This window comes from Watersipora subatra, chromosome 2, assembly GCF_963576615.1.
Source record: "Watersipora subatra chromosome 2, tzWatSuba1.1, whole genome shotgun sequence".
In the NCBI taxonomy this organism is placed as follows: domain Eukaryota; kingdom Metazoa; phylum Bryozoa; class Gymnolaemata; order Cheilostomatida; family Watersiporidae; genus Watersipora; species Watersipora subatra.
In genome coordinates, this window is record NC_088709.1 from 68,558,595 (window position 1) to 68,846,952 (window position 288,358).

The window sequence follows — 288,358 nt, forward strand, 5'->3', positions numbered from 1 at the left end:
AGAACTGCAATCAAAAAAAAGTAGACATAAAAATGGAACGAGTATTAAAACTCAAAGTACAGATACACAAAACAAATAACAAGTACACAAAAACTCAGTATTCATGAATTATTAACGAACAAAAATAATAAACAAATTACTAACCTTATTGGACTGGTAGCCTACTTCCACTAATACAACTGTTAATCAGACACTGAGGATTTGAACTGACCATTTGGTCCCGTCCTGGATGCAACACCAGGCAAGCTGACGGCTAATCCTCAAAGCCCACAAGCGTTAGTCCAGCCCTAAGCTGTTGGCTATCCAAGCCGCAAAAGTGTATGCACACACTGAAACACGCAATGTGCGCATGCGTAAGGTTAACTCTATTGCAAAACACAATAGAGTTAACTCTTCATAGAGAGTGCCAGTTTTCAGCCGCAAATGAATTAGTCCGCGAATATGCATGAAATGGCAATTTTCGCGAAATATAGATCCACAAATAAATTCATCCTGTAGGGTAATTACAATGGTCCCCATACCCCTACATACAAATTTTTCACCATACGATACCAACTCTGGAACGAATCAATATCGTATCCTGAAGGGGCAACGTAATGGCAAAACTTGGCAATAATTTCCTTGTTTATACTTGTCAGCGAGCCAGTAAATTATGAACCAATTACAACAGATGGCAAGACCAGTCAGTGGTAAAAAATACCCAAACAAATGAATGTTGAAACAATTTTTAAAGTTAGTTGATAGAGTGCAAGCTGTTGACTTGACTGGAGCTAAATGGACATACCAATCGACTTCAAGTAATTGTAGTTAGAAATTAAGTTCAAATTTCTGTTTCGCTCATATTCCCCCATCGTGGCGAGCTTTTCAACACTGAAATACTCTAATAGCCGAGAATCATAGACAGGGTTGGGCTGAGCATTGGCCATACTACGCTTCCTGAAAAAAATAACAACATTAAGATTAAAACTGAATACCTAAAAGCCGTAGAAGAATTATGATTGTGTAGTTGTGAAAATGAATGTAGTACATAGACGCCCCTACAACGTAAATAATCCATTCCAGGAAAGTTTCCGCTATAGGAACTTTATGTAAATACAAACAGTAAAATACATGAAAGTTGCCTAATCTGTTCCAAGATCTTTCCAATCTCACCTTTTTTGTCATAAAAAACTAGACTTCACTTTTTAATTTGTGAGCTGTATTGTAACTGCAGTATTATAGGTTTGCTTCGACAAATTTCTCATTTTTCTGATCAATTTCACTGGTTTTATGGACTCTGATTGCAGTAATTTTACAATAAGTTAATGGGAAACATACATATCCAACGCTCATTCACGACAATTTGTTTATTTTTTTAATTAGCAAAGTCTATTCTGCAAAGTAAAACTAAAAACACATTTTATTCTCTACAATAAAACATAACAAAAATATATTTTTACTATAAAAAGAGCGATATTACCTGTTTGTCATCTATCCGTATCCAGGGGTCAAAGTTATGATAAAATATAACATACGACGATAGTCTAACACCTGATATTCAGGTTGGTAGACCGACGCTGTAACCCTTGCACCATTCGATTGCCTTCAAGTACTTATTTTACACTACAGTATTTGTATAGAATAGTGTGGCTACACTATTCATAGAATAGTGTAGCTACACTATTCTGTGTTTTGTTGACACATCTGACGATCTATCACGATGAACCAGAGTGACACGAAAATTAAATATATTACAGATACATGTATAAAGCTTTATGTACGTCGCCTTGTATGTCTCCACAGGGAAAGCAAGATGAGTTACCATTCAGACCGAATTTAAAAACTTGTCTGACTTGAAACTTTACATTATATGGAAGTTTTTACATTGTATGAAGCAAAAACTTCACATACCGTAAGACCTCTAATGGGAACACTACTTTCATTTAAACCCCACTTTTATTTGACCACCACTTTACTGGACCATAAGAGAAAGGTTCAAAAAATAAAGTGCCACCTTGAATCAAACACCACCTCCATTTGACTGCCATTTTGACTTTCAATAGCAATTGATCAGTAGAAGTGTCCACAAAATCGTATTAATAATGACTCGGTTACATCACCTGTTAATTATTTTGTTGTCCAACTCAAAGGGTTTTTAATTTTTTTTACATCAAAACTAAAAGCAACACCATAGCAATAATTAACAACTTGTATCTGGCTAGTAATAGCCTAGTTCCTTGTTTAATGTGGTCTTTATACGTGGACGAATGTGAAAAATGGTTTACATTTACAATGGTATATGAACGACTAGTTTTAGGCTACAAGGTGTGCTTAATGCGCATGCGGCTAAAGATTTATCTTTATTTATGCAAAATGTAAAACGGCAAGCTGCCGCAAAATATACAGTTTGAAAGTTGGTTGTGTTGTGAATGTAGAATGGTTTTGACAGCGATATGTAACAGAAAGCAAGCGTTGGCATTCACGCGTCTGGAAGTTTTATGCAAACTGGAGAGAAATAAAGAAATATTCTTGTCATAAAGGGGCATTGTAGTAACACCCTACCTTGTAGATAAAATGTAAAGAAATCTGGCTGATGTTCTAGATAATTTGAAAAACCTTTGATAATTGGACAAAAACGTAGGCTGATAAACTGTGTACCACATTTTCGTACCTGTAAATCAGTCTACGCCTCAAACAGTCTACGTTAATTACACAAACATTCTTGGAAATTAAACAATGCCATAGACTGGTGAAATGAGCACATTTTTTCGTGAAATGAGCACTGCTAAATAGTTCTACTATCTGTCACATGGCTTTAATGGCGTTTCGTAGGTCGGTCAGAACTATTAATAAACCAAGCTTTTCGAGCGTTTTGTGGCGATTTTTGGCCAAATTAATCTGTCTGTTTATGTATAATCCGATCAGATGAGTTAGTTTTGGGGTTTTGCGGTAACTGTTCAAAGATTTGGTAACATATTTAAAAAGGATTGTATGTGTTGTGTAACGTTATTATATTTAAACGATTGTACACAAAAATGGTTAAATTTGTTGATGAGATTTTAGTACAAAGGTTTGCGATGGACGTTAATGAATAATTTTCAGGAGTTGTGTGCACATGTGCATTTATTATAAATCTCCCAATCAATCGCTTCGCTCTTGTTTGGTCGTGGGATAAAAATATGCCTTCAACTTTAGAATGGAAGAAAAAATTGAAAGCTCCAATAAATTGCAATGCAGAGCGCAGACTAAAATAATAATATGATATAATATATATCATGATAATATGATCACAGGTTAATTGCAAGCAATAGATATCAACTATTAGAGATATTTTTTCGGCTCTCAATGCACATTTCTTTAGAGAGCTATGACAATCCAACTACATGTAATATGGCTTGTGCCCAATAAATGAAATATCAGTTTGCAAACTTAAAGCTTTGGCCTAAAAAAATTTATTGTTTTAATTTCTAAGCATAAGCAATCCTTACTCACTGGCCAGACTTGAAAAGGCTTTCATTCATTATTAGAGAGGATGATGGGATTAGTATATGTCACATGGATTTTATATTTCATCAGTGAAGAGATCACCATACCACTTGATTAATGCATTTGAAAATGAAATTCAATAATTCATTGTTGTGCTAGAGTTAGATTTAGTACAAAATGAACTACTTCCACAGCGGATAATTACATAGAATTACATTTCTACCACAGAGAAACCACTAAGAGCTTAAAATATTATGTTTTTTTCACAAACAAAATAATGTATAACCGGTTTTTCGGCTGGTTTAAACCAGTTTCAACCATGTTTAAACTATTGGTTTAAACATGGTTGAAACCAAGCGTTTGGTTTAAACCGAGCGATTTAAACCCGTTTGGTTGGCTTGGTTTAAACCGAGCAAACCCTGTTCTAATCAGTCCTCATCATCTGATAACAGGAGTGTTTTGTTCAGTTCCTTCACAAGTTAAAAAGTTAGTAAATAAATGAGGCATTGAGCGTATTCTTATTGCCCATCATATTAAACTATTGTTTTTCGTCAATAATTAAGCCCGTGTTCAGTTTTTACAAATCCAAATTAAGCAGAATATTTACAAACCGATTTTCGAGCCCAACAAATATGTATAAGTAATGTTTCGTTGATATAGAACTTACGAGTACAATATTTCTATTCCGATTGAATGGTTGAAATGATCAGCACCTAGGATAACGAGTGGTTTGCAATAGCAGAGTTCAAGTGAATATAGAGTGGATTAAATAACTGTCAACTGCGAGAGTCCAGCGATCGGTGAGAAGACAGTACACGTCTGCAGACTGAAGTTCGCGCGTTTTTATACTATCGGCTAGTCAATAGTGTACTGTAATAGCGTGAGTTCCTATATGCGTCCAAGCAAGTTTGCTGAGTGTGAGAGCGAGCCGATATAGAACCTGAGTTCTGTTGTAACTTATAATGCCGTCATTTTAGACGGTACAATCATGTTTTTTCTTTGTTTTAACTTTGTTTCCGTATAACAAAAGGACTCGACCATAGAGTTATCTCCCCCTAGAGTGATAACTACACGAGCGTTTCCGGTGCCAACAAGGAGCGTTTAGGCCACGCCTCTTTTTTGTGCTAGTCAGTCGTAGTGATTGACTAAATCAATAACATCAGCCATGAGAAGGGTTAAACAAGGATCATGAATTCCAGCTGAGATAGTAATTAATGCTCATATTAAAGAAATGATGATTATAGTTTATCACTTTAATATATGCTTATTATTTAAAGCAATTCAATACCTACCAGGGATTGCTAAACATATTATGGAAATGTTTACTTTTTCATTTCCATAAACATAAATATTTCCATAATTTTAGGGAAATGGATATGGAAATTTTATTTTACAAGAATGGAAATAGTATGAAAATGGAAATAATATGGAAATGAATTATGGTAATCCTATGGAAATGGAAAGAATATGGAAATTAATTATGGAAATGGAATTAATATGGAAATGAATTATGAACTTTTATGGAAATGGAAATAATATGGAAATGAATTATGGAAATGGAAATAATATGGAAATGGAAATAATATGGAAATTAATTATGGAAATGGAATTGATATGGAAATGAATTATGGAAATGGAAATAATATGGAAATGGAAATAATATGGAAATGAATTATGGAAATGGAATTAATATGGAAATGAATTATGGAAATGGAAATAATATGGAAATGGAAATAATATGGAAATGAATTATGGAAATTGAATTAATATGGAAATGAATTATGGAAATGGAAATTGTGACATGCACATAATCCCTGATACCTACATGACTTGCCAAGGCACTGAATAGATAGTGAGTGAAAGTGAAGGTAATGCAAGCAGTTACTCATAGATAACATACATAGTTATACTGGGGTTGTATTACATTGGTGTGATGGGAAGCTAATCAACTGCCATCAACTATGAGCTGTACTACCCGGTGTTGCCCGAGTAATAAAAAAGTATTTGGACAGAAAACTTATTTTTATATAACATTTACTATTCTAACTTTTAAACTTCATATCATGAGAAAATATTTTTAAGCAGTTTAAATGAATTAAGATGAAAAAGAAAACAACTCTAAAGGTTTGCAAGCTTTTTCAAACAACTACAACTTTTAAATTTCATATCCTGAAAGAAGTGTTTTGTTGAAATAAATTAGGAAAAAAATAAAACTGTAAATGTGTTTAAATGTAAAATAATTAGCAAGTAATGGCTAAATATAATCTGTTTAGCTATGATTACAATGGAAAATTATTTAATAAATAAGGTAATAAAAAGTCTATTTTATTTTTATATAATTATAGTTAGTAGAATTAAGTATAATTTATTTTTATTTAACATATAACGACATTTACCACTTTAACTTTCAAACTACATAATATGAAAAGTGTTTTGTGTAATTGAAATAAATGAAGAGAAGAGAGAAAATAAAAACAACTGTAAATGTTTTCAAGCTTTTTCAAACAACTACAACTTTTAAATTTCATATCATGAAAGAAGTGTTTTGTTGAAATAAATTAGGAAAAAAATAAAACTGTAAATGTGTTTAAATGTAAAATAATTAGCAAGTAATGCTAAATATAATCTGTTTAGCTATGATTACAATAAAAAATTATTGTAATCATAGCTAATTTTTATTATTTTATTTAATAAATAAAGTAATTCTCAACTACTTTTTTACTACTTTATTTAATAAATAAAGTAATAAAAAGTCTATTTTATTTTTAAATAATTATAATTTAGTATAATTAAGTATAATTTATTTTTATCTAACATATAACAACATTTGCCACTCTAACTTTCAAACTTTTTGCTTGCTTACATCAAGCAAAGATGTCCACTAACTAGTGGACATCTTTGCTTCAAGCTAGTCTATGTATTTGATTGATATGTATTGAAATCTAATATTACATGCAAGGGCTGTTTGTGAACTGAGGTGACAATGAATCACTCTATCACCATACAATGTCAACACTTTCAGTTGATGGCAGTCGATTAGCTTCCCATCACACCAATGTAATACAACCCCAGTATGACTATCTATCTTATCTATGAATAACCAATGATATACAGCCCCTCATGTGTGGGGGCTGTATATCATTGGAGTAACTGATTGCATTAACTCACCTACTTAACACTGTCTATTCAGTGTCTTTGCAAGTCATGTAAGTATTGAATTGCTTTAAATAATAAGCATATATTAGAGTAATAAACTATAATCATCATCTCTTTAATATGAGCAATAATTACTGTGCAAATTAATGATCATTCTCACGGCTGATGTTATTGTTCTGTCAATCACTACGAGTGACTAGCACAAAAAAGGGGCGTGGCCTAAACGCTCCTTGATGGCACCGGAAACGCTCGTGTTGTTGAATGCACAGTTATCACTCTAGGGGGAGATAACTCTATGGACTCGACTAACTGTCGACCCGACGTCAGGGATAATTAAACAGTGACAGACGAGACGACTATTTATCACTGTAAGTGACGTTGACGAGATGACGATGATTACGCAAGTAGGATTACTAACTGTGTTATTATTTGTCCGTAAATGAACAGACGAAACTTAATTAGTTTCGGCTCAAAGCATCTTGCTCAGCAATCATAGACTGACAGGTAATTTATGTAAATTGCTATAAAAAGCCGCGATACACTGACAGCAAAACCGTTTTCAAATCTCTGACTGTCAGTGGAAGACAATCTCGGTCTATTTTCGGACATTTCGGAACAAAAAGTATAGCCCTAAAAATCTTAAAATGCCTGTCACTGTTCACGGAGTAATCAGCGAGGCTCCCAAACATTATTCATACGTTTGTGAAAGTCGTTGGTTGAGCCACGCTTTTGCCTAGCAGAAGTTTCAGTTTTCCACGGTTAAATTTATAAACAATAGACTTCGGCATAAATGACGTTGGGACCGCTTATTGTTAAACCGAAAACAGTCATGTTTTGAGCTTGTTACTGGTGGCAACCCAGGGCTGATACTCCTCCCTAAAAGGCCCATTAGGTTCGGCCCAAAATCACGTTTTAGGGGGTTTTCAGACCATGAGGCACTGTCAGTGAATTTGCTACTTTTGGGGTGGTTTCCACAGCCAAACCAGTAAAAGGGCCCATGCTCATTAAGGTTTTATTCAGCCAAAGTAATACCAAAAATTTGCACCGAAATTCCAGTCTTCATTTTAATACAAATCGCATTAGAATTTGCATGCTTGCTGACGGGAAACAAATAGAAAAGAGACAGTCGACACTGAATCATCTTAGCAACTCTTTAGCCATATACTCAGAACGAATGATATGCTATTTCTTTCATTGATATTTACTATGTTTTCCTTTGTAAATTAAAATGATGATCTGATGGTTAATGTTTGGAATCAGTTTTATTAACCCTTTTTGCAGGCTTAATGACATTTTGTTGTTTTGCGATACTGACGCTAGTCGGCAGAGCAACTATTATGTCGCCACACGAACGGTTTTTATAAATTGATTTATGGTTAGCTAATTGCCTGTTATTGTTTAATTTTTTACTTATAGTAAACTACAATATATCAGTCTCTGTTAGCAACAAAAAATAAGCCGTTTGCAGAAAAAAAAACGATCGTTTTTGCAATACTGAACAAACAAAAAATTCGAAATAAAAACGTATCTAAATAAAATTGGGAATTTTGTTTGTAGGTTTTTTCTGCTTTATTAATGCATTAATCATATTGGATGTTTAGCAGGGCTTAGAACCTGGGCGCCCTTTAGAAAACTCCCAGTGTTTAGGGGGTGTATTTCAAATTGACCAACCAGGTGATTGGGGGTACAATATCCAAATTCAAAATGACCAACCAGGTGATTGGGGGTACAATATCCAAGTCTGGGCCTATCCAGGTGGGTGTTTCTTTCAGAGTATCAGCCCTGGGGGTGGCAAGTGATTTAATTACTATTTATTTTATATCATCTCAAACAAGTCTCATTTACATTATACTCTGTCAATTCCTGCTGAGAACCACTTTTTCGACAACCAACAGTACCCTTTATTTCTTCCATTATTACTTTGGTCGTGGGCTGTATGACAGTGGAATTTCTAGTTTAATTACTCTTCATTCCTTTGGTGTTGTGAAATAAAAAATGACAGAATGGATAGTATAACTGAAATAATGAAAAGCGGTGTTGATTTTTGTATCAAGTAATACTAAAATGCAATATCGTAAATTAAATGTTTGATCATGTTTACTGATTAATCCACATATTATTACTAGAAATTTCACTGTCATACAGCCCACGACCAAAGTGATATTGGAAAAAAGAAATGGTACTGATGGTTGAGAATGTTGAGGAAATCAATCATACCCCCTTCATAGCTATTACTCTTCACATTTCTACATCGATAATTTATCATATTTTAGCCAAGTAGTACACGTTGTGTGTGAGTTGTCTGCTCCTGTTTTATGTATGCCGAGATTTCATAATTAGTGACACCATAGACATCCAATACGTAATTAGCAATTGACTATTAATATTATATGTGTTGTGTCCATGCCGTTCTTCTTCCTGTTTTCTTTACGCGCTTCTTACATATAACAGCAAATATATATATCTAACTTTCATCCATGGCATCCATCAACACTTCAACAGAGAAATGCAATATTAGCAGTCAAATAGGATAACTGCAATGGTTGCTGTAATGTACTGGGTGTTATTATATACAACAAATATCAATAATGAAAGGAAAAGATTATATGTTTATATCTCTCCTGCAAAAAAAGAAATGCAATATTGGCCAATATTAGAAGTAAAATGCACTGATATTATTAGAATAACCAATATTATTTATATAGTAATAATAAAAAACCAATGCACAATTTTGTTTACATTTTGTTACATCTGTTGTTTGTGTAATGATGATTAGCTTTATTAATTGATAAATAGCAGAACAATATAAGAACCAGAATAACTCAGCATGTTCTCTAAGCCAGCTCTCAAAACCTGAAACCCCCAGCGAAGCTGCAAACCGGCTCTAGAATATTAGCGAGCCCACTATTATTATAACATCTCCTCTTCTCTGAACGCAGTAACAATAAGATAATATTGTCCCCTAGCAGCCCGCCTAGAGGAGTGTACAGTATTATGTGTAAAAAGGGCACTCAACAAGTATTTGGGTATAATAGTAAATACAAAGTTAAAAACAAGGCTTAATACTAATGTGAAGAAAGCTATCTATAGCCTAATTATCAACTACCTTTACAGATCTAAGCTACTAAAATACAGTACACACGTCCTTCTAAACGGTCATAGTAATGACTACTCAGTTCTGAACCTTAGTGGCTTTCTAACAGTTCTGCCACTTCTGGTGTGGGTAACAGGGGTCGTTGGTATAGCAGACAGTGAACTTTGAGTTTGATTTGATAATGTGCCGGAAGTTTCAGCCGGTCTGACCAGTGCTCGCTTTGGAGTACCTGGTAAAGACTAAACGGGTGGTTTTTCTGACTGTTTGCTACCGGTCTGATTGACAACTGTCTCGGGTCCTGTATTCGGAAACTGCTGCGGAGTTGGTTGTGATACAGCCCTACTTACGGGTGCAGTATGTGGTTGAGTTTTGTCTTCTCTCAACTGCTGCCTGTTTCGTCGGATAACTGCCCCTGTAGCCAAATTTCGGATTAAGTATGAGCGGGTCTGACTTGCATGACTGACCACTATAGCTTGCTCCCACTTACCGTTCAGTAACTGGAATCTAACAGGCTTTCCTAGCGCTAAAACTGACCTTTCTTTACCTGTGCACTTGGCGTCATGATTGCTTTTCATGTTTTCTTGTCTAGATACCATTTTGGACTTAACTAACTCTCTATTGTATGCTCTAGGGAAAAGAGTGTGACATTGCGCTGGCAAACCATCATAGAGGGTGCGACCTTGTAAAAGCTGCGCAGGGGAAAGGGAGTTTCCTTCTAAGCGAGTGTTGCGAAGCATGTGCAACGAATGCTAAAAACACTTGCCATCTTCTGAGGCTTTGATCATTAACTGTTTTACTGTTTGTATTGCCCGTTTGGCCTGCCCATTAGAATGTATGGCGCCTTACAGTGCCTCGCGTTGCGCGTTCACAACTCGAGTTGTACAACTCGAGTTGCCGTGTTGTCCAACTCGAGATGCCGAATTGTACAACTCGGCCTGGGTTTATGACCTGGAGTTGTGTTACCTATACGCAAAACTAACACGGGTTCGTAAAGAAAGCAAAGTGAGTAATTGGGGTGTCTCATTTACAGAAATTTAATAATAATTTAAATATGTATACATATTTAAATTATATATATTGGCGAGATTTGCGCATATTCATTTCCATAAATATAAAGAGACAAAAACAATTGTAGAATGTAAAAAGCAAACTAAGAACAATCTATATGAGAACCGAGCAGCGAAATTTTTTTCCCAAACATGTTTACAAACGGCAGTAAAATTTTGGCTCATGATTGGCTTTAGTAATTGAGTTTTAGTAATCAAAACTTACATCATTACATGGAAAGTCAATAGTTATAATTAGAGAAATACACAAAATTTCAAAATTTTATTCAAAATGGCTTAAATTAATGAGTTTTAAGTGAGCGCCTCTTACGTTTAAACAGCACTTTTTGAATGATAACATCAGTTTTGCTACGTTATTTAGAATTTTGTGTTTCTTTCTAATTATAACTATTGATTTCTATTGTATTGATGTAAGTTTTGGTTACTAAAACTCAATTACTAAAGCCAATCATGAGCCAGAATTTTACTGCCGTATGTAAACCTGTTTGGGAAAAAGAAATTCGCAGCCAGCCGGGCAACTTCTTTTTCAAATGAAAAAGAGTCATCTCTCTAGAATCTGACAAGAAACTGAATGAACACCGAAAATGAACATAGAAATTATTTCAACGGCGTTTAATGATGCACAAAAAAATTCCATATAGCTAGAGAAAATAAAATGATGAGATGTTCTCAAGCCGAGTTGTTGAACTCGAGTTGCTGTTGAAAGAACTCGGCTTGGATTTTGATGAACTCGAGTTGTGCAACTCGAGTTGTACAACTCGAGTTATATTTACAAACTCGAGTTGTACAACTCGAGTTCTGCAACTCGAGTTGTACAACTCGAGTTGCAAACTCGGCACAGTATAATTCTAATAACTCGCTATTAGTTCTAGTTTTACAGTACACACATTGTTTAATTTCTATTAGCTAACGGGTGCCTCTTGATGTACCATCGTTAATATAACCATATCTACGGTTATGCTACCGTAATACCAACATATTGCACCTTACTTTTGAAAAGTCGTGTTGCGCGTTCACAACTCGAGTTGTGCAACTCGAGTTAATCAACTCGAGTTGCAAACCCGCAACGCGAGGCACTGTAAGGCGCCATAAGAATGCGAAAAACTGGGTGAGGAAGTGACATGCTCGATTTTGAGCTGTTCAGCAAATTCCTTGAATTCCCTAGATGCATATTGAGGGCCATTGTCGGAGCTTATTTTAGAAACTTGACCAAAATCTGCGAACTGCCTCCTGAATTCCTGTATGTCTTGGATTGTCAAATTCCCTAGTGGTGAAACATTTACCCATTTTGAATAGTAATCTACATTTAGCAGGTAGTGTTGATCTTTGATTTGAAATAGATCGCTACCGATGATTTGCCACGGATAGCTAGGAATTTCACTAGGTATCAGTGGACTGTGTTGTTGGGCTTTGTCATGACGTTTGCATACACCACACGAACTAACTCTATCCTCAATGCGCTGTCACATGCCAGGCCAAAACACAGCTGTACGAGCACGCTGTTGTGTTTTAGTGATTCCTTGGTAACAATCATGCAAACGCTCTATAACTTCCGATTGTTTTGTATGAGGAATTACTAACCTCTCGCCGTAGAGCAACAAACCATTATGTTCACTGATTGTGTCTCTGAACTGCCAGTAAGGTTTAGCCAAGGGATGGCATGATTTCTTTTGCTCTGGCCACCCTTTCTTGGTGTACTGAGAAACGATTTGCAAGCTATGATCAATGCTGGTGGCTTCATAATACTCATCAATAGCCTTACTACCACGTATAACAATGACACAAACTTGTGGCATGGGATCATCTAGGCTCAAGTTTTTATCAGGTGCTGTGGCCTTGCAAAATCTAGACAAATAGTCTGACAGATACATTTGTTTCCCAGGTACATGTTTGACAGTGTATTGGTAATGTTGCACACGCATTTTCATTCGCTGAAGCCTGGGCATAAGCTCATTCAGTGGCCTTTTGTTGATCCTAACTAAAGGTTGGTGATCCGATTCTACTGTGACTTCTCGGCCATATACGTACTGATGAAGGTGTGTTAAACCAAACTGACTTGCCATCATCTCCTTTTCAACTTGCGCGTATAAACATTAGGTAGGAGTGAGCGAATGGGCCGCATACTCTACTGGTTGGCCTTCCTGTAGCAACACTGCACCTAGACTATGTGAACTAGCATCTATATTGACTGTTACTTCTTTGTTTGGGTCAAAAAAGAGCGAAAACCGGTGCATTGACTACTAGCTTTTTGGGCTCACTAAAAGAATTTTCCTGCGCCCCCTCCCAGCAAAAATCGACTGTTTCTTTGAGTAACTCCCTTAACGGCTTAGTAACTTCCGATAGACGTGGACAAAATTTGGCTAGGTATGTTGCAAGACCTGACAGGGATCGAACTTCAGCTTAATTCTTCGGTCTTAACGCATCTACTATGGCTTGCACTTTGTCAGGAGACGGTTCAATACCCCTCTTAGAAATTATGTTACCCAAAAGTTTTACGGTATTTTGACTAAAATGATATTTGCTCGAGTTCAACTTTAAGCCAGCTTTCCTAAATTGTGTCAGAACTTCACGGAGCTTACTGTCATGCTCCGCTTGACTAGGGGCATGTATGAGAATATCGTCTATGTAAATTTCTACACCTGAGAGATCTCCCACGATATCATATATGGTTTTGTGAAAAAACTCTGGAGCCGACGTAATGCCAAACGGTAATCTCTTGTAACGAAATCTACCAAATGGGGTCAGAAAAGTCGTTAGTTTAGAAGACTCGTCATCAATTGCTATTTGATGAAAACTGGATTGTGCATCAAGTGTAGTAAATTCTCTGGAACCAGCTAACCGGGCATAAATGTCACTTATTTTGGGCAAAGTATAGCGCTCTCTGATGGTTGCTTCGTTTAGTCTCTGCGGATCTAAACATATTCTTAGTGTGCCATTAGGTTTGAGTACTGGGACTATGGGGTTTAACCACTCACCTGGCTCCTGACATTCAGCTATGATGTCTAATGAGACTAAACGTTCTAGTTCGGTTTTGAGTTTTTCTCTAAGAGCATGTGGTACTGACCTTGGCGGGCAAATCGCAGGTATTGTATTGGGCTTGAGTCTTATCTTATGTGTGGTACTTAGTTTGCCAAAACTAGTAAAAACATCTTTAAACTCACTTAGTATGAGCTTGTGATTTCCACTGGATTGATGGATGTCCCGTCACTACCGATGGTTGAGACAGTGTCAATGAGACCCAGCTTTGTAATTGAGAGTAGCCCTAGAAGTGTCCGAGCTTTTAGTTTTTCTCCAAGTACATGGAAAGAAAGCATGTGGTCAACATTTGCATGCTTCAATGTGATGTCGGCTACACCTACAATGGGGATTGTATGGCCAGAGTATGCTGTGAGTTTAGTGTGGCTAGGTCGAATAGTTGGCTGTGGAGAAACCCGCTGAAGTTCAGAACCCAATATGACATTAGTTTGAGCCCCAGTGTCTACTTTGGCCCTGAGGTTAAAACCATTGACTTGAAAATCCATTAACCATTCAGTTACTACAGCATCAATAACAAAAGCTTCAGCTAAAAACCCTGCATTAATGTCAATGACGACGTCATCTGCGTCAGAATTGACCCTTCTGCTCAGAAGTGTTGTCTACTGTCTCTGCCACCTCAGCCACAGCACGTGAGGATTGTTGTTGGCAGACTTTAGCAAAATGATTGTGCTTCATACATATATTGCAAGTCTTTCCATACGCAGGACAAGAACGTGGTGGATGAGATCCTCCGCAGTACTTGCAAACTCTTCCTTGGGTAGAGCTACCTGTTCCTCTAGCTCCGCCTTGATTTGACGTACAGTTTCTAGGCTTCTCTGATGAAGTACCACCTCTAGCCTTATCTGTAAAAGTATTTTTCATCTGAGATTTGACAACTTCAACCTTAGCCTCTGCTTTCATTTGGTTTTCTATGGTTTCTTTAGATCTCATCTTTGCAGTGACTGCTGCTAGGGTGACCGCTTCATCTAGCTGTAATTCTGCACTTAATGTAGTATCTAACATTCCAGAAAGCAGCCTATCTTTGATCATGTCTTCTTTTGTAAGGTTCACCGTGAAATTACATTTGCCGGCTAAATTATGAATGCAACGGATGTATTTTTCTGCTGACTCATTGACTGTTTGCTTATGGTTATAAAACTGTGTTCTATAATGCAGTACATTTGAACGAGGTTGAAAGTACAGAGTGAATGCTGCTATCACCTTATCTAAAGTTTTATCACCTGCGATCACCAGCTGATCATAAATGTCTTCGCTCTCCGAGCCTAGAATGTTAAGGAAAGTATCGATTTGTACTGACTGATCTTGTGCAGCAAGTCCACTGATGTTCTTAAAACGATTAAATCTTCGCAGCCATTCTGTCCACTGTGTGCTGGCATTGACAAAATCCAGAGGCTTAGGTGTATCTACCTTGATGCGTAATGGTGGTGGTGGATCCCCCATATCAATAGGATTTGTTACATAAATGAATTGAAATTCTAATATCTCTATTTAGGCAAGTACTAATTGTGTAAGTAAGTGTATGAACTTAGCTCTTCCGCCTTTGCGCCTAGGTTACAGAGGCCAGGTATACCTAGGCATTCAGGAGTGAGGTCCTGGCACCTGACACCGTGTTACATCTGTTGTTTGTGTAATGATGATTAGTTTTATTAATTGATAAGTAGCAGAATAATATAAGAACCAGAATAACTCAGCATGTTCTCTAAGCCAGCTCTCAAAACCGGAAACCCCCAGCGAAGCTGCAAACCGGCTCTAGAATATTAGCGAACCCACTATTATTATAACACATTTCAAAACGGCATAGCTAACAATAACACGAAGTTGTGATATTTATATAGATTTTTAAAAAATCTGGACTACGTAGTCATTGTCCTGTAGTCATCCAAACTTATAATTAATTATTGCAATAATCTCATTAGAACCGTTAGAAAAAATATCATCGCCATGCCTTTACTTACACTGCGTTAAATTTTTAGAAAGTCTGTACTACGTAGTCATTGTTCTGTAGTCATCCAAACTTATAATTAATTATTGTAATAATCTCATAAGAAACGTTAAAAAATATCATCGTCATTTGCTTTACTTATACTGCATTGGACATCAGTTAGAATGGGAAAGTATTCAAATGTGGTCAGGTATAATTGCAGTGGCTCAAAACCTGGTCAGTTTTTGGGTCGTTTTGTAAAGGTGGAGCTTAATCCGGAAATACAAAAGCTTTAAAGTTAGTCGAACCACTGCAAACGTTTAGTTGTTGAGAAATCGAGTAGTTATCTTTTTGTTTAAGAAAATATCACGTAAGCATCTTTTCCAAGCAAATTTTTAATTACAAATATGAGTTCTTTTAGCAAAATAACATAGAGTATTTACATAGCTGTTTATCGTAGTTTTTTCTTGTTAAGAATAAATGGTAACACGCTCACAAAACGGAAAAAATCTTCTCAAAAATACACCATTAATTATTCTGTATTTGTTTATATTTAAAAAATAGTTTTATATATTTTTAATATGAATACACTTCTGTAAAGCGGTAATACCTAAAATATTGAAAAATTACGATTATGTTCTGAACAAATAAAATGCACATTAAAACGGTTGTCCACTTTGTTACCATTCTGAGAGCCTAAAATGATTCTATTTTATTTTACTGTAAATATTAGTATTAGCATCTCATTAGGCATTAACTGTAAAAATGAAGGCAACAGAAGACATCAGTTTTTTATCTTTACTGTATTTGCTGCAAGCACACACTTTTTTAACAACTAGCTTTATATTACTACCAAGTCTCAACTGTAGCACATTTTGAAACAACAACAGTATGTAGCTACCTAAGAAACAACCATTTAATTGTGTATTTCAAATTTTATTTGAACTTGTTACTACAATGGTGCGCTGTCAGTAGCACTGCCAGGCCTAGGCTGTATCTCATCTTTTTGGTTCACAAAAAGTGTAGGAGAGGAGGCAAGGTAAAGCAAGTTTTTGTAGTCTTCTGCAATGCAGGGCAGTTATATTTTCGGACTAGACAGCCTGCCTGTGATCAGTAGTCCTCAGTAGTCAGAGTCGCTTACTGCTTGCAATTTGTCTTAAAAAATTAATTGAAATGCACTGCATATTCATATTGCTTCAACCCTAAAAGAAGACCTCAGTGGGTCATCATGTATTCATAACTGACTTTTTGTATTTATCATATCATCTTCTATATAGGCCTACCTACAGGCCTCCCGTGCCTGTAGTCAGAAATCATGTCGGTAGGTTATCGAAGCCTCGATAGCTGAATGACATGATCGCTGATGACAGTCAACTTCTACGAGGAGCCTGAGGGCCTAACAAATATATTTTTCAATTGCAGTGCATTTAAGCATTATGCTGCTCCTTCTTGCCTCATTGTTAGACGAGGCTGAGCAAGCCATCAAAGCCCATGAAATCGAATATGGTAACAAGTTTTACACAAACCATGAGGACGGCATATTCAACAAGCATGAAAGACTCTTTGAAGGTAATCTCATATCCATAAAGCACTTTTTCTCCACTGCCTAATTTGTGATTTTGTGTTGAAAATGAACATTTTTTACCTCGGATATTTTAGTGTAACCTTGATTCTGAAGTGTAACCTTGATTGTAAAATGTAGGCCTATGCTTGGTTATTGTGCAAGTGAAGTACATGTCAATAGTAGCTTATATGTTTTTATGCTGCAGTTTTATGAAGCCCTTTTTGGTTTGTTTTTGTACCATGTGATCTATGATGTCACAGGCCCTACTTGAAGCAGAGTTGACACAATTTTCATCAGTTCACTAGCAACTCACACTGGATACACACCATCTACCTCTCAGCAATAAAGGATTACTCTCTATAGACACTCAACTCTTAAGCTTAATTTGACGAAGTGGATATTCGTGTATATACAGACATGCAATGGATTACAATCAAGCTTATAGTGCAGCCTGGATTAGAAGATATACACGGGCTTCAGTGTGCAAGCATTGGCATGCAATTGAAATGACATTAAAAATCATTGTATATATTAATAACTAAATCAAGCAAGCAATAAATGTATCAAGCATCATATACATGCAGCAGTTAGTTCCCAATTGAGTGTTAGCAATCAAGTAAGGCTAAAAACCTGCAACGTCTTCAGCCAATGAATCTAAAAAATCTGTACCATGTTTCTTAATTTTAAAATTTTATCTGCTCTAATTTAGCAAGGTGAAGATATTTGGAGAGGTAAGAATGTCATTCATGACAGTCAAGGCTATTTATATATGCATGGCGAAGAAAAAGAGTATGGCGAAGAAAAAGAGTATGGCTGCATACCAGAAAGACAGCCCTGGCCCTGAAAGACAGCAAACCCAGAAGGAAAAGTACAAAGAACAGCGGAGGGTAAGTTTCCGGTACACCAAGAATATTTTACTCAGCCTATTATAAGGGATATTTTTGGACAGTAAAACTCGGTCATTGTATGTCCAATATATTTAGACAGGGCTATCCTTCCATGTCTTTGTAAATGCACAGATAGTTTAGTATGGATTTTACATAGAAATGAAAATAATATTTATTACTTTTATGGATTTTAATTTGTCTTATTTCTGAAATAGCTATCTTGTAACAAAAGCACGCGCGCACATTTATATTCTTGTAAGCCGAAATCAGAGAATGCAGTAAGTCTAAGTCTACACTACTGTTAGGATTACGACATGTCTAAGCTGTATTCGATACTTTGCTTTCGGTCTCAAAGTACATCAAAGTTCAAAAACATTTTCTCTTATTTTAATTCATCTACACTTTCATAGATATTTGGTAGAATTGCAAAGAAACAAGGACTTGATTGGAATGCCCAGATACCATATCCTTAACCCAATAGCCAGTGAAGTTTACGCCAATCTCTCTCATTTTTCTTGAGAATTTCTCATCCCGAGGCCTCACACATGCGCCAGATGGTATTATATCGCAGTTCACACCTTTGGTTAAACTTGGACGTAATATTTTATTTTACATTCAATATTTCACACCTAAAATTTGCAAAAACAATCATTAAAAGCAAGATAAAATAAACGCTTATTTTGGAGCACTGGCAACAAGGCCTTTGTTTGGACTCTTTTGTCATATTGAATTTAGTTAGATTGTGCCCACAAATATAAATATGCTATGCATGTGCATAAATTCATATATGTTGTCACATGGTGTCAATATACATAATTTACGTATTGTTTACATTTTTAGTCACAGAATCCAACAAAGAGACCGCATCCTCAAGACAATACATCTGATAGTAACGCGGAGGTACTCACTCACATAACCAGCAATAAAATTTTAGGCAAATCGTGCAATATTAATTATGGTTAAATGTGGAATTTCATTGGAAGGCGGATCTTCAAGCCATTTATAGCCCTAGATTAGTAGCTAGAAAAGCGTGAAGTTATAGTAGGATAATGCAGAAGAACCCCTTGTGTAGGCAGGATTAGGTTTTAGAAACACATTATTTGCTGCCAACTGCGATATTTGTTAAGTTGCCTGTTCACACCTAGCCAAACGTTCAATGCCTCGAGCATTCTGATTTATAGCTCAAGATAAGGAGGAAATGCAGTGCTTGCTCAGGACGGATAGGAGTAAGAGCAAAGGCTATGCGAGCTTCCATAGATGTGGGGAGCATCTACGAAACGCCACAGACGACAGCATTATAGATGTAACTCAGACACCTGATGTTACTTTCATACCTAACAGTCCGGTGAGTGGTAATATTCAGTAACTCAGTTTTAAAATTAGAACCCTGTTGCATGATGCTTTTGTGTCACTTTAGTGTAAGTGCTCAGTGTCTGAATTGGAGCGAGTTGTGCAGCAATGCTCCTAAATCTTTGATTCCAGATTCGTAAAGCATATCAAATCGCTGGCATGCGTTTTGCTCCAAATCAAATCACTTAGAAGGGTGACTGCTCAGTTTTCAAATAAAATGAAATTAAAACCATCATCCACTATGTAATTGATGGTTTTAATTTGATTTAATTTACAAACTGGGTAATCCATTTTTATGGTGCTTTGATGCCAATCTCATGATTGGTGATTTGATGTAATTTGCAAATCTCTAATCAGGATTTGGGAGCATCTCTGGAGTTGTTATCAACTCTTTGAGAAATTGATAACAAGGTGCCACAACACCATCCGACTCATAGACTGAGTACTTGGACTAATTTCGCTGTTGTCTTTTACAAGTCAACTCTATGGGCTAAGTCGGTTGAGCAATGTAGGATCGGAGAATATATATGAAGCTATGAATGATATATGATATAGGAAATAATTGTGAAATAAAACTACTGTAAAAACAGTAATAAAGTCAGGAACTAGCAAAAGCAGACTTGCCCGGTTCTTTGAGATCGCCAAATTAACTGCCAGCTAATCACAATGTCCGATGTAACTTTCCAATCTACTTCATTAAATTAACAAATAATATTCCTGTCAAAGTCAAAAATCGTCGCAAATAATGCCACTTGAATACTGCATTCACAGTACTTTGCAAGTTCAAGGAGATGTAAATACACATGCTATGATTGTTTTTATTTTAGATCAAGGATCTCCAAGAGGAGTTTGCAGGGAGTAAGAAATGACAGAGCAAAAATGCTTCCTGAGGCTTTTTAATACATGCAATATCTAGATAGGCATAGAACAAGTTTGTTCCCTATAGCTGTGAGTGAACTGGCAATGAAGCGAGGTCACGCCAGAGGGTATCTGGCGTGCCCTCCACCTCATTGGCAATTCATCTGCAGCCATAAAGAACAAACTTGTTCTAGATAGGAATACTTTTATATGCAAAAACTCGAACTGTTTCAGCTTGTACTATGCTCAATTTTGAGTGAATTTATTGATCAAATTATAACATACCTACATACATAAAACATTCAGGATTTTCAACACTGATTTTTTTTTAAAATAACCCAGACTTATATTCACTTATTTTCACATATCTACATGTAGTATATGTAGCCCTTTTCTACTGTGTTATTCTGTTCTCATTTGTGCATGTTAAAGGCCTTTTATGGCTTTGGTGCTGATGTGGTAGTAATTAAGTTATGTGCAACATTTTCTTTTTATATCAAATAAATTAAAATTATTAAACTTTACAATTTATCATGATAGATTCGTTCGATAACTACAACAACCTACTTCCCATCATTGTTCCAGTGGTCCATCACCAGACATTTTGTCATTGCGCATCAACTTTTCAAACAATGTATGTTGTACAACGTCAGCAATGCCAATAGACATACAACATGCTAAAGGTTTTGTGTGCGCTGCCCTCTGATTTTCCAGAATTGGCTACATTGTGCTTGTGGAGGTAACAGGAAAGCTGCTAACAATGATGCACAACAATCGCCACATGCATTATTTATATTGGAGCAAGAAAATACATCACCATGCCAACAGTAAGAAAATATTTTTGGCCCAACAAATCAAAAAAAATTTTTTGGTCACACAATGCTGTACATAAATAATAAATATATAAGCAAATTGACAAATGAATACCTACAGAGTGCGGTCATGTTCAAAATCTAAATAAAGTTAGTTGTTGGAGAAGTCGGTGTTTGTAGTAAAGATAAGATAGACTAATGTCTTCTGTTGCCTTTTCACAATTTTTGTCTTACGATACGCTAACATAAATAGTTACACTAAAATGAAATAAAATCTTCTTTAGCTCTCAGAATGGTAGCAAAGTAGACAATCGTTTCAATGTGCATTTTATTTGGTTAGAACATAATCACAAATATTCAATAACTTATATAATACTGCGTTACATACATGTAAGTGCAATCATATTACAACGTATGTAAGATATTTTTCATACACACTGTATAAACGAATACAGAATAATTTATGATGTATTTTTGAGAAGATTTTTTTCTGTTTTGTGAGCATGTTACTATTTTGTCTTAACACGACAAAACTATGATAAACAACTATGTGAATATGTTATGCTAATTTGATGAAAGATCTCATATTTTTGATTAAAGATTTGTCTAAAACGATATTTATGCTTTATTTTGTTACAAAAAATAAAAAGATTACAGACTCAATTTCTAACCGACTAAACATTGGCATTTGCTTAAAACCTCGTCGCTTAGTGCCAACAAAACATTTGTATTTCTGGATTAAACTCCACCTCTACAAAACGACTCAGAAACTGACCAGGTTTTGAGCCACTGCAATTATACCTGACCTTCAAATGTGTCGGCAAATGAAAATGAAAAAATTGAAATCCGCAAAAATGAAACGATTTCTGTACTCGTATGTTAATTGCCAAAACCTTCGACAATGCTATAGACTGGTGAAAAGTGCACGTTATTTTTTCATGAAATGCGCAAGACTTCATCGTTCTATTATCTGTTCCTCGGCGTTTCAATTTTCGGTCTGAAGTTTTATTAAACCAAGCTTTTCAAGTGTTTTGTGGCGATTTTCGTTGAAATTAATCTGTCTATTTGTGTATAATCCGATCAGATGGGTAAGTTTTAAGATAATACCAACGGCTTACAAAGACTTGGTAACATATTTAAATAGGTTTAAATGTGTTTTGTATCGTTATTATACTTTAACGACTTTACATAACGATGCTTAAATTTGTTGAGGAAATTTCTTGACGAGGGTTCGTCTCATTGTTGATGAATAATTTTCGTAAGTTGTGTGCACATACATTTATCATAAAAACTCCCACACTTCGCTCTGCTCGTTTGGTCGTGGGATTATATATTATGTTATCATATTGTTGATTATCAGTAGTAACAGTAATGTCAGACTTTTTGCCCTACAGCCCAAGAGATCGGGTCGTTTGTTGTTAGGATGACAAATGACAGTTAAATTGACAACGCCCTGTGATTGGATGCCGAAGTCTATTGTTTATAAATTTCATCGTTTTCCAACGCATACCAGTGCCGTCGCAATGGACATTTGTATCAAAATAATGAAAGTGAATAAAGAGGTGATTTTGGCCACCAACTTAAAAATAAAATTAATACAGTTGTTGTATATTCATACTGTAAGACATTCAGAAATAAAGAATCACAGGCTAAATAGACTACTAGAAGTTATAGCTACTGGAAGCTACGGCTTAGACGTCTAGGAGACACGTGACCCCCCATCGCTATATAGTGACTGGAGACCAAGCTGACGGCCTCTTGTGAACTTGATTTCACGGTGAGTGCTTAATTGCTCCTCCAGCAATATAACATGGCGTCGTAGGCAGGATTGTTCGGGGAGGATTGTGATCGGTGATACGTTATTATATTGTGGTGTAGTGGTGAATAACTAGTGATATCGGCGATCGATAGTGGTGATACAGTGGTTAGTGATTTTCCGCGGTGTATTTTTTGTGATAAGTGGGAGACACTATACAAGGTGAGTGGTGATTACATTGTTATAGAAGTTCCGAAGGGTGTTCGGAGGTAAGTTTAAACTATTTTTGAATATGGCTAGAAATTTGAATTTTAATGACTCCGAAACTAGTAATTAATAGCGACGATGTTGGTGAATCATGGAAAAATTGGTTAAATGAGTTTGATCTAAGCGTTGAAATGATCACACTGAGATTAGGTGAAGAAAAAGTTACAATAGAGGGCGAGGAAGAAACTGTTGATGTATTTAGAGGTAAAATGAAATTAGTATCTTTGTTGAATGTCGTGGGTAAGGCAGGTAGAGCAGCTTTGACATCTATAGGTTTTGATCAAAAAAGTGCAACTTCTACATACGAGGAAGCCATGGAACTTTTGAAAACTGTTTATGAATCTGAAGAAACTGTTTATGTTAAAACAATGAAATTTGTGACCGCTAGTCAGGCTATAGGAGAAAATGAAAATGACTATTTATTACGATTTGAAGATTTAAGTAGAAAAATGACTTTCGGAACTGAACATGATGCTTTGAGACAAGAATTTGCTTTAGCTATTGCAGTTAATGGGTTGAGAGAATCTTCTCTTGATCCCAGCTGATGCAGCAAAATGATTTGAATTGGATTAAGTTTTCAGGTATCTTGAGAGCTAAAGAAATAGCTAAAGATTCAGAAAGAGCTACGTATGGAAACTGTTAAAGCAGGCAATTTTAATGTGAAATTGGAAGTAGATGCAGTAGAAAACAAATCAGAGGACAAAGATAGTCAATGTAAATTTGACTCTGATTCGGTTAATGAGAAAGAAATGAATAGAGTATCTTCTAGAGATAAATATAAATCTAGAGGGTATGGTAAGGATAGGAAATCAAGTAAATACGATAAAGACTATAGTAAAGTTAGAAGCTCTAGAGACTATAGTAGCTCATCTAGGAATTCTGTTAGAGAGAGAGACCACTTGAATGGCGTAGGAGAAGTAGAGACAGGTATTCCCCGAGGAGATATGATGGTAGATCTAGCAAAAATTCTAGATGGTATTCATCTCCAGGGGCAGATACATGCTATGGTTGTTGAGTGAGAGAACATGAAATCAGATTTTATTCAGAGGTAAGATGCTTTTTTGTGCTACCAAAGGTCACACAATTAAGGACTGCAAGGTACGTAGGAGTCAAAGGATAATCACGAGCAGAGCCATTGAGTGTAAGAGCTATGTCGCTATGATCATATGGTCGCCATCTTAGTTCCATTTACCGTTTCGTACTTGAAGTGATATACGATATTTATTATAATTATCACTTTGATTGTACTGTTCTATTACGATTTCAGTTGTTATTGTAGAAACTAAGGCCTGTTATTCCACCCAGCCTTATCTAAACCTAATTTTTTATGATTGAAAGGCTAAGTCATTACCATAGTTTAAACGCGGGACCAGGTGGCAATTTTAAGCATAATTTGAGAGAGAACAACACCTATTCATACATTGATCATGCTGATTTGTTAATATTTTATATATCAGTGTAATTGGTGTGTGTATGTATGTGTTGAACTCAAAGTGCAACAAAGAGGTTACTAGAAGTTGGCAGTTTAGTAGTAGTAGCAGCAGTCAACTTTTCTTCGATCAACTTGCTTGTGGCATTAGATTAGGTCAAGGAGTTTCACTCTTTGATTAATAGATAAAAATGGTTAACTGCTGGGTAGTAAGACGCACAAACAGATGTGAGCAAAGCTACACAATGCATTGCTTCCCAAGAGATGCCACATTGCGAGTTAAGTAGATACAAATGGTGAGACGAGAGGGTACCATCACTTCTTCATCACGACTTTGTCATGTAAGTATTATTTTTACAAAATTCATCGATGGTGAACATAGCTTCCGCATGAATTAACTGTTTATTGAAGTTGACTATAAATACCAGCATGGACATAATATAGGCCTAACTAATATACAGATATTATTTTTCAGGCACACTTTGAAGATCAGATGTATGAGCCTAACCACAAAGATGGCTTGAAGAAACGTCGGCATCTTGCTTATCCCACTCTGGGAGGGGGGGGGGGGTTGGGGGCATCAATTGCTTTTTCTTCTGACCGCGATTATTCAAACAGTAAGCCTTGCCCAACAGCTGAAGAAAAACCTGATGTTTCAGTTCTGGAGGCACCATCTTCTCCTGGTTTGCAAATTTGTTTTGTTCATGTTTGCTTTGACATACAATTACATTTGTTTTGAGTAATTTGTGTTTATAACATTTTGTATTAGTAGACTTGCGATGATCATGCAAGCAAGTATAGTCAGTGGAAATATGTGTAAGGAGTGCTGGGAATTAATTTAATAAGGTACAAAAGAGATGCTTTGATCTTTGCAAGAAATTTAAGCAGTCCGAGTCAGCTGTAAGTTGTTTAATGAGGATCAGCTTGAAGCCCTTCGATGAAGGTCTACAAGAGGACTTGAATGGAGCCCGGAAACCCTTATAAAAGGTCTGCAACTAAGATTTGCATGTGGTTCCACAGGCTAAAACATATTGCTTGAGCAGAATCAACCACTTCCTTCTATTAGAACACTCCAAAGACATATGCAGAGAGTTTCATTTTCATCTGGTGTACTCAAGAGGGTGTTTGAGTATATGAAAGTTAAGGTAATGTTCTGTAATTACAGACTAAGATGTGGTGCTTCGCTCTCTAAAAAGCTCATGTTGATTAAATCAAAAATGGCTATTTAAAATTATAACATTGTCTTTGGCTCAAATGTGAAATATTTTTGGTGCGACTAAAAGGCTTTTGTTTTCACAGGTTAAGAAAATGTCTCCCCTTGATAGATACTGCTGCCTCACACTAGATGAGCTGCAGATTACTCCAGCTAAAAAGTAAACCCGTATTAACAATAATTATTTGTGTATGTTTCTAGCAACTTCATTAAATTGACTGTATATATTATATATTTGATATATTTGGCCTTATTTGGTGCATTTGAATATATATAATTATGTTGTTTAAAAATCTTGCCCAACCACATGACATACGTAATTTGTCTATTTAATTTTACTGCATTTGAATATGTGTATGTACGTATGTATTCTATTTGCAAGTATATGTGCATGTGTAAAAACCAACTCAGTTTTTATGGATTTGTGCTCTTTTTTGCTTGATCAGAGCAATGATATACAGCCCTGTGTATACAGGCTGTGTATATCATTGATCAGAGGCAATAAGGCTGTCAAAGATATTACATCATGTTAACTGAAGTATCATATGTTAGCAAGTATTGCCTGTCATGCAAGCTTATTGGCCAATATTCACTTACGTGACTTTTATTGACTAGCAAATACTATAGCCTAGAACAATGAAATCACTGCGCAAAGTGGAACTAAAATAGCGCCCTTAAATTGTTGGTGGCATAACTCTTACACTCAATGGCTCTGATCACGAGGCAAGTCAAACGCTACGTGTTTCGAGAATAGATGATTGATCGAATATTAATTCAAAGTGGCGACTCCGTTACTTCACATTCAACAGTAAATTCTGTTCGGTATTCGTTCAAGTCAGAGCCATCGAGTGTTACACTCGATGGCTCTGGTTCAAGTGGGTCTAGATCGGCTAGCTCTCACGCGCAACGAAATTGCTTAGACGCATCTAGGAACCCACGCTATTACTAAAAAGTAGTGACCGTCATAAAAGAACGCTGAACTTTTACAGTCGTTGTATTTCTCCTCTTCTCGCCAATCGCTGGACTATCGCAGTTGATAGTTATTTAATCCACAATATATACACTCGATTACTGCTATTATCAACCACTCGTTATTCTAGTGCTGATTCTTGCACCCATTCAATCGGAATAGAAGTATTGTATTAGTAAGTTTTAGCCTAACGAAACATTTTTATACATATTTATTGGGCTCAAAAATCTGTTTGTTAATATTCTGCCTAATTTGTATGCATAGAAACTGTAATGAGCTTAATTATTTACGAAAAACAATAGTTTACTATGAGGTGCAATAAACAATACACTCAATACAACATTTATCCATTAAGTTTTTAAACTTGTGAAGAAACTGAATGAAACACTCATATTATTAGATGATGGGGACTGACTAGGTTATGGCGCCTTACAGTGCCTCGCCTTGCGTGTTCACAACTCGAGTTGTACAACTCGAGTTGCCGTGTTGTACAACTCGGCCTGGGTTTTTGATGAACTCGAGTTGTGTTACGCAAAACTAACACGGGTTCGTAAAGAAAGCAAAGTGAGTAATTGGGGTGTCTCATTTACAGAAATTTAATAATAATAATTTTAATATGTATACATATTTAAATTATATATATCGGCTAGATTTGCGCATATTCATTTCTATAAATATAAAGCGACAACAACAATTGTAGAATGTAAAAAGCAAACTAAAAACAATCTATATGAGAGCCGAGCAGCGAAATTTTTTTCCCAAACAGGTTTACATACGGCAGTAAAATTTTGGCTCATGATTGGCTTTAGTAATTGAGTTTTGGTAATCAAAACCTACATCATTACATTGAAAGTCAATAGTTATAATTAGAGAGGAACACAAAATTCCAAAATTTTATTCAAAACGGTTTAAATTAATGAGTTTTACGTGAGCGCCTCTTACGTTTTAACAGCACTTTTTGAATGATAACATCAGTTTTGCTACGTTATTTAAAATTTTGTGTTCTTTTCTAATTAAAACCATTGATTTCTAATGTAATGATGTAAGTTTTGGTTACTAAAACTCAATTACTAAAGCCAATCATGAGCCAAAATTTTACTGACGTATGTAAACCTGTTTGGGAAAAAGAAATTCGCAGCCAGCCGGGCAACTTCTTTTGCAAATAAAAAAAGAGTCATCTCTCTAGAATCTGACCAGAAACTGAATGAACACCGAAAATGAACATAGAAATTATTTAAACGGCGTTTAATGATGCACCAAAATAAATTCAATATATAGAAAATATAGCTAGGGAAAATGAAATGATGAGATGTTCTCAAGCCGAGTTGTTGAACTCGAGTTTCTGTTGAAAGAACTCGGCTTGAGTTTTGATGAACTCGAGTTGTGCAACTCGAGTTGTACAACTCGAGTTATATTTACAAACTCGAGTTGGGCAACTCGAGTGGTACAACTCGAGTTGCAAACTTGGCACAGTATAATTTTAATAATTCGCTATTAGTTCTAGTTTTACAGTACATACATAGTTTAATTTCTATTAGCTAACGGGTGCCTATTGATGTACCATTGTTAATATAACCAGATCTACGGTTATGCTACCGTAATACCAATATATTGCACCTTACTTTTGAAAAGTTGCGTTGCGCGTTCACAACTCGAGTTGTGAACGCGCAAGGCGAGGCACTGTAAGGCGTCATACTAGGTCCATACCAGTCTCACTTTATCTACTTCGGTCAGTCGAATCAAGTGATTGTGCACTGGGAAACCTTGAGTGCTGTATTTTATATGAGTCAGTGCTCTTTTCATATCACGGACTTGGTAACAACATTTTGGCTAGAAATAGTCTGGTTGCCACACACCATTTTTGTGTCATCAGGTGGCAGTGAACAGGTTTTATGGTAACTTACCACTTTTAGCACCGGTTTGGCATATTTATTAGTAATCTAATGCCCTACTGCTTTTTAGCTGATAGGCTGAGAGTAATTAACCAAACAATGATGAGTAAAATTACAAAAATTAAATTTTTCTCACATCGTGAGCAATTTGTTAAATAATTCCATCATATCTGTAGACCAAAATATAGAAATTTTTTGATCCTGGAATTACCTGCTTCTATCACTGGCAGTTAATTTTTTAGACTGTTACCTGTTACGTTAAGCTGAGGCTGTCATTCATGCTAGTAGTAACATTTCAATATTTTAATCTCAACTTGATCTGATTTTTACATATAGTCATCATGAATTACAGAACATTTTACCATAGAGTATCACATCTTAATCCAAGTTCTGACCAAGCCGAATCAACCAGCCGTTCAGGTTGATTTTATTTTGACTGAAGCGACCATATCGGCTGTTACAAAATTACTCTACAATTTTTCTGATTAGTTCATATTTGTTAGTTTACCTATTAATATTGAAGAAAACAAAACAGAGATATTTTTTCAGTTGGAGTCGTCGTGATAATTTCCGTTTTACTCGTTTTGCAAATAGAAAATATTTTCAAAAGTAAGATCGTAACTGCTACTCTGAATATGAACGATGGTCATTTTAGAAGTCATTTTAGATCATTTAGATTATGATAGCAGTGATTTTGAGGCCGACCAGACTGATGATCATCACTCAGCAAGCTTTTCTGAGTCAGATGATCAAGAAGATCAAGAGAATCATGAAGCAGTTTAAAATTTTTGTTTAGGAGTTAGGACTAAAAAACAACATTTTTTCTTTTTGACGTTTGAGTTATTTAGTGTTATTATGATTTTTCTATGTACCTCCTGAGTTAGAAAGCAGAGAATTACTTGTGTTGACGACATTATAGCCAATTCAGATTTTCATGATTACACAGATAATTAAAGTAGCAACGCTGATGGGGGTGAAAGTAATGGTTTTGTAAGAGTAAAGAACATTGTAAAAGATTGTTTTGGAGCACCTGTGTGCAGCATGCAAAATGGGCTGTCATTTAGGCTGCTATGGAATATTTACTCATAAGCTGTAATTACCTTAATTATTTTTAACCCTTTCGCAGGTGAGTTTTTGAGCCTATTTCAGCTCGTCCTGGGTGAATTAATTTTTCAAAAATATGAAAATTTTGAAACTTTATTGAAAGGATATTTTTGCTACACTATGGTTGTATGATAGGTTTGTATCATATAACAAGGCATTGTACAAACAGTTTTACACCCTTCGTGCCTATTTGAGCTATTTAAACTACCCTTACACATGTAAATTTTTAAGAATTTTGAAAAATTTAATTGTTGTTGCGATAATGTTATATTGTTGAATAATACATATTCTGTATTTATATTACAAATAAAGCATTTTACAAGTAGAACCACACTTGGTAATTCATATTAGCCACTGTTTAGACTTAGTCCATACCACATATCCATAGTCCATACAGTCTATTTGTGGTCTATAGTCCATATTGTCTAATTGTGATAAGTGACAACAGAAGCATCGTCATCACTAGACTCATCACTTATATCAAAATCCATTAGATTGACATCAGAAAAATTTGAGTCATTGTCCGAGTCATCAACTATAGAAGTTGATCAACTATCAAGCCAAACGAACTATCCAAAGTCTCATCAAAAAACTTAATTACATATTACTAATATTTCGTTTCATTCGCCCCTACCTAGACAAATCAACCATGATCAATTTGTACTACAGTTTTTTCTATTCTCTTTTAATTTATGGAATCGAGTTTTGGGGCCACGGCAACAAAACTGATTTAAACAAACTTTTAATCATGCAAAAAAAGGCAATCAGAATAATACTCAATTTTAAACCAAATCAAACAGTTTCCAAAAATTTTAAAATTTTAAAAATAATGCCAATTGAAATTTTATTCCAGTATCGCCTGCTAATGTTTTTAACAAATTCTTTCCCCATGGAAGAGTTGCAAGATTTTATGATAGATCATTGTCAAGATACCCGTTTAAAAAGTAAAAATCAATTAAAGTTGAAAAAGTGTTTGTCTTCTAAGGGACAGAGATCGATATTTTTTAGTGCAATGAAATTATATAATAAATTTTTGAGTGATTGTGCGGGCTCTGCTCCGGGTCAGCTGAAGGCGAAGTTGGTAGAGCGCCTGTGGGCGTCCTGGGACTGTCCTTCCTGACTCTGGTGCTCCGGAGTGTGCGCTTATCGCTGATTCTGTTTCTTTTCCTACTGCTTGCTGGGGCTGCCTTGACTCTAGCCTCTGGCTATCTGGCATGTCCTATTGCTACTCTGTATTTTTTTACTCATATTGTCATGTTATTATTACGCAATAAAAATCAAATCAAAATCAAATCAAATCAACTATCAAGCCAAAACGAACTGGGCCTTTCGAGTTGATCTAGCAGGTCATTGGGAAGATGAAGCCATGATTATAAAATGTTTTTTGTGTTCTCAAAAGATCAAGGCTTGGATCTCACTAAGTAAAAAAGGCACAAAGAAAGGGCATCGACAAAGATCGTAAAGCACAAAAATCATTTCGGGGGAAAAAGGCTTAGTATCTTACTGAGTAAAAAAACATATCGATATTGATAACGATCGCCCATATTGAGTTGAAATGAAAAGATACATGTCTCAAATATAGTTATTCAAGTCCTCACATGTGCTCTTTCACTTTAAAAGTATTTAATTTGATAGAAAAACGAACACAGACCAATAGTTAATTTTTTTGTTCACATAAAAGCATAAAATTCGATTCGGGGAAAAAGGCTTAGTATCTTACTGAGTAAAAAAAACCATTGAAGGACGTTTGCTAACGATCGCCCCAAAACAAGTTGAAATGAGAAGATACATGTCTAAAATGTAGTTATTCAAGTCGTCACATGTGTTCTTTTACTATATAAAGTATTTAATTGAATAGAAAAATGAACACAGACCAGTAGTAAGTCTTAATACATAGTGCGTGCGATATCGACATTAATCTCGCACCACCCACTAGGATCGATATCGCAAAATGACAATAATGTCGCACCACCTGTAAAAGGGCTAATTATATCAATATTTTATTATTTAATAATAATTATAAAATTAATTTTGCAGTAATTGTTTGTTTGCGTTCATCTAGTGCAGTCTGTACACTTGAATTTTATTATCGTAATTTTCATACTATTAGCTGCTACTTTTTTCTGATGATTTGAGCCATGCGGTTTATATAAGGGAGCGGCTATTCTGTGGTTTTTTCTTTCACCGCTAGTGGGCAAAAACCGGAATCTTCAGTTAATCCACCTTCAGCTGTGAAAAAACAAACGAGACAATGCCTAACAGTACTGTTCCATTAGGCACTGTTCCGTTTTAAACAGCAATGTTGCTGCCGCTTTAAAAAGCACCGTCCTAAGTTTTTGGCCTATACAAAACTGTGGCCTATGTAGTTTTATCATCGTTTTTGGAAAATAAAGCAGATGCGGCTTATATAGGGGTGTGGTGTATAGTCCGAAAAGTATGGTAATTTGTTTTGAATAAAACAGCTATAATATGAAAAATAATGAAAAAAAATATTTGAAAAAGTTGTGCAGATATTCTTCACACTTAGACTCGCTGGATTATGTAAAAGACACCTTCAAGAGAATGAAACTACCTTTGCCTACAACTCCTAAAACATAGGAAAAGTTTCAAGAAATTGGCTCCCCATGATGTATGATCAAAGTTAGTGTATGTAATGAACGTTTGCTACCTAGATTATGGTGTACAGTGGAACCTCGCTTCTCGAACAGTTTTAGACCAAAAAATTTGAGAATTGTTCGTCTTGAATGTTGACCATAAATTCGGCTCTCAACCAAACAGGAGCATGCGCATTTGAATTAAATGTTCAGAACAGCTCCGGAAACAGTATGTTTATACGTTTAGCGACTCTGTTATGAGCCTCTTTCGGAAATTCTTAAACAGAGAGAGAAGTTTTGTGTCATAAATTCTTTACAAAAAGGAGCCATCTGGTAGAATGTCGCCTCTACCGAAGAGATTTTTTAGGGACACAACTCCTCCAGTCGAGTTACCCTAAATTGTTTTGGAGAAGGATTCTTTTTCAAAGAGGTGAATTAAACGTGCCATTGCTGTTTCTATTTTCTTTTTCACACGATTTTTGATGTAACTGATCTGTTGAATTTTTATGCTGTTTCATTATCAATTTCTGTGCTTTTTGTTATTGTATCATAACCTTTAATGCTTTCGATGTTTCAAGAGCAAAGCATACGAAATGTTTACTTTTAATTTTGTATTTTTATTATTATAAATAGAAAATATTTTGTTAAAATTAAACACGATCTATATCTACCCATTGTTATTTATTGTATGCATTATACAGTACAGTTCATGGTATAAAATGTTAAAAAATACTTTACCGAAGGCGTTAAGTCGACTTGGAATGTATTAAAACTTACATGAGTTCTAGTGGGAAAATTTGTTTCGGATCTCGAATAACTTGGTTTTCGAACAACCTTCTGGAATGGATTGTGGGTGAGAACCGAGGTTCCACTGTAGTTGGAATCTTCACATTGTTAGCTTTCAGAAAATGTATGCATTGTCGAGGTTTAATTGAAAACTTTTCAATTTTTTTGGGGATTAGCCTCTTGCCTCAATTAACTCTGAAATAGACAGTCGTTCCAGAATTTTTTATGGTCAGTACTCAGGTTAATAAGCAAATAAGCCTTACTAATAGAAATGCGTAATGCGAATACTAATTGTGAATGAGTTCTGCGTTTTTAGTAAGCTAAATTGATTTATGTTAAATATTAAGTTTGTTATGTAGCATCGCAAACGTGTAGCGAACCGAATGTGGTATGTGAGCTGTGAGCTGCTACGTTTGACTTGAAGTTTTAGTCCATACTGTACTGCACAAAATAATGTTGCGTTTTGTTGCAGATCATAAACACTAGGTAGGTATTTGTTACTTTGTGAGTGTAGAAGTGAATTTGAACAATTAAAATACGCTTTTCCATCGTAATATCCTGTTTTTAGGTCGGGCCAGCTGTATTTTACCATTACATAAAAACATCTAGGCTCTAGACAAGTCATTTGATGACTCATTGAAATAATTGTGGGTTATTCTATTGTGCAACTGACCAATAAATTAACACTATTGTAATCTTACATATAGAATGTTTATGCTAAAGATAGTAGCCGATTTTCTCAGTTATCTTGAATAAAGCTAAATCATTGTCAAGGCGGATAAATGACTGCCTTTACTTTCCTCTTCTATTATAGTTTCTCATAATGTACTTCTTTCAATGATTTGTTGACTTCTAAAACTGAAGTACATTAACGTTATGTAAGCGAAGTTTGTTGTTCGAGGTTTGATGTCGCTTCAGGTACCTACCTTGGCGGATGTAATACTTAAATGTTTGCATGCACTGCGAGCGAAAGATCTCTAATCCGGAAATATATTGTTATTGGTTAAAGCATTTAAAAACTAGGCCTAGCATTCTTTTTGCAACCATTAAGGCGCTGCATTTTACATATTTCATCAAATGTTTGGTCCAGGCTAGTTGTTTTTCTAGTTGTGGCCAATTAATAAGCAGTTATGCGTTTACATTATTGGCCCGGTTTGTCTGAAATTTTATAATTCTATTTGGAGGACCGCTTGAAGGAGTGTTTCATTTGAACATTGGTTAATATGACCTTAATAATGTTGTTGACATGTCATTTTTGTCAACATACAATATGAGTGAAGTTCCAAGAAATTCCTTTCTTCCAGTTTACATATATCATTTACCTAGCGAATAGTGTAGTATAGCAGACCCAACTTTCTACACATTCTGTGTGCCTACCTACGCACTCTATTTTTCCTGCATTTTCTTCCATTATACACTTTTGTGCTAGCCAAGGTTTGTGGTAGCCAACACCTATTTCAACCGATTTGCTAGTGTACATTTTTGTCATGAAAACAAAAACAAGGGTTTACGATCTTTAAATGTGAAACACTGAATTACTTTAATTATTTAAACATTTAGCTTTTCTTATACAGGTTTATCTCTATGCAATTTCAGCGAAAGATAGTTGCCATCAGTGGCATCATCGATGTTCACAGCAGTTAATGTTAGAATTTTTATAAAAGATGGTATATTTTAATTATTATGGGTGCCTTTTTGAGCTGCTATTGAAGGTGAAGGTAGAAATTTTGTGACTTTCTGAAGTCATCAGTGATTTTAAGCTTCATTAATCAGCCATTCAACAATGGATTTGAATTCTTTTTATTCTCAATAAAACATTTTAGTAAAAAAATTCATTAAATGTTTTGTTAACATCTTCGCTAACATAACTAAGCTGTTTAAAGAAGCCGTAATTATTTTTAAATGCTTAAAGATTGTTGAAACATTTTGGTGAGTTAGATTTGTAACGCAAAGAATTCCTGTATAGTTACAAATTTACTGCATTCTTTAAAAACATCATTTGTAAATACTAAATATATTAATGAAATCTCCAAAATTAATATATGGTTACTATGTGTAGCCTTTTCTTCTTTACGCTAGCCTTTGAGTAACAGAGACATTACCTCATACAATGTAATTTTTTTGAAGGTAAATGTAAATAAGTTCTCATAGTTGTCATCTCAGAATTTTTCTCAAGTACATTGTTGCAATGATTTGTCGTCAACGCTGGAAAAAACCACGGTCTTTATGAAAAAGCCAGTTTTTTTTGTTTTAACCAGCTTTTGTGGTTTAAACCGGTTTTTATGGTTTTTATAATTTTAACCAGGTTTTTGCAATTTTAGTCTAGTTAACACCACTTACTATAGCTGCATTTTTGAGTATTGAACACACATATGTGTAATCATCTGGTAAAGATGGTACTGTGGGAGTACATCGTGGAAATTTCAGAATGAGTCTTCAATCAAACAAGATTGATGAAATACAGAGCAGAAATCTTATGACATAAGGTCATTATTTTACATACAGCTCTATGTATAAGTAGAAACTTTAATCCCAGTGATTAGTCATGTGGTAGTGTAGAGCAGAGCATAATGCAGATGCATTGCTAGTGTTTGGAGCAGTGGCAGATGACTCAACTTCTATCACCTGAATACTAGCATCACTGTCTAAAATGGTGTTTTCAGCTTGACATTTTGCTACAGGAACTTTAAGCCTATCTGAGTGACCTTGCGTTACGGCAGCACACCTATAACATTTTGCATTAAAACCTTTGCCTTTCGCAGTTCGAGTGAAAAATTGCCAAATTGGATCCTGTTTGCGAGGAGTGTTGGAAATTTGAAACACAACTTTATCTTTTTAAAACACAAAAAACAAGATAAACTGAATTCTAACAATCCAACTACTTTGGCTTGTGCCCAATAAATGAATTTTTAGTTTGCAAACTCAAAGCTTTTGCCCAAAAGGATTTTATTGTTTTGATTTCTAATTATCGGTAATTCTTTCTCACTGGCCAGACTTGAGAAAGTACTCATTCATTATTAGAGACGATGGTTGGATTAGTATATTTTACACGTTGTTTTGTATTTCACTAGTAGTAGAAGTGACTCACTTGTGAAATGTCATGCCTTTTCCTTTGAAAATTCATTCTTGCGGTTTTTGCAGTTCATTCAATAGCAATAGCACTGTGCACTTACACCCTTCTCTCTCTTACATAAATTATTAGTAGTAACCTCAATAGTATGTTCCTTTGATTTAGCGGTGTATTCATGATCTTCCATAGCTGTTAAATCTGAAATGAGATTTCTTTCTCACATTGAATACAATGAAATTAACACAAACGCTACCTGAAAATTGCGTCGGCTGGATTTCCGTACTCGCAAATGACCTATGCCCTACCAGGGGTTTTAATTTCAATGGTTTACGTGACCTTCTCGGTACACGTTGACGGTAAATATTAATTGCGTGTAAATTACTACGCGCTAACCGGAGATGACGTGATTTTTATGTAAAAACGATGAATAGATTATGTAGTAGAGGCGTGTACTAACCGGAGATTCCCGTTAATGCGCCATAGATACCTAGTCGCAGCTAATAGTCCGAATAATACGGTACTCTATAAAGCGTACAGACAGATAGATAGGCAACAATTGCCATTCATCCTCTTCAGGATGAATTTATTGGCGGACATATATTTTGCAAAAATTGTCTTTTCATGCATATTCGCGGATGAATTTATTCGTGGCTGAAAACTGCCACTCTCTAGGAAAAGTTAACTCTATTATGTCTAGTAATAGAGTTAACCTTCCGCATGCGCGGCTGCGCACATTGCGCGTTTCGTTTTCTATTTAGCTTACAACTACGGGTAGATCGTGCTAAGCTATAAATTTTTTGCTGCGTTCAGAGGTTTTCACGATTATTCATAAATTTGGAGGCCTTTGATGAACCAACAACTTGTGGTAAGTAATGAGTTTTTCACATGTACTAATTGAGTTGAATTTTGCTTTGGTTCTTTGGTAAAACGCAATATTTATTTTTTCCATCCCTACCGCTTCATTATTTGTTTTAGTGTGAGAGAGCGATTTTTCATCATACACGGAAGAACAATGATTGCAAGGGTGGTAGATGTCATTCTTAGAAGATCACCAATCATTCAGGAAGGTCTTGAAATTGAGATAGAAGTGGCCGCAGCTGCTAACGAGGAGAATATACAGTATATGTTTTAAAAAAGTAACAAAAACGCCTTTACGAGCACAAATCTTTGGCCAACCGGCAGAACTTTACAATAGTAAGCCACGAGGAGAGTTCTGATGATAGCTTCCTTACCAACCATGTAGTAGCAAAAGAATCGCCTTTAACATCTACCCAAGACAGTGACTGAGCTGCTATTACCAAAATAACTAGTCAGAGAGCACCATTACACGCTAGTATTCACATATCAAACGTACCAGTTTAATTTTATTGATAGATAACCGCCATAATGACTAAACTGTTTCTATTTACTCCATACATCGTTTGTAAAATTTTATTTGTATTTGAAGTATTTTATTTGTACACTCAAGTTTGCAATAAATTATAATATATCTATACATGAAATAAAATATATAATTTAATCATGTTTGCTGCAGTGATATCTAGGAGTTGTTGTTGATGAAGTTTAGGTTGAATGGTTGCTTCTCTGCCAATATTCCTGCCTTGATGAATATTACTACTTGTCTCTAGTTTTCGTAATCGGAGTTGGTTGTTTCATTCTCAATCTGCAGTAAACACAAAAAATAAATATTAACAAGTGTCTAGGAAGTACAAAAACAATAACTGAAGTATTTAATGAAAGCGATCAGTTTTTAAACAAAAGAATTAATTATAGTCAAGTGGGGTAAGTGCACCATTGGGGCAAGTGCACCAGCTGTTGATATTTTATCAGCCAATCACTGCATAGCTGTCTCTGAGTTGCAGGACTATTACCCATGATCCTCCACAGGAAGCTATAGTCCCTGCATTCTAGATTTCAAATTTTTTGTTAAGTGAGCAACAAAAACGTAAATGCACTATTTAAGTAGTTGACTTTAAATTTAGAGCTGTTCACTGATAATTTTATAACTTTCATTTTAGTGGATATTTGTTTTGGCTAACTATTGAGTGTAACTAGTGTATATCCATAGAATACCTTTTAGAATACAAGTGCAACTGGTGTCTGTCTATAGAAGACTTTTTTTCTTGTTTTAATCCAAACAAATAATTTTGTATTATTTTAACTGAGGTGGTGGACTTGCCCCTGGTAATTTTAGAGACAGGGGCAAGTGCACCTATGTAGTACACATTAGCATTAACCTATGTGCTCCTTAACATAAACAAGGGCAGGGCAAGTGCACCACCCAGCAAACATGTAGTTCTCCATCAAAAGAGACGGTTCAATCTCATTTTAAGTTCTCCAATCTCTATAGTCTTTTTTGTTATACTTTTGAGTTAGTCTATGTCAAATTTGTGGTTCACTTGAGTAAAACTGGTCACTTGAATTGCAATGGTATAGAATTGCTAAATTTTAAAATTTTAATGTTCAATACGATCAATATTTCAGTGGTGCGGTACGAGCTCAAAAAAACTTTTTTTTTCATCTTTATTGAATTTTATATAATTTCAATATCAGCAGTTTGATGCATTTGCCTCTGTTTATCAACCAATGCATAACAATGACAAAGAAGGCTTAGTGGTGCACTTACCCCTGTATATGGGGTAAATGCACCACCTAGACAAACATTTTTTTTGTCAAGATATTTAATTAACAGTCTTTTAGTGCTGATATTCTTGCTCAGAACATTCTGGAGTTTCACAATGACAAATAGTAGACTCAAATATTTAGTTAAAGCAAAGCAGTAAGACTGCGAAATTGAATTACCCTTTTTCGATGGTGTACTTTCCCCACTTGACCCTAATGCAGTTAATTATGGAAAAACGTATCTGCACTGCGAATCAAATACATACCATAATGTCCAGATCAGGATCATGATCGTCCTCAACTTCGGTATTAGAGATTGATGGAGTTGGTTCCGATGTAAAAAGACTAGGGGAGCTTTTTGCGATGATGAAGCCATGCCGAACAACTTGTAAAAACCTTGAATAATTTTGTAAAGTTTGCTGCAATAGCAATAAAACTCGGAAGCCCGGCGACGATTTTAAAGAAGTTTTGGAAGTCGGCTATGTTTAGTACTTCTGCCTAGTGGCTATTTTCGCTATGACCCCGTTCTGCATATCTTGCGACAACCTTGAATAATTTTGTAAATAAATGTGATTTTAAAAATTTTTTGGAACTCAACTACGTTTAAAATTTATATTAAAAACTAGCCTAGCGACTAGTTTCCAATTTGATGCAGTAGTTATTCTCCCTGGTGATTAAAATAGAACTAACTATTCACGGAATTTAATAATTCGCGGAATTGACTGTTCGCGAAATCGCGAATTTTTATGACCAACGAATATTTTCATCCTGTAGGCTATATAGTAGATTAGTAAAGAGATCATCATATCACTTGATAAAACCAATTGAAAATGAAATTCACTAATTCATTATTGTGCTAGGATTTTAGGTAGTTTCAACTTGAGCTTTGCCATCAATTTACTACCGTCCTGAATAAAATTCCACATCTTATAATTACATATAATTGCATTTCTATCGCACATGGACCACTAGGAGCTTGAACTATTATGTTTTTTACAAAAAATAATGAAAAAACCTTGAAACCGGGTGTTTTCGGCTGGTTTAAACCGGCTTTACACTGCTCGGTTTAAACCAATGGATTAAACCGAGCCAACCCTGTTTGTCGTGTAGCGATGCTATATGCATTTTCAATTATTTCTGGTACTGCTGCTTGTGAAAATGCTAATCATGATGAATTTATGAAAATATCAGGATAGAGATGGCATCAATCGAATTGTGAATAAAACTAATTGTGAAAGATGTTAATGCTAAAGCAGATACAGTAGTTGACGCTCCTATAACATAAACGTCATCTATCGTAAATTTCACTTATATTAAACTAGAAATTCCACTGTCATACAGCCCACGACCAAAGTGATATTGGAAAAAAGAAAGGGTACTGATGGATGAGAAATGCAATATTAGCAGTCAAATGACACTGCAGTGCAATAGGATAACTGCAATGGTAGCTGTAATGTACTGGGTGTGGGTGTTATTATATACAACAAACAGCAATAATGAAAGAAAAGATTATGTTTATATCTTTCCTCCTGCAATAGGAGAAATGCAATATTGGACAATATTAGAAGTAGAATGCACTGATATTATTAGAATAACCAAGATTATTAATATAGTAATAATATAAAACCAATGCGCAATTTTGTTTACATTTCAAAATGTCATAGCTAACAATATCAAAAAGTGATATTTATTATATAGATTTTTAGAAAATCTATTTAAAAAAGTGTTTGGTCATGACAAACAGCGATAATGAAAGGAAAAGATTATATGTTTATATCTCTCCCCCTGCAATAGGAGAAATGCAATATTAGAAGTAAAATGCACTGATATTATTAGAATAACCAATATTAATAATATAGTAATACAGTAATAATACAAAACAAATGAACAATTTTGTTCACATTTAAAAACGTCATAGCTAACAATATCAAGAAGTATCAAAAAGAATATCGGAACTTAGTAATAGTAATACAGTAATAATAGAAAACCAATGCGCAATTTTGTTTACATTTCAAAACGTCATAGCTAACAATATCAAGAAGTATCAAGAAGAATATCCAAACTTATAATTAAATATCGTAATCTCATAAAAATCGTTAGAAAAAAATATCATCGTCATATCCTTTACTTACACTGCGTTGGACATCAGTTAGAATACCAAAGTACTCAAATGTGTCTGAAATGTCAGTTAATTTGAAATCGGCAAAAATGAAAGGATTTCAGTACTCCTACGTTAATCACCGAAACCTTCGACAATGCTATAGACTGGTGAAAAGTGCACATTATTTTTTCGTGAAATGCGCACGATTTAATCGTTCTATTCTTTGTCGCTCGGCGTTTCAATTTCCGGTCTTAACTTTTATAAAAGTGAGGCTTGACAAGTTTTAATAACGATTTTCGTCCAAATAAATCTGTCTATTTGTGTATAATCCGATCAGATGGGTAAGTTTTAAGATAATAACGACGGTTTACAAAGACTTGGTAACATATTTAAATAGGTTTGTATGTGTTTTGTATTGTTATTATACTTTAATTACTCTACAAAACGATGGTTAAATTTGCTGATGAAATTTTGATTCAAGGGTTCGTCTCATTGTTGATGAATAGTTTTCGGGAGTTGTGTGCACATGTGCATTTATCATAAATCTCCCAACCAATCGCTTCGCTCTGTTTGGTCGTGGGATAATTTATGTAAAGTTTTGGCTTTGTGTTATGTAAGAAAGTGTATATAACGTAAAAGATCGAGTCAATGTAAATTCTCAAGTTTGATTTGAATAACCAGATTCCAGCAGCTTTAAAAATATTGTTTTCTCTCTTGTCACACTTTGTAAAGAAAATGATGTATGAAGTATATTGTAAGCACTAGAGCCTTCCCAGCTGCTCATGAGCTCATGGCACGCTAGACTAGTCTAGTGTGCCATGAGATATTGTCAGGTATGCTGATGAATCAACAGAATATGTAGCTTCATTATTATTTAGAAGGACTTGAAGGCGGAACTTTGATAATGCGGGTGTTAGAGTGTTGGTCCACCAATCTGAGTGTCAGTGAATTGTAGTCTTGTTGAAATCAGTTCTTTATCCTAAACTCTAACCTTGGCTTTACCAAAATGGGCGGACACACTGGCACCCTGTTAAGATAGTAACTACTGTATATATACTTTTGCTTTACTTTATTTTTGAAATATACAGTATTTTTTATTTTTTCTTTCCACTATAGACGTTCCGGTTTAGAAAAAAAAAAAAGTGAATTCATATGGTCATTGGAAGGTGTCAGCTCCCCTTGATTTAACGTAAAATTACTGTAATCATGATCCCCTTAAACAATTGTTGCTGCTAGCAAACGGAGACCCACAAGAGGTTCGAACTGCAATCTGAATGTATAAAATTTTTTATTATTCTGTTGATTTTATCCGCTATTTCAATTTTAAGTAAGAAATTTTATTCAATTTAATGTATGGTGACTTGGTTTCATTTTTTGTAAACCTTGTTTCTGTTTGTGTCAATTTCAAAGACACTTGAGCGAACAATTTTAAGTTTTATATTTGTCATTTTCACATCTTACTTTTATTGTCTATTGCCGCTAGATATTCTACAGATGACTTTTACTGCAGGTTGTACAGCATGCTTGTTTACCAAGTTAAATTTAATTTAATGGTCAAGATTATTATATACATCATATGTATCGCTATCGCAACACTTTTCAAGTTAGCAGAGCGAATCAATTTATAGCCAGAAACGAGTATGAAAATGAAATGGATTGAACTATGAGAGTGAAAGAATTCAATTTTTTTAACTGATTTTTAAATTTCGCGCCATTTATATTCATTTAGACAGTTCTGTCATCAGCATGAAAACAGCAAGTTGAAAGTGGCAAGGCTGATTTTAGCTTAATTAAAAATTTTGAGAATGAATAAATTGACTCATGATCAAAATAAGAATTTTCAATAATTTCAACCATCTGTATTATAAAGAATAACTCAAATGTACCTGTTCAGTTATATGTATTTTGTTTCATTAGGTGTTTTTAGCCTTTACAGAATTCATAACACTGATAAACTTATTTTAAGTATCTCCACATTTGCTCCTAATTGTACAAAGTCTACAACTCTTGAACAAACAAATTCAGTTTGTATTTACAGGCATTTAGGTGTTTTCATTCTTCATGGTAAAGTTTTATGTTCAAATTGTCATGCCTCTTTCTTTGTAATTAGACAGAAAGCGAGTACAACGATTCCAGCCACCAGCCAATAACATCCAGATGGAATTGACTGCAGCTGTCGCAAACCTTGACAAGGTATTAGAGACAGATATAATGGTATGTATGGATGAAGTTATAGCGCTATGACAACTTACCTTCGCTTATGAAGTAGTCATATTTCAGCCAAAACAACAATAGTTTACAAGTAGCCACCCCGTTAGAGCAGATGCATGATTGGATGCAGGATTTCATTTGTGCTTTTTGACTCATGGTTAAATCCATAATTTGTGTAAAATACAATAAAATTGAACCTTGAGATACAAGTATAATGCTCGACATCATATATTGAGAGAGCATTATACTTGAGTAACTTCCAATTCCAGTTAGCAAAATCAACTTCTGTGTTAAGGTACATCATGCACGCGTGTGCACTCACACACACGCGTGTGTATGAGTGCTTGTATGCGCGCTTGTGTATGGGCCTCTTTTATTAATTTTTTGTTCAGATTTTCACATCCATTGGCGTTGGAAATTTTTTACGCTAGCCAAAGCTAAGCTTAGATTTTTGTGACTATACTGAGCTGACGCTTAGTATAGACAAAGAAGCTTTCTGGAGTGATTCTCAAATAATGCTGGAATACATATTCAATGGTGTCAGAAAATTTCATATGTCTGTTGCTAACAGGGTAAGTGAAATTAAGAAGACAACTGAACCCACACAAAGGAATTATGTTCCGACAAAGTTCAATCCAGCAGACATAGCTTCTTGTGGAGTAAGTGCTAAAGAAATCATTGATAATGACATGTGGTGGAATGGGCCTCCCTTTTTCAGAGACCCCGATGCACTATATTTTATTAAGAACAATCGGGTGAACACATCAATTAATGAATCTGGCCCAAAGGTGCGAAAAAGGCATTAGTTACCATGGCTACTTTTAACACACAGAGCATAGCGAGAAAATTCACTCGATTCAGTAGTTGGAAGAAACTACTGCATAGCATTGCTGAAGAGCTTTGTCAACCAGAAACAGTGGGCGTGCAAAGAATTGAAGACCAATGGTCTGAAAGAAGCTGAAGTACTTGTCTTAAAGATGGCACAAGCAGAGAGTTATCCTATGAAGGAGAAGGAGAAGTCTTTCATCAAGCTCAACCGTAAGATTGATGACGAAGGTATAGTTTGTGTTGGTAGGAGAGCCAGTGCTTCAACATTGAGTTATCAGCAGAAATACCCTATCATCATTCCTAAGCACTCTCACCTAGCATATCATTTGACAGTGCATTATGATAAACAAATATCACATTTAGGAAAGAGGAGCACACTCGCAGCAATTAGAGATGCTGGAATATGGATGGTAAATGGAACTGGCGTGGTAAAGCGCCTGCTTAACCAGTGTGTAGGCTGTGCTAGACTAAGAAAGGCACCAGACACACAACATATGGAAGAACTCACTATAGAAAGAATGGAGACTACTCCTCCATATACAAACATTGGAATTGACACCTTTGGACCTTATTACGTGAAGGACAAGCACACAGAGCCTAAAAAGATTGCGACTTATGATAACCTGTCTACTCTTGAGCAGGTCATATAGAGTTTTTAGACAACATGGGCGCAGACACTTTAACACAAGCCCTGAGATGCTTTATGACCTTAGGGCCCGTTCAAACAATATATTGATATTAATATACAGATGATTTGTATAGCAGCAAGCAGTGGAATATTGCCCAAGCAGCAACAGAGGAGTTCTGGAAAACATGGAAAACTGAATATCTCAGCAGTTTCTATAGCAATTTGTCAGAAATGGGCAAGGACGAGACAAAATTTCAAAGGAGACATTGTCAAAGACAACCAGGCAGCTAGAAATGATTTGAAGCTAGATAGAGTGTCCGAAACTATTACAAGCTCAGTCGGCTTGGTGCGCAACCTAAAAACAAAAATAGAGAACCGATTTCTTGATAAAAAAGGATTACCCATGCGCCCACCAACTTTTCTGCAGAAGTCAGTACAAAGTGTAGTATTTTTGCTGAGTACTTAGATTAGCAACTATATATTATGTAGGATCATTCGTTATCAATAATTTTGTGTGAATTAATCAACAATTAATAAACCAGACATAAACGACAAACAAAACATCTACGTGTTACAACAAATGTAAGAAATTTAGATGGGAGTGTAGGAAAAGTTGATTAGTTGAGCATTCTTGGAGTTGATGCTTAGTCAAATTGGCCTAATACGTGATGACCAATGATAGTTGCCGGCGTTGAGTCATAAGCTAAGGTTTTGCTTAACTCATAGCATGTCGTTTCCCAACATCTGTAGAAGGCAGCCAGATTTGAATTATTACTCTTAATTATTAAGTTGTCAATTGCTAAGGGATTATTTATTAGAGATTACAGGTTAGTTGCATATATGCAACTAACCTAAAACAGCATATATGCTGTTTTATTTTATTATACCATGTTATATTGTTTCTTGTCACATTTCATTTGATGTTTGGTACTTTTACTTGCTATCATACTGTAACTGTCCATATTTTATTGCATTCATAATTATTGTGCTTAGCAAGTTAGTATGAAAATGATATTGAAATATTATTTCGGGTTCCATGGTAAAATAAAGATCGTGAACCGCACACTTAAACCAGTGAAATCTTCTCTCTTAGAATCCTGAGTGAATTCAATATTTAGAGTTTCCAACAAACTCTACAGTACCTCTCCTTGCAACCTCCTGACATCATCTCACCTGCAAGTCTCTCATTCGCTCCATTTGCATCTTTCCTACGCTGACACCTTCCCTGACAACTCACATCACCTGCGCCTTCGCACTCGTTTAAGAATACAAACAACAATACTCTCAATGAATAGCTTTTATCTATACTTGTTGGATAACTAATTTTAAGAAGTTTTCAATTTTGACAACTGGGTTATGTTGTATGACGTAAACCGACCTGTAGAGTATTTGTAAGAAATGTTGCTTATCCTTCCGAACTGCTAATATTCTACTTTTACTGCGTAATCGCCTGGCTTCATCAACTTCTCACAACTGCCTTCATCATGGGCATCAATGTAGGCCCCAAAATCCCAATCATACGACAAAGATTGTGTAACAAATACATCAAAAATTTTCTATTTTCACTAATTTCAACCTGAGAAATAATAGCATTTAATCTACTAGCCAATTATAGAATAATAAAGATAATGAGAGAGAGGGTCTGCTGGTAGTCTGTCCATCATAACATTTTCATGGCTTGGCGTTCCAAATTTCTGTTCAGCCTCCGAATCGAACAAATTTGAAATTCTTTGTTCAAACCCTGACTTGTCCAAAAACAGAAATTCTATGTATAATTTTGTGTTTCTCAGGTTTATTTCCATTAATATCCTCACTTTTACTGACATCACTGGCACCCGAAGAAATTTGGAACATTGTATGTTGGAATCGATTTCAAGCGCATCGGTAAATACTTGCTGGTGCTTTACGTACAATGTATGTTGGAAGATTTGTATCTCAAAGCCATCATAATTAGAAGTCTGATTGTATGCCCTCTGGTTACAGAAGATGCAAAGTCATAAGTGAATTCTTGACTATTTTAGATTAAAGATGACTTAGATTCTCTTGCAACCTTGAACATTGCCATAAAGCCCGAAGCGGATGAAATCTTTGACCCTCACGACTTTGATTGGCATTCTGATGTTGTATCAGATGAGAGTGATGAGGACTTCAAGCCACCTGAACGTGGCAAGAAAAGAAAAACATCAAAACGTAATGCCAAGCTAAGAAGTTGCGAGTCTCACAGAATTTCTATGATAGATTATTTCCATAATTCGAAGTTTGCTTGTCTAAAATGAATTTTTTTGGCTGGTCAAATCAATTCATTTGTACGAACCTGATAACAATTATGGGAAAGTCTTCAGTGAAAAGGTTTTAGTTTTGCAGGCCTCTCATGTACTGATATGTTGCTTTTAAGCTGCTAGCTGTTGGTACATTGCTAATATTTCAATTATATTATATACAGTCAAACATGGTTAACTCGAACTTCACGGGACCGAGTGAAAGTGTTCGAATTATCAGAGCGTTAAAGTTATCAGGGCACTGTCACAAGTCCATGTATTTACTTATTTATTAGTAGATACATGTACATATACAAACTATAATATAAATCAAAAGCACAAATGGCTTGTTTCGAATTAAATGCTTCTATTGTAAAGTTTAAAACGTTTTTATTAAAAAGTATAGAGATTTTTCTATCACTTGAGATTGGTTTGTTGTATAGGTGATGTTATTGACAGGGCGGTTTTTAGATCGACATTGGCAAAACTTGATCGTTGTTGAAATGCTCAAAAGAAAAGACATCTTTTTCTTTTGAGCCATTTACCCACGATCAATTTTGCTGATTTTTCTTGAAGTTTATGCAAAGATTACCTCACTTTACCTGGGATTCGTTAAGAGCAACACTCCGAGGCAGTTCAATTAGAAGTTTTACGAGGTTTTACGGCACATTGTATATCACTCTATCACTCACGCTTTTTGAATAGATACTTATTGAATGTACATGTATGTACATTTAAACTTCCTTATAAATTTTAGCATAGCACTTACATGCACTACTTTGCATCTTTACTTGGAAATAGCTTTACCAAGCTTGTTCCTACAGTAGGCCCTCCTGCAACGTAAATAATCCATTCCAAAAAACACATACGTTGTGGGGATTTTAATTATAAAAACAGTAATATACATGTAAACTGTCTAATCCGTTCCAAGATCTTTCCATACAAAAAAGACTAGATTTAGCTTTTTAATTTGTTGGCTATACCATAACTTCAGTATTATTAGTTTGCATCGACAACTTTTCTAATTCTTTGATTAAACTCACTGGTTTTATAGACCATCATTGCAGCAGTTTTACAATAATTTTGTGGGGACGCACATCTTCGACGTTCATTCACAAAGATTTGGATTTTTTTCTAAACTGCAAAGTCTGTTGCGCAAAGTAAAGCTAATAACAATATTTTTCCCCTTCCACATCAAAGCAAAATGACAAAATATTATTACTATAAAAAGCAGTACTAGACGCGTTTGACTTCCATCTGTATCCAGGGGTCAAGGTTAGAATAACAGATAACCTTCGAGAATACTCCAACCCACATTATTCATAATGGTAAACAGACACTGTAATACGTGCACCAATTGACCCCCTTCTAGTATTTTTGAACTTTTGCGCAACCACCAATTCTCTATTGAGTCGACACATCTGACGAACTGTCATGACCAACTAGAATGACATGGAAGTTGTATATGCAATAGATATAACGCTTATATACACGTCGTCTTTTCTCTCGCAAGTCCGGCGAGATAGATTAGCATTCAAAACATATTTGAGAACTCACCCAACTTGAAACTTTAAATTATGATCATATGGAATTTTTTACATAGTACAAAGCAAAAACTTCACATAAATTATTTACGTTATAGGAGGTATAGGTTATGAAAATTGTCCTTGAAAATTGATATATCACTCTAGAAGTACCAAGTGTCAATGTGGCACCAATTTTTATTCGATAGTAACCTGTTAGGATACAAACTGAATATATTTTTAGTGATATTATTAAAAATTTTGAATTAAAACTGACAAGTTCTATGAAAAATCTAATAGAACGTTTGATAATAATAATGCTCAGATGATGATAGGATGTTGGGGTAATCTGTGCTCATAAAATTTTCATAAATTGCCAACATGACTATGAAATAAATATATAGTTTCCTTAACATGTAAGCCAATTAGCTCTTTCTCAGAACTTTTCTTAAACCTCCTTTAAATGTATTAACAATGATAGAATTAAACAAGTAAGTCTTAAAATTTCATTTTAGCGAAAAGTTTAACTGATCACAATAGGCGCGACAGCACAGATTAATTGTCTTGCTACACATACAGACGAACTCCTTTATCAATGTATACTAGAGGTGCTTCCTGCGGCTGCAAACAAACACAGCTAAATGTTGCAGTGTGATGACAAACAGATTGACCCATGATAATAGCCCTCAGTTGAATGAAAACGGTGACGTCTTGTTCGGATTTTTCAGTACTATTATTAATATATTTTCAGGATATGAGCAATGTAACTTTGTAATGTAGATTATGTTTTTCTGTTCAAATCCAAGAGTGAAGTATCAATAATATTTTTTCTGTATAGTTGAAAAAAATTGTCTTGTTTGGTGTTGTCTGAATGAGTTTAACAAGAATTCTGGGAGTCTTTCTAATCCTATAATTATTGTCAATATTTCGAGTAGGGTTAATGTCATTAAGTTTTGCCACCTTCAAAAGTTTTGCAAAACCTTCCATCAAGTTCTCGCCACTCTTAAATGGAATTCTGTCCTGCTCTATTGCTTTAGCTCTGTTGAGATGTTCATTAGCTTCAACACGTATCAGCAAATTATTATGTGTAGTTGATTGTTGCATTAATGTTTTAGCTGATTCGAGTTTACTAACTTTAGATTTAACATCGTTAATCTCTTCTTGAAAATTTTTCAACTAAAATTTATAATCAGATTGTTCTCAATCAAGTCTGAACGTCTGTTTATCTTGGCGACATCTGATATCAGCTGAGTTAGTTTTAGATAAATAGAAGCAAGAGTAATATGGTCTCTAGAGTCTGAAGCAGATTCTCTACGTTTTGGTCCCATAATGATCAGAAATGTAATAGAAGACTTACCAATTTCAGGGGTGTTTCACGCTTAACACCAATTACGCCCTCCCATTGCAGTCCTGTGCTTGAATTCTTTCTTTTGTGTTCTGTAGTTGGTAAATACCGTATTCTATAAACACCTTGGTAGTATATCAGAGGCCAAGTTTATGAAAAAGTTTCTACTAAGCCTGCCGCACCATTCGATGTCAGACCTCACTAGGTTTTAGTACATGATAGGTTCAAAATAGTGTTGAGTATATCAAATACCAAGTTTATGAAAAACAAGCATTATTCATTATTGTGCTTCTTCAACATTGAAGAAAACTTAAGAAGTTGCTCCTTATGAGTTCAGCTGTGCTTCTTTTGGGCAAATAGATTCTTATGTTTCCTATCCTTTACGTCATTTTGAAAAATAAGCATGTCATCATTTAAACTTGTTTTTTGTTTCAGTGAGCACAGAGGCAGGATTTCACATTTGTCATATATGCCAAGCTAAATTCGTCAACAAATGTTCTCTCACCTGGCATTTGAAATGGCATTCAAGACAATATGGTAATGCTTTATCAGTCTATGAATTCTATATATTGCTACTATGACTATATTAGGCACCTTGAGGCTCCGTACAATATTGTACATGTAGCCTTCGTGACTGGCTGAATTTCAGTTGCTTTGCAGCAGGTTAGCTTTGTACTAATGCCTCCTCATTGGTGATAATAATGCATTCCTCTGGGGATGTTTGGTAAATCCGCTTTAGGAGTGTGAAGCTGGCTGGAATAATTGGCAATGCTCCAATTGAGTCTTTGCTTTAATAAGTTCAAACGAGATTAGGAAACTATGAAAAAGACGCTAGCCCATCGCTACAGTGTTTGAATTATGTAGTTTGTACAGCAACATGGGAACTTTTAAAACAATGTCTATGTAATTCATACTTTCTAACAATCTCAAATGGCATTACAGAGTAGCTATTATACACTTTTGGTCTGCTGATGCATGAGTCAAGGATTTTGATTGTCACTACAATGTATGGTGTCCAAAGCCTTTATAAGACTTAATAAACATGAGGTCAATAATTCATTTTGTATTTCAAAAGCCTTAATGTTTGGCAGTTTCTAACGTATATTGGGTAGCTCACTTTTGGATACAATCAAAGCTACTCTTTCTGCTGCTTTCTGCTCTTTCTGCATAACAAGCCGGCTTTTTTAGTATTGGAACATTAAATGTAATGAAACTTTCAGCATAAAAGTTTTTGGTAGACGCTTAAGCTGTGCAAAAAATTAACTCCGTTACAAAATTCCATGTAAATTGATCAATGCAGCAGCATTGAAGTCATTTCATGTTTAATTTACGAATATCTCCTTTTTAAACTCTGGCTATTTAATAAAACACTAAGTGCAGATGATTTTGCTTGAAAAGTTACATTAATATTGTACAATCAAGTAGTGCTTTAGGAGAGAATGAGGTTGCAATATATTCTTTTCGGAAAATAAAATTTTATGCCCTAGTTTAACTCACTGGTAGTCATGCATGTGACTCAGCTGACCTTGTTTTTATGGTTTTCGATTGGTTGAGCTCATAATGTATATCTTGACACTGTATAACAGGCTTTTGTCGCAATAACGAGTTTTGTAGGCAATTTTTTTTTAATTTTGCTAGAAAATAGTATGAAGATTTTATTATGCAACTTATATTACTTTCCATTAAACTTGGTAACTAAATCAGGTCTCATTGCTGTTATACTTATCACTCTGCTTCTCCAAATTTTGTCAAAAGGTTATTCATTCGATTTGAATATTGGTCAGATTTGCTTCATAAAGACATTCTTTCAATATTGTCCTACTATTGCAGATTCTCTGGATTGTATGAAGTATGCAAGAGATATGACAGCAACTCTAACATGTAAAGAATGTGACTTCACCTCTACCATCAATCATCAATCGACTAATACCTGTACGTCTCACGCATCCAGTACTGAAAAACCCTATGCATGTACTCAGTGTAACTATAGGTGTGTGCGGCGTGGTCATCTACAGATGCATATGAAAACTCATATTGGGGTGAAACCCTATGCATGTACTCAGTGTGACTATAGGTGTGTGCAGAGTGGTAATCTACAGGAACATATGAAAACTCATACAGGGGAGAAACCCTATTCTTGTACCCAGTGTGACTATAGGTGTGTGCGGCGTGGTCATCTACAGTTGCATATGAAAACTCATACAGGGGAGAAACCCTATGCATGTACTCTGTGTGACTATAAGTGTGTGCAGCGTGGTAATCTACAGATGCATATGAAAACAGCTCATACAGGAGAGAAACCCTATGCATGTACTCAGTGTGACTATAGGTGTGTGCAGCGTGGTCATCTACAGATGCATATGAAAACTCATACAGGGGAGAAACCCTATGCATGTACTCAGTGTGACTATAGGTGTGTGCAGAGGGGTAATCTACAGGAACATATGAAAACTCATAGAGGAGAGAAACCCTTTGCTTGTACCCAGTGTGACTATAAGTGTGTGCGGCGTGGTCATCTACAGACACATATGAAAACTCATACAGGGGAGAAACCCTATGCATGTACTCTGTGTGACTATAAGTGTGTGCAGCGTGGTAATCTACAGATGCATATGAAAACAGCTCATACAGGAGAGAAACCCTATGCATGTACTCAGTGTGACTATAGGTGTGTGCAGCGTGGTCATCTACAGATGCATATGAAAACTCATACAGGGGAGAAACCCTATGCATGTACTCAGTGTGACTATAGGTGTGTGCAGAGGGGTAATCTACAGGAACATATGAAAACTCATAGAGGAGAGAAACCCTTTGCTTGTACCCAGTGTGACTATAAGTGTGTGCGGCGTGGTCATCTACAGACACATATGAAAACTCATACAGGGGAGAAACCCTATGCATGTACTCAGTGTGACTATAGGTCTGTGCAGAGGGGTAATCTACAGGAACATATGAAAACTCATAGAGGAGAGAAACCCTTTGCTTGTACCCAGTGTGACTATAAGTGTGTGCGGCGTGGTCATCTACAGACACATATGAAAACTCATACAGGGGAGAAACCCTATGCATGCACTAAGTGTGACTATAGGTGTGTGCAGCGTGGTAGTCTACAGAGACATATGACAACTCATACTTGACAAAAACTTTATGCATACACTCAGTGTGACTATAGGGCTGCACATAGTGGTAATCTGCAGACACATGAAAACACATACAGGAGGAAAACTTGATACACTCCAGCTAAATAACCTGTGAAATAGCAGTACTATTGAAGCGCTTGTATAAAAGTAGCCTTTCTTCTGTTCATACCTTGCCTGACGGCTTGAAGCTTATATTTATTCTGGCGGCTTGATATCTCAGCTCATTGCACTTATAATGATTCACTGTGGAATATCTCTTCATATTTCTTTTACCAATTATTGAATTTATTAAGACTTTTCTTCTTACATTTTTCAGGATAATAACAATATATATATTGGATATCTGATATGTTCTACTTGATGCATTTTTGGGTGCCTAAAGCTGTTGAGCTCCCAAACTGTCGCATTTATGTCTTTTATTGGCTTCAATTTTTTTATGTTTAGAGATGTATTTTCCTTCTCAAGTTTTATTTGAATGTTAAGTATATATTTCTTTTCTTTTCATAGCTGGTTTTGAAATTTATTTTATTAACTAAAATACAAAAATCAGCTGGTTGGATATTGTTGTCCCGTTTTTAATTGACAGCTTTTGTGTTGCAAACTGCTAGACTTCTACTTTTCACATTTTTAATCTCAAGTCTTCGAAGTCATCAAATGGCTGAAATTGGAGTAGTTTATCCACACAGAATAATATTCATATGTAGGTAGTCTGTGTTTAAATTTTGTTGAAGATACAGTCAAACATGGATAACTCGAACTTCACGGAACCGAGCAAAAGTGTTCGAATTATCAGAGCGTTCAAGTTATCAGAGCACTGTCACAAGTCCATGTATTTACTTATTTATTAGTAGATATACATGTACATATGCAAACTATAATATAAATCAAAAGCACAAATGGCTTGTTTCAAATTAAATGCTTCTAATGTAAAGTTTAAAACGTTTTTATCAAAAAGTATAGAGATTTTTCTATCACTTGAGATTGGTTTGTTGTTTGAGGTGATGTTATTGCCAGGACGTTTTTTTAGATTGACATTGGCAAAACTTGATCGTTGTTGAAATGCTCAAAAGAAAAGACATCTTTTTCTTTTGAGCGTTTTACCCAAGATCAATTTTGCCGATTTTTCTTGAAGTTTATGCCAAGATTACCTTACTTTACCTGGGACTCGTTAAGAGCAACACTCCGAGGGGGCTCCGAGGCAGTTCAATTAAAAGTTTTACGAGGTTTTACGAGGTTTTACGGTACATTGTATATCACTCACGCTTTTTGAATGGATACTTATTGAATGTACACACGTATTCTGTGTTTAGGTCAAACGATGAATAGTTTTTGTAGCTAAGACAACGTATACGTTTAATTACAAAAATTTTTAAGACGTTTTAAACATTCAACATTCCGACGTTGATTCAACACGGAATCAACGCCGGAAAACTATTCGTCACGGGCTAGCCGGGTCACGCATTCAAGGATTTTCGCCACGCATATACAAAACAACATGCTGTTTTTGTTTTGTATGTGCGTGGCGAAAATCCTTGCGCGTGTGACCCGGCAAGCCCGTTTTATTCATCGTATAGCAGGATAAATCAAATTTGACCAAACCTTTAGAAAAGTCGTTGACAAAAATATTTTGCCGATGGTGGTAATAACAACGTTTATGAATTACGAAAAGATGAGGTTTACCTCTATGGCTTTGAATAAAGTCATTTTCTAAAGCGATAACAACCGTTTCGGTAGCCGTTGGGCAAAAAACAGTTCGAATTAACAGTGTTGAGTTCGAGTTATCTATAGCAATTTATCATTACGTGGGAACGGACCAAAGAAACCGTTTGAATTAACCATGTGTTCGAGCTATCCGTGGACGAGTTATCCATGTTTGACTGTATATCCAATGCCATGACATGCTAATGTTATGTCAAATACCAATGTCATGTTCTGCACTAGCATTATACGTCCATAGGTACATTTGTTGTATTAAGACTTCTGGTGGCTGGCTAATTCGAGACTGTTTTATTTTTACATTACAAGCAATATATATGTGTATACAAGTCATCAATGATTCACCATAGTGATGATTTCAGGTGCAAAGGCAACAGCACAAAGAAACAAACATATTGCCACATTATTGCAATTGTTGACAGTATGATTCAGGTCACATATTTATGACCCTGATATGCTACAGTCCAAAATTGTAGCTAAACAAAGTTGTTTTTTTTTATAAAATATAAGTGTTTGTTTTCAATTGTGAGCATAGTTAGTTGTCAGCATGAGTTATTTGTGAGCTCATAAGTGTTGGCTCATGTATGTTCATATCATATAGCTCATTAGTAAGGACTATGAAAGTTCTTATGCTAAAAACTAAAGATAATTTATAGAAAAGAGAAGTTGATGTATGATGTTACAAATTAAGAGGAACGACTATTACAGGTTAAGTATCTGTACACAATTAGTAGAAAGTTGGTGCTCTGCTGAGTTGGTGGTCCAAAACGATGTAACAAACAGAATAGTGGGAAAAATGGATGTTGTTCAAAGGCTGAAGCACATTGAACAGTTTGCTGATGCTACAGTATTCTTGTGTGAAGGGATATTTCAGCTGCTGCATTATCACGATTGACTAATTGATCATCATGGAATGTTTTAAAAAGAACTGATATTAAAAAAAGCTAAGAATGAGAGCTTTAAATAGAACTTGTTTTCCAAATAAAGTTATTTAAAAAGAATGCTTGAACAAATTAATATTACATATGTGATACGATTTGCTTTCTATTATGCCAAGGTGAAAAGATTATGCTTGTATCTCAAGTATTCGGTTGAAAAGCTACTGCCTTGTAGTAATGTTTAGCATTGCTTCTCATTCCACATTCAGAGCCTGTGATAGAGTAAAAACAAAAGTGTAGCCTCTGGAGGATTCTGGTTGGAATGCGTCATCCTAGTGAAGCCTGAAAAATTGTTTCGAAAGGCGAGACAAGGGTAAAGGTAAGAGGAGTTGAAGACAGGAAAGTTAATCACCAGAAATTTGTGAGACAGCACTAAGGATGCAATGATACCCTGATTGGTTTGGGAGTCATCTTGTTTGGGTGAATGAGATAGGCCTACATGTCTACCTATAAATAGAAAAGTTACATTCGTGCCGCAACTACACTTGAATTTGTTTCAAAGCTGTATCAAAATATAATTCAAGCTTTGCGAACTTAAAACATTCTGAGTATCTGTTATGGCAGCAGCAATGAATTCTGAAAACTGGTAGACAAAGGGTGCACACAATTAGTCATCTACGGACCATCAGAGTTTTGCTAAGATCACTAGTGTTCCTTTCTTGTGATGAATATCTTATGAAACTGGAACGAAGTTCATTTAGGTTTTTGGGACAACCACAAGATTAAGGGTGAAAAAGGGAGAAGTTTCATTGCTAAGATCACTAGAGTAGTATAGTAAGCCATTTTTCGATAAGCTTACTAAGGAATTTGTACAGGCATTTTCAATAAGTTTACTAAGGAGTTTGTACATGCATTTTTGATAAGTTTACCAGGATGTTGTGCAGGCATTTTCGGTTAAGTTCGCGTTGTATTTGTACAGGAATCCTCTTTAAGTTTAGCCGTAAACCGGTAAACAATCTTTATATCTCAATCTATATCAATAAGATGTGTCAGGTAGATGTATTAACATTGGTTACTATAGGCTAAACCAGTTTCGTATAGACACTATTTTATCATCTATTAATAGGAAGTTCTCATGGTTGTCATACCTATTCGATACACCAATGCTTTTTTCATGGTTTACAAAATAAATATAACTAGAAATTCCACTGGCATACAGCCCACGACCAAAGTGATATTGGAAAAAAGAAAGGGTACTGATGGTTGAGAAATGCAATATTAGCAGTCAAATAGGATAACTGCAATGGTAGCTGTAATGTACTGGGTGTTATTATATACAACAAATAGCAATAATGAAAGGAAAAGATTATATGCTTATATCTCTCCTCCTGCAAAAAAAGAAATGCAATATTGGCCAATATTAGAAGTAAATTGCACTGATATTATTAGAATAACCAATATTATTTATATAGTAATAATAAAAAACCAATGCTCAATTTTGTTTACAAATCAAAACGCCATAGCTAACAATATCACGAATTTGTGATATTTATATAGATTTTTAGAAAATCTGTACTACATAGTCATTGTCCTGTAGTCATTGTCCTGTAGTCATCCAAACTTATAATTAATTATTGCAATATTCTCATTAGAACCGTTAGAAAAAATATCATCGTCATGCCTTTACTTACACTGCGTCAGATTTTTAGAAAGTCTGTACTACCAATGATATACAGTCCCCATTGGGGCTGTGTATCATTGGTACTACGTAGTCATTGTTCTGTAGTCATCCAAACGTATAATTAATTATTGTAATAATCTTATAAGAAACGTTAAAAAATATCATCGTCATTTGCTTTACTTATACTGCATTGGACATCAGTTAGAATGGGAAAGTATTCAAATGTGTCGGCAAATGAAAATGAAAAAATTGAAATCGGCAAAAATGAAACAATTTCTGTACTCCTATGTTAATTGCCAAAAACCTTCAGCACAGGTCTATAGCATTGTCGAATTGCCAAAACCTTCGGCAATTCGACAATGCTATAGACTGGTGAAAAGTGTACGTTATTTTTCCGTGAAATGCGCAAGACTTCATCGTTCTATTATCTGTCCCTCGACGTTTCAATTTTCGGTCTTAACTTTTATTAAACCAAGCTTTTCAAGTGTTTTGTGGCGATTTTCGTTGAAATTAATCTGTTTGTGTATTATTTGTGTATCATCCGATCAGATGGGTAAGTTTTAAGATAATACCGACGGTTTACAAAGACTTGGTAACATATTTAGTAGTATGTAATATGGGGGTTCTGGACCAGATTTTTCGCCCTGACAATTTTTGTCCTAGAATTTAAAGTTTTTAAAATCCTTGGGATTTTAAAAAAATGGAGAATGTGAGAAATTTGTACGGAGAAAAGGTACGGCTGCCAAAGAGCACGCGACTGCAGGACCTAAGTGCTGGTCACGCTTGCCATTTGTACCTTTATTATACAAAATTCTTTAAACCATGAAAACTCAAAATCAGATACACAAACTCATGCTGATTTTAAAAAATGGATATTATAAATAAAATGGAGAGAGTTAGAAACAGGCACGGCTGTCACCTAGATGACACGCGACTGCAGGACCTTTCGATGCTGGTCACGCTTGCTTTTTGCACCTATTTATTATACAAAATTCTTTAAACCTCTGATTGTCTATTTATTAGACGCTTGACTGAACATTAGGTCATTTGATGTAGGCTTAAATCAATAATCATATATAGAATTTTACAAAGTTTTCAAAATCTTTGGGATTTTGAAAAAAAGTGTAAAACTGGTGTTGTGGAGAGCTGGCATTGGGTGCCCCATCCGAAGACGAGGCTATGCGCTAGGCGAACTGTAGTGGTAATCCAGCTCTCCACGCTGCCCTCCCCTGGAGGGGTTCTACACAACGACTCTCGAAAGGGGGAGGAGCTTCACTACCTTCTTACAAGAACCACCACCCATGACGATCCTCTCACTGCTCCTTGCTCCTATGGCTCCCCAACCGCAATATCATCATGCAGTCCCAGTGCCACAACCTACACCGTGCTTCTGAGGAAGGGGACGGTTCGGGGGCACTACAGCTAGCATCACAACCTACACCGCGCTTCCGAGGAAGGGGACGGTTCGGGGATACTAAAGCGGAAGGCTGGCCAGACCTCCCACCACTGCAGTAGATCACCTACTAGTGATAGGTTGTACATTGTATACATGAATACCAAGTCAACAATAATTGGACAGGTGTGGATATTGTATAACACCTATAAGACATATCATGAACGGATTGTATTTCATCAATTGACTGTAGTATTATTAGCAATGGTTATTCAATCAGTTTTTACATCCATACAAACAAGCGTTTGTTTTTTTTTGCGCTACATTTGAATTATTTATACAAGGTACATCACAACGTAGTGGGTATGTTACTAACTTTAATATTGAATAAACAAATGCCTACTCTAAGCAAAAAACCCATTAATCTTTTTAATCCGACAGCGCAGGTGAGTGCTCACTGTAGTTGTAAAAATGTGTTTATTAGTTGTTAGATGTGCAAAGTGAATATCCTTCCCGTGCATAGCACTTGCAAGTATATAGCGCTTGAATGATTTTGTGATATGACAGGCGTATGCAGTGCTCAGTTTAATGTAGGGTTAAAGAAAACTGTATAATAAATAACAATGCCAGTTACAATCAGAGGAAAAACTTACGGATACTCCAAGGTGCATAACATTAGTGAAATACCAATGGAAATACCTCATATGTGCGTAAGCAAAGAATCAAAGCCAACGAGGTATGGGTCCTTTATAGTCACTGTACTTAATATGGATACTGATGAGCAATACAAAGTGTATATGCCAAAGTATGCGGCTGATGGTGCTATGCCAGACAGGGAGTTTGTCTACTGCGGGCTTGTAAAGAAAACTGATGGCAGTGGAGAATCATACCACTGTGTAGAATGGGAAGAGTAAATTTGAATTTAAAACATTTTACTAAGAAAAATAGTGCGACTGACAATCAATTTTAAAAACTGTCAACCAATTTTAAAAACCGTCAACCAATTTTAAAAGCCGTCAACCAATTTTAAAAACCGTCAACCAATTTTAAAAACCGTCAACCAATTTTAAAAACCGTCAACATAAAATAAATGGATAAGCTAAAGAAACTATATTATTCGCCGTCTGGCTATCAGCGTGGTAAGACAGCTGCTAGAAAGCTGCATGAAAAAACCCCCAAATTGAAACGAAGTCAGATTCAAAACTGGCTTGACCGTCAACCCATCTACCAGATTTACAAGGCAAAGCCAAAGCGAATAAAATTTCCCCACTACAGCCAAGACAAACCAAACCATACTCACCAAATTGATCTTCTGAGCCTTCCCACTGACAAGGGGTACAAGTACGCGCTGACAGTGGTGGACATCGCTTCTAGATACAAAGAGGCGGAGCCACTCAAAAAGAAAACGGCGGCTGATACGGTTGAGGCTATTAAATGTATATATAATAGGTCACCACTGAAATATCCAAAAGAAATAATGTCTGACAAGGGGCGTGAGTTTATGGGAACTTTCACAGAGCTGATGAACGAGAAAGGCATAAAAATATCTAGAAGCCTTAATAAGAAAAAGGTAGCGTTTGTAGAGCGTTTTAATAGAACGTTGTCAGAAAGATTGTTCGCTCACCAGTATGCTGAGGAAATTAAAACTGACAAGACCAACCGAGAGTGGGTAAAGAGGTTGCCGGGTGTAGTGGCTGCGATAAATGATGAAGAAACTAGTATGATAAATATGAAACCGATGGATGCTATAAAACTTGACAGTGTAACACAACCCGAGTATGACGAGGTCACTGAAGACTTGCCGATAGACTCATTGATGCGGTATTTGTACAAACCCGGAGAAGAGCACAATGACACGCGGTACAGAGCCACTGATGCCATTTGGTCAGTAGATGTATACACCATAGATGAGATTCGTTCAGCTGAGAATCAACCATCCGTGTACACGCTCCAAGGCATTGATGGCCGAACGTTTACTGCAGAGCAGCTGCAAGTTGTACCACCCGATACGGAGGGATTAGATATACAATAAATGACGGAAAAAATATATCCCAAACTGCCGACAGCGCCTCCGGATGGAGGTTTTGAGCGGTACAACAGAGTGCGCGACATTCGCAATGAGCTGCAGGTTCTGAGAGACAATCGGAATGGTTATTACAAGAAATACAGCAAGGCGGTAAGTGGTCTACAGAATGCTCAAATAACTCTATCGTCACTGGCCGCCGTGGAATCGACAGCTGGTATCGCTACATCCCTTACTATAGTAGGGCTGCCCATTGGTGTGGTACTAACGGGTCTAGGTGTTGCGTCAGGTCTGATGGCTGCGGTACTGACACCCATAGCGAAGCACTGCGCCAAGAAAAAGGTCAAGCACGCCAAGAAGCACGCCATTCTGTGCACTGGCATATCTGTGCTAAACAAAAAGATCTCACGCGTGCTGGATGATAACTTTATTAATGACGCAGAGTTTGAGGACATTGTGAATGAATACAATGCCGTACGTCGGGAGCTCGAGTCTTTTGACGTTGACAAAATAAGAGCGGAGGCTAAAGAAGAGCTAACTCAGCAGCTGCTTCAGTGTATGCCTGGCACAAAAGAAGCTGCACAGTAAACCTCGCAAAATTTTATACTCTCGAGTATAAAATTTTTATTTAAATACGTTTGCGGGCAGTCCGGCGTCCTGTAGTTTCTTCAGAACAAAGCTAGCCGTTGCAATTTCTGCGGACAACATGCCAAGACTCTTGACCTTCATTTCGACAGGTCTGTCCTTGAAACCCAGTTCCTTAACCGCTTTTCTAGTGACTACTAACCCTGTAGCTAACAAAGCGCCTTGGTACAGCGCGTTACCAATATCCTTGAGAGTGTTGTTCATCTGCGCCATTTATTATACTAGAATATTCTCGCTTTTACAGCGGGCGTTGGTGTAGGCTTTGGTGTGGGAGTTGGTGTAGTCGTTAGTGCTAGTGGCTTTGTGTACCATTGCCAACCTATCAACAGTAGAGCTATACCGAGACCGACGGTTATCCACGCGTGTTCAGTTTCATCGTTAATGTCACTCAGAGGTTCTAGAAGAGTCTGCTGGGTTATCGCGGTGAGCTCATCGTTAATGTCACTCAGAGGAGTCTGCATCGGCGTCATCCTCTTGGGGTTCTTCTTGACCGTTGTCATTTATTTCTAGAGAATTTCCTACCCACTTGTAGTCGATGTGGTTGGCAGTAGTGAGCAGTACTGAGAAAGGGGCCAAATACATTCCGTAGTCGTAGTAGAATGGCGGGAAATATTCTTTGAGGAATGCCTCGACAAAGACGTCTTTGTTTAGTTCAGCTTCCAGTTCCACCTCATCTACAGACACAACTCTAGACACAGATTTTGTCCAGAGTTTGGCGAACACCTTGGATACGTTACCGGCAACGTTGTCAATGATGCTCTGCTCGTGTTTGAGATATAACTTTTTAACTTCATTCTCTGACATTTTGGCAAGGTCTTCTTCCGTCTTGACGCGTGCCTTTACCAGCCTTTTTCGATAGTTGGCATCATGTACTGATGTCTCTTCAGCCTGCTCCGGTAGTGAAATTGTTGGTTCCATTTTATTTTACAACCGTTTCCATGTCAGGTAGCACTTGATGATTACAAAGCTTCCCAGAGAAAAGAAGAGTGAACCCGTTGCGTAGAATATTTGTTCAATCATTTGCTAAGGATCAAATACTGTCCAATGTCAGTGTTGACAAACAGCATAAAAGTCTTTACTAATCCAGCCTTTATTTCAGCGCGGCGCTCTGACGGGATAATGTCATTCTCGATAATAAGAGTCTCAAAAGACTTTCTACAAGTGTTTTTGGTTACCAAGATCCAATGAATATTTTCTCTAAAATCTTTGGGAGCCGAAATGTAGCGCTGCGTTATGAACCAAGTGATTAGGTTGTAATGGCGCCCGCTAAAAGCGATCTTGCTGAGTGATGTGCAGTGTTTTTTGATGTCCTTTTCCGCGCTGCAGTCGTCAATGATGATGAGCGACTTTTTACCCGACAGTTGGCCGCCTTTTTTGTGTCGCTTGATCAGGCTTTCTAGGTTGTCAAACAAGTTACCGTTGCACAAAACTGTGCACCTATTCAGCCAAGGACGATTGTAAGTCTTGTTGTCATGGAATGAAGGACAGATGATAAAAATGTGATCAAAAGCATGAAGGTAATACCTTTCAATTACATTTAGCGCGTGAGTAGTCTTACCCGAGTTTGTTCGTCCGCAAATGATTGCGTTGTGTGGATGCTTTGGAAGTAAATTGTCCATTTATTGTTCGATATTACTCAGTTGGTTATTTACAAAAGATACGCGTTTGTCAGTCACTAGAAATACAAACGCTTTGCCATCGTCTTGCGTTACATCTTTTGATAGCTTAAGCTTGACATAGTCTTTGATCTGTCGACCCGTCCCACTCGATCTTTCATCATTCAAAGTCCTCATATCTATAATTAAACAAAACTTGTCCGTGTAACATTTTTCTTGGTTGATGAACGCTTCTCCATCACCAAAGTACTTGACCGCGTTCTCATATGAGTAGGGAGCTAAGTAATTTGATGTAAATTGCTGGTTTGTTGCGCCGTCTATATCTAGTCCGACATCTTTTAGCATCGGATTCCAAAATGTAGTGTCAACAGAGTTATCCTTCTTGAAAAACACCAAGATCGCTCGAAGACTTTCATAGCTCGCGTTTATGTTTATTTCAAACTCGGACTCTTCTTTTTGTATATCCTTGATCGTGTGAGATTTGTAATCGTTGATAATGTGACCATGATTAAAATATTTTTGTTTAATACCTTCAGCCAAACTGGGTTTTAAAATGTAGTCATATTCTAAGCAGAGGTTGGTCAGCGTATACTTACCCGCGGCGAATTTGATATGAAACTCTACATTGTTTTGGATCGCCTGCGGAGTAAAGGCGGCGTAAGTCAAAAATGATCCTAGGTGAAAAGAATATCTCTCACCGTGAATCTTTGCGAGAATGTCTTCAGCCGCGCCGTTTATTGAATGTCGTTTCTTTTTAGTCGCTGTAGACTGAATACCTCTATGCGTAAGATTGTAAGTATACTTTCGCTTCGAATGCCAAAACTCTCTATATATCGCTAGATGAGCGTAGTTGGATATGTCGGATATAGTTTGACCATTTATGGTCATCTTAAACTTTTCTACGATCGCCGATGTAAGGTGATCGGGAATGTCCGCTTCAGTTCCATCGCTGGCTAGTTTGAAATTGTAGGTTAGATTAAGCGATTTGGGGTAAAGAACTGCATTGGGCGTTAGCTGGGGCATTTTAATTACTAGCTCATCGCTAGGACTCGCTGTAGATGGATTGTGCACGACTCGCGCGCGCATCTTGTGCTCTTTTAGACCCTGCCTGTCTCTCGCGGACAGGTTATGGTTTAATTCTCCTGTATACATTTATTATAATAAATAAATATGGATTTGGAAGGTAAAGACTTTAACCCCGATATCGATGAAATCCCGGGAGAACCATCATTTATCGAGCCCGCATCATCATTTACCGAGCCGCGCATTCATGAACAAAATGATGCGATATCCAAGGCGAATAATTGGCTCGCTCAAGCTGACTTGCCCAGCATTGATGAAATAATTTTAAAAAAGGGGAAAGGTAGGGTTGTAGATAAACGATTGTTTTCGGCTATTGTTGAAGTCGTAAAACCCCGAGATGTTGATGGAATAAAAGCGGCTATAAATATTTATGACGAATACTCGCGGCGCGGAGGTACTTATGATGACTTTGTTAGTAAAAGGTTTCTTACGCGAGAAGAAATTGATAGCTATCTCACCTCTTCTATAGATAGTGTACCTAATCCTCCCGTTAACACGCCTGGTGTAGACACGCACACGCAAAATACAATTGGTGTAAAACTATCCAAGCTGGATATATACTCTGGTATAGATCATTCCAAGTTTGTTCTGATGGATGACGGTGGCCTCGCGGTAAAAACGAGCAAAGGCTCGCAAATGTTGACTTATGTGCGTAACCCTGAGCTTTTTGTCAAGAATCCAAAGATCCCAACCGTGGAATATCAAGGACTTTTTGGCTTGAACAAAGATGAATACACGAAAAGAGTAGAAAAAGCCAATGCTAGAACCATCGCTCCGGTGGATGAAGAAGTGGATGCGGATCAAGGCAATTTGACTGACTTCAAGTCATGGCTATCTAAACAGGGAGATACGGTGAAAGACCGAGCAAAAAATTTCATAGATCGGCTCAAAAGTAACAGAAAAACATCAGAGTTTAATTATCGCGAAGAGCTTGAAATGAGTGATATAGAGGGAAGGTTACCGGAACGAGAGTTAGTAGCTATTGATCAGAGATTTCAAACTATAGAAGGACAAATATCAGTGGCTGTATCAAAAGCTGCGAACCTGACAGAGCAGATACAACAACTCGATGCTAAAGAGGACAAATCTCCTAATGAACTCGCAAAGTTGCAACAACTAAAAGAAGAGTTGGATGCGCAAAACGGTTTAATCAGTGATCTAAAAGGAGACCTTTCGGATAATACAGCAAAGATGCGAAAGCAGCGCAACCTAATTTTAGGCATTGGTGGTGGGTTAGCCGCTTGAGGAATTTTAACGGCCATATTCGAAGCGGTAGCGAATGCATTGGGATCTGATGCGGTAAAAGATCTTATTCCTAAATCTACCGATCCGAAGGATATTATCGAAAGCGGCATTGGCAAAATTATCAAGAAAAATCTGGAAGACTTGGCCGCGTACTTTCATGGCAGATATCTAAAAACTTCCGGCGCAGTACAAGCATTTTGGCACATGATGGAAAATGCTGTAGATTATCTCGAAAGCAACTTGTGGATAATCATCGCCGCGGCATTAACTTTGTTAGCGTATGAAATAAATAAGCACAGATAAATCTTTTATGACGCCATAAAAGATTGTTGAAGTTTGCGAAGATTGCAAATATTGCGAAGATTGTTACGAGGAATTGCAAAGTTTGCGAAGATTGCAAAGATTGCAAAGATTACAAAAATTGTTACCTTATTGGATTAGCGCAAAACCTCCTACACCCGCAGCCGTGGCAGCGCCTACAAAAACTCGCTCATATTTTTTTTGTTCAGAGCTGGGGGTGTAATCTAAAGAAGGCGCTTTTAAATCAGGGTGAGGTAGTGTAGGCTTTTCACCGTAGAGCTTTTCATAAGTATCAAAGGCCGAATTTACCGAGTATATTTCATCGGTAGCCTCCTGCTTTCGAGCATTTTGCTCGTTTAGCCAATCTTGGTTTTTGGCTCGTTTGATGTTGTAATCCGCTTGTTCAGCGTTTAGCTTTTCTAACGCCGCATTATGTCTCTTGGCTTCTTCCTGAGCTCCATTTTTATCAATCTTTGAAAAAAGATAATTTCCACCGGCGAACGCTAAAGAGTTTACGACGGCTCCCACTACCATAATCGCGATACTAGCCATTTATTATATCTCATAAAATACTATAAGATCTTTTATATTAGGACTGAATATGAGACAGGACACAATTTCCTCTACCCGAAGATTGATCGCGTGAAGTTTATTAGTTAACAACCCGGAATACGTTCCTACAACCTCGGATTCGTCATTTAAAAATTGTATATTCAATTCCACTCCGGGTGTGTACGGCCGGTAGAGAATAATATCCTTAATAGTTCCACCTCGAGGAATAACTGGCATAAACAAGGATTTACCATCATAAAGCCTCGCCCGATCTAGCTTGACTTGATGCACATTTACAGATTTTGATTTACTGCCATACATTTATTCTACGATAACTCGAGCTCCGCAATAAATTTTCCGGGATAAGCGTTACCTCGTTCATCCGAGATTGACACGTTTAAGCTGTTGAGCTCGCCAATGAGCATGGATTCGTAATTATTAGTAGGATGGTGTTGTATTATTTCTCCCACATCAGTTCTGCCTATGGGAATAATCGAAAGGAGATTTGATCGTTTACTGTTCCATAAATTTTTAGACGTGTCTATTCCATCGATGTATAAATACAAACACAATGGGGTCAGATAAAATATTCATTCTCTATCAGTTTGGCTAGTCCACCCGTAATCGTCGCGTCAGTACTAACCTTTAAAGTGTTTTGATGAACTTTAAATGAGCCTGGTAATTTGGAAAGGAGCTGCTCGTACGTGTAATACCCCGGCTGAATAGTAGTCGTTCTACCGTTGTACGTGTAACTGGTCACCTCGATCAAATTGTAAAAAGATAAATATAACGTAATTGTCTTAAGGCTAATACCGGTTGCCTTCACAGATCGATCGAGCTCAATGCGACCGGTTTTGTTTATTGTCAAAGAGGTCATTTATTAATAAATGACTGGACAACTATCTAGCGGTTATCCCATAGATTTTTACAACTTAACTGTCGTCGTAGTGATAGACGAACATAACAAAATATCGTATAGCTTTGTCAAAAAGTTTGTTGATATCTCACCAGCACCGGTAGTGGTTAAAAGCTTTGATGATGTCAATCGATGGTATGATGACCCCATGTTATATTATTTTCAGCAATATAAGTTTGTCTTATACTGCGCGACTGCTTTGTGCGGTGTCAGTAAAGATCAGTTGACACGAGGTCTACCTCTTACAAAAGCTATTTTAAACTTTCACGTTATGTACCAAACTAAAAAGATGTTGGCGCAAATGGAGATTAGAAATCCCGGAAATCGAGATTTTGATCCGTACAACAATCCTTACAACAAAACCGAGTACTGCAAACTGCTCAATGAGTTTAGAGTAAACGCTAAAGATATTCCTGAGATTGATCAACCAGCCGGAGGTCTCGGATTTATCATACAAGACGGTGGTAGTAAAGTAGGTTCTCTACAAAAACAGATGGCTGATCTAGGCAGGCATCACAAACCGTATCCAAAATATCCATCAAGCAGTAAAGATAAGACGGATATGGATGTGCATCGGAGTGGTGCCAATGGTCGGGGTACTTATTACCAATTTCCGGAGTGGAATTCGAGTGTTGGTACTAAAATGGTTTCTGTAACTCAAGACCCATTTGACTACAAAAGGGTAGTGCCCGACCATAGTAAGTCATTCACATCCCCCGGAATAGTTAGACTTAATGATAGTATTAGAGCTTACGTTTACTGTTTACTGGGAGCTCAGGTGCAAGCTAGACAAGCGGGTTCCTCCCTCGAGTCTCAACAAGAATTTTTAGTTCTGGTCAATGACTTGATCATGAAAAAGCAATCTCTCCAAGATTCTATATCAAACTTTGAGGACGCCCTCACTAAAACTCGCGGGCAAACAAATTATGTTATAGCCAAAGATCTGTACATGATACCGTCAGACTTGAACTTGAACGCTTTAGGACAAAGCGTAAAAGGATTTAACGATAAAATTAAAATAGCCCCAGCGTTTGATAGCGTAGGAATAAAACCTCCACCACCGAAACCAAAACCCACACCGCTAAAGCCTTCACCAAAACCCAAACCCGCGCAACAGCCAAAACCTGCGCAACCTGCACCACAACCTGTGCCACTACAACAGCCACCGAAACCCAAACCTGCACCACTAAAGCAGCCTCCAGCGCCGACACTAAAATCAACTCCTTCTGTAAAGCCATCTATATTTCCTACAGAATTATTTTCACCAAAACCTGCCCCTTCTGTAAAGCCATCAACAGAATTGTCACCGGCCGAGGGCAACGTTCACGAAGGAAATAAATTGTTAATTGGCAGCACTATAGTCATCGCGGGTATAGCTTATTCCATGATGTAATTTTATACGACCGTATAAAATTATGACAATGCGGCTTGTAGAGCCACCTTTTTCATCGTTTTGTACCCGGGTATATCTTTTGCCTTGGCCAGCTTTTTGAGTTCGGGTAAGTTAACGCACAGTTCTGGTGGCATTCTATTCTCATACCTAGGTATGGGTCTACCTCGAACTGTATATCTTTCCGTTGACTCTTTATATTCGTCATACACAGGGGGTCGGACAAGATCAAACAACTCCATCGCATTGATCCATCTTTGACTCAAACTTTCATTTGGTTTCCTATTCAAGAAGCGCGGCATTGTTAATGTCATGTATTCTATAATGTCCGTGAGCCAAGCTATTTATTGAATCTAGGTAATAGCGTTTGTCGTCAAAGGCCGACAGAGTCTTTTTTCTAAAAGTCCAGTTCTGGATCTCATGCAGTCGTGATCGGAGAGTTGTCATTTCCACTTCCGCAGCAGGATTTCCGGTATTCAGACACCGCTTGTACGTATCAAAGCTTAGATTTTTAGTTACACATTTTTTCACACCTTTGCACTTACTCACACCTTTGTTTCGTTTCTTAATTTCATTTATCAGACACTTACAGTTGTTAGAGTCTTTGCAGGAACATTTTATTCCTTTACTAGGTTTACTCTTTTTATTGGGTATGAGGTTTGCCTCAACAGATTTATCGAGATCCCAAGGTTGATACTTTATGCAGTATGACTTAGCCCTAAGAGCCACAAGCTCTGCAATTGGTTGTCCACCACCTTCATCCTTGGGCAGACCTATCACTTTCTTGTTTTTCTCGCTGTAGCACGGGTGAACTTTAGGGTAGTTGCTCGTATCATACTTTTCGAGCGGCATTTCTTTATAAAAATCTTCTGTCTCGATTAATAACACTAAGCTGTCCGTGTCAGTGTACATCATTATAGCATCGGGGTATCGCCGTCGTATGTCATCGTAAAAGAATTTGTACATGAGCAGTTTGGACAGATCTAAAATGGCCTGACCGACGTAAATAGGTTTGTTTAGGGCCACTGTAGATTTGCTCATGAGAATGGCCGCCAAGTTGTCATTAAACTCTTTCTTACACTTGAATCGCGGCTTATTTATGAGCTTTTGTTTGCGATTCATTTTAGTAGTCTACTCTACATCTATCCGTTTGCGAACATTCTCCATCGATTTTCCGAATACCGTATTGTTCATGATCTTGAAAAAATCTTTCTCAAAATCAGTCTTAGCTTGCTTTCGAAGATCGGTGTTTAGTCGAATGTACAGCTCCATCCATTCACTTTCTTTAAACTTGAGAACTTGGTGTACTTTAGTCAAATGCAGACCTTTTTTCAAATAATACTTTAAGATACTGTGATGTACGACGTACTTGCGCTTATCTCGAAGGTTTGGCACCAGCTTAGGAACTTTTGCATAGCACGGCTCTCCAAGCTTGTCAAGCTCTCCCACATCGCGCATATACTCTGACCACTGATCAGGTTTCATTGATTCGGGTGCCAGGGGATAATCATTGTGTTCGTCGTGGAGCTTGTTTGGATATTCTAGATCTACCTCCACCATGTAGCCCTCATCATCATTAATGTCTGGCAGCCCTTTCAATTTCACCCATTCGAAACCACCAGTCGGTAGCTTTTGCGACATGGCCCACCCGTACAGGTTATTCTCATCCAAGTACATCAGGTAGGTAGCTGGTTTCATTTTATCATACCCCTTCACATAAGGATTGTTGGCCTTGGCATATCGCAAGCCTCCGCATGTAGACACACCACCTCTTATACCACTCTCTACAAAATTGTACATGTCTACATCACTGATGAGCTCCAGTTCTTGTTTTGTTATTTTAAGCAATGCATCCCATGACAATGAGGGTGCTGAGATGTAGTGACACGGATTGAGACCATATACATCCATGGCTGTCGATCTATGGCTCTCAAAAACATCAGTCAAAAGCAAGACATCCGTCTCAAGATAGAGATCGTGATAATCACCCAAAGTCTCACTCCCCAGCTCCTTCCACACTTTTTGAGCATGCCGATAGTCCTCATCACTTATACCGCCATAACTGTCAAGCGATGAACTAAAGTACTTTTTATCCGGGAGTCGTCGTTCTTTAAACCGCTCGTGAGAATCCATGTACTCGTACGGATATACACCCTTCCTGGAAAGTAGCCCGGCATGCTCTGGATACTCTCGTTTCAGGTGTGGTAGATCATCTAGGCCTTCCACCAATGTAGCCAATGAGCTATTGAGGTGCTGGAGGCTGTCCATAAACTTAAAGCGACCTATTCTCATTGACATGTACTTTTCATCCGTGTTCGCTATAACTTCGATGCCCTTGTACCCCTCGTAAGCCTTGACAATTAAATGAGAGTCATACCCCTTGAGGTTGTGAAATATCACGTTAATCTTTTTTGTCTGTCTGTGCTTGAGATTGCAGCTATTGTGCGCGGGGCCTCTGTACGACCCAGAGACATGATCATGATCTCTAACTAGATAATCTTCTTCCGTAGCCTCGCGCCCACACATGTAGCACTCTGTCACAGTTTTAAATTCTCGCTCTTGCTCCAGAGTGATTATTATTTTCGCGATTGGAATGCTATCTACCAACTCTTCTATTCTATCCAGCTCTGCAAAGTATCTCTCCATGCAATCCTCACCCCTGTAAGTCTCAAACCTCAATGACTTTCCTAAGCTGTTCACCAGGTTTACGCCGTAGCCACACGCTGTATGGACTTTTGTATTTTTGTCTATAATAGACTCAAAGTTCGCGTAGACGGTGTAAGGCGCCTTTTCCATATTTTTAATGTTCTTAAACTTCATGACCGAGCCAGGTTCAGGCATCTTGATGACGCAAGTACCATCGTGAGCGGCTAGGCACCCTTTGATGTGGTCCTTAAATGTTCTCTCACACGTTGAGTGGTGGAGGCATCGTAGGCAGGTATACTTAGACTCTTTGTGCTCTGTCTGGGCATACATTAGCGCTGACATACTCTTGATCCACATGTAGTGATTTTTATAAAGAATTAAATTCACCTCTGGGAGACCTTTTGCACTATCTGTATACAACCGGTCATTCGTGTGAACAATCTCCATTCCACCATCTTTCCACTCAAACACATTAATCACAAGTTTGTTCTTGTTAGCAAACTTTTGAATCTGGTCTATGGTGACCGGGTACTTTAACATTTTGGTATTCAAGCTGTTTTGATATGGCGTGTAATTTGATAACCTGTCTACGTGATCTGATGATGGGTATAGGCATGAGAGTATCGCCCACAAGAAGCACTTGTTATCATCCAAAGCCTCTGGATCTATTTCTTTTATTTTTTACCTAACGCTGATTTCTCGGTTTTGGTAGTAAAAGGAATGTTCATAGATTTTGCAATCCGTTTTATCACTGCCATTGTTTTGGCACCTCCATTGTTGACGTTTATGATGGCATTTTTGTTCGCTAAAGCTTTAGGGGTTGATTTGTACGTTCCACCTCTTAGAGGTTTCCACCGATAAATTTCCAAATAAAATCTAGATACTCGCTCCAAAATCCACCCCGAACCGTTGTTCGTAAATTCATCAATTTTTCTGATTATATTCGCTAGCTGTCTGTTTAATTCTTCATCCAGATTGGTTGATGCTAGGATTGGTACGGTGCCTTCTCTAGGGGTACCCCAGAATCGAGTGATTATAGTACCACGCTCCAGATGGGAAAATGCAACTTCAGCACTTACACGAAGTTTTTTAGTTCGGTTAAACGCATCATTAATCCAACCTATAATGACGGGTTTGGCGTGATTCCATACAAAGTCTATGTTGGCTGATTGATAACTGGATACATCTATAGTAGATTTGTTGGTGACCTCATCTATAAAAGTGGTTCTTATCTCCACCCGTGGCGCTCTGTCAACACCTCTCAATGCGCCCACCAAGTCCGCTTTTTTCACACCCGGCCCAACTGTTATATCTCTGGCTCGAGCTAAAGATTTTAGATCTTTCATACTCAAGTCATCCACTGTAAGACGTTTCTTGCCATCGACAATATCCTTCAACTCGGCTTTTCTCAGCTTCGCTGTATTCCCAAACCCCATACGCTTCGCCTCCTCCCTCATCTGACTGGAGGTAGAGTCTCTGTACAGGTTTCTCACATTGCGGAGGGCATCATCCGGGTGTGGCTTTTTGTAAGTACCGTCTACCACTATTGGTATACCCTTACTAGTTTTACCAATCACTTTGGATCGATCGCCAGCACGATACGCGAGCTCCGCTTTGCTCATTTTGCTGTATCCCTTTACACCGCTTCGCTTGGCATTCTGTAGAAGCCAGCTCGTATTCCCCTCTCCATAGAGGTTTCTAATGTCAGACACTGCCTCAGGTGGTGCCCGCTTTCTAACTCTTTCCATTTTATTTATTATAGAAAAGCTTTAAACGTTAGTCAAATGAATTGATGTAGGTTTAAAGAATTTTGTATAATAAATAGGTGCAAAAAGCAAGCGTGATCAGCATCGAAAGGTCCTGCAGTCGCGTGTCATCTAGGTGACAGCCGTGCCTGTTTCTAACTCTCTCCATTTTATTTCTAATATCCATTTTTTAAAATCAGCATGAGTTTGTGTATCTGATTTTGAGTTTTCATGGTTTAAAGAATTTTGTATAATAAAGGTACAAATGGCAAGCGTGACCAGCACTTAGGTCCTGCAGTCGCGTGCTCTTTGGCAGCCGTACCTTCTCTCCGTACAAATTTCTCACATTCTCCATTTTTTTAAAATCCCAAGGATTTTAAAAACTTTAAATTCTAGGACAAAAATTGTCAGGGCGAAAAATCTGGTCCAGAACCCCCATATTACATACTACTATATTTGAATAGGTTTAAATGTGTTTTGTATCGTTATTATACTTTAACGACTTTACATAACGATGCCTAAATTTGTTGATGAAATTTCTTGACGAGGGTTCGTCTCATTATTGATGAATAATTTTCGAAAGTTGTGTGCACATGCATTTATCATAAAAACTCCCACACTTCGCTCCGCTCGTTTGGTCGTGGTAATATGAACAGTCATATTCATTTCAGTTATGATCTTTACGATGGCGTCTAACATAAGACTACCCCGTGGTAATGAGCCAACAACCCCTAAAGCTATAGCAATAGTGACTCCATCAGTCAGATCGAGCCGCCCAGCAACTATAGGCATAGGTCAAGGAAACGAATTCCTTTTACCACGAGTGTAAGTGTTTTATTCTAATAATTATTGATTAACCACTTGAGATATCGTGATGTATTAGAACCACAGATGCATATCAGCTCATAAATGCTTGTTCTATAGAAATCCTCAGCTCATCCGTGCTGGTATTGTTCAAGGACGAGGAATACAACTCATCCCCAGAATTGTGTAAGTGTTTTATTCATGAGATAACGCATTGTAAATATAACTATTCGTTAAAATACATATTAAAGCATAAATTTTTGTTCTATAGAAGAGGTAGACCTGAAGATTAAAGCCAAGAAGGCAGAGGCGGAGGCAGACCAATCCTGTAAGTGTTTTTATTCTAATCATTAATAATTAATCACTTGAGATATCTTTTTGTATATTGAACTATTTGTTCAGATATTTATAATTCTTGTTCTATAGGAATCTTCTGCGTGATATGAGAAGACCTGGTATACGTCCTGGCGGAGACCGATAAGACCCGATATATAAGTCTTTTATTTTAATCATTTTTAATTTATCTCATGAGATAACGCTTCGTATGTCGAACTATTCGTTCTATAGAAATATCCCTGAAGATCAATTGATCACTCCGAATCATCCGTTATACTACTATCTATTAGAAGACCAAAGGTTACAGGTATGTTACATATATTTCATATGACAAAAAAAAAAGAAAAAAAAAATGATTAAGTTAAATGTACAGATGACTGTTTACACAATATACAACATTCACTGCAAAACTGAACTTATTTGTGACAACACAAAAGGGAAATCAATAATCTTCAAAGATTTAGTGTTGGCATTCAAAGTATCTTGATATTTATTCTTAATATAGTTGAATACTACAGCATCCTTTGTATGCAAATCTCCTTCATTGTTTAACATCTATGTGATATGTTCTAATGTAAATCCTCTAGCCACATGCGTAATAAAAATGTTACATATTCTCTGCCGACTGTACTGATAGGTGATTGTAACTTGATTCCATTAAATTGCCATTCTGTACAGTTCTCCAATGCGTCTCCAATTTCAGGCATATTATACGGTGGATAACCAAAGCTATCGAAGTAAAATCCTTTTTTTTTCCTCAGTTTTCACCACGGCTACCCAGTGTTCTCCTTTATGGTAATGAGGCTTAGTGTTTATTACCATTGCGCAGGGAAACTTCAAGGCCTATATAGGTATCATATCACTAGGGAATCGTGATTGTCTGAATTAAGTATTGCGTAGAGTTGTTTGCTATACATAATCCTTAGCTGTAGAAGTTTAGTAACACTGTTCTGTTTTTATTGATTTTTATAGTTGCATCAAACTCTGCATATACGATTACGTTGACTGGAACATTCAATCCTGTGTCAAACTTTGCTTTGAGTCGAATGTTTCCTTTCTTTAATACGAGGAAGCAACCATCATCATCGAGGCTAGGGGTCAAATCAAATGCCAACAAAGAATACCCATGGGCGTAATCAGTTCTATCGATTCCAATACCAACATCTTTAAATGCCTTTCCTGTACTTTCTATTACTGTAAATAATTTCTAAGTGTTTGATCATGTTCAAAATCACTAATCAATGGTTTTTGAGGTAACGTTTTTCCACCATCTAATAAACTGCAGTATTTTAAATTCTTATGTTGGAAGTTGAATGGATTGCATTCATATTTTCCCTCAAAACTTTGAGCATCTACAAATCCTATGACTATCCTCTTAGGCAAAATACCATTGAAAAGATTATCTTCATTACATGATAAAGATCCAGCTGGTATATTGAAAGGTTTCATGGTAACCTTCTAATTGGATACAAAGCAGGCTTTAGATGTTTCTCTAAGTTGCCAATGTGTCTCATTTGAATTCCATCATTTACTTTAACTTTTCTTACGTAGAAAAAAGCATTAGTTATTTTAAGTTTATATAATGAACCGCTAGGAACCATAAGAGTTAGATTATTTGGGTTTTTTAACAGTGTAATTTGTAAGTCTACTCCATACAGCAAATGTCTATTTTGAAAAAATACATGTATGTCAGAGTGAATTTTACCAATAATCTGAATTACTTTACTTTTTGCTGTTAATAATTTTCTCTTTTCTAGACCTAAATTATTTCCGTTAAGAGAGTCTATTTGCCCTGCTGTATCCTTCACAAACGTTGACATAGTAAGTTGTGACATCTTTGACTCATCACTGTGAGAGAGTAAGGTTTCAATCATAGATCGGTAATGATAGAGGTTTGAAGAATCGGGATATCAAAACATCGTTTATCATCAGATCAATTTGTCAGAAAACTGTCTGTCCCATCAAATTGACAGGACCTACGTTTGCATCTTCTGGTAAATCAGTTCCATCAGCGTTTGTTATTTTTATTTCTAGGTATAAATAACTAGAAGACAAATCGATACAATAATTTGAATCTCCAGAAACAAAAAACTTGATAGGAGAATCGTCTTGTAAACTTGAAGTAGGTATTTGTTCAACATGAATTCCTTCATCTATAGATGCTTGGATGGGATGATTAGCAAACAAATCTAGCTCTGCTTTAGAAGCCAAGCAACTGTTCTCAAATGAAAAAGACATATTGATCGTGTGAAAGAGATATGTTAGGTGTAGAAGTTATATTAATATACTGAAGGAAAGATAGAAAACTCAATTATATATACTAGGATATTTATATTTGATTGATTTGAATAACTTTGATTGGTTTTAGGAGAAAATGCCTCTTTTGTTAGTTAATTGGTTAGTTAGTTGGTCGTTTTCGCTTACTGGTTTCTTTTTTTGTACTACTGATTCTCTTCCTTTTTTTGTTTTTTGGAATTGGCGATAGTAAATAATTTGAGGATTTATCCAATAACTTGCTACCTGCAAATTGAGCATTTGTCTTAAAAGATTGTTTTAAATTTTTACCCTCTAGTCCATTCTTTGCTACATTTATTCCAGTTTCTCAAGCAGTTTTAGCTAGACTTTTAGCTCCTTGTTTTATTACCGGGAGTACGGTTTGTAACATGCCAGCGAATATATTTCCTAATCCATAGCCTTTTTGAAAATTTGAACCTATGTATATCGGTACACCACTACTTCCACCTGACTTATTGTACATCTCCTTATATTGTTTTGCTACAGATGCAATGTCAAGTGGAGTTATCGACATCTTCGTTATTTGTTTAATAAATCGTTTCGCCTAAAGTCTAGTGTACACACTGTACGCCCGTAGAGAAATCGAACAACTTCTCCAAAGTCTGTGCATATATAGATTGAAATGGTCTTAACATTGTTTTGAGAAACAGGGAGATAATGTACATTTTTAAATTCTGTGCATTGATTAACCCAATGTTGATTTTTTACAGGTCTGAGAAGCGGAGCTTCAACATCTCCTACTTTTGTATATTTAGCTATATTACAATAAACCATGAGATTAAAAATACTCTCAACCCAAATAAGATATGATCCTAATAAAATGACTTGCTTTGAGATGTCTCCTTCGTTTGGATTTCCATCTGAGATTATTTCAGAGGAAAATGAACTACAGTAGGTAAATTGACTTCATGTGAAATGTTTCCACTATCAGGACATAGACCTGATAAAGATCTAACATAATCATTGATTTCTTCTGTTGCATATCCTAGTATATACTCCAGATTTTTACTGAATTCAAAAGATATATCCTTGTTAAGGGTTAGTCGTATTTCACGAACTCTTTTGATATCATTAAATTGGAATGAAAGCAACTGAGAAGTCTCATGATCACAATGTTTTATGATTTTGTCATTCAAATGTAGTATGAGTTCTTGAGGAGAATCATAATATCCATCATCAACTAAAATCTTTGTAACAATTCTATTTCTGACTATCGAGAAATTTGCATTTGTTACGTTGTACCATGATTTGGTAAATTGAATCTCCGTTAAACCAAATTTCCATCTACCATTTGACAAATTGATTGATTGAGGTAGCTGAACTGAAAACTTTGCTAATGTATTGTTTGGATAATTATTCATTGATGCGTTAGAAGGTACTGCGAGTCTCATTGTTGTTTGAATGAAATGTGAAAGAGATTGCGTTAATTTTTATAATGTGGTATTATATATCTTTTATCAATGTAAGAGTTGAAACTATAAGGACAACCCAACCATTTTACAAGAAATTGTGCTTTACCATTTATTTTTCTCTGACCTCTCATCGATTCAATACGACATGCATTATCCTGTTTGTTTACTGTTTGTAACTCAGGTTCATACCAAGTTCCTTCGAGCAGATTTCTTGAGCTATCTTTTAATGAATAAACAGAAAGATCTGTTTTACGACAATGAGCGATTTGGAATATTTCTTCACTCCATTTAGGTAAATATCCTTTAGAAAATACAGTACTATATTTAGAAATTCTGACTGTATCATCTATTAAATATTTAAAATGCGACTCTGGTGGTGTAGGCTTGTCTGGGTTGGAAATATTATGTCATATTTCTTCACTGTTTCTACCAGATAACTTATTAAGTGATAATCCAAGTGTAGAATGAAAAGATTCATTGTATGATGAAACAACATCATCCAAGACATCTATATATCTGTACGAATTAGTGTGTGTGAGATATCTAAATAACTTTGATTTGATAGTTCTTTGCAATCATTCAACAAGAAAAGCTTTTATTTCTTGATTATTAGTGGTATAGTGATGTATGTTGAATTTCTTAGTAATTTGTTTGAAATGATTATTGAAAAATTTACCACCATTATCCGTTTGTAATTGCTCTGGTTGTGAAGTATGCAGAATCATTTTCTCAAAGGCTCGAGCAACCTCTGAACCAGATTTTGATTTTAGAGGTGTAGCAGCTGCTACTCTACTGAATACATTAATTTTCAATAATATATACTTATAACCATCATTATATTTTTGTAACTTTGATAAATCAGCCAAATTCAATTGCCATAAACTATCAATTCTAGACACTACAAACGTTCTCCTTGGAACAATTTTTCTCACTGGTTATGTAAAGTATGTTCTCACTGGTTATGTAAAGTATGTTCTCACTGGTTATGTAAAGTATAGGTGTCAGATTCATTTAACCATTTTCCCATCTTAGTGAGAGATACTTTTGATTTTAATACTTTAGTAAGCTTTACTTTTCTTGTATACCCTGCAGGGTTTTTAACATTATAGTAGTTTTTCTCTAAAATCCTTCTTTGATTGCCCTTTTTTCCATTCATATTCAAGAGTCGTGTTCTTCCCAATCATCAACATATTTCATTCTTCTTCGACGTGTTGATTTGGTCTGATGTCTTCGTGGGCTAGGAGTTGATTTTATAGATCTTGTTTTCTTTTGGTTGCTCTGTTTGAGGTGTAAAGGTTTTTGGTGGAGCTGCGAACAATTTCCAACCGTTCAGTTCGTTATATTTATCGCGAGGGTTCACAGCTTTATTAAGCAATTCTGAAATATTACTTCCTGGAATTTTCTGCCGATGTATCGAAACTGTTTCCGTACTAGAATATTGTACATCATTTTTCAATGACGTTAAAAGTTTTTTTGCCTTAGCCTTATGTCGAAGATCTATTCCCGCAAAGACGTTATAGACCGATTTCTTAGCTGGTGTGTCGTTAGATTTTAGATCTTTCTTAGTATCACCATCGTCAACTTTTAATTCTTTCGATGTTTCATCTTCTGGCCCCTAGATTTGATATCTTGCTGAAGGTTAGTATATTTCTGGGGTGCGATACTTCTCCTTTGAATGTTTCTCGTTACTGGTGTACTTTGAAATTCTGTAAGTGCTTTGTTATACTCTGTTACCTTCTCAGATTCAGATAGCTTAAGATTGTTCACTATCGCTAACATCATTTCATCTAGTTGTTTCAACTCTCTCTTCTCTATAGGTTCCAGTCTCGATTTAGGATGATGTAATGATAGTAGCTGATCAATATTGTTAGAGTCGATTAACAGAAGTTTCCTAGCTTCAGAGCTCATTTTCTTTTTTTTCTTAATAGCACTAGCAACAACTGGAATTATTGAACCAATGACTCATTAGTAGGCTTGTTAGAAATCCTCCTTTCTGTATAAGTTCACGCTTTGATTTTTGAGTCGTAGATTTTTAGCAAAAGCTCTGATGTTCGTTTTGTATTTTGCTAGTCTCTTCTTGTCTTTAGGAAATAGTTTTACTTTGCCTTGTAATAGGTTATGACAAATATCTGAAATACAGCCAATAAATTCAGGTTTAGGTGATTTTACTACCGAACGAGTTGTATGTTTATCGCAATTTGTTAGGAGTTGAAGCGTTGGAATATGCTTCCTAACTCTTTTAGTCATGATCTGTACTGGTTAATGTATATTGATCAAATGGTAGGGTCATGGATTTTGGGACGTAAATATAGGTCTTGTTTTTAGGAACTATAGACGTTCTTAACCCAAACAATCTTGGGTATCTTGTTTTAAATCAATAAAGAGATAACCGTATGGCACAGAAGTAACATCTTTAAACGCATCGATCATAAATTTAGACTCTCCTCTTCCATACATTTGCCTAGCCAAAAATGTCACTTGATTTACATCTCGTGGGTTTCGAAATAATATTAAATAGTTCGAGTTGAGATTCATCGTTTAAAGATGTTGATTTTTATGAAATATATTTTGTGTTAAAAATACAACACTCATATTTCTTTGGTGGACAAATTTCATAAATATTTCAGACATGTTTTGGTTGTCCTGTTCCATCATATCATCATATATGATCAATTTTCTAACTGAGGTATCGAGTTCATTTATATCAATCATTCCTTCATGAAATATGACATCTCTAAATGTGTTGTAGAGGGGTTGATATTCTTCATAACACAGATAAATCTTTTCTGGTGTAGGACTTATCATTTCCTTTCTGGAAGCTAACAAATCTGCAACCCATACCGATTTGCCAGCTTGACTTGGCCCCGCAACTATGGCAGAAAAAGGATGAATCATTGGAAGTGTCATGATACCAAATAAACTAAAAATGGTATGTATTTAATATATATAATGTAGAGATTCCGATTGTGAACGAAGCTAGTAAAGCAATCAAGTTCATCTTAGCTTGAGAATGAGTGGATGATGTTTTTAAACGCATCTGTATGCTGTCAATGAAATGATTTATGTTACTGATCTTTCCTGTTGATGCGTACAATTCGCATAATCTTACGATAAAGTAAAGGATTGTAATAAGGTTTCCTTCGGATGATTTTGACTCCAATATACGGTTAGATACTATTTCTGCGAGTTCATCATGATCTTTTCTTAAAGATAATTTCGCAAGTTGTTTAATTTTATTTTTTTGTTCGTTGCTTAATAATTGTATCAAAATGTTAAGTCTGTTCATTGATTTATTCACCCTAGTGTCATGATAATAAACATTAGGTTTTTTCACTTCAGATCAAATGAAGAAATATAAATGACCAGTTATCGATTTGGTTATATCCTTAGCGAGTGCCATGGTTCATACAAGTAGAAAGCTAGAAGAGAATTAACTGAAACATATATATGCAATGTATTATATCTACATCATATGTACAAAAGATACACAATCATGTACAACTTATACACAATTAGCCTATAAACATGTAGGGAAAGTCAGTACTCCATCATCAGCTACCTTTCTCTTTCCGTATAGATAATTTAGGCCTTTTCTCTTTAGAATGTATGTAAAGATTTTATGTCCTTTAACTCTAGAACCACGATTAGTTCTCGTTGATATTTCTTGATTGGCAAGTACATCTTTATAATCTTTAACTGTCAGTGCAGTGTGTCGCTTTGAGATTCCTTTGGAGCTGTGTTTGGATTGATCGCCTATGCAGTAATAACACAGAGCTACATTGCACAGAGCTATCACTCCATCACCTTTCCATTCTGTGTGAAATTTACCAACTATGCAAGAGTCAAACTTTGCAACGGCCTTGCAACAATCTCGAACGATCCATTGCTTTGCACTGAAAATACAATCGAAAAATGATTGTTTATGTTTTTGACAGTACTCAACTGCAAACCAATGTTCATTCTCATGCATAAACTGTCTCCTCTTCTCCTGTGGAACAGCAGCAAATAGATTTGGCTCTGATAGCGAGAGATACATAGAGTCAGTGTCACATTGAATCAGAGAGATTTTGTGAAATGGTATGAAAACGCACAAGAAATCAAAATAGAACCTGAGTAATAACAACTTTGCATACTCTAACACAAAGAATCCTATTTGAATAGGAATGTCTAGCTTGATTAGATGCTTAGCTCGCTGAATCTCTGTCACATCATTCATCTCTTCTAGTCCTTTTCATCCTTTTTCATTTACTATAGTTGAAGTATACATCCGTCAAATGATGAAATGATATATCAGTATGATTTTCCTTATTCACTAGTGTCCTTCCATAAGCAGAGTTTCCTACAATGGAATAGTATATATCTCTTAGATATAAAATATTCATTCCTTAACATCGATAGGAAGCTAGGACTTAATTGATCATCAATTCTAATAATCCTACCCATAAGTTTGCATGAGTCTGAGATGATTTTCTTTGTAGGGTGGACGTCTCCCAAACGCCTGGCTGCCATTACTTCTTTTTCAAAGTCTGTGAAACATTTCTTAGATGTGTATTGCACTATTTGATGAACTGTTGTAATTTCTAAACCGTGATTCAGGTACCATTTAAGCAGAGAAGTAGCAAAGAGCATACATTTGCCATAATAACTGTTGAGTAAGGTTTTGCTAGGAGATTTTAGTAGGCCATTTTTGACTGCGAAATTTTTCATGTGATCACTCAAATCATTTTTTGACATGGTAGCAAGTTTGCATACTGGGGGATATTCAGAGAAAATAGTTTTTAGGTGTTCGGGTGTGGTAATATCACATTCAACCATTCTAAATAATTGACCGCCTTTCACTTCAGCAATGATCTGTTCTTCTGTAAGCTTTGGTCTGTAATCTACTATGAAAGGTCGATTCTCGCAAAGTCTTTTTAATTCAGGATCATTCTTTTTAATTTGTAGAAAATCACATTCCCATATATGGTGTACGGTGTATCCAAGTGACTTCAAGTAATTCAAGTTTTGGTAAGTCTTCAACTGATTTACTAGATCTTTTATTTTGTTTCCATGCTTGCCATTTGGGGAATATTCACACATGTGTGAATGAAAGTAACAGCCTGATAGTTGTAGAAAATGTTCTTTATTACCTTTCATCGCGTATCCATCGACTGGTAGCTGTCTGCCGTCACATCTTTTTTCCAAACCGTTGAACATGTGCTGACATTCTACTTTTAAAAATCTCTCCATATGTGATATCCATTCTGTAGCTAGCTGACCGTGTTTGTATTTTTTTTCTCGAGTTTAAAATCAGTACATTTTCTTCTTCTAACATATGCACCAGTTGGCATTTCTCTCATCAGGTTGCTCAAATACATTCCACTTATATCAAATCCTAAACATACATTTGTACATTCTGCTGCAGCACCATAGTACTCGGGTTTGATTGTCGTTAAATTATTTTCCTGATATCTGTTGAACACCATAGATAATCCTCATCTGATATTGTTCCTAACTAAGTGATATAAATCTTTGTCTCTTTGACCATATAAGAAAAGTGCCGCATCAGAATTTTTAAGTTGTAACAATCTTTGTATAGCAAGCCCTGGCATAGAGATAGCCATTTTGAAGTCTAGGTTTTTGCTACGGAAGAATTCAGTTTGCTTGTCTAGAGCTTGGATAAAGCCTCGGCAGTCTTCATTGTTGTAATATACTAAGAGATCTTTAAGTGTTTTCATGTTATGCTTATGCCAGATATCTTTACAGCACTGATAGTCTTCTTCGTTAATTCCTTCATATTTTAATTAACTGTAAAAATCCTCCCTCTTTGGAAATGTAGTTTGCTTCAGAACATCTAAAGACGTAAACGTTTCGTAAATCCAGAAAAACTTCTTAGCTTCAACATCCATAGCTTTTAAATAAGCTGAATAGCTAAATCCTGGTGCTAGGTAATTAGTAACGTCTAAGAAGCAAAGCTGATCCGTTTTCAAGCACATGCATGCATTCCCTTTCTTCTCCGTAAATGAATTTTTCCTATCGTGTTTGACTAGGTACTGGACAAGCTTTTGTTTAATTAGAGGTATGTCATAGGCGCCTGAGTTGAATCTAAAAACCAGAAGTTCGGCCAGATATTTGTCTAAATCCTCTTCTAGTTTATAAAATTTGAATGACAGTGTGTCTACACCAATATCTTCTTGCGAGTGAGTCTACACCATTATTGTCTAGTGTGGCTTTTTCCTTCTCTATCATTTCTGTTCGTTTTTCTTCAATCGCTTCAAAAATATCCTCGTACTGGCATTTCAGTTTCGCATAGCACAGTTCTGATAAGTTTTCGAGATATTTCATCATCCTAGACACAACATCATAAGCAATTCCATTTTCATTCACAAAACAAACGAGTTCTGTAAAGCCTGGAATATTGCTAACTATGCTGACTGATGCTAGTTTGTGTTCAGCTTCCCATGTCATAGTTTTTGTATCTTTAGGCAAGCTAGACTTATCGAAATAAGCCTCTGTGTCAAACACTGCATAGAAAGGGTAATAACGCCTATTGTGTTCTACTTCGATGCCATATTCGTCTAATTGCTAAAAAATAGTCTTTGGCGATGAGCAGGTACCATTCGGGTAAATGAATTTCGTAGCATTAGTACAACTAGCCGTATGCCTATTGAGTAAAGTAGCTGAGCGTAAAAGTTTGGAGCAATGCAAACACTTGTAAGATTTAGTGTATAAACTTACAGTGTAGGTTCTTGATCCAGCAAAAATGTGTTACCTCTAAGTGTAAATTTACTTTCTCCTTTTGACTGAACGCAGACTTTCTCACCAGATGAACGATTGATTCATTAGTTGATTTTTCCAAACCATACACAATGATAGATATGTTAAAAATTGTCTCAACATTTGGTAGGTCTTCGATAGATATTCCAGTGAACTCACTTCTATTTATTTTTGTCGACTCGATGTAAGCGTCAAAGTACTTGCTAGCTAGTTTCTCAGATTTCTTGCCTATCGCTTTCATGATAGCCAACGCTCTAAAGAAACAAAGGTTGTTAGTATAGGGATGTCCGTTACTATCCTTGTCCAGTGATATTACGGCACGGTTGTTTTGAATATGTTCAGGTAGAATTATGCCACAACCAATTGGGTGCGATGGAATGGGATACAGGTAAAAAGAAATGTTAGATAACGTATGCAGTGACCACGATGTATCAGGTCTTTGTCTGGTAACACGTTCGATGAAATCATAATCTTTCATTTTCTGAAGGAAATTGTTAAAATCATCAATATTTTCTATCAACAAAGGTTTATCAATGAGTCTATCTTCATTCGGTGATGCGTGAAAGTATCGACTCGTAGCTTCAGTATTGTTCATTAAAATACATCCAACTGCTGCATTTATCTTGAATTTGTGTTCTTGGTCTTTATATATTGCCTGTACTGCTGAACTTTCTATTGAGCTTATCATATCGTTTTCCTTTATCAACACGTTATATATCTTGGTGTGCTTTCGAATTAATAAACAAGTTTTCATCGCTTTCCAATTTTTGCGTATTAGCTCAACAGTTTTTCGACTATGTATATCGAAGTTGGGGGTTTGGCTATGGTCATTAGGATATGTAGTAACTTTTGATGTTGATGGAATCGGACTCTGATCATTCTAAAACATGAAAATTTGCCTTTATTATCATCATTGATGATAATAGAGAAGTGATAGCATTTCTTAAAAATTATTTTTGGTTTCATAGCTTTTAAAAAAAAAACGAACCTGTTGGCATTTGTGTTTGGAAATGAGTATGGTGGAAATAATCTCCAAGCATTTCTCACATCTGACTGTGTGTTTGATCATTCTATGTCTTGACAAAGATTGTTTGTGCGCATATGATTTGACACACTCCTGGCATGTATACCAATCTGCAATTTAAAAAGAATTCATTAACGCTTGATTGAGTATTTGCGTAATGTAAGTTTCAATTAATTGTTCAACTGTACATGCTTACTAAATTGTTTGCTTAGTTTATACCATCATTCAATACGTGTATTTACACATGTTAACGGATCTGTATCCAGCTATAGGTATGCTTGATAACAAGTCATACTAGCTGTGGGTAAAGAAGACACCTTTATTGTGGTATACATGTAACATTTAATATCGAACATAGCAATCAGAGATTATATATCAAATTCTTTAATAAAGAAATGTATATACAAAGCTCTTCAGGCTCACTTCAGCATTATTCAATGCTATTGTAAAAGTATTTTAATAAATAAATTTTATTACAACCACTACCAAACTTGTATTATCAGTATGAAATGTTATAATGTAACTTTTTACGAAATGTTATACTGATATACAAAGCTCTTCAGGCTCACTTCAACATTATTCAATGCTATTGTAAAAGTATTCTAATAAATAAATTTTATTACAACCACTACCAAACTTGTATTATCAGTATGAAATGTTATAATGTAACTTTTTACGAAATGTTATACTGATATACAAAGCTCTTCAGGCTCACTTCAACATTATTCAATGCTATTGTAAAAGTATTCTAATAAATAAATTTTATTACAACCACTACCAAACTTGTATTATCAGTATGAAATTTTATACTGATACACATATTATGCGGCTCCCACAAATCTTGCAACTTTGAAATTTGGCTCTTTGAGAAAAAATCTTGCCCACCCCTGGTATAGTTTATATATGTAGCTAGCTACATTGTTCGAAAACTGACTAAAGAGCTGTCATGTGACCTTTGCTGTCAGCTGCCGGTTACCACTAAGTCAAGTATCCAGTACCAGCGTCACTATATTTTACTCGAGCTAAAAACCAATGAAGGATTGGTGCTGTGACCATCAGATGGTGTCATCAGGATCCTGCTAGCTGCAGATTGATACTTGCATATGAATGCAAAGCCAGATCCGCTCCACTGTGCGGTGTATGTTATCAGTAGTGTAGGATCTAGAGATGTGCTATGCCTTGGGAAACATCTTAAGAACACAACAGATGGCATATCCAACCAGTGTGCTTCATTGATGAGAAATCTCATTCAATAATTGCATGACCTCTGACAGCATCATTATGCTAAAAATCGTGCATTCAAACTGCAAGGTGCATCCTTGCGACATAAGAATACTAAAGCAGTACTTTTTAAAGGACAGTAACAATATAATCACTGTAGTATTCATCTGTAGCTATTGTTGTGATGCCATTTCTAGCCTGATTTAGTTCTAAAAAACTCTGATGCGCCTTGGCTCAGCATCCAGCGTCACTGGATATATCACTAGACCAGTGATATACAAATCTCCTTTTACACAGCTTCTGTAACGTGTATGTATACGTAGGTTTAATCTTCTTATTACACTACGTCAAGCGTTTCATTGTTTACTTTATTTTATTACCCACTATTTCACCTGTCTTTAGTTTCCGCTTAGTAGTTGCAGTAGTTTTCTCTATATTTTACAGATGCTGTATCATACATTCATGAGCTATTATCACTTAAATCATGCTTACAGTTTCTGTTTTTGCGGCATATGTGTTGTTTTTGTCGAAATACTTCATGAGCAATGTTTCTCCATTATGGTTTTTGCATATGTAGAATAATTTTTAATATAATGGAACAGTTGTTATTTGCCTGAATATATCATTTGCTGGGTTTATGCATATGTAATACAACAGTTTGTATGATGAATATGGTTCACTAAAACCTTTTTCACACCCACTTATCATTTACAGTATAATATTTTACTCCATATGTTATAAATAGGTTTTCTTTTATCAGGCACTCTAGGACACTCTAGCGTTGTGTAGGAGAAGTTTTCATTAACAAACAAGTGAAAAATAACCATTCAACATGTACGTATCTGTCTTTTTTCGTTGTTTGTTTACATAAGTAACTACTACATGATTAACTCTCCAACATGGCGCATGCATTACATAACGCTATCGGTGTAAAAGTCAGGTGATTGTCATTCCAGAAGTATTAAGTTCAGTGGGACTACGGTACACTTATCTGCCTCCTAAAGCTGCTCTGGTGTTCTTAGCCCAAGTTCCTAAAACACAGTCAAGCACGGTAGTGATGCCGGCATCAACCAGAGCTGTATAGCTTCATGTGAAAATATACAGCTCTGGCAAGATCAACAATAATAATACTATAGTAATGAAGCGGCTACAAGACTCCGAGAACAATTTTTAAGAACAGTGACTGAAAGACAGATGAAATCGATAGGTTTTTGGCAATAGCTGTTAGAATTATTCTACAGAATCTAGAGCACATATTACAGCCATTTAAGCATTTGCTATACGGAACCAAAGTTAAAACAGAGAACAAACATATCACTGTACTGTCCAAAATGATGACATCAACAGGCCAACAATTACTTGGTGTTGTATTCTCACCTTGTATAGGTATGATGTTATTCCAGTGTCAACTTCGGTATGTATTTCAAGTAGAACGGGGCTGGCCAGCCTGAAAAAATATTAACATTAATTTATAACGCACGTCTTCATGAAATCCTGTTATTTATTTGTGATCCCAATTCTAGCGATAATAATGATCATAGTGTATTTATAGTCTCAATGCAAAAACACAACATCCTTCTTTTCCCTTGAAGAATAATATTACATTGTGTAATGTATCCTTATAAGGAAGTAGGGAAAAGATGTTAATACAAACATATATGCAATTTGATGTATTGGCTGTCAGATTTATTGTTTGATGTAATGTCTAAGACAAAGCTTGTCGATTTGACTTTTTACTGACTACCTGCTAGTGCGGTCGTGTGCATTAGCCACTTCCATGAGAGCCAGCTTTATTCGAATAATTTGGGATAACTACAAGATTGAGGGTGAACTAGAGAAAAGTTCCATTCCCTGATGATGTAGCATACAGCAAGAGGGCATCATCAAACAAGTAAACCTCAACTGTAAGTAATTCACATTTAATTTTAAATCAATGTTAATAAAAAATATAGTTATTTTATAATTTAAATTAAAAAGTATAATAATTAGAAATTAGACCATGTCGCTAATATTCATAGCAGTTTTCCAGGACGCAACAAGTTCATCCAATGCTCTCATGAACTAATATCCGTGAGTGATGAAAAATATGTCATTTACACCCAATGTTGGCATGAAAGCTCTATGTTGAATCTAATAATATATTCAGAAATATCCAAGCATATAGGCAGATGTGTAATGTAATATTTTATATATCACTTACAATGCCTTTGGTTTGTGATATAAGAAGATGTAGTCATTTATTGCATATTAATACTAAACAGAAATTGTAAAAATAGTAAATATTTTGCAGCTGGTTGATATTTGAATAAATAAAAACTTTGCAGATTTATAATAATTATATTGAGAAATAACCACAATTAATTTGATGTTGACAGAAAAATGAAAAAAAAGGTGAAATGGTTAACTCTAAGAGGTGCAGGGCACAAAGTCCTCTGTGATGTGCTAGGGCGAGCGAGACGGCTAAACACATTGCGTCTGATGAACCATGGTCAACACACTGGTGCTTTAGAAAACTTCCGCAGCCTCATATTAAGTTATGCACCAAAGCGATTAGACTTTGATCTCCCAGGATATTTTACGAGATTCAAACTAGCAGTGATAGATCACAGCACGAATGTGGGAAAAGAAGTTCTGACTAGTAAGCTGTATCTACAATAAAATTAAATATGGATTATACTACTCTTTAGCAGGGATACAACTTTTACAGCTTGTGCAACATCAGAGATAGATTTATGCAGAAAATGTAATAACGCAATTGATAAATAGCTTTAAATTTTAGTTATTATAAAATTATTTATTAAAAATAGTGATGGGGAACTGAAGATGACAGTCTATTTTTCTAAAGTAGCTATAAGCTTTCGCACAAAAATGTATATGCTGGAAAGACATTTGAATTTCGAAAAGAGCTTTTAAAGATTATATGTAAGAAATCTATTGGATCAGCTTCAAAAGTACCCAAAGTAAGTCATAACAAAACTGCAATGTAATAAAAACACGTTTTGCGCCAAAATGTTGATTCAATTAGTCACTGTCACACAGTCTGGAAAATAATGCATGCACATACAGTCAACATGTAATCTTAAATTACCTTAGCTGTGTACTGTGTGACACTCTGAAATTAGCATGATGGTGTAACACACAAAAGAATTTCAGCTAGTTTGTTATACTTTTAATTGCTCTACATGTAGATAATAGTTATATTGTCGCGCTATATTGTTATGTGTGGTTGTGGAGAAATTTTGTTTTGCATAACTAATCCGAATTCACACACAACATCAGTGTTGAATTTGCTTGTCAAATTATTCTACTTTGACTATGTTTAGTTTGTGTACTTTTTCTTAGCTTGTGGGAACTAATTTAATTATTACTGGTTCAGGTACTAATGAAGGTGTTATGCTATTGTAAGCAATACTAATATCTACCAGTCAAAGTTGCTTCTTTATTCCTATAAGTCAAACAATGAAATACACAACTAACAAAATTCTAAAACAATAATATTAATGAAAAACAATTAGAAGAGCCAATAAAAATTACATCCTTACTCGAACGGTCGTCTATGCTTGTTGATCAGTTCTGTACAGCTGCGAGTTTAGACAGTCAAATGAGAATTGTGAGAGGCCATAGGTAGAGAGTGTCGGTAGTTGAGATAGTGGCGTAAAAGAAGCTCAGCTGATGAAGGAGAAGGAAGCTCCATCAGTTGAAAGAGAGAGGCTCCTCCGCAGGCAGATGGGAAAGCGTCCAAGGAGGCCCTCGGGAAAATAGAGAGAGAGAGCTCAAGCTAGAGCCCGAGATAAAGATGGCGATAGAGATATTGAGTAATTGGAGCTGTTATCTTTTGTAGATGTCTGGCATGTTGGATGGTTAGCCTGTGGGTTGAGTGTTAAGGATCAATGCTTTCTGTCAGGCGTGTGAAGATATCTTGTTTGCGTAAGTCTTCAGCTGGTGCACGCGATGTTGACATGTAGGGTAGAGCTCGTGACTTACTCCTGGTGTCAAGGTCAAGTTTGACAGGAGTGGCAGATCTGTATGTGACTCATTTGACTCGTCTCTAATGTTTCTTTGGTGGCTTTTTGATGTTGGTGGTTGGTAGGTTTAATTGCTTCAACTTCCCTTTGGCATATTCTCCATCTGGTGTTGAGGCAAATTCTATGATTTATTTCTTACCAAATTTGAAGTTTCTAATTTGCTTTTGACATTTTATAATTATTGAATCTTTCAATGTCTTTGGGCGTCTTGTTGCGTGTACGTATTATATGCTTATCCTCTGGTCTGGCTACATTCCCTGTTGGTATTTTGTTTTTGCAGTATCTCCATACAACAATATTAAATATGTCTACATAAATATATGAATTGCAGAACAGAGCAGCTCCACTTTCAAAACATCTTGCAAAACCAGAAAGTAGAACAGCGAAATAAATGCCCAGGTCAAGAACTACATAAAAGTTGAACTCAAGATTTAATTATATGTGAGGTAGGCCTAGCATTTTGATACATTTTAATACACAAATAGCAAAATTCTAAAATAAAGCAAAGCAACAATAAGTAATAAAAGCTAAGTAATAAAGTATCTTACGCCAACAGCTAGTTGAATCTGCCCTTAAGCTCTGTCTTGTACGCCTACAAGAGATCACAGTCAAAAGAGGATGAACTACTATAAATGTTCTTTTTTATAGGCATATGATTAGGCTGAGGGTAGACATATAAGTGTTAGGGGTTGTGTCTCTATATTACTGTGGTTGGACGTTGAGGGATAACTGACTTCAAGTTCGTCAACGGAAGAGCGCTGTCCTAGTGAGGTGAGTGTTGTAGTTGCACAATGTTGCTTCTGTTGTGTACGTCGGGGAAATTCCCCAGATTAATGTGATGACATATTCAGTTATTTTGTCAGTGTTCGGTGTCAGCTGGCAGAAGATTGGATTTCAGCTTTTCTTGGTGGTTGATTCTTCTAAGTTTAGAGTTCTAAATTAGCTTGTTGCTGCATTTGAATTATTAGACTTTGGATGCCTTCAGGAGTCTTGTTGTTGGTGTGGCTTGCTATCTGTACACCCCGTTGTGTGTATTGTGTCTACAACTTTTGGGCTTAATCCATTCTTTAGTGGTGTCTTTGTATTTCCAAGCAACAGCATAATGTATGTAAATCCAGTAATCTGTTCCATTCCGTGTCGGTATTGAGTTTTAGTGAAATGTCATTATAACATTATGATCAAAAACAAAAGTATCCACCCAAATATCTTACCAATCTGATGAGCAGCACACACCAAAACTAAACCAATCGACAGAGCCACCAATCATGTCAAGATATTCCAAGTTTCAAGTCATGTCTTGCACAACTCACCTTATGGTTTCTCACAATTTGTCCCAAAGCCCATATTAATTTTACACTGTCCGATTGCTGTTTTAGAAATGGTCGCCGCTAGCCTAACCAAACGTCCTGATTCAACATCTCAGTAACTATCGGGGCACTGCTGAAAGAGGGAATCAAAAAGTTCGGGAACACTCAGCAATGCCCCGGTAGCTACTGAGATGTTGAATTAAGACGTTAGGCTAGCGGCGACCATTTCTAAAACAGCAATGGGACAGTCTCAAATTAATAGGGACTTTGGAACAAGTTTTGATAAATCATAAGGTGAGTTGTACAAGACCTTACTTGCAAGTTGTAATATTTTGACATGATGGGTGGCTCTGTCGACTGGTTTAGTTTTTGTGTATGCTGCTTATCGGATTGGTGAGATATTTGGGTAGATATTTTTGTTTTTGCTCATAAATACGTGGACCTTTGTGGTTTTTTGCGTGTGTTGAAGTAAAATCAGGGCAACCCCCAAACCAGGCCTAGCAGGAGCCAAGGCTTGAATATGGTAGCTTAGGCCCCGTCACTTTACTATATTACCAGCACTACCAGCGTAAAAGCTGTCAATACCGACTTGCTATCACACAGCCGAGAGTAGACTGTGGATATTACAACGCCACCCCTAACAAGAGTCGGTCAATCTAACTCTATATATTACAGCCGATAGCAGACTGTTTATATATCAGCGCAATTCCAGCAAGAGCCGATAATACAGATTCTATATAGTACAGCCGATAGCAGACTGTATATATACCAGCACAACTCCAACAACAGCGGATAATACAGACTCTATATACAACAGCCGATAACAGACTTTATATATATACCAGTGCAACTCCAACAACAGCCGATAATACCGACTCTATATACCACTGCCGATAATACAGACTCTATATACAACAGCCGATAACAGACTATGTATATACCAGCGCACATCCAGAAAATAGCCAATAATACAGACTCTATACACCATAGCCGATAGCTGACTATGTATATATACCAGTACAACTCCGACAAGAGCCGATAATACAGACTCTTTATAGTACAGCCGATAACAGACTGTATATATACCAGCGCAACTCCAACAAGAGCCGATAATACAGACTCAATATAGTACAGCCGATAGCAGACTGTATATATATACCAGCGCAACTCCAACAACAGCCGATAATACAGACTCTATATACCACTGCCGATAATACAGACTCTATATACAACAGCCGATAACAGACTATGTATATACCAGCGCACATCCAGAAAATAGCCGATAATACAGACTCTATACACTATAGCCGACAGCTGACTATGTATATATATATACCAGCGCAGCTCCAACAAGAACTGATAATACAGACTCAATATAGTACAGCCGATAGCAGACTGTATATATATACCAGCGCAACTCCAACAACAGCCGATAATACAGACTCTATATACTATAGCCGATAACAGACTATGTATATACCAGCGAACATCCAGAAAAGAGCCGATAATACAGACTCTAAATACTATAGCCGATAGCAGACTATGTATATACCAGCGCCACTATTAAGCTAAGCTGTCTAAGATACAGAAGAAGATGTGTTGTACTTGAATAATTTTATTATAATGTTGTAGTATGCCACACCAAGCTAGCCAAATCTACACTGCTCTTCAAATGCACAAGCAACTGTTTATATAAGCTAGCAGATCCAAACACAGCATATCATTGGTGGATACATACAGTTGAAATTTCTAGGTCAAAAAGGCAGCAAATTTTTACAAGAACAAATGCTATTTACAGGTAAATATAAGACATAAAAATTTGGCAACATTTTTGTAATGCCTTAGTTAATATAGAAAAAGAGTTAGTAATACAACAAACGATCAACAAATTTTCTTTCTCTACTTTTAGGCAATTTTCTGCTTGTGAGTCAATGAAAGCGGTTGCCTTATAATTCATCTAGCGGGCGTAGTCAAGCCTGTTCTCATCCTAGCGAGCGCCTTGGGTGCTTGGTAACCGTTGGCTAACGTCACAATCTAAATTATTCGATTATATATATAAGCCCAGGTTTATCACTGTTAGGCACCATCCAACATGACACTCAATTGCAAGCACTGCAACTTCTCTACAAACAAGCCACACGCACTCCTCTGGCCCTTTTCAGGGCCACCACTATCTGATAACGAGTTGTTCTTTCGCTTTGGCGGCGGAAAGTCTTTTTCGTAATTTTCATACAAATTTCAAGATTTTTTATAGTAAAATCCAATTTTATGATCATACTTACCATACAGTTACTATATGCTTAATTGTCCGAATTTAGCTTTTGGGGGACAAAAAAAGGTTTCCTTGACCCATCTTTATCCGCTTCCGACTACGCGAGCTCAGTTTTGCGAGTCAACTTGCACGCAGAGAGAAGGCAACTCCCGTGGGGAGGAAGGGTGGGTCTATAGTAACTGTATGGTAAGTATGATCATAAAATTGGATTTTACTATAAAAAAAATATTGAATTTTATTTCACATACTTCCATACAGTTACTATATGCTTAATAGAATCCCACAGACACAGGTGACTGGGCAGAAGTTCTCTTGTACGAAATTCACTAAGCGGATTAAAATGTAAGTGTCAATGAAGGGGATAAAAAAGGATATCACCCTGAACCCTTTTCTTCATAAGGTGTGATAGGAGGGGAAAATTCCTCACCCAAGGAACTTATCTGCTCGTGGAGTGTCTGATAATATGCACCAAAGGACCCAATCATCATGGTAGGGCTTTTGGGTATAAAGTGATAAGGGTGTAGATTAGAGCTTGAACACTTTATTAACGACCACCAGTAACTTAAATTGGGACAGGTCCCACGGTATATCTCTTTTATAATGTCCCAGAACGGACCACTTGTTTGACCGAAGGCCAGTGGCTAAAATGTCATCAACATTATTATCATCTGAAATGAACATAGAGGCCGCTATAGCCCTAAGCTCATGGGCATTGGTTTCTGGTAGAGAAGACATATCTAAAACTTTATAAGAGTCTCTAATAGCACAACAAATCCATCTTGAAACAGAATATTGAGTGATGGGTTTATGAGGTCTGATGTAAGACAGAAACATATTACCATTATTGTCACATAAATCATTAGTAACTGTCAGATATTCTAGTAATGTCAGATAAGGACACAGGTTTGGATTTCCTGGGTTAGCTTTAACAAGGATTTTCAGTTCCGGATCGCTTGCCTTCTGTGTCTTGGCCATAAAGCGGCGATTAACTCTGAGTTGGATGGTATCTTCAGAGATATTGATGGACTCTCTAGTGAGGGCATGGATCTCTGATCTGCTCCCAGTGCTCAGGGCTAAAAGAAACACACATTTCAGGGATAGCGACCTGAAAAATAATATAACAAGTTATAACTTGGTGTCAGCACCAAGTTAATACAATAACTGTAACAAGCTGATAGAAAGCAACAAGCAAGCAGGATTAGTGAGTAAGGCAACAAGAATTACCTCAAATCTGTGCTTGACTTAAAGAGGTGGTGGAGGATGACCGTGAGATCCCACTCTGGTAGTTGTCTTCTAATGGTCTTATGAGAGCAAGCGACAAAGCCTTTCAGCATCTCCCTGATTATGTCCTCGGTCCCTGTCGAGAAAGATCTACCTAAAGTGTTGACCAGTGCCGCCTTGTAGCCTTTAATTGTACTCACTGACAGCTTTCTCTCCTCTAGCAGATAGATAAGGAAGTCAGTTACGCCATAGACAGTGGGCTCGAGCGGACTTCTCTCCTCTCTAATACACCGATCAGAGTACACTTTCCATTACCAATCATAGACGGCTGATGAAGACTCCCTGACGCATCTTGTGACATAAAAGGCTGCTTTTCGAGAAATGCCTTCCTTGCATCTTGTCTGCTGAACAGCATCCAGGCGTGAAGTTGCAGTCTGTCTGTCCCCTGATGGTATACTCCGTTCTGTTTCAGGAGCTTCACCATTGTAGAAAGTTCTAGCGGTCTGGATGCCAGTAGGCTTAACAGTCCTGTGAACCAACTCCGTCTGAGCCAGTTTGGAGGTATAATTATGATCTGACAATCTTGGGAATGGAGAATTTTCCTCAGTACCAGGGGAAGCAAGTTTATGGGAGGATACACGTAACCCCACAGTTTGTCCCATGGTTGACTCAGTCCATCCACTCCTGCTGCCTGAAGGTCCTTCATAGGGCTGAAGTATATCGGTAGCTTGTTGTTCAACTTGGTTGCAAACAGATCCACCATTGGAGTGCCCCATTGTTTGAAAATCATCTTGACGACCTGAGGGCGTAGCGACTACTCTGTTGGTGAAGTCACCCGACTCAACATGTCTGCGATAACATTCCATTTGCCGGGCAGATGGCATGCTTTCAGTGTGATCTTCCTCTCGTCGCACCAGTGCAGGATTTCCCAGATTAAGGTACATAGCTGTGGCAATCTGGTACCTCCTTGTTTCTTTACATAGGCTACGACTGTTGTGTTGTCAATTTGGCACAAAACCAATTTTCCCAGCAAACTCTACTGAAAAGTTTGGAGGCACTTGTAGAGTGCCAGGAGTTCGAGAACGTTTATGTGGAATTTTCTTTCCTCAACTCCCCACCTTCCTTGAGCTGTTTCCTCGCCGACTATACCTCCCCATCCTGAGGCGGAGGCGTCTGATTGAAGCACGCAATCTGCTTGATGTGGATTCATTTGAGTGCCTAGCTGAAGGTTTTCTGTGGTCCACCTGGCTAGGTGCTCTTTCATGTAGTTGGTTATAGGCACAGAATCTTGTAGGTTGCCTTTGGACATTTTTCAGTGACTCAGTAGGTGGAACTGTAGTGGCCTCATTCAAAGCTTTGCTCTCCACGATGTCGTAGCACAGAAGTTCATCAGACCAAGCATCGCTAAGAAACTTTGAGCAGTTATCTCCCCTTTATTTGCTACCGCCCGACACATGGTAGTCAGTCTTAGGATATTCTCCTGAGATGGGTGACCTAATCCTTCCCTGGTGTCTAGATTGAAGCTTAGGAATGTGCATACTTGTGTGGGATTTAGTATGCTCTTCTTGTAATTGATATGGAATCCCAGGTCCTGTAGCAGGTTTGTTAGCGGTCGAAACCTGGGATGGTAAGACCTCTTTTGACTTGCTGTAGATCAGCCAGTCGTCTAGGTATGTTATCAGCGTCACACCCCATTGTCGTAGGTGAGCCGCTACTGTTGAGATGACCTTCATGAAAGTGTGAGGGCTTATGGATAACCCGAACGGTAGAACCTTGAACTGCATTGGTAGTTCGTTCATCATAAACCGTAGAAACTTCCTGCTGTCTGTGTGAATGGGTATATGGAAAAAGGCATCGGTGAGATCCAGCTTTACCATCCACATCGATTTGTCCAGAGCAGCTAGTACTGTTTGTATGTTGTTCATCTCGAATTTGGGTGCAAAGAGCCACTTGTTCAGTCTGGATAAGTCTATAATTATCATCAACTGCCCGTTTGTCTTTGGTACTGAGAATATTCGGCTGTAGAAACCCTTGTGGTTCCCTCTGACAGGTTCTATGGCACCTTTGGACTCTAAAACCATTAGCTCCGATACCAAGTCCTCTGAGAGTGTTTGTGGTACTGGATAAATTAAAGGGGCTTTTGTGTTTAATTGTAACCCGTGTTTGACCAGATCTATTAGCCAAGTAGAGACACTGGGCAGATTGTTCCATACCTGCCAGTAACTGGTGAGACAGCCGCCTACTCTTTTTTGACGGTCTCCTTGGGTATCTTGAATGATTTGCTTTTCTGTGGGGCCTTTCCTTTACTTTGAAAACTATACTTTTTACCAGTGTCACCTTCTTTCTCTGTTTTTGGTTGAGCTGGTTGTAGTGACCATTTCTGCTGCTTGACTATTGATATCAACGCTTTGTTGGATTCTGTCGATGCATCTTGCGAGGTCAAATCAGCCAACTTTCCTTCAAATAGTGGTGAAATAAGCGGCATGGCAAGCTTTAGCAAAGAAGACTTGGTGGCAGAGGAAAGAGCAGAAGTAGAGACCAACTGATCTCGCCTGACATGCACCAAATTAGCAAGTAAGCGTGCAAGCAAATCAGCAGTATGAGATTGTGCAAAACATAAGCTCTCAATCGATCTGATGACTGCATCTGTAACACCCTGTTACAAAAGCGCAACAGAGCATCCAAGGACCCAATCTGAATGGCTAGCAACAAACATCAACTGCCTTGTAAGGGTCTCCATCTCCTCGATATATTTGCATAGAATGAGGGCTTTGTTAGATGCCTTACCCAGAAGAGCAGCGTCCTCGTCAGTGCGGCTGTAAGACGATTTGAGAGTGTCCCCCTGTACTTGGTAGTTTGATACATAGAACCATCTTATTCTGGGATATTTTGATGTGAAGGCTTGTTTCTGGTGTTTGACCTCTTCTATGACTGAAGTCATGACCTGAGACAAGGGCAGACTATAGTCTGTATCGTCATTATCTTGTGGTCTGTCTTGAGATAGCATCTGTTCGGCGATAGTCTTGGCTCTATGAGAACAAAAAATGTAATTATGTACGCATAAATATCTATTCATCTAGATATACATCATATACATCTATAAGACAATGTAACCACTATATCTATCATGATATCAACATGGAAAATAACCAATTTCAACAAGATATACATAAAAGCTACCATACCTCTTTACTTTGTGATCTGGAGGGGGTAATATAGAATCCGGGAGTACTTCAAAGATCTTCCTTTCCAGCTACCTCAATGACATGTCTTTGCCATCTTCCCCTGTCCTATTCTCATCATCAACAGTCACTGGTTGAGGCTGGTCTACTGCTTCTTGATTGTCTCTCAAAAAAAAGAGGACCTGACATATTCGTTAACAACCAAGTAACGACTCCCTTCTCAAGTTTCAAGACACTGCGGTACGGAAACTTGATCCAGGAGAGCCCTGACAACCCATTATAAACAGAGACCTTTCAGTTAAGTATTTCTGTTATAACAGATATCCCACCGATAGCCCGTAGGGAGGCTTACGCATTTGCCCCGAGCTAAAGAGGGTGAGACAAGGATATTCCGACCTGGGTATCCCCTTCCGAAAGGACAGGGCGAAGGTAAGGTCGGGTGCAAATCAACCGGGTCAAGTCAAGGTAAGAGAATGTCAATTTCGGAGTTTAAAAGAACTTGTCCATTGACTACCCCTTGACAGGAAGGCAAGGGATATGCTGTCCCTCTCGAGGAGGGACAAACATGACACGTACCTGCCATTTTCAGAGCTGGAAACTGAAGAGAATTCTGTGAAACAGTGCGTGCTCCAACTTCAGTTGACGAACAAAAACTGAGCTTGCGTAGTTGGAAGCGGATAAGGATGGGTCAAGGAAAGCTTTTGTTGTCCGCCAAAAGCTAAATTCGAACAATTAAGCATATAGTAACTGTATGGAAGTATGTGAAATAAAATTACTACAGTGTAGACTACGGCCCGGCTTCGGAAATATCTCGCTAAAGGACACCTGTGGTCAGACCTGCCAACCCAAGAGTGGGGCAATGCGTGAGATTTGGTTTTGGGGCAATTGATGTATCAATGATAGTATATATGAAATTGTGGAAATTGGGGCAAAAATCTCACGCATTTTCATTTTTTCTTTGGGGTAAAGTCTCACGCCTAATGCGTGAGAGTTGACAGGTATGCCTGTGGTGTAGACTACTGTCCAGCCTCTGCTTCGGCAATATCCCGCTGAAGGACACCTGTGGCGCAAATCAAATGATTGAAATCTGACTATTTATCAAACCTTACATTATGATTGTTGTATTCTGTTAAGATCACTTATTCACTGCACAAGACATGAACATAAGCTAAGTAACGTTGCTGTCAGATTTAATGAAAATTTTTATAAAAAAATATATTTTGCTCAACTCACAACTGAACCTACATTAAGTTCTTTTATCCATAATAGAAAGCTCCACTTCATCTGCGTCATTCTGATCATAATCTTTCTGATTACAGTTTTGAAGCCTATATAATTCCCATTTGGATCAGACCACATTGTGCGTATGTAGGAAACAACGCAAAAAGGAATACATTTTCGGTTTTTTCTCTCACAATACCCGTAGACCAGTATGGTGCTGTAGGTTTAGCTGTGAGTTTTTTAGCCATTGTATTGTGAATGTAATAGAACAACGATAGAAATAATGTATCGCTATCGTATTTAAATAGTTTAGCGATATTAGCGATGATGATCATAGACATGTGTTCTAAATGTGCACTTGTATTCGGTTTGCCACAACTGCGAAGGACGTGCGTCTCCCTCCCATAAGGTATTAACGAATCAAGCCAAACTCTACGTGTTTCGTGATTAGATGATTGATCAAAATCCAGTGATCCCAGTGGCGAGTCCGTTTCACACTTATTTTTGCAACGGTGTTATCTAAACGATTTTTTACAAAATACGCAGCTTAACGAAGGTTTTATACTCAGTTATATGTGGATGAGCAGGCATTTTTCGTTATAGTAATAATTTATTCTATTTATTTGCTGTAATAATTACTTTATATTTTGTTAAACGTAGTAAATTGCACAAAACAAATAAGGTAAAAGTTGACCTTCATCAGTAAATTCTGTTCGGTATCCCTTCAAGCGGGTATAGATCGGCTCGCTCTCACGCGCAGCTAAGTTGCTTAGACGCATATAGGAACTCACGCTGTTACTGTTGGTTAGTCACTAGGATAAAACTTTTACAGTCGTTGTATTTCACCTTTTCTGGTCCATCGCTGGACGATCGCAGTTGATAGTTCTTTAATCCACAATATATACACTTGAATACTGCTATTACCAACCACTAGTTATCCTAGTGCTGATTCTTGCAACCATTCAATCGGAATAGAAATATTGTATTCGTAAGTTTTAGCTTAACGAAACATCATTTATACATATTAGTTGAGTTCAAACATCAGTTTGTTAATATTCTGCCTAATTTGTATGATTAGAACCTCTACCCGCTAATTTGTATGATTAGAACCTCTACCCGGGCTTAGTTATTTACGAAAAACAATAGTTTACTGCTATGTGCAATACACAATACACTCAATACAACGTTTATTTATTAACTTTTTAAACTTGTGAAGAAACGGAACTAAAGACTCATGTTATCAGATGATGGGGACTGACTAGGCCCGAACCAGTACCACTTTGTTTACTTCGGCCAGTCAAAGCAAGTGGTTGTGCACTGGGAAGCACATGAGTGCTGTATTTTATAGGAGTCAGTGCTTTTTTTCATATCACAGACTTGGTAAAACATTTTTGCTAGTGCTAGTCTGATTGCCACACACCATTATTTTGTCAAAAGTTGGCAGAGAATTGGGTCTATGGTAACTTACCACTTTCAGCGCCTGTTTGGCATAGTAATTACTAATCCAGCGCCCCACTGATTTTTAGCTGATAAGATCCGAGTAATTAACCAAACAATGGTTAGTAAAAATACAAAAATTAATTTTTTTAACCATTAGTAATTTGTCAAATGATCCAATCATATATGTTGACCAAAATATAGGAAATTTTTGATCCAGGAGTTACATGCTTCCATCAATGGCAGTTAGTTTTTTAGACTGTTTTCTGTATCGTTCAGCTGAGGCTGTCATTCATGCTAGTAGTAACAGTTAATATTTTTTATCTCTACTTGAAGTGATTTTTACGTATAGTTATCATGGATTACAGAACCTTTTACCAATAGAGTATCTCATCTTAACCCAAGTTCCGACCAAGCCGAATCAATCGGCCATTCGGGCTGATTTTATTTTGACTTGGGCGATAATGTCGGCTGTTACAAAATTGTTCTATAATTTTTCTGATTATTTGTGATAATTTCTGTTTTACTCAATTTGCAAAATATAGAAATTATTTTCAAGAAACGATCGTAACTGCTACTCTAAATATGGACGAAACACGCTTTAGAAGACGTTTTAGGCCAATTAGATTCTGATAGCAGTGATTTTGAGGCCGACCAAACTGATGATGGTTACTCAGAAAGCTCTTCTGAATCAGATGATCAAGAAGATCAAGAAAATCATGAAGCAGTTTTAAATTTTTGTTTGGGATTTTTTAGCCACAAAACGAACATTTTTTCTTTTGGATGGTCAAATTATTTAGTGTTATTATGGCTTGTGTATGTACGTCCTGAGTTAGAAAACAAAGAATTACTTGTGTTGACGGCATTATAGTCGATTCAGATTTTCGTGATTACACAGATAATTGAAGTAGCAACACCGACGCTGATGGTGGTGAAAGTAGTGGTTTTGTACGAGTAAGGAACATTGTAGAGGATCGTTCTGGAGCACCTAGTGTGCAGCGTGCAAAGTGGGCTGTCATTAAGACTGCTATGAAATATTTACTCATAAGCTGTAGTTACTTTATTTATTTTTAACTCTTTCAGTCCTAATTATTTTCCAGTTGACTGCCTGCCAGGCTTAATTAATTTTTTACACATATTATTTAATAAAGTGTGTTGGATTAGATTGGGCATAAATAATGTTGCGTTTAAGATGCTTTAAAATGTTTTTTTTTCAGTTTATTGGTAGCATTTTAGCTGCAAGTTGATACCAATACATACGCACCAAGTTAACTTTTAGTAGATGTTATTGATGAGATTCAAATCAAAATATTATTTGGAAATCGTAAAGTCTATGTTTGTTTGGTACTACCAGTGAGTTTCTTGGTTTGTAAAACCCCAATAACATTTATGAGAATGACGGAAAATGCATTAGGAGGAAGTTTCAAAAGTTTTTTTCAAATTCTAATCAGTAGATTCAAAGTTATCAGCCTATATGTGATATCACGGCATAAAAGAGCTTCCGATCCATAGTTCGATTGATCGGTTTATTATGTCTATATATCATAATTACATTCTATATAGACTACATTTACATTCTAATTACTGCAAACAACCATTATTACAGTTATGATAATAAGACAGACAAGATGCAAACAATTTGAGTGCGAACATGAAATTATCTACAAGTGCATGAAAGCGAGTAAAAATAATTTGTATCAAAGTAAGTATAAAAAGAAAGTTTATTATCAAAAAACGTATGAAATAAATGTCAAATTATAACTATATGTTGCTGGTAATCACTGACAGGTGTGGACACTCTGGGCAGACCGTCATTGCCACTAGTAAAAGAATCATCACTTACCTTTCCAACTTCACCAACAAGTAACAGCTAAACGATAATAACATTATTACAGTCATACTTCGACTTACGAGCTTAATGCGTTCTCAAACTGACCTCGTATGTCAATTTACTCGCATGTTGGTGCAATTTTTTATATATAAAACAGTTAAATATATATTGATTTGTTTCCATACTCTAAAGAAAATGCAAATAAAACACTCAAAACAAGATATTGTAACAAAAAGAACATGTTGGTTGTTGTCTTAATTTACCACATGCTTTTAAAAAGCAACAAATAAAGAATAATGCAAGGAAATGTGATTAATTAAAATGTAAAATTAAATTCACACAATAGCAGCTAACGCTAGCATTTGCCAGACAGGGAGAGATAAGTTATCCTTCGTTAAAACAGTTGACTTTAATAAGTTTGGATTTTATCAAAGTCTTAAAAGACAATCTTAGAAGCAAACCTAAAATCAAACTTTCAATTTTAACATAACGTAATTAAAATTTCTTCGGCGTTCATAGTTTTAAGTTGCTGATTAGCTAATTTTTCCTTTGATTTGCTTTCACAACCACCTGACCGTTTTAAAAGAAACTTGTCTAAAGACGTTTGCCTTTGTCTCCCTTTCAACATGTTGCGATTAGGACGAACACAGGTGTCGTCAGAAAGGGTTAATGCACGTCCACTATCCAACTTGTCCGAATGTCTTTTTTTATAGTTTTGTTAGACATATTCGGCCTTTTCACATAGCATCGTTTCAGTTGCGCTGTCACCGGCCAATTGTTTGTCTTTTATCCAAAGCCTGAGCAGTCTCTCCATCAGCAGTAGTGAAGATCGTTGAGCCTTATAGAAACTATTGTTAGTCCTTTTGCAAACTAATTGCCCTGAATATAATCCCTTTGCTTGACAATTGTGAATGTGTTTCTGTCATATTGCTGAGCTAGCTCAATCACGCATACACATTTCGCATATTTTTCAATATTTTTCCGTTTAATATCAATTCTTATCATCCACTTTTTCATTGCATTATCTTTCATTTTACTGGCAATCTTTTGGTCTACGCACAGTACTTTTAAATCACATGATTCTGCACTGAAAATCGCGAACAAAAAACACGGTACAAAAGTATAACCTGTGCACTTGAAAAAGACATAGTGATGCTGTTTTCATAAAACACCTCCGGCATGCTTGGCAACTGACTCACGTGCTCGTATCTCAAACATGGCTCGAATGTTAGTGCTAAAACTTGCTTAAAAGCTGGCTCGTATCTCAAGTTTCTTGTACATTGCGGCACTCATGAGTTGATGTATTATTGTATATAAAATCAGCATAATTTTCTTGCTTCTAAATTTATTGCACAACAATATCCAAAAGTAAATGCTTTTACTATGTCATGTGTATCTACTAGAATGATGAACAGTTTTATTAGCTAAAGTTTTTTTTCCGAAAAAATGTAATAGTTCTCCTGTAGTACATTTCAAACTTACCTTATGCCGCTAATAATTTATTTGTTCTGTTATTTTGAATCGTTTTCACTGCTGAATTGTTTACCTGAATTTATAGCTACGCTAGATGGACTCATAATTCTAGCAACGACTTTCGGTAAATGTATTCAAAATGGCGACCTCCAGAGTTAAATTGTAACACAGGATTTGCCTGGTAAAATGTTTTTATCCAACCACAATTTTGGTATTAAAATAAGCATCAGACTGTTATCTTTCGGATTAAAGCACTAAAAAAATGATATACATAAAAGGAGTATAAATAAAGTTATTCATTTTGTGTCCCAAAATAGTTGAGATCAGGCCCAAGTGAACACAACTTCTCCCGAAATAGTCGGGATCAGAACTAAAAGGAATAGTTTTTTAGTATTTTGTTAATTATTTATAATAATATTAATTTACAGTAATTTCCTGTTGTGTCATCTAGCGCAGTCTGTACACATGAATATTATTACCATACTTTTCGAACTATCAGCTGCTAGTTTTTTGTGATGACTTGAGCCATGCGGCTTATATAAAGGTGGCGGCTATTCTGTGGTTTTTTCTTTTACCGCTAGTGCGCATTAACCGGAATCTCCAGTTAGTGCGCTATTGGCGGTGTAATAAAAAATGAAACAATGCCTAACAGTACTGTTCCGTTAGGCACTAAGTTAAAAAGAGTCGGTTAGTACGAAACAGTGCCGTTAGTCACTGTTCCGTTTAAACAGCAAAGTTGCTGCCGTGTTACAAAGCATTGTCTTGGGTTCTGCGGCCTAATATACAAAGGTTTGGCCTACATATTGTTTTATTATCGTTTTTGGAAACTAGTGTATGTAAAGTAGATGCAGCTTATATAGGCATGTGGTTTATAGTCCGAAAAGTACAGTAATTTGTTTTGAATAAAATGGCTATAAAATGCAAAATAATGAAAAAAATCCTTAGAAATTTTGTGCAGATGTTCTTTAAACTTAGTCTTGCTGGATTATTTAAAAAAACACCTTCAAGAAAAGGAAACTGCCTTTGCCTACAACTCCTAAAACATAGGAAAGGTTTTAGGAAATTGGCTTCCCATGATGTATGGTCAAAATTATTTGTTACATTGTGAGCGTAGTAGTGAATTTGAACAGTTAAAATAAGCTTTTCCGTCATAATATCCTGTTTTAGGTCAGGCCGGCTGTATTTTACCATTACATAAAAACATCTAGGCTCTAGACGAGGCATTTTAATGACTCAATGAAATAGTTGTGGGTTATTCTATAGGGCAGCTGACCAATAAATTAACACTATTGAAATCTTACTTATTTAATGTTTATGCTAAAGTTGTTAGCCATTTTCTCAGTTATCTTGAGTAAAGCTAAATCGTTGTCGAGGCGGATAATTAACTGCCTTCACTTTCCTCTTCTATAATAGTTTCTCATAATATACTTCTCTCAATGATTTGTTGACTTCTAAAACTGAAATACATTAATGATGTGTAAACAGAGTTTGTTATTCAAGGTCTGATGTCGCTGCAAGTACCTACCTTGATGGATGGAATACTCAAATTTTTGCACACACTGCTAGCGAAAAATCTGTAATCTGGAAATATATTGTGATTGGTTAGAGCATTTAAAACTAGGACTGTTTCTGATTCTGTTTGTAAACATTAAGGCACTGTTTTTTACATATTTCATCAAATGTTTGTTCCAGGCTAGTTGTTTTTCTAGTTGTGTCCAATTAATAAGCAATTATGCATTTACATTATTGGCCCGATGCTTCGTCAGGAATTTTTTATTTCCATTTGAAGGACTGCTTAACAATGTGTTGGTAACGGAGTGTTTCAGTTGAACATGGGCTAACATGACCTTAAAGTAACAATGTTGTTGACATTCATGTTATATTTTTTGTCGAGAACGGGGGAGTTTTAAAAAGTTCTGTTATCAGCATGAAAACAGCAAGTTCAAAGTGGCAAGGCTAAATTTAGCTTACCCTATGACACTTTTATTTCGCTAGTATTTAGTTTCGTGAGTAGCACACAGAGTAAAATTTTTCTGCAAATTAATTTCGCGGCTCTGATAAGTGCGAAGATATAGTGATGTGAAAATAAATGCAGTGGAAAACACAGATTACATTCCTGAAGTCTAGTTCGCCAATAAGAAAAAATTTTCAATTTGGGACTAGTTCGTATTTGTAAACCGCAGGTTGAAACATGTTGGTGAGATCGATAATTCAATTTGATCATTTCCATTCGTTTCTTGGACTGTCAATGACGTTTAGGGCCTTCCTGCTGTGAATTTCACATGTCTTGTTCACATGTCACAATTTCACATATCACACTCAAAACCCAAGAAGAAGAAAATAGATAACAACTAACTTCACAACCCAAACCGTATAATGTGGTTGGACCCGGTGAAGGTCGATATTGTTATTGGTTGGTAATAAAATTCATCACTACAATAATTATTATTCAATTTTAAGACTTCACCTACCAGACTTTCATCTTCATCAGTTACAAATTTGGTGACTAAACTGATATCATCATCTTAATTTGCTTTGCCATGCTGCTGGCTGGCCCGTATTCCCTGGGGCGGCTGGCCGGCTGAGCCGCCCCAACTTTTTAGGATTTTTCAGCGACTAAGGACAGTCAAACTCGAATAACGCGCCCTCGAATAAAATGTAAAATTTTATCTCGAACACTTGGTTAACTCGAATGAATTAGTTTGGTCCGTTCCCAAGCGATAAATTGCTTTAGATAACTTGACCTCAACGTCATTAACTCGGACAGTTATATGCCCAACGGCTTTGTGAACGGTTTTTATCGCTGTAGAGTGTAGAATATCACTTTATTCCAAGCCATGGAGATAAACATCCACTTTTAGTAGTTCTTAGGCGATATTATTATTATCATCAGCAAAATATTTTTTTAACGATTTTTAAAAAGGTTTGCAAAAGGTGAAGTTTTACCAAACATCTGCTTAGCCATGGCCTATCGAAAGCGTTGAGACCCTCGGATGAACTTATAATAAAATCGGCTAAATTAATCTTTGTTGAAACGCTCAAAAGAAAATGTTTTTTCTCCAGCACTTCAACTGCGGTCAAGGTTAGCATATTTTAATCTGAAAACGTCCTGGTAGTCACATTACCTAAAAGTAACAAATCTCAAATACCGGTAATAGAAAAATATTTAAAAAATTCGATAAAATTTTTTAAAACTTTACATTAGAGGCCCGGTTGAGGCCCTACGTGAAAGAAACCTGTTGGGAGGGCTCACACCGCCCCTCCAAATACCCGGAAATTCATAACTAGTCGCCTAACATTGGCCGCCCCAACTTGCAACGATGGAATACAGGCCTGCTGCTCAGTCGGTGTATTAGCTATATAATGAGTTTACCAGAAATTTCCCAATGAGCCAAACACACATGACAATTACCTGTATTTCTGTTATGACGATTTTATTGTGGTTATCAATGAATAAAGCCATTTAACTTCGCGTTTTCGCTCGTTCGTTATGATAGTTTAGTTTCGCTCATAAAACTTTCGCGAGAGGATGACTCCGGGAAAATGCGAAAGTTAGATGACACGAATACATAAGTGTCCTAGGATAGTTAAAGATGTTGAAATTGAATAAATTGATTCATGTTCAAAACAATAGTTTTTTATGGTTTCAACCTGCTGTATTTTTTAAATCCTTAAAATGTGACTGTTTAGTTAAATGTGTATTTTATTTCATTAGGTGTTTTTTTTAGCCTTCACAGAATTCTTAACAATTTGATCAATTTATCTTAATTATCACTACATTTGCCTCTAATTGTGCCAAGTCTTCAACCCTTGAACAAACAAATTCAATTTGTATTTACAGGCATTTAGGTGTTTTCATTCTTCAAGGTGAAGTTTTATGTTCAAATCGTCATGCATCTTACTGTGTAATTAGACAGAAAGCAAGTACAACGATTCCAACCACCAGCCAATAACCTCCAGATGGAATTGACAGCAGCTGGTGAAAACCCTGACAAGGTGTTAGAGACAGATATATTGGTATGTATGGACAAAGTTTACCACTATGACAACTTACTTTCGCTTATAAAGTAGTCATATTTCAGCCAAAACAACGCCAGTTTACAAGTGGTCACACACTGTTAGAGCAGCTGCATGATTGGCTGCAGGATTTTAATTGTGCTTTCCGACTCACGGTTAAATTCATAATTCGTGTAAAATACAGTAAAATTGAACCTTGAGATACAAGTATAATGCTCGACTTCATGTATTAAGAGAGCATTATACTTGAGTAACTTCCAATTCCAATTAGCAAAATCAACTTCTATGTTAAGGTACATCATGCGCATGTGCACTCACACACGTGTGTGCACACACACGCCCATACCCAAGCGCACATACACAAGTGTGTGTATGGGCGCATGTGTATGGGTGTGTATGGGTGTGTATGGCCATGTATGGGCCTTTTTTATTCATTTTTGTCTAGATTTCCATATCCAGTTTGGTTGGATCCTTTTTCACACTAGCCAAAAATTTTATCTGATTCAACTCACACATGCCCGAGGAATAATGTGCTAAAGAAGGAACTTAAGCTTAGTATAACGAAGAAACTTTCTGGAGTAATTCTCCAATAGTGCTGGAATACATATCCAATGATGTCAGAAAATTATGTCTGTTGCCAACAGGGTAAGTGAAATTAGGAAGACAACTGAACCCAAATAATGGAATTATGTTCCGGCGGAATTCAATCGAGCAATCCAGCAGACATAGCTTCTCATAGTTTAATATTTAATACGTGTACATTGTACAACGTACAGACACTTTACAACATATGTGTAATACAATAGGGTATTATGCTGTAATACAGTGTACACATACTATGTATTATCGTGTAATACATAGTATGTGTACACTGTATGGCTTACGTGTAATAAAATACGTGTATTACACTGTAATACTATTGTTAGTATTATGATTAGTATTACAACATAATACTACTGTATAAAAGTAGTATTACGCTGTAATACTACTTTTATACATATACCAATAGTATTGCAACGTAAGCAATCCGTTCCAGGAACATTTACTTGATAGGGATTTACGTTATAGTATTCGTCAAAAGGGTTCAAGTTTATTATTGAAGATGACTTTCAATGATCCTTAAAGTAGTGACAATCAGATCGAGAGACACTCTAACCACATACACCGAATAATTGAGCAGCAACCTCTCTTATTATCTGTGCTTTATCGACACTTCTGACGATTTCTCACGGCAAAGTAGAATGTTAGGGTTAACATATATAATAGACAACCATATACGTCGTTTTCTCACAAAAAGCCGCAAAATAGAAAGCAATATTTTAAAGGCCAGCCACAAGACGTGCGTTGTTCAAATCGAATCTGTGAACTTCTGCTAACTTTACCTTATGAAATTTTTTATGTGGACCGAAGCAAATAATATACATAAGTTCTTTGTGTCATGTGGATTTCACGTTATAGGAGGCGAACATTATAGGAACATCTGCTGTATGTCCAAAAGATACTTTCGCATTTAATAGTGGTCTGGGCTGGTTTATAATGATGAAGTTTAATACTTCAGTAGAACTATAACTTAGCTTTGAGGGTGTATTCAGTGAGCTAAGTTCATTTAAGTTAAAGTCAAAGTTAATGTTATACGTCTGTCTCAAAGGTAACAACTTCATACAGTTTGTACTGTATAGTGCTGAGCACGGGTAATAAAACACGTTGAACTCGCCGGTTGGTCTTCTTTCGAGTATCGAGTAATAGAATAATCGAGTAATTCGGTCTTGCGGGTTCGGGTCTTGACTGACGAGTTTGGGTTTTCATACACGGATTCGTCAAGTAGTGGGAACAAAAACTCGGTCTATGGCACCCTGCACTTTCGACTGTTTAACAATCCGTTCGCCTGTTAAAGCTGCGAGTACCAATGTCAGTCGATAAAAACAGGAAAAACTAATAAATAAATGGAATAGAAATATAAATGCTTTGGAAATTTTAAGATGTCTAATGTTTAGAAAGTTTAAACGTAAAATCCGTAACAACAAACCCGATTCTCGAAAAAGCCAACAATTAAGGGCCCTTATGGGCCTGATAAGGGTCAAGCCCTTACAAGGCCCATGCAATGCCTTGTAAGGGCTTGTCATACCCTTACAAGCCGACTCTTACAAAGGGCTTGTAAGGGTATGACCCTTTGTAAGGGTGGCACCCTTACAAAGGGTCATAGTACAAAGGGTGCGTGTAAAGCTCTGCTGTCTGTTAAATTTCCTAATTTAATAGCGCACTGCAATATCTAGTCACCCTGTATGATTCACTGCTCCTGCCCAGAATGAATGCCAGTTGATCTTGGGTGGTCTATGGTCGTGTGTGGTCTGTCTGACTTGCCACAGTGCCATAGTTTGATTAAGTGTGCTTAAAGTCATTATTTTGTCAGCCTTTGAGCCAACAACATGTAGTTTTTCACTCTCATTTTTTGATGCTGATACTTTCTTTTATCTGTATTAAGTTTCATCATTACACCAATATCTATCGCATACACTTGTAATCAAGAATTAAACAGGAGAATCACATACTATTTAGCAATTTCCTGGATGTGTAGTATTAAGGTAAATATTATATCTTTCATTTTATGATTTTATTTTATATGTTATCAAATGGCTTTACAGATGACTACCTGTGTAATTAGCATACATTGTTTTATCATTGCTTTTTGGAAAATAAAGCAGATGCAGCTTATATAGCGGTGCGGTTTATAGTCCGAAAAGTGCAGTACTTTGAAATCGGCAAAAAGAAACAAATACTTTTCAGTACTTCTACGTTAATTACAAAAACCTTTGGCAATTAGGCACTGCTATAGACTGGTGAAATGTGCACGTTTTTTTGTAAAATGCGCACGACTTAATGGTTCTATTTTCTGTCGCTTGGTGTTTCGTTTGCCGATCTTATTTTTGATAAAAATAAGGCTTGTCAAGTTTTTATAACGATTTTAGACCGAATTAATCTCTTTATTTATCTATAATCCGATCAGATGGGTAAGGTTTAGGAAGTTTTATACAAATAATAACAACTTGGTAACATACATGTATTTAAATGGGTTTATACCGTACAGGATGAATTTATTCGCGGAGTTATATTTCGCGAAAATTGTCTTTTAATGCATATTCGCGGATGAATTTATTCGCGGCTAAAAACTGCCACTCTCTAGGAAAAGTTAACTCTATTACGTCTAGCAATGGAGTTAACCTTACGCATGCGCGGCTACGCGCATTGCGCGTTTTGTTTTCTATTTAGCTTACAACTACGGGTAGATCAGGCTAAGCTATAAATTCTTTGTTGCGTTCAGAGGTTTTAACGAATATTCATAGATTTGGAGGCCTTTGATGAACCAACAATTTGTGGTAAGTAATGAGTTTTTTCTCAAAACCATTTACTTAATTATTTGAATTTTACTTTGGTTCTTCGGTAGAACGCAATATTTATTTTTTCCATCCTTACCGCTTCATTATTTGTTTTAGTGTGAGAGAGATATTTTTCATCATACACGCGAGCACATTGACTGCAAGGGTGGTATATGTCATTCTTAAAAGATCACCAATTATTCAGGGAGGTCCGGAAATTGAGGTAGAAAAGACTGCAGCTACTTACGAAGAGAATATATCTGTTTAAAAAAGGAACAAAAACGCCTTTACGAGCACGAATCTTTGGCTAACCGGCAGAACTTTGCAATAGTAAGCCACGAGGAGAGTTCTGATGATAACTTCCTTACCAGCTATGTAGTAGCGAGAGAATCGCCTTTAACATCTACTCAAGACAGTGACAGCGATATAGAGCTGCTATTACCACAATAACTAATCAGAGAGCACCATTACACACTAGTATTCACTTATCAAGAGTGTCAGTTTAATTTGATTGCTTTAGACAACCGCCATATAGACTAAACTGTTAATATTTACTCCATTCATCGTTTGTAAAATTGTATTTGTTTGTAAAACATTGTATTTGTACACTCTAGTTTGTAATAAATTATAATATATCTATACATGGAATCAAATATATAATTTAATCATGTTTGCTGCAGCGATATCAAGGACTTGTTGTCGATGAAGGGGTTGACTGGTTGCTTTTCTGCCTGGTTGCTTTGCTTCTAGGTTGACTGGTTGCTTCTCTGCCAATATTTCTGCCACGGTGAATATCACTACTTGTCTCTAGTTTCCGTAATCGGAGTAGGTTGTTTCATTCTCAATCTGCAGCAAACACAAAAAAGAAAAAAAAATTAATAAGTGTTAAGAAAGTACAAAAACAATACCTGAAGTATTTAATGAAAGCGATCGGTTTTTAAACAAACGAATTAACTAATGCAGTTGATTATAGAAAAAACGTATCTGCACTGCAAAACAAATACATACCATAATGTCCAGATCATAATCGTCTTCAACTTCGGTAATAGAGATTGATGGAGTTGATTTCAATGTAAAAAGACTCGGAGAGATTTTTTGCGATGACGAAGCCATGCCGAATAACTTGTGAAAACCTTGAATAATTTTGTAAAGTTTGATGCAATGGCAATAAAACTCGAAGCCCAGCGATGATTTTAAAGAAGTTTTGGAACTCGGCTACGTTTAGTACTTCTGCCTAGTGGCTATTTCTGCGATGACGCCATTCTGCATATCGTGTGACAACCTTGAATACTTTTGTAAAGAAATGTGATGCATTTGCAATGGTGTTAGCTCAAAGCCCAGGCAATGATTTTAAGAATGTTTTGAAACTCAACTACGTTTAGTATTTATATTAAAAACCAACCTAGCGGCTAGTTTTTAATTTGATGCAGTAGTTATTCTCCCTTGTGATTAAAAATAGAACTAATTATTCACGGAATTTTATAATTCGCGGAGTTGTCTGTTCGCGAAATCGCGAATTTTTATGACCAACGAATATTTTCATCCTGTACGGTATGTGTTTTGTATCGTTATTATACTTAAACGACTCCATTGAAAAATAGTTAAATTTGTTGATGGGATTTTGGTACAAGGGTTTGCGATGGCCGTTGATGAATAATTTTTGTGAGTTGTATGCACATATGCATTTATCATAAATCTCCCAAACAATCGCTTCGCTCGTGTTTGGTCATGAGATAATGTTAATATTTCAAGTCAATTCTAAGACTAGAATATGAAGACTTTTGTAAGATTTTGGTATCATGTTGCACCACACACTGTATACTAAGGCAACAGTTGATTTAAAAATAGTGCAAATAATTAGGCTCAGCTAAGGAATGAATTGCAGCAGTATTAGTAGGAATTTGCACCCCAGACTAAGCTGTTATACTTTTTGTTAAATGTGAAATGTTAAGATAGTCTGTATGTTGCATTGTATTGAAGCATATCCTTTAAAAGATTATGGCATAATATAAGTCCACTTGTAGCACTATGTGTAGGAAGGGCCATGTCTCCTTTCCCGCTGCTTATGTACTTCTTTTGCTAAGTCCCATAACTTTATTTATTTCTCACAACTGCTATGACCTTTCATGTAGCCAGGTGTCTCACAACCTCAATCATACAACATGTTCTGTTCTCTCTTTGTCAAAGGAAAAATCGTTGTTCATTAGGCGGTACTGCATGCAGATCTATCAAAGAGCTTAATGACTACATGAGTAGGGATTCGCCTTAACTACCCATGTTACCTGACTATCTTAAGGAGTCTTTACTTACGTTGGAAGTTTTGTGTTCTTAAGCCATCATAAGTAGATCTCTGACAGTATGCCCTCTGTTTAAAAAAGGAGAATAAAGCATAAGTGACTTCTCAACTATTTTAGGTTGATGACATTGATTCCCTTGCAACCTTGAACGTGGACATAAAGCTTGAAGCGGATGAAATTTTTGATTCTAACAACTTTGATTGTCATTCTGATGTATCAGATGAGAGTGATGAGGATTTCAAGCCACACAAAAATAGCAAGAAAAGAAAAACATCATCGAAACGTAAAGCCAAGCCAAAAAGTTGTGAGTCTCACAGAATCTCTATGATAGATTGTCTACATAATTTGAAATTTGCCTTTCTAAAATGACTTTTTTTTGGGCTGGTTAAATTAATTCATTTATACGAACTTAGTAACCATTATGGGAAAGTCTTCTAAAATATTTTAATTATTCAGGCCTCTCATGTACCTGATATGTTGCTTTCAAGCTACTAGCTGTTAATACATGAAATCAAAAATCAGGTGATCTCTGTCATTGCTGATATTTCTGTAGTAATTATTTATCCGTAAAAAGGTTATTTAACAGTTATACAAGTAACTAGCTCAAATGCAAAAAATACTAAAATGTTAGGACTGTTTACTGAAACAATATCATTATTGAAACCAGATCTAAACCATCTAGCCTAAATATTTTAACCAGTTATCGACAATTTAAATTGTGAATCACTATTCTTGGAATGTTATCATATAGTATATTAGCCGAGGTTGGGACATATGTAAGGCTCTCATTTTTTCAGGTGACAAGGTTTCCCGAATTCTATTTATACCCCTGAACAACATTAAGATGATTGTAACGAAAAATAAAATATCGCCAAGAAAGTGTGGCACAGAACTGGATATCGAAGCGGATGATATTTGTACTGATATTATTTAAATTGTTAAATTAAAACTGACAACGAAAAAGGATTCAAGAAAAATCTACCTACTTTTTGGACTATAAACCGCACCCTTATAGACCGCACACCTAGTCTGCTTTATTTTCCGAAAAAAGATAATAAAACAATACATATGCCTCACCTGCGTATAGGCCGCAGAACTCAGGACGGTGCTTTTTAATGCGGCAGCAACTTTGCTGTTTAAAACAGGACAGTGTCTAACGGCGCTTTTTCGTATTAACCTTTGCTTTTTAACCTAGTGCCTAACGGAACAGTACCGTTAGGCATTGTTTTGTATTTTCTTTCACCGCTAGAAGTGCACTAACCAGAGATTCTTGTTAATGCACCTTAGCGGTAAAAAAAGTCACAGAATAGCCGGATCCTTATATAAGCCACAGGGCTCAAATCATCAGAAAAAAGTAGCAGCCAATAGCCCGAAAAGTATGGTAATAGAACTCTTGATAATAATAATACTCAGATAATGATAGGATTTTTCATTCATATGCTAAGAATGGTGATTTACTGTGAGACTTCTATAGTAAGTACTTTTTTGCTGTTTCCTCAAATAGTCATCTGAATGTAGAAACGCTTTACTTGGAATTGCGCAGCACACAAGCTTGTTCCACATTTGTTTTTAACCCATTTTAACATTTTTATATTTTAGACTGTGAAGATTGTCAACTAGAAACTATTGGTGATTCCATTTTACACCCTCTTCTGCCCATTTATGATACTCAGGTAATAGCTATGTATCAACGGTATAAACCCTCTACAAGGATAAGCGACGGCTATCATATGAGCGGGGTTGAATGATCGAGCTCTGTTAAGATTGTGCTAGCTTGGGTTTCGGGGCTAACACAGTTCTCCCGGGCGGTGGCGTTGCCGTGTTAGGTTTTTGGGTATAGGTTGTTATTGCAGATACAGTAATACTTCAACTTACGAGTGCTCCAACGTACGAGAAACTTGAGATACGAGCCAGCTTTCAAGCCAGTTTTAGCACTAACATACGAGCCATGTTTGAGATACGAGCACTTGAGTCAGTTGCCAAGTATGCCGGAGGTGTTTTATGAGAACAGCATCACTCTGTATTTTTCAACTCTCAGGTTATACTGTTGTACCGTGTTTTTTTTGGCTATCATATGAGCGGGGTTGAATGATCGAGCTCTGTTAAGATTGTGCTAGCCTGGGTTTGGGGCTAACACAGTTCTCCCGGGCGGTGGCGTTGCTGTGTTAGGTTTTTGGGTATAGGTTGTTATTGCAGATACAGTAATACTTCAACTTACGAGTGCTCCAACGTACGAGAAACTTGAGATACGAGCCAGCTTTCAAGCAAGTTTTAGCACTAACATACGAGCCATGTTTGAGATACGAGCACTTGAGTCAGTTGCCAAGTATGCCGGAGGTGTTTTATGAGAACAGCATCACTCTTTATTTTTCAACTGCTCAGGTTATACTGTTATACCGTGTTTTTTGTGCACGATTTTCTGTGCAGAATTATGTGAATTAAAAGTACTGCGCGTAGACCGAAGGTTTGCCAGTAAAATGAAAGATAATACAAAGAATAAGCAAATGATAACAGTTGATATTAAACGGAAAAATATTGAAAAATATGTGAAATGTGTATGCGTGATTCAGCTAGCTCGGCAATATGACAGAAATACAGTGCCGTCAGAAATTATGAGACCACCTCACATTTTAAGAGACAAGGTGGTAGCAATGATTTATTGACTTAGTTTTACAAAAAACTATCATAAACCATATACCATTAGATGCAGAATTTTCTACTGATTAATATGAAGCAAATTTCCATCACATAACAGTCCATACTTATTTTTTATCTCAACCGAAAGGCATATGCAACTGATATGAATAAAAAAACGAAAAGATATTTTCGTTTTTTTATTCATTTTATTATTTTATTCATTTTTTATTTTTTTTGGTGCCAAACTATTTGACTTTGTGAGATTACAGAATGCACAACAAATAGTGATGACATCACGTTTTACCACTAACAAGCTATTTGGTCGGACACTGAAGAGATAACTTGATGACACTAATTCTATCACCAATGCTGTAAAAGAAACAATGAAAGACTCCTGATTTACTTTACTAGAACAAGGAGAAATTTCTGCATCTAATGATGTACAATATGTGGCAAATGAATGAATTAATATTGTGCCAGCAGAGGTGCAAAGTTGAACAAAGGCGAGAATTATTGGGTGGTCTCATAATTTCTTACAGCACTGTACATTCATAATTATCAAACAGAAGGATTATATTCAGGGCATTTAGTTCGCAAAAGGACTAACCATAGTTTCTAAACGGTGCAGCCATCTTCACGACCGCTGATGGCATTGAACAAACAATTGTCCGGTGACAGCATAACTGAAACGATGCTATGTGAAAAGGCAGGCGCTATCTATCCAAACTGTTTAATAGACATTCGGACAAGTTGGCTAGTGGTCGTGCGTTAACCATTTGTGACGACACCTGTGTTCGTCCTAATCGCTACATGTTGCAAGGACGACAAAGGCAAACATCCTTAGATAGGTTTATCTTAAAACGGCCGGCTAGTCGTGAAAGCGAAAAAAAAGGAAAAATTTCTCGCTAACCAGCGACAAATTTCAAACTATGAACGCCGAAGAAATTTCAATTACGTTTAGTTGAAAATGAAAGTTTGCTTTTAGGTTTGCCTTTAAGTTTGTCTTTTAACACTTTGGTAAAATCCAAATTTATCAAGGACAACTATTGTAACGAAGGATAACTTATATCTCCCTCCCTGGCAAATGCGAGTGTTAACTGCTATTGTATGTATTTAATTTTACATTTTAATTAATCACATATCCTTGCATTATTTTTTATTTGTTGCTTTTTGAAAGCATGTAGTACGTAAGGACAATAACCAACATGTTCTTTCTGTTACAATATCTTATTTTGAGTGTTTTATTTGCTTTTTTAGAGTATGGAAACCAATCAATATATATTTAATTGTTCTATATATAAATGAATTGCACCAACATGCGAGTAAATTGACATACGGGCTCAGTCTCGGAACGCATTAAGCTCGTAAGTTCAAGTATGACTGTATGCGTTTTTGGGTATAGGTTGTTATTGCAGATATGCGTCTATCACGGATAACAAACTATGATTCAGCAAACCTTGAGTTTTTACAGTGTAGGGTAATACCGAACCCAAAAAATGGATCCATAGAAAATAAAACATTTCAAATTACCTATTTTGACCAATTTTGAGAGTGGTAGGGGTCGTTATATATGCTTAAAGTTGAATATAATTTACCCGAAATCACCCGAACAACGTCCCTTTTTTTCCTAGTTTTTGATTAATATTTGTCACCCTTAATATAAAATGACTTAGTCTTTCATCGTTGTCACATTGACTGACCTGGCCAATAAGATGGGACAGCTGGCAAAGCTGTGCAGTGTAGTTTTCATACTCAAAATCTAAATATAAAACCTAATTTGGGCCATTTCACAATGGTCACTATTAATATCATGAATGCTTGTGAATGGCAACTGACTGATCATAACGGTGACAATATTGGGCAACTATATTTATTTGACGACAAAATGAAACCAAAAGATTAGTAAATAATTACAATTGTTCATATTCGTCACCTATCCTGGGGATTTTTATATCATTTTATTTATGTACATTGTATCAGTGTAGCCGAAGGTGCGGATTATGTGGAAATCTTTAGTTTTTTATGCTTGATGTATATATCAAGCGGTATATAGTTGACAGAGGACTACTTCATCATCAACTGGGCGGTTTCCATAAAACCTCTAATTGAACGCCATGTCACTCTATTTTTCAACCTTTCCTCGATAGTGGCGATCACTTGGAGGCGGCGTTCAAATAGAGGCTGGCGGTCTATTTCTCAACTGGCTCGTCAGATTTTCGGAAAATAAATTTAGCCCTAATATGGGCGAAGCGAATGTTTCTATATTTTGCTCTATTTTTGGTAATATTAATCTTTTGGATGCAATAAATATGCTAATTCACCTCTAACCGGTCAAACATCTCTTAATGAATGTGCATCGAGAAACCGAGAAATATCTCTATCAGCTGATATCTATCGCTTGCAATTGACTGGCAATGATATTATAGCCAATGTCCTTCTTTGCATTTTGTTGGCATTTTCAATTTTTATTTCAATCTAAATTTGAAGACGTATCTTTGTTTTATCTGTATTGAACATTGTTGAATAGTAGCTCAATGCACTCACCGATATGTTTGCTACACTTTGGAGCCAAAACTAGCTTTTTATGTGTAGTAGAAGTGGAGATATGATCATCGATCTATTGTAAGCCGTGTTAAGATGGCCGCAAGGATGCTATTAAATAACAAGCTTTAAATCTGCATATTTATAAGGTATACAACAACAATCTATTAAATGATACAAATATATATTCATGAACAAATGACATAAACGTACCGTATTTATATTACCAGCAGAGACAAAAATTAACATCTTTTAAACAAAAGTATTTCTATCGTTTGCTCGGATAGCTGGTTTCTGATTGTTGCTTTGGATGGAACGAACATCCTCTAGTTGTCTAATACCTTCCAAAATGTCTTCTAGTTTCAACTCTTTTTCTGAACAGCTGAAATAGTCAGTGTTAGTGTCCAAACAATTTTTAGCAGAGCAAAACTTTCACGCGCTACGTTTAGCACAAATGCAACGTGTAAAGGTTTTGCTCACAATAAACGTATCCTTTGGTCCAAAACTTGCGAACCGGTTTCCATACGCATGTCTTTCAAAGAATTAGGACCATGTTAAACAAAAAAACTACTAATAACCTGAGACAGTTAGTTGTTATTTCTATGGCATTGCTTTCAAAGTTCTCCCATCGTAAATTAAAACCGTTTTTTTATACTTTTTATACCGTTCGAAGTATCAGCACAGCGTTAAACAAGTAACCACTATTAGCCTGAGACAGTAATTATTTTTATAGCGTTGCTCTAAAAGTTTATCTACCATTGTAAATTTAATCCGTTTTTTTATATATGCAGGCTACATCGAAGTAAAAAGACCGCGTTAGACAGAGAGCTACCATAGCCTTGTTGCTTTCAAAGTTCTAATAAAAATGAAAATCTTCGGAATTGGACAACAAGAGAGTTAATTGTTATTTATATATGCGATTCATTATTAATACGATTTTGTGGACATTTTCTACTGATCAGCTGATATTATGGGCCCGTAAAGATCAAATAATGTCAGTGGCGGTCAAATGGAGGTGGCGGTCTATTTTTCAACCGATCTCTCAGGGTATCGGTCAATTGGAGGTGGCAATCAATTAGAGGTGGCGTTTGATTAGAGGTTTTATGGTATGTTGTCTCATTTGAAAATTATTAGAATTTTAGACTTTTTAGATCTTTTGCTTAGTATGAGTCTTGTCATATATTCTATTCCTTATTTAAATGTTTATTTAAATAAGGATTAATGAAATTATATATATATAAAATATTTAAATGGGTTTCATTTGTTGCAGTGTTAACTCTTTCCCTACCGGAAGCCGATGTATCCGTGGAAATTTTGGTCCAAGTGTGCGGTGTACAAATCTAAAAATTATGGTTAACATCCGAGATGAATGAGATCAATAACATTTAAAAGTTGAATGATGACTAATTTAAACTTGGAACCTTATCTACACTAGGCGAATTTGTCAAAACTAAGAATTCTAGACACATTCCTTCAATCATTTCTACTAAAGCACAAGCTTAATTTGTTGAAGCTAAACATCACTTGTATACCGATAAAATATTTTTAGCAGGTAAAGCTTGCTAGGATTAATTAAGATTGATTTGTGTGACCTAACACAGCACTTGCTCATTATTATTGTTTAAGGTAAGAGTTGGTGAACCGGACAGAGCTAAAAAGACACTCCCTCAAGGACTCTCATTGTCCGACTCCAAAATTAAAGGTGCTGGTAAAGGAGTGTGGACTGATATAAAAATACCCAAGTTCTCTCGGTTTGGTCCCTATGAAGGAGTGCAGCAAATGTGTACGGGTATTCAGAAGGAGGAAGTGTCTGGCTATGGTTGGCGGGTTAGTATCCCTGAGCACGCTTATATTTTTAAAACATGACATAGGACGCCGTGATGCTTTTAGCTACTAGCTCCAAGTGAGTAAATTACCTGACAGTTGGGATGGTATTGAACTTGTATAATCTATGCAACCAGTTATCTGCAATCAGTTTCTAGTTTGGGTTTGTGGATAAAGTGTATGTTTTGAAGCTTGTTTAACAATCCTAGGGCTGCTGCTAAACAGTCAACAGATATAACAACATAGTGGCTGGTGGCGATATTCATTAGAATACTGTATGTGGATGCATTTCCTTAAACTTTCCGTCTCACAAGAATAGAAACAAACAATAGAAACCTACAGCTGAGAGTTGGAATTATATATATGAACAATGGCTTCCCTTACCTAGCTCCAATTCTCAACCGCCAACTAATTGAACTATTTAATTTCTATAGAAACTAAATTATCCATTGAATTATCAAATTTACTTTGAAAGTGCTGTAAAACCTCTAATTAGATGCTATGGCGCTCTATTTTTCCACCCTTCGTCCTTAGTGGCACTCAAATAGAAGTCGCATTTAAATAGAGGTGGTGTTTGATTAGAGATTCTACAATAATTGCAGTTAATGTTACATAAATTAAGCAACTAATTTTCACTCCAAATGCCTTATGCATTAAATTGTCAAATAAGTTTACGCGAGTGGTTGCATTGCTAATTAAATTGACAAGCAATAGTTACAGCTAAGTTAGGCATTAAAATGTAATTTGATTTTGTAAAATAATTGAGAGACTTCTTGCACTGCCTGATGTGGCATAAATTTGCTTTATTTTGTCATCATATAAATATTATATATATATATATATATCATATATATAATATCATATATATCATAATATACATATCATATATATATATGTATGTATAAAATATTCGTATTTAAAAAAATCTTTGTATAGAAATATACTAGCTGAACGCCTGACGTTGTCCGCGTAGTACAGACTTTCCACAGAACATTATTCTGACATAGAACAATGGTTATCATACTAACTTTCAATCTTTATATCATGAGAAAAGTTTTGTGTGTAATTCAGATAAGTTGGGAGAAAACATAAAACAACTGTAAAGGTTTTCATACATTTTTAAACAACTGTTAAGGTTAGACAGCTTTTTTAAACAACAGTAACTTTTAAGTTTAATATCACAAAAACCGTGATTTGTTGAAATATATTAAGAGAAAACATAAAACAACTGTAAAGGTGTGTAAATGTGAATTAATTAGCAAGTAATGGCTAACCAAAGTCTGTTTTGCTACAATTACAATGCAAATTTATTTAGCATACAATCAGATGGTTTTAATTTGTTTCAGTGTTGGCATGGTAAGGCGAAAATATCGTATAGCATGGCATGGAAACCCATAGTAATTACCTAATGTAAACAACCCCTAGTAAAATCATCAAAACTTTATGTACGTTTGGTATATTTTAAAACTTAGTAACAAAACTATATATTAACCCAATGAGCTATAGTTACTTACGGTAAATTTAGTGTATTTAATGGTTTTGCTTTGTAAGAAAATGTAACATTACAACGTACTACATGCAGGACTTACCTTAGATTTATCAGACACTATTTTTCAGTACTTCCTGTTTAGCATAGCAACAGTTTTGAAGGGGTTTCTCTAAGGGTTAAAGACTTATACTGGCTAAGCTGGCTTCAGATTCAGAAAGACCACTCTTTGATTAGTCCAGATGCACGTGTTACAAAAATTGTTACGAATATTATAAATTCAGTTGGTGCAACTTCAAAGTCGGATAACTCAGATTCGTGATTTGCGACTCAACTATGGTTTCTGTGACCGCGACACATTTTACTAAACTTCAACTTTTTCTTAGGCTAAAGTCTTATCACTCATTTGTTTTCGCCATAACTTACAACGAATAACGCTGAATTGAGATAGCAAGCATCGTATATCTCTTTTAGGCGTGGCAGGAGAGATTTTCGTGAATAACGTATCAACATTTTTGTTGCAATCAGTACAGCAGCTGCCAAAGTATAATTTCGAGAGAAAATTCTGTTGATATAGTCTGATGAAAAAGAAATTCGTGCTAGTATGGCGAGGACGAAAAAACAGTGTGTTTCATAGAGTAAGGCGAAAATGTCATGTAACAGTAGCATGGTAACCTGTGGGCGCGCTGTATTAATTAATAGTTTAGCGCATGCAATCGCAAAAGGGGTATACAGTATATATAAAGAATGGTAAGAGCGACTTAGCCTTGTGGTTAGGCGCGTGTCTACAAACTTGTGGTTGCAATCTTCGTGAGATCAAATCCAGTGCGGAGCATGTTTTTCATTCTTAGATTTCAATCGCTACTGTTGGACCGATGAATGACCACAGACCAACATCATATATATATATATATCTATGATGTATATAGTTAAATGAATATGTGTATCTGACAAATTAATTTGGTATTGTAATGCATAATATAATTTGAATATGAATTGGTTTGCTAATTTTATTATAAAATATGTAATTCCTCTAGAAACACAATCCAGAATCTGGTTACAGGTATAAAACTGATCAGAATTTGAGCTATTTGCCATTTTAGGTGAGACTTGTGCTTTGACTTGAGCTTAAAAAGGTTACCTTGTCGTAACTCATTCGCACCCGACTAATTTCTAGGCGATTAGCCCCAGATACCGCTAATTTTTCTGGAAGTTGCCGTAATTCAAATTACTACTACAGGAGACAGACCTGAGATAATTTACTCATTCAAATTTCACAAGAACCAGCCAAGTCTCTTCTTTCAAATTATATTATATTACTATAAACAACTCATATCTCTTGTATGTAAATTCGTGCCTCAAAGAAGGTAGTTTCAGGAAATCTCCAATTTTGAAAAAATTGTCATTTGCTAAAACAAAGTTAGATTTGCGCCACAAGTTGGAAAATATACAAAATTGAGTGAAATTACTTATTTATTACACACAATACATAGTTATGAGTATTATTGATACATATGCAGTTAGTCAAGAACATGAAAATCATGAAACTCTAACTTTTCCTCATGAGTATCATCCTTCAAACAAAAGCATAGCAAATCTATATGCCATTATAACTCAACTAAAACGTCATAAAAATGTTTCAAATAATAAAAATATGTTCACCAACCGTGTTCTTTACTTTTCAGAATTTGTAGACAGCTCTAAGAATCAATATGATCCTGTCGAAACTGAAGGATAACGTTAGTCTGACTGTGGCTGGCAGCCTGAAGATTGCATTTTTATTTGAGCATAACGATTCAATTTGTCCAAATTAAAAGTTGATAAAAACTTTGAAACATTAAAAATAATGTTTTAATTTAATTTATGCAGTATTTCAATGTCTTACCACTTCTGAATCTGCATATTTACTTTTGGAGTTGAAAAAAAATTATCGCGAACGATAGAATTTCGAGTCGGCAGGGTGATTTCCGGTTTTGGTAGATATTGATATGGGTGTACTAATTTGGGTATAGATTTTGCCAGGGACGTCATAGAGGCATTATTTAAAGTTCCTCTGATTGGCCAGAAATTTTTCTTTCTAACTATTCAGAAACTATTTTTGATAATTCGAAAATAACGATGCAAAGAGTCGGTAGATTTCAGACGCGAGTTAACTCGCGTTGGATGCTTAGCAACGTTATAAATAGGCGAGTTAACTCGCGCCTGGGTGTCAATGAGTTAAGTTATAAAATTATTGCCATCACCTTGTAGGAAAGGTTGCCTTCTTTCTAATGGCATATTGATTCAACCATCAATTTTTAGAGCTACCGAAAGGGAAAGTTTATTTTGTCAATGTCGTTGTCCCTCCATTAGAGATGTTATAAAATGGCCCATTTGTTTTTGTTTCCGGCTTTGGTCACTGTACTCTTACATGGCCCTAATTTAACCAGGTTTTTTTCTGAATTTTGCTAGCAATTGAAACCTAGTGAAGGCCATTGTTTGCCAGCGTGATGGCAGGAAGTTGCTAGGTATCAGCCGATAGCAGAGCAGCTCAGATGCGCCACTTTTAAACTGAGCCCAACAAATAATTCTACAAAAGAATGTCTTGTAACATGAATTTTTGAAAATTTCGTATGCGTTGACTTTTGTACGTAGAGTTTCTACTGTACTGCATTTTCATGATAGTGGAAAAACTTGGTAAGTTCCCTAATTTTAAAACATGTTGAAATTAAAAAAAACAAATTAATTTACCAATTTGTTAAAAATTGATTGGTAGTAGCCTACATTGTGACCTTGACTTACAATCAACCCAAGAGGTGAATGTGAAGTGGTCAGTAAAGATTAAACATAAATGTACAAAATATTGAAATGAATAAGCTGAGTTATCTCCACCTCACTTAGTCTAAGTTATATTCAGTTATGTCGTTCATTTCTGTCACCATCTCAACCTACATATTTTAGTGTGATCATAAGCCATGTATTTTATAACTGCAAAGTCATTTTCAGTTGGTGTAAAAGCTGCCTGTCATTTAAGTATTGTTCATGCTAATGTGTGTTCATGTTATGTCGTTAATTTCTGTCACCATCGCAACCTATATATTTTGCTCATGTACACGATGTTATCATAAGCCATGCCCTGTATAACTGCAAAGTCATTTTCAGTTGGTGTAAAAGCTGCCTGTCACTTAGGTATTGTTCATGCTAATTATTCCTTATTTAAAGATGAACTTACAACATATATATAGTAGATTTTATCAGAAAGTATCAATATTTTTCTATCGTTTGCCATTGTTTTTGATGTTTGAGATTGTCGGACTGCCGAGGTGTTAAAAGATAGGAATGGACAAAATCGGATTCGATAAAAAAATTCAGCTCAAGCGAAAGACGATTCTGACGCCTATAGTTGTAAAAAGACTGACTGAAAGGAGAGGCGCATTGCTACAATTTAAAAGCAACAGCTGATTCACAACAATAACAATTAGTGACCTCATTTCACACATATTTTACTTCTAAGATTTTTACCCTCAGATAACCTCAAACATAAAAAAATGATTGCAAATGATTAGAAGTATTGATATTTCCTGTTAAACTCTACTAAAATTTGATATAAGGTTGTGATGACCATAGCACACAGACATTGGCTACATTTCAAAAACTTACACTTTTATTTAGTAATCTTCAGTAGCAGTAGTCTTCATGTACGCATAGCTATATTTAGCCATTTATTATATAATTTTCCTTATATATTAAGTAATGTCTTATCACAACTTATGTAATAGCCATCAGAGTTTGACAATGCTGACTTATGTAAAACTTGCTGTTGTCTTAGGCTAACCTTATAAAAAGCTGGAACTTTTTTCGAGATGGCTGAGTACCCTTTGGTTGCGACTGTACCATTTATATGAAAACATATGCTAAAGTACTCTATTCCCATGTGTAGTTATTTCTGAAGGGGAATTAGCTAGTGTGCCATGAAAGGCAGCATCTTTTACGAGATCATCTTGAATCACTGATCATAATCACTTTTGCAGTTGCTGCTTATACCATTTATAGTCTGTTGTACGATGACACCAGGAACATTGCCTAGCCGTGTGCAACTCCTGCATTAATCGGGTGCTCATCAAATACTCCTAAAAATTACCCAGCTTCTATCTTTGATAATTGTAATGTTTGCTCGGTGTTAAGGTAACTGGTCAAGTGCCTCATTACATTGATGGAGAAGATATTAAAAGAGCCAACTGGTTACGCTATGTCAACTCTGCTAGATTCCGACAGGAACAGAATCTTGAAGCATTTCAGCATAAAGGAAAAATTTACTACAAAGCGTTATTTGATATTTCTGAAGGTGAGGAAATTATAAGTTGAGTTATACCTGCGATGTAGGTACCATTTTTTCCCATATATGCATACATATCACTTAATATTATAGGTAATGAGTTACTCGTACGGTATGGAGATGACTTAGCCACAGATCTGGGAGTTAACAAAGATGAATATGCTGCCATCTCAACTCCTCCAGTCGGTAGGTTGTGTACAAACACTTCACAAATTCATTGTGCATATATATATATTGTATATACATTGTATATTGTGTATATAGTGTATATTGTATATACATTGTATATATATATTTGTTTTCCATTGCAATGTTTGAATTTTATAGTTACCTATCTTACAGCAGTGTAAATTAATTTGGAGGTGTTTGGAGGTTGGACTTTGTGTTCTAGTGCTTTTTGACTCTAAACCAGGAAACCTCCAGTACCGCCATAGTCAGTGTCGATTATCCACATCATAAAATTACTATTAATGTTAGCTGTAGCTTTGAACCTTTGGTAAAATGTCCACTTCTGAATGATTGTTCTTTTTCTCTAAAAGCGAGCCGAGAAGAGCTTGGCAATACCTTTATATTTGCCTCATAAAATTTTTATGAATTGACAACATGACTATGAAATAAATATACAGTTCCCTAACATAGTCAAATAGCTCTTTCTCAGAATTGTTCTTAAACTTCCTTTAAATATATTGAAAATGATAAAATTAAACGAGTAACTCTCAAAATTTAATTATAGTGAAAATTTGAGCTGATCACATTAGGTAAAACAGCACATATTAGACATCTCACTACACATACAGACGAAATCTATTGTCACTGTACAATATAGGTGCTTGCTGTGTCTACCTGCACAAACACAGCTAAAAAAGGGTTTAAAAGTATTCAATTATCAAAAAAGTTATCTGAGGTTTGTCATATACAGTTCAAATTTATACCAATATTTTTCACATATGTTGCAAGAGAGAATAGCTTCGTCTGCATGTCACGTAGTCTTCCATAGGGCTCAAGTTTGGCATCAAATTCGTTTAAAGGTTGACTTGCAACAAAATTCATATTACAGTTATTTGGTAATAAAATATTCACCATGTCTTATTCTGTTGTGTTGTAGGTGTAAAATATGTAGCAAGGCGATTATAAGCGCTTGAAAGCTAAAAAACTAAACAGTTAATCGCAGCCACCACTAAAACGCCTTAGTTTGGAATCCCTTTACAAAACGGCTCAAATGGGACGTAGTTGAACAAGATGGCTTCTGTTTACACTTTCTTGCAACTTCATTCATCGAAATATTTGCACAAATATACTTCCCGCCTTCAATAAAACCATGTCTACTGTCCTTATGCGTCTCTTTCATCAACACTGTAATGCTGTCACTTTGAGCACTGACATCGCAAAACCTACCTTAAAAATTCTTGTAATTTTTTAACAGCAACTCTATGGAGTACATATCATCCTCTGATAAACATGAAGAGACTGTTGGTCCCGTGTGTTAGTCGAAAAATGTTGCAGAAATTGTCCGCACCATTTGGAAGGAAGTACGGGTCACATGATCAGATTACGACTAGATGATTAGACCTGGCTGAGACGAAACTGTAAATTAGCAAGCATCTTTATTTGGTACAGACTTTCCAGTAGAACCCCAAGTGTTTGTCATAAACTAGTGCTACGATACGTTTTATATTGAGCCTTTTATTGGCCTTTAAATTCACATGATAACATCACGGGTCAAAACGATAACAAAAATGTTTGAGAGCGTCATCAAAATGAAGAGATTCTAAACTACGGCGTTTTTGTGATGGCTGCAATTAACTGTTCAAATTTCAAACTCAAATTTTAATTGATTTTGAAAGAAAGTCTTTTTTTGTCTATCAGTTGATATGTTGTTTGTTGTGTTATGCGATCTCATTGTCAAAATATTTGAAGAATCTACCAAAATTGATCGCGGTAAAAACGCTCAGGAAAAAGATAACAAACTCCGCTCCTAAATATGTGACGAAAGCTAGCTTTTTCAGGAACAGAAGTTAAGGTTGTTTAGTCCGATTTAGAATAATAGTGATGGGTATCTTAAAACCTGTTATTAACTAAATCCAGCCTGTAAAATTATCTCAGTTTTTATGAAAGGTATATAAACTATTTGAAATTGCTCGTAGCTTGTTATATGATGTTAAAATGGGCTGAACGCCGAGAAAAATGCACTCAAAAAAACACGATTTTATCACAAGCTAGCGTTTTTATTACGCTTTTCGAGCTCATTTTTTAATATGCAATGTTAAGTAGCTTAGTTACCTTTCAGAAAAGACAGATTATTTTTAAGACTGAATTTAGATAATAATGGATTTTAAAACACCCATCTTTATTATTCTAAATCAGTCTAAACATTCCTAAATTTTGTTCTTAAAAAGCTAGGTTACGTCACGTATTCATGGGTGTAGCTTGTTGCGCCGATCGTGTTGTTTTCGAGACCGATATTAGAACGCTGTAAAAAAGCCTTCAATATTCTAAAAGTTAGTGGACCAATCTTTATTTTGAGTAAAAAATCGGAATCAGCATGTCTGATTTACTTAGTAAATACGATAAAGGTTGTTCGCGACAGTATCTGGTACATTAAGATTTAATGTCTTCAATTAAAATAACACTTGCTAGAATTTCAATGCATATTCTATTCATAATTGAATTTAGTACCTAGTTGTTACTGTGAATTCCAGCATATAAGTCGAAGATTTGACACCAAATTACAAGCTTAACAATTAACATGGCAGTGACATTTTCATGACACAAATTCTAGTATATTCAAACTTCAGGAAACCATCACAAATTGAAATGCTATGACATAGTGATTTATTTATAAAATAATAAAATACTAGTAACCCTACTATTATTACGACTATTAATACTACTATTCTTCACGGTTCAAATTGTCATAGCAAAAGTCACCTTTTAGATATAATTATTTTTTGGAAAGTTTTTTAGTAGTATTCGCATACGACCTTACACTTCAATAATAAATTTCACATTCACTAGCATTCAACCTTTTTCTTGTACATGAATCTCAAATTTTGGCAAAAAATCTTCCTAGCAACATTGATTTTCTTTAAAATATGTATCATCATAGGTGGCAGTTTCATTCGATTAGTAAGGCAGGTATATGAAGACAAAGTGTTGTGTTTTTTGCCCAGTGGTTTTAACCAGAACTGTGTCTCCGCTCATTCCTCAGTTGTATTGCCAATGACAACAAAAAATCTGGGTATCTGGTGACGCGGTTGATTATTGATAGCCATCTCCTCATCTACACATCACTTTTCTCTGATGTGAACGGAAATTTTTTGATCAAGCGATTTGAGTCAGAGAAGGGATCAACTTATTTGGCAAGTACATGTCAAAACTAGGACCTTTATATCAAACGAATAGACTTCGTCTTATACGCTGTATCTACTTGTACACTGGAATTCATGGTATTCCTACTTAGGTAAACATAGATAGTACCTCACAGGCACCTTGAGGCTTAGTACAATATTGTACATGCAGCCTTTGTGGCTGGCTGAATTTCATTTGTTTATTTGCAGGAGGTTAGCTTTGTACTAATGCCTCCTCATTGGTGGTAATAATGCATTCCTCTGGGGATGTTTGGTAAATCCGCTTTAAAAATGTGAAGCTGGCAGCAATAATGGGCAATTTTTCAATTGAGTCTTTGCTTTAATAAGTTCAAACGAGATTAGGAAATTATGAAGAGGACGCTTGCCCGTCACTACAGTGTTTGAATTATGTAGTTTGTACAACAACATGGTAACTTTTAAAACAATGTCTATGTAATTCATACTTTCTAACAATCTCAAATGGCATTACAGAGTAGCAATTATACACTTTTGGTTTGCTTGTGCATACTAGTCAATGATTTTGATTGTCACTACTGTGTATATTGTCAGCAGCCTTTATAAGACTTAATAAACATGAGGTCAGTAATTAATTTTGTATTTCAAAAGCCTTAATGTTTGGCAGTTTCTAACGTATGTTGGGTAGCTTACTTTTTGATCCAATCAAAGGGAGTAGGGCTACTCTTTCTGCTGCTTCTGAGCCACTAATGTCGCTGTAGGCCTAAGTTTCTTTAGGTCCAGAATAGCAACTTGTATTTCCTATTCTCTGAGCGGCATTTGTTTTTTCTCGTAGCATTTTCCTTTAACTCATAATGATAGGGCGTTATGCAGTTCCTTCTGCTTCAAAACATTGTTACAAACCCAGCCTATAAAGACAGAACCACTTTAGCATTTACTTGTAAAACAGGAATTTTCGCATTTTATATTCAACTTAGCTAGCATAACAAGTCAATTTTTTTGGTGTTGGAACATTAAACGTAATGTAATTTCCAGTATAACATTTTTTGGTAGCCGATTTAGCTGCGCAAAAAAATGACTCCATTACAAAATTCAATGGAAATTGATGAATGCAGTAGCATTGAAGTAATTTCATGTTTAATTTATGAATATTTCCTTTTTAAACTCTGATTCTTTAATGAAACACAATTTTATGATTTTATGAAAACACAATGAAATTAATTTTAAGCCCAAAATTAACTCACTCAAAAGTAACTCATGCATGTGGCTCAGCTGACCTCGTTTTTATGGTTTTCAGTTTGTTGAGCTCATAACATACAAATTTACATTGTCTAACAGGCTTTTGTTGCAATAACAAATTTTTTAAGCAAATAGTTTGTATTTTGTTAGAAATGGTATGAAGACTTTTATAATGCAATTTATCTTACTTTCCAATAAACTTGGTAACTAAATCGGGCCTCATTGCTGTTCTATTTATCACTCTACTTCTCCAAATGTTGCCAAAATGTTATTCATTCGATTTGAATATTGGTGAGATTATCATCATGAGGATAATCTTTCAATATTGTCCTACTATTGCAGATTCTCTGGACTGTATGAAGTATGCAAGAGATATAACAGCAACTCTGAAATGTAAAGAATGTGATTTCCCACGTACTTTCAATCATCAACCGACTAATACCTGTACGTCTCACACATCCAGTACTGAGAAACCCTATGCATGTACACAGTGTGACTATAGGTGTGTGCAGAGTGGTAGTCTACAGAGACATATGAAAACTCATACAGGGGAGAAACCCTATGCATGTACACAGTGTGACTATAGGTGTGTGCAGCGTGGTACTCTACAGACACATATGCAAACTCATACAGGGGAAAAACTGTATGCATGTACTCAGTGTGACTATAGGTGTGTGCAGAGTGGTAGTCTACAGAGACATATGAAAATTCATACAGGGGAGAAACCCTATGCATGTGCACAGTGTGACTATAGGTGTGTGCAGCGTAGTAATCTACAGACACATATGAAAACTCATACAGGGGAGAAACCCTATGCATGTACTCAGTGTGACTATAGATGTGTGCAGCTTGGTAATTTACAGAGACATGTGAAAACTCATACAGGGGAGAAACTCTATGCATGTACTCAGTGTGACTATAGGTGTGTGCAGAGTGGTAGTCTACAGATACATATGAAAACTCATACAAGGAAGAAACCTTATGCATGCACTCAGTGTGACTATTGGTCTGCAGATAAGGGTGATCTACGGAGACATGTGAAAACTCATACAAGGGAGAAGCCCTACGCATGTACTCAGTGTGACTATAGGTGTGCGCAGAGTGGTAGTCTACAGAGACATATGAAAACTCATACAGGGGAGAAACCCTATGCATGTACTCAGCGTGACTATAGGTGTGCAGAGCTTAGTAATCTACAGACACATATGAAAACTCATACAAGGAAGAAACCTTATGCATGCACTCAGTGTGACTATTGGTCTGCAGATAAGGGTGATCTACGGAGACATGTGAAAACTCATACAAGGGAGAAGCCCTACGCATGTACTCAGTGTGACTATAGGTGTGTGCAGAGTGGTAGTCTACAGAGACATATGAAAACTCATACAGGGGAGAAACCCTATGCATGTACACAGTGTGACTATAGGTGTGCGCAGCGTGGTGCTCTACAGACACATATGCAAACTCATACAGGGGAAAAACTGTATGCATGTACTCAGTGTGACTATAGGTGTGTGCAGAGTGGTAGTCTACAGAGACATATGAAAACTCATACAGGGGAGAAACCCTATGCATGTGCACAGTGTGACTATAGGTGTGTGCAGCGTAGTAATCTACAGACACATATGAAAACTCATACAGGGGAGAAACCCTATGCATGTACTCAGTGTGACTATAGATGTGTGCAGCTTGGTAATTTACAGAGACATGTGAAAACTCATACAGGGGAGAAACCCTATGCATGTACTCAGCGTGACTATAGGTGTGCGGAGCTTAGTAATCTACAGACATATGAAAACTCATACAAGGAAGAAACCTTATGCATGCACTCAGTGTGACTATTGGTCTGCAGATAAGGGTGATCTACGGAGACATGTGAAAACTCATACAAGGGAGAAGCTCTACGCATGTACTCAGTGTGACTATAGGTGTGTGCAGAGTGGTAGTCTACAGAGACATATGAAAACTCATACAGGGGAGAAACCCTATGCATGTACTCAGCGTGACTATAGGTGTGCAGAGCTTAGTGATCTACAGACACATATGAAAACTCATACAAGGAAGAAACCTTATGCATGCACTCAGTGTGACTATTGGTCTGCAGATAAGGGTCATCTACGGAGACATGTGAAAACTCATACAAGGGAGAAGCCCTACGCATGTACTCAGTGTGACTATAGGTGTGTGCAGAGTGGTAGTCTACAGAGACATATGAAAACTCATACAGGGGAGAAACCCTATGCATGTACACAGTGTGACTATAGGTGTGTGCAGCGTGGTACTCTACAGACACATATGAAAACTCATATAAGGGAGAAGCCCTACGCATGTACTCAGTGTGACTATAGGTTTGTGGATAGTGGTAGTCTACAGAGACATATGAAAACGCATACAGGGGAAAAACCCTATGCATGTACTCAGTGTGACTATAGGTGTGTGCAGCGTATTCATCTACAGAGACATATGAAAACTCATACAGGGGAGAAACCCTATGCATGTACTCAGTGTGACTATAGGTGTGTGCAGCATGGTAATTTACATAGACATATGAAAACTCATACAGATTAGAAGCCCTATGCATGTACTCAGTGTGACCATATATAGGTGTGTGCAGAGTGGTCGTCTACAGAGACATATGAAAACTCATACAGATTAGAAACCCTACGCATGTACTCAGTGTGACTATACGCGTGTGCAGCGTAATAATATACAGACACATATGAAAACTCATACAGGAGGGAAACCTGATACACTCCAGCATTAAACAACCTGTGGAATAGCAGTACTATTGAAACTCTTGTATAAAAGTAGCCTTTCTTCTGTTCATGAGCTAGCCTGTCAATTTGTAGCTTATATTTATTTTAGTGACTTGATACCTCAGCTCATTACACTTACAATGATTCACTGTGGAATATCTCCTCATATTTCTTTCATCAATTATTGAATTTATTATGACTTTTCTTCTTACATTTTTCAGGATAATAAATTATGTATATTGCATATCTGATATGTTCTACTAATGCATTACTTGGGTGCCTCAAGCCGGGTTCCCATATACGTCGCAAAGCACCGGCGACACACCGCAGGCTATTAGCGATGAAATGGGAACGTATGCGCCGAGGATCGCCGGTAGTTGCCGGCGGCATCGCAATAGATTAGCGCTGTTCAAATTTCGCAAACGGCCGCAGGCAAAACCTTCCTGAAATGCGCTGTACGGGTAAAGGTCACCATTATAAAAACGGCACGGCGAGCAAACATTTTATTTGATTACGCAATTATGTTTACGATATTATTAACAATGTGGCTTTTCTGTGAACATTAACCTGCGCCGAGCACCGCAAGTGTTTTGCTGCGCGATATTACCGCCGGTGCTTTGTGACGTATATGGGAACCAGGCTTAAAGCTGTTGAGCTCACAAACTGTCGCAGTTGTGACTTTTATTTGCTTGCTTAATTTTTTAATGTCAGTTATACATTTTGCTTCTTAAGTTTTATTTGATTCCTTCCAACATTAGTAAGTTTGACTGCATGCACAGTTCAATAACCACAACTTTTATCTTGCACACTGAGTGGATGGGAGATCACCTAGGTTGATAGAATGTAAAAAGCTAATGATAAAGCTTACCGATTAAATTAGTTGTCATTCTTGCATTAAACTTATTCTCACTGTCATGTATAGTAGAGGTGCATAGCTTGATATTCAGTAACTATACTATATCTACTATATAAACGGCAAAAATCTGTCTGTATATTTGTGTGTGCACGTGTTTTTCCATCTTATAGAGTAGTCTTTCCTTTTTTTGACGTACGAATTTTGGTCGTACGAAGTGAACTGAATTAATATGAGCTGCGTACATTTTGGACTATTAGCCGCTACGTTTTTCTGATGGTTTGAGCCATGCGGCTATATAAAGGTGCGGCTATTCTGTAGTTTTTTCTTTCACTGCTAGGGTGCACTAACTGAAATCTCCGGTTAGTGCACCTTTATACGTAACCTATTCATCGTTTTCCCATTTTCACACAAATATGACGTAATAATTACAACTCTATGAATTCTTTTAGCTCTGCGACATGCGATACTTTTTTGTCCATGTCGTATTAGGGCTAATTGGTTTTCGGCCAACGATATCGACAATAGAGTCCTAAAGTGTGACGTCACATTACCATGGTGCCAAAAGACTCAGTTCTAAACGATGCAGACGATCAGAAGCGCATAGGTCACACTTTTATTTGTTTGAAGATTAAAACACTCAAATTATTGTACTATCGTTTAAAATCTCTCAAGAAAAAGTTCCCTGGATGGAAAGTTAATTAAGCTGCCATAATAAACGCTTTTGTGTATAACAAAAAGGGTGTAAAGGTCATAAATGTTCTACTGCTTTGCCCCGACATGTAACCATGTGTCGGGGAGCCATACTTGCCAGCTCTTTGCATTTCCAAGTCCTAAAAAGGCAACAAACGAACACAAACGATGAATTCGCCTGATGAAGTTGGTAAAAGTATTCATCAGAGTCCTTTTAATAAAAAGGTTGTAATAAATTGTCATAGATTGCACTAATTTTGAGGCTGCAGCCTTGAGACTAATGAGTCTATAAAATGCAACCTATTCGTCTTACCGTGGAATGAATTCAATTACAGTGATACTTCAACTTACGAGTGCTCCAACGTACGAGAAACTTGAGATACGAGCCAGTTTTTAAGCAAGTTTTAGCACTAACATACGAGCCATGTTAGAGATACGAGCACTTGAGCCAGTTGCCAAGTATGCCGGAGGTGTTTTATGAGAACAGCATCACTCTGTATTTTTCAACTGCTCAGGTTATACTGTTGTACCGTGTTATTGTGCACGATTTTCTGTGCAGAATTAAATGTACTGTGCGTAGACCAAAAGTTTGCCAGTAAAATGAAAGAGAATACAAAGAAAAAGCAAAGGATAACAATTGATATTAAACGGAAAAATATTGAAAAATATGCGAAATGTGTATGCGTGATTGAGCTAGCTCGGCAATATGACAGAAATTCATAATTATCAAACAGAAGGATTATATTCAGGGCATTTAGTTCGCAAAAGGACTAACCATAGTTTCTAAACGGTGTCGCGGTCTTCACGACCGCTGATGGCATTGGACAAACAATTGGCCAGTGACAGCGTAACTGAAACGATGCTATGTGAAAAGGCCGGCGCTATTTATCCAAACTGTTTAATAGACAATCGGACAAGCTGGCTAGTGGTCGTGCATTAACCATTTGTGACGACACCTGTGTTCGTCCTGATTGAACATGTTGCAAGGGCGACAAAGGCAAACGTCCTTAATTAGGTTTATCTTAAAACGGGCGGCTAGTCATAAAAGCGAACAAAAAGGAAAAATTTCTCGCTAACCAGCGAGAAACTTCAAACTATGAACGCCGAAGAAATATTAATTACGTTTAGTTGAAAATGAAAGTTTGCTTTTAGGTTTGCTTCTAAATTTGTCTTTTAACACTTTGATAAAATCCAAATTTATCAAAGTCAAATGTTGTAACAAAGGATAACTTATATCTCCCTCCCTGGCAAATGCGAGTGTTAACTGCTATTGTATGTATTTAATTTTACATTTTAATTAATCACATTTTCTTGCATTATCTTTTATTTGTTGCTTTTTGAAATCATGTAGTACGCAAGGACAATAACCAACATGTTCTTTCTGTTACAATATCTTGTTTTGAGTGTTTTATTTGCTTTTTTAGAGTATGGAAACCAATCAATATATATTTAATTGTTCTATATATAAATAAATTGCACCAACATGCGAGTAAATTGACATACGAGCTCAGTCTCGGAACGCATTAAGCTCGTAAGTTGAAGTATGGCTGTAAAGTACTTGTTGGTGTTGCGCCAAACGCAGTCATCACGTATGTAAGCAAGCTCTACCCAGGTTCTATTTTAGACAAAGCCATTGTCCAATAGTCAGGCCTTCTTAATCACTCAACTCTTGGGTATATGATAGTTGCAGACAAGGGATTTATTATTCAAGATATTGTTCCACGAGGGTTTTCTGTAAACATCCCACCATTCCTGAATAATTGAACCTTTACTGAGAGCGAGGCAAAGGCTACAAAGGGTATAGCCATATGTCAAATACATGTGGAAAGTGCCAATGCAAAACTGAAAGACTAAATTTTTAAGTTTCATTCCCTCTTATTCACGTAGTTATGCCGGTTTATTGTTTCAGCGGGTTGTAGCACTTGTAAATTTGTAATTTATCCTAATCAAAGAGGGATGTGAGGACATGGTTTTTGAATAGTTTTGTTCCTAGTCAATTATTGAGTGAGATTACATGTATGCTACTGGTTAAAGATGTGGTTGCGTCAAAAAATTCAATTTAATGAAATTAAGACCCATAAAAGGCTAAAACATCAGTTACAATTTGATGCCATTTTTGTCTTTGTAGACCAACCCTGTCCAGAGATATATGCGTTTGAATGAGGCCCTCTTTTAAAAAGCTCACGTTCCAGCGGGTGCTTCTTTCGTGGCGTCACAAGCAAGATATCTGAAACAAAACCACGAGCAATCGACATGAGGTCGCTTCGTTAGCCAATCATGAGCGCGAAATTTTTATATAGGCCGTAATAAATGTTATCATTCGTAAAACGCGTTGTCTGTGATCTCGAAGATTCTCATCGTTAGAGAATTCATCCTCATTCGTTAGAGAATTCTCATCATTACTGATTCAACGCATTTCAACAATTACTAAGTTTTACATAGTTTTAAAATGGCTTCAAGTTCGAGCGACTGCGACTCAGAGTTATCTGAGCAACTTTTAGTAAAAGATTGGAGTAGACAGCCTATGGTCAAGGCTGACAGGCGTCAGCGCGTTTTGCTGCGGAGGAAGACAGAATGGAGGTAAATTAACTGTACTAATACTAATTCCATGTACTAATTAATAAAATTACAACTTTTTGCTTTCACTAATCATCGTTTTATATTTTTTATCAGTTCACCTAGCTACATTCGCTTCAAATTTTCTGTGTCATCTATATTTAGTAAATTAGATTTATGATTTGGCATTAGATGTTTACTTTTCATTTGTAGAAAGTGAAGAAAATCGATTGATCAATGCAAATCTTCAACTTCCAAAACCAAAGCTTCGAATCGTTGGCTTGGCGTACTTGTGCCTTTGTTAAACGTTTATTTGTTTTTAAAATTACACTCACAATCTATTTAACTCCCAATTTGGAAGCTGTCAATAGATACGCTTTAGAATTACATATCTATGAATGACATATATTTATTGCATTTGTTTTACTGATTACAGAATGTTTATGTCATCTCACCAGCCGAAGAAGCTTTGTCAGTGTGGAAACTGCCATAGAGGGGAAAGAGAGACTTGAATGTGTGCTGCATAATCCATGATGTTTTGTTTGAGTCGTTGTATTTGAGTTGTTGTCTTATTGTATCAGCTAATACTATGTGAGTGGCCACGACTTGATGAATATTTTTAATAAAAGCTTTACGCTGAGATGAAAATATTTTTGCTTGTAAAAATTATATAATAAAATAATATTGTTGAAGATAATGCAAAACATGATTTGCAGAATATTGTAGTGAATTGGATATGGTGTATGGATGTCCGCAGAACTGGAGAATGTGAGTTCAAATCCAGTTTGTAGCAGACTTCTCATCCTTAAAACTCTATCCCTATCTATATTCTTTTCAAAGACGTGGCTTGTTTATTTCACTTCGATAGTATTCGGTAAGGATACTACTAGTAAGAATCTAGTACGTAGACGGTGTAGGCAATGATATACAGCCCCGCGCCAAGGATAGGCGACAGACATAATGTGGGCGGGACTTATGGGAGGCTGTATATCGTTAGTATGGGTAGCTGCAGAACTGCGCTGATACAAAGACCTCGTTCTACATAGTTGACTTGACAAAATTACCGTAGACCGGGAGAATTGGTGGTCGGTGCCGAAATGTTTACACAAAATTTGGAGAAAGTGAGTAGAACAAATTTTCAATTTTCGTTATTTGAAGCCTTTGAAACATTCATAATAATGCCTCTGTAGCAGGATTTAAAATTTTATTCTAGCCAACGAGCAAATACAAAATAAGATATATGCCAATAGAGCCGCGTAAGACTAAACTTTTATCGCAAATAGCCAATGTGAATACGAGAGATAGAGACAAGTTGCATAACGCGTGACATCATTGTGGTCAAGTCTGGGCACGTTTCTGTGGCCTGAGCATTTTTACGGCGATCAGATTTTTTTGGTTTTAATCTTCAAATATCTTGGCAATGCGATCGCGTAACACAACAAACAACATATCAACTGATAGAGAAAAAAATGCTTTCTTTTAAGATCAACTCAAATTTGACGCAACCACATCTTTAAAAGGAAATTTTGGCAAGGAAATATATTAATTTTAATTTAATGCATAACTCAACAGCTGCATACTGCAAATGTAACGTTTCTTGAATACAGTCACATGGAAGGTTACAAATAAAATAATTTACAATTCTCCTACGATTTTGGGGAAAGATATAATCACAATAAAACTTAATTAATTGTGGGATGTTTGCAGACCATGAGTCATCCCTTTCTACTTTCATAACTGCTACATCTTTTGTAGTCCAGACAATGAAAAGACAAAACTTTCTACCAGGTAAATACATTTGTTCCTGGACTTGATTCCAGTACACATGGTCTTTTCTCAAGGCGTAATCCTGCCCACTTTTAATTTTTTCGAGGCAGAATGATGTTGAACTCGAAGCTTCTGCTATTGCTAGGTTTTGTTCGGTATATAGACACTTTGCCTCTAGGACCGTTTCGTCGTCGACAATGCCATCAGGTAAAGCACAAAGAATCCCAGATGAATCAGACCAGATGGCAGTATCCTCACCAGTTTTCCTTTTTTTTAAGGTGAACACTGTATTGGCTTCTTTTTCATTGTAAACTCCCCACTGGACTGCTTTGACTCTTGATAAATCATACTCCCCAAGGAGATGTTTTACTAGAGAAGGAGTGACTCTTTCAGCTTTGAGGACAAAGCCAAAGTTACTGGCAATAAGACCCCTTCTGGCCAGATGCCAAACAGAGTTCTCTCTTTGGCCCACAGTTAACTGGCTAATCTTTGCATTTTCATGTACATCTAGTTTGGAACGGCCAATTAGCTGTCCAGCTGTTCTTGACTCCCTTTTGCTCGATGAAACTCATCAGAGAAAATAATTTCTTCAATGGAAGGCATGGGCAGCTTGGTAGCAACAGGTTGCTCAGGGCTGAGCAGCCAGCAGAGTTCTGTACATGTTTCATATCCCTTTAGACCCTCATACAGTGCAGAACGATCGGATTGTGTAGGGTTTTTCGACGGAGCACAGTACATTTTTGGTCAAGGAAATAGTTCTGAAGCCAATTGATTTGAAAGCATAGTTGTGACCTTCCATTTTACTCTACCGGCATTCGAGGTGGGTTCGGCTAAGATTACGGATTCCGTGAATAATTAGAGCAGCTGCATGGCTACATTTAAATGCTCCTTTCGGACATTCGTATTTGGTCGATTTTATCTCTTGTTGATCATCCAAGTAAATCTTCAATTCCCAATATTAAAGGCATAAAAAAGAAATTACGATATATCATCAGAAATATGTTTGAATTGGCTATAATCGAACTGTTTATGCTGATTTTCGAAACAAACCAAAACATACGCAAAAATATTTGTTTCTTTTTGAACCGGGAACATTGTGTTTTTTGAGACTACTGTGTTCGACTACCCATGTCCGAATTGTGATCGTAAAAATGTCAAATTCTGAAAAGTTAAGACCCTGGCGTTTCGAGCCTGACGCTCTATCTGAAGAAGATCCTCAACAGAATCAAACCTCCCAGCAAGTAAGCATCGCCACTAGCCAGCTCTTATGTGCCAAGCTAGCTAGTAGTAATAGTTTTAGCTTGAGAGTGATAGAACGAATATTATTATATATGATTTTAATGATGATAATTATCGCTTCAATACTGCGAAAAAATAATTACAGATTTTTCTCGAATGACAACATTAACAATTTTAATATTTAAATCTAGCGCTGCACTGATATACTGTTGGATAACATCGACCTGATGTATTAGCTATGGTTGCATAGACATATCTGTTCATTTCTTTAGGAGCTAATACCAACGGCTACAGAGTGGTGTGCCTGCAAGCGTTGTCAAGACTTGCCATCTCTTCCTGAATGTTTGTGCTGCCATTATGCTGAGTTTGCGCATTGTCTCCTTGACCGAGGGAAGCATGAATGCCTGTGTATGCATCCTGGTGTAAACGAATTTGTGGCGTCTGCACCCATGGAGTTGAGGTGGAATAATTACCTACGATATCATAGTGAGTTGGGTATTCATTTAATGCCAACAACACCAAGGCTATGCTAATGTGTCAAGCATTATCTAAAATTCTTGTGTTACACATTTAATGCATCAGTTGAACACACATATTCTGAACTCGTGGAACACAAGGAGAACTGGTATATTTGGCTTGTACACTTACTACAGTAGAGAGTGTATTAGTTTTATGATTTTATTATATAAAGATCGAGATTATTTTGATGATCAGCAATTATTGTTTTTCAATAATTGTTTTGGTAGATAATCTATTCCCATTTGGAGAGCCATCGCCAAATGCTCGGAAAAGGTTGTGTGCATACCGCAATCTTGTGTTTTGGTTTATGCCGCAAATCTTGTTTGCAAGTCTGCAAACTCTTCTTCATCATCCGTTGGTGGGAAAAGAGCCCGAATCTTAGACACCAAGCAGGCAGGTAGACGCCGTCGCTCACGGCGACAAATTTGCGGCATAAGCCAAAACACAAGCTTGCAGTATGCACACAACCTTTGTAACAACATCCGTTGTAATGGACCTCACTCTCAGGCCGTGGGAAATTAGATCGGACTGGCATCGCTTGAAGCCTTCCAGATCCATGGTGTTAGAGCTGGTGGTCTCTGTTGACTGCAAAGTAAAGAAAGTTACGACCAACAATTACTTTCACATTATTTGAATGAACTATTTAGCTAGATGAGCAACTTCATGTTTATGTATTGATAACTACTAAAAAATTTGGGTTTTTGTCAGGCTGTGAAGTAAAAACTGTCAAAGTTTTACCTTGACAAGATGGCTGCTGACTATTAAACCGCAGCTCTGATCCATCATAGTGTAGGCTCTGTATAGTGCGCAATGCCCCGGACTATCGCATCTACCGTCACCTGCCAAATCAAGCTCCCAATCGATTGCTGCCATCAATCCCTCGTTATGCAGGGTGTACTGCTCAGCAATACACTGTAAAATATTGTAAAACTTCATTATACAAGATTAATTTGTATCATTATCATTAGTCTAAGAATGTAGAATCCTCTTCCCCCTTTTTGTGCTATATTATGATGAAGAATCAGAATTTTGAATTATAATATATTTTGCTTGAAGGATGACATATTTTCATTTCAAGAAAAAAATTGTTTCTAAATGTCGTTATTCAATTAGTGTGCCAAGCTTTTACTCACATTTTCCAAGTTTATGAGTAAATATTAACACTCACACCATGTAAGTATTCTCTTTGTTGGTAGAGGCAAACGCTGTGGCTTGGTATTGCGATGTTCAGGAGCGACAGAAAACGGAGGTTCTGCGTAAGGCATCCGCCAGAAAAGAGTGATGTAGCTGCCAGCAGGGGGTTGATGACGTGAGCTCTGTTCACCCTGGCAGTTGTTTCCCAAGTGTACGATCGGTGACAGGAGGCACATGTAACCTTGAACTCTACCCATCCGCCTTCTCGCACCATCGTGAATGAGCAGGGGAGGGCGCAGGTGTGACAGTGAAATAGTCGCTGGAGTGCTGTCACACTTACTATTATTTTCTCCTCTTTGAAGGAGGATTCGGGTCTGAAATCACAACACAATAGTTGACTTGCAATAAGACTTGTACAACATCATTTCCTGTTATTATATCATATTTGCTTGATCAGAAAAAGAATAAATATATAGCCATGCAATCATGACACAGATTTTACAAAACCCTGTCAGAATCCATATTGTAAACATAAAATGTGAGTAATAACTCTATGGATATTTTTTATATTTTGTCAAGTTTGGTTTAGTTTAGCTCTATCTTACATGTAATTGGAGAGCGTTTGACGCTGGCCAACATGGCGCTCAAACTCTTCCCAGTCTTCAGTGGTTGGCACAAATTCTTCATCTAATACTAATAATAATCAACTAATAATATTAATATGCTATTAACGATGATACCAGAAAATGACAATAACTATTTTATATAACATATCTATATGTGAGTGGGGTTAAGAAATTTGGCGAAATTAATCGTGAAACAACATTATTTTATCAATTATATATTAATATATTACGTTTTACAGATAGATATGCAGTATGAATTAGTTTTGTTATTATAATATGAATAATACACGTAATTAAAAAGATAAAATACTAATAATATAATATTACAATTAAATGACATTAATATTGTTATATTAAATATAGATTAATACAGTACTATTAGGAGAATACTAGAAAATAACCCGAGTTACAACTACTAATACAAGTAGTTCATAAATTAAATTACTCACGTGCTTTGGTGGAATGTGGAGTATGCAAACAGGTTAGAAAACATATCGTCTTTGAACTGGCGAAAACAAAGGTAAGAGTAAGCAGGCGAATAAATAAAGTTTGTCACATTCAGCTTCACCCAGTTGCTCCACGCCCGGTGGAGGTCTGGTCTTTTCTCAGCTCTTGGCCAAAAAAAAGGTGCTTCTCAGCTTGGCAGCTGCACAAACACTATGTGGCGCGTTAGACATTATGACGAATTGAAATACAGTAAACAAGTTGAATATGAGAGAGCGTGTTTGCTATTTGCGATAGATCAAACTTGAACTGAAACTAACATTATCTGGTCACGTGACATACAATTCCCGCTATATGGCGCGAAAAATTTCTACAGCATTTTTCAACCATCATAGCGGACCAAAAGGCTCATCATTTTTATCAGAGGATGATATGCAATCGTTCAAACTAAGCTTAAAAAATTAAACATATTTTTATGCTATGTTTTGAGATATCAGTGCTCAAAGTTGCAGCATTACGATGCCGATAAAATAGACGCGTAAGAACAATAGACATGGTTTTTATCGCAAACGTGAAGTATATTTGTGAAAATAGTTCGACGAATAAAGATGCATGAAAGTGTAAACATAAACTATCTCGCACACATTTTAGCCGTTTTAGCACACATACGTCACATTTTAGCCGTTTTGGAAAACGAATCCAAACTAGGGCGGTCTCGTGTGGCTGCGATTTTTTGTTCGTTTTTTAGCTTTTACGAGCTTTTAATCACATTCCCACATATTTGGCACCTACAACACAATAGAGTAAAACATGGCGAATCTTTTGATACCAAATAACTGTAATGTGAATTTTGTTGCAAGTCAACCTTTAAGGTTCAACCGCTAAATCACCGTAAAGGTTAATACTTTTCACGCGGACAATTGTATTATGTCGAGTAGGAATAGCCTCTAGAATCTAGATTCTTTCACCTTTGATCAGACAAAGACACTACAATATCTCATTTTTACATATCGTCGTACCAATATCTTCGTATTCAGAGTTTTGATGGGTAGCTGTTGGTGAAACAGTAACTTTTTTATACACACACTTCTATGCAAGAATTGTTATTATTAATTCAACATATTCAAAGTGTTTATTTTGTTTTCTCAGTTCGTATTAATTGTATCATTACAGAATCATATCTTATTGTAATTGTAGCAAAACAGACTCAGTTTAGCTATTACTTGCTAATTATTTCACTTTTACATCTAAACCCTTTCATAGTCGTTTTATTTTTTCTCATTTATTCGACCCGCACGAAACGTTTTTTTCATGATATGAAGCTAAGTGTTTGACAAATTATTTTGAAAACCTTTACAGTTGTATTTAGGTAGAACAGCAAATGTTATTATATGTTAAATATAAATCAGTTTTCTGCCCACAGACTTTTTTATTACCGGGGCAATGCCGGGTTGTACCGCTAAGTGTATTAGCTTACACATTTGTTCTTCTAAACCTAACCAATTAGTTTTTTGTAATTAATTTCACATTTTACCACAAACATTTGTAAGATTACTGTAAGATTTATCATGTAAAGTTACAAGTATCAGTTATTCCTCACTCTCTTATATTTACATACATTTACATACTTTGAGAAATATATATGTCGATATATAAATTTACATTCTCTTATTACATTTATAACACTCTAATAATTTTTGAAGTTTATTGTAGAAGTATTTTAAAGTTTGTTTCATCGTCGCTATAATTTCAACCTACATTCTTTTAAACATAATTTGAATATCGTGTTTCAGGTTTAAACTTTATTCATTTTCCTATCACTGTTATCATTGCTTGATTAGTTTCCAATCTTTATTATTAATATTAATTTTTTATTCAACCATTTTTGGCAGACATTGTTCTAATAAGATTTCAACTACAAAATACTATGATATTCTGTCAAATTTTTTAGTATCATCATATTCAAAGAAATAATGGATCGCTTCTGGTGAAACAGTAACCTTTTTATACACTTTTATTCAAGAATGGCTATTATTAATTCAACATATTCAGGAATTTTATTTGGTTTTCTCAGTTTGTATTAATTGTATCATTACCAAATCATCTTTTAATGTAATTGTAGAAAAACCGACTTACTTTAGCTATTACTTGGTAATTATTTCACATTTACATCTAATCCCTTTTACAACTGTTTTATTTTACTTTTTTATTTGACCGGCACAAAATATTTTTCTCTTGATATCAAGTTAGAAAGTTACAGTTGTTTGAGAAAGTTTGAAAAGTTGTTTTTCTTATCTTTCAAAAAAAATTGTCTCTATATTTGTGTGTGTGCGTGTTTGTCCACCTTATAAAGTATATAGTCTTTATTTTTTTGTCGTATGAATTTCGGTCATACAAAGTGAACTGAATTAGTATGACCAGCTTACTTTTCGGAATATTAGCCACTACTTTTTTCTGATGCTTTGAGCCATGCGGCTTATATAAGGGTGCGGCTATTCTGTGGTTTTTTCTTTCACCGCTACGGAGCACTTACCGGAATCTCCAGTTAGTGCGCCTCCTTACATAACCTATTCATTGTTTTTCCGTTTTCACACAAATATGATGTAATAATTACAACTCTATAAATTTTTTTAGCTCTATATCGCGCGATACTTTTTTGTCCATGTCGTATTAGGGCTAATTGGTTTTTGGCAAACGATATCGACAATAGAGTCCTAAAGTGTGACGTCACATTACCATGGAATAATGGAACCTTTACTGAGAGCGAGGCAAAGGCTACAAAGGGTATACCTAGATTTCAAATACATGTACATGTGGAAAGAGCCAATGCAAGACTGAAAGACTAAATTTTTATGTTTCATTCCCTCTTATTCATGTTGTTATGCCGATTTATTGTTTCAGCTGGTTGCAACACTTGTAAATTTGTAATTTATCCTAATCAAAGAGGGATGTGAGGACATGGTTTTTGAATAGTTTTGTTCCTAGTCTATTATTTAGTGAGATTACATGTATGCTACTGGTTAAAAGGAAATTTTGACAAGGAAATACATGTATATTAAATCCTAAATTTAATCCATAACTCAACAGCTGCATACTGCAAATTTAACATTTCTTAAATACAGTCATATGGAAGGTTACAAATAAAATAATTTACAATTCTCCCTCCACGGTTTTGGGGAAAAATATAATCACAATAAAACTTTATTAATTGCATGATGTTTGCAGACCATGAGTCATCCCTTTCTATTTTCATATCTGCTACATCTTTTGTAGGCCAGACAATGAAAAAACTAAACTTTCTACCAGATAAATACATTTGTTCCTGGACTTGATCCCAGTACACATGGTCTTTTCTCAAGGCGTAATCCTGCCCACTTTTAATTTTTTCGAGACAGAATGATGTTGAATTCAAAACCTCTGCTATTGCTAGGTTTCGTTCGGTATATAGAAACTTTGCCTTCATAACAGTTTCGTCGTTGACAATGCCATCAGGTAAAGCACCAAGAATCAAAACTAGAAAGAACTACAAAAGAATCAAACTAGGTGCCAGTATCCTTAACAATTTTTCTTGTTTTTAAGGTGAATGCTGTAACGGCTTCTTTTTCATTGTAAACTCCCCACTGGACTGCTTTGACTCTTGATAGATCATACTCCCCAAGGAGATGTTTTACACACGCATCAGACAAAGACACTACAATATCTCACTTTTGCATATCGTCGTACCAGTATAGTCGTATTCAGAGTTTTGATGGGTAGCTGTTGGTAGAACAGTAACTTTTTTATACACACACTTCTATGCAAGAATTTCTTATTATTAATTCAACATATTCAGAGTGTTTATTATATTTTCTCAGTTCGTATTAATTGTATCATTACTGAATCATCTATTATTGTAATTGTAGCAAAACAGACTCAATTTAGGTACATGTATTACTTGCTAATTACTTCACTTCTACATCTAAATCCTTTTATAGATGTTTTTTTTAATTTATTTGACCTGCACAAAAATTTTCTCTCATGATATAAAGTCTAAAAGTTGTTTGGCAAAGTTTGAAAACTTTTAAAGTTGTATTTACGTCAAACGGCAAATTTGTTATATGTTAAACAAAAATCAATTTTCTGTCCACAGACCTTTTTATTACCCGGGCATTGCCGGGGGTTACGGCTAGGTGTATTAGCTTACACATATTTTCATCTAAACCTAACCAATTCGTTTTTCGTAATTAATTTCACATTTTACAACAAACATTTGTAAGATTACTGTAAGATTTATCATGTAAGATTACAATTGTCAGTTATTCTTCACTCTCATATTTACATACATTTACATACTTTGAGAAATATATATGCAGATATATAAATTTACATTTTCTTATTACATTTATAAGCTTCTAATAACTTTGGAAGTTTATAATACAACTTTTTAAAAGTTTGTTTCATCGTCGTTATAATTTCAACTTACATTCTTTTAAACATAATTTGAGTATCATGTTTGAAGTTTAAACATTCATTTTCTTATCACTTGATTAGTTTCCAATCTTTATTATTAATATAATTTATTGATTCAACCATTTTTGGCAGACATTGTTCTAATAAGACATCAACTACAAAATACTACCATATTCTGTCATATCTTTTAGTATCATCATATTCAAAGAAATAATGGATAGCTTCTGGCGGAACAGTAACCTTTTCATACCCACACACTTTTATTCAAGAATGTCTATTATTAATTCAACTTATCCAGGAATTTTATTTTGTTTTCTCAGTTTGTATTAATTGTATCATTACCGAATCATCTTTTAATGTACTTGTAGCAAAACCGACTTAATTTAGCTATTACTTGGTAATTATTTCACCTTTACATCTAATCCCTTTTACAATTATTTTTTTTTTTTTTGAGCGGCACAAAATATTTTCCTCTTGATATCAAGTTGGAAATTTACAGTTGTTTGACAAAGTTTGAAAAATTTACAGTTGTTTTTATTATCTTTCAAATTATTTCAACTACAAAAAACACCTTTCTCATGATATGTAGTTTAAAAGTCAGAATTGCAAATGTTGTTATATGTTAAATACAAATCAATTTTCTGTCCAAAGTCTTATTTACTACCCGGGCAATGCCAAGTTGTACAGCTAAAAACATTATATAACAGTACTATAAATACTACTAGCAGTAGTAGTGCTACTACAAGTTAGTTCTACTACCCTAGTCACTGGGTGAGTAAGAGTCGATCAGTGTCATTACTGAGTGCGCGAGTCTGACTGTATGTTGTCAGTGATTAGTGAATTTATAAGCTAGTGAGTCGACTTTTCCTCTTAGAGCGAAGGTCTTTTATTATTTAAATTTGAAATTTTCATTATAGTATTTAGGAAATACAAATCATAACGTTATAACGTTATTTCTTCACAAATTTTTGAGAAAAATGTTTCTAGCGTTTATAATATTATTTATTATTGTATCTGAATTTAGCTGGCCAGCAGTAAGGCGGTAAGAGTAATAATACTACTGCTATTACTACTGTTGCTAACTAACTACTAGTTTTATTTTACTTTTTTGATTCCCAAACAAAGTAGCTGACAACCCTCGTTATGTACAATGGTATTGCATTTCCAGAAGAGTGAAAAAGCCTGGTCCTTGCAAACTTGTCTACAGCCAACATTTTAATGATCAATGTTTTGACAGAGCAGACTAAAATTTCCGACTGAAACCAGATGCTGTGCCCACAATGTTTACAGTGCCCAGTCATTTAAAGCTTTGTTTTTTTCAATGTGGATACTTTTTTGGTCAAAATAATAAACATAATTTGTCAGAAAAAATCAACAAAATAAAATAATAAGTAATAAAAACATATTACTGCCTAACATAAATAATAATTGAACAGGTGAATTGTTTTTACAACTTATGGAACTTAAGATGTGATTTTCTGTTTTGAGATACGAGTAAAATGTTGATAGTTAATAGAGAGTCACATATTTCCTTCGTGTTGTATGTGAATAATATCAGCTTTTGGGTATGATGCATGAAGTCTGAAAAATAAATGTAGATACACTTGAAAATGCTCAGTATTTGGTTGTAAAAGTTTTGAATTTTCAACATATTTTTTTAATTTTTTCAATTTGTACGTTTTCCACCTTTGCGTTTTTAAAAATACTTTGAAAACATCTTTATTGTGGTATACTAATGTACTATGTGTTGAACTATCAGTTGCCATAATCTATATTGTTAGTTTTTAAAAATAAATAGAAAATATTATGATGAAGGAGTTCATTTTGCTTCTAAATAGCGCGAATGCCAGAAATAGAAGAAACGACTAAACACAAAGGGTTGTTTGTAATAAGTAACGCGTAGGCATGAATATTTGTGTGAACATATATAGCAGGCCTGTATTTACAGTTTGCAAGTTGGGACGGTTAATTTTAGGTGCCTAGTTAAGACACCTGGGGGTGTGGAGTGGGCGGTGCAAGCCCCTAACAGGGGCTTGCACCGCCCACTCCACTAACAGGTTTCTCTCATGTAAGACCTCTCATGTGAAGTTATAAAAAAAATTGCCGAAAGTATCAACATTTTTCTATTTTTTGAGATTTGTTTTGTTTTAGGTGATGTGACTGCCAAAACGTTTTTAGATTAAATTAGGCAAGACTTGACCGCAGTTAAAACGCTCAGAAAAAATACATCTTTGGGGCGTTTTAACGGTTGGCTTGCAACAAAATTCACATTGCACTTATTCGATATGAAAAGATACACCATGTCTTACTCTGTTGTGTTGTAGGTGAAAAATATGTGGAAATGTGATTACATGCTCTTAAAAGCTCAAAAAAACGAACAGTCAATCGAAGCCACACCACAGGCTAGTCGGGTCACGCACTCAAGAATTTCCGCACGCACACTCAAAACACAAACAATAGGGTAGGCCCACTAATCGCGGTCTTCCACTTGAAGTTTAAAAAGCGCCAACAAATGTCAATTCTATCGTCCAAACACAACCTACCTCCAGAACCCGTGAGAAACATTTTGGTGTATAATGAACCCTGGTTGTTCTTGGCCAATAACCCTGGGCAGGTAAATTTCCAGAGAAAAAATGGGTAAAGTGTGGTTTACTCTCCCTGTATCAGTACACCTATACACTGTTGATACACATGTATACACGTGGCTGGAGGCTGCAGTAAATGTGTGTACACATGCTATACAGGGGAATACATCTTGGTACAAGTGGATACACAGGTTTAGTACACACATGTACAAATGTATACACAATAGGTGTATACAGTGGCCAGCCACTGTCATGCCAGTGTATGATGAGTATACACGTGTAGCATAAGGCTGAGGAATGGACTCATTCATATGTACCAGTACAGGTTTCGGACACGTGTCCAAAAAGTGTCTGGACAGTGTACTAGATGTGTATAGGTTCAGAGTGGGCAATACCTGCTTTTGCCTGGGTTGCCTCAGCCCTGCATAAGTACACAGACTCACAGATCTATACATGGCTGTTTTTTATTATAATCATAATCAAATTGTACCTCTGCCAGGTAAACCCGCTGTTCAGATGTTCCTTTCATCTCTAATTGTACTCCAAACTTAAGAATCATTGTGTGGTCTGAGCGTTGCATAGGTACACACATTCAAGATTACATTAAACATGTTATTGAAATCAAATCCAACCTCCGGGCCGGGTAAACCTACAGATCGTTATGTCAGAAGAGGTTGCTTCCACCTGTTTGGCATAAATTTGCTTACAGCAAGTACCTCTACTATCAAGTTTAAAAAACAATCATATTGATCTTCACCATGAGTAAAGTCATACTATAGGCAAGTTTGGCTGGTAGGGGAGATTGACATGTTCCTGTTCGATGAGAGCAATAAGGGTAATCAATTAAAGTATTTTTGATCTTTATTTCACAATTATACATTGACAGCTAATACTACTATATACTATACACTATATCAAACTTTGTAAACCTTAGAAATGTCATATATTATTCGTAATGAGCTTCCTCCTGGGTAAGGTTTCCCCAACCAAAGGTTCCACATGTAAACATGTAGCTGTTCCTGAAGTTTTATCTCATCAAATGCACCATTAGGGCATCTTAACTTCACAAACTTCTTCGCATGGCGCCACTGAGTTTCAATCCCATTAGTGTGTGCACCTGCAAAAATGATAATAATTACATGTACATAATCACTATTTCTACCAACCACTCGTTACAAATCATCTAGATTCAATTCTCATTGAGCGCTACTTTTTATTTACGTAACATCGCACAGTGTCTATGATGTGACTAGTTTTGTAACATTGTTTTCCTCTAGCAGCACTGGGCGTTAGGATTTCACAAACCTATCAAATTAATCAAGACCAATGGCTGTGTCTCACATTTTTCGAATAGTGCAACTACCTGTCACTGGATCCACAAAGTTGATGCTGTGGTTCACGCGGTGATGAATATAGATCTAGCTCAGTTTATTGTATGCCCGCCATCCATCAGTGGTCACTGTGGAGCCCGGGGAGACATGATTCATTATAACTGCTCTCAATGTCCTATGGGTTCTGTCAGGTACTACTTGGAATATTGCTCTGTTGTTATACTCATCTAGAATTCCTACCACCTATATTTCTTTGATAAGCCTGCCAATTCCTGCCTAAAAATTTACCATGTTTAACAAAGGCTTTCATAGGGAATGCAATGAATGAATGAATTTAGTACACATGACAGATAGAAGTCAGCTCTCATTATATTCATATCAAAATGTGTTATACATGTACTTGTGTATGTTGTTATAATAGCGCAGGTTAAAGACCCTCTACAGACCCAATGTAGCTTACCTTTCTTTTCACAAACAAGCTCTCATCAACTTAAAAGCGGAGGTTTATGCCGCCAAGAATGCCAGGTGAATTTCTGTGGAATGAATCAATGGCAATGCTATCAAGCTTTTTCCCTAACCTCCAGTATGAAGCTATGTCTCTTTGCTGTATAGTTACTCTTATGTTCTTATTTGCATGGCTGTTTAACGCCCAGGCCAAGATGTACCTAGAGAAGAGGAACAAAAACCTTGGTCAAATATGACCCAACCTTTTGTAGAGTTGTCTGTCCACGCACGTGACTGTCCACGCTAGTGAGTCAACAACCGGCTCCTTGATCAATACTGTCTGCATTTTAACAAAAGCATAGTTACTGGGCATTTTCATTAATTAGACCACAATAATGACCTGCTTGTCAAAATTCACTTTAGAATAACCTTTAGATCAAAATCTGAAAAGAGGGCAAAGAAAGATTTGTCTCTTAGAAATACCTGTGACCTACAGCATGGACAGTCCCTGAAAACATGGATAGAAACGAAAAGTCATCAAATTTTCTTAGACTACCCATTTATTATTATCATGTCATAAGTTAATCCCATAATTATGCTATGAAAAAATTACATACCAGTAGTGTAACTGTAAGTGGAAAGGGGGTGTGAAACAGTACAGTCAGTGACAATGTGAGTGAAAGTTTTAATACATTGATCATGGCTCGACTGTGTTCAACTGCCCTGCATAACAACAACCAAAAATCACACATTTACATGGAACTTTACTTATTCAGCTGTCGATTATGGAGTTTATTTTGGTTAATGAGGTGATAACTAAGAGCACTTACCATACATATAAGTCTTTACAGTTGGTCTGGAAGTGCAGCCTCATCGGGACTGGATCTACACAGTTTTCACAAGATTTGGTGCTGCTCAGTAACTTATCAGACATCAACCAAGCCACAAATTCTTTATGAAGAAGGCTCAACTCAGTTGTAAATGAATACATTGTTTCATCCATGCCCTAATCCTTAGATTGAACTGAAGCAAGAAGCCGGAAATAGCATAAACCTCATAAAATTATTATTGAAATTATAAAACAAACTGAAAAAAACCAAGAAAGACGGAGCAGCACGGATTGAGACGCAAAACTCTACAGGAAACACAGTCGGTGCCCACACACTTGGCGGTACAATCTATGTTCATAGTGTTTATTACTCATAGATCAAGCCACGTGACCACCTTCGTTAAGTATCTTTGGTCACTCAAGGTGTGATCTACATTACTCATAGTGACAATGCGCCAAAAAAATAATTTGTGATATTTTGTGCTTACATGTTGACAAGCAGCATACCATTGGTATCCAATTTTTTTTATAAAGATAGATGATATAATAGGTTTTACTTTTATTAGAAAGAATTAAATTATAACGTAAAAACTGCACATCTTCAGAAAGACTATCGTTAGCGCGGCAAGATAACGGCGGCTACTAGCAGTCGGCAATAGAAAAAGCAACGATGGCCAAGGGGAAGAAAGCCTGCGTTATTATCTGCTGCAAAAAATGCAAAATGCCGCATGTTAAGGGAAGGGGGAATGTCCCCCTGGTGACCCAAAACCAGAAGAGGAAAAAGGATCACCAAAGCAAAGAAGGTTAGATAAACTAAACATTTTATTTGTATAATTATTATAATTCAAATATCTATAGAGTCAAACTCGGATAGGTTTTCAAGGTTTTGCAAAAAACAAAATTTTACAAACATCCGCTTAGCAATGGTCCTTCAAAAGGAAGGAAAACCGTAGTAACCTTCGGATCAATTTAAAGAAAAATCGGCAAAATTGATCTTGGTTAAAACGCTCAAAAGAAAAAGATGTATTCTCTTCTGAGCATTTCAACAGCGATCAAGTTTTGCCAATTTTGATATGAAAACGTCTTGGCAGTCACAACACCTAAAACAACAAGCAAATGTCAAGTGATAGAAAAATCTCTAATATTCTGAAAAAAATTTTTTTAACTTTACATTAGAAGCATTTAATTTGAAACAAGCCATTTATGTTTTTGATTTATATATAGTTTGTATATGTACATGTATCTACTAATAAATACATGGACTTGTGACAGTGCTCTGATAGCGTGAACGCTCTGATAACTCGAACACTTTCGCTCGATCCAGTGAAGTTTGAGTTATTCACGTTTCACTATACATACAAATTATGTATATGATATAAATTATTTTATCATATAAAATAATTATAATTGTTATTTAAATAGCATGATTTATATATACCATCATCCAATTGTATATGAATGATATTATTGTATGAACACAGACACAAAATCATTGATTATTTATTCTAATCTATTCTACTTCTGGTAGTGTCCAGGCCTGCCAACCCAAGAGTGGGGCAATGCTTGAGATTTGGTTTTGGGGCAGTTGATGTATCAATGATAGTATATATAAAATTGTGGAAATTGGATCAAAAATCTCATTCATTTCTCACTCATCTTCATTTTTTCTTCGGTGTGATTGTGTGAGTCTCACTTTCAATGATTGAGAGTTGACAGGCCTGGTAGTGCCAACCAGTAGAGTAGGTAGAGTAATGTGTATGTATAAATTAATTAGTTGAACCTTAATGATGATCACTTCATAAATGATTTGAACACAATACACCCACAGTTATTCATCGATGTTGATATGCTTCTTTGTTTTAGTCCTGAGAAGACAAGAAAGAGATGTGCCAGTGCAAGTGACAGTGATGAGTGTGGAGATTTAACAAAAGCCCCGGTCGGTGATCAACTGATTGCTCGCATTAGATGCAAAACCAGGCGTCTAGAGAAACTTGACTTGATCACCGATAAAAGGTAAGGCGCATTAGACACCATCAACAAACACATAGTTCTCATCCGAATGTTAATTCCTTTGTCTCAAAGCTGTGGTGTGTATGAAAAAATGCCTTACTTTTAATTGCGTATGTGCTAAAGAACATAGAGAAGATGAACCAGACGGCATGCAGGCAGAGGAAAGAAAAGCTGAAGGTGATTTTACCAGGTGAGTTTTTTGTTATCAAATCATTATGTAGGAGAGTACACCCAAGCCTTGACAACAATTGTTCAGGTTGATGAGTCCCCTAGATGAGAGATTGACTTGCAACCTTTTAATAAATTTTTTATCCAGTGCACTGTCACTTATGCTTCAGAGATAATATGAGCCACAAAGGTTTCATGCGTATGATACACAGGTTTCATGTGTATGGTACACATGTTTCATGAGTATGGTACACAGGTTTCACATGTACCATACACATAAACTGATTTTGATACATGTGTACCAATACACATTATATGTGTATGGTACACACAGGTATCAAAGACAGATAATATGCATGCTGCACATGCAATTAACTTGTTTGGATTATCAAGAGTCATTGCTATGGAATCTACTACCGGTTACACTGCGTAAAATTGTAAATGCTAATTCTTTCAAAAATGAACTGAAGCACTACCTCAGACAACCAGACTAGACTAAACCAACTAAACAGACTTCTGCTGACTCTACTTTCAGGTTCCGCGTCTTGATTAGCCTTGCTATTGCGCACAGGGACCTCATCATCACCTTCCCTGGAGTGACATTTTTTTTCTATTTTTCATGTCCTTTTATATTGTGAGAAACACTCTTCATATTATTTTTTGTTGTTATACTATAGATGAAAATAAACAAACAAACATGAAACCTGCAGATAATTGAGGCGTTGTTATCACACAATATCTATCTGGATCAAAACAATTTTGATATTCTGCTACCAAGTTCTCTGGAAGACAAGTAAATTGAGAAAAGCCCATGTTAGCATTACCTACTTAGTTCAGATATTTAAGAATCATACCATACACATGCCTGTCAATTATGCATACCTACCATAGTTGAAAGCTAATTCAACAGATAACCATAAATGTACAATTTCTTGTTGAAGTGAAAAAGAAAGTGGTGGAAAAGATGAAGATGCGTGGTGGAAGAACAGTGGAAGGTATGTAGTAAAACTCAGTTTCTGCTGGAAAGTGTATTCATTAGTTGGAAAGCCAATGTAATTTTAGGTGACAGTTTCCATTATGAAATGTAGGTGGAATCAAATATTGTTTGTATTGTCCGCACACCCCCCCCCCCTTCCCACCCCATTCCACACTTCGGAATATGGTAAAGTAAGAACAATGTATTTATCTGTCGTTTGCATTTTTTAGGTTATAATGTAACAAAATGATATAACACACAGGAACAAACAGTCCAGACGGAACATCCAAGATGCATTCAAGATGCAAACTATATGTTGTTGTTCTAACCCTACTCTCCTACTCTGCCTAAGCGGTGAGACAGTCTGGAGAACAGATGCATGGTGGAATCTATATATGCTAAGTTCCAATATATGCTATGATCGGAACTTAGCTTGTTGTTCTCAAATCCCCGACAAGGTTAAACGTTGCTGCCATCTGCATTGGTGTTATAGAGTCCTAGATAAAGAAGAGCAGCAGAGGACCACTAAGTATTACACCATACCTAATACACGTCCGCCAAAACCAGTACCTGCATTAGTATTTCCAAAACCAGATTACCAGCAACAACCTGGACCTCTTAATCCAACGCAACCATACAATCACCTATACATGCAGCCATACCCACAACCATATCCACAACCATAGCCACAACCATACCCACAACCGTACCCACAACCATATCTACAACCGTACCCACAACCCTATCCATACCATCCGCAATCGTACCAGCGACCACTGCCATACCATCAACTGCATCAACCATATCCACAACCATACATACAACCATATCCAGGTTATCCCTATCAGCTGTTTACTTACCAGCCCCCTTACCATGTGACCAATACGAACAAACCATTGACAACAACTCCCCCTAGTGCATCACCTGTACCTGGGAATACAAGCTGTAAGTTAAACTATTATTTATTAGTGGTCATACAAAAAGTCATGTTGTTTTATTATTAGCTATTATTACTTATTATTTTCCCTCATATGATTCATTTTGTAGTTAGCATTTTCATGAAACTAAGAGATGCTGCATACTACTTTTTAGTGACCAGCATAGAGGAGATCGAGGAGTTTTATGAGTTTCTGTTACAACAAGTCAAGAGTGGCGCCACAAAGAGCGAGGCTCTGAAAAAGTGTAATAAAGATTTTACCTCACTGAGAAGGGTGGCACCAATAATTCAACTAAAGGTTACACAGCCCGAGAAGTTTTGTGAGGTTAGTTTATTCATTGACTATATTTTAAGCATTGCCTAATATCAATTCTTATTAATGCAACTGTTTGGGAATTGTCAGCTACAAGCTATGCACCTGACCTAACCAACATGGCACCAAATAGGCCATGAGTCTTATCTGTATTACAACCGCAATGTGATTTTCAGATATTCATGGCTACGTAAAACTGTAAATTAGTATCAAACAGAAACCAATTTTTTTGCATCTTTGTTAGTTGATATTTTGTGGAATATTTTGACAGATAATCAATGAATGGGATGGGAAAAGCCTAGGGGATCTAGGATTGAGATGCAGGCCCCACATAATCGAAGCTCTGAAAGAAGAAGCTAAGAATGCGGGAAAGCTGCTGGAGTGAATGGTTGGAAACAAAAGAGTCAAGTAACTGTCAAGAAATTAGCTTTGTCTAGAAATATCATTTGACTTTTTGAAGGCGATGTTTTTTTTTGCATTTATACATAACACTAAGTACATAAAGTATGTTTCAACATAGATTTACTAAACAGTTAGCAAAAAAATTAGTAAAAACGTTTTGTTTTTTTATTCAACGTTCTAAATGGATAAGTGTATTGACTGCAACCTTTCATTTGTACTTTACCGCATTTCATTTGCGCTTTTTATACATACAGCATAAAGTATTACATCATGTTTTGATATAAATTTGTTCTTTGTAAAATAAAAGCTGGTTATAAGTATCTAGTTGATGGCAAACAATTATTAGATGGATAATACTGCTTCATTGTCGCCCATCACATAGCCATAATGTATAGTTTATTGTAGTCTTGTGACATCCCTCCTTGATTGTCCCACTATCAAAATGACTATATACAGCAAGGGTAATGCATGTAGCCTAGGCGGTTCAGATACATGTATATGACATAAGTATGATGAATATGAGAGTGGCAAATTCTACCTGTAAAGGAAGTTCCAAACAAAACAGCAGGTCAATAACCCTTCTGTTTCCCCTTCATATTATTCCAGTGCATGATATTTCATACACCAGTAGAGCACAGTGTTCTGACACTGTCATGGCACTGTATCAGCTGCTTATTAGCTCTAGAAAAGGTTGTTTTAGTGAAAGATTAGTACTTCATGTATCCATTTCGAAACAGCTGGATACACCCTCGGTAAACACTTGGTACACACATATACATATGTAATACACACCGACACACATAAAAGCTGAATATCCATGTGTATACTGATTTGAGACACATGTGTACACAATGTGTAACCACATGTACCGATACACATATATACATATGTATTTTTGTGCATGACTTGTGTATGAACATGTACAAAATAGCAGTACATGTGGTTAAGGGTGTATACACATGTGTATACATGTGTCTGACACCTGTCGAACACCTGAATACACATGTCTGTACAGGGAGAGCAAACCACTGTTTACCAAAATATCGGTATTAACCATTTTGTAACTTGATTGGCTTAATTTATATAAGATATTTGGATACATTAATAGGTTGCTCATCAATTAGTAGGTTGTGTTTGGCCGATAAGATTGACATATGTTGGTATTTTTGAATCTTTACGTAGAAGACCGCGATTATTGGGTCTACCCTGTTGTTTGTGCTCTGCATGTGCGTGGCGGAAATCCTTGAGTGCGTGATCCGGCTAGCACATGAACCACACGAACGGCCGTAATTTGGGTTTTCTTTCCAAAATGGCTCAAAAGTGACGTAGCTGTGGTAAATGGTTTCTGTTTACGCTTTCAGGCAACCGTATTTGTCAAAATATTTTCACAAATATCCTTCATGCATTTAAAAAAAACTATGTCTATTGTTCTTACGCATCTGTTTTATCGTCATGGTAATGCTGTCATTTTAGCAGTGATATCTTATAACTTACCGTAAAAATTTGTTTAATATTTTAGCCTTAGCTTGAAGGAGTACATATCATTGTCTGATAATCATGACGAAGCTGTTGGTCACTTGTGATAATCGAAAAGTGCTGCAGAAGTTATTTGCGAAGTATTGGGTCACATGATCAGAATACAACTTGCCGATTAGACCAAACCGAAACAAAACTGTAAAGTAGCGAGCATCTATATTTGATATGGGTCTTCGGTAAAACATGAAGGGTTTGTCATAAACTAGTGCTACGATAAGTTTTATATTGAGTTTTATATTGGCCTTTCAATTCGCATGAGAAAATCTCGTGACAAGATAATAACCAAATTTCAAGACAATGTCTGAGAAATAAAGATATTCCAATTTACGGCGGCTTATTGTTTTTGAGCTTTTAAGAACTTGTAATCACATTTCCACATATTTGACACCTACAACACAACAGAGTAAGACATGGTGAATCTTTTGATACCAAATAACTGTAATGTGAATTTTGTTGCAAGTCAATCTTTAACAAAGATAAATTTTGCCGATTTTATTTTAAGTTCTTACGGAGGTTTCCACGCTTTTGATGGGGCATAGCCAAGCGGATGTTTCGTAAAACTGGACCATTGGCAAACCGTTGTAAAAAACATTAAACAGAGTATCTTGCCACTGATGATAATAATGGTGCCTAAAAATACTAAAAGTAGATGTTTGTCTCTATGGCTTGGAATTAAGTGATATTCTACAGCGATAAAAACTGTCTCCACAGCCATTGGGCAAATAACTGTTTGAGTAAATGATGTTGAGATCGAGTTATCTAAAACAATTTATCATTGCCTGGGATCAGACCAAACAAATCCGTTTGAGTTCCCCCCGTGTTCGAGATGAAATGTTACATTTTAAACGAGGGTGGGTTATCCGAGTTTGACTGTACTGAGCCGCGGAAAATTCCTAAAAAGTTGGGGCGGTTCAACCAGCCAGCCGTCCCAGTAAATACGGGCCTGATAAAAAGTATTTGCAACACACAAAATGATATATTTCAATGTCTATTAGCTACCGTTTTATGAAAGAATAAAATGAATAAATTTGCGCGCTGAATAAATACAAGTAAGTGGGCACACAACTCTAAAATATATGGTTGTATATATTGACAGCATGTTCTATGTAAATAAAACATTTATTTTTGTTGGTTGTATGCAATTGTTAAAATTTATGCTTTCGTTTAGGCGGTTGGAATAATAATCCTACTGTTACTCAGTTTAAGGCTACAATACCTTTTGCAAACTTATCAGCAGATGTGGTGCAGAATAAAGCGCTGGTAAGACAGGTAATGTTAGTGCTCAAAACGTAATTTTCAGGATAAAGACTACCTCAGGAGTTGAGCAGTTTGTTGAACCCCACAATGATTTCAGATGCATAAACTTCTGTTATATGTAACAGTATAACCCATATAGCTGGCTACATTGTGGGAAAACTGACTAAAGTGCTATCATGTGTCGTCAGTCGCTGCTTACCACTCAGTCAAGTATGGAGCACCAATGTCTCTATACTTTACTCGAGCTAAAAACCAATAGAGGATTGGTGCTGCGACCATCAGACGGTGTCATCAGGATCCTGCGGGCTACAGATCGGTACTTTCATATTAATGCAAAGCCTGATCCAATCGATTGTGTGGTGTATGTTATTAGTAGTATAGAATCTAGTAATGTGCTATGCCTTGAAAAACACCTTACAAACACAGCAGATGGCATATCCATCCATCATCCTTCATTGATGAGAAACCTCATTTAATCATTGTAAGATTTCCGACAGCATCTTTATGCTAAAAATCGCACAATAAAACTGTAAGCTTCATATTTGCGGCATAGGAATATTAAAACACTACTTTTGAAAGACCAGTAACAATATAATCGCTGTATTATTCATCTGTTGCTGTTGTTGTGATGCTATTTCTAGCCTGATTTAGTTGTAAGAAACTCTGATGTGCCTTGACTCAGTATCCAGTGTCACTGGATATATCTCTAGACCAGTGATATACAAATCTCTTTTTACACAGCTTCTGTAATGTGTATGTATAGGTTTAATCATCTGATTACACTACGTCCTGCATTTCATTGTTTTGTTGGTCTTCAGGTTTACTCTGTTTCTCCTGACCAAACTTCTTCTAGTACCAACAATACAAGAACTTGGTGTGGGTTGAGTAACAGTTACTTGTCCTGCAGACCACCTTTTCTCTTGATCAGTTGTCACGAGCATTGGGGCATTAGGTTGCATGTCAAGCAAAGCTTGAGCACGCTAGTTTTACTGATCTTTAGCTAGCTCCTATACTGTGCGCGCAGCATCTCAAATGGAGCTACTACTGTAGGTTTCAGTGTCTTTTTAATTATAGGTAATCCAGTTTTGAATGTTCTGCAAAATAGCATTTCAGTAGAAATGTACCTGCATCCAGACAGCGGAGCTTCACGATAAGCTAGAAATGATCGATAAATGTCCTCTACAGAGTTTTCACACTTCTTCATGAATGACTTTATAGTCTGCACATAGTGTTCAGCCAGTCCTTAAACTGGTGGTGATGTGAACTAGAAGTGACAATAGAGAACCTTTAATCTCTAGCAAACTCCTTTATATCATAGCTTCAAAAACGGCATATTATTTGCCATAATTGACTTGGGTATGCAATGCACAGCAAATATTGAAATGAGAGCTAATGTCACATAGTCTGCAGTCTTTTGCCTCAACATTCTAAGTTCGAGAAAATGAGACATGAACTCAACAACCACTAAGTAGCTGTTTTCTTTGAACTCTAGAATATCCATAGCTACTGTATACCAGGACAGTTCTTTATACCAAGGCAGTTTTGAACTTCATGTGGAATTAGCAGCTCTCTTGTTTGTCTGTAGGCGAATTCAGCACAATCGCGACAGGAACTGACTTTTGACTCAATATCTTTATTCATTCCTGGCCAGTAAACTGTTCTTCTCATCCTATCGTTGCATTTTTGCATTCCCAGGTGGCCTCGGTGAATAACCTCTAATACTTTTTTCTGTGCCGATGCAGGGATGACAAGACGTGCACTTAGACACAAAAACCATATGATTCATCTAGCTCATCTCTAATGGGCCAGTGTAAATAAAGATTGCAGAGTGCATGCCTTTTGTGAGGCCAGTTCCATCCATCTTGACACAGCTGTTTCAGCTCAGCCATGGTCTGGTCATCAGCATAATCTCTGGAAAGCCAGTCTGACATATCATATTTTATTTCTAATGAGTGCACCATCACAACATAATCTCAATATCTCCTTGTCCAGATGGGATGTCCTTCATAAAAGCTTTACATAAAGTGTCAGCTCAATAGAGTTACTTTTCAGGCACATAAGTAACCTTGGCAACACAGCATCGCTGCAATTATATCAGTAGGCGGTGCCTTTTGAAGTGGCTTCTTTATTATTGGTAGTAAGGGGCTATGGTATATTTGAATAGATTTGGGACAACCATAGGAATAGCTGTGGAAATACTCACATTCATATACCATAGCCAGAAGCTCTTTATTGATTTGTGGGTAATTTATCTTAGCCGGTGTGAGAGCCCTTGATCCATACGCCACAAGCCTTCCTTCCTGAAGCAATACAGCACTTAAGCCATACTGTGATGCATTCACTTGTAAACTAGCTTCTTTGTTTACATGAACGTACTTGAAAACCTGGTCACTAGACAGTGCATTTTTAATGGAATCCATAGCATCTTGTTGTCCTTGTCCCCAGAACGAAGTTACATAACTCTTAAGCAGGCTGCGAAGAGGCTGTGTCAGTGTTGACATATTGGGTATATAAATGCGAAAAAAGTTGCGCGTTCCTAAAAATCTCTGTACACTAGTCTTATCAGTTGGGTTTGGCATTTCTGAGAAAGCACTAACTTTTGCTAAATCTCATTTAAGTCTATCTACTGAAGTCATGTTATTTTTTCGCGATCCCTTTTCTGGCGATATTGATAATCATATTCATAGTCTTAAAGCAAAACACAACATCTAAGGTTAAAGTGAAATTGAACATGTAGTTAGTAATGTTTTATTTTGCAGATAAGAAAATAACAAAGTCTCTATTTGCAGGCATATTATCAAATAAAATGAAAACTGTAAAAGTATCCTGAATGCGAGATAGTAGTGAACAATCCATGTTTAGTTTGAGATTATTTGTGTGAAAATTAAAATACAATTTACATGAGAAGATAACTTTAAATAAGTAATGCAAGATAACTTATACACAAGTAAATGATCGATACATGTATTGCATACAAGGTTCAGGTTTGAAGACTAGATTATCTAATAGTATTGATTGTATCAAGATCGATTGGTAATTAGTAGTTGGATGACTATAATATGGTCTGTATCATCTGTCTGTGTGAGTATCATTGATGCTTAATTTTATGGTTTGTCTGCAGTGGGACAATAATTTATGTTTTCAATTGAATCAACCGTGCTCATGTGTAAATTCTAGCAGATGTTTATAGTTGAGAGGGTTAGGAATAGTTTCTTTCTTAGATTGGTGTAACTGCTGCATCTCTATAGGTAATGGTCTACTCTTTCATCCTTGTCCAGGCATGAGCGTGTTGGTGTAAATGTTAAATCGAGTTTGTATAAGTGATATTGTAAGGTTGTGTGGTCTTTGAAGAACCAGGTTAAAATTCATATTTGTCTCCTTGATAATATAAGTGGAACATGATTTTTTCTACACATGATCTGTTCCTAGCTCTTTCAATAAACCAGTAGAACAGGGTCCTATTATCAGATGAGTTTTCCATCAGCGATGTCGATCCTTATTTAATTGCTTTCGAATAGTGGATATTCTAAATTTACCTGCTGACATATCTGCTATAGTTGTGTTTCTATTATCTAGGCTTAACGTGTGAAGATGTATTTTCTTTTGAAGTTTGCTTTTTGTAGATAACAAAGTTTATGTGAAATATTCTGTGCTACTGCCATTTTACAGTATGTGTATATGTCTCATGAGCTGAAAGACTCAGCTGTAGCTATTTTTGTGATATGGTGGAGTGCTTCCGTCGAGGGATTAGTTTTTGCTCCTAATGTCTTTCAAAGAACTGTAAAAATATATTCCAGCTTTTTAATCCCATATAAATCTATTGTAAAACACTTTCCGTATTATGATTGATTCTAGTATCCTTTTATAATTGTATGGCTTTAACCCGGCATGGGAGAATGAGATAAGTAGTTCCAATTCCTTGGTTAGTATCGATTTTGATACTTAACTTCGTATGTTGAATGCAAATTCAGGGTCTATGGTCTAACCCAAAACTTTAGTAAAATTGGGAATGTTTATGTTTTCTCCGATGACTTGAAGTTGTTTTGGGTTGCAGTTGAGCCAAATAGTATCTGTCTTAGAACAGTTTGCTTTCATGCACCATTGTTCTAGCTAGTGTGTGAACTTCATACAGTTACTTTCCATTGTATCATATAGCAATTCTCCATTTGGTCTTGAGCAAACAACTTAACAATCGTCTGCATATTGAAGTGGGGATCCATTCGATGAGTTCAACATGTATCTTGTGAAAAGTATAAAACATATAGGGGATAAGATGCTTCCTCGTGGCAATCCTATTTCGCATTGTTTTGGCTGTGATAGATGGTTATCAACCCTAATTCTGATTGTTCGCTGTGTGAGAAAATTAGATATTAATTAAAGGAAAGGTCCATTTATTCCTAAGTCAGCAAGTCTGAACAACATACCTTGATGTCATACACTGTCAAATGCATTTTGTAGGTTGATACAAATGCCTGCGACTTTTTTGTTTAGATGATTGATTGATTTGAATTTCTTTCATCATTGGACATAAGTAAGTAGAGTTAGATTGGTTTTTACAAAATCCGTGTTGGTGTTCTGGTATCCAACCTTCTGACTCTGTTAGGTTTTGAGTCTGTGCTCAATTATTCTTTCTAGATTTTTGCCACATACAGATGTTATTGTGAATAGGCGATAGTTGTTTGTTGAGGTGTAATATTTCTTCTCTGGCTTTCTCAAGAAAATTATTACATTATCGGAAAATGGCCACTAGGTTGAGGTAAGGATACTGTCAAACAGGATTTGAGTGTAATTTGAAACTGAAAACTTCCACTTTTTATGATTAGAATGTGTACTCCGTTGTAGTCGAGTCCTTTTCCACTGGTTTTCATTATTTTGTTGCGTAGATTTGATTATTTCTTCTTTTGTGACTAGTGAAATCTTTGTGTTTGTCTATTACTTCAAAGTTTTGATTATCACGGTAATTAAAAAGCTGTAGGCCAAATGTATTAGTTTTGCAGAGATTCCAAGCCAGGTGCTTTGCATTTAATTCCCAAGTATAGCTAGTTCTGTGCACTTAAAATTAGGCATTTCAACTCTGGCTCTACTAATTTTTTGGAGAACCGTATCTAGTTTTGTTGTATTTTCAGGTTGAGTATAAGTTGATTCGAGTATGAATCGTTTGCCATTTATGTTGATGGCAATAAAAAGCATTTCTGAATCTTGTTGTTCCAGACTGTGTAGTCTGTCAGAGCTTATAGTGTTGTGCACTAATATGGCAACACCGCCTTGTCTAGAGGGCTTTTGTTGTTTGGGTTTAAGTGAACGCTGTAGCTTTTTAAGTAATAATTTGAAATCTGAAATTTTTTAGTTTCTGAAATGAATTGTAGATCTGCTTCGTTTTGAGTGATGTAGTTGTCTAATAGTGAGGGTTGGGAACAACCATTTATGTTAATTTGCATTATCTTTAGCTTGTCGTTAGACTTATTAGCCATAGTAGTTGATGGCGTGTAACATTTGTTTGTCTCAGCTCTTGCCGATGAAAGAGCTGTCTGTATTTTGAACAGTTCTTATTCATGAATTTGTGCTTCCTTTCACAGTTAATGCATTTCTTTTCACTTGGGAATTCATCGTGCATCTCTTCATAGGGGTCAGAACAGTGACAACATATCTTTTAGCCCATGCAATCTGTAGCTATGTGACCAAATATCCTACAGTTATAGCAGTGTGTCACTGAACACATAATTTTAAGAAGGTTTTGTATGATTGGTAATACGTCATAATACATTAATTTAACAAAAAAACAAATTTTTAGCAAATTTTTACTAGTTTACCAAGTTTAAAGTAGAAAATATATTTTGGTGCATTCACCTCGGAACATCACTAATTTTCAACACAGCTGCTTCCGCTGTTTCTTTACGATTTCCTTAGTAAAAGAACGTCTAACGCATTTGATATATGTTTTAGCCACAATCAGTTAATCCCAAATGAGTAGACGCTTTTTTGCTAGTTGCGAATTTTATACTAGAATTCATGGCATAACCATTTTAAAGTTACTGTGTTTCAGTCGCCAAATTTAGCAAAATTACATGAGAACCAGTTTTAATCGGACATACTTGGACAACTACAAGATTAAGGGTAAAAGAGGCAGAAGTTTCACTCCGTAATAGTGTTGTACCATACAGCAAGAAGGCATCATCAAACAGGTATGTGGTAATGTGTTTAGCTCATGTTCTTTAAATTTTGTTTGACTTTTAGATCATTTCAATTACAATGTACAGAGCATAATTTTCATATGCTATACTAAATTTTGTGTGAATATTATGCGTATTCACAATTGAATGTATATGATATTGAAATTGTAATACTTGTTACGAAATTTCAAGAGTAATCAGTACAAACACTGTTGGAGTTCTAATTGGTATCTTTCTGTTCATACATATTGTAATACCGGTACTATTGAAATGAAAATGAGTCAGTAATATAAAAAATAAAATATTGTATTGATATGAAATAAAAAAATAGAGACGGTTACTGATATGTGAATAGCTTTACACAATGCGCTATCCAACTTTTCCTATTTTTGTCAGTTACATAACCACCCCTTCATAGTTTCCTCATTTACCACACACAATGTAAAAGCTCTATCATTTTCAAAGTGTTCATGGAGATTTTATAAATTATTAAGGTGTCACTAACTTTATTTTGAGACACCTTTTTAAAAATGAGACATTTTAATGTAACTTTTGTGTGAGTGTGCTTTATACCGCATGCGAATGGTTCTGTTTACTGAAGGCTTCTGAACTTGAAATAAAAATAGCATCTAGAATACAAATGTATGTAGTGAATGAATGTCTATACTGTACAAGCCAAAGCAAAACAATTTTGATATTGTAGATGTGAGGTATGATTTATCAGTGATCACCGTCAACAGCTATCAGCAGTAATAATACAATAATTTTCAATAAAAGAGCCAAAACAAATTTTACCAAAAGTTTTCTTTTGGAGAAAAAACCCATTTAAAAGATGACAGCTAGTATCTTTGGAGGAGAAACAACTCTGTAAAAGTAGTTACAACATCTGCAGCAAGCAGAGGTTGCGGGCACTTGATCTTTGTGAGTATCTTGTAGTGGAATTATAGCCTTATAAGCTAAGGAAAATGCCAAATTAATCTTCCTATTAATTTGAAGTACGTGTAGTTGCTACAAGTACTTGTATAACGTTCCTATTAGCAATGATATACAGCCCCTCATATGACATTCAAGGGGGCAGCATATTATTGCTATTATCAATGTTCAGGTGTATATTAATAAGTTTCCCGTCTGGTGACGACAATAATGAAATATCCTCTCGATAAAACAACCTGCCATGATTGGTTGGCGAACGGTAACGCTAATTTTATTAAATTTCTCGCCTGAAAACGTCGCCTGCAAAAAAGACTGCTAAAACTCCCAAATATTAGCAATGACGATCATAGACATTGCGTCCTAAGTGTTGTATAGAGAGAGTTACGCCAACTGGAGTTACACTGATTTTCAAGAGTTCCAAACAAACTCGCTTTGCTATATAAAGTTCTGTTGAAAATTAAGGTATTCAATCTAAAATATGACTTATACAAGTCGGAATCACCATTTTCTTAGCCTGTTTATATACTACAGAGATCGTCAGAATTTTCTGATTATTTTATGTATAACATGAGAATATTATCTGAGGTTAGTTAGATTTAACAACAGGCTAAAAGAAAAATTCCATTTATCAGACGGCGTGGAGTTATTTTGATCTTTGCGTCAACACTTTTTCCCTTTATTTTTTATAATTTTAGATTTAATTGTGATTTAAACAGTATCTTTATCATAATGGTTAATTGTTGGGCTGTAAGATGCTTAGGCAGATCAGAGTTAGGCCTACAGGTTTTTCAGTTCCCAAAAGATCCTGAAAGAAGAAATGCATTTGTCGTAAAAGTGGGTAGGTAAGATTCACTTAATTTTTAGCGTTTGAAATGGTATAGATTTAGATATTACTATTAATTTAATGTTGAACTGATTAGTAGGAAAGCTGAGGATAGTTGTAGACTACGATTCACAGACGTGTCACACCTATGTTAACGAAGTCATTTTTTATTATTTTATTTATTCAACCGCAAAAATGTGAAAATTACCGGTTGCATTCTGGAAGTAGCAAAAGGAATTTAAAACTTCTGCTGCCAACTGCTCCTTCTAAACTTTGTGAGGTTAGTCAAAATATAATTTAAAATTAACTTGTTATACGTATATATGTATATCGGTTTTTAAACTGTATCGGTATTCCTATTGTTATTATTGCTGCTAGTTGTTACAATACATTTTACAATTATAATAAATGTTTTTCATAAGTTTAGTTGTTTGTATACTACCACTATTGTTTTTTGTCATGTTTTATTTTTATTACCAAAGTTTTCTTATCTGTTGGAATGCTTTGCATTTGTGTTATTATTAAAGTTGATAAAAAATTAGCAAATGGGAAGTAACAGTGCTTCTTATTTGCTGATGCTTATATCTTGAAAGTGACTTTTATTGTTGTTATTTTAATATGGTATATTTGGATTTTTAGAAATTGATTCACTGAATGTCTTAGAACCAGAACTACATGTATTTACAAGCTTCTTTGATTTAGGCGGCAAGTATGGATGAGGGGGATCGACAGTGTTGCCTTGTGTTGGATGAGATGGAGATTTCTGAAGCCCTTGAGTATGATGCTAGCAACAGCTCCGTACTAGGAGAAGGGACGCTACCTGGCCGTAGTGGCTTTGCTAGTCATGGTTTAGTGGTTATGCTTGGAGATTGGTGACGTTAATTTCTTGTTTATTTCATTTATTACTTTTCTCTTTGGGTCTGCAGTTTTACCACTATTATTACATGTACTTCGAATTCAAGCGTTGGCTGTATCTTTGCAGCAATTACTGAAAGGTGGAAGCAAGTTGTCGCATTCCATCTCATGGGTAAATCTATTTCCGGAGAAAGTCTAGCTTCTCTTATTAGTGATGTCATAACACATGCAAGCAGTATTGGTCTGAAAGTCGTTGATGTTACTTCAGACATGGGGTCAAGCAACCAAGCAATGTGGAAGACATTTGGTATTGAACGCAAAAGGGACTAAGTAGTGAGCTGTATTCCCTATCCTGTATCTGGTGATAATGTACTTCATTTCTTAGCTGACGTTCCTCATGTTAATAAAAATTTAAGAAATGCGTTTGCCACTCATAAAGTTTTTACAATAGCTGACAATATTTCTTGAAAACATAATCTTCATTTTAACTGCATAAAACTCTTCCATGTTTTGCATCTTCTTAAATTCCAGTCTTGTAAAGACTTAAAATTAGCACCTAATCTGTCTGATAAAACTGTTTCATCTACAGGAAACTTCAGCAAGATGAACGTGGCAAATGCCATGCATATCTTTAGTAAGTCTGTTAGTGCTGCTTTAATGTACCTCGTTAGTAACAAAGGTAGATCGGAAAAGTATTTGACAACAGCTTGGTTTATTGACACAATTGATCATTGGTTTGATTTGATGTCCTCTTGACATTCGGTAATGGCTTTATGTAAGCACAAACTTGACGCTTTTGCTCGTGCGCGTTCATTTCATTTCTTGATGATTTTCTACAAATAGTTCAGTTAATACTGATAGGAGTCAAGTATGCATGGATGCCAGTCCAACCTGTTATTCACCTATCTACACAATCGGTACTCAATATTTGTGACGAAATGCTTAACAACATGGTGTTCTCCCTCACCTCCAGGTTGACATAAGACTGTATCAAGAATCTTTTCAGCGCGACAGGATGTAGAGGTCCTGTGCCAACAGCTAAGCAATTTAAATATGCTTTAAAACTGATCACTATGGCACAGTATCTCAAACTGACCAAAGCTTTAATTATGTAGAAGATGAGCGAGAGTACTTCAGATATTTATTGCCATATACCATAGAAGTACCAACTGCAGAGCCTTTGCTCATAGATGTACCTCTGGCTTCATGTGAGGAAATCAGCACAGAAAAAGAGTCGTTACATTATCTTACAGGCTATTGTCTACAGCGTTTGCTAAAGTTGAAGCAAGTATGTGAAGGTTGTTGCACCAGCCTATCTAACACATCTGGTGTTCCGCACTGTAGGTCAGGGTTTCTGCAATTTAAAACTTTAAAGAGGGTGCTTTGTGTGAAGTTTCTTGTGACACATTTGCTTTGTTCAAAAAGAGGAAGTCTTTCGTGAGAAGCTTTGAGCCTCATCTTAAAACAACCATATAGGTACTTTGATAGCTTGTAAATGCATGGAGGATATTGATATGCCATGTGAACTGCCAACTGGTCACCCTATATTGCAGAAACTAGTGAGGAAGTTTGTGAATGTTAGACTTCATATTTTATGTCAAAAAACATACCTCACCCTCACAGTCAGTGCAGTTTGGTAGTAAAAGCATGGCCTTGCCAACACTAGCTCAGAATATTCACCAATAAGTGCTGTTGAAATTTGATGCTTTCTGAATTTTTACTCTACTCATTGTTATTGACTAGTTGACTAGTATAATATGTATATATGTTATAAACATGTGTAAGTCTGCCATTGCACACAAAATACTCCGTTGGCGTATCTTACTATAATAATACTAGTACAGCTTAGCTTCTATGACTTGTTTATTCAAAAATAATAATTTTTATTGTAACATTACTATTGTGAGGGAAACCAAACAAAAATTACGGTCTGTATTTACTGCATCACGAGCAGAGGAGATCAAGGACAAAAGAAGGAAGTGGAGGTTTCCAGTGGAAGGAGATCGGCTATAGGAAAGGGAAGACTGGAGGCTACGACGAGAGCAAATTATTCTGGGCCCGGCTAACGGAGGAGGAACAACTGACATACGGATAATCAAGTAATATCATATAACTTCATATGATGTCAAAATATATTGAACTTACATGCGTAATCGTGTAAACCATTGCTGTTTGTGTAACGGTATATTACAACTGCGAGCTTTTGACAAGGCACAGATTCTCTAGAAGCTGTTGCGTTGAGGCATAATAATCAGATGTTTGCTGAGATATCGCTGGAGTAGGCGTATTTTGTGTGAAGCAAAATTTCCCAGATGTAGCTAACCTGACTCTTAAAGACAATATAGTGAATTATACTGTCACTTTCATATATTTTGGTGTTACCTAATTTGTTTCCTGTCAATCACGATCCATCGTATTTTTTTGATTGTGGTTTGCTGCTAGTAAAACAGTATAGAGTCTGTCTGCTAGTGGTAAAACCAAGCTTGAAAAGTTTGTAAAGCCTTTGGATTTTTCCTCGGGCAACCTGGCTACTGCTTGGAAAGTTTTAAAGAGCAGTTTAATATATATGTGATTGTGAAGAAACTAAGAGAGCTCATTGTAGACGAACAGATTGCTCACATGTTTATGGCCATTGGTAGTGTGAAAAGTGTTATTTTTGAGTGCTCAGTGCTTAATAAGATGGTGCAGCAACCTGGCCAATCTCTGCACCAGTTTTTAGTTAAACTCTAAGTCAAGAGTAAGAATTGCGACTACGGCAATATGCGGGATGACTTGGTAAGGAGCAGAATAGTGGTGAGAGTGCGTGACATCAAGCTTCGCAAGTACCTGATTGACGTGCCTGATCTCACACTCAAGTTACGCATTCAAAAAGTGAAGCAATATGTATCAATCAAGAGCATCTAGCTGCGATGGCGTCTAAATCTGGTGCTCTGGGACCCGGTAAAAAAGAATATGCTGGGAATGTAGACTCGGTACAGCGGTATAAACTCAAATCACCTAAACAAATGACTGACACTGAGAAAAACAAGAGCAGTAATGCAAAGGACAAGCCATGCTGAAAATGTGAAAAGTGGAAGTATTTTGATGGTCGTTGCCTGGCAGAAAGGTCAAGCTGCAACAAATGGAAGAGAAAAGACCACTGGGCAAAAATGTGCAAAAGAGCCCAGCAAGTATCTGCACTAGAGGAAAATGATGATGAGGTAGATAGTTTGTTTCTAGGAAGTTACCAATGGCTATGCCGCATAAATCACATTGACATCACCTCGCAAACAGAAAATGCTTAGTACGTAGAGTTACAAGTGAACTCAAAATATGTTAGATTTAAAGTAGACTCGGGTGCTGCAGTTTATACTATACCAATTAGTGTTTGCGATGCTCTTGGGTTGAAACCGACACCCACTACTCGAAAATTGTTCGGAGCTGGGAACACTAAGCTTACAGTACCTGGAGTGGCTATCGTAGAACTATCTCATGAAGGAACACGCCACAATGACAGGGTTTTCATCGTTGATGGGCTAGCTAGTCTCCTGTTAGGCAAACCGGCCATCAAACAGCTAAGCATTCTCAAAGTGTCTGAAATTGCGGAAGGTTCTTGGACAAGTTGGAAGGATATGTTTCCATCATTGTTCTCAGGCTTTGGTACTATGAGATCCAGGGTTCATGTTCAGCTGAAAGATGAAACAACTCATTTTGCTCAATCTACTCCCAGAAGAATAGCTACAGCTCGGTGCTGGCCTTTACAGGACAAACTCCACCAGATTGAGAGGACCAGAGTTATTCAGAGAATAGAAGAGCCCACAGACTGGTGCGCTCCTTGTATAGTGGTGCCCAAAAAAAATGGGAAGACCAGAGTATACATAGATTTCACCCACCTGAATAAAGCAGTAAAAAGGGCTTACTAACCACTTCCAGCCACTGATGAAACATTAGCCAGTTTGGGTAAGTCAGGGGTGTTTTCGAAAATAGATGCAAACAGCGGGTACTGGCAGCTTCGGTTGGATGAAAGCTCGCAACAACTGACTACTTTTATCACACCGTTTGGTAGGTTTTTCTGCAAGCATTTAATATTTGGCATCGCATCGGCTCTTAAAATCTTTCAAATGGAGATGCAAAAGGCTCTGGTGGGCATTGAAGGTGTGTTGAGTTACTACCGGATAAAAATTGGTGCGCATGGACACTTGGTACTTTTAGAGTGATACAACAAGTTTCAAGGACAATTTTCATTACCTCTACCTCCTATAACGTAAAATCCATATGACGTAAATAACTTACGCGAAGTTTTTGCTTTGTACTATGTAGAAAATTCCATATAATCAAAATGTAACGATTCAAGTTGAGTGAGTTCTCAAATACGTTTTGAATGCTAATCTATTTTGCCGCACTTGCGAGAGAAAAGACGACGTGTATATAAGCGTTATATCTATTGCAAATACAACTTCCATGACATTCTAGTTGGTCATGACAGTTCGTCAGATGTGTCGACTCAATTGAGAATAGGTGGTTGCGCAAATGTTCCTGTATGTTCCTGCATGTTTCGCAACATGCTCATTCATACTACATCACCAAGTAACATACACATGTGTGTGTCATCTGCTTCAATATTTAGCACTGTATAATTGTAAACAGCTGAGACAGACTTTCTTCTTGGCAATATTTTCTTTTTCGGTACAATCGTCTTAATGTTGTTCCGGGGTGTAAACTCGAGAAACCTTGTCATCCAAAAAAAGCAAGCCTCGCATATGTCACAACCTCGGCTAATATAATACAGATGTCAACATTCCAACAATTCTGATGAGCAATTTAAATTGTCAATATCTGGTTTAAAACTGTGACTCACTTCATTCATGATATTGTTTCAGTAAACAGTCCAAACATCCTAACATTTCTTGCATTTGAGCTAGTTACTCATATAGATGCTGAAGAGCCTTTTATAATATAGCCTTTTGTAATATATAACATAATTGAAATATTAGAAACATATTAACAGCTAGCAGCTTGAAAGCAAAATATCAGTACATGAGAGGCCTGCATAACTAAAACCTTTTTACTGGAGACTTTCCCATAATTGTTATCAAGTTCGTACAAATGAATTGATTTGACCAGCCAAAAAAATTCATTTTAGACAAGCAAACTTCCAAGTATAGAAAAAATCTATCATAAAAATTCTGTGAGACTTACAACTTCTTAGCTTGGCATTACATGTTGATGATGTTTTTCTTTTCTTGCCACTTTCAGGTGGCTTGAAGTCCTCATCCCTCTCTTCCGATACAACATCAGAATGCCAATCAAAGTCGTTAGGGTCAAAAATTTCATCCGCTTCGGGTTTATGTCAATGTTCAAGGTTGCAAGAGGATCAACGTCATCATCAATCTAAAATGGTCAAGAACACACTTATGGCTTTGCATTTTTTCTAACCAGAGGGCATGCAATCAGTCGTCTAATTATGATGGCTTTGAGATAAAATCTTCCAACATATGTAAAGCACCAGCAAGTATTTATCAATGTGCTTGAAATCGATTACAACTTACAATGTTCCAAATTTCTTCGGGTGCCAGTGATGTAGGTGAAAGTGAGGATATTAATGGAAATAAACCGGAGAAACACAAAATTATACAATGAATTTCTGTTTTTAGACAAGTCAGCGTTTGAACAGAGAATTTCAAATTTGTTCGATTCGGATGCTGAACAGAAATTTAGAACTCCAAGCCATGAAAATGTTATGATGGACAGACTACCAGCAGACCCTCTCTCTCATTATCTTTATTATTTTATAATTGGCTAGTCAATGAAATGCTATTATTTCTCAGGTAGTAGAGATTAGTGAAAATAGAAAAAATTTGATGTATTTGTTACACCACCTTTGTCATATGATTGGGATTTTGGGGCCTACATGATGCCCGAGATGAAGGCAGTTGTGAGAAAATGATGAAGCGAGGCGATTATGTAGTAAAAGTAGAATATTAGCAGTTTGGAAGGATAAACAATATTTCTTACAAATACTCTACAGGCCGGTTTACGTCATACAACATGACCCAGTTGTCAAAATTAAAAACTTCTTAAAATTAGTTATCCCCGAGTATAGATAAAACTGATTCATTGAGAGTATTGTTGTTAGTATTCTTAAACCGGTGTTGTGAGGTGTCAGGGAAGGTGTCAGCGTAGGAAAGATGCAAATGGGGCAAATGAGGGACTTGCAGGTGAGATGATGTCAGGTGGTTGCAAGGAGAGGTATTGTAGAGTTTGGTGTAAATATTGAATTCACTCAGGATTCTAAGAGAGATTTCACTGGTTAAGTGTGCGGTTCACAATCTTTATTTTACCATGGAACCTGAAATAATATTTCAGTATCATTTTCATACCAACTTGCTAAGCACAATAACTATGAATGCAAAAAAATATGGACAGTTACAGTATGATAGCAACTAAAAGTACTGAAAATCAAATGAAATGTGACAAGAAACAATATAACATGGTATAATAAAATAAAACAGCATATGCAACTAACCTGTAATCTCTAATAAATAATCCCTTAGCAATTGACAGCTTAATAATTAAGAGTAATGATTCAAATCTGGCTGCCTTCTACAGATGTTGGGAAAAACGACATGCTATGAGGTAAGCAAAACCTTAGCTTATAACTTGACGCCGGCAACTATCATTGGTCATCACGTATTAGGCCAATTTGACTAGGCATCAACTCCAAGAATGCTAAACTAATCAACTTTTCTTACATTCCCATCTAAATTTCTTGCATTTGTCGTAATACGTAGGTGTTTTGTTTTTCGTTAGTGTCTGGTTCATTAGTTGTTGATTAATTCACACTAATTTATTGATAGCGAATAATCCTACATAATATATAGCTGCTAATCTAAGTACTCAGCAAAACTACTACACTGTGTACTGACATCTGCAGTGCAGTTGGTGGCCACATGGGTAACCCTTTTTATCAAGAAATCGGTTTTCAATTTTGATTTTTAGGTTGCGTACCAAGCCGATTGAGCTTGCAATAGTTTCGGTCAGTCTACCTAGCTTCCAATCATTTCTAGCTGCCTGGTTGCCTTTGACAATGTCTGCTTTGAAATTTTGTCTCGTCCTTGTCCATTTTTGACAAATTGCTATAGAAACTGCTTAGATATTCAGTATTCAATGTTTTCCAGAACTCCTCTGCTGCTGCTTGGGCTATCTTCCACTGTTTTCTGCTATACAAATCATCTTCGGTGAAGTTTGCCGGTGATGGTGCCAGTAATGATTGACATTTCATGGTCAAGATATGATTAGGTGTAATAACATGATCCTTGGGATTGCTTGTCGAGGTGGCGGTCAGGAGCCTACTGTTGATGATATTCCCTGCTTCATAAGAAAAAAGTTCTTAGGGTTTTGGTGTTTAGTTTATTTCTCAGCTTCAAGGTCATTGCATTGAGTACTGCTCTAACCAAACAAATCATCCTTTCCATGGCTCCTCCTTGATGATTTGGCTCAGGTGAGTTAAATTTGAAATGAATGCGGTTCTCTAGCCAATATTGCTTAGTTTCCATACTGGTTACCTCTAGTTGCTTTTCAATATCATTCTTTGATCAAAGAAAATTAGTTCCATTGTAACAATATATTGTTTGAATGAGCCCTAAGGCCATAAAGCATCTCAGGGCTTGTGTTAAAGTGTCTGCGCTCATGTTGTCTCAAAACTCTATATGAACTGCTCAACAGTAGAGACAGGTTATCATAAGTCGCCATCTTTTGAGCTCTGTGTGCTTGTCCTTCACGTAATAAGGTCCAAAGGTGTCAATTCCAATGTTTGTGAATGGAGGAGTAGCTTCCATTTTTTCTATAGTGAGTTCTCCCATAAGTTGTGTGTCTGGTGCCTTTCTTAGTCTAACACAGTCTACGCACTGGTTAATCGCGCGCTTTACCACGCCAGTTCCATTTACCATCCATATTCCAGCATCTCTAATTGCTGCGAGTGTGCTTCTCTTTCCTAAATGTGATATTTGTTTATCATAATGCACTGTCAAAAGATATGCTAGGTGAGAGTGCTTAGGAATGATGATAAGGTATTTCTGCTGACAACTCAATGTTGAAGCCCTGGCTCTCCCACCAACACGAACTATACCTTCGTCATCAATCTTACGGTTGAGCTTGATGAGAGACTTCTCCTCCTTCATAGGATAACTCTCTGCTTGTGCCATCTTTAGGACAAGTACTTCAGCCTCTTTCAGACCAGTGGTCTTCAATTCTTTGCACGTCCACTTTGTCTGGTTGACAAAGCTCTTCAGCAATGCTATGCGGTAGTTTTTTCCAACTACTGAATCGAGTGAATTCTCTCGTTATGCTCTGTGTGTTGAAAGTAGTCGTGGTAACTCATGCCTTTTTTCGCACCTCTGGGCCAGATTGATTAATTGAAGTGTTCACCCGACTTTTCTTAATAAAATATAGTGCATCGGGGTCTCTGAAGAAGGGAGGCCCATTCCACTACATGTCACTATCAATGATTTCTTTAGCACTTACTCAACGAGAAGCTATGTCTGCTGGATTGAACTCTGTCGAAACATAATTCCTTTGTGTAGGTTCAGTTGTCTTCCTAATTTCACTTACCCTGTTGGCAACAGACTGATGAAATTGTCTGACATCATTGAATATGTATTCCAGCATTATTTGAGAACCACTCCAGAAAGTTTCTTTGTCTATACTAAGCATTAGCTTAGTATAGACACAGAAATCTAGGCGTAGATTTGGCTAGCGTAAAAAAGTCCTATGCTACTGGATGTGGAAATCTGGACAAAAAATGAATAAAAAAGGCCCATACACACACGCCCATATACAAGCGCCCATATACAAGCACCCATACACGCGCTTGTGTGTGGGCGCTTGGGTATGGGCGTGTGTGTGTGCGCGCGCCCATTATGTACCTTAACACAGAAGTTGGTTTTGCTAAATGGAATTGGAAGTTACTCAAGTATGATGCTCTTCGAATATATGATGTCGAGCATTAAACTTGTATCTCAAGGTTCAATTTAACTGTATTTTACACAAATGATGGGTTTATCTGTGAGTCAGAAAGAACAAATAAAATCCTGCATCCAATCATGCAGCTGCTCTAACGGTGTGTGGCTACTTGTGAACTATCGTTGTTTTGGCTGAAATATGACTATTTCATAAGCGAACGTAAGTTGTCATAGTGCTATAACTTCATCCATACATACCATTATATCTGTCTCTAATACCTTGTCATGGTTTTCGACAGCTGCGGTCAAATGTATCTGGAGGTTATTGGCTGGTGGTTAGAATCGTTGTACTAGCTTTCTGTCTAATTACACAGAAAGAGGCACGACAAATGGAACATAAAACTTCACCATGAAGAATGAAAACACCTAAACGACTGTAAATACAAGTTGAATTTGTTTGTTCAAGAGTAGTAGACTTGACACAATTAGGAGCAAATGTGGAGAAACTTAAAATCAGTTTATCAGTGTTATAAATTCTGTAAAGGCTAAAAACGCCTAATGAAACAAAATACTTATAACTGAACAGTTACGTATTAATTATTTAGTTATTCTTTATAATACAGATGGTTAAAATTATTGAAAATTCTTATTTTGACCATGAGTCAATTTATTCATTCTCAACATATTTAATAAAGCTAAAATCAGCCTCACCACTTCCAACTTGCTGTTTTCATGCTGATGACTGAACTGTTTGAATGAGGATAAATGGCGCAAAATTCCAAAAACAGTTGAAAACATTAAATTATTTCACTATCATAGTTCAATTCATTTCGTTTTCATACATATTTCTGGCTATATATTGATTCACTTTTCTAACTTGAAAAGTGTTGCGATAGCGATATATATGATGTATATAATAATATTGACCATTAAATTAAATTTGACTTAGTAAACAAGCATGCTGTGCAACCTGCAGTAAAAGCCATCTGTAGAATATCTAGCGCCAATAGGCAATAAAAGTAAGATGTGAGAATGAAAATTATAAAACTTAAAATTGTTCGCTCAAGTGTCTTTGAAATTGACACAAATAGAAACAAGGTTTACAAAATATGAAACCGAGTAACCATACATTAAATTAAATAAAATTTCTTACTTAAATATGAAATAGCGGATAAAATCAACGGAATAATAGAAAATTGTATACATTCAGATTGCAGTTTGAACCGCTTGCGGGTCTCCGTTTGCTAGAGGCAACAATTGTTTAAGGGGATCATGATTACAGTAATTTTGTGTTAAATCAAGGGGAGCACACACCTTCCAATGTCCATATAAATTCACTTTTTACCTTTTTTTCTAAACCGAAACGTCTATAGTGGAAAGATAAATAAAAAATACTGCATATTTCAGAAATAAAGTAAAACAAAAGTATATATAGTTACTATCTTAACAGGGTGCCAGTGTGTCCGCCCATTTTGGTAAAGCCAATGTTAGAGATTAGGATGAAGAATTGATTTCAACAAGACTCCAATTCACTGACACTCAGATTGGTGGACCAACACTCCAACATCCGCATTATCAAAGTTCTGCCTTTAAGTCCTTCTAAATAATAATTTAGCTACTTATTCTGTTGATTCATCAGCATACCTGACAATCTCTCATGGCACACTAGGCTAGTCTAGCGTGCCATGAGCTCTAGCAGCTGGGAAGGTTCGAGTGCATACAATATACTCCATACATCATTTTCTTTCCAAAGTGTGACAAGAGAGAAAACAATATTTTTAAAGCTGTTGAAACCAGGTTATTCAAATCAAACTTGAGAATTTACACCGACTCGTTCTTTTACGTTATATACAACTTTTTACATAACACAAAGCTAAAACTTTACATAAATTCTTTAATATAAGTGAAATTTACGATAGATGACGTCTACGTTATATGTAGAAGGGTCTACTGAATCTGCTTTGGTGTTAATATCGTTCACAATTATAGTTTTATTCACAATTTGATTGATGCCATCTTTATCCTGATATTTTCATAAATTCATCATGATTAGCATTTTAACAAGCAGCAGTACAAGAAATAATTGAAATTGCATATAGCATCGTCACATGAAAAACAGGGTTAGCTCGTTTTAACCCAATGGTTTAAACCGAGCGGTATAAAGCCGGTTTAAACCAGTCAAAAACACCCGGTTTTTATGGTTTTTTCATTATTTTTTCGCGAAAAACATAATATTTTAAGCTCCTAGTGGTCCATGTGTGATAGAAATGCAAATATATGTAGTTATAAGATGTGTAATTTTATTCAGGACGCAGTAGTAAATTGATGTCAAAGCTCAAGTTGAAACTACCTAAAATCCTAGCACAACAGTGAATTAGTGAATTTCATTTTCAATTGGTTTTATCAAGTGATATGATGATCTCTTTACTAATCTACTATATAAACGGCAATCTTTGCCCATCTATCTATCTGTCTGTCCGCTTTATAGAGTACCGTACTTTTCGGACTATTAGCCGCTACTAGGTATCTATGGCGCATTAACAGGAATCTCCGGTTAGTAAACACCTCTAATACATAGCCTATTCATCGTTTTTACATAAAGATCACGTCATCTCCGGTTAACGCGTAGTAATTTACACACAATTAATATTTACTGTCAACGTGTACCGAGAAGGTCGCGTAAACCATTGAACTAAAAACTCCTGGAAAAGCAAAGGTCATTTGCGAGTACGGAAATCCGGCCGACGCCAATTTCAGGTAGCGTTTGAGTTAACTTCATTGTGTTCAATGTGAGAAAGAAATTTAATTTCAGATTTAACAGTTATGGAAGATCATGAATACACCGCTAAATCAAAGGAACATACTACTGAGATTACTACCAATAACTTATGTAGGAGAGAGAAAGGTGTAGGTGCACAGTGCTATTGCTATTCCATGAACTGCAAAAACCGAAGAATGAACTATCAAAGTAAAAGGCATGACATGTCACAAGTGAGTCACTTCTACTACTAGTGAAATATAAAACAACGTGTAAAATATACTAGTCCAACCATCGTCTCTAATATTGAATGAGTACTTTCTCAAGTCTGGCCAGTGAGAAAGAATTAATGATAATTATAAATCAGAACAATAAAATCATTTTGGGCAAAAGCCTTAAGTTTGCAAACTAATAATTCATTTATTGGGCAAAAGCCAAAGTAGTTGGATTGGTAGAATTCAGTTTATCACGTTTTTTGTGTTTTGAAAAGGTAAAGTTGCGTATCAAATTTCCAGGATCCAATCTGGCAGTTTTTCACTCGAACTGCAAAAGGCAAAGGTTTCAAGGCAAAATTTTATAGGTGTGCTGTTGTAACGTAAGGTCACGCAGATAGGCTTAAAGCTCCCGTAGCAAAATGTCAAGCTGAAAACACCATTTTAGACAGTGGTGCTAGTATTCAAGTGATAGTTGAGTCATCTGCCACTGCTCCAAACACTAGCAATGCATCTGCATTATGCCCTGCTGTACACAACCACACGTCTAATCACTTTGATTAAAATTCCTACTTATACATAGAGCTGTATGTAAAATATTCACTTTATGTCATAAGATTTCTGCTCTGTATTTCATCAACCTTGTTTGATTAAAGACTCATTCTGAAATTTCCACGTTGTACTCCCACAGTACAATCTTTAACAGATGATTACACATATGTATGTTCAATACTCAGAAATGCAGCTATAGTAAGTGATGTTAACTAGACTAAAATTGCAAAAACCTGGTTAAAACTATAAAAACCATAAAAACCGGTTTAAACCACAGAAACTGGTTAAAACCAAAAAACCTGGTTTTTTCATAAAAATCGTGGTTTTTTCCAGTGTTGACGACAAAGCATTGCAACAATGTACTTGAGAAAAATTCTGAGATGACAACTATGAGAACTTATTTACATTTCCCTTCAAAAATTACAATGTATGAAGTAATGTCTCTGTTACTCAAAGGCTAGCGTAAAGAAGAAAAGGCTACAAGTAGTAACCGTATATTAATTTTGGAGATTTAGTTAATATATTTAGTATTTACAAATGAAAATGTTTTTAAAGAATACAGTAAATTTGTAACTATAAAGGAATTCTTTGTGTTACCAAAATATTTCAACAATCTTTAAGCATTTAAAAATAATTACTGCTTCTTTAAATTCTTTAATTACTGCTTAGTTACGTTAGCGAAGATGTTAACAAAACATTTAATGAAATTTTTTACTAAAATGTTTTGTTGAGAGTAAAAAGAATTCAAATCCATTGTCGAATGGCTGATTAATGAAGCTTGAAATCACTGATAATTTCAGAAAGTCACAAAATTTCTCCCTTCACCTTCAATAGCAACTGTAAAAGGCAACCATACTAATTAAAATACATCATCTTTAATAAAAATTCTAACATTAACTGCTGTGAACATCGATGATGCCATGCACTGATGGCAACTATCTTTCGCTGAAATTGCAGAGAGATTAACTTGTATATAAAAAGCTAAATGTTTAAATAATTAAAGTAATCCAGTGTTTCACATTTAAAGATCGTAAACCATAACTTGTTTTCATGACAAAAATGTACACTAGCAATTCGGTTGAAATAGGTGTTGGCTACCACAGACCTTGGCTAGCACAAAAGTGTGCAAAGGAAGAAAATGCAGGAAAAATAGGGTGCGTAGGTGGGCACACCGAATGTGTCGAAAGTTGGATCCACTATTCGCTAGGTAAATGATATGTAAACTGGAAGCAATGATATACAGCCCCCAAGGATAGCCGACGGCTCTCATATGTGCGGGGTTTAATGATGGAGCTCTGATGGGATGAACCCTAACACGGCAACCGAACAAACAAATATGCTGAATAAAGCCCCTTGTAAATTTACAAATATTATGAACTATAGTGGTTATTTTACTTATCTGTTTAATTCATTTTGTTGTCAAATAAATACAGTATCCCAATATTGTCACCATTATGATCAGTCAATTGCCATTTGCAAGCATTAGTGATATTAATAGACACAATCGTAAAATAGCCAAAATTCGGTTTTGCATTTAGATTTTGAGTATGAAAACTACACTGCACAGCTTTGCCTGCTGTCCCATCTTATTGGCCAGGTAAAACAATGTGAAAACAAAGAATGACTTTGTCATTTTATATTAGGGGTGGCAAAATATTAATCAAAAACTAGAAAAAAAGGCCGTTGTTTGGGTAAATTATATTCAACTTTAAGCATATACTATGACCTTTACCAATTTTAAAATTACTAAAAGTAGGTAATTTGAAATGTTTTATTTTGCATGGATCCATTATTTTGGTTAGGTACCACCCCTACATTGTAGAAATTCAAGGTTTGCTATTGTGAACCGCGGGGTCTACTGACTGAATGAGCTAGTGAAACGATAACAGCGAGTCGTGTTTTCCAAAACCTAACAAGGCAACGAGAGGACACCCACGAAAGTTTTGTTTGCTCCGAAACCCAGGCTAGCACAATCCTAACAGAGCTCCATCATTAAATCCCGCCCATATGATAGCCGTCGGCCATCCTTGGGGGGCTGTATATCATTGCTGGAAGTAAGGAATTTCTTGGAACTTCACTCATATTGTCTGTCAACAAAAATGACATGTCAACAACATTATTAAGGTCATGTTAACCCATGTTCAAATGAAACACTTCTTCAAGCGGTCCTTCAAATAGAATTATTAAAATTCATACAAATCGGGCCAATAATGTAAATGCATAACTGCTTACTAATTGGCCAAAACTAGAAAAATAACTAGCCTGGACCAACATTGGATGAAATATGTAAAATGCAGTGCCTTAATGGTTGCAAAAAGAATGCTAGGCCTAGTTTTTAAATGCTTTAACCAATAACAATATATTTCCGGATTAGAGATCTTTCGCTCGCAGTGCATGCAAACATTTAAGTATTACATCCGCCAAGGTAGGTACCTGAAGCGACATCAAACCTCGAACAACCAACTTCGCTTACATAACATTAATGTACTTCAGTTTTAGAAGTCAACAAATCATTGAAAGAAGTACATTATGAGAAATTATAAAAGAAGAAGAAAGTAAAGGCAGTCATTTATCCGCCTTGACAATGATTTAGCTTTATTCAAGATAACTGAGAAAATCGGCTACTATCTCTAGCATAAACATTCTATATGTAAGATTACAATAGTGTTAATTTATTGGTCAGTTGCACAATAGAATAACCCACAATTATTTCAATGAGTCATCAAATGACTTGTCTAGAGTCTAGATGTTATTTATGTAATGGTAAAATCGGCTGGCTCGACCTAAAAACAGGATATTGTGACGGAAAAGCTTATTTTAATTGTTCAAATCCACTACCACGCTCACAAAGTAACAAATACCTACCTAGTGTTTATGATCCGCAATGTAACGCATCATTATTTTGTACAGTACAGTATGAACTGAAAACTTCAAGTCAAACGTAGCAGCTCACAGCTCACGTACCACATTCGGTTTGCTACATTTTTGCGATGCTACAGAACAAACTTAATATTTAGCTTAAACCAATTTAGCTTACTAAAAACGCAGAACTCATTCACAATTGGTATTCGAATTACGCATTTCTATTAGTAAGGCTCATTTGCTTATTAACCTGAGTACTGACCATAAACATTTCTCGAACGACTGTTTATTTCAGAGTTATTTGAGGCAAGAGTCTAATCCCTAATAAATTGAAAAGTTGTCAATTAAACCTCGACAATACATACATTTTCTGAAAGCTAACAATGTGAAGATTCCAACTACAGTGGAAACTCGGTTCTCAACCACAATCCATTCCAGAAGGCTGTTCGAAAACCGAGTTATTCGAGATCCGAAACAAATTTACCCACTAGAACTTCTGTATGTAAGTTTTAATACATTCCAAGTCGACTTAACGACTTCGGTAAAGTATTTTTATCATTTTACACCATAAACTGTACTGTATAATGCATACAATAAATAAAAACAGGTAGATATAGATCGTGTTTAATTTTAACAAATGATTTACTATTTATAATGATAAAAATACAAAATTAAAAGTAAACATTTCGTATGCTTTGCTCTTGAAACATCGAAAGCATTGAAGGTTATGATACAATACCAAAAAGCGCAGAAATTGATAATGAAACAGCATAACAATGCAACTGATCAGTTACATCAGAAATTGTGTGAAAAAGAAAATAGAAACAGCAATGGCATGTTCAAATCACAACTTTGAAAAAGAATCCTTCTCCAAAACAATGTATGGTAACTCGACTGGAGGAGTTGTGTCCCTAGAAAATTGTTGTGTCCCAGCGAGCCTAAGTGTGAAGAACATCTGCACAAATTTTTAAAGGATTTTTTTTCATTCTTTTTTCATGTTATAGCTGTTTTATTAAAAACAAATTACTATACTTTTCGGACTATACATCGCACCCCTGTATAAGCCACATCTGCTTTATTTTCCAAAAGCGATAATAAAACAATACATAGGCAACAGCTTTGTATAGGCCGAAAACTTAGGACGGTGCTTTTTAAAGCGGCAGCAACATTGCTGTTTAAAACGGAACAGTGCCTAACAGCACTGTTTCATATTAAACGATGCTTTTTAACCTAGTGCCTAATGGAACAGTACTGTTAGGCATTGTTTCGTTTATTTTTTCACAGCTGAAAGTGGATTAACCGAAGATTTCGGTTTTTGCCCCCTAGCGGTGAAAGAAAAAACCAAAGAATAGCCGCTCCCTTATATAAACCGCATGGCTTAAATCATCAGAAAAAAGTAGCAGCTGATAGTATGAAAATTACGATAACAAAATTCAAGTGTACAAACTGCATTAGATGAACGCAAACGGATAATTACTGTAAAATTAATATTATTATTATTAAATAATAAAATATTGATATAATTAAAAATAATTAAAATAATTACAGCTTATGAGTAATTATTTCATAACAGCCTAAATAAAAGCCCATTTTGCATGCTGCACACCAGGTGCTCCAAAACAATGTTTAACAATGTTCCTTACTCTTACAAAACCATCACTTTCACCCCGATCAGCGTTGCTATTTTAATCATCTGTGTAATCATGAAAATCTGAATTGGCTATAATGTTGTCAACACAAGTAATTCTCTGTTTTCTAACTCTAGAGGTACATAGACAAATCATAATAACACTAAATAACTCAAACGTCAAAAAGAAAAAAACGTTTTTCAGTCCCAAGTCCTAAACAAAAATTTAAAACTGCTTCATGATTCTCTTGATCTTCTTGATCATCTGACTCAGAAAAGCTTTCTGAGTGATGATCATCAGTCTGGTCGGCCTCAAAATCACTGCCATCATAATCTAAATGATCTAAAACGTCCTCTAAATTGACCATCGTTCATATTCAGAGTAGCAATTACGATATTTTTCTTGAAAGTATTTTCTATTTGCAAACCGAGTAAAACGGAAACTATTACGACGACTCAAACTGAAAACATATCTCTGTTTTGTTTCCTTGAATATCAATAGGCAAACTAACAAATATGAGCTAATCAGAAAAAGCACTGACTCATATAAAATACAGCACTCAAGGTTTCTCAGTGCACAATCACTAGCTTCGACTGACCGAAGTAAATAAAGTGAGACTGGTACGGGCCTAGTCAGTCCCCATCATCTAATAATATGAGTGTTTCATTCAGTTTCTTCACAAGTTTGAAAACTTAATGATTAAATGTTGTATTGAGTGTATTGCACCTCATAGTAAACTATTGTTTTTCACAAATAATTAAGCCCAGGTACAGTTTCTATGCATACAAAACATGCAGAATATTAACAAACAACTTTTTGAGCCCAACAGATATGTATAAAAATGTTTCGTTAAGCTAAACTTACAAATACAATACTTCTATTCCGATTGAATGGGTGCAAGAATCAGCACTAGAATAACGAGTGGTTGATGATAGCAGTAATCGAGTGTATATATTGTGGATTAAATAACCTTCAACGGCGATAGTCCAGCGAGTTGCGGGAAGAGGAGAAATACAATTACTGTAAAAGTTCCGCGTTCTTTTATCACGGTCGCTAATATTTGGTGATAGCGTAGGTTCCTAGAGGCGTCTAAGCAATTCCGTTGCGCGTGAGAGTTAGCCGATCTAGACCCACTTGAATGAATACCGAACAGAATTTACTGTTGAATGTGAAGTTTTACCATATTTGTTTTGTGCAATTTACTACGTTTAACAAATTCGAAATTTTTTCTTACAGCAGATCGATAAGCAGGATAAAATTTTAAAAACAAAAACGTGGCTGTGCATCTACATGAACCTGAGTATGGAGATTTTTTCAACTGCATATTATGCAAAAACGTAAAGGGTAATGCAAGTGCGAAGATGAACGTGAAACGGAGTCGCCACTGTGAACATTGATATTCGATCAATCATCTATTCGGTCAGATTTAAAAAAGATAACGATTTGTGAGTTTCTAGCCGCAATTCTTAAGTCGGTTGCGGAATGTACACAAAAATAAATTTTGGCGCTAACAATATACCTGCGCGTTGACAAGGTCGTTTCTACGGAGCTACAAAACTGCTAATGCTAGTTGTACTGCCTAGTTGTAGTAGGCTGTTGTTGCAAATGGTTTTTAGTATACTCTTGTATAGAGCTTGTACATTGATAATATTATTACAAACTATTACATATGTACTACATTGCAAAGCAGTTATTTTATATGATTACAGCAAGTTTTGGCTTGCCCACAAAACAGTTATACTTTTTCTTCTAATTACAATAAAAAATTAGAACCTGACTTTTCAGCAATTATTAGCCTAGCTACAAAACAGTTATATTGCTATTAAATACATATTGGAACCTGACTTCACAGCAAATATTAGCTCAGCTACAAAGCAGTTATATTTCTTTTAAATACATGTTAGCGCCTGACTTTTCAGCAATTGTCAGCCCGGCTACAAAACAGTTATATTTCTATTAAATACATATTGGAACCTGACTTTTCATCAAATATTAGCCTGGCTACAAAACAGTAATATTTCTATTAAATACATATTAGAACCTAACTTTTCAGCAATTATTAGCCTCGCTACAAAACAGGTATCTTAATTCAACTTCATGGACTTGAACAGCAAGTATTAGCCTGGCTAAATAAGAGTTTCATGACTTCATTCAAAGTAAAGCTTAGAGTTATGAGAAGGTATTATCATTGTATGTTGTATGTAAAAGTTATATATTATTTAGATTTACATAGCATCTCTCAATGAAATACAATATGTACCAAATAGAAAAACCTTTGAAAAAGTTTAATACACTAAGTTGTGAAATTGTATAACGAAAAGGTACACACTGAGTACAGCTGAGTACACACTGCCTTGATGCATATTCCACTAATGCAAACAAACCGGCTAGAAATACAGGATGGCTAAACTATATAAATGTATGCAACATAAAAGCTAATAAAACAGTAGTTACTATTGGATCAGGGCATCAAATACTAGGGAATACACTATAATAGTCTCGCGTGAACAAACAATAAAATTTTGTTTTAAAACATATTGAAGATATGCCAGTTAACCGCATACATGTGTACATTGGAAAGCATAACAGAAAAACATGTTTAGCTATGCGTAATGGATTTTTCTGTACCATAATATGCTGTAGTTGGCCTACTATTGTCATCTTCTGGAGTCAACTTCTTACACCATGACTCGTAAGCTTCATTTTATATTATCTTAAAGAGAGCAACTTTGACTATCAGGTCATTAGTCGGCAACTTATTAGACTGAGTCCAGCAGTACTAACAGCTTACGAGTCATGGTGTAAGAAGTTGACTCCAGGAGATGACAATGGTAGGCCTTCTCCAGCATATTCTGGTATGGAAAAATTCATTATGCATAGGTAAACATGTTTTCCAATGTACACATGTATGCGGATAACTAGCATAACTTCAATAGGTTTTAAAACAAAATTTTATTGTTTGTTCACACGAGACTATTATAGTGTGCTACCTGTTATTTGATGCCGTGACCCAGTAGTAACTACTGTTATATTAACTTTTATGTTGCATGTATTTATATAGTTTAGCCATCTTGTAATTCTAGTCAGTTTGTTTGCATTAGTGGAATATGCATCAAGGCAGTGTGTACTCAGCTGTACTCAGTGTGTACTTTTTCTTTCTACAATTTTGCAACTTAGTGTATTCAACTTTTTCAACGGTTTTTCTATTTGGTACATATTATATTTCGTGGAGAGATGCTATGTAAGTCTAAATAATATATAACTTTTACATACAACATGCAATGATAATACCTTCTCATAACTCTAAGCTTCAGTTTGTATGAAGTCATACAAATTTTATGTAGCCAGGTGAATACTTGCCGTTCAAGTCCATGAAGTTGAAATAAGATAACTGTTTTGTAGCTAGGCTAATAATTGCTGAAAAGTCAGGTTCTAATATGTATTTAATAGAAAAATAACTGTTTTGTAGCTAGGCCAATATTTGCTGAAAAGTAAGGTTCTAATATGTATTTAATAGAAATATAACTATTTAGCAGCTAGGCTAATTATTGCTGAAAAGTCAGGTTCTAACATGTATTTAATAAAAATATAACTGTTTTGTAGCCAGGCAAATAATTGCTGAAAAGTTAGGTTCTAACACCAATTGTAATTAGAAGAAAAAGTATAACTGTTTTGTGAGCAAGCCAAAACCTGCGGTAATCATATAAAAATAATCGCTTTGCAATGTTGTATATACGTAATAGTTTGTAATAATAATAGCATCAATGTACAAACCCTATTCAAGAGTATACTAAAAACCATTTACAACAACAGCCTACTGCAACTACGTAGTACAACTAGCATTAGCAGTTTTGTAGTTCCGTATAAACGACCTTGTGAACGCGCAGTTATATTGTAGGCGCCAATATTTTCTTCTGTGTACATTCCGCAACTGAGTTAGGAATTGTGGCTAGAAACGCACAAATCGTTATCTTTTTTAGATCTGCTCTGAGTTCAATGTCATAGACATTGCGTCCTGCGTGTGCACTTGTTTTCGGTTTGTCACAATTGCGGGAGACACGCGTCTCCCTCACGTAAGACAATCACGGAGCAGGTAAAACGTTACGTGTCTCGCGATTAGATGATTGATCGAATATCAACGCTCGCAGTGGCGACTCCGTTTAACATTCATCTTCGCAACTGCATTACCCCTACGTTTTTCGCAAAATATGCGGTTGAATAAAGGCTCCATACTCAGTTCTATGTGGATGCACATCCATTTTTTTGTTCTTAAACATTTAATTTGCTTATTTACCTGATGTAAGAAATAAATTATATTTTGTTTAACGTAATAAATCGCACAAAGCAAATAAGGTAAAAATTCACATTCATCAGAAAATTATGTTTGTTATCCCTTCCAGTGGGTCAAGATCAGGGCGCTACAACGCGCAACGAAGTTGCTTAGACGCATATAGGAACTCACGCTATGACTAAAAACTAGCCGCCAAGATATAAGAACGCTGAACTTTTGCAGTCATTGTATTTCTCCTCTTCTCGCCAATTGCTGGACTATCGCAGTTGATAGATATAGTTATTTAATCCACAATATATACACTTGATTTCTGCTATTATCAACCACTCGTTATTCTAGTGCTAATTCCTGCACCCATTCAATCGGAATAGAAGTATTGCACTTGTAAGTTTTAGCTTAACGAAACATTATTTATACATATTTGTAGGGCTCAAAAATCTGTTTGTTAATATTCTGCCTAATTTGTATGCATAGAAACTGTATCCGAGCTTGATTATTTACATAAAACAATAGTTTACTATGATGTGTGATAAACAATACGCTCAATTCAACATTTATTTATTAGGTTTTTAAACTTATGAAGAAACTGAATGAAACACTTATATTATTAGATGATGGGGACTGACTAGACCCGAACCAGTCTCACTTTGTTTACTTCGGTCAGTCGAAGCAAGTGGTTGTACACTGGGAAACACCTGAGTGCTGTATTTTATACGAGTCGGTGCTTTTTTTCATATCACTAACTTGGTAAAAACATTTTTGCTAGAAATAGTCTGGTTGCCACACACCATTTTGTGTAAACAGGTAGCAGAGAGTAGGTTCTATAGTAGCTTACCACTTTAAGTACCTGTTTGGCATATTAATTGGTAATCTAATGCCCTTCTGGTTGTTAGCTGATAAGCTGGAAGTAATTAACCAAACATTGATGACTAGAAACACAAAAATTAAAACACCTAAAACAACTATAACATGAAAAATAATGCAAATAATCCTTAGAAATTTTGTGCAGATGTTCTTCGCACTTAGTCCTGGTGGATTATGTAAAAGACACATTCAAGAGAATGAAACCACCTTTGCCTACTGTTGTATTGTATTATCACAAGAAGTATTGTATTCCAGAAAACACAGCTAACAGGTAAGAAGCGCATAGAGGAATTGACTTAGTTAGCAAGCCCATGCTATGGGTCATTAGACAATTATGTGATTATAGCACAGCTAAAAGAAAGCGTGACTGCACAGCTAATATGTAACACATCTCCCTCACTATTCTGAGTTCATGGTTAGTCGTGACCTTGCTAGGACTTAGAACTGTCAAAGTAATCAGGTCGTCTTCTATTACAAGTAGGATATCTGGGACTTTGTACTGCCTTCTCATCAGGTACAGATTGGGCAGGTTGGATGTTAAGATCATTTGAAGCAGTGATGATATTTTCATTGGTCGGTGTATCATTAACTTGAAGTCTAGCTTGTAGCTGATTGGCATATCGTCTCTATACACCACAGTCTGTTCGCAAAGCAAACAGTATGTTACCCAGCCTGTTAATCATCGTTCCAGGTATTCACTTGGGTCCAGAGGTACAGTTCCATGCATAAACCGAAGAGTTTACTTCATACCATGATGATTGGGAAGATGCTTGATCTGGTGAAAGAGTTTTCTTGGTCTGAGTTGGTTTTAGGCAGTTCAGAGTATTTTTCAGCTGTCGTCCAAGTAGAACTTCAGCAGGTAATTTCCAGTTCAAAGAGGGATGAGGGAAACATCTGTATGTGGTTACAAACAGTTGTAGGGCAGTCTTCACTTTCTCCCCTCCTGCACAATTTTTCTCTACAGATTGCTTAATAGTCTCGACAAATCTCTCCGCTTCTCCATTCAATGCAGGATGGAAAGCGGGGTATGTTATATGTTCAACGCCATGCATGGTGCAAAACAGGGCAAATTCTTTTGACACAAATTGTGGGCCGTTATCCATAACAATAGTCCGAGGAATACCTTCATTTACAAATATCTGTCGTAGCACGTCAATTGTGTCCTTGGAAGTAGTTGTTCCTACGTCTAGCATAGCAACGTACGGATATCGGGAATGTGCATCCACACAAACCAACCACATCTGACCTTTGAAAGGTCCTGCATAATCCAAATGAATTTGTTTCCATGGTAGTTGACGGACGGCCAACTTGGGTACTTCTTGGCTGGGTCATTAGCACAGATTCGGCAAGGTTCACAAGCTTTGATTAGCTGTTCTATGTCTGCATTGATGCTAGGCCACCATGCGTATCGACGAGCAAGCTGTTTGACTCTTTCTACACCCTAGTGTGATGTATGCAGCAAGTCTAACATTTTACTCCTCAGAGGCTGTGGAATAACAACTCTCGTAGTGTCATCACGTTGCAAAAGCACAGCCTCCCATAAACAAAAAGAGACTCCCTCATATTCCAATATGGCCAAAAATGTCCATAGCTAGCTGTAAGCTTATTGGACCAAAGGCCATTCAGTATCCACTCTTCCACTATCTGTAGTGAGGTGTCTTTCATGGTTTCTTGTTTAACAGCCTCATCATCAATGGGACCATGATCGAGCTCTTCTTTTATTATATGTGAGACCTCAATGCTCTCCTTCTCTTTATCATGGTCAAACTTTGGGTCAGCCCCTATAGGTAACCTGGACTAGCCATCTGCATTGTCGTGCTGTGCTGTAGGTTTGTACCTGATGTCATACTGATAAGCCGTCAGTGTGAGGGCCCATCTCTGCAGTCGCTGAGCTGTTAAAACGGGGATTTTTTTTCTGGTGAAAACAAGGCAACCATGGGTTTATGATCAGTAATGAGCGTAAAACGTCTCTCATATATGTGGATACTGTCTAAACTTAGTCACTGCATAGATGCTATAAAGCGCTTCTTTCTCTATCTGTGAGTAATTCTTTTGATGCACGCTCAATGTCTTTGGTGCATGTGCTAGTGGTCTTTCAGCTCCATTTTCCTTTTGTAGGAGTACTGCCCCAATTCCATAGTTAGATGCGTCTGTTGCTAGAACCAGCGGTTTACTCTGGTCAAAATTGGTAAGTTTGGTAGCCTTGATGACACTGTCTTTAACACTTTCAAGGCTGCTTGGCTATTACATAACACCTCTCAGTCAGCTAGGTGCTTTGCCCTACTGTGCATTACTAGCACGATCATCTTTGTTGCTTTTACTACTATGTTCTATATATCATTTGAAAGCCAAAAGCCTCCTCTTTCCATTGGTACCAAAAGTTATACCTCTGATACAGAAGTCTAAGACACACAGTCTGTATAACTCAAGTCCCAAGTTGCACATGAAACTAGTACGTAATTTATATGCTAGCAGAATGAATTCAGTATGAATTTAGCTGTATACTTTATTATATATACTGTAGAACACAAGCTATAGTTACTGTCATAATTACCACATTTATCAAAAGTACTGACACAATTTACAATAGCATGGAAGATTATAGAATACAAGAAGAACATAGATGGTAAAAACATAGATCATAAAATATGAAAAAATTATTGTTAGGGCTGTTAGGGCGATGGTATGGATGAAAGCAAGCTACCCACAGAGCCAAGGAACACTCTTTACATAGTCAAGAGGTTTCTTTTCTTGGATCCTTCCCATCAAGACCCGTCTTAGATGAGCAGTGTGCACAACAAAGTGTAGGCAACTGCTTATGTTCTGTAGGCGGTATGCGGATCGGAAAGTGATCACCAGGTCTGTTCCTCACTGGTAACTGAACCGCTGATGGTGTTGTCACATATTCAACTTGTGTAGACAACTCGTTGGCAAGAAAACACAGATAGCTAGAAGAAGCTAACTTACACCCAGGATTACAAATCTGGTGCATTTTGTAGCAATTGATAAGGCCCATTTCAAAGAGCCAGAAGAACAGCTTTTCCACCATTTCATCTGCCTGCGTCTGAAAGGTTAATAAGATGCCATCTGATCGTGCTTGTCCACACCTGCCTTGTTCTTGTTTTATGTGACTACTGATGCTGCCTTCAAAGTCTCATGATTGCTATACCGAGGCTCTTGAGTGTTAGCATTGATCATGGCATCTTCATCTACAGTTGACAATGTGTATACATCTCGAACATGTTTCCACATAGTAGCCAGTATGTCTCCACACTGCTTGGCGATGTGTTCACCCTTTTTGGGCTTTTTATCTTTGAATTCTATTGGAAGGTGTTTACGATTTTTATTTACTGTACCAACAGGATAAAAATCCTTCTCCCGTAACTTTTTGAATATTACAGGTGAACTGTAACGCCTATCCATGAACACTCTATGACCCTTGTTAGAAAATGGACCCAAGACACGTGTCAGCAGCCCTTCTACCTTGTTATCGCCAGTAGCTGTATACACCTCCATGTTGCAGACAATGCCAGTAGTGGATTCACATAGACACTCTACTCTCAAGCCATACTTGTTAGGGTTATTCTTCATGTAAACTCTGAAATGCACCCTACTACGGAAAGGACAAATAGCTTCATCAACGGTGATACTTGCACCAGGCTTGTACAAAAAACCGAACTTGGATATCAAGTGGTCATAGAACGGTTTGATTTTATACAAAGGTTTCATGGTTAGGATCACCACGTCTGGCATAATTTTCATTGTCATTTAGATGTAGGTATCTCAGGATGCGCTTGAACTTGTCTCTACTTAGGCCAATAGCATTTGGAAATGTGGAATGCATGACAGCATTAGTGCTGAAGTAATCCTCTATGTTAGGTTTGTGAACTATGCACATGTGGATTACCATAGCAAAGAATTGGTACAGGTCATCAAAAGTGATAGGCTTCCATATCTTTCGGTCAGTGTTAGTAAGAGTTTGATTGGTATAACGATTGGTCTCACTTTTTAGTAGCTGAAAGAATGTGTGGTCATATATTGCACGGAAAGAATCCATTATTGAGCAGCCAGGAGCTAGCTCTGAGGTGTTCAGACCTGAAGTGGAACCACCAAACCTGTCCAACTGCCTTGGAGAAGGATTTACCCAAACAAACTCAGCTGCTGCCCCACCAGCCCGTCCTCTTGTGCTCCTGACACCACGTCCTGCATTACTTCTGGTACCATGGCTTCTACCATGAGCATGAAAACCTCTGTCTCTTCTTCTCCTAGTACCTACTGGACTCACACCTAACAGAGCACACAGAATTTATTGAAAGTCTGCTCATAGATGAGTCATGTAGATCGACATCAAGCAGTTGTACAAACAATAATTCGTCTCAACAAAGGAATCATGCAGGATCATGAATTTCACAATGAAAGCACAGTTGTGCTAACATACCATCACCAGTAGCAGATGCAGTAGGAATAACAGGGTCAGCATTGTCATCAAATTCTGATAGCGCACCATTAAAATTATTCTCTCTGTCCTGATCAAGTGTGACATCTCCAACTGTATACTCTATATATGGGTATGCATATTGAGCAATCAACACAAAGTAGCACACACAGGTCTTCCAGTGCCCATTCTAAGAGAAGCAAACATAAGGTAGTAAAAAAATTCAAATGCCGAGCAATATAATGTAATCTAATGATAAATTTGTATTTTATTTATTATATACTTTTTATATTACTACTAGTCACTCTATTTATCAATTATATACTTATTATATTACTACTAGTTACTCTATTTATCAATTATATATATTATATTTACTACTAGTCACCCTATTTATCAAATATGTTATATTTACTACTAGTTACTCTATTTATCAATTGTATACTTATTATATTTACTACTAGTCTTTCTATTTATCAATTATATTATATTTACTGCTAGTTACTCTATTTATAAATTATATACTTATTATATCACTACTAGTTACTCTATTTATCAACTGTATACATATTATATTTACTGCTAGTTACTCTATTTATAAATTATATATTTATTATATTACTACTAGTCACTCTATTTATCGTATTATTATATTATTCTATTTTTTCTACGTAATTTGTACGGAGATTTTGTTCATTATGACGACTAAAATAAGGTTCTAACTCATAAATGAAAGCTAAAAATACTTACCTTCATCGCTGTCACTATCTGACTCGACTTCATTCCCACTATCATTGATAATTTCCTGAAAAATGTCCTCCATAGATCTACGCGATGTTCTTCGAGCAGCAGCCATTTTGAAATAAATACGAGCGTTACAATACTGGAATTTCCAAAGCGCAGGATGGTTGTAAAATCGCGGGACTGAGAGGAAACAGCTACAGGACCGATACTAAAGGCTTCTAGTTTATGATTGGGTCAATTATGATTTCCTAGGAAAACCATTTTGTAAGAAAACTATCTTGTGACTTGATCGCGAGTATATTCGTCGCTAGGCAACCTTGATGAAACCGTTCGGACGAGTGTTCTCGTCGCTAGCCTTTTAAGTGTTAAGAACATGGAAGGCCTTGTCACACTCGTCAGTCCAGTCAAACTCGACATTTTCACAAAAAAACTTGTAGAGGGGGCTGCTTTGCTAGACAGGTCAGCAATGTATGAGCCATAGTAGTTGATCTTGTCCAAAAACGCCTGTAGCTGTTGTAAGTTCTGTGGTCGTGGAAGCTGTTCAACAGCCTCTATTGCAGAGGTCGAGGGAGTCTTGCCGTTCTTGTCTATTAAGTGACCTAGGTATTTAGTGACCCAGCGCTCTTGAAAACTCGCATTTCTCTCTGTATGCGGAGCCCGTACTCCGATAGTCTAACTAAGAGGTTGTCGAGATTAGACCAGTGCTCACTCTCACTGCTACCAGTGACAATCAGATCATCCAAGTATGCTGCAATTTCGGGTAAGTCAGCAATTATTGAGTCCATGCATTGCTGAAACTGTGCAGGGCTTGATGCCAATTCAAAACACATCATGTTGTAGTGAAACAAACCAAATTGAGTGTTGATGACACACAACTTCTTTGCATTATCTAACTCTAGTTGCATGTAGGCATCTGTCAGGTCTATCTTGGAAAAGTGTACTCCGCCTCTCAACTTCTCTAGCAACTCTTCAAGGCTTGGTAATGGGTGTTGATCAATTGATATTTGCTGATTTGACATCTTGAAATCACCACGTATACGCACTTTTCCATTTGATTTGGAAACTGCTACTATTGGAGCAGCGTAATCACATAAGTCCACATTTTCCAGAACACCAGCTTTAACTAATAGATCTAGCTCTTCTTTTACAGCTTGGCGCCAATAGAATCGCACTACGCAAGGTTTAGAAAAGCTTGGTGTGCTTCCTGGTTTTAAGCGTACTGGTACTTTTAGCTTTTTACATCGACCAAGTACTGCCTTGAAGACATCAGAGATTTTAGAGGAGAGTGCAGCGATTTTGTCCCTTAATTCAATAGAGTTACTTCCTGTGACGGTACAGGTAACATCACAACTACCCCGTGACAATATAGCTAGTCCCTGCTGCGAGAGACCGAATTTGTCACTCTAATTTAGACCAAAAGGATTTGAACCTTGTGTTGTGTTTACAACTAGAAGTTTGAGGTTTTGTTTTATCACATCTCCTACCTTTACACTAACTGAACATTGCCCTTTAATCTGTAACTCTTTACTCTGCCCATACGCTTTAAGTTGTGTGCTGACAGGTAAGAGGGTGGGGGGAGTGATCTAAGACTTTGGTAGCCTTGCAAGTCAACTATAGAGCAAGTAGCCCCTATATCCTATTGCAACATTACATCATGACCATCGACAACAGTTTTGATCCAAACCTTTCTATTGACTCGTTGGAAAATATTATCTAAAACTGCATGTACTGAATAAGGTTCACTTGCATCAGTGAGCGCACTTAACATAAAGTTTTCATCTGTCCTAGCAGACGGTTCTGTCTGACTTTGTGTTGCTGTCTTAGCCATACAGACATCCTCAATGTGACCTTTGACCTCAAATTTCCTGCAGACAAATGCTCTGCAGGGACAATTTTTTCGGTCATGTTTAATGTAACAGCTAGGGCAAGACTTCAACATACCTGTGTTCTGTGCATTGGCTTGTTGCTTCCCATTGGTTTGTTGATTTTGGCGCGATCTTTGATTGTACTGACCTGACATTTTGTTTACTGTTTCTTCAATAGCTGGAAAAGCTATTTCCCCCCTTTAAAATTTTATTGGTCTCTGTGGTATTGATGAATGCTGCAGCCTTTTTAAGAACATCATTAAAAGAGGGATCATCATCAAATAGACACTGGCGACGTACATCAGCATGTGGCGTCTCTTTAATGATTATGTCACAAAGTTGTTCATCAACATAACTAGTGCCACAGCCTGTGCTTTTGCACGTGAAAGCGTAGTGCCGTGCAAGTCCACGAAGTTCTGCAGCCTAATCAACAAAAGACTGACTAGTCTTCATTTTACATTGAAAAAATTCAAATCTTGCTGCCTGAACATGTATGGTATCTGCACAATTTTCATTAAGTTTCTCCGACAACTCAGTAAATGACTTGCTTGTAATATCCTCTGCGCCAAATAAGTTTGACAACAAGTCGTATGTCTCAGCCCTTACCCAAGATAGTAAGCATGCTCGATTCTGACTGTCATCTACCACCCGATACACATTAAAGCGCTGATTAAAACGTTGAAGGTACTTGTTCCATTTTTCTTGATCCCTGTCGTATGCTTCAAACTTGGGTATGATGACAGCTACTAGTATTGATGCAGCACTATCGCTCTTGGTAGCTTCAAAAAAGGAGATAAACTGCTTCTGTAGATCAGCGTTTTGCTGCTGGAACTGGTGTTGCTGTTTCTGCATAGCATCAATCAAAGCTCTTATGCTAGGATCCATAGCAATATTATAGAAAAAATGATGGCTGTGAGTCCACAATGTTCGTTCTTAACACCAGTTGTTGTATTGTATTATCACGAGAGGACTTGTATTACAGAAAACACAGCTAACATGTAAGAAGCACATAGAGGAACTGACTTAGTTAGCAAGCCCATAGCTATTGGTCATTAGACAACTATGTGATTATAGCACAGCTAAAAGAAAGCGTGTCTGCACAGCTAATATGTAACACCCACAACTCCTAAAACATAGAAAAAATTTTATGCAATTGCTTCTCTATGATGTATGGTAAAAGATAGTGTATGTAATGAACATTTACTACTGAGATCATGGTTTACAGTGGAACCTTGGTGCTCGAACTCAGTTTTTGACTAAAGAAATTGAGAATTGTTTGTCTTGGATGTCGATCATAAATTCGGTTCTCGACCAAACCAAAGCATGCGCATTTGAATTAAACGTTCGGAACAGCTCCGGAAACAACATGTGTATATGTTTAGCGACACTGTTATGAGCCACTTTCAGAAGGTTCTTAAACAAAGGGAGAAGTTTCGTGTCATAAATTCTTTACAAAAAGGAGCCATCTGGGAGAACGCCGCCTCTACCGAAGAGATCTTCTTTCAAAGATGTGAATTAAACGTGCCATTGCTGTTTCTATTTTCTTTTTCACGTAATTTTTGATGTAACATATCTGTTGCATTTTTATGATGTTTCATCAATTTCTGCGCTTTTTGGTATTGTATCATAACCATTGATGCTTTCGATGTTTCAAGAGCAAAGCATACGGAATGCTTACTTTTAATTTTGTGATTTTATCATTATAAATAGAAAATATTTTGTTGAAATTAAATACAATCTATATCTACCTGTTTTTATTTATAGTATGCACTATACATTACAGTTCATGGTGTAAAATGTTAAAAAATGCTTTACCAAAGTCGTTAAGTTGACTTGGAATGGATTAAAACTTACATATATTAGTTCTAATGGGAAAATTTGTATTGGATCTCGGACAACTCGGTTTTCGGTCAACCTTCTGGAACGGATTGTGGTTGAGAATCGAGGTTCTACTGTAGTTGTATTCTTCACATTGTTAGCTTTCAGAAAACGTATGCATTGTGGAGGTTTAATTGACAACTTTTTAGTTTACTGGGGATTAGCTTCTTGCCTCAATTAACAGTGAAATAGACAGTCGTTTGAGAAATTTTTATGGTCAGTACTCAGGTTAATATGCAAATGAGCCTTACTAATATAAATGCATATTGCAAAAAAGTTCTGTGTTTTTAGTAAGCTAAATTAGTTTGAGGTAAATATAAAGTTTGTTATGTAGCATCGCATAAGTGTAGCGAACCGAATGTGGTACGTGAGCTGTAAGTGGCTATGTGTGACTTGAAGATTTCAGTCCATGCAGTACTGTACAAAATAATGTTGCATTTTATTGCAGATCATAAACACTAGATAGGTATTTGTTATTTTGTGAGCGTGGTAGGGAATTTGAACAATTAAAATCCGCTTTTCTGTTCGTAATATCCTGTTTTCAGGTCGGGCCGGCTGCATTTTACCATTACATAAAAAAACATCTAAACTAGACATTTGATGACTCAATGAAATAATTTTGGACTATTCTACAGGGCAGCTGACCAATAAATTAACACTATTGAAATCTTACTTATTGATTGTTTATGCTAAAGCTGGTAGCCAATTTTCTCATTTATCTTGAATGAAGATAAATCATTGTCAAGGCGGATAAATGACTGCCTTCACTTTCCTCTTCTATTATAGTTTCTCATAATATATTTCTTGCAATGATTTGTTGACTTGTAAAACTGAAATACATTAATGATGTGTAAGCGGAGTATGTTGTTCAAGGTTTGATTTCGCTGTAGGTACCTACCTTGGCAGACGTAATGTTTGCATGGACTGCTAGCAAAAGATCTCCACTCCGGAAATATATTGTGATTGTTTACAGCATTTAAAAACTAGGCCTAGCATTCTTTTTGTAAACATTAAGGCATTGTATTTTACGTATTCTATCAAATGTTTGGTCCAGGCTAGTTGTTTTTCCAGTTTTGGCCAATTAATAAGCAGTTATGCTTTTATATTATTGGCCAGATTATTGGCCCGATTCATCTGACACTTAAAATTTTTTTTTGAGGGATCACATGAAGGAGTGTTTCATTTGAACATGGGCTGAAATGACCTTAAAGTAATGATGTTGTTGACATTCATGTCATTTTTTGTCAAGAATGAGTGAGTTCTCGACAGAAAATATGGGTGAAGTTCCATGAAATTCCTTACTTCCAGCTTACATTTTTACTTAGCGAATAGTTTAGTATAGCAGACCCAACTTTCTACACATTCGGTGTGCCAACCTACGCGCTCTATTTTTCCTGCATTTTCTTCCATTGAGCACTTTTGTGGTAGCCAAGGTTTGTGGTAGCCAACACCTTTTCACAACTGAGGTGCTAGTGTACATTTTTGTCATGAAGACAAGTTATGGTTTACGATTTTTAAATGTGAAACACTGTATTACCGTACTTAATTATTTAGTTTTTCGTATACAAGTTGATCTCTATGCAATTTCAGCGAAAGATAGTTGCCATCAGGGGCATTATTGATGTTCACCGCAGTTAATGTTGGAATTTTTATAAAAGATTGTGTATTTTAATTAATACGGGTGCGTTTTTCAGCTGTTGTTGAAGGTGAATATAGAAATTTTGTGACTGTCTGAAATTATCAGTGATTTTAAGCTTCATTAATCAGCCATTCAGCAATGGATTTTAATTCGTTTTATTCTCAATAACACCTTTTAGTAAAAAAAATCCATTAAATTTGTATTTGTCTGATATTTAAATGTTTTGTTGACATCTTCGCTAACGTAACTAAGCTGTTTAAAGAGGCAGTAATCATTTTAAATGCTTAAAGATTGTTGAAATATTTTGGTGAGTTAGATTTATAACACGAAGAATTCCTGTATAGCTACAAATTTACTGCATTCTTTAAAAAACACTATCATTTGTAAATACTAAATATATTAATCAAATCTCCAAAATTAATTGATGGTTACCTACATGTAGCCTTTTCTTCTTTACGCTAGTCTTTGAATAAGAGATATATTACTTGATACAATGTAATTTTTTGCAGGTCAGTGTAAATAAGTTCTCATAGTTGTCATCTCAGAATTTTTCTCAAGTACATTGTTGCGATGCTTTGTCGTCATATTTGGAAAAAACACGGTTTTTATAAAAAAAATGAAAAAACCAAGTTTTTTTATTTATACCGTTTTTTATGGTTTAAACCGTTTTTTATGGTTTTTATAATTTTAACCAGGTTTTCGCAATTTCAAGTCTAGTTAATATCACTTACTATAGCTGCATGATTGAGTATTGCACATGCATATGTGTAATCATCTGTTAAAGATGGCACTGTGGGAGTTGTCATGGAAAAATAAAAAAGAAAGCATGGAAATTTCGGAATGATTCTCAATCAATCATGATTGATGAAATACAGAGCAGACATCTTTTGACGTGAAGTGAATATTGTAAAGGTTTGTCCGACCTTCACTTTGCTCCACTAGTACAAGACTTGGGCATAAGTACAATACATATATTTCTGCTTAGTTAATCAAGGTGTACAAGAAAAAATCAAGTAACAGGCAATGAACAGGCCCAGAACAGCTCTGCTTTTCCACACAAATGTTTGAGCCTATATAGCTAGTAAGCTCTGGCTCCGTTCTACTTGGCTGGACCCGGCATGGCTCGGCTTGGCTGAACTCCGACTTCATTACCACGCCTGATTGAACACAGCTTGGCCCGGCCTAACTCGGCCCTATGCTCAGCTCCCAGTGGACCACATTCCACAACATTCTCCCCCATTGGTGACCCTTGTCTCCAATCTAGCCCTTGGGAGAGAGCCTACGGTAGCCACGTGGCAGACCTCCTCTTCTGTCAGAGTTCTGTTCAGGTCCTCCACATCCGTGTCTAATGCAGCTGCCCCGGGGCAGCTTGTGCCGGCCTCGGCGGCCGCCTTCTCCCACTTCCTATCTCCCTAGTCTGCTACCACACCGACTGGTTTCGGTGCACTTAAGGCTTTGTCAGCTTCTTTCAAGCTCCTGGTGACCGAAGCCAATATTTCTGGCAAAGACGCATCACATGCGTCATCCAAGTTTTACAACAAAATGAGAGCGTCCGGGGTGAGCGAGTGCTCCAACAAAAAGGCCCTGGTAGCGGCCGTGAGAACTACCTGGTTGTCCTCTTGTCCCACCACCGGGTTTTGTGCCAGTGACTCCATCGAGTAGCACACCCCGTTCTCGTACCGGCCCGGCCTTCTGGTAGTCCGGGCTGGCCTTGGGTTGTGGCGGACAGGTTCCAATGAAGTCTCCGGTGTCGGAGCCGTTCCACTTTCCTCCGGGTTTGATTTCGGTTCTCCCGGAACCTTTTCTCCGGCCTGCTGTGTCGAGCTCCCTCCATGTTGGAACCCCTCCTTGACTCCAGAGTGACTGGGGCCTGTTCCAACCTCTCTGGGCAAACATGATAGGGTTCTAGCCTTCCTTCGCTCTGGATGGAAGATTGGCCCTGCCGTTCCATCATATATGTGTGGTTCTCCCTGGCCTTCAAGATCTGGTATGGTCTCATGAACTTTGCCTGCAGCTTGGGGTTTTCTACTCCTTTCCAGCGTTTGTTCGTGAGCCATACCCTGTTGCCTGGGGCATGCAGCGGTGGCTCTTCCTTGTCTTCTTGTCTCACCTCCATCTGGCTTCGCCATAGTGCCTCTTGCACTGGCTACAGTCTTTGCTGCACATCCAGAGCATCCTCGAAGGCAGGAAAGAACTCGGTGGGTGGAGGGTAGCTTTTCAGCTGGTCCAGCAACCTCAGCTTCCGTCCCAGCACTAGCATGTTGGCCATTTCTCCAATCATGGAGTGAGGGGTGCCTTTGTATGCCCTCATCAGCTGGGGGAGCAGTAGGTCCCACTCATCATGTCCCCGAGCCAGGAGCAGCGCTGTCAAGGAGTTTCCGAGTCTCCGGTTATTCTGCTCCACAACTCCATTTGCCTGTGGCTGATACTGAGTCGTGTGGGTCTTCCCTACGTTCCAGAGTTGGTACAGTTTAGCCATCAGTTGGCTCTCGGACTGTACCTCCTGGTCTGTGTATATCTGCTCAGGCAATCTCAGGTAGCAGAAGACCCGCTCATCCAGTGCATTGGCGACCACTGGGGTCTTGGCGTCAGGTAGTGCCAAGGCGTCATGCCACCGAGTGAAGTGTTCAGTGAGAACAAAGCACCCACTTGTTCCCCCTTGGCGTGACAGGAATTTGCCCCATCAGATCCATGGCCACCTTCTGCCCGGGTCGTCCTGCGTAGAGCCTCCTTTTTCCTCCAGCCACTTTTGTCCCTCCATGATTTGCGGCCTGGCACACCTCGAAACTCATGATGAGCTGTCTGACTGTGGATGTCAGTTCAGGCCAGCACCACGTCAGTTGGAGGCGACCTATCTTCCTTCCCACCTCAGAGTGAGCCAAGGTGTGCGTTTGCCACATGGCCGGAGGACAGATGGTGCACCATCTGGCATGGCCCTGCGGGTCCACGCGTGCTTCCAGTACGCCGTCCTATCATATGCGCAGAGAGCCCCGCTCGTCATGAAGGATGTCCAGTTCTTTTCTCCCAACCTCCAGGTGTTCTGCTGGCACCTCCTTTCCTGTGGCGATGGCACGGTACATGATGGCCACTGGTCCTTGTCCAGTAGCCTGTGTCCTTGCCAGTTCACATTTTGGTCCTGTCACTCCTGTCAGGGCTGATAGCCCCTCGGGGAATCCTCTGGCACCCAGATGCAATCCCGCCATTGTTTGGGCGGGAGTCCCGTGCAGGTTGCTGGCCCCAGAGGGTATGTGACGTTGCCCAGGGTCAATCCCGCTATATCGAAGGTGGGAGTCCTATCTGGGCAACTGGTCGGTACCCACGCGGCTAATGGTCCTTGTTCCCTTGCCAGTTCTTTCTGTGAGGGGCGGCCATTCCTGTTCAATGCTTGCGCATTGCCGGCAGTCCTCGCAGGTTTGCCTGCTCAATCCATGCACATTCTTGTGGCCAGTCCCTGACCCTCCAGGACGTAGCGGAACTCCCACCATGATCTCAAGCCACTGGGCTACTTGGTTTGAGGGTTCCCTCCTGCATAGCCACCGGAGTGACGCGTGGTCCGTCCGTAGGAGAAATTTCTGGGCATACAAATATGGTCGAAAGTGTTTGACCGCCTTCACTACCGCAAGTAGCTCCCGTCGAGTGACGCAGTAATTGCGTTCCGAGGGGGTAAGGGTGTTGCGGTCATAGGCAATGACTCTCTCGCAGCCCTTCTGTACTTGGGACAGCACGGCCCCACTCCACATCCGCTAGCATCAGTGTCCAAGATGTACTGCCTCCGAGGATCCGGATAGCCCAGAATCGGGGTGGTGCTGATGCTCTCCTTCAGCGTATTGAAACCGGCATGTTCTCCTCCGCCCATTTCCAGGGCTCTCTCTTTGCAGTCAGTCGGTGCAATGGGTGTGCTGTAGTGGTGAACTCCGGGATATAATTTCAGTAATTGCCGACCGTCCCGAGGAACCTTTGGAGTTCCCTCACTCCGTGCGGACCCGGCCACTTTGCTACTGTCTCCACCTTGTCGGGGTCTGTAGAGACTCCATCTTGGCTCACTATGGGACCCAGGTAGTGGACCTGGGGTTGCAATAGCTCACACTTGGAGGGCTTCAGCTTTAGTCCGGCCATGTGGAGTCTCTGGAAGCCCTCCTCCGGCCGATGTGAATGCGTATTAAAATCCGGGGTGGCGATGATAATATCATCCAGATATAGAAGCAGCGTTCTCCAGTGGAAGCCATGTAGAACACGTTCCATGAGTCTTTGGAAGGTGGCGAGGGCGGATGTCAGTCTGAAAGGCAACACCTTGAACTTCCTCAGCCCGGACCGCGTCGAGAGAGCCGACTTCTCCTGCGCCTCTGCATGCAGGAGTACCTGCCAATACCCGTTTGCCAGGTCGAGCATGCTGAAATAGCGACTGCCGGAGGTTTGTGCGACCTTCACTTTCCTCCACTAGTACAAGACTCATGCATGAGTACAATACATATATTTCTGCTTAGTTCATCAAAGTGTACAAGAAAAAAATCAAGTAACAGGCAATAAACAGGCCCAAAACAGCTCTGCTCTTCTACACAAACGTTAGAGCTTATATAGCTAGTAAGCTCCGCCTCCATTCTACTTGGTTGGACCCGCCATGGCTCTTGCTTGGCTTAGCTGAACTCCGACCTCATTAACACGACTGACTGAACACAGCTTGGCTCGACTCAACTCAGCCCTATGCTCAGCTCCCAGTGGACCACATTCCGCAACAATATTTTACATACAGCTCTATATATAATAGGAATTTTATATCAAGTGATTAGTCGTTTGGTAGTGTAGAGCAGAGCATAATGCAGATGCATTGCTAGTTGTTGGAGCAGTTGCAAATGACTCAACTTCTATCACCTGAATACTAGCATCACTATCTAAATTAGGGTTTCTGCTTGATATTTTGCTACGTGAGCTTTAAGCCTATCTGCGTGACCTTGCGTTTCGATAGCACACCTATAACATTTTCCCTTGAAACCTTTGCCTTTTGCAGTTCGAGTGAAAAACTGCCAAATGGGATCCTGTTTGCGTGGCATGTTGGAAGTTTGAAACAGAACTTTAACTTTTCAAAACAGAAAAAACTTGATAAACTGAATTCTAACAATCCAAGTACTTTGGCTTGTGCCCAATAAATGTAATATTAATTTGCATACTTAAAGCTTTTGCCCAAAAGGTTTTTGTTGTTTTGATTTCTCATCATCAGTAATTCTTTCTCACTGGCCAGACTTGAGAAAATATTTATTAAATATTAGAGAGGACGATTGGATTAATATATTTCACATGTTTTTTTATATTTCATTTGTAAAGGGAGATCATCATATCAATTGATAAAACCAATTGAAAATGAAATTCACTAATTCATTGTTCTGCTAGAATTTCATGTAGTTTCAACTGGAGCTTTCTCATCAACTTACTACTGTGTCCTAAATAGACTTTCACAGCTGATAATTACATATAATTGCATTTCTATCGCACATGGACCACCAGGAGCTTAAAATATTGTTTTTCACAAAAAAATAATGAAAAACCCATAAAAAATGGTTTTTTTTGGCTGGTTTACACCGGGTTTGAACTGCTCAGTTTAAACCATCGGTTTAAACCGAACCAACCCTGTTTGTCGTGTGGCGATGCTGTATGCAGTTTCAATTATTTCTGGTACTGCTGCTTGTGAAAATACTAATGATGATGTAATTATGAAAATATCAGGATAAAAAATGGCATCGAAGGAATTATGAATAAGACTAAACGTGAAAGATATTAACGCTAAAGCAGATACAGTAGGTGCTCCTATAATGTAAACCTCCGCTATCATAAATGTCACTTATATTAAATAATTTATGTAAAGTTTTGGCTTTGTTTTACGTAAGAATTTCTATATAACATAAAAGATCAAGTCAGTGTAAGTTCTCAAATTTGATTTAAATAACCAGAATTCCATAGGTAGCGATGGTAATAAAAAATATTGCTTTCTCGCTTGTCGCACTTTGGAGAGAAAATGATGTATGGATGTATCTATATTGTATGCACTAGCGCCCTCCCAGCTGCTAGAGCTCACGGCACGCTAGACTAGTCTAGTGTGTCATGAGATATTGTCAGGTATGCTGAGGAATCAAGAGAATAAGTAGCTACATAATTATTTAGAAGTACTTGAAGGCAGAACTTTGATAACGTGGGTGTTAGAGTGTTGGTCCACCAATCTGAGTGTCAGTGATTTGGAGTCTTGTTGAAATCAATTCTTTAGCCTAATCTCTAACCTTGGCTTTACGAAAATGGGCGGACACACTGGCACCTTGTTAAGATGGTAACTATATATACTTTTGTTTTACTTTGTTTTTGAAATATACAGTATTTTTTATTTTTTCTTTCCACTTTAGATGTTCCGAATTATAAAAAAAATTAAATAGTGGATTTTTATAGACATTGGAAGGTGTGTGCTCCCCTTGACTTAACATGAAATTATTCTAATCATGATTTCCCTAAACAATTGTTGCTGCTAGCAAACGGAGACCCACAATATAAACTTGGGCTAACATGACCTTAAAATTATAATGTTGTTGACATGTCGTATTTTTTGACAAGAACGAGTGAGGTTTAAACAGTTCTGTTATCAGCATGAAAACAGCAAGTTTAAAGTGGCAATGCTGAATTTAGCCTAATTGAATATGTTGAGAGTGAATAAATTGATTCATTGTCAGAATAAAAGTTTTGGATAATTTCAACCATCTGTATTATAAAGAATAATTAAAATGTTACTGTTCAGTTATATGTATTTTGTTTCATTAAGTGTTTTTTAGCCTTTACATAATTCATAACACTGATAAATTTATTTTAAGTATCTCCACATTTGCTCCTAATTGCGCCAAGTCTACAACTCTTCAACAAACAATTTCAATTTGTATTTACAGGCGTTTAGGTGTTTTCATTCTTCATGGTATAGGTTTATGTTCAAATGGTCATGCCTCTTTCAGGGTAATTAGACAGAAAGCGAGTACAACGATTCCAATCACCAGCCACTAACCTCCAGATGGAAATGACCCCAGCTGTCGAAAATTTTGACAAAGTATTAGAGACAGATATCATGGTATGTATGCATGAAGTTATAGCACTATGACAACTTACCTTCGCTTATGAAGTAGTCATATTTCAGCCAAAACAACGATAGTTTACAAACAGCCACACCGTTAGAGCAGGTGCATGATTGGATGCAGGATTTTATTTGTGTTTTCTGACTCACAGTTGAATCAATCATTTGTGTAAATTATAGTAAAATTGAAACTTGAGATACAAGTATAATGCTCGACATCATATATTGGGAGAGCATTACACTTGAGTAACTTCCAATTCCAATTAGTAAAATAAACTTCTGTGGTAAGGTACATCATGTGCGCGTGCATTCACACACATGTGTGCACATCCACGCCCATACCCAAGCGCTCACACATAAGCACATGTATGGGCGTGTGTGTATGGGCCTTTTTTCATTTTTGGTACAGATTTACACATCCAGTAGCGTTGGACCTTTTTTACACTAGCCAATAATTTCATCTGATTCAACTCACTCATGCCTGAAAAATAATGTGCTAAAGAAGTAACTAAAGCTTGGTATAGACAAAGAAACTTTCTGGAGTGATTCTTAAATAGTGATGGAATACATATCCAATGATGTCAGTAAATTTCAACTGTCTGTTGCCAGCAGGGTAAGTGAAATTAGGAAGACAACTGAACCCAAACAATAGAATTATGTTCCGACAGAGTTCAATCCAGCAGACATAGCTTCTCGTGGAGCAAGTGCTAAAGAAATCATTGATAATGACTTGTGGTGGAATGGACTTACCTTCCTCAGATATCTCGATGTGCTAGATTTCATTAAGAAAAATCAGGTCAACATAACAATTTAATGAATCTTGCCCAGAAGTGCGAAAAAAGGATTAGTCACCATAGCTACTTTCAACACACAGAGCATAACAAAAAAATTCACTCCATTCAGTAGTTGAAAGAAACTAGTGCATAGCATTCCTGAAGAGCTTTGTCAAACAGAAACAGTGGACGTGCAAAGAGCGGAAGACCAATGATCTGAAATAAGCTAAAGTACTCGTCTGAAAAATGGCACCAGCGGAGTAATATCCTATGAAGGAGAAGTCTCTCATCAAGCTCAACCCTAAGATTGATGACGAAGGTATAGTTCGTGTTGGTGGGAGAGCCAGTGTTTCAACATTAAGTTATCAGCAGAAATACCTTATCATCATTCCTAAGCACCCTCACTTAGCATATCATTTGACAGTGCATTACCATAAACAAATATCACATTTAGGAAAGAGAAGCACACTCACAGCAATTAGAGATGTTGGAATACAGATGGTAAATGGAACTGGTGTGGTAAAGCGCATGCCTAAACAGTGTGTAGGCTGTGCTAGGCTAAGAAAGGCACCAGACACCCAACTTATGGGAGAACTCACTAAAGAAAGAATGTAGGCTACTCCTCTATTTGCAAACATAGGAATTGACACCTTTGGACCTTATTACATGAAGGACAAGCGCACAGAGCTGAATAGATGGGGACTTATGATAACCTGTCTCTACTCTTGAGCAGTTGATATAGAGTTCTTAAACAACATGAGCGGAGACACTTTAACAGAAGCCCTCAGATGCTTTATGGCCTTAGGGCCTGTTCAAACAAAATATTGTGACAATGGAACTAATTTTGTTTGAACAAATAATGATATTGAAAAGCAGCTAGAGATAACCAGTAAGAAAACCAAGCAATATTTGCTAGAGAGCCGCATTCATCTCAAATTCAACTCAGCTGAGGCAAGTCATCAAGGAGGAGCCATGGAAAAGATGGTTTGTTCGGGAAGAACAGTACTCAATGCAATGACCTTTAAGCTGGAAACAAACTAGACACCAAAATCTTAAGAAATTTTTTCTTATGAAGCATAGAATATCATCAACAGTAGGCGCCTGACCGCCACCTCGACTAGCGAACCTAAGTGTCATGTGATTACACCTAATCACATATTGACCATGAAATGTCAGTCATTACTGGCACCATCACCTGGAAACTTCACCGAAGATGATTTTCATAGCAGCAAATGGTGGAAGATGGCCCAAGCAGCAGCAGAGGAGTTCTGGAAAACATGGAAAACTGAATATGTAAGCAGCATAACAATTTGTCAGAAATGGACCAGAACGAGACAAAATTTCAAAGAAAGGGACATTGTCAAAGACAACCAGGCAGCTAGAAATGATGAAATGGAAAGCTATAAATGAAAGCTAGATAAAGTGACCAAAACTATTGCAAGCTCAGATGGCTTAGTGCGCAACCTAAAAATCAAAATGGGGAACCGAGTTTTTGATGAAAAAAGGGTTACCCATGCATTCACCAACTGTTCGGCAGAGGTCACTTCACAGTGTAATAATTTTGCTGAGTACTTAGATTAGCAACTATATATCATGTAGGATTATTCATTATCAATAATTTAGTGAGATTTAATCAACAATTAAGAAATCACAAACAAACAACAGACAAAAAAAACTATGTATTACGATAAATTCAAGAAAGTTAGATGGTAGTGTAGGAAAAGTGTGTTGGTTGAGCATTATTGGAGTTGTTGCATAGTCAAATTGGCCTAATACGTGATGAGTCTGATGGCCAATGATAATTGCCAGCGTTGAGTCATCAGCTACGGTTTTGCTTAACTCATAGCGTGATGTTTTTCCAACTTCTGTAGAAGGCAGCCAGATTTGAATCATTACTCTTATTTATTAGGTGGTCAATTGCTAAGGGATTATTTATTATGGATTACAGGTTAGTTGCATATGCTATTTTATTTTATTATACCATGTTGTATTGTTTCTTTTCACATTTCATTTGATGTTCAGTACTTTCACTTGCTATCATACTGTAACTGTCCATATTTCATTGCATTCATAATTATTGTGCTTAGCGAGTTGGTATAAAAATGGTACTGAAATATTATTTCAGGTTTCATGGTAAAATAAAGATTGCTAACCGCACACTTAACCAGTGAAATTTTCTCTCTGAAAATCCTGAGTAAATTCAACATTTAGAATTTCCATAAACTACAGTACCTCTCCTTACAACTGCCTGATATCATCTATCCTGCAAGCCTCTCCTTCACCCCATTTGCACCTTTCCTACGCTGACAACTCCCCTGACATCTCACATCACCTGCGCTTTCGCACCGGTTTAAGAGTACAAACAACAATACTCTCCATGGATCACCTTTATCTATACGCGCGGATAACTAATTTTAGGAACTTTCCATTTTTGAAAACTGGGTCATGTTGTATGACGTAAACCTGCCTATAGAGTATTTGTAAGAAATGTTGCTTATCCTTCCACACTGCTAATATTTTACTTTTACTGCATAATCGGGTGGCTTCATCAACTTCTCACAACTGCCTTTATCTCGAGCATCAATGTAGGCCCCACAATCCCAATCATATGACAAAGATTGTGTAACAAATACATCAAAAATTTTCTATTTTCACTAATTGAAACCTGAGAAATAATAGCATCTCATTGACTAGCCAGTTATAGAATAATAAAAATAATGAGAAAGCGGGTCTGCTGTTAATCTGTCCATCATAACATTTCCATGGCTTTCAGCTCCAAATTTTTGTTCAGCATCCGAAACGAACAAATTTGAAATTCTTTGTTCAAATACTAACTGTTCCAAAGACAGAAATTCAATGTATACTGTTGTTTCTCCGCTCTATATCCATTAATATTCTCACTTTCACTGATGTCACTGGCACCCGAAAAAATTTGGAGCAATGTATGTTGGAATCGATTTCAAGCGCATCGGTAAATACTTGCTGGTGCTTTACATATGTTGGAAGATTTTTATCTCCAAGCCATCATAATTAGACATCTGATTGTATGCCCTCTGGTTAAAAAAGGTGAAAAGCCAAAAGTTTGTTTTTGACCATTTTAGGTTGATGATGGCTTTGATTCTCTTGCAACCTTGAACATTGACATAAAGCAGGAAGCGGATGAAATTTTTGACCCCAACAACTTTGATTGTCATTCTGATGTTGTATCAGATGAGAGTGATGAGGACTTCAAGCCACCTGAAAGTGGCAAGAAAAGAAAAACATCATCAAAATGTAAACGGCTATAGTTATTATTAGAACAGCTGAGCTGGACAACAATACAGACTCAAAGTCATGGCTTACCGTCATTAGAAGCCAAGCCTTATTAACTAGATTAGTGGAGTTTTTTATTGGCAATATGCCAAGCTACTAACTTGAAAGGTACAGTTGTTTGACAAAGTTTTAAAACCTTTACAGTTTTTCTTTATTTTTCTCTTGATTTATTCCACCTACACGACACACTTATCTCATGATATGTAGTTTGAAAGTTATAATGGCAAATGTTGTTATATGTTAAATAAAAATCAATTTTCTGTCCAAAGACTTCTATTACATAGGCAACTCCGGGTGGCACAGCTAGCTTATGTTATATATTATAAAAGGTTATTCCGCAGCTCTAGGAGTAACTAGCTCAAATGCAAAAAATGTTAGGATGTTTGGACGATTTATTGAACCAATATCATGATTGAATTGACTCACAGTTTTAAACCAGATATTGACAATTTAGTATGCTCATCAGTATTCTTGGATGGTTGACATATGCATTATTTTAGCCAAGGTCGTGACATATGCGAGGCTTGCATTTTTTAGGTGACAAGGTTTCTCAAGTTTCATTTACACCCCGGAACAACATTAAGATGATTACAACGAAAAAGAATATATTGCCAAGAAGAAAGAGTGTCTCAGCTGTTCACAATTATACTGAACTAGATATCGGAACAGATGACACACACATGTGTATGTAACTTTGTGATGTAGGATGAATATATATGTTTGTAAACGTGGCCAATTTCTGTTGGCAGTTGAAGTTTTTACTGTTTTACTTGAAGATGTGTGGATAAGAGCAGGAGCATGTATATGTGATACTCCCTGTAAACTCATGGGTGCTTGCGGTCCAATGTTATGCCATGGTTGTCAAGGCTAAGCTAAATTTCCTTATAAATCTTAAGCATAGCGCTTACATGCACTACTTTGCATCTTTACTTGGAAATAGCTTTACCAAGCTTATTCTTACAGTAGGCCCTCCTACAACCTAAATAATCAATTAGTAATCAAATAATAGTTTTGGTCCCAAAATGATCAGAAATGTAATAGAAAACTTAGGGGGACAATTTCAGCGGGGTTTCACACTTAACACCAATTACGCCCTCCCCATAGGTTTGCTCGATAGTCGATTGCGATATTCGATAGTTGTCTTTCTTAATATGAATATGTTACCTACGGTGTTTTTATCCCATCGAAACATCTGAAACTAATATATCTGAAACTAATATATATCTAATAAAATTTAATAGAAGACTTACCAATTCAGGGGGGTTTCACTCTTAACACTATTTACGCCCCCCCCCATTGCAGTCCTGTGCTTGAATTCTTTCTTTTGTGTTCTGTAGTTGGTAAATACAGTATTCTATAAAAGCCTCGGTAGTATATCAGAGGCCAAGTTTGTGAAAAACAAGCATTGTTCATGATTGTGCTTCTTTTAACATGTAAGAAGACTTAAGAAGTTTCTCCATATGAGTTCAGCATTTGCTTTTTCGGACAAATAAATTCTTATATTTCCTATCATGCACGTCATTTTGAAAAATAAGCATGTCATAATTTAAACTTGACTTTTTCATGAATAGCAAAACATGTTGTTAGCAGCTTCCAAACTTCTTATTAGCACATATCTGAAAAATATGTTCTTCAGCTGCTACCTTTACCCTATTGAGTTCTAAATTTTTCTCACTGGAAAGTGATGAGTATAATCTGCTCTTTTGAGTGATATAAAGATGGCGTATCAAATTTATTTATTAAATACTTTTTTGTTGCAAGATGTGAAATCTGCAGTTTAGACCTCCCATTTTTAAATATCAAAACTGAGGTTGGAATTATATTGGATAAAACATTAACAAACTGTTTTAGCCACAAAAGGATGTTCAGTGAGCACAGAGAAAGGATTGCACATTTGTCATATATGCCAAGCTGAATTCGTCAACATATGTTCTCTCAGCCGGCATTTCAAATGGCATTCAAGACAATCGGGTTATGTTTTATTCGTCTATGAATTCTATATACTGCTACTATGACTGTATATTAGGTCTAGTTAGATACATCTGATACATTAGGATTTAAACACTTCAATTGAAATAATACTTGCTAGAATTTCAATACATATTCTATTCATAATTTAATTTAGTACCTAGTTGTTACTGTTAATTCCAGCATTTAAGACGCCAAATTACAAGTTTAAAAATAATTCCTTGACTTTTATGGCAGTGACATTTTCATGATACTGATTCTAGTATATTCAAACTTCAGGAAACCATCACAAATCGAAATGCTATGACATAGTGATTTATTTATAACATAATAAAATACTAGTAACCCTTCTATTCTTACTACTATTAATACTATGATTATTCACAGTTCAAATTGTCATTGCAAAGCATCTTTGCAGTATAATTACTTTTTTGAAAATGTTTTTTTGTAGTATCCGTATTCGAGCCCACACTTCGATAATAAATTTGACGCATTCACTAGCGTTCTTTTTTTTCATGTACATGAACCACAATTATTTGCAAAAATCTGCCTTGTAGCATTTCTTTTCTTTTAAATACGTATTGGCATAGGTGGCAGTTTCGTTCGATTGGTAATGCAGGTATATGATGACAAAGTGTTGTGTTTTGTGCCCAGTGGTCTTCACCAGAACTGTGTCTTCGCTCATTCCTCAGTTACTCGTATTGCCAATGTCAACAAAAATTCTGGGTATCTGATGACGCGTGGGTTATTGATAGCCATTTCCTCATCTACACATCACATTCCTCTCATGTGGGCAGGAATTTTTCAATCAAGCATCTTGAGCCATAGTAGGGATCAAATTATTTGGCAAGTACATGTCAAAACCACAATTTTTACATCAAACGAATAGAATTCGTCTTATACGCTGCATCTACTTGTACCCTGGAATTCACAGTATTCCTATTTACGTAAACATAGATGATACCTCACTGGCTCATCAAGGTTTAGTACAATATTGTACATGTAGCGTTTGTGACTGGCTGACTTTTGGCTGCTCATTTGCAGGAGGTTAGCTTTGTGCTAATGCATCTTCGTTTGTGATAATACAGTAATACTTCAACCTACGAGTGCCCCAACGTACGAGACTTTCGAGGTACGAGCCAGCTTTTAAGCAGGTTTTAGCACTAACATATGAGCCATGTTTGAGATACGAGCACGTGAGTTAGTTGCTAAGTATGTCGGATGTGTCTATGAGAACAGCATCACTCTGTATTTATCAACTGCTCAGGTGATACTTATGTACAGTGTTTTTTGTGCGCGATTTCTAGAGCATAATTATGGGAATTAAAAGTACTGTACGTAGACCGAAAGTTTGCCAGTAAAATGAAAGCTATTGTAAAGAAAAAACGAATGATAACAATTGATATTAAACGAAAAATCATTGGAAAATATGCAAAATGTATATGCATGATTAAAGATGTAGTTGCGTCAAAATTTAAGTTGATCTTAAAAGAAAGCTTTTTTTTCTCTATCAGTTGATATGTTGTTTGTTGTGTTACGCGATCGCATTGCCAAGATATTTGAAGATTAAAACCGAAAAAATCTGATCGCCGTAAAAACGCTCAGGCCACAAAAACGTGCCCAGCCTCGCCACAAATGATGTCACGCGTTTGGCAACCTGTCTCTATCTCTCGTATTCACATCGGCTATTTGCGATGAAAGTCTAGTCTTACGCGGCTCTATTGGCATATATCTTATTTTGTATTTGCTCGTGTTGGCTAGAATAAAATTTTAAATCCTGCTACTGATGCATTATTATGAATGTTTAAAAGGCCTCAAATAACGAAAATTGAAAATTTGTTCTACTCACTTTCTCCAAATGTTGTGTAAACATTTGGGTACCGACTACCAATTCTACCGGTCTACAGTAATTCTGTCAAGTCACTTTATGTAGAACGCGGTCTTTGTATCAGCACAGTTCTGCAGCTACCCATATAAATGATATACAGCCTCCCATAAGCCCCGCCCACATTATGTCGCCTATTACCTACGTACTAGTTTCTTACTAGTATTCTTACCGAATACTAAATAATTGAAATAAGCAAGCCACCTCTTTGAAAAGAATATAGAAAGGGATAGAGTTTTAAGGATGAGAAGTCTGCTGCAAACTGGATTTTGAACTCACATTCTCCAGTTCTGCGGACACCCATATACCATATCCGATTCACTACAATATTCTGCAAATCATTTTTTGCATTATCTTCAACAATATTATTTTATTATATAATTTTTACAAGCAAAAATATTTTCATCTCGGCATAAAGCTTTTATTAAAAATATTCATCAAGTCGTGGCCACTCACATAGTATTAGCTGATACAATAAGACAAATTCATCTACTGCAACAAACTCGAACAAAACATCATGGCTTATGCAGCACGCATTAAGGTCTCTCTTTCCACTTTATGGCAGTTTCCACACTGACAAACCTTCTTCGGCTGGTGGGGTGACATAAACATTCTGTAATCAGTAAAAAATTGCAATAAATATATGTCATTCATAGATATGTTATTCTAAAGCGTATCTATTGACAGCTTCCAAAATGGGAGTTAAATAGATTGCGAGTGTAATTTTAAAAACGAATAAACATTTAATAAAGGCACAAGCAAGTCAAGCCAACGATTCGAAGCTTTGGTTCTGGAAATTAACGATTTGCAATGATCAATTGATTTTACCCACTTCCTACGAGTGAAAATAATTGGTAATCATGACTCTCATTTACCAAAGAAAATTCGAAAAAAATATTAAAGCTAGGTAAAACGGCAGATAAGCTATGAAACGATGATTGGAGATAGCAAAGAATTATCATTTTATTAATTAGTAAATGTATTTATGACTATAAAAATATTATATTTACTCAAGTATTGAAGACTCTAAGTTAATTTACCTCCATTCTGTCTTCCTCTGCAGCAAAACGCTGCTGACGCCTGTCAACAGCCATAGGCTGTCTACTCCAATCTTTTACTAAAAGTTGCTCAAATAACTCTGAGTCGCAGTCGCTATACAAAACTATGTATAACTTAGTAATTGTTGAAACGCGTTGAATCAGTAACGTTGAGAATTCTCTTCGAGATCACAGACAACGCGTTTTACGATTGATAACATTTATTACAGCCTATATTAAGATTTCGCGCTCATGATTGGCTAACGAAGCGACCTCATATTTATCGCTCGTGGTTTCATTTCAGATATCTTGCTTGTGACGTCACGAAATAGGCACCCGCTGGAACGTGAGCTTTTTAAAAGAGGGCCTCATTCAAACGCATATATCTCTGGACAGAGTTGGTCTACAAAGACAAAAATGGCATCAAATTGTAGCTGTTTTAGCCTTTTATGGGTCCTAATTTCATTAAATTGACTTTTTTGACGCAACTACATATTTAAAATAAACATTAAACAAATCATAAAATATTCATACAACCAAAGAGAATCTCTTTAAATAGAAATGATTGAAGAAGGTATTTAAATTCCAAGAAATGGCGTAAAAAACATGAATTAAATAAGTTTTGTAATATTTGTGAACATGTTTCCACACCACCCAAGAGGTAAACAAATGGCGCATTACCCGTTTTTGTAAGGTGGCTGTTCCCCAGTAGGCATATAAACCACCGAACATGTATACAAGATTTAATATTTCAAGAATTTCATTGATAAAGTTTATTACATGACAGTGGAAATATAAAATTTGCAGAAATAATAAGAATTTTGAAATTCTGAATTTCTGAAAAAACTGAAATAGAATTTGTGAAATAATTAGCAAACAGTGGTTAAATTTAGTCTGTTCTGCCACAATGATTGCAAAAAATATGAATTGATTGAAATATGATATCCAAAATGAAAAAAACAAAATACCATGAATAATAACAATGCAAAGTTACTGTTGCTAAGGAAGATATCCTTGAAAATTTGCCAGGCATACCGATTAGTGTATCACCGAAGTGCTTGAGGGTAAACGATGTTCTTTGTCCGACTGAATAGGGAGAGGATGTATCGGCCATTTTTATTGCCTACTCGGGATAGCGCAACATATAACTGCCCACGTGAAAAGCAAGGTGTTAGGAGGTGAATGCCAACAGTTTTTATTGTTTGACCTTGGGATTTGTTGATAGTCAAAGCAAATGACAGTCTAACAAGAAACTGTATACGTTTAAATTGAAACTGAAATTGAAACGTTGAAATTGAATTAGCAGTATTCTAAGGATAAAAACTTTTTCATCAATCGCAGCTCTGGTAAGCGCAGTAGCACAAATAAGATTTGGTGATAGATTTTCGATGATCAATCTTGTACCATTAAAAAGTCTAGGTAAATCCAAATTTCGAAGAAGCATATCTAGGGCACCAACGCATAAAGATTATGAGGAGGCATACTGGCAGGCTGTAAAGAGTTCAAGAATTATGTAGGATAATTGACTGAGTCATTGTCTTCAACAACACAGTCTATGCTAAGAAATGAAGTCGTAGTCCCAGGAATTTTTTCAAGAAGTAGTCGATTGATGTGTCAACAGTGTCATTTTTAGGTGCCAGAATTATCCTTTCTTTCAGCCTGGATTTCCTCTAGGTATGACCGGTAGGGTTTGACGAAAATTGCCAGCAAGAAGTACACATACACCACCCATTAGTTTGTCACTGTTATAAAGGTCTTTATGTGTGCGATCCAAAGCTTCCAATGTTGCTTTATGTGTCATTGTGCATTCACCCCCAACAATTCAGTTTGTGGTATGCAACAATTGAGCCAATCCAGTACCTTTACTGATGTTGCAAACAGGAGTCTCCAGGCAACCTATATCTAATGGTTGTTTAAACATTGAATGAGACGTTCTTCCACCTTCCAGCAACGTAGCGGCTATACCTGAAGATGCGACTGCCAGTGCAACTTGTCGGTTAGATCTGAATTTGTGACCCCGGCCGTCAGAATGTACAATCGTGCGGTAATTCCATTGCTCACAAAAGCGCGCTAACCATGCTTCACGCTATTATATGACTCACCGTCACTATTTTAGTAAACAGTGGTTTACAGTGCATTCAACCCTGCCCTTTCGCATGGTCTTGTTTATTTTTGTGTCTGACCAATCATAAAGCCAGAATTGCCATTTAACTACACCCATATCGGTGGTTGCTATGAAATTTTTCATAACCCAAGATCATAAATATAGGCTCTAATTGCGGGTCCGCGCATGTATGTGGCCATTTCCTGTTTTAATGCTTCAGGCTAGAACAAAATAAACAATCGCAAAGATTACGGCTAGTTGATGCTAGATGAGTATTTCAACTTAGAATCTGAGTCAGCTGCCTCAGATCATAGTGAAAGCGATGATGAGGATTGTGATAATAGGGCAACCTTAGAAATACAGCTGCTTACGCAATATGTGGCTGCTAATGATAATGCGAATTAATTAAATCTAATTACAGAGAATAACGATCAGCCTATCACTGCTGATAACATTCCCATTTTAGCTGTTGACATCAAACTAATAAGTGGGTGCAAATGTAGGGAATTATGCGCTAGTTTTATGTCATCTGAACAATTAAGCCTCATTAGAACTGTGTATCAAGGATTGCCGAAAAAAACATTGGATATGGTTGCGTTGGGACAAATTGCCACTAGCATAACAAACAAACCTCTTCAATGCGCTACAACAAATCTCTGCAGCGTACTCGTGCTACACTGTTTGAGTGTTAAACTACATAAAAAGAGCTCTAGATTGAATAGTCACTTGGTGAGTTGGGTGGATATTTTTGCATCACATGTTTTCCGCACCATTGACCTTACCACGACCTTCTGTATTGGTTGACCATTCTGAATACACCTCCAGCTCTTTGTTAAGTTGTTGGACTGTCATTATTTGCAGTCATAGCAATATAGCTTGATGAGAAGTGCCCAGTTTGAAGCATGCCCTTTTAATGAATATCTCCAGGACAGTGAGAATTTAGCCACATATATTGGTAACCTTACCATGACCTTTGGGAGGTCAACCGTCAATCGAATTGGAATAAAAATACAACGATCATCTGTTTCAAGGTTTTATTGTGAAGAATGCCAGGTTTCGTCAATATAGGTTGAGATTAAGTGGTTGGTTACTATGGCATTTTGATTTGTAAACAAATACCATGATTTACAGTTCATGAATCACCAACTTTATTCTGATTAAACTCAAAACAACAGTTTTAGTTTGTCATGAGACCTTCTCTACTAAATCTTGCCTAACCTGGGTATAAATAATCCAATTTAAAAAATTTTAAATGCATTAAAATCCTCCAAATTTGTTGATTTTAAATATTTAAATAACTCAAAAATGTGGTTTTAGCACGATTGTACATTCTGACTGCCTGGGTCACATTTAGCAAGCAAAATATTGAGCAAAAAAGCTTTACCAGTTCCACCGGGCGCGTCAAAAAAAAGATCGCTTCACGCTCATCATTCACAGCTTTTAAAACTTTTCCATAAATTAAATTCTGATCAAATGGAAGGTTTGGTTCCGTGCTGTTAACAAATCTATCTAACTTTGTCATGTCATAGTTGTTTTCTCGTAGCAATTCTGTTTGTGGAAGCAGGTCTGAATCTCTGCATGACAATGTGAATCCAAGTTGCTCTAGTCTCTTACCAGAAATGTTAATGACTTTGTCTTCTAACAAAATCGAAGCTTTTTTGAAAATTTTGGCTGCAAAGTCTAAACAGATCTGTGGTTGAAGTTAATTCAATTGTCTGCGTACATCATCACTCATGTTTTCTCTATGATCTAGCCATAATTGTTTAGAATCAGACGGATTGCAGCTAATAAGAATAACAGCAAACAGATTACGCAACCGAGAAGGTGAATCTGAAACTGAAGCTTCCTGAAGAGTGTTTGCCACTCTCTATCATCTTATAGTGATCCTCGTTTGAGACGCGCCTCTTTAAATGTTGAGCAAACGATTCCGTCGACAGTTCGAAGTTGTTGAAACGAAGTAGGTCCTGTAACTTAGTGTGGTAAAATGCGTAAGTGAAAAGTGAAAACACTCTGTATGTTGGATGAACGGTATATACTCTTTCTAGCGCATCTGATTCACTCATATGAGGCCAGTTTTCAACCACTTTTCCTTGTCTTCTAGATTGCCATTTTTTCTGTGCTGTCCATGTGTAGTAAGTAAGCATTTGATGATATAATAGCGTTTGAGCAAACTCATCGTTTTGGCATGCTTTGAAAAATTCTGTTAAAGTAGTCCTTGGTGGTTCCTGTGCACATTGTTCGATGTTCTCCTCATTGAAGTATACTCGCTGTCCATTTTCTAGATGTACAGTAAGGTGTGTTACTGCAGGATGTCTCTGATGAATTGGCAGAACTAAAATTCTCCAAACAGCCTCATTGCTGGAAATATATCTACCTGTTTGAAAAGTAGTAACTTCATCTCTGTTATTTTCTATAACAAAAGCTGCTTGATCACTACGTTTGTGAATGTATTTGCAGATGTATTTTATGGATTTAACCAAATGACAATATTCCACATTGAGATGGGTGTTGAAAATCTTCAACTGAAGAGGGCACTACGGCACAATCCATCTGTTGTCAATTTCAATTTCTGTGCCACTGTGTTGAATTGTTGCAAAATGTCCTCCCATCCCTGGCATTCGTCTTCTATGGTGCGGATATCCATCATCAGCAGTCAGAGTGTCATAAATTAGTGCTCGCGGGTATTGTTTGGTGCATTTTTCGTCTTTCATACAGGGAGAAAGGCGATTTAGGTTGCCACATGGTTCATGTATCATTTGCTTGGTAACAATGCTGTACAGATTTGGGTCCTCTTCTTTATCTGGAATATCTGCAGATATTATTAAGTCGACCTGAAATAAGGACATTTTTTTCTACCAGCCATAAAAGAAGATGACAATGGGCATACCTCGTTTTTGCTATTCAATTGAATAAAGGAAACATTAAGCATTGCCAAAAAATTTTCCCTTTGTTAGCAAGTTGAGCAGTAGTTTCACTTTTAGCCCAAGCACTCTAGCTACAATGTCATGTCTGTCATGAGCTGCTTGTCCACCTAGGAGAGCTTATTTGATATCCGTCTATTTTGGATTGCACATTAATGTTACAAATAGATCTGGTCTTCCATGTTGTCTGACATAGGTCATAGCATCTTGGACATACTCATGCATGTATCGAGGGCTACCAGTAAATGAAGAAGGAAGAATGACTAATTGGCCGATGTTCTGCGCATCATTATTTAGCACAGCGTCTCTTAGGTGAATGTAACTGTCAGCTCTAAGTCTTCTTTGGCTATGTATAATATAAGCCAATATTTCACTTTCAATTTTTGCGTACAGGTCTGTCAGAAATTGATGGAGCAGGTGTCTGCATCTGAGTAAGTGGTTTGATCCTGGCTTTCGTATCAGTGTCCTCAAAGCTCAAAGATACATGGCAGATACAGTCTTCCTTTGCACATCATTGCCAGTGTTTGGGTCCACCTGCCTTATTGTAAGATGATATCCATCATGGCCTTGCCAGTATATGATTGGGTACTGTAGCGCATTGTAGGATATATGCATTTCAGAAACTCTTGTAAGTCCTGATTGTCACTTGTGGAACACAATATATCTCTTATCAAAGTCCTGTCCTACAATAACAATCGTTGGTTCATCTAATTCGGGTGCATTACATTTTCGTTCATGTTCTCCAGCTGGCCGCCTATTTGCACGAATTACAATTTTCAAACAGTCATCTGTTATATTTCCCATGAATGTTTTAAATTCCTGAATGTAGTTGTTGTAGCGGTCAAAAAAGTCTTGCAAATCATGGACAATGCTACGCCTAACACCTGAGACATTTTCACATATTTGAGTTACTTCGTCATAAGAGTTGCCCATTAAGAAAATTTGCAAAAACTTGTTGCTTTTGTTTTGAGCTGGCAAAAGCGATCCGTGCAAATGATAAATCTGTCCTTGCACTTTGAAAGTGCGCATAAAACTTTGCTCACGAATTTCTCTCGAAGCTCCAAAAGATGTTATCTGAAAACGATTGTTATATTTGTTATATTTTAGATAGGAAGTGGCGAGAACATGCACGATCTTCAATCATTAAACTTTGCAATGGTTCAGGGGGTGCAGTAAGGACTGGTATTTTTACTTTTCCATTTGCACAACACATGCCTGGAGCTTCGTCCTTCCACTTTAGTGCTTGACAATGGTCACACATTTTATTCATATCTCATATTAAACAGAAGGAATCACTCTCATAATTAAAGAAGCAGTCATACAAAAATGCTGCATTAAGCTTTTCTCTCCAAGATGCGCACCTTCTTGCAGCAACCCTCTCTCGATCACGCGCTTGTCTTTGAGCCCAATGTTCGTCAGTCTCTGAAGATCTTACAGTTGCAATCCTCTCTTGATCACACGCTTGTCTTCATGCACGTTGTTCTTCAGTCTGTGATGCTCTCTTTTCTCTAGCCTTTGCTAAGCATTCGTTTCTTTGCTGCCTAGTTTCCAAGGCTTTAGCAGCCGCTTTCCTCAGTCTGTCTTTTCTAAGTCTTCTCTTTCTTGTGATGGCTCACTGCAGATTCTTTTCTTTGGAGGCATTAGACAATGTGTAACTTTTGAGAAAACATGTAATAAACGGAATATTAAAAAACATAAAGAATTTTATAAGAGAATGAAAATCTAGATATATATTTCTCAAAATATATATCTAGATTTACAAATGTGTGTGTAATTATAAAATGTTGAGGAATAACTGATACTTACAATGTTACATGATAAATCTTACAGTAAATCTTACAGATAGTCTAACAGAAAATCTCACAGTAATCTTACGAATGTTTGTTGTAAAAGGAATTACGAATTACTAATATTAATAATAAAGATTAGAAAATGAATTAGAAATAATAACTGTGTATGAAAATGAATAATGTTAAAACTTCAAACACAATACTTGAACTATGTTTAAAAAAGGCAAGGTGAAATAATAACAATAACAAAACAAACTTTAAAAACTAATATTATAAACTTCAAAAGTTATAAGAAGTTTAAGAATGTAATAGGAGAATGTAAATCTAGATATATATTTTTCAAAATATGTAAATGATAAATCTTACAGATAATTTAACAGAGATTCTTACAAATGTTTGTTGTAAAATGTAAAATTAATTACGAATTACTAATATTATTAATAAAAATTGGAAACTGATTAAGTAATAGTAGCAGTATTTGAAAATGAATAACATTAAAACTTCCAACACGATACTCAAATTACGTTTCAAAAAATGCAAAGTGAAATAATAACGATAATAACACAAACTTTAAAAACTAATATTATAAACTTCAAAAGTTATAAGTAGTTAAAGAATGTAATAGAATGTAAATCCAGATATATATTTTCAAAATGTGTAAATATGTGTAAGTATAAGATAGCGAGCAATAACTGATACTTGTAACATTACACGATAAATCTTACAGATAATCTAATAGATAATCTTACAAACGTTTGTGGTAAAATTAATTACAAATTAGTAATTGGTTAGGTTTAGAAGGAAATATGTGTAAGTTAGTACACAAAGCGAGCACTGATAGGAACTTTTGTTATTTTCGTGTGCGTTTGCAAACTTTGTCTTATCCGTCTGTTGAGAAAAGGAATTTGCGCTTGATAATAAACTATATCGCTATTAAAATAAAGGTTTAATAACAAACTGCAAAATATTCATCCATACAAAGATGCTTTAATTTGAACTAAAAGAAGAAATTACGTAAAATATTTTTAAACAAACAATGATTTAGTTATTTTAGTATTAGTATAGTATTTTAGTATTTCATGATTGTGGAACGCAAGGTCCCAAATGAGAATGAAAAATGATTGTGGTCCCAAATGAGAATCTAAAAAACATAATGTAGCTGTGAAAAAATCTCCTGAGCAGCTGAAATAAATTAGTAACTAAATGTAGATGTAAAATAAATAGCAGGTATGTAAGGTACGAAATGTCGACGAAACGTATATACCCAGTTTGGTAACGTTTATAAGCTGTAAAAAAATCATACAATATATAGTTCGAGATAATTTACCAGCTTTAACGAAAAAAGACGAAGAAGCATCGCGTTGCATATACTTAGACCCCAAAATATTTCGGAATAGTAGCTTCGTAATTCGTGGACGCAAGGCTAAAATAAATAGCACGCGTGTATCCGTTAAATTTTTTATGAGTTAAAATTCAGTCTTAATTGCAGTGCTTAAAGAATGGAGAATGCATAATATTATTATGCTTTATTAGTTATCTTGAGGTGTTGACTGATGTTCTAAAAAAAGAATCGAGGAGATTGACCCACTAGAAACTGAGATATAGCCAGCCAAACACAGGTCTACCTAATAGCAAATCAGAGAAAACCTCTTCGAAAATCCCGAGAATTGTGACGTATGAAATCGACTTATTGGTCATGTGCCGGAGTTGCGCACCCTTACCGCCGTTACGTATAATGATGGTTTTAGGCTATGAGATGTGAAACGCTTCTCACGATAGTAAAGAATTTACAGACTAGCTCTGTTTCTCAAGAAAATCAAGCAAACTTTGTGTGGTAAAGGCATTTGCCCACAACCCCTCGCCATGATTTTTCAAAACAGAAGAGCAGATTTTGACTATTGTGCTTCAAGTTTTAACTCGATCTCCATGGATATGCTCCGAAGATCCTCTGTTCAGCGAACAGTGTGTGTATAGTCTATATGCGACATCTGTGATTTGCAGTTTGTTTAGAATAAGAAATTTTGTTCATTCATCATTTTTCTACTGTGTACCTACTGCAGCATTCAGTTGATTTTTATGATTATCGTCACTATTAACAGACTGTAAGTTCACTACAGCCATAATTTTAAAAAGAATAACTTGACCGTGCTGTTTTTGCTGTAAGAAAAGAAAACGATAACTTTTGTTTTGATTTTTTCTATTTATCTGTTATCTTATCTATGATTATTTTTATGATTAATATAATGATCATAATGCATATTATGCAAAATAATAATATAACTGCGTATAGAATAAATGACATAACCAATATAATTTTTAGAAAATTATAAATGATAACCGAGATTGATGAATGATTTAATTGATTCTATTTGTTAGCTATAAAGAAATCTGAACAGCGCTAAGGGTGAGTCTGATTAGGGACGCTAAGTGGGAGAACAACAAAACTGAGCTGAACCAGCAAGATAGCGAAAGGTTGCGGCATAATAGACACGTGTAATTATTTCATGCTAAAACTAATCTACACGTCAGAGGGACTGGTTCGGAATTATCAGAGCAATGATTGTTGGGCCCAATTAGATTGTTCTATACTTCCAGGGATTAAACCAATTAAAATGCCGTGATTGTTATACAGTAGGAGAGCACATTAGTTGGCTTAATGGACCGATGGCACACAAGTCGATTTCATACGTCATATATTGATGATTACCAAAACACTTATGTTTTTGGTAGACCTGTGTTTGGCTAGCTATATCTCAGCTTCTGGTCGGTCAATATCCATGATTATTTTTAGAACATCAGTCAACACCTCAAGATAAATAATAAAGCATAATAATATTATGCTTTCTCTATTCTTTAAATAGCTTTTTTTAGCAAAGCTAATTTATAGTTTGCATGTGCATAGCGTATCCGTTATATGAGAACGAATATAAAAGCGCACAGGTTTGTTAAGGCATTATAGCTCAGTGGTAAAATATCCGGATATACTGGATCGTCTCATGGATCGTCGATGAGAAACCCGTTGTGAGTTCAAATTTATCGGTTAACGGCAAATCAAGATTCTAAGATCTATAGCCGGATTCCCGACAGACGGACTTTGAAAAATATATATGTATATATGGATATATACATGTATATTTATATTTGTATGTACATATGTATGTACCTATAACTTATATGTAGGTGTTTGTATGTAGGTAATATGAAATATATATATAGATGTATATATATGTATATATAAATATATACATGTATATATGTATATTTGTATGTACACCTGTGTGTACGTGTGTTTGTATGTAGGTATGTGTATATACATACATATGTGTGTACGTATGAATATATGTACATACCTATGTTTGTATGTATGTATGCTTGTATGTATGTACATACATATGTATGTACAAACAAGTGTATGTATATATGTGTGTATGTACGTGTGTATGTAGATGCGTATGTGTGTATGTATGTACGTATGTATGTACGTAACTATGTATGTATGTACATATGTGTGTACATATGTATGACAAAGACTTTTACAAAGACATTTTATTATTTATACAGATCCATATACATTGAGAAATATGTATATATATATATATATATATATATATATATATATAGAAATATATACAAATACATATACAGTGAAACTCGATCTTCACAGACCGAGAGAAATTGTTCGAGTTATCAGACCGTTCAGGTTATGAGAGCATTGTTACAAGTGCATGTATTTATCAGTACATATACAACTATATATAGATCAAAAAGCATTGATTGCTTGTAGCAAGTTAAGGGGCCTCTCATGTAATATATTAACAATTTTTTTATCAGAAAGTATTAATATTTTCCTTTTATGTGAGATTTGTTTGTTTTATGTGATGTGACTGCTTCAGGATGTTTTCAGATTAAAATTGGCAAAACTTGATCTTGGTTTAATTGTTCAGTTAAAAAAAAAATTTTTTAACTTTATTAACCTTTTTTTCCTTCAAGCGTTTTAACAACAACCAATTTTGCCGATTTATTTTAAGGTTTTTTTCTGACTTTTTTTTGAATTTTTTGCAGACTTTATTTGAAGGTTACCTCGCTTCTCCTTGCATTCAGAAGGCTATCCCCAAGCGGATGTTTGGTAAAGTCTGATGTTTTGCGGTAATAATTTTGATAATAGCGGCAATATTCTAAGGCAGATATATTTAAAGCGGATTCTAAATAGCGGATATTCTATGGCGACAACGGTAAGGTGTTGGGCAAAAAATTGTTCGAGTTAAGGAAGTTAAGGTCGCGTTATCTAAAGCAATTTATCATTGCGTGGGAACGGACCAAACAAATCCGTTCGAGCTATCTATGTGTTCGAGTTATCCGAGGGCGAGTTATGCTAGTTTCACTGTATATGTATAGCCTATTTATGTATGTATATATGTATGTATATATGTGTATGTATATATATGGATATATATATATGTATGTATATACATGTGTATATATACGCATGTATACTTTGTTTCATATATTGTACGCTAAGAGTGCTCAATATAAAATAGAGCTAAAATACATAAAAGTATTTCGATAAAGTTTATTCAATGTATTACTACAACCATTGGTTTCATACAGCCAGCGAGCTAGCTGCCTGTATGAAACCAATGGTTGTAGTAATAAATTGAATGAGCTAGGCAGCTAGCCAATGAGCTAGGCAGCTAGCTCGCTGGCTGTATGAAACCAATGGTTGTAGCAATAAATTGAATAAACTTTACCGAAATACTTTTATGGGTATATATATATATATATATATATACCCATAAAATATTTTCAAAAATATTTTCGTTAACGACTTTTCTCAAAGTTTGCAAATCGCTTTGCTTGATTAAATGTAAATGTTGATTAAAAGTAAACTTTCTGTACAAAATATTTTTATTACACGTGCAACGCCGGGCATTTACCTATTACACACATATATACATACATTCATATATCCATACATCTGTACATACATAAACAGCCAACTACAGATAACTTACCCTCAGAGAGCTCGAACCCATGGTCAGCTCAAACAGATTTGTTTGGTTCGTTCCCACGCAATGATAAACTGCTTTAGATAACTCGAACTTAACATAATTAACTTGAACCGCTCGAATCGGTTGTTATCATTTTAGAATATCACTTTATTTAAAGTCATAGAGATAAATAACAACTTTTAGTAGTTCTTAGGCGTCATTATTACCACCATCGGCAAAATATTTTCGTTAACGACTTTTCTCAAAGTTTGCAAAAAGGTCGCATTTTTCAAAACACCCGCTTTGCGATGGCCTATCAAAAGCATGGGAAAGCGTAAAAACCTTTTGATGAACTTATAGTGAAATAGGCAAAATTGATCTTGGTTAAAACGCTCAGAAAAAAGATGGTTTTTTCTGAGCGTTTTAACCACAATCATGTTTTGCCAATTTTATTCTGAAAACTTCTTGGCAGTCACATCACCTAAAATAACAAACAAATCATTAGTGATAGAAAGATATCTATACTTTCTGATAGAATATGTCAAAATTTTACATGAAATGATGAGAGGCCCTCTAACATGCAACAAGCAATTTATGCTTTTGATTTATATATACTGTAGTTTGTATATGTACATGTATCTACTAATAAATACATGCACTTGTGACAGTGCTCTGATAACTTGAACACTCTGATAACTCGCACATTTTCGTTCTGTCTTGTGAAGTTTGAGTTATCCAAGTTGGACTGTCGTACATACATATATACATACATACGTTCATACATACATATATACATTTGTACATACATATAGTATATGTAGATGTAGGTACATATAATATATGTACATCCATATATTATATGAATGTATGGATGTATGTACATATATATATACATATATATATATATATATACATGTATATATGTATACTAGCTGAATTACTCGCCTACGAGAACAGATTCAGATTCATGTGCAGCATAAGGTTGATTCAGAGTTGTTTTTCTTACTGTAAAACAACTCCAAACATGTGGTCTGCTGAATTTTTTTGCTTTGATCAGAATATGCATACACATATGCAGTCATACATGTTAATAAAGTTGGGAAGAACATTGGAAATCTGCAATAATTTTTACAGCTAGTCTACAATGCATCAGTCTCAAACCAATCAAAGCGGTGTTGCCCTATTTGTGTACTGAAAGCTGATTATGAAATTGACATTGCTAGGCAAACTGAAGTTCTTCAAACTGGTAGTATTGAAAAATGTTGCATCTTTTAAAAAATTATACAAAATATTTTGTTATCGCCAGCATTTATTGAATGGAGACTTCTACATGCTTAAAACACTAATCATGGCTCACCAGTTCTTCGTCTATAGCCTGTGTTTTGGCTTGCTATGTACCTACAAACAGTAACGAGGTTGCGTCGATAAAATTTATATGTATAACAACACAAACAGTAAGATGTCAAGGCAGATACAGGATTAGCACCGTACAATATTACAACATAACGCCAACATGATAGCCTTTTTATAAAAAAACAATAAGAAAAATTAATGCATGGAAATATATTCATACTGAAAAACATGCTAGAAAATGCTGCTTGTGGAAGATATGTAGGTATAGCAGAACATGAAGAACATAGCATAACAATAACATAATGTTAATTCAATGCAAGCAAGACATAACAATAGCAGAATGTTAGTTCAACGCAACACTTGCAGATAGACAACATCTTTTGTTTTTCTTTCGGGAGTATGAACAAACAATTTTCGGCTTGTGCCTACTTTTGAGCAGGTGACATACAGCTGGTCAAGGTTGAAGCACGGTGACAGTAAGTCAATTCCAGCTGCTCTCTTCCTTTTCACCATCGCCTATCACGACTCTCGGAATACCCGTGCAAGTTCTGTAGTAGCAAGTTACAGTATAGGCCTCCTCGTAGCTGGAAACAAATTAGTAACTCAGCTGCTGAAGGAAATGAACATGTCCCACTATCACAAACAGTGGCACAATCAACGTTATTAAGTAGTTGAGGTGTGGCAGTTCATAGACGATACACTACAACAATGAATGAAAAGTACACACCTCTTTGAAGTAGCAATTTAGTAGGTAAAACGCAGTAGCATTACCCGTGCAAGTTCTGTAGTACTCAACGCTGGAAAAAAATAAAAGTAACTCGGCTGCGGAAGGAAATGAATATATTCACTATCACAAACAGTGGCAAATCTAGCGTTTTTAACCCTTTCACCAAAGTAGACTCATTTATGCGTTTTTTATGGTTGACCGCCGTAGATCCATTTTTGGTAACTTGCCCAGTAATTGCTAGTAACTGAATTTCATTATTTGTTGATAACATAACCAGTGATCTTTAGGACTTTTATATGGCAGTTACGGTTTTGTCCTTATATTTCTCTATAAAATTAGCCTAAAGTTTAAATTTTTAATCTTCAGTTGGGAGTTCCAACTTAAAAACTAACATTTTTTGTGTAAGTTCTGTAACCGCCTCCGAGTTAGAAAACAAATTACTACTTATGTTGATGACATTATAGCCAATTCAGATTTTTATGATTACACAGATAATTAAAATAGCAATAGCAGCACTGACTTTGGTAGTGGTGTAAGTAATGGTTTTGTAAGAATTAGGAACATTTTAGAGGATCGTTTTAGCTTCGTAACTTCACATCACTTTATCAATGCACAAAGTATAGATACAATGAATTCTGTGCATAGCAGTGTTTGTTAACATGTTGACAAAGTGAAATATATAACCAAAGCTAACGTTCTAGATGGAGTTTGAAATTGAAAACATATTGTATACATACATGTACCATGAAGCAATAGGCCTGGCAGTAGGCCGATAGCAAAATTTGGACATGGACGCAAATGAAAGGGTTATGTAGTGGAGGTGTAGCAATTCTTAGACAATACAATATTGAATAAGAAGTACTTACCTTTTTGATGTAGAAATTTAGTAGGTGTATTGCCGTTTTTTCCAGTGGCCGCAAAAACAAACGTTCTTGTGACCTTCTCGGTACATGTTGACAGTAAATATTAATTACATGTAAATTAATGCTCAATAAATTTTTTTATTCAACAATGGGTATAGCTATATAGGCACATTTGTATAGGCCGCAGAACTCATGATGGTGTTTTTAACACGACAGCAACTTTGCTGTGTAAAACAGAACAGCGCACTGTAAAGAGGCCCACTAACCGGAGATTCCGGTTAACCCGCCCTAGCGGTGAAAGAAAACCACAGAATCGCCGCACCCTTATATATGTAAACCGCTTCGCTCAAATCATCAAAAAAATTAGCGGTTAATAGTCTGATAGTACGGTATTTACTACTCAAGATAAGTTAGTGCGCTTTGTGAGACCGAAGTTCGTATGACGAAAAAAGGAAAGGCCGGTCTATAAGATGGACCAATGCACGCGCACACACACAAATATGTGGACAAATTATTTGCCATTTATATAGTAGATGTGTATGCCCTTGAGCTAAGGTTAACAAATTAAACTGATTTTCAGGCTAGGTTTTGAGATCTATATCATTGCTCAAAGTGACAGCATTACAATGATAATGAATTAGACGCATGAGTACAATAGACATGGTTTGATTGAATGCGTGAAATGTATTTGTGAAATATTTTGACGAATGAGGCTGCATGAAAGTGTAAATAGAAGAACTTCATGTTCAACTACATCAAATTTGAGCGATTTTGTGAGAGATTCCAACCTACGTCTGTTTTTGTGATGTATCTGATTGACTGCTCGTTTTGTGCAATTAGGGGCTTTTAATCACATTTCCACATATTTTGCACCTACAACACAGCAGAATAAAACAAGGTGAACCTATTGATACATGTACTAAAGAACTGTAATGTGAATTTTGTTGCGGGTCAACCATTAAATCAACTCACGGGTAAACATGCATGAGACTCAGCTGACCTTGTTTTTATGGTTTTTCATTGGTTGAGCTCATAATGTACATGTTTACATTGTATAACAGGCTTTTGTTGCAATGACATGTTTTGTAAGCAAATCTTATGTATTTTGTTAGAAATGGTATGAAGGTTTTTATAATGCATTTTGTATTACTTTTAATTAAACTCACTACTCAAATTTGGCCTCATTGCTGTTATACTTACAATCTGCTCCAAATTTTGTCAAAAGGTTATTCATTCAATTTGAATACTGGTCAGATTTTCTTCAAGAATGTATTCTTTCAATATTGTCCTACTATTGCAGATTCTCTGGATTGTATGAAGTATGCAAGAGATATAACAGCAACTCCGGAATGTAAAGAAAGTGACTTCATTCGTACCTTCAATCACCAATTGACTAGTACCTGTACGTCTCACACATCTAGTACTGAGAAACCCTATGCTTGTACTCAGTATGACTATAGGTCTGCACATAGTGGTAATCTACAGACACATATGAAAACTCATACAGGGGAGAAACTATATGCATGTACTCAGTGTGACTATAGATCTGCTCATAGTGGTAGTTTACAGACACATATGAAAACTCATACAGGGGAGAAACCCTATGCATGTAGTCAGTGCGACTATAGTTCTGCAGATAGTAGTAATCTTCAGAGACATGTGAAAACTCATACAGGAGAGAAACCCTATGGAGGTACGCAGTGTGATTATAGGTCTGCACATAGTGGTAGTCTGCAGACACATATGAAAACTCACACAGGAGAAAAACCCTATGCATGCAGTCAGTGTGAATATAGGTGTGTGCAGAGTAGTAGTCTGCAGATACATATGAAAACTCATACAGAGGAGAAACCTTACGCATGTAGTCAATGCGACTATAGGTCTGCAGATAGAAGTAATTTTCAGAGACATATGAAAACTCATACAGGGGAGAAACCCTATGCATGTACTCAGTGTGACTATAGGTCTGCACATAGTGGTAGTCTACAGACACATATGAAAACTCATACAGGGGAGAAACTCTATTCATGTACTCAGTGTGACTATAGGTCTGCATGGAGTGGTACTCTACAGAGACATATGAAAACTCATACAGGGGAGAAACCCTATGCTTGTACTCAGTGTGATTATAGGTCTGCACATAGTGGTCATCTACAGACACATATAAAAACTCATACAGGGGAGAAACTCTGTGCATGTACTCAGTGTGACTATAGGTCTGCACGGAGTGATACTCTACAGAGACATATGAAAACTCATACAGGGGAGAAACCCTATGCTTGTACTCAGTGTGACTATAGGTCTGCACATAGTGGTAATCTACAGACACATATGAAAACTCATACAGCGGAGAAACCCTATGCATGTACTCAGTGTGACTATAGGTCTGCACATAATTGTAGTCTGCAGACACATATGAAAACTCATACAGGGGAGAAACCATATGCATGTACTCAGTGTGACTCTAGATATACATATAGTAGTAGTCTGCAGACACATATGAAAACTCATACAGGGGAGAAACCTTATGCATGTAGTCAGTGCGACTATAGGTCTGCAGATAGTAGTAATCTTCAGAGACATATGAAAACTCACACAGGAGAGAAACCCTATGCATGTCCTCAGTGTGACTATAGGTGTGTGCGAAGTGGTAGTCTACAAATACATATGAAAACTCATACATGAGAGAAACCCTATGCAGGTACGCAGTGTGACTATAGGTCTGCACATACTTGTAATCTACAGACACATATGAAAACTAATTCAGGGGAAAAATATGATACCATTACATCACTGGACAGCCTATGAATTAGCAGTACTATTGAAAATTTTGTTTAAAAGTAGCCTTGCTTTTGTGCATAGCTTGCCTGTTGGCTTGTAGCTTATATTTATCCTAGTGACTTGATATCTCAGCTCCTTGCACTTGTTATGATGAATTGTGAAATAGTTATGTTATCAATTATTAAATTTATTAAGACTTTTCTTACATTTTCCAGGATAAGTTATGAATTTTGCATGTCTAATATGTTCTACCTATCCACTTCTTGGGTGCCTAAAGCTTTAGCTCACAAATTTTCACATTTTTAAATTTAATTTGTTAGCTCATTTTTTTAATGTTTAGAGATATATTTTGCTTCCTAAGTTTCATTCCAATTTGTTGAACATTAGTAAGTTTGACTGCATGCACAGTTCAATAATCATAACTTTTGTCCTGGGATTTGTCCCTTTTGTCCTATCCACCGAGTGGATGGGAGACTACCTAGGATCTAGGTGGTCTCCCAACCTAGGTCCTAGGTTGATGGAATGTAAAAAGCTAATTATTAAGCATACTGATTAAATTAGTTGTCATTCTTGCACTAAACTCATTCTCACTGTCGTGTATAATAGAGGTGCATAGCTTGAATTTCAGTAACTATAACTATACTATAACTAGTATATAAACTATCGTGTACAGTGCACCCTCGAGATACAATGTTGATCCGATCCAAGGCTGGCATCGCATGGCGAAAAAATCGTAAGTCCGGGTATAGAAACCATTGTAATTATATGATGAAAAAAAGGTAAAGATCGTCCAAAAATTTATAAAATTGCTGTGCATATTGAAAATTAGTAACAAATTAGATGTTAACTTTAGTAACTATAGTTACCTACAGTAGCTGCATTGTATTAAGTGCACCTAGTGATTATAATCTGCAATACTGGAAATGGAAAATTGTAATCTGTGTACCAAATGCAGATCATACGGTAGGAAGTTCTTACCTTCAAAAGGTACGCGTAACACAAACTTCAAATTTACTTTAAATAAGCTAACTTGCCAAACTCACACTTGAAACTAAGTTTTAGTATGTATTTTGAACTATTTTACTGAATTTCTACTTTTTATCACGAAATTTTATCATTCATAAGTTTCTGTCTTCATTTTCATTATAAAATTTAGCGTGTCTGGTTGATACCTTTTTTAACCAGAATTCAATAAGAAAGGCCGCTCAATGCAGTTATCAAAAGCAGCCTCTCACACACCTGACCATTTAATGGCTACCGAAAATAAAAATGAAATTTTATTTACTATCATACAGGACGTACATACCTTTGGAGTAACGTGACTTTCGCTGGCACATATAACAAATGAAGCAGAGAGGAGGCAAAAACGTATGAATGATGATTATGTTGCTGTACGCTTGAAGATTAATTTAATACGTAATGATATGGAATTTTTAGCAGACTAAAAGAAGTCTAGTCCTGTTCAATTTTTCTTCTAGTTTAAAAGAAAAAAACTGCTAGCTGGCTAACTCTTGTAGATGGATCCAGAGAAGGTGCTACAGCATTTATTCTTGTATGAAATGTGCACAAGAATCAATGTAACCGTACGTACAAAGTTTGTACGTATTTACACCATAGAGGACAGGGCTTTAACAAGTTTCAGAAAGTAATGTGGATGCGTCAACTATCTTGAGTAGTTAGTTATATGAGTTATATACATACGATGAATTGTATTCACATAGGAGATTATAAGCCCACCTGCAGAGACATGGTTAAGCAAGAAAATAAAAAATAAAATCAAAGGAATCATACAAAATGAGTAAAATATGAAAAACATGCCACACAAGAGATAAATAATATATACTAAACATTTATTGTTTGAATGTACCAATCCACATCGGTAAATTAAACACTTGAAATATTTCTGCCAATGTGGGGTTTTCTGTATCGTCTACCTCCTCTCCCTTACTAAATGGTTGCTCCTTTTGAATGCTGATTGCGTGCATGGCCTTCTAACTCTTTCAAATCTTCAGTCGTAATTGCGCATTCTTGTGCTTGCGTTAGCGGAATTCTTGCTTTAATAATAATTGCAAATGCTGATTGGTTGCGATCATATCTCTTGACAATGTTAATAATACGGGTGCCTTCTTCTTATTTACGACATCCAACTTTGTTGACATAGAAATCATTTTTCCTTCGTTTTGTAACGTTTTGTATCGGTCTCAGATTCCATAGCTAACGAATTTGATGTAGATACTTGTAGTTATATACGTATGCTGACTAAAAGTTTATAGTAAGATATATTATAACGCTAAAAATGAATATTTGCTTTCGCTTGTGTATTTTACACCAATTTTTCCATGCGGAATGCTGACATGAGAGAAGTCGATAATCGTATCTTATCTTAACGTTCTGAAAATTTTTTCGGCAATCTATATTTTGGTGTCTTTTTTATTTTGACGTGCGTTATGAGCACACCAACCGCCAAATTTTTACTCGGTCAAAATTTTTCTCAAAATCGTATAGTGAAATAAAATTTGTATAGCGAGGTGAAGATCTCATAATATTTGACTTTGTAAGGTAAAAAATTGTATATCAGGGTAATCGTATCTCGAGGGTACACTGTAGACTTTTGAGGTGCGTAGCTCTAAATTAATCAGAGTAAATCTTCATATTGATATTGTAAACATGACCCTTTATTAATGCTTTCTACTGGTGTTTTATGCTATACATGTGCAGGTAAGAACTATTTATTTTGGGTATATATGTTCATGTTAGTGTTAGGCTGGTATCTAATTTAGTGTCGGATCGGATATTCTTGCACTTTTTTATCGGTTTTCCCGGTATCGGTATCCTCGGTATTCACCATCTTCGTATTTTTTGCCAACTAAGAAAGTTTGGTATTCTCGTTTGGTATATGGTTTCCAGTGTGTGTTTAAACTTTAAATGGTTTCAACTTTAAACCATAACTGTCTCAAACAACTTTTATCATTGTTGATCGGTAAATCAGACACGCTGATTCCGATTTTGTTTTCAAATTAACAATTGGTCTACTAACTTTTAAATTCATTAAGGCTTTTTTACAGCATTTTAATTTCTGTCTCAAAAACAACACGGTCGGCACAACAAGCTCTGCCCATAGATATGTGACACGTCCTAGCTTTTGTAGGAACGCAAGTTGGAAATGTTTAGTTTGATTTAGAATAATAGCGATGGGTCTCTTAAAACCCATTATTCTCTAAATCCAGCCTAAAAAAATCTCAGTATGTTTTGAAAGGTAGATGACCTGTTTAAAATGGCTCTTATCTTTTTAAAGACTGGTTAATGGGCTGAACCCCGAGAACAGTGAGCTCAAATGCGCGATAGCAACGCTAGCCTGTGATAAAATTGCGCTTTTTGAGCTTCTATATTGTTTTAATGTTTTGTCTACTTTTCCCAAAGACTGAGAAAATTTTGAAAGCTAAACTTAGATAAAAATGCGTTTTGAGACACTCATCTCTATCATTCTAAATCGGACTAAATATATCCAACTTCTGTTACTAAAAAGCTAGGTTACGGCATCAACCCAACCTGTTTGAGTACACTGATTATAGGATCCACCTGTTTCCACAATCCACAATCCACCTGACTCCAGAAATACTCCTAACACATATCTATGCTTGGAGGTTGATTGAGATCATGTCCTACCTGTGAGGAATACTTCAAACAGAAACTATAAACTTTTCACTCACTCAATGACTGAACCGAATATTTTAACTAGAGAACTAACCAGAAACCTAATCAAAAGTTTGGAATAACATTTAGTAGCCTGTGCAAAAAACATTCTTTAGTCAGCAGTATATTGTTACTGCAAGGAGACTTCTTGTTTTAGCAAGCCAAAAAGAAAGATGGAAATACAAGTTTCATGATAGATGTTTTTATTGTTTATTCTATTATAAAATATAGTTAATGATGCAAACGTTTTGTATAAAAGAGAACAGATAGATAATGGCAAGGGGCTCCTTTTGAGCCTGTTTCATATACTGAAACAGTCTACAGAAATCTTACTAATAATCTTAATAATAATCTTACTAATCATAGCCTATACGGCAGCGTTTACTACCTGTGTCGTAGTTTTGAATACTACCAATACGGTAATATTCAATCGCTGATACTACCGTGGCCGTAGTAATGAGAACTGAATACTAATTCATACAAAATATCGAATCATCGCTGAAACTGGCTAATTGTTAATGAGAGTCATCTTCTCTTTTTCATATCAAGCAAATTTTGTTTCTATGGTATTTTGCTGTTCACGCTGTTTTGTTTCTATACTAGCGAGTTGCATTCAATCTTTTTATAGTAATTGAATTGACGGGAGTTTAAGAAAGGCTTTTTAGCAGCTGACGTTTTGAAGCGGGAAATGTATTATAATTAGCGTTACTGTTCTTCAGCCAATCATGTGGCTGTTTTATCAAAAGTATTTTTGCAGCTGAGGTTTAGAGGCGGGAAAGTTAATATAAATTACTGTTACTGTTCGTCGGCCAATCATGGCAGGTTGTTCAGTCGAGAGGACATTTCGTAATTGTCGTCACCAGGCAGGAAAAATAGACAAACGTGAGCATTGATAATAGGAACATTATAGCAATTACATGTATTTCAAATTAAAAGGAAGATTAACTTGGCAATTTCCTTAGCTTATAAGGCTATGATTCCACTACAAGATACGCACAAACATCAAGTGCATGCAACCTCTGCTTGCTGCAGAGGTTGTAACTACTTTTACAGAGTTGTTTCTCCTCCGAAAATACTAGATGTCATCTTTTCATGGGGTTGTTTCTCCAAAAGAAAACTTCCAGTAAATTCTTTTTTGGCTTTTTATTGAAAATTATTGTATTATTATTGCTGAAAGCTGTTAACAGGGATCACTGATAAATCATACCTCACATATACATATCTTTATGCTTTTTTGGTGCAGTATAGACATCTATTTACTAAGTACATTTGTATTCTAGATGCTATCTTTGTTGGAAGTTCAGAACCCTTCAGTAAACAGAACCATTCGCATGCGGTATAGAGCACACTCACACAAAAATTATTTTAAAATTTTTTGTTTTAAAAATTGTGTCTCAAAATAAAATTAGTTAAACCTAAAAGGTTTATAGCAATTCACATGAACACAATAGAGCTTTTAAATTGTTTGTGGTAAATAAGGAAACTATGAAGGGGTTGTGATGTAACTAACAAATAATAGGAAAATTTAGATAGCATATTGTGTAAAGCTATTCACATAACATTCAGTCTTTAACCACTGTTTTATTTTTTATATAAAGCAGACTCAAATTTTGATGATAATATAATATGTATGAACAGAAAGATGCCGATTAGAATTCCACCAGAGTTTGCACTGATAACTCTTAAGATTTCATAACAACTATTACAATTTTATAATCATATACACTCGGTTATAAATAAACAGAATTTTCACACAAAATCTGGTATAGCATATGAACATTATGCTTTGTTATTTTCAAGATCTAAAATTCAAACAACATTTCAAAAAACATGAGCTAAACACATCACCAGTGATAGAAATGGAAAGCCGAGATTGGTAGTTGGGGATGGGAAGCCGAGATATGTCAGCAGAATAGTTATTGCGAAGTGTATATATAATAGTCTTTTCATTAATTGTGACTAAGTCAGTGAATTCAACATGTAGTCTGTCGGCAACAGCAATTTCGACGATCACCTTTCTGACTAGGCATTCATTTATCGCCTGATGCAATGTAATGGTTTGAGATGGAATCGAAAATTTTCCGAACAGATTCTGTGGAGTGTGAAAGTGAGTCTTTTCTGGACACGGCCTTAAGTCAATTATTGAGACAAGACTCATTCATGAGAGGAAATCGAAAACAAATTTAGGTATTGGGAAACAGTATTTGCACATTGAGCTCAGCTTGGGAATGGCAAGAACCCCTATTTGCATGAATATATCCAACAATTACTACGAGGAATTTATAATCATATTGTAGCATATCTCCACCCATAAAATATCTCTCAAGTTTGCAAGCACATACCTATAAAATATGCAATCAATGCAGATTCATTGTTATTACAGCCAAAAGACTGCACATTATTTTACCATACACTTAAGGGCAGTTCTATCGAAAGAAATTTCATGTATATTTTGATTAGTAAAAGATTATCTTTTTTCAATCCTTACATTGGTATTGCAACATTTGCATTCATTATGGATGTACCATATGCACATTGTGATGTAGTACTATATTGTACGTACATGTACAAAGTAAATATTTGGCTATTTGTTTGATATTGCATCTGCTTTTAAATACAGCTGTCACATCTGTAGGGAATGATATGTTTCCCAATGGTGTAGCCAATAGGTAGACCCACACAATGGGAATGATACCAATCCCTACCCTTGTCACATTCCACCCCTTCCTCTTCATCTCTCCGCCATGTCAATCTGCACTTGCAGTAAACCTGAAAGTCCGAACAAAAATTCAAATTATGCATATTTATACGAAAAAGTTGATATGTTAAACATTGCTCATCCCACGACCAAACGAGTAGAGCGAAGTGTGGGAGTTTTTATCATAAATGCATGTGCACACAACTTACGAAAGTTATTCATCAACTATGAGACGAACCCTTGTCTAGAAATTTTATCAACAAATTTAAGCATCGTTTTGTAAAGTCGTTAAAGTATAATAACAATACAAAACACATTTAAACCTATTTAAATATGTTACCAAGTCTTTGTAAACCGTCGGTATTATCTTAAAATTTACCCATCTGATCGGATTATACACAAATAGACATATTAATTTGAACGAAAATTGCCACAAAATGCTTGAAAAGCTCGGTTTAATAAAAGTTAAGACCGAAAATTAAAACGCCAATAAAGCCGTGCGACAGATAGTAGAACTATTTAGCAGTGCGCATTTCACGAGAAAACCGTGCTCATTTCATCAGTCTCTGGAATTTTTTTACTTGTAATAGAATTTATTTGAAGGTTTCTGTAATAAACGTAGACCGTTTGAGGCGTAGACCGATTTACAGGTACGAAATTGTGGTACACAGTTTATCAGCCTGTGATTTTTGTCCAATCACCGAAGGTTTCATTATTTAAAACGTTAGCCAAAATTCTTTACAATTTATGTAAAAGCTAAGGCCGAACTACAACGCCCCTTCATGATGAGAACATTTTTTATTTTGCTACAGTTTTAGACGCGTGAAAGCTCGTACTCGCTTTCTATTAAAGATTGCTTATCAAAACCATTATACGTTCAACGCAACCAACTTTAAAACTGTGTATAGTACACAGTAGCTTGCCATTTTACTTTTAACTTTGCATTTCAGAGTTTTAATAAACATATTTCTATATTGTTGTTGAATAACATACATTACAGTAAAATAGGCCTACAGCTTTATAACACTTTTATAACAGCTTTTATTTTGCTGCAGTTTGCAGAAGTCTTCCAGACGCGTGAACGCTCATAGGTTTTTTATTATTGGTGTATTACTATATTAACAATATTGGTTATTCTAATAATATCAGTGCATTTTACTTCTAATATTGGCCAACATTGCATTTTTCCTATTGCAAGGGAGAGATATAAACGTTTAATATTTTCCTTTCATTATTGCTGTTTGTCATGACCAAACACTTTTTAAATAAATTTTCTAAAAATCTATATAAATACCACAACTTCTCGATATTGCTACATATGGCGTTTTTAAAAGTAAACAAAATTGTGCATTGGTTTTCTATTGTTACTATATTAAAAACATTGATTATTCTAAGAATATCAGTGCATTTTACTTCTAATATTAGCCAATATTGCATTTCTCCTATTGCAGGGGGAAAATATAAACATCTTTTCCATTCATTATTGCTGTTTGTTGTATATAATAACACCCACACCCAGTACATTACAGCTACCATTGCAGTTATCCTATTGCACTGCAGGGCCATTTGACTGCTAATATTGCATTTCTCAACCATCAGTACCGTTTCTTTTTTTGCCGATATCTCTGGCCATCTCTTTGGTCGTGGGACGTAGTATGACAGTGGAATTTCTAGTCTATATATCTTCTACTTCCACAATTATTCAGAAACTGATGTACAGGTTTTTGACCTTCACTGTCAGGTATTTTGGGCGAATCTGCCTTTTTTCCTCTAAGCACTTGGAGAACCGTGTGAACTCTCCCCTTTTCACGCAGTTGAACAAATGCATGCGCAACAGTTTCTGGTCAAAAGTCACCTGTTGAGTACAAATTTGATTTACTAATCGGTATGACCAAAGGGGTGAGTTTAGAGATATCTTGGAACAGATTAGGCAATTCACATGTATTTTACTATTCGAATAACGTAAATTCCTTATAATGTAAACGCTGCTGGAACGGATAATTTACTTTGTAAGAGGGTTTATTCTACTTAAAATTAGAAATAGTAGGTAGATAAATACCACACAAGTTGTTAACAGAACACGATTATTAGTTTGGGTTAATATTAGGAATCTTAATCAGCAAATATGTTATAAGCGTGGTACACATCATCAGCGAGTAAATGTTGGTACACGTAAATGACTGATTATGCACAGTGCAGGTCACATAAGAGTTATATTGAAACCAAGCCAATCTAAAGCGCAGTAGCACAGCAGTAATTGCTATAACCCTTCTTACTTGAGTTTTATCTGCAAGTCAGCATAGAACCATATCAAAAGATTGTCATTCAGTCATTGTACACATAATTGAATGCATAGGAATGATTGACAAAATAGCGTTCTTGGAATTCTCATTTAGCAATAAGATTTGTGCGCTTTATTATAATTATGAAGCCGGCATGTGCATTGGTTACATCAAGTATATGTAAATCATTTCTGCCGCTTACTTACATCAAATTGATTTCTGAACTCAAATTGCTGCAAGTGTGAAATAAATGATGAGGCTATTCCAGAGATTAGTATATGAAAAACAATTTTTCCTTTCATCCAAGCAAAAGTGGAATGCCATAGATTAAATCCACATAACCTTATACCTTGGGCGGGTGGAACCCAAATAGTGTCTCTACCAACAAAGCGATTGCAAATAGCTTGCAGTCATTGGCTCCATTTTGCTTCTGCATACTTTCACATCAGAGCCGCAGATGTGGTGCTAGGGTCTTGTGTAAACCTGCAGGTAAAACTAAAGTGCAAACTGTAGTTTTGAAAAAATGAATGGATACCAATGTATCCAGATGGTGCATAACGTAAATGTATTTAATTAGCAAACGCCAAAGCTCAGTGAGGTAACATTTTTCTTGATCAAAATACAGTACCACTATGTTTATCTGTCTGTTTTATAGATGCAAAGTGTTGATCCAAGCACCATTTGTGGCTTCTCTCCAAGAAATCATGAGAACCAGAAATTTAGGTCTAGATCATAATCTGGTAGCCAAGTTATTGATCAAACTCCTGTGAGTTGGCCAAGTTATGGTTCAATGTCAATTCTTATCCGACTTCGCTTATGAATTTGGGCAAGAAAAATCATTTTTAGGTTTAAATATCAGTCTCTATCTTGTGATGTGGTGCACAATCACGGCGTACACCTTTACAAATCAAGTAAGAGCAAGCTTTGTATCTGGTTTGCACAAACACTTACTGACAATCCCTTTCAGAGCTTGATCGTCAATGTCAAAGACAAGATAATCAAATAGCCGTACAAATGTACTGGATCCAATGTTGGTGCAAGCCAGACAATGATTCTCATTAGTGTGCAAGATCTGTAAAACATTTAGAACTTGCCATCACTTGACAATATAGTCATACATATACGTGACTTAACGAAGATATTGAAAGCTAAAAATTCTGGTACAGTGGATCATCAGCAAATGATTTTATTTCGTTAGAGTGTTGGCATCATAAAGTCAAAATTTTGTATAGAGCTGTATAGAAACTTATTGTAATTGTTATAGTTTTGGTGTATTTAGTGATTATGATCTGCAAAAAAATTTAACGTTACAATGCAGTACATATCTAACAGTACATAGCAGGGACATCGTAATCCGACAGCGGCCTGCATATCAAACAGGAGCGCATAACCCTTATCTATGACAGACTGAACATGAAAATTGTAAAATGCATTGTTGAGCAAGGGACCATTGATGTCAGAGAATGCAGGAGTTATGAGAAACATTAAGTATACGTAACAAACTTTTCAGCATTATTAAACTAGCAAATTGACCGTTATCATGGAATGATTGCAGTCACTACATTCACAGTATACACGAGGTCTGATCAATTGGTCACACAAAGACAAGAGTAGGTAATCATTGTTGTGAGGTATGAAGAGCTTACTCACAGCTAATTTTTATTTCAATTTCTTTCCAGCATCATGGTCTGCTCCATGCTGACAAGCTAGGGTCACTGATCCTATCTTTATAACAGCCTTCTCCTGGCGATCACTGGCCAGCCTTCCCCTGGCGTCAGGTAGGTGACCACTCTCCGTCTCTGGACATCTAAAAAAAGTTTTTAGAAAGCCTATTTATTAAAAACTATATGCAATCGCCCATTTGAATTGCTGAAAAAAAAACGAAATTAAATATATGAAAAATGCTGTTTTTGTAATTGTAGATTGAAGTATTTTGATCATAGATTCCACCCAATAATCGAGGAATACAGTGCAAACAAGTCTGCATGTCGAAAGGCTCATCCATTATTTGTAAAATGCCACTATTGATTAACACTTCAAATAGTACACACGTCCCTTTACATTCAAGAGCGGACACATTACAATTGAATTCGTAAAATAGGCATTGATGAAATAAAGTGTATTTCCAAACTGAGAAATTGGAATATATCAACAAGTCTGTTCACTTACACATGTATCCATCCAGTCAAGCCACCACACATTGCAAAGATTACTTAGTAAAAAAACCACTCTGTGATTACCATCAAGGCCATTAAGAAAATACATGCAGACCAAACTTGTCATGACTTAACAAGTCATTAATAAGTTGGTACATTGAACTAGTTGCAAGAGAACATATATTTACAAGTTACCTTCAAGCAGGCCTAAACAAGAAGCCCCGCTGCGCATGTGTACATATAACGAGTCTAATTAAAGCTACAACATATCCCTTTTCCAAGGATTACAATAACCATCTATCCAATTTAACTAACTATTTCTAAGCTATATAATCTCTACTACTAACCAAACTAAATAAAGAAAGAGAGACACCCTGGACTGGATAACCTTCCAGTGAGATAAAATCTGAATTAGAAATGATAGTCATTATGCCACTTAGGCTTTTGAGTCCTACGTCCTGACCGGGTGGTCATTGAGCTCTCAGGTGATGGTATTGGCAATTTTGGTGAGGGTATCACATTAGGCACTTGTGGTAACTCATCTGTGACACTCATGTAATCCTTTGCACCATCTTTCTGTGACAGGGTATCTGGAATAGGGCATGCCGATTTTATTTGACTGGACCGATCTATTGAATCACTTACGCCTACTACTGCAGTAGTAGGACGCAAGTCTTCACGATTTCTCCTAATCCTATGATTTCTAGAGTTAACCCAATAAGATCGAACCCTAGCAACTCTATCAACCTCCCCCAATCTCCATTCCCCAGCTGCTGTACGAGCAAGGACCTGCTGCCCAGGCTGCAGCACAGATTTCTTTGCCTTGGCATGTTCATCAAAATGGTACTTATTTGTACTCTTCTGGTCTCCAAGCACCTGACGAACCTTAGCCGTGTGATAACCAGCAAATTGGTATCGTTGTATGAGCACTGGGTGACCATCTTGCAAGAGACCCCCTTGCAACAGCTCACTTGGTGAGGCCAAACCCATTCCCACAGGCGTGTTCCTCAGAGTCAGAAGTCCTTGCAGCCAGTTACCAGACTCCTGAATACATTTCCTTGTTATGTTTTTCACCGCCCCCACCGTTCTCTCCACCTGTCTATTACCTGATGGGTGTAGGGGAGAGCTGGTACTGTGATTTATATTGTAGTTTTGACAGAAAATCCTGAAGTACTTTCCTGAAAACTGCGGCCCATTGTCCGACACGATGGTCTCAGGCTGCCCATAATCAGTCATAATTTTTTTTTTAGATTGAGTGACAGTTTTGCTTGTGGTACTTGTAAGAAGAGGTTTCACTATAGGCCATTTTGAAAAATAGTCCACAACCAACAGATAGTCCACCCCTTCCAAGTGAAATAAGTCTATGCCTATTACCTGAAAAGGGTAGTCTGGAATAGGAAAAAGAATCAGTGGCTCTTTCGCCTGATTCCTTTCCTCCTTGGCACAATACTCACAAGAGAGACAGTGTTCCTCTAATCTACATTTAAGACCTGGCCAATAGACCGACTCAGTGGTTCGCTGCATAGTCTTAGTCACACTTTGATGTGCACTGTGAAGTGACTTCATCACTTCCTGTTATAATGATACTGGTATAACTAGACGAGTGCCATAGAATACTCCACCATCGATGACACTAAGAGAATTTCTCAGATTTCAATAAGCCCTGGCTCGACATGTACAGTTTTTCTTATGAGTTCGCCACCCATCCTGGATATTTTTCAATACCACAGATAGCTCCTCATCAGCAAAGGTGGCCCTCTGATATTTTTCCATTACCTGATCACTCAGCATCACAACAGAACATACAGATATCAAAAGATCAATCTCCAAGTCCTCCACGATATTAGTGCCTTCAGGGCAAACCTGTGACAAAGTGTCAGCCAGCACCATTTGGGTGCCAGGCTTAAATTCCAGCTCTACTGGATATGTGAGCAACTCAAGTCTCATGGAAGCTAGTCTGGGAGAAAGATCATTTATATATTTCTTCATAAGGCCTAAAAGTGGAAGGTGATCAGTTTCCACCTTGATCTGAGCCCGGCCTAAACAGTAGTACTTGAACCTTTTGCATGCAAATAAAGTGGCTAACAGCTCCTTCTAAATCTGGCTGTATCTTTGCTAACAAGGAGTGAGTGATTAGGGTGCAAACTCTATCGGCTTGTCGTCCGGCAAACATGTTGCGCCAATAGTGTGAGATGAGCTGTCAGCGGACAATGTTACCTCAACCAGTGAGTCATAATATGCCAGTTTGGGTGCTACTGACATCAGTTCCTTGATCTTATCAAAAGCTAGCTGTTGCTCAGAACCCCACATGAACTGTGTGTTATTTTTGCTAGCCATCCGTAACGGATACGTATGCTCTGATAGATTGGGAATAAACTTAGCCATGTAGTTGACAAACCCAAGGAAGCGCAGTACAGCTTTCTTATCCTCTGGGACAGTCATGAGTTGGACAGCTTCAACTTTTGTATGACTAGCTCGAACTCCTTATTTAGTAAGTTCATGGCCTAAGTAGGAGACAGTTTCTTTAGCCAATACAACCTTGTTAGAGTTTAGCGTGAGACCCCCACTACTTGCATCTATCAAGTACTTTCTCTAACCTCCTTTCATGCTCTTGTCTTGTAGGGGCATGAACCAAGAGATCATGTATATACACATCTACTCTATCCTGACCTACCATGGCGTCCAACATCATTTGATGATAAATCTCAGGGGCATTAAAAACATTCATAGACATTCTCAGATATCTGTATTTGCCGAAAGGTGTCAAAAAAGCTTGTTAGCTTAGAAGTATCCTCATCAAGCGGGATCTGGTGGAAACCCATATTTTTATCTAGTGTAGTGTAGAATAAGGACCCTGAAATACGTGGGAATATCTCGGGTGTAGTGGGAATGGCACATTGAGCTCGAACGAGGTGACTATTCAGGTTTTCCGGATCTAGACAGAGTCTAAGAACACCATTAGGCTTGTTTACAAGCACAAGTGGCAAAAGCAGCTGACTTGGGTTGGTGGCTTTTATGATCACCCCAATATTGACCAAGTTTTCTAGTTCAATCTTAAACCTATTATGCCTCTTTTGTGAAACAAGTCTGGGTGGCAGAGACCTAGGCTCTGCTCCCGACTTAAATTCCAAGGTGACAAGAGAACCAAACCTACTCAAACCTTGAAACACATCTGGATATTTGTCAAAAAAGTTCTGATTTGATTCATGTAATTCTGCTGACCCCGTATCTTGGTTTATTTTTTTGGCGACAGTGCTAGCCCAACTATTGCAGGCATTCCTAACAAAGTCTGATTGTTGTTGCCAGTTACATAAAACTTAACCATGGCTGTTTTACCACTAGAAACTACAACTGCGAGTTTTACAAAGCCTAAAACAGGGATCAGCCTTTTACCATAGCCTGAGAGCTTGGCTTCTGTATTTGTGAGTACACTCAAACCCAACCTTTTTTACTGTTTCTTACTCATAGTGCTAACCTCCGCCCCAGTGTCTACCCCGGCCAGAAGTGTCTCTCCTTCAATGACAATATCTAATGACTATTTATTATCATTAATTACTCCTACTCTATTGCTATTAGTATTACCCCCTGCACTACATTAACATGAAATAATTATGGACGGTTGGGCGACAGTCAATAGGGCGACAGACACAGGCGACACTTTCGGTTCGAAAGGCGACAACTTCAGACGGAAGGGCGACACCGCGGACAAACAGGCGACAATTCTGGACATTGAGGCGACAATTCTGAGGGCAGGATTAATTCAAAAAATTAAGTCCTGTTATGTTGTTGTGAATTAGTAGTGAACACTAACAAGACGCCAACTTTATTGATGCCCAGATCGGAATTCTTGCATTAGTCTTGGCATCTATTACCTGCTTATATCCTCATTAATCTGATTACATTATTCTTTTACACACAGTAGAATTTCATATTGTATTATTGAATGTACCCAATATTTATTTAATTGAGATGGTTATTATTAAAAAAAACTGCTGAGATTAATCTGTCTTTAATCGCCCAACTATTCTTCTGTTCATCCTTTTCCACAAATTTAACTCTAGAGTCTGTCAACTCCACACACTCAGAAGTCATTTAGCCAGTCACTATTTTCTTTTTCACTTCCTTGAATGCTTGGAAAAACTGGCAAGTTGCTTATCAGTGTGGCAAGAGTCTGAGATTCTTTACCGCCTAATTTATAACATCATAGAGGTACCAACTTTTTTAACCGCTTTGAAGCGATGCATTCTTGAGTCACTAGCATACCGCTGTTGATGAGTCATTATACTATCTTTGGCTCATGTATCATATATTAGGATCCTCAGTAGTAGCTCTCAAATTAATGTACATTCTTGTTCTGATTGCAGTATGAAAATAAATACATACATATGAGTTTAGCTTGATACATTTTAATAGATTTGCTTTTTGGTAGATTTATACAAATAGTAAAGCTGATTTTTATCATATATAACTTTCAAAAATACGTATATCAATAGTTTGCAGCATTAATTTTTTTACAATGCCTTTCTTCTGATTGATACTATGTAGATAAACCCATCAAGCGATAGAACTTCTCTTTCCTATCTAGAATGACAAGATCAGGTTCACGGTTATAAATTGGCAACTGAATATTACTTTCTGCTAATTCTAAAACTTAAATGAAAAGATAATTTGAATTACAGGAGTATAATTATACACAGTGACTCGCAGGTACTCGAATGCACTTGCACTTCCAATCATACACAAAAATAATTGCAGGAAATTCCCTACACCACTATTTAATAAAGTTGTCATTAAAGTTCAAGCTGATGGCTGTCTATGTAATATCTTCCCATCCTTTTTGAAGTCTGTCCTTTGTTAAAATAGTCGTGTATAAAAAAGATTCACAGTGCGTGTTAAAATGCAAAATATAGTATATGATGTGGCACGTGGCAGCATTAACCTGCAACTGAGTATATATCAAAAAAGGTCATTGAGGTGTTGATCCCTCCTCATTATCTCAAACTACAGGTTGTGTGTGCCATCGGGATCTGTGACAAGAGTAATTCGGTCAAATATCTCAAGTGACTCTAAAGGTAACATGGCATCAGGACCGGTTAATTTCTATGTTTTGGAATGGATCATTTCTCCATAAGCTTTCTGTGATGCTGTTTAGTCTTCTTGCAACAAGCTGCAGAAGCTAGTAAAATATGGATATATCTTAGACACCTATGTCAGAAAAATCCTTCATTCTTCACACTCAAATAAAATCGCGACAAACATACATCAGTGTGAACCGCCTATTGAGTCTGCATTATAATGACATTGAATTATTATCATAATTGTCAAGAAACAAGGTTAAGGAAATCATTATTTCCACAAGTGAATGAGAAATCACAATAATAGGGAATTGTCTTTTCATCTCACACAAAGAGCAAACTTCTCCCAGCTACTGTGAATTTCGACGATTGAAACCATAAAACTATTTCTTCTCGAGGTAAGATAACTCTAAAGTTTCAACAATCAGAGATAAGATTGTCGACATTTTAGCCGAGAACGTGACTTTTCGAACAGTTTTGAACAAACATTCTGATACAAAAACAAGTTTTGGTGTTTTAATTGAATAAGCTAGATGCATTTTTAGAAACAAAACCTTAATGTTTTGTTAACTGTCTGGGCTAGCATAATCAGAGAAATCTCACCAATGGCGTTTAAAAATACATGTTGCTATTTCGATTTATAAAAACGTTTGTGAAAAAACAATAACACTGTCAAGGCTACATTTCAAAAATATACGTAAGCATTGCACACGATGACAGCTTGTCATAGCTTGTCAGTACATTACCTCGCCTTCAACCAAACAGCAAATTTGTCGCCTTTCAGTCTGGAATTGTCGCCGGTTTGTCTGCCGTGTCGCCTTTCCATCCAAAGTTGTCGCCTTTCAAACCAAAAGTGTCGCCTAAGTGTCTGTCGCCCTTGTGACTGTCGCCCAAAAGTCCAGTTACCACATGAAACTGTTCGCCTTCATCCGAACGGTCATTAGGCATATGAAAAATCTCAACTTTATTCACCTGCTTGCTGTCTACAGTCTTTTTGCAACTCTAGCAAAATGGCATGTCATTTTACATTTTTTGCACCGCTTGTTGTAAGCAGGGCATCGTCCCTTTACATGATCCATACCACAGAAGTTACAGTTTTTTTGATTATTGATGCAAGTTGTGATTCTCTGTCTGAACCTCGTTGGCTGCGGTTTGCTGGTTGCCTAGATTGTTGGACCGCAAACGCTTGTTTCTCACCATCTAGTTCGGCTTTCTGGTTTTGAGCAATGATTTCCTTCATCCTCAACTGCTGCTTGATTTGGTCCAAAGTTATTTTAACATTTATTTGAAGCTCACGACTAAGCTTCTTATCCCTCATTCCAGCTAATAGTCAGATTCTCAGCATATCTTCCTAGTGGGGTTGGTCCCAACCACTACATTTTGACACTGAATCATGTAAATTCCGGATGAAGTGCTCTTTGCTTTCCTCTGGCTGCTGAGATGGCGACATGAACAGCATGGCATAATGCAGATGATTGTCTTTCGGGGTAAAAAAAGCCTACAATGCTTCTATAGTTTGATTGTAAAGAGTAGCATCAGCATTTTCAACATCTGCTGCCAGTATGCCTAGACCTACATTAGCTACCACTGCCGCTCTAGGATCCCTTACAACCACCTGAGCTATGATTGTCTTTGATTCTCATCTTATGTAGTAGATTACCATGTTGACCTGTCTCTGAGCAGACTTCTCACCTAACCACGAGGCATTTCTATATCGCTCAAAAGGTCTCCTATACTCTGGCCAGGAACGTTGAGTGTCAGAAAAATCTAATTCTCCTGGTGTTCTAAGTGAGTCCCTCATAGTTAGCTAGTTAGGTTCAGGATCACGTACTAGTATGTTTAACTTAACCCATTCAGGACTGTTCCCGATCACTTCGGGAAGAGTTGTGCTCTCCAGGGCCCGTTCCCGAAGTCTTCGGGTTAAACTTTGATTTGCTCTATTGCTTAGCTGTTTAGGTTCATCGGTTTTATTCATTTACCAAACGAATTTTAAGAGTCTGGGCATCATTTTGATACCAAATATGTGATTGGACAAGAAAGTTTTAACTAACAAATTATGTGATAGATATCAACTGTTTTGAAAATTTGTTGATCGCCATTTTGGAAAAGGTTTATCCGAACGATGGCAAAATTTTTAAGAGAATTAGATGTGGTAGTCAGCTCAGGGGAAGAAAATAGCAACAAAAGTAATGTTCAAGAAGCAAATGAGAATTTTCTGATGGAAGAAGGTAAGTTTTATGTCGCTATTTATAGAATTTTACCGAAAAAAACGATAAAAAGCCGAAATTTTTCTTGTGAATTTCTAACAAACTTTATTCTAACAGTGAAAGATATGGATTTTTTCATGATACACATGATTATAACATTTTCAATCCAATAAAATTTAGATCTTTTTGCAGCATGAACTCATCACTCTATTACCCCATAATAAACAATAGTTTTATGATTTCCTTTTAGAACTACAAGATAATAAAAATTTCTTATTTCATTTATATCCAATTGTTCAACCCCAATTAGTCAAGCATATAGTTCTCAACCTCAGCTTTTACTATAAACTAGCCCAACCACTAAGCTCCAATATTGGTTGATAGGGGACACTTACCACAGTAATCATCTTCATGACTTTCTGTGTTTATATCTACAGTATCAAAAAATATTTGCAATTTGTATTACCAATTGTTAGCTGCAGTAGACTACTTATTTTCAATTTGTTATCAGGTATTTACCCTGAAAAGCTACTAAAGCGCAATTTTTTTCTAGGCTGTACGAGAAGTTTGAAAGCAAATAGGTTGCTTACTACCGATCATATTTGCTACATGAAGGTGAAGACAGTCAAGGGCTTGTGAGTGATGATGCCGTTGATGATGAGCCTAGGGCTTCAAAACCAATATCTGATGAATACTGCATCAACTATTTTATAATGGCAGCAAATATGCATGTGTGGTTGGCATCAAATAACTCTCACCGTGCCATCATTTTTTTATGAACACACCCATATTATACATGTATATATTGTTTCGTTTTCATGCATATTCATTTTAACTGTATTTTTTACAATATATTTTACTGTATTTTTACACCTATTTTTTTTTGCTGGTGATTGATTGTCTGTTAGCTGGTAACTTGAGTATCTTTTTTATGCATAATATATTCATAATAACCTCTGCAATGCATTTCAATATAAATTAACAAATTGTTTGATTATATAATTGATAAAACTGTCAGTGACGTAGTGTTGGTTAGAAGCTAGTAAAACCTGTTCTATTGCTCGGAATTGAGAAATCTTTTTTTTTATTTGCTGCTGATAAAGTTTGCTATCAATCTAACATAGGTCCAACAATGTCAGTACCAAAAAACTGCTTGTGAGCTGCTACGAAACATAAAAAACAATTTTGATCAAAAAAGGTTCACAGAATTATTAAAAATTGTGGTCAGTAAAATATGTAAAGGTGCACAAAAAATTATATCAAATTGTAGCCTGGAATGTCTTTGTTAAGCTGCAAAAAACAAATAAAGATTATTTTGAAAAGAACTCTAGTTATACTCAATCTCAATTTTGTGTAGCTCTATTTTAATTGTAAGGCTAGTGAAAAATTAATTAGGCTGGGGAAGCAGTCAACCAATAACTAATTAGTCCTGAATGGGTTAATTTACATGGAAATATCCCAAAATGCTATTGTTGCACTGAAGAGAAATAAAAAAAAACTATGCTTTGCAGTACCATGTCAAACAGTTACATTACTACTAATGTTAATCCAACTATCATGAAACTAATTTAATACTAAATCAGTGGCAGTTTGTTGTTTTCTTGGCAGAATTACTGCTACATTGACTGTTTAATGAATCTTTCAATTATTCTTTCCATGGGATAGTGTAGGTAGGTATAGCATGTAAAGACTGTATAGCACTTATCTGGTCCTTATTGCCACAACTCGAGCAACACCATAAATCCACCATCCAACCACATGATAAGTGATGCTGTTTCAATAAATATTAAATGTGCAGGGCATCCACTTGTCACCATTGGTTATATCGAGTTGTGGACTTAGAACGAGCATTCACACAGGTTCTTGTTTTGCCTACGATACCATATCATGATTGACAAGTCATTAATAAGTCAGTACATTGATTTAGTTGCAAGAGAACATATATTTACAAGTTATCTACAAACAGGCATGAACAAGAAGCCCCGCTGCGCATGTGCGCATATAACGAGTCTAATTAAAACTACAACAATACTGACCTGGTAATGATTAAGAAAAAACAAAATAACACTAAAACTTTTATAACAAAATAAAGCCAATTAAAAGCGTGAAATAGCCGCATGTCGTAGATAACTCGCAGGGTAGAATGACAGAAATAGCAGCTAAATGCCGTCAGTATGTTCACAGAGCATCACCGAAACGGTAAGCTTGCATTCACACAACAGATACTAAATGGAAGTGATCGTGGCGGGAAAATTAATCGTCATCAGGCGGGAGATTACTGAATTTCGCACCTGAAACGTCAGCTGCTAAAAGATTTTCTTGAGAAAAAACGTGAATTGACGCTGGACTGGTGAGGTAGTGAAGCGTAATCAATGAATAATTATTTTTAACTTTTGCACATCACATTTGAGCTGGACATCGAAACTTCAACATTCAAAGGTAGAGATTCAACCGTGAAGTTGTTCACAAAATTAATTTTAGTGAAATATTTAAATTTCTGTTTTAATTAATTAAAAATATTCATAAATGTAAATGTAACAAATCAATCAAGGGATGGCCTTGGGCAGGTAGGCTTGTGTTGAATGAAGTGATGTATCATAATGGATTATTTTCATTTTAGTAATTAATCAGTAATTCATTTTTCATTCGAACTTGTAATGTGTGTTATTAACATAATTCAATTTTTATTAAAATTAATTAAAAAAAACAATAAAATTAATGTAAAATTTAGTAGTAGTTATGAATATTAACATAACTAACTCCTTTTACTTGTTCGGTGTCTAATAGAGAAAACAAAATGGTTAAACAAACAAAGGTTATTTATAAAATAAAGTTAGTAACTTACAGTAGAGTATAAGTAAGTATGAATGAATGAATTATATAACTTTCCCAAGCCAAGGCTAGTGATTATAAATAGATAATCCTTGAATGAAATATTAAATCAATACTGTAAATTAAAAATATTAAAAATAGTTATAAAAATAATTGTAGATAATCAATATATAATAATAATAATAACTATTTCACTACATGTTACCCTATGCATTCACTCACACAATCCCCTACTCTTATAATGTGTTAGTTTCTAAAGGATGCTTACATGTTCTACACTCTATCTAGTTGATTTCCTTCAACCAGAAAATTCTTTTATTTGAAGCTCATACATGTATATTTGTGTAGTATAAGCCTCAGACTTAAAACGTGTGGAGTTGCTGGTGCCCACTATTCAACTCCAAATTGAGCCAAAGGGTCATCCTATTCAGCCGGCCTGTGTTGGGTAGTCAATGGGGGTAAAGGCACGATTTGTGTATTTATCGTGTGTATTTTGATTGTTTTAGCATGGCCAACTACCATCGGTATCTTGATGCCTGTCTTAAAGAGCAGGCAACTAAACGTCCAGTTGCAGACCATCAGGGCTATTTGAAAACATGCATTGATGAGCAAGAGTCAAAGCGCAGCAAAGACAATACAGGATATTCCAATTATCTGGCGACAGTACAACAAGAACTAGGCAAGGCAACTGAAAATGGTAGGTGCTGTTTTAGTTCATAAAAGTGTAAATCAGCTGGATAGAGTTCTAAGATGCTTTAGGAAAAGTGCAAGATTTGCAATGGCGATATTCAGCTTTTCACTTACCGCAATGATTTCTCTTTTTATCCACTCAATTCATGTTTTAGCACATATGGATGGTATCAATGTAGATGGTGCCACAAGCCTAAATAATATGTGTATTGATATTGATACCACCCAGGAAGCTAAAAGCTCTTCGCACTCCTTAAAAAAAACAAGCAAGATCCTTGTGGTAAACTCAATAATTAAATCAAACTTAGTTATCATTGTTTTTATTCAAGCAATTTAGACATCGGAAAAGTTGGGAGATTGAAAACCTTTTTAGTGCAGCTCAGTAACAATAAAAAATGCAGCATAGTCGCATTCACAATTTATAATGTCTCATTGCTATGCTCTGATATTCATAACTAAATGTGACTGTTGGCTCAAGGTATTGAATGAGTTGCTCCGCCTTTCTTATCAATTGTACAGTTTATGAGGCAATTCTATGTAATTAACCATGAACTGGTGCAATCATACTACTCTGTGACCATATTTTAGAATACTTTCACAGACCAGCAGGCAGACGAGTATCCACGGAAGTACGTGTAGACTACTCACAATATGTCAGCTTAGTGTCTGGTTAGCATTAGTAGCAAGGTTAAAGGCATGCATGTTGTTAACTCCATGAGATGTAAATAATGTGATTGGTAGGCATAGATATATCTTGACATTTACTTTATAACACCCCAACCCCACAACAGAAATATAACTGCACACAACAGTAACTATTGTGCCATGCACATACTGAGTAGGATGCTTACAACTTTCATGTTCATTACAATGAAACAAATTCCATGGATCATGGCTTGAACAGCCAAGTCTTCACTCAACCAATTGGAAGCCATCAGCATGGCATAAATAGTAACCATTGCCCAAAGCTAAGGCATTTTGTTAATTTCAATACGATCATAGAATCTACTGAATGACTTTAGGTGGATAAGCTTATTTTCCTAGCCACCCTCTCTGGCTAAGAATCCAAAACCTACTTGTAAAATTCATTACAGTCATACTTCGAGTTACGAGCTTAATGCGCTCCGAGACTGAGCTCGTATGTCAATTTACTCGCATGTTGGTGCAACTTATTTGTATATAGAACAATTAAATATATATTGATTGGTTTACATGCTCTATAAAACGCAAATAAAACACTCAAAACAAAATATGGTAACAGAAAAAACATGTTGGTTATTGTTCTAACTTACCACATCCTTTCAAAAAGCAACAAATAAAAAATGATGCAAGGAAATGTGATTAATTAAAACGTAAAGTTAAATACCTGCAATAGCAGCTAACGCTAGCATTTGCCAGAGAGGGAAATATAAATTATCCTTCATTACAACAGTTGACTTTGATAAATTTGGATTTAATCAAAGTCTTAAAAGACAAACTTAGAAACAAACAAAAAAGCAAACTTTCATTTTCAACTCAACATAATTCAAATTTCTTCGGCGTTCATAGTTTTAAGTTGCTCGCTGGTTAGCTAATTTTTCCTTTGTTTCGCTTTCACGACTAGCCGGCAGTTTTAAAATAAACCTATCCAAGGACGTTTGCCTTTGTCGCCCTTTCAACATGTTGCGATTAGGACGAACACAGATGTCGTCACACACGGTTAATGCACGACCACTAGCCAACTTGTCCGAATGTCTATTTTTATAGTTTTGATAGATAGTACCGGCCTTTTCACATAGCATTGTTTCAGTTACGCTGTTACCGGCCAATTGTTTATCTTTTATCCATTGCCTGAGCAGTCTCTCCATCAGCGGTCGTGAAGATCGCTGTGCCGTTTAGAAACTATGGTTAGTCTTTTTGCGTACTAAATAAATGCCCTGAATACAATCCTTCTGTTTGATAATTGTGAATGTATTTCTGTCATATTGCTGAGCTAGCTCAATCACGCATACACATTTCGCATATTTTTCAATAATTTCCCCTTTAATATCAATTGTTATCAATTGCTTTTTTTTTGCATTATCTTTCATTTTACTGGCAAACTTTTGGTCAACGCAGAGTACTTTTAATTTACATAATTCTGCACTGAAAACCCCACACACAAAAAACACGGTACAAAAGTATAACCTGAGCAATTAAAAAATACAGAGTGATGCTGTTCTCATGAAACACCTCAGGCATACTTGGCAACTGACTCACGTGTTCGTATCTCAAACATGGCTCGTATGTTAGTGGTGAAACTTGCTTAAAAGCTGGCTCGTATCTCAGGTTTCTCGTACGCTGGAGCACTCGTAAGTTGAAGTATTACTGTATATGGCAATTTCCTCAAAGGCCTAGATGTGAATTATTACAATGTAGGTGGTGATTAACTAGCTAAGCTCTACATAAACAGAGTTATTAAACTGTAAGACCAGTTAACAACAAGGTATGATATATGTTTGCTTAACAGGATATTAAAGAACTGTAGTTGATACATGGCAATGATATACCCTCACTCACATTGAAGTTACACAGCAATCCGCATGTGAAACTCTTTATGATTGAAATCCGGTTTCTGGTATCAAACAGCCAATGTTGTATTTTCCTGAATTCATCAGCAGCACGACTATTGCCTGAGCCTTGCCTGGCTACTATAGCCCTTTAGCTACCACCGTAGCCAAATGAGTTTGTGTGATAATATGATGTGTACCTCAGTGGTATTTTGACTCCTTTGAGTTCAATGTGAAACTGTAATCCTTTTGAGAGAATATAGAATCTGAGCCAAAAAGAACAAAAAAGGACATTTATAGAAACCAGTGAGGAGAAATGGGGCTTGGTCAGAGATAGATTGTTCAGTTTGTTTCAAAACGGAATGGCTATATTAACTGCAGTGCATGATTTAGGTAGCATTTTTGTTATTTGTCAGAACTTGCCAGAACATTGATTTGGATGCTTAAAAGTTGTCTCTCTTATGACTTCTTAACACAACATTTGTCGGCTTAAGATCAATAGCTCAAGCCATTAGGATAGCTCGCCAACAGTTGACGTTGTATTCATTGTGCTTTAATTTACTTTCTAATTGCTTCTCCTAGGTCAAGGATCAGCACATTATTCAAGTCTAGGGACAGAGAGTTAATCATATGAACACGAGATATACATAATTAATCAGGGTTAGTTGAGTTTATATTGGTGATGCAGGCCAATGGCTTGTTTTAGTTGGCTGCGGCGTGACAAAACCCAAACTGCATAAGCGAATGTGTTAACAAACATAATTGTAAAGTGTGTGGTTTGAAGTATGGACCATCAGGGCTTTATGATTTTGCCGGCCGAAAGGCATTCATGATAATGAGGGATAGACTCCCCTCCATGCCACAGCCTCTTGTGGATACATAGTATATAGCCAGGTGTCTCATGATTGTGGTTAACGGCCCAGTCAATCCACATACCAGAGTTTTCGATGATCCGAGAGTCACAAGGCTCAAAGTATGATGTTTGTTTAGTCGTGTCATGTTTTACCACACAGTTTTTGTTCCTTTCATTTCTCTTTTTTATCAATTGAATGACAGTTTATGTGTATAATTGTGACCAACTAAACAATATCAAAGTCTTCATTCTAAAAAAAGGCAATACATTCTGATTTTAGGTTTCAGGCATCGATCCTGTTATTTTTGTCTGACATGCGGAATCGGGGAAGACCCAATACAGTCAATGCGCCTCGGATTGTTTCCTTTATCTCCAGATGAATTTGTTTTCTTCTCATTTGAAGTTTTGAATTTGTTGTCTGCTATGACTAACTTCATTGCTTTAGTGGGTCATGCAACTATAGCCAGCGCAGTTAACTTCAACACGAAGAAAAGTTTTCAGGTATGTGAGTAATGTGCTGGTTCATGGATTTTTCGTGTGTGTAGGTGTGTAGTAAACTTCGCACGCTAATTAAACTCATGATCACAAACAACCTTTCCCCCTCATTTTCCAAGTGTGTATAGTTTTGAAAATGAATGTCTGTTTACTTATCAGTTACAAATCTCTAACCAAGTGCATGGTACCAGTATTTGCAAGGGGTGTACCCCAGAACGCTTTCAATTGGGAAGGGTGGCATTTTCACATTTGGCACACAAGCTAATATGAACCCTCAATAATTTGTACAGCTTTTTTCCAAAATATCAGGTGAGGAGTTTATCTCACAGCTTCTAATTTTTTAATAAATGATGCAAACCAAATGATGTATAACTTACCTAAATATTACCTAAACTATGCTATTATTACACCGCTGACAATTTCTGAACTATTTGGGGTAGTCTTCAAGCTTCAAACTAATATTATCATTGGTGATGATCACAATGTATTTTGCACTTCATATTTATTTACAGATGTACAACGTAAGTCCTGAAGTTATCAATTGTGTCATGAGGGAGTGGAAGAGGTTGGAAGAACTAGCAATGAGTGAGGAACATAATCTTCTACAGTGTCCAGCCTTTAGCACAAAGCCACACACCATTAACGTTGATGGTAACTCTAAGCTATACTGCTATAAGAAAGCAGGAGGGTAAGTACTCCTATACTGCGTGAATTTCCAAAGAATATTGATGTATGGCGCTTGTGATTGTCTTTCAAGTAGCACCTATAAACAGTGTTATCTAAAATTTTTAGGGTGACTGAGATTGATTATAAGTCTGAGCTCATATTAGACTCTACTGATGTTGACAAAGAGGTTGATAAACTCAAAGGCAGTAAATAAGGCACAGCTGTTCAAGAGGTGAATTAAAATTTGATGGCTCCATTTGGTTCATATTTAGCACTAACTTTCTATCTCATGAGTACCATAGAAGATAGTTCATCCCAATTGCAACAGTCAAATCACATCCTAGATGTGTTAGACTATTTGGTTGCACAAATATTGAGTTGTTAGCTGGATTAATTAGCAGAAGGCCTGTGGTGTTGCATTGGTATAGATGTTATGCATAAACTGCTAGCATCATACCCAATATTTACAACAATAATTTGTTGAGTTTTGACTCTCTCCCAATATAAGCTAGAGCCTACAGCTGTAACTGGTATGGCGTGTTTCAATTGAACTTTAACAATGTATTATACTACTGGATACTATTGCTGGATGTTTCAGCAAGGCTACGGATGAATGAGCTCGCCTAAAATTTCTTAGCACCACTGTAGATGCAAAATGCATATTGAAATTTGAGTTGATGGTATCTTTAATATGAAGGTACAACACAAGACATTGGGATTTAATCTAAAATTGGTAATAGATTGTGAAAGAGCACACAATTATTCCTAATTTTGATACAGCCATTATCAGATACCAAAACTTTTAATAATCGGTGTGTTCCTTCTAGGCCTCCTACTGTGAATAAGCACATCAATCACATTTTTCTTAAGAGGTTGTTGCCGATTCATATAGGGACACAAAGTTGAAAAATGCTAAAGTCGGTAGAAAGGCCCATTCTTCTAAAGATAAGACCGATCTCATGCTAGCAACATGTTGACACATGTTTATCCTGAAAGCACAGGACATGAAGATAGGAGAGATATTCCAGTATTCATATGTGCTTCAGGTATCAGTTTGTATTTGATCTATATGTAAACAGAACTCTCTCCTAATGCTGCAAATCATATGTTTGACACGCCATGATCATAAAAAAACAACATTTTTGTTGTGAAATCTATACCAGGCGTATTTGAAGGAACTGTCATTTTCCTAACCTTTTGCTTTAAACATGAAATATCATATGGTTCATAGTGCAATTCACTGTTTTTACTTTGTTTTCTAGAAACAGTTTCCAACAGCACAGTTCTTTGCCCATGATGTTGCGTGTAGGTTCCCTTGGCTCTAGAAGCTTGATGGGCTAACAGCCAAAAAAGCAAACTCCAATGTTATCCGTAATGTATGCTAAATCACACAAGTGGTCATGTCAGGTGATTGTTGTTGTTATACGGTATAATATAGCAACAATTTATCAAGTTTTGCCAAAGCCCTTGTAGGCATAATTTTAAGTTTACTCTCAAGTAGGAAATCCCGATTTCAAAATTTAGTAGATAACTTAGAAAAAATATTCAGACATTTGTATAGTGCATCCAAAAACCTGCATGAAAAAAGTTATTTTTTGCTTAGTCATAAATAAACTACCGATGTAAGATTTTGGCACAGGCAAAGCGGAAAACCACTTTCACTTCAACAAATGTTACAATACCACCAGACTCTCTCCCACCCCCACAGTGGTTGGCTCAGGCCTTAGCGATGTCAGTTAGTGAATTACATTTTTATAACAATTGTATTTTCAGATGAAATGGAGTGGTAAGGTGGTAAAGGGAGCTGGTCGCTCAACTAGAGAAATCTGTGAACAAGCTAACAGTTACATTTCATGTTTAGGTCCTGTCACTCGAAACTCTCATTCTGCAGGTTTTGTAGCATCCCATGACTGACCATTTGATGAATTCCGCATAAGTTATTTAAACAGTTGGCATTGCTAGCATTAACCATTGTCCGACATGGGTTTCATCAACCATTCACCCACTCAACATTCACAGACAAGCTATATTATCAGGCAAGGAACTTCATATTGTCTAACCCGACCCATAATATAAGTGACAAATTTAGGCAACTCAAATTTCAAACTAACAATTACTGCCCTAAGCACCAGATGTGTTCTCCTTTTCTTTGTCACATATTTTAAAAATGCCATTTTGGTTGAGTCAAAGTGAGGAGGGTGTTGTTTTGCAATAAAATTATGGTTAATTGTGGATGATGGTTGACCTGAATCCTACCAATGTGAGAGTAAGCATCATGTCGTTTCGGTAGCAGATTCTAATGCGTCTATGAATTGTGTCTGGTCAGGTGTCTGGAACTTTTGTGATTACCAACTTTGACCTACATAGGCTATCAGCCAGGGCAATTTATCTTGCAAGTTCGTGAGCACCTTCTTTCAGATGGATGAAACTTTCCCTACAGGGTATTTTGATGGTGCTGATTATGAATCTGATGAGTGACTCAACGTATAATTTCCAGGTCTATGTCAAAATGATGAAACAAATTTCATGAATAGGGAGTTGTCTTCTCTCAAAAACGATCGTTTTGATCGGTAATTTTTTTTCTTAAATAATCAGATTTTATTCTATAATTGGGACAGGTCAGCCGATTCAAGCTATCACATTACAGAACTGTAAGCATGACGATATTCATCTGTGTTGTTTGTCTGTGATGGCTTGTGTGGCTCACTTTGAAAACACCAAAGGTGCCTTAATTAATTTAACTGACTATTCAGCCTCAGTGCTACAAAATTCTGTTCAGCAATGGATAGAACTTAACAAAGAACCTGAGAAGACTGTGTGTGCTAGACTAAAAGAAGGAGATTTATTGGTGGTTAGAGCAACTATCCCCAAGAATTGCTACTCCAGATTAGTTAATAAAAGCAAGCTTGAGAAAGCAAAGAGAAACTACTCAGAGGTAATTTTAAGTAGCACTACCCAATCCTGCCGAGATCCTGTCATATTGTGTCTCAGGTTCTCAGTGTATCTCTTTCATTCACTTTCACACAGAGTACAGACAAGCTCACTGCAGTTAAGTGCTTGAGAAGTTAGATTAAAAGAGATAAAAAATTATATCCACTTTTCCAGCACTAATTAGGTTACCCTCCCAGTAAGTTTGATTTGGCTTGTGAATGCATTTTATGTCCCTGTTTTGTCATGTGGTCTGAAAAATTATCTTTCTTTTTTATCACAGTTGTCAGTGGCAGATGACCTAGGAGACATTTCCGTATTCCCTCCGCCATAGAAAACATTAAGATCAGCAAGTACCGTGAAGCTGTCCACAAGTAAGCCTGTATTGGAAAAAGTATGTGTGATCTGCGGGAAACGCACCAGATACTTGTCTGTAAAATCGAAGACAGTACTTGACAAACTCATGCGAGCTGAAACTGTTCATGCAGGTGAGTTATTTGGGCTATGATTAGAAATAGTCATGAAAAACAGACTGCACTCAGAAGTTTAGCAAGGTTGTGCTTTCCCATAGCATGGATTATAAATTCAAATCATTGTAGCCTACCGTTACACAAAGACATGTCATATGCTTTCTGCTCTATAGGTGGTCTAAAGGATGCAGCAAGACAGAAGCAAGATAACCGCATACTTATGCACTTTGTCAAAGATCCTATTGCTTTAGAGATGCATTATCACAAGAAATACCACAGAGATTATACCTACATCTCCGCTACTGAAAGAAAACGGTATGGCAGATTTCACATCACTCATTCAAGCTCAATAAAATGCGCATGACAAAGTTTAAATTTGGTAAAACTTGAACGATGTTGTATTGATTTTATGTATCATTCCATTCATTTGTTAAGTCTTTTCTTGTAAAATGAATCTATGGTAACCATAAGGTGTTACGTTGTAATATAATTATAATTATTGTCTTTTAGCATGAAATAAGCATACAGGTAAAGTATATGTCACTGTGTGAGACTAATTGTGTGTTTGCAATGATTGTGAATAACATTAACCTCCTAACAAATCACAATCTATCAGTTTCCATATTTCCCTTCAAATAATGATTTAGAGAACTGTGATTTGGTGCCATTCCCGAGACAATCCAAATATTTGGTGGGCTGTGCTGTGTTGTGGTCTTATTGTTATTATGGGTTAAAGGATGGTAATGTTCACTGAATATGACTAGCTCGCAAATTATATGATTTAATGTGTTGTTGACATCATAATATAATTCTTACATTCTCTTTTTCTTTGTTTAGCATTGATGCTCAGCAGCATGATATGAGAGAAGGAAGTAATCAGCTGCCTCAAGAATTTTGCTTAGAAATTGAACAGAGACTGATGTCAGAAAATATGTTCATGACTATTAGGGATGTCATTAAACTGTTCAATAAGTACATTGACACTAAACTTGCAAGGTGAGACCAGAAGTCCATTTCCAGTTACATTCGGTAGTAAGCTGATATTTAGATATTTTGTATGCTTGTCTCGGACTATCTTATGTGTATTATTTCAAAAGTTGCAGGTTTATCAAGAGATGACTGAGAGCCATAGGGGTTTGGGAAGGGAAAATAATTTGCACACAGTTACATTTACAGTTACATTTACTGTTTTAGAAATGGGCAGATCAAATCCAAGCTTGTAAAGAAGTATGATAACCTCATTTTTAAAAAGTCTAAGAGATGCAATGAGAGGGAGATCGTCTACTTTAAAGATGCGAAGATGGGTGATTTGGTGCAGTCAATACTGAGCGACAGTTCCTCTGCGGAGAATTCTGGATCAGAAATAGGTCACAATCCGCCAAATATGACATCTTTATTAGATAGCACCCACATAAATGACATTTCTACCTCGATATCTGAGACCGATCCCAGCTTAAGAATAAACTCTCGACACTCAAGCCATGCAAATATCAATGCAATGTCTGGGCAAAATTTCTTGTATGGAGCTTTCGAGTTAAGTAATGCTATAAAATCTCACATATATAAGCCGCAATGGCCTCCAGGCAGCCTCAATTTAAATCTAGAATCTGCAGAACAAGCAGTCCCCCCTCTCCTCTACAACTTTCTGTCATCTGTATGTGGATTATCGGACAGAAATGACCTGCCTAATCATTTGGAATTTAACCAGCTGACACAAGCATCTCACTCGAAACTGCTGTCAATATGTCAAGACATAATCCATCTAGAAAGTCGTGGTAGGACACAAACACTTAAGTCATTAGCCCTTGGCTTGACACTGAAACACCGAACAAGATCCTCAGATATTATCAGACTATTGCATTCCTTAGGACACTGTGTCAGTTACGACAGTGTAACTAGGGCTGAGACTGCCATTGCTAAGGATATAGAGGAGAACCCTGTAAATATCCCGAGACTTTTCTGTAAAGGCAAGCTACTAATACTGGTATATGACAATATCGATTTTACAGAAGAAACTCTCTCCGGGGCCGGCACCACACACCAAATGAATGGCATTATGTTTCAGCAGCACTCACACACAGACTCATTCACTGATCTACCCTATTCCACACCTACTTGTATATCACGCAGACAAAGAACACTAAGGAGCAATCCATTAGTACTTCAACCATACATCCAAGGCAAACGGGTTGGTGTTCCAGTAACTAGGACAGCAGCAGAAATCACTACAGACCAACTAAAGGAAAATGACCATGTGTTTGAAGAGTTCAAATACATCATAGCCAAATCAAAGTCAAAAAGTCTACTCCCCGGATGGACAGGCTATCAAAAGAATGTAGTGTGTAAAGCAGATGTGTTACTTCAGAAATCAAGTCTTCATTATTTTGAAGAACATTGAAGTGCCACCTAATGACATGTCTACTGTTTCCCATGTGTTAAACCAGTGCATTGAAAAAGCCAGTGATTTTGATCTAACGGCGGTGGTAGTGGTCTTTGATCAGGCACTTTACAGCAAAGCCCAGCAAATAAGATGGAAGAATGATCTGTACCAGAAACGCCTTGTCCTTCGAATGGGAGAGTTTCACACTTGCATGGCTTTCATGGGAGCAATTGGTAAAATGTTCAAACTTTCGGCCTTAGAGGATGTGCTCATCGGGGCAGACATAGTTGCACAACGATCTATGCCCAGTGTACTAAACGGACACAAATACAATTGCTTCATTCGTGCCCACAAGGTCATGTACGAGAGTTTATCACGGCTACTTCTACAAAGCTTTAGTGAAACCTTAGATGAGCTGTCCGCACAGACATACAGAGATCTAGCTGAGTTAGTGATCAACGATAACCATCGAGCTTTCTGTCCTCCCCAATTACTTGAAGTTTATGAACTGTTTAAAAACTATGTTACCACCAAAAGCCGAAAATCTCCCATGTTTGCCTACTGGTATACATACATTCAAGCAATTCAGTTACTCTTGATGTTTGTTAAAGCTACTCGTGAATCAGACTGGGATGCAAATGTGCAAGCCTTCAGATTGATGTTACCATTCTTCTTCTCACTTGATCGACCAAATTATGCAAGGTTGGTACATGTACCTGTCAATTGGAGCTCTGGTTATGATTACAACTGAAAATATATAAATTTTCATTTGACTAATCCCTCACTTTTGGCTCATATTTTTATCGCTTTATCATTCAGCAGGCAGAAACTATGATAACTAGAATCCAGTTGAAACAAAGTGTTCCAGCAATTTCATTTGATAGCTACAAAGTATGATATCTATATTACTCCTTTTTTGGTTTTCTTATAGATATGGGACAGTATACTGGCATGAGATGGTGCAACTTCCTGCAACTCATCCTGATATATACCAGGCACTCTGTGAGACTGGGTCTTGGACACTCCAGCGTAGTGACCGTCTGGCTTTCAGCAGCATATCCGCTGACCAGGGAATTGAGCAGACAGGGAATAGAGATACGAAGACTACTGGTGGCTTGAAAGGAGTGACTCTAAAAAGGGGTAAGTATCACTATAAGGTAAAATTATGTTAATGTTATGAAATGGCTGAAGGAAACATACAAGTGTTGGTAGTTGTCTGTTCACCTGCAGTATTTTTACCTGAGCTTCTTAGTTTCTCAATCTAAGCAGATGTATGTACACAGTTCAAACAGTAAATAAATTGAAAGCAAGGACTCATAGTTCGTTAGAAATTTACATTGTGCTCCTATGTAGCCATTATGATAAATATGTTCCTGTTTTAAATCATTTAGATGCAATGCAGCGATGGTATCAAACTCAGTAAGAGAGGGCTGCCATTTTCGGTGAATGTGAACGAATGGGGAACATGCAAACCTCAGCAACTGTTCATTCAGAACTCACAGAGCAGAGGGAAACTTCACATAAGCAAATTACACACCCTTGAAATTCGCTACCTGCCAAAGATTGATATGTGGTGTTGCATGTTTGCAAATTATCGAAATCGCATACATTAACAACTCTCTGATGCCACATCACACCAACAAGCGCTAGGTTTCTACACCCATGAAAAGCTCAAGAGCCTAATTTGTATTGCAATCATCAATTTGAATTTTAATCTTATGAAATAATCTGCCTTTGAATCTTCATTGAGCCAATTCAGAAAGAAAAAAAATTGAAATTATATCATGGGTGAATAATTTTATTATTATTTTTTACCAGGATGAAGAAAGATGAATCTTATGTACAGAAAATGATCACTACTATCAAGGCATTCATCAATCCTTTTAAGCAAGACGGCAAGGATCTTATCAGTCTTATGTCTGGCTATGTCGCCCCTGCTAAAGTTTTGAAAGATTTCCTGAGCGTCCAGACTGTGGGTGAGGCAAAATTGAAAGATTTTGTGGAACAAAGAATACAGACGGGCTCAGTGAATTTTTTCACTTCTATTAAGGCATCTAAGCTCTCTACTTTTCTTCAAACCGACAAAAGGAAAACCTCTCAGCAAGCAAAAGCTGCCATGCATGCCAGTGACAGGTCCCTGTTTGCGAGACTTCTGATAATCAGCAAATCAAGACCTATTGATCTAGAATCAATTCTATCACATCCGCTCTCTAGTGTTTCAGTGCCACTGGCAGCTGCTGACGGATCAATGTCAAAAACCAACAAGTCAACACTAATGCAAGCTCTTGAATCTGACTGCAATGACTGCATTATTGAAACTTTAGATGTTGTGGATGCAATCATAATTGATGCTATGGCCATGATCTAGGCTCTGTCAGCCAATGCTATTCCAGCTACCTTTGGGAAACTTGGCGAGGTGATTTTAGACATGCTGATAGCTCGTGGGAAAAAGTACAAAGCAGTTCGAGTTGATTTTGTTATCGACAACTACTACCAGCATAGCATCAAAGGTGGTGAGAGAAGTAGAAGAGGAGACATCAAGCATCAACACTGCCTGCACATAACCAACAGCGAAGTCAATGTGCCAAAAGATTGGCGCTCCTATCTCAGGTCTAGAAAAAACAAAGAGTCTATGCTGGAGTTTCTGGTGAGCCATTGGAGATCATTAACAAGAGACACAACACTAACATTGTATGCCACCACCAAAACCACATGTGTGAGTCTGATGTTTACACCAAACCAACTACCTATTGCTGGGGAAGTAAGATGCCTAGCCACCAATCACGAGGAGGCCGATACACGTCTTATATTACATGCAGCTCATGCAGGTGGACCTGTGATCATAGAATCGTCAGATACGGACGTAGCTGTTATGGCAATATTTCACTGCAGGAAGGTCAAGTTTCAATGGGCCATCTTAACTGGGACCAGAGAGAAGAGAAAGTTGCTGGATGTCACTAAGATGGCAGCAAAGCTGGGTGATAATATAGTGGATGCCCTCATCGGAGTTCACGCTTTTTCGGGCTGTCATGCTGTATCCTCATTTGCTGGCAAGGGAAAAAAACACAGTACAAACTCATAAAAACAGATGCCAAGTGCCAGCAGGCCATGTATTCACTGGGAAATTTATTCAACACAGATGAGGTGATCAATCTTTGCGAGGCCTATACTTGTCAACTGTATGGCCAGGAAGACGTGTCGGACATAAATCGGCTACGCTATAAAGTATTTATTGCCAAATATGGTGCAAGCTCATCTCTTCCCCCATGTAAAGAATCTCTAGTAGAACACGTGAAAAGAGCGAATTATGTTGCCAGTATATGGAATTCTGCAACTGAAGCTTTCATTGATGCACCACCACCAATAAATCATGGATGGACTCTTGAGAATGATGAGGCAGACTATTCTATCAAGTGGCACAGTGGGGTGCTTGCACCAGATAATGTGATACAATCTGTTGTAAGCAAATGCAAGAAAACTGGCTGTATGAGCAACAAATGTGCATGCTAAACTGCCAAGCTACCATGTACTGTGCTCTGTGGTTGCCTTGATTGCCAGAATGCTGAAGACACAGAATCTGATGTAGATGCAAATGAGGACAGTGATGCTGAAAGTGACGTGGAATAACTCAAAATGATACCAGTATTCGTCAGAAGTTATGTGAAGTTTTTTTATTCATGTCAGGTACAGAGTTTCTATTGTAGGCTTGAATATGATAATAAATATATATTCTGCTATAAATTGTATTTTTATTGCTATTCAGCCCTGAAAATCACATAATTATGTTCATATTTTAGGTGGAGACAATTACCGATTTGTATACAAATTCGGTTTTACTAAGAAATGGGAATCACATCCAGAGTCACTCATCAGATTTGAAATCTACACACTTCAATTAGTATAAATTGAAGGAATCTTCCATCTGAAAGGAGGTGCCCACGAAATCAAAAAACTAAGCACCTTTTTATATCTTGGCTGATAGGCTAACACTGATGTATAACATTTATTGCGGATGTGACTGGAATAGGGAGGAGGCCAGCAACTTCTTTCAATAAACAGATTAGTTAGACAATGAACTGCTTGATCTCTCAATACATGCAAACTGAGAACCATTTCTGTTGTTATGATGCTGTGGTGTATGTTTGGATACCTATCTTTTTATTGTCTGCAATAGTGTGTAGAGAGAGGATAACTCAGAGTGCTAAGTTATGGAATAGCCGCAAGCTTTTGGAACTTCCAGTGTGGATTGCAGCACAGTTGAGCAAGGTAACAAGGTGTATTTCTTTTGAGACATAGTAATTTGGTAAACAGAATTTGTGGTATAAACATTACCTACCTTTGCTTCTAAGGAAGAGTATTGGTTACTAACACTTCTATTTCATCTCTAGAAAATGATGAGTGGAAGAACTTCTGTATCTGGTTTTATTACTGATTGAAATAATTGCTGTGAACCATATCTTCATCCGGGGAAAACAGAACTAATTACCTTGATGCCAGGCATGATGGGCAGAAGCTTGCATCAGGACTCATACCTCAATCAGCCTAACCAATAGGAAGGTTCAAACAATACTTGTATTTTCTAGATGAAGAGAGAAATTAAGAAAATAGAGGAGCAGTTTGTGGTGATATGCGGAGACTTGAAGAAGAGGGAGGCTCCGATTGAACAGCTAGCAGAGGAATATTCCAAGATTGGAGAAGGTAATAACTATGTTGGCATTTGCAATACGGTTCAATTGGTTGCATTCGTTCAGGGTTCACAGTACAGAAAACCAAAAAATCCAGTACCCAGTCCAGTCCCAGTACAGCAAAAATAATTATTTTGCTTTTTTGTAGTTTTCCACCTGTGGAAATGTAAATTAGTTTATTTTTTGTATTCTTTCCAAGGCGATATAACACTGCAGGAGTGGAAAATGGAGCAAAGGATTAGCATCAAGTAGATTGAGTGACCCAGGTAATAATGTACTTTTTGACAGGAGTTTTAATCCATCGTAATCAGTGGTACACATGCAAACTGATATTCAACAATTTTCATAAGTTACCGTAGAACCTCTCATTGAAGGATGCCTCTATTTGAACGCCACCTATATTTGAACGCCACCTCCAATTGACTGTCACCCTGAGAGAAATATTGAAAAATACACCATCAGCGTCTATTTGAACGCCACCTCCAATTGACCGCCACCTTAAAAGAAGAGTTGGAAAATGGAGCGCCATACCGTTCAATTAGAGGTTTTACGGTATGTTGAGCAGCCTACCCTTGACAGTGAGGGTAGGTCCCAAACCATGGTAAGTTCAAAAAGTTAGCCAATAACTCCACTTTCTCAAAAAACTAGACCTCAGTCATGAGCAGCAGTGAATCTACAAAAAAATATTCCTGGCCCAAACATCTACTTTAAAGCCTGGAAGAACGGCAGAAACAAATTCTTATGCCAAAGAACAACTGACTCAAGCAACTTCACAATGTTTTACTAAAGATTATTATCAAGAGGAGCTAAAATATAACCTTGGTTTTCCTGGTCAAAGCTTCTGCTGGATCTACAGACAACTCCAATGGCTGCGTTGAAAAACTGTTTTTACTCTCAACTTAAGCTATGGATATTGTTATTGTTTCAGATTCTTCCAAGACCAGAAAGAGACACCGCGACATGTTGACCAAAGTCAAAGGGCAGTTTGAAAGTGAAGTGGACAAGTATCTGTCAGGTAATCATTGTGGTAAATTTTATATCAAAATGTTTGAGTTTTACGAAAAACTAGCTAGTTAGTACAACGGACTTATATTTGTATATGATGGGTCAGAATGATTATGATCGTAATTGTTGAAATATCATCTCATCATTTTGAACAGGTAGAAAAAAAGGAATGAAAGTAATCAAGAAGGAACTTCTCCAAGTCCAGGACACCCTAAATTTTACTTGGAATGTTGCAGCACCTGAAATCAGTCCAGGATTGCTAGCAGCAGTGGACCTTCACCATCGGTGAGTTTGAAAAGTGTATAATTTTGGAAGGAACAGAGGGTGACCATCAGTTCACATAGAAAATAAACTTCATACAGCTTGAAAATTATTCCCTTTCCTAAAAAATTGTACTTTTTACTGCAGTTCTATTGCTCAACAGTTCAACAGTTTCCTCCATGGTTTTTTCTCCATATTGCTTTGGTAACCTGCCTATTATTCTTTATTAATTGGTATTTATTATTCTAGGATCAATAGATGTTATGAAAAAGTAGAAGTACTACTTACAGAGAGACAACCTCATTGAATACATCAATGATAAGTTAGAAACAGGGCAGGATAAGTCTTGGTTGACTAAAGAGTTTGTTTCCAAAATCAGAGATTGCTTGCTAATTCAGATGTATGATATATGAATGTAAGGCCAATGTATTACACAGGTAGGTAGATGTATCATTGTCTACAAGTTTTTTCGTTCAACTCAGTCTACTTACAGACATGCAAAATCAGCAGACTAATAGTAGCGTAGATGATGTAATAGAATATATCTTCATAACATACTCTGTGAGGTTGTCGTCAGAGAAATGGCGGACTCTGACTGAGTAGCGTGTAAGTTGTTCCACTACAAAATTATTATGTTGAGTATGAACACAGAGATGAACGTCTTTCCAAGCAACTTTATCCAAACAAGCATGAGATAAAAATAGATAGAATTTCGTTATCCCACCAAAATCTGTCACATTACCCAACATGATCCAAAATTAAATAGAGTCACCTTAGCTTATTTTAGAGGTACTCATTACAATACAGGGCTGGGGCCACTTGTAATGCAAGTGGATTTCGCACTTGCATAGCAGGTCGAGACTTGTATAGCAGGTCACTTCTTGTCACTTCGGGTTTAGATTTACACTGGGTTAATTAATGAGAAGGACTATTAAAGCTCTCATGCTAGAAAGGGAAGATAACTTTTAAACAAGGAAGTCATTGAATTAAATTATAAGCTATGAGGAACAACAGTGGGTGGGAAAGAAGTTACTGGAGTTGCTAGTATTCACCAATAGGGACCAATGAGAATTATTACAAATTATGTGGGAATGTTTGTGCCTGATTAGTTGAGTATTTTTACTTGTGAGTTTTTGGTCGAGAATATTTTCTTACAAAAATAGAATACAGGCCAAGAAAAATAAGAATGGTGTTTAAAAGTTGAAGCTCATTGGAGAATTTACTGGTGTTTGTCATTTTAGATGTACAAGTACAGTGTAGAATGATAACTCCATAATTATACTGCCTTATCATAACCGCCTATAGTTGATCACCAGAAAAATCATGTTAAGAAGAAACCTTAAACACGTAGAAATCCAACTTGCCATTTATGCAAATATTTCAATTTTCAGATTACTTATTTATTATATCCATGTATAACACTTTTTTCTAAACGAGGCTGTCATGTAAAACATAGAGTTGCAGGTATTCCAGTGTAAATATCCATTACAGGCTGTATTCATCAGTCTTATGTGAAGACCTTTTCAACAGTAAAATGGTCTCGGGAACACCTACAGGCAGCAGCAAGACACTCACTGTTTATTACATCCCTCTGCATTTTGAATTTTTAACAATTTAAAATGATACTAATTAAATGGGTGTAATACTTAGGAACGTTTTCAAGTCTGTTACTCAGTTTATGCCATTAATATTCACATGCATCCAAAAATTTCAGTTAGATTATTTTCACTTTCGAAGAGTGACGGATTGCATTTAAATGTTCTCATTTTATAAACCTTGTATCAGTAGCCCATTTGGCACTAATTGCTTCATCAATTTTTGTTGTTACATTGCCTCATTTATTTTGTAAAACCTTTTGATGCAAATATATTTATTAATTGAACAACAGCCAACATGCCTCTTGGTTAGTCGACAGTCAATCTTGTCTGAGAATATAATTTGATAACTATTTTAAGATAAAAGGCATCTCACTTCCTCAATTTACACTAAAGTTGACAACAAACTAATCAATCAATATAGAGCCAAGTTCGGACAAAAATTGAAATAATGTCAACTTGTTGCAGTCAGTTGAAATGGGAAAAGAATTTACTCTCTTCACTTGCTAAATTATATTTGATGACTGCTTCTGTTATCTATAAGTGAAGCATGTGATTGGCTGAGTGAAACAATATCAAGGCCATGATCTACCAAAATTCCTTCATATTGTCCATAATCAATGTACTTAATGCTACTCTTTCATCTTATTGATAATCTGATATCACTCACCAGCTCTAGATATCATTACCTATGTCCCTTATAAGGTCTTAATTTCTAACCGATGGGAAAGATATAAGTACACAATAACAACAAGTTTATGATCACAAACTAGATCCAAAAACTACCTATTAAGATATTGTCAAGCCTGGATGTCAGTGTTAACATTGTGTGTGTGTGTGTGTGTGTGTGTGTGTGTGTGTGTGTGTGTGTGTGTGTGTGTGTGTGTGTGTGTGTGTGTGTGTGTGTGTGTGTGTGTGTGTGTGTGTGTGTGTGTGTGTGTGTGTGTGTGTGTGTGTGTGTGTGTGTGTGTGTGTGTGTGTGTGTGTGTGTGTGTGTGTGTGTGTGTGTGTGTGTGAACTTGTAAATGCATGCAATTGGGGACTCACACCAGAATTTAACAGACAAATTGGGGACGTTCGGAAATTGGGGACGTCCCCAATCTTTTAAACCCTTTTTTCTTATAAAAAACTAAAAAATATATAGTTTAATCCAACTCCCGACAAAATCTGAGCACTGTCCCCAATTACCTGCATTTGTACGAGAACATCTGTGAGTGTGGGTGTGTGTAAAAATATGTAAGTCCCCATTAAGTTTGTTAAATTCTTACACACATTTGACCTGTTTCAATTTGTGAGTAGGCAAATATTTTCGGAGTTTTCTTCTCATAGAAACTTTTTACCTAACAATTGGGGACATTATATCTTATTGGGGAGCTAATTTCTACCTTGTAAAAACTCACAATATTTGCGAGTTGCTACAAGAATGAAATTACAAGAGATGAAAACTCACAATATTTGTGAGTGAAAAGTCACAATATTTGTGAGTTTTTTTTTAAATGTAGCTTCAGAAGCAAATTGAGCGTTTATACTATTTTTGAACTTATGTTTAACTAAAGGCTATATTTGCTCTTCTGCATTACAAATGTATTTTGTAGTTTAACATTTGCAGAGTTTTTTTTTACAATATAATGTATTTGGTCAGCAGTTATACACGCTCAGAAGACATTTGAAAGTGTGTCTCGTTTGCTTCCTTCAATAGTTCAGGCCTTTAATAATCCTTGAGAGCTCTTGTACTTTTTCAAATATTCTCACATAAGCATCCTTCTTTACTTACTAGCTTTTATTTTTAGTATGGTTGTAGTTTATACGCAATTAAAAAAAAATTGCGCTTTATTATTCAAAAGATTTGTTTGAATTCATTACGTACATTTCTTACATAAGTTATAGCTGCATAAAATCTCAGGTTAATTTCACATAGTCTTAAGCATAAGATCTCTGTACATGTACTTTATTGACTTCAAATCTTGATCCATTGTATGTCTTTGCAAGAACTTTACTACATCATCCTTCCTTGATATTTTTAGACTGAATAAAATATTAAAATAAAACATGTAGCCTCCAATGCTTTCTCTAACTCATTTACATTTTTCCTATATCTATGAATAATAATGGTCAAAATTCTGATTTAAAATATATTTTAAAAGTTAACTTGAATGTCTGACAATTTTGGTTCAAAACATTTAAAACAAACATTATTAAACCAATTTCAAGTGTCTCTGCAAATTTGTAATCTGAGATCTGTATGTTGTTAGAATTCAATGAAATTTTCTGTTTTTTCTTTCTCAGACCAACGGTCCATCATTGAACTTTTTTACTATGTAGTATTCTTTCATCAGCTCCACTAAAAAACTTGCGTTGCTGTTTGACAAAGTAGTATATCTTTAGAGAATGAAACAGCTAGATGGAAAATTCTGCCATACATGTATCGCTCCTCATTGAAAATACTTATAGTTGTTTTAGAAAATATATATATTTCATCAAGTTTATATTGAGTATGTTAACAATACCAATCTTTTATCTAAAGCTTGATTGTAATTTAACTCCTATGTCCCTATGCTTGCTTTTCATGTATGGCTTGAAAACAATGGAATTATACAAGTTTCTAGTTTAACCAATTGCGGTTATCAATGTGTAAAACTAAGCAGCAGTGTCAACATTTAATGAATATATTTAATTCTTTTTGGCTTTTGGATTTTTGAAAAAGTGCTTGTCATCACCTCACCTGTTCTTTTTACTTTTGTTTATAATAGTTAACTCATGCTGACGCAATGTAAATATGTTGATAACTGGTATTGCTAGCAGTATAAAATGAGATACGGCAACAAAATTAATTCAGTAACATAATTAAACTTGTTGTCTGTTTATGTCAATCGCTAATGGCCTAACGCTGAGTTATCTTTTGTACATCATACATGTGTATCATCATTAATAGTTCCTAAAAGTAAATTAAAAAAGTGTCATAATATGTATATTTATTACTCAACAAAGATTTCATAGGCAACTATAGAACTTTTGAACTGAGTTTGAAGTAGAAATGAAGTCATGCATAACTTTTAATAGCATAATTGTGAAAGTGTGCACATGAGATTGCACATGAAATTGTCCACCAAGCACATGAAATTGGCAAATAATTAGGTATACAAAAAGGCAAAGTGTTTTTGCATACTCGCAAACAATAAAAATATTTTTTGGGGTGTTAAATGGGTGTGAAATACTGACCACAAATAATCATCAACATGAATGATTTTTTTAATGTTTATTTTTACTTCGTTCATGGGAATGCAACAAATTAAAATTTTTTTAATTTTATTGTAGTATTCATCATATATAATTTTAGCTGGATTTCAGTAGTGTATATATGTAAGAGCCTAATACGGTTCAGTGAATGCATGAAACTTTGTTTGTTATACGATACAAAGCCAAATGCGCTTAGCTAACGTCTCAGCAAATAAGCAATGCATACTGAAAATCTATATATAAATATCAGTGTCTTTTTGTCTTTTATTGTATGTTCATTTATAATAAGTATGCATTGTTTTAACATAACAATGCATAACTTACATGACTCTCTCATAAGCTTGATTGATATGATAAGCAAGAATATTACAATCAGTAGAGAGCTGTAGTAGAACTGAAACAGGCACAGTATAAATTACACAAATATATAAAAAGTACACAGAAATAAATGCAGTACGCAGAAATAAAAAAAAACACCTTCATTTGAAACCGTCATTTTTATTACCCGTGCAAAATCGGGCAATCTGCTTGTTTTATATAAAGCAAGAGAGGCTGCTACCTATTTGTTAAAATTCACAACAATAAAAAGTCTAAAGAAGTTAGACCAATATAAAGAAAAACATTTTTTATAATTAAAACACAAAATGAAATCAAAACTTTTGCTGATCACCAAAAAATACCAAATAGTAGATCCAAGGTCAAAGATTTTCAAAATCACACTGGCAAAACTGCTAGCAATTTCTTGTTAACTGTTTTTTTAATTATTCTTGACAAAGTTATTACTTGCGCTGTTTTAATTAAAAAAGTTTACAGGTAAACGTTTGTTATTTTGCTATTTTTAATTTTGTTCCAAAAACTTTGCAATTATTTTTTATAGATTGCATTGTAACAAACTAATTTTAGATATCAATAGCGATAGGGCAATAAATTAATTATGGTGCTGTTGTTATTGTGATTCCTAATTTGAAGGTAACAGTTTTATGAGAATTATTCTATAGCGGGCCATTGACTACTTCTGTTGGAAAGCTTACCTACAGTTTTAATGTTTGAAAAACCGACTCATTTAACTTTTTGTTGGTCATAGTTGCTTGTTTTTCTAATAGTTACTTTAAAAAACTCTCACAGCATTGGTAAAATTTTCGTGCTATTTGAGATTTGTTTGCCAACATATTATCGCTTCTCAACCTTTGCCTGTCATACCTTGAGCCTGTAGTGTCTTGCTTATGATTATGTAACATCGCAGAACTACAAGTTAAATATAGAGAACAAAGAAACTTATTCAGTACTGCTGGTCATCTGTAATAACAAGATTATAACATTGGATGCTTTACACACCAAATCAAAGACAAATAAGATGTTTACTTCCATAAAATTTGTGCTATACAATTTACAAATATTCAATGAGTTTATTATTTTCCATTTACTCCGTTCTATAATATTCTATTGGCACAAGGGTTTATTGTTAATTAAAAACCAAGCAGATGCAGTGAGTGAGACATGTTTTTAATAAAATAGTAGCTTGTAAATTTCACAGACACTGCAAATAATTTGTCAATAATTTACCTAGGCGCGAGATTTTGAACTTCATTTGCAATATCACCCAGTTAGCCTCAAACAGAACAAATTGTATTTGTTTTGTATTAATGATACTCATGTTCACATTCACTTTAAATCGTATTGTTTTTACTATGCCAATCTTTTTAAGAAAATGCGTACTTGTTTGCCAATATAAGTAGCTTTCAAAATGCATCAAATTACTGCTCAGACGCCAAAGAGTAATGTTATATGTTTTAAACAGAGAAAATAAAGTGAACCACCTGTAATAATCAAGCCGGATCATATTTTCAAAATATTACATCTGAATTGATGTTGCACACAAAGATCACTGTTAACATAAACTATACAGACATAGATCAATGTTGTCAAATATTTCCCATGGAAACATCCTATTTGACATTCGCAAGAATTTTTTATAGATTGCAGTGTAGCAAACTAATTTTAGATATCAATAGTGCAATAATTTACTTATTGTTCTATTGTTATTGTGATTGCTAATTTGAACTAATCAGTTTTATGAGAATTATTTTATAACTGGTCATTGACAACTTTGGTTGTAAATTTTATCTACAGTTTCAATGTTTGGAAAACCCATCTAATTGTACTTTGTGTTACTGGTAGTTGCTCTTTTTTCCATAATTACTTTGAAAAAGTCTCACAGCATTAGTGAATATTTGATGCTGTTTGCGATTTGTCTGACCCAACATGTTATCGCTTCTCAATCTTTGCCTGTCATACCTTGAGCCTGTAGTGTCTTGCTTATGATTATGTAATATCGAAGAATCAGGAGTTAAATCTGGAGAACAAAGAAACTTATTCAGTACTGATGGTCATATACAATAACAAGATTATAACATTTGATGCTTTATACACCAATCAAAGACAAATCAAATGTTTACTCTCATAAAGTTTGCTCTTGCTAGCATATACAATTTACAAATATTTGATGAATTTAGTATTTTCTATCTACTTTGCTCTACAGTATTCTATTCTGCGCAAAGCTTTATGGTTAGCTAAAATGCAAGCAGACTCAGCAAGTGAGGCATGTTGTAAATGCTATGGTGGCTTCAAAATCCCCAGACACTGCAAATAGTTTTTAAGAATCTACCCAGGTGCCAGGTTTTAAACTTTATTTGCAACATCACCTAGCTAGCCTCAAACAGGAAATATTACATTTGTTTTGGATTAATGATAGTCGTGCTCACGTTCATTTCAGATCACATGATTTTCACTAAGCCCATTTTTTAAGGAAATGCGTACATATTTGCCTATCTAAACAGCTTTCGCAGTGCATCAAATCACTGCATAGTTTCTGAAGAGTTATCACATGCATCTTAAATAGAAAAATTAAAATGAACAAAAGCTAACAATCAAGACAAATCATATTTTTAAAATATTTCATCTAAATTGATGTTGTTCCCATAGACTACTATTATCATACGCTATACTGACATAGGGCAATATTGTCAAATGATTTATTTGATAACATTATGAAAAACAAAACGTAATATGGAACACAAATTAATTCTTTAATTGGACTCTCGAATTTACAAAGAGTTAAACAGTTACATTTTAAAACAAATATGAAGGGTATTTCTTATAAAACCTTTTTCAATTTCTCAAGAGAAATTTAGTATTTTGACAATTTTAATGCAATTTAACAATGAGCAACTTATACCAGAAGAAAATTATGATAGTCAATAGAATTATATCACCCTAACTATAGAAGGTTTGAAGTCATGTATTTACTGATTTGCTTTAGTTTTTAATTTAAATTGCAATTGGAAAAAATCTTTTAAACCCAAAATGCATGATTCTCAAAGTTGATTGCTGGAATATCACACTTTCAAAGTTTTTTTCTTTTGCATCACATTAGATAGTTCGGTTGATGTACCGGCTTGCACAGCAAGAACTTTAATAGTGAGTGATTATTGCAAAGTTGTTTTCTAGTGTCGTTGTTTTTGTAATAATTTTTGTTTAATATCCGTCGTTTCGGTATACTTTCAGTGTTGGTAGAGAATCTCCTGAACCAAGTAAATATTATTACTTTCCACTTATTTTCTTCTAAACATTAAGCAGCAAGGGTCCAGGTAATCATGATGCAACATCAAACAGCAACAAGATCTATTAATAGAACAAAGGAAATTATGCAATACGGTTACTTGCAGGCAATAATAAGATCATATGGTTTGCGACTTTCACACAGCCTCTCATCCAGAGAAGAAATTTTTTCTTTAAAGATATGCTCTCCATAACATACTGCACTTAAAAATATTTAACGGTTTTAATTACAATGCTAATTTTATATGAAGCAAGAGAGGCTGATAATTGCTTATAAAATTCACAATAATAAAAAGTCTGCAGGAATGATACCAATTTGCAAAAATATTTCTGTTAATTTAGACACGAAGTTAAACAAAAACTTGTGTTGAGCACCAATAATTACCAACTGGTAGATCCCTTGTTAAAAATTCGCACAAGCACACTTGCAAAATTGCCTGAAGATCCTTGTTAACTGTTTGTTATTACTGCTGACAAAGTTATTACTTTTGGTCTTTTACTCAAGGAAGGTCACAAGCCAAAACTCTTGTTTTGTCATTTTGTAATTTTGTTTGAAAAACTACACAAGTCTTTTTAGAAATTGCATTGTAACAAAATAATTTTAGATATCAATAGCAATAGTGCAATAACCTACTTATTGTTCTATTGTGATTGCTAATTTGAATTAAACATTTTTTTTAGAATTATTCTATAGCTGGCCATTTACTACCTTTGTTGGAAAGCTTACCTATAGTTTTAAAGATTGGAAAACTCATCTCACTTTACTTTGCGTAGCTCATACATGTATATAGCCACCCCTTTTTATTGATAATTGCTTTGAAAAACTCTCACAGCATTAATAAACTTTCTGCTCTGTTTGAGAGTTTTCTGAGCCAACATGTTTATGACTGTTGAAACTTTGCCTGTCATACATTGAACATGTCTTGTTCTGCTTATGATTATGTAATATTGAAGAAGGATCAATTAAACTTAGAGAACAAAGAGACTTATTCAATACTGCAATCAGTAAAGTTCAGCGCTGCTCACGCACAATGACAAGATTATAACATTTCTGCTTGTACACTAAATCAAAGACAAATAAGATCCTAAACTCTTATAAAGTTTGTGCTCAATAGCATAGACGCTTTACAAATATTAAATGAACTTAGCATTTTCTGTCTACGCAGTTCTATAATATTCTATTCTGTGCGTGGCTTTATGGTTAGCTAAAAACCAAGCAGATTCAGTGAGTGAGACATGTTGTTAATGAAATGGTAGCTTGTAAATCTCACAGACACTGCAAATAATTTGTCGGAAATCTACCTAGGCACAAGATTTTAAACTTTATTTGCAACATCTGATGGTCATGCTCACTTTTATTTTATATCACATGGTTTCCACTATGCCCATTTTTTTAAAGACATGCGTACATATTTGCCAATCTAAACAGCTTTCACAATTCATCAACTTACTGCACAGTTGCCAAAGAATTATGCCATGCGTTTTGAATCGAAAAAGTAAAGTGAACAACAGTTAGCGGTAAAGACGAATCGCCTTTTCAAAATATTTCATATTATTGGATGTTGCTCACATAGATGATTATTATCATAAACAATACTGACTTAGTAAAATATTGCCGAAGGTTTCACGTTGAAATGTTATACTTAAAAATTTATTAAATACTTAAAGAATTTGATAGTTATTGTCTATTTTTATTTTTAAAAACTTCAATATGAATTAAAAGCCAAACAGGCATAGCAAGTGAAATGTGTTTGACAGGTTGTATTTTGTTTCACAGATTCTGAAGATAAATAATTCTGGCAAATACCTACTTAGCGGACAGCAAATCACCTTTAGTTGCAAAATTGTCTTTTAGCTGTACACAAATTATATTATATTTGTATTGCATTAGTGTTGTTGTCTTGTGTATCTGTGCCAATTATAGGCTCAATAGTTTCTATCATGCAAATATTTGAAAGAAAATAAATATTTTTTAATACACCTAATAATTTCCGTACAAGAATTGGTAAAAATCCCAAACTAATAGGTTCAATGTCATACACACACCCATGATAATAATTCCAAAACCGAAATGAGGATATATTATCGCAATGCTATTTCTATTGTTTGGTTAAACTAATGTTTGCAAAATTAATCGTTGAAACAACAAACACACCTCCAATTTCTCAATGTTTCATGAATTTTTTATGGATGAAAGTATACTTAATTTATTCATTAATATTCTAAAAGTAATGGTTGTATTTTAATTAACGGTTTTGATAATATTCGTAGTTATTGAAACAGCATTGAGAAATTTTATGACTGTATGTACAGTTATGATATTTGCTTTATGTTTTTAAACCAATGGCCATACAAGCAAATGTTCATGCACTGATATTTTTACCATCAATTTGGGAACATCTTATTACAAATGTTTGGAGATTGGTGGCGACTAATTGTGCTCTTATAATCATTGTGTAATGTTCCAAACTAATGGTTGTAATATAATAAGTATTTGTTGTGGTATTCATCTTTCCAAATTAGAGATATTTTATTCTTTGTCATCAAATGTAACAACAAACTGAAGGAAACTTTTTGTAACATCCTTGATATGAATTAATACTATTTATGCACCAGTAAATTTTGACAATTATTTCAAACCAATGGTTAAAAGATCATGCAAACTCGTGGTTATATTTGAAGCCTCAAATTAGCAACAACATAGCACAATGGCGTTGAAATGCTATATCACTCAAACTGCTTTTGTAATAATTGCTCAATATCCCCAAGCAAATGGTTAAAAACTCATACAAGCTTTGTGGAGATAATGAAGCGAGCAATAGGGACATTTTATTACAGATACTTTGAGCTGTTGTACGACTGTGAGCGGAGTTGCATATTGGCCAACTTCCCAAAATAGTTACATAATTATAAACACTGGTGATGGTATTTTAGCATCTATTTGGGGACATCTTGTCACAATAGCTATGAGATGCTTGATCACTGTGTGTAGATTGGTAATAATTGATCAATGTTTCAAACTAATAAAAGCAAAATCATTCACAGTTGCAATATTAGTTTTAGCACAAAATTGGTGAAGTCTTCTCACACATTCGCTTTAAGATGGTTGGCGAATAAGTGTGCACTTACAATTATAGATCAATTTTTTCAAGCTAATGGTTCAAATATAACTAAAACTTCCTGTGATATTTGTGCTATTCAATTAGAGAGATTTTCCCACAGACCAGATGCTTTGAAATGATTAGTGACTGTAAGTGAACTTACAAAAAATTGTAAAGTCATATGCATATGTGATAATAGTTCTGTGATCAAATTGAGACATCTTGGCATGATGAATTTACATGGCTTAAAACTGCACATTATTTGATCATAATTGGTTAATGCGACCATACAAATGTTTAAAATAGCGTAAACATGTCTGAGATATTTGGCTGTCAAATAACGGCCATCTTACAGCAACAGTTTTTTGATTGTTCATGACTGTGATTTCACACATAATAATTGTTCTATGTCCCCAAATATATGGTTAAAATATCATACACACCTGTGAGAATAATTTTACCATCAAATTGGGGACATATTGCTGCAATGGTGTTGACATTGTCTATGACTGACTGTGTTCTTTTGTTCTAATTGGTCAATGTGCTCAGAAAACTGCTTAAAAAGCATATTCATTGGAGTTGATATTTTGGCATTAAATTTGGAACATCGAGCAACAATGTTATTAGAAATGATGATGACTGTGATTTCAAATAAAATAATCAGTCAATGTCCCCAAATCAATGGTTAAAATATCATACACACCTGTGAGAATAATTTTACCATCAAATTGGGGACATATGGTTGCAATGGTGTTGACATATTCTTTGACTGACTGTGTTCTTTTGTTATAATTGATCAATGTGCTCAGGAAACTGCTTAAGAAGCATAATTATTGGGATTGATATTTTGGCATTAAATTTGGATCATCGAGCAGCAATGGTATTAGGAATGATGATGACTGTGATTTCAAATAAAATAATCAGTCAATGTCCCCAAATCAATGGTTAAAATATCATACACACCTGTGAGAATAATTTTACCATCAAATTGGGGACATATGGTTGCAATGGTGTTGAAATATTCTATGACTGACTGTGTTCTTTTGTTATAATTGATCAATGTGCTCAGGAAACTGCTTAAGAAGCATAATTATTGGAATTGATATTTTGGCATTAAATTTGGAACATCGAGCAGCAATGGTATTAGGAATGATGATGACTGTGATTTCAAACAAAATAATCAGTCAATGTCCCCAAATCAATGGTTAAAATATCATACACACCTGTGAGAATAATTTTACCATCAAATTGGGGACATATGGTTGCAATGGTGTTGACATATTCTTTGACTGACTGTGTTCTTTTGTTATAATTGATCAATGTGCTCAGGAAACTGCTTAAGAAGCATAATTATTGGGATTGATATTTTGGCATTAAATTTGGATCATCGAGCAGCAATGGTATTAGGAATGATGATGACTGTGATTTCAAATAAAATAATCAGTCAATGTCCCCAAATCAATGGTTAAAATATCATACACACCTGTGAGAATAATTTTACCATCAAATTGGGGACATATGGTTGCAATGGTGTTGACATATTCTATGACTGACTGTGTTCTTTTGTTATAATTGATCAATGTGCTCAGGAAACTGCTTAAGAAGCGTAATTATTGGAATTGATATTTTGGCATTAAATTTGGAACATCGAGCTGCAATGGTATTAGGAATGATGACTGTGATTTCAAATAAAATAATCAGTCAATGTCCCCAAATCAATGGTTAAAATATCATACACACCTGTGAGAATAATTTTACCATCAAATTGGGGACATATTGTTGCAATGGTGTTGACATTGTCTATGACTGACTGTGTTCTTCTGTTTTAATTGGTCAATGTGCTCAAAAAACTTCTTAAAAAGCACATTCATTGGAGTTGATATTTTGGCATTAAATTTGCAACATCGAGCAACAATGGTATTAGGAATGATGATGACTGTGATTTCAAATAAAATAATCAGTCAATGTCCCCAAATCAATGGTTAAAATATCATACACACCTGTGAGAATAATTTTACCATCAAATTGGGGACATATTGTTGCAATGGTGTTGACATATTCTATGACTGACTGAGTTATTGTGTTGTAATTGGTCAATGTGCTCAGGAAACTGCTTAAGAAGCATATTTATTGGGATTGATATTTTGGCATTAAATTTGGAACATCGAGCAGCAATGGTATTAGGAATGATGATGACTGTGATTTCAAATAAAATAATCAGTCAATGTCCCCAAATCAATGGTTAAAATATCATACACACCTGTGAGAATAATTTTACCATCAAATTGGGGACATATTGTTGCAATGGTGTTGACATTGTCTATGACTGACTGTGTTCTTCTGTTTTAATTGGTCAATGTGCTCAGAAAACTTCTTAAGAAGTATAT

The 288,358-nt window shown here is 36.2% G+C and overlaps 3 protein-coding genes and 1 pseudogene across 5 annotated transcripts; 2 read left to right on the forward strand and 2 right to left on the reverse strand.

Annotated features, from left to right (window-relative positions):
• Window positions 1-14,385: 14,385 nt before the first annotated feature.
• On the reverse strand, window positions 14,386-15,258 carry LOC137388484 (uncharacterized). The gene has a single exon (XM_068074970.1). The coding sequence runs from the start codon at window positions 15,256-15,258 to the stop codon at window positions 14,386-14,388; it is 873 nt and encodes a 290-aa protein (XP_067931071.1).
• Window positions 15,259-26,850: 11,592 nt separating this feature from the next.
• LOC137387047 (gastrula zinc finger protein XlCGF57.1-like) lies at window positions 26,851-236,923 on the forward strand. Of its 3 annotated transcripts, none has more exons than XM_068073333.1 (6): window positions 26,851-27,020; window positions 43,125-43,228; window positions 46,703-46,871; window positions 214,637-214,783; window positions 215,951-216,070; window positions 235,036-236,923. In XM_068073333.1, the coding sequence occupies exons 2-6, from the start codon at window positions 43,172-43,174 to the stop codon at window positions 236,418-236,420; spliced, it is 1,878 nt and encodes a 625-aa protein (XP_067929434.1). In that variant the 5' UTR covers window positions 26,851-27,020; window positions 43,125-43,171; the 3' UTR covers window positions 236,421-236,923. The 3 variants fall into 3 exon arrangements, with proteins under 3 accessions (XP_067929434.1, XP_067929435.1, XP_067929433.1); XM_068073332.1 differs by lacking the exons at window positions 26,851-27,020; window positions 43,125-43,228; window positions 46,703-46,871 and adding exons at window positions 191,755-191,877; window positions 209,899-210,011; window positions 213,889-214,060; XM_068073334.1 differs by lacking the exons at window positions 214,637-214,783; window positions 215,951-216,070; window positions 235,036-236,923 and adding exons at window positions 50,243-50,344; window positions 51,638-53,530.
• LOC137387090 (uncharacterized protein F54H12.2-like) lies at window positions 74,839-76,154 on the reverse strand (annotated as a pseudogene).
• On the forward strand, window positions 100,759-134,616 carry LOC137387031 (zinc finger protein 431-like). The gene is made up of 10 exons (XM_068073313.1): window positions 100,759-100,840; window positions 108,507-108,610; window positions 114,399-114,585; window positions 115,881-115,954; window positions 121,086-121,286; window positions 126,934-127,093; window positions 127,178-127,270; window positions 131,989-132,568; window positions 132,737-133,328; window positions 133,837-134,616. The coding sequence occupies exons 2-10, from the start codon at window positions 108,554-108,556 to the stop codon at window positions 134,212-134,214; spliced, it is 2,322 nt and encodes a 773-aa protein (XP_067929414.1). The 5' UTR covers window positions 100,759-100,840; window positions 108,507-108,553; the 3' UTR covers window positions 134,215-134,616.
• Window positions 236,924-288,358: the final 51,435 nt, after the last annotated feature.

Coding starts and splice junctions, on each gene's coding strand:
- LOC137387031 (XM_068073313.1), top strand. CDS start 108,554: ATGGAATTGACAGCAGCTGGTGAAAACCCTGACAAGGTGTTAGAGACA. Junction 121,287..126,933: donor TGTCTGGCTATGGTTGGCGG/GTTAGTATCCCT, acceptor CTCGGTGTTAAG/GTAACTGGTCAAGTGCCTCA. Junction 132,569..132,736: donor TGTACTCAGTGTGACTATAG/GTGTGTGCAGAG, acceptor GTGTGACTATAG/GTGTGCGCAGAGTGGTAGTC.
- LOC137387047 (XM_068073332.1), top strand. CDS start 209,955: ATGGAAATGACCCCAGCTGTCGAAAATTTTGACAAAGTATTAGAGACA. Junction 210,012..213,888: donor TATTAGAGACAGATATCATG/GTATGTATGCAT, acceptor TGACCATTTTAG/GTTGATGATGGCTTTGATTC. Junction 214,061..214,636: donor AAGAAAAACATCATCAAAAT/GTAAACGGCTAT, acceptor TGCATTTTTTAG/GTGACAAGGTTTCTCAAGTT.
- LOC137388484 (XM_068074970.1), bottom strand. CDS start 15,258: ATGGGGGATCCACCACCACCATTACGCATCAAGGTAGATACACCTAAG.